The sequence below is a fragment of the Callorhinchus milii genome, unplaced genomic scaffold (assembly GCF_018977255.1).
Source record: "Callorhinchus milii isolate IMCB2004 unplaced genomic scaffold, IMCB_Cmil_1.0 Scaffold4, whole genome shotgun sequence".
Lineage (NCBI taxonomy): Eukaryota > Metazoa > Chordata > Chondrichthyes > Chimaeriformes > Callorhinchidae > Callorhinchus > Callorhinchus milii.
Window position 1 is genome coordinate 35,145,893 of NW_024704745.1, and position 288,358 is coordinate 35,434,250.

Sequence of the window (288,358 nt, forward strand, 5' to 3'; positions counted from 1 at the left end):
CAGAAAGGTTTCACAGGGTAACTCCTTTTATTGGGGGGGGGGGGGGGGGGAGGGGGGGGCAGGATTAGGCATTGGTAGGTATCTGTACTCTTGCAACATTTAATCTCAGAGTAAGAAATCTTAATTGTTAAAGACATTCCTGATAAAATATGACATATATACTGTATTATTGCACTTAATGAGAGAGATTGAACTTTATAAATCCTAGACTTTGTTCTTATTGATTCTAGTATGGGTTCAACATCACACCTAAGGCCAAATGTACTGATCTGCTCAACATTTCAAAGGCTTTGGCACCTTCAAGTATATTTTTTCTCTTTTCTGTTGGCTTCAACAAATCCAAAGAGATGATGGGAGACTCTCGATGTGATGAATTTACCCTCATTCGCTTTAGGTTGAATCTTATATCCCATTGGTTTGATGCAGGGTGAAAAATGTCACAAGAATTGTGTCTTCCTTTATTGTAGTAAACATTGATAAATCAAACAGAACATTTTATGAGCATTGGAGCATTTCCATTGAGAATTCTGCTGTGGTCTGATCTCTGGTGCCTCGACTCTCATACCTTCATCTCAGAATAGACTGCCTGGTCTCACCTTTCTTTAAACCAGCTTCTGCTTCCACCAGATATTTTGTCATCTACAACATAATTCTATTACCAGACACATCTTTACTTTCCATCGTCACTTATAAAAGATGGGCAATATGTTTGCAAATCTCTAACTTACTCCTCCACCACTGGCTGCTCCACCCCAGGTACTTTTTCCTGTAATCACAATACTTGCAACACATGCTTTTAATCTCACATCATTGAATGTTGCTGTAAAACATTCTGTTCGTGTTTACCTCCTCTGCAATCTTATATTATACACTATGTGTTCCCTATAGTATGGCCTTCTTTATAACAGAGACATCTGCAAATGATCACAGGTTCCACCAATGATGCTCTCTTCCATGTGACGCACCACTTCAGCACCCACTCCATTCTCTCCATGTCTAGATAATTAGGTAAACAGGATGTGTCCCTCCAGGGACAGAGTGTGTATTCCACTCTGAAGTATTTGTTACATATGTATTCCATTCCAATAAATATCTCTGGAATTTATAATAATCCTCGCATTTGATATAGCGCTTTTCACGTCGGGAGGACGTCCCAAAGCGCTTCACAGAACACACTGTAAAGTGAATTGACTGTATATTTGTGGGCGAACGCGGCAACCAATTGCGCACAGCAATGTCCCACAAACAGTCGTAGATTGAAAATGACCAATTTATTATTGTTTTTGGTTTTGGAGGGATTATTATTAGGCTCTGTGTGGAGTAAGGAAACCTGCCCGAGGTTTCACCCTCTGCCGGGAATCAAACCCCGGTCTCTCGCTCGCAAAAGCGAGTGCTCCAAACACAGTTTTCCATGTGTAGGTGGGATGCCTGGAATTCTGTTTGGTTTGGATACCCGTAAGCATAGCGATGGGTTTCTGCATTTGACTTTCCATCATGGCTGACCTTGGCCTCCCCTATCTTAGACATGTGCTCCCCAGACCATCACTTCTGGTTAAAGTCACATCTGAAACTTCTGTTCCAGATATCTGATCTGCTGTGGATTTCCAACGTTTCTGGTTTCATTTCGGATTGCCAACATTCAGTTATTATTTTCATTTCACATTGTTACTAACTATACACCTTAATACATAAATTTACTCTGTCCGTATCTATGATTAATATGTTGTCATAAACATTAAAATGTAAAAACACATCATGTTCTCCTATCTTGGTGTAAGTGCAGATTGGCCACAAATGGGTTTGTTGATTGATTGATATGGATTTATACACAAAAAGACAAGTATTTGTTATGTGTGTAATATTGTCAGCTCTCAGCTATATACAGAAGGAATATGTCTTAATACTGTATTACCCTGTGGGATGTTACCATTCCTATCAATCTGTTGAATTTGGAAACAATTTCTTGTGGATTTTTAAATATCTGTGGCAATGGAGAAATAAAATTGAATGAATGGATATCATGAAAATGTAAAAAAAAGAAGAAAATACAATTCAATCAGACAAACCCATTGCTTCCACATATCATTTGCTTATTTGCTCTCACACATGTTCAATCTCCACAGTAAAGGTTCCCCCACCCCTTTCTCCCTCCAAAGATAAATAAAGCAAAACTCCAGAATACTATCCAATAATCACAGATCCTGAACCCTTTTTGCCAGACAATTCTGTAGTCCCACACATACATCTTCACTGTACTCTCTCAATCTATACTTTCCTTCACATCCATTTAGCCCACTCCTAATCCAGCCATTATTAAAGATGCTAAACAACATAAAATTAACTGGTTTATCTGGGAGGTCATTCTACATAGCTATAACTCTGTTTGTGTGTGTATGTACCCTTCCTGCGGGTAGTATCTCAGTGCGCTCTACAGGATTGTGATTTGATGCCAAGTTAGAAAGAGAGGGAGGTGACTGAAGGTATAGTCAAAGAGCATTTAGATGTGATTTGTAGATGGGCAAAGAAGGGGTAAAATAGAAGGAATGAGGCATAGAGTTCCAGAGATTTGGGGCAAAGTGCCTGAAAGCACAGGAGAGTAAGAGAGAAAAAGAGAGGCATAGTGAATTCCTTATATTCGTGAGTCTCAGTTGAGGCCTGTTAATTTATTTCAAATGTGCACTAATCTTAATGATATCTTCTTTATCATGTGGGAAAAACGTCTCATGCTGTCTCACCTTCCTTCCCCAAATAAACATTCTTTACTTGTATGTAAATTCTATCATGTGGCTGTATCCATTTCTGATGAGGAAACACGAGTCCAAGGTATTCATATCACTAGTTAAGGTAAGGGTTATCTATTTTAACTGTGTTGTCCATCATAGATCATCCTCTTATTTTTAATCATGTCCCCTGTATTATACCACCATTTTGCACGTTAATGTGAACTGGCATATAATATAGCAAGTGATTATTGCACCAGTTCTTATACTGAACCTATTCATCTTCGAATGAACATGTTACAGCTATTTACATACCACTGAATGCTGTGTCCATTACCAATATCATATCATTAATGTTGCATGTTATAGAAATATCAATTCATAAATTTGTGGGTATACAATTTGTTTATACATTTTGCTCCAAGTACTTTAAGAAAACCATGATTTTGAATTCTTTCAAAGAAGTGTCTATTGGAAAAAATCTAAAGAATGTTTAGATGGTGAAATATAAGGAAAAATCATACTCCTGGAGATCTTAAATATTAGTGAGGGAGAATGCAATAAACTAAATTCACAAGTTTCAGAGAGTTTATTCAATGAAGAGCTGAGCTAGAGGCCAAAGAAGATCAGAATTACTGTGTTGAGTGAGTTGGTCTCAGCGAGGGCATTATATTTGTTTTAATGCTTTTAGTGAGGGAAGAAAAAATCAGCCAAGGCTCCTGCTTCCGATCTCTATCCAACAACCTCTGCTGGAAGCCTGTATCATTAGACCTTGGATCAATACAATCAGGCTCAACTCAACTCAATGCACCCCCAAGGTTGAATATCCTCAATGTCAGGTTTACGCTTGAATAATAATGACTCAAGCAAGGTGCCAGAAGGTAATTATAGCATCAAACCCCCATTAGAAAGAATGAAAGGAATTAAATGCATTCGAGAGGAAAAAATTGGAATGGGGAAAATATTTTTTGAGATGCATACCATCATACGCATCTGGACTACAAATGTGATTTACAGTACCTGTGATTTTAGCTTAATAAATCCTTTAACACTGCAGACGAGAGGTGCCATTGTGACCAAAGTTAACAATTCCAGAGCCAGAAAAATGTTCATTACAACCATGTAATTCCACAGAACAGATTGAGATGGTCTGAGTATTAACAGGAAAAAACATCAACTTTTGCACACAGAATATATATTGAGCAGAATACATCAGCTCAAACTGAATTAATAATACTATTTTGTTTTGTGTAACAAAAATGTCAAGATGTCAAGAATATTGCAATTGTAAAAAATGTTCTTTGGTTCAGCACATTTTTTGACAATTCTGTGTTTTAACTATTCATCTTTAGATATTCACCCAAAATCATTTTACTGTGTGTATAAAGATTGTGAAAGCTGTATTACTGCTCAAAAGACTGAAAAACATATGCTGTGATGTAGAACACCAAGAAACCCACCCTGACTGAGTTAGATAGTGTCACAGGCCATATAAGTTTTCTTACTTAAAAAAATGTATTGAACTGATCCTAGATATTACAGCATTTAAGAGCCAGAAATGACATTTAGCTTGACCTATTTCTTGTAATTATCACACAAAGCAGAATAAAGGTAAAACTCACACAAATGACAGACAATCTCCTCAATGAATTGTGTGCACGCCCTACACGCACTTCATCAAAAATACTACAGAGTCCCCAACCATGCTGAGCATTAGGCAGATAGAAACGTGCAGGTAACATGTGACATGTCAACCCTGAGCTAACACTTAGAATTAGTTAACAATTTTGATAGAAAAATAGATGATTACCACTAGAACTAAAGCAAAGTGGAAAAAAAAGATTTCAGTTTTCCTTTTTAGGTTTCTTTTAAAATAGTTGACAGCACTTTGAAAGACTTAAGGAAATTTGCAAAGAAGGAGACAGAAGAGTGTCCAGGAGTGTAGACACGCTCTGCAGGACTAATATTTATCAGGTAAAGTACAAGGCATCAAATTCACCCAGAAAATAAAACAGCAAAGTCAAAGATTATGTCCTTCCTAGATGTTTTCCTTCCTTTGTGATTAGCAATATCAATATTCTGATATGACACTGTGATTTTGTTCTGTACCTGCAATCTTAATGGATTTGATTCCCACTTCCTTGTTACTAATGTCTGTGTGGCAATTACTTCTGTAATCTATACAATACAGTGCTCATATTTTTTCCATTGAATTCAGAAGTTAATGTGTAATGAATTCATTATTTAAATGTTAAACTGCCTTAATTTGTCATTTTCCAATTGATACTCCAACACAATGATTTGTTGGGAAGCAGCAATCTTATCACTAAACCCATAGTATCCATGCATTCATTCATTCAGCCATTGCTACTATTGTATTGCCACTATTCATTAGTTATTTAACACTTCTTCAAAAAGGGATACAACAGATACATTTCTTAATATGCAGAACATATTGCAGCTATTTCTTTTCCTCTGTGGCAACTGCAAAAGTAGATGCCAAGGACCAGAATTAATGCACAAATTATAATGAGTCCAGGTCATGTCTTCATTAGATCCCATTCTTTTCAGCTGTGTAAAATAAGCAGACAGAGTGATGTCCTGTTGCTGGAAAAAAAAGACTGTGGGTGAATAATCTTCAGAGTTTTGATCCATCTGAGGTCTGGGTGAGTACAAAGTAATCTGGCACGAGTAGACTGTACCTGAATGGCACCTGGTGTTCTTTGGGTAAAGGGGAAGCGGGCTACAGTACCTCTTTCTGCTTTAAGACTGCTATTGTTCCAAGATTGAGTTGCGTTTTTGATGGGTTTATCCAAAAGGAAAAGATTGTTTGTCCTTTGTCTCTATTGCACTGATTATCTCCACCGTCTTTGCAGTAGCAGGAGAAGAAAGATGACAAACATGGTCAGCCAGTGCAGGCTAGGTCTGACAGCTGCAGAATAATCAGACTCACTCCGGTCAGAGCCTGGGGGAGGCTCAGAAAAGCCCAACTCTGGAGAACACATTTCATAGGTGCAGCCGCTGCCACTCCCTGAGCCACTGGCTTCGTCAACTGAAAGACAAATGGTAAAGATCAGACCTCTAGCAAGATACATTCCAGAGAGCTAGTCTGTGGAGAACACTCTTAAAGCTGTTCCTCATACCAATACACCTGACAGCACTTTCTGATTGCTAAGAGATGCCTCATAATGTGAGTTCATCAATGGTAATTTCATCATGAGATACGTGCATAGCAGACAGGAAGTTATGTTGGCAATGATTCCATGACAAAGAAATTAAACCAATGGCTATGTCCTGCACAGTGAAACCCATTATCTCACCTCCCTATAATGCAGGTTAGTTAAAATTAAGCAGCACTATTATACCATTGTATTCTTACCATAACTTTGACTCTACCCCAATGTCTTTCCAACTTGTCATATGAAAAGTTGATGTATGCAAACTGGAACCTGTTATTAACTCAACAACTTGTAAATACCAATTTTCAACTTCAATGTGAAAAAGGATCAATGGGTAAAAGTTTACTGTAAAATGCACTGAAATGCTCAGCACTGATTATAAGATAAAAGCTCAACTACTGAACTGTGACTGTGGAGCTTGTTTCAGAAAAGCCACCTTTTAGCAAAAGCCAAAAGGCTGAGGAGAATTCAATAATCTATACCCTGATTAGGAATACTGGACCTCAATCGGATTTAAACACGACAATCGCATTATCTTGTGTTGCAATTGGTTCCAGGTCTCTTATTCCCTATAGAATCTATTCAATTAGTTCTCATTTGAATAGTATAAGATGACTTGCTGAAATGTGACCTTAAGCTGTCAAATAAAGAGCGCTGAACTCAATGAGCTTCTACCAAAATAGCAAATTCAGGATTAAAAGGCAAGAGCTGTGTTACATAAATCAAGATGACCAACGGAACAGCTATGTTGAAAAATACATTGGCTATCATGGATTAAGCCAAATCTTTCAAAGTAGCTGTGGTTAGACACGTGATGTATTTTAGACTCAAAGTAGTTCCCAGCACTGCAAAAATACTAACTGGAAATATCGTATGATAGGACGTGTAAAATAGGAACAATCTGCCATTGTACTTGGGGAAGGCAAAGAGATTGGAGTGACTAATAAAGAATCATAGTTAGGTTGCAGCACAGAAGGAGGCCATTGAGTCCATTGGATCTTTATTGCTGTTGGTTCCCCTACTAGTCCTATTTGCTCTAATACCATTCTCTTGTTTTTCCTTTAATACAGGAGGTGGAAAAAGAGTCTTGACAAGGAATTAGACAAGTTTGGGGAAATGAAGAGGATTTAGGATTATTAGTTGATAAAATGCATCAAATACATATTTTGGGAAATAGATGGTTAGGTTGACTGATTTGATGGGTAAACAGTCTATTCCTATCAAACTCTTGTTTTTCTATACTCTGCACAAACATCCATGAGCTTTGAGATAACAATTTGCATTAAAATCCAACACTGATGCCTATTACATTTAGAAAAAAAAGTAAAAACTTTACATGCACCTTTTTTTCTCATTCTGGTCAGCTTTTCTGTCTGTTTACAATTCTGCGTATCAGTTTCAGCATAATTTGCAGTGGGTTTTACACAGAGGATCATTTGGCACTTACTGGAGATTTAATGAGAAGTTATTTATGCCTAACCAGAGGGACATTGCAGAATTGCAACATAATTAATTGGTGTAACTATTTAATGCTGCATCTTTATTGCCACTTGATTATTGTGACCAACTGTTGTTTGCTATCATTAATGGTGCAGCAGTAATGGATCAGACACTACAATGCCTGGCAGTGGCTTGTATACTTGCTTGGAGGTTATGGCGGTCAGGAAAGTGACTGCAGTGACTCTTACAAAATATAAGGTTGAGTGGAACTGAAGTGACAGATCATGGTAAATGTCCATCATATTCAATATGTTTGAGATCTCACTGACTTGTGTTTTCAGATGGTCATTAAAGATCCCAGGGAACTATTCAAAAAGAGGAGAGTTTCTGCCAGTGTCTTCAACAATTCCGCAGATAAAATTGGTTATTCACTTCATGGCTATTTGTGCGATATTGCTGTGCACAAATTGGTTATTGTGTTCTCCTATAAAATACGCTTTACAGCATATTGTATGAAGCGCTTTGAGACTTCCTCGTGTTGGGAAAGACACTATATCAAATATAAAGATTATTAGTATTATGTTCAGCCAGTTTGAGTCCACATTTACAAAAGCATGGTTATATAAGCTGCCTAATGTTTAAACCAGAATCAGGAGCTTTGCAGTGGTACCTACCCCAATTTCAGCAGATCATATAGCAGATGTACATAATAAATGCTCTTACTTGAATCTTGGAAGTTCACGTCATTTCCATTGTAGGCGTTCTTCAGCTTGTTGGTCATCACTCGGAGGGCCATGATTTGCTGACGGATCACAGTGTCAGGTCTTGTGATGTCCACATCCACTTCTGGGTTGTTGATCTGATTTGTCAAACCATCATTCATAATTTCTGGCAAATACCTGCAGATTTAGAGTGACAATGAGATTCAGCAATGAGTTAAAGAAAAACTAACCAGAATTGGGCCACATTACTCAACAACTGATTTCTTGCATTTCATTTTTTTTTTAAATGACAAGTTCAACTTATTTTACCAGCAACTAAATTAATCAATTATGTTTTTTCTGATTATAAGGAACAAATGAAATTGTAGGGCCAGTATTTTCGGACAAGGTGTCAAACCAAGGTCTCGTCTCCCCTGTTCAGGCAGATATTAAAGATCCTATGACACTATTTGAAAAGAGAAAGGAGTTTCTCCAGTCTTCTGGTCAACAATCCTACAGAATAAAATGGCCATTCACTTCATGGCAGTTTGTATGTCATGGCTGTACACAAAATTGGGGGGGGGGGGGGGACTCAGTTAAAGGGTTGGTCCCCTTCAAGACATTGCAGCCTTTGTAATTGTATCACCTTACCGTGCAGGCTCTGTGCCAACTTCAAAGTAGGACCACCCCCTCCACTTCCTGAAATAACACTGTCATCACTTGACTATTTTCAGAGTGGAACTAATTGCTTCATTGAGGATTTATTGTAATGACACTGCACACTTGATAACTCCCAGCCCTGTCCTTATGCTGGTGATATGTAACAGCTGCCACTGTCCGATCTGAGTATTGTGTGTAAACTAGTTTGAGCAGAGTGGCAATTTCTGGCTTATAGAGCTGCTGCACTTGTTAGTGTCTTTTCCTCCATGGCTCCTCACCTGCCCTTGTTGTGTCCGTTCCAGCATTCCTCTTCATTGGACATGCCTGCTGTCAACTTTTCATCATTGCAGATGGTGTAAGGCAATGTGGACCAGAACTTCTTTGCCAGCTTCAGCTTATCTTTAATATCAACCACCTAAAGTAGCCAAGGAGATAAAGAAATGGGACATCAGTCACCAATGTCACCAAAGCAAAGCAAGTTGAAGAAATGAGCACCTTTGGCTATAATGGAAATAGGCCTGAACAATGGAGAATGGGATTTTATATAGTATTGATATAAAACACATCCAACACACACAGGAATTTAATTAGGCTGATTAAGTTTCATCACAAAGTATTTTTGTATTTGTAAAAATAATCAAAATAATATTTTGCTAAGTATAGTATACTTTATGTATATCTCTCTCGCTGTCGAACAGCTCTACATTCCAGGTTTTCTTTTTGAGAAGCACCTCTTTAGAAACCTGAATAAAATGACATTCAACTCAAGTTACTGACAAGTGTTCACGTGACAGAAATAATCTGGAAAATGAACGTTTTTCCTCCTGGGTATCAAGCACATTTCTCTCTTGCTTGGATCAAAGTTCTAACTAAGCCTTTAATATATAGTTAAGTTTGTTATGGTTTTGTGGATCTGGAGTACCAATACTAGGAACATGTAACAAAATGGCACATCTGTAATAGGAATTTGTATCTGGTCTGGCTAGGACAGCAGATGTTTCTATCTATGACTAGCCCTTATTATCATGCTCCTAAATCTGAAGGCATGTGGAAACAACCCATTGCTAGCCAGTCCTAGAAGCTTGTTTTTCCTTCAGATGACTGGTAGTAGCTTTATTCAGAAATAAATAAATATTTTTCAAAGACATTTTGAGAAGAAACAAGTGGAACAATTGAAGCTAGTCAGAAGTTATTCTATATTTATTCCTACATTTCTTTCTTGTATGCTCACCTAAATGGATGAGAAAAAGCACTGCCAAAGCTGTCTTATCATCTCCTTATCCATATGTATACTTCCTCAGTGAGCAACAGGAAAGTATTAAAGATTCAAAGGGAGGAATACTGTACACAGGACACATTCCCTGGTAAGAGAAATGTGTGGCTGATACAAACAGTGTGGCTCATTGCACTCACTGAAATGCAGCTGAAACAAATGTCTGGCTGCAGTGGTAATGAGGTATGAATGGAAACATCTTGCTGGTTATTCGCTCATTCTCTGGTTTGATGGCAAATATCTTCATATTTTGTCAACTAGAGAAGAACGGGTGGGAGATAAGGACTGTGTTTTGGAGCATGCACATGATTGGAGTTGTTAAGAGAAGTGGAACAGACATGTAGAATCCAGTCTTGATAAGCATCCCCAGTGCCTAGAGTTCAGCAGGTTCCTAGTGGGAGAATAGCCCAGTGATGCATTCCGCTGGAATGCTCTGAACAAGCTTTGTGTTGTTATGGTTTTTAAACCAAAGAACCTTAAAAGGCGTTTTGCAATTGATTACAAAAGTGACTAATATGTTCATCTGGATTCTTTAGTGCTGCTTCTATATATAAAAAATGTTTTATACCTAGTATATCTGGCCCATGGAAATGAGTTATGAAAAAGAGCTTTAGTCGGGTCAAAGACATAGTATATGTAAAAGGATTTGAAAAGGACCCATAAAAATTGAACCTTGCTAGTTATTGAATGTGACCAGCAGGAACTCTGTTCCCCGCACCGCACCGAGAGAAAGATCTCATCAAAACAAGTTTCTACTGACTCCACACACTTATTTTCCCCCTTCGAATCATGTGACACTCTAGCACTACATGGACAATCACTCGGGATGTTTTCATTTGATCACCTTCAATTTCAACCAATAAATGCACAAAGCACTGTCACGGATAGCAACTATCAAACCAAGTCTAAAAGTCTCTTACAAACATTGCAGTAGCCTAGTCCAGAAGACCGCACAGCACATTTTCTGAAGTGCAAAAACTCTTACATATAATTTGGTACAGTCTCATCTCTCTCAGATAGATTTAGATTGACTTGCATGATGTAGCCTACGAGTTGGATGCAATTAACAAGGCCTCCACCTTCATCTCTCGCCTTCTGAAAAAATAAGTCTTGATTGATAATTTATCTCTGTCACAAGGCAGAATAACTTTTGTAATCTTTGTAGCAATGTGGAAGTCGGCAGAAGAATGATTATTTTAAACAGACCTTTATTTTACAGATAGATGTAGGTATATTTTACCACAAGTGCTCCTGATCCTGACTTCTCTAGTCAGCTCATAAATAAACAATCCCTTCCTTTTTGAGGCTGATGTACAATGCTACCAGTTCAGCTGTAACAAAATTGCATTGACCAGCATCTCACTCGCAGTCAGAGATGAGATTTCACTTATAGCAATCATCCAATCTCGAGCAACAGATTCACACCTATTCTACCAGGTGATTAAGCTATTGCCTGTATTTATGTATTAGAGTACATCTTAGAGGCAGATAATTTCATACAGAGTGAACACAGGCAAAACCGAATAGACCTGAATGATGACAGAATTAACACTCCAGATTATCAACTAACTTGATCAAAAGGAGACGAGAACAGTTTACAGCATTTAAAAAAGCAACAAACAGCTACAATCCTCCCACATGCCCTCCACAAAAATAAGATTATGAATGATTAGTCTCAATTAAATTATTTGGTTCAGTTGCAGCCTCAGTCATAGCTGGATAAACACTTTTCCGCCAATTCTTCCCACAAATGCTCCTGATCCTGACTTCTCTAGTCAGGTCATGAATAAACAATGAGTACAACAATTTACTGAGAAGACGCCTCAAGCATGGATCTGCATATTCTCTACTCATCTTTTTCTCAAGGCCCTGCATTGCCGCAATTGGAAGATATGAAAATGCAACATCTATCAAGCATTATGTTTCATTCGCATCTTTGTGAAGTTCAGATGTGTGCAACACTTTAAATTTTAATAGCTCAGTACAAAAACTACTCATTTAAACACCTCACATCTCAGATAACTCACGAAGAAGAGACTTGTCAACAATGATCAGAAATATTCCCCTAAGGTTTTTCTAAAATAACCTCCCTGTAATTTAGCAATTGTGATTTGATACATGTGACAATTTCTAACTAATATTTTCAAGAAGAAAGCCTGACATAAATCACATTGACGTGAGCGAACTCCATTCTGACACAATTTGGTGCAGAGTTCCATGGTTGCGATTTTTTCAGATTGGGCTTGAAAAAGTACTCAATGGTAAACAGTACGATACATAGCACCTTCACACCAGAAAAGTGCCTGTGGACCTAGTGTATATTTCCTCCAGGTATATCATTCACACGAACTTTGGTCCAAACTAAAATTGCCTCAGAGCTGAGTTTTGTGGGTCGTGCTAGGATTTGCTGGAGGAGGTACACTAAGTCCTAAACAGTTTTTCTATAGTTCGTGAAATTTATGTACATTTGATCATTTGTCTGTGCTGGCTCTTTTAAAGAGCAATCCTTTAAGTCTTATTTACCTACCTTTCCCCCATAAACCTATAATTTACTGCTTTCTAGATATCTATCTAGTACCCTTTGATAGCTAATATGAATTCTGCCTCAACCACCTAACTCAGTTAACTCTTTTCCAGTATAAGCATCTCCAGCTTCTGCAATCTTCTTTCTTGTGTCAGATGCTAATCCCATGCTAATTTATTTGTTCTTCATTGTATCTCTTCCAGTTCTAGGATGTCATTGCTGTAACGTGAACCTCAGGAATGTTCACAATATTCCAAATGAGACCATGTCAATGCTTTGTACACCACAGTTATTACATCCTGTGATTTATGTTCCAGCCTCCAGCTATAAATCCTAATTCTTCATTTGTCTTTTTTACTGCTGATGTAGTGCTACGTGAGATCAAAGATATGTTAAGTTGTTTTAACTTCTGTTACATTTAGCACATTTAATACTAAAAGACAGCGTAAAATGTGATACCAAACCCAGCTCCCCAAGCCATCTCAGGAAGCATTTCTGGAATTGAAACAACTTTTAACCTTAAAGTTTTTTTAAAAAATTCTTTCAATTAGAATACTCAAGTCCCCAAAAAGTTATTCATGTTTGTATAATTGATACATTTCAAAACAGCTAATAAATTCTAACAGGTAGTCCAGTGAAGTTTGCTGTGGACCATTCTTGACAAGCAAAAACATTACTCCTCCAAAACACTCTCACATGACCTCTCTAATTACTGTCAGAAAATGACCCCTTCAATTACTGTCGGTAAGCTAGGCAAGTAAAGACACAAGACAATGTTCTATATTTTGACAGCTTCCTGTTTTATCATAGTTTACTGCACAATAGAATTTCTCTGTAAAATAGCTAAGAGTTTAAAATTGGCTTGTGAAAATGTGTGCAATCGGATAATAAAACGCCGTGCCCCTTTTTTTAATATTGACATCTTTGGAATCCGAGGTTGTCTTGAAGGGGAAAGTCATTTACAAACCTTTTTTCCTAAAGATTGCAACTGGTGGTTTAATTTTTCTAAGTGCTTTTTGAGATGGGGGAAGCAATCAGGATTCATACTGCACAATTTCATCTCTAAATCAGAAGGGAGTAGCTGGATGTCTCAGCTTTATCCTTATAATTGTGGGCATACCAGCACTTTGTTCAGTAGGCTGCATGGAGCAGTAAAGCAATAATGAAACATGTCAGCGAATTTCATGTACATAATACAATCATTCTTCTCTCTGCTACTCTCCAGGATTGACTATGTCAAGACGACATGTCAAGGTCGCATGAACAGTGTATGGTTAGAAAGTGATAAATATCTTTTTAAAAATCCTGTTGAGTAGACAGAAAGACATTCATATTTTCTTTAGAAACAATACAATTTACATTTATATAGCACCTCATCCTCATATCAGGAGGATGTCGGTGAACTTAGCCACCCGAGTTGGGAGTCGGAGCCATAGGGGGTATAGAGGGATAATTTCATCCACAAACAATTTTGCCTTTAAGAAAACTGATCTGTTGTAATTTTCTCCCCACAGTTTAGGTGGAAATTGCTGTGCTCTTAAATCCTACAAACATTTTATCCATTAATTATTTTTGGGAATAGAACATTTAGCCTGATAAAATTTGACTTTTTAATTTTTTTTAGCAAGTGACAAGATTTACATTCCCGGCGACTTTTAAAATGATTTCTATACCAGTATCTGGCAAACAAACCGGAAATCTCCACACTCTGCCGGTTTGGAGAGGATTGGAAGAATGGGATAACGAGAACAGCAACATTACATTTATTGACAGATATTGACCGAAAAATAATTTTGACAGCAAATTTCAAAGTTATAAAGTTGTTCTTGTGGCTGGTAATGAAAATCTCTTTTTTCACTACATTAGAAAGCAGCAACATGAAAGTCAAATTCACTGTAAAATTCTGAGGGAGAAACCAATCACAATTTGTACTTGTATAGCAGCTTTCATGAAGGAATAATGTCTCAAAGCACTTTACAAAGGCCAAGTGGAGGCTTGAGCTGGGAAGGAAATGGGAGGGAAGCGGCCAAATTACAATGGTTTTGAAAGCCAAGAGGGAGAGAGCAAAGTGGTGGGATTTAAAAAACATTTTCCAGGTGTTATTCAGTATCAAACCTGTTTAGGACTATCAGGGATTTACCACATTAGTACAATTAATTGATCACCTCCAGCTATAATTAAAGGGGGCCACAATTTCCATCCCAAAAGGGAGATGTTGATGTTAAGTCAAATAATACTGGTAGAAATAGGAAGGATCTGTTGACATAGGGTGTGCTTCAATACTTGCCACCTTGAATGTGCCTCAGATGGATCCAGTACTGTTCTCAAAAATCCAAGAAGCTGAGATTTCCAGCTCATGACCTTCTACTGCCAGTTGATGGGATACTGGCTTTTCACCAAAACCAGAGTAACTAAGACAATGCAATCAAAGGCTGTCCAAATTCAATGGGCACCAAATTCACTGAATCACTAATTCGCCCTCATGGTCAAGCAATTCTGCAGAAATAGTGTTGGGTGAGACTCTTGTTTAAGATATTTCCTCTCCTTTTCCTAACCCTGTCTCCAGTCAAGAGGAACCTGTTCTGTGGCCCTTGGGCTGGCCTGCCAGAATAATTTTCTTATTCAATACATGTTGAACTGTATTGGCCTCTGTTCACCACGAATCAGCTGTATATTTTGTGAGCGAAAATCTATAGAAACAATATAATAAACCACAAAGCAGTTCCATACCAGGAATGCATTGTACACTTTTCAGAATAAAGTGCGCAATGAGTTTTATGGAAGTAAATAATCATTTTCTTTAAAACAAAGTAATCCGTTCAGGAATTGTATAGCTTTTACTAATAGATGGCATCCTTTCCTTCTTAAAACATTAATCTGTTTAAAAAAAGCAAAAAATCTGTTCACTTCTACCCATAATACACAAATCAGTAAACTATCTCCTTTGGGTACTGACATCTCCGACGTTGCAGATATTCCAGCTTGTCTGAGCAATAAATGAATGACACCTTCACATTTTTTCCTTTCAATACAATTGCTTTTCCAGTTTACTTCAAGAACCACAGTAATTCAATTCTCCAAAGAGACTATTCTAAAAATCATTATTAAACTCTGCTCCTTAATATAATATATATATGTCTGAGCAACAAAGGCTGTCATCAAAGGCACATCATTGCTTTGTACATTTCTGTCTGACATGCTTCTCTTTTTCTATATGCCGAATAATTTGACAGCATTGACTCTAGGGGGCACCCAAGCTCAACATTCACCAGTTGTTTATCTGTATTCAAATTGCATAAAAGCATAGAGTTACTATTACCACCTTAACTGTATTCTTCTCTACTGCTTTAATAAGGGTGGTATACATTCAGCGCATGTATAGAAGCAATTTAGCGGTGGAAATTATCCATTTATCTTTCTAAGTGAGAAAGGTTTCAAGCACTGATAACGACAAAGCTCTCTAATTTTACCAGAATGTTATCACAAAAGCTGCCCTGAAAACAATATTTCACATGAGTACTAGTTGGGAGACAATCATATGAATAAAAAGGTCAAAAGTAGCCTATGATAACCCCTTTGACACAGAGATGGGATCATTCTCATACCCTGCAATGCAGAGGCAGTCTTACTGTTCCATTGTGGAATCTATCCACAAAATTAGTGTGTTTGCAAGTTAATAAACTGATGAGCATAAAACAAAATTAACAAACAACAACAACTTGCATTTATATAACACCCCTCAAGCAGGGTAATGTCCCAGAGCGCTTGACAGTGGCTGAGCACGACCACAAGCCAGGGGAAGAAGGAAGTGACTGTAGGCACGGTTGAATAGGAAAGTCTTCAGGCACAACCTATAGATGGGGAGGGAAGGGGTAAGGCAGAGAGATCGAGGAAGAGTGTTCCAGAGTTTTCGGGAGCAGTGGTTGAAAGCACGGCCATCAATGGTGGAACAGAGAACACAAGGAACACCCAGAAGGCTGGAGCCAATCGAGCGGAGGCAGCGGATTGTGGGTTAAGATGTAAGCAGGTCGGATAGGTAGGGAGGTGTCAGTGCATGAAGTGATTTGAAAACGAGTGTGAGGATTTTGAAATTGATCCATTTGGCGACAGGGAGCTAGTAGAGCATGGCTAGAACTGGTGTGATGACCCGATAGGTTAAACAAACTATGAGTCTTTTTGACCTATACGGTCAGTGAATAACTCAAAAAGAGATTTTTGAAAGTTTTCCATCCAGAACTCTGCATTCTGTATCCAGTCCCACACCAGGCTCTGTGAGTCCATTCCCCCCATCTTTATTTGGCTCCCCATCTCCAAGTGGATCAAAGTCAAGATTTTTGTCTTTGTGTTCAAATTCCTCGATAACCTATGGAGGTACTCCCCATCCTAATTTGTAATCTCTTGCAAGCCGATCACCCTAGCTACTCCCTCTGTTCAGCGAACATCTGCCTGCATAATCTTCATGTCGGCTGCCTGACCCATTCCACTTTCGCTTGGCGAGCTTTCAGCCATCTGCCCAGCTCTGCAAAGCTGATGTGAAACCTCTGATATTACTCTGTATATATTAACCTGCTGAGAAAGTTTCAACAGCACAATGCAACCCAAATTTACTCCAGTTGTTATTCGGCTTGAGAATATTATAAATTAAATCACAATGCATAATATTCATAAAATAATACACAAGAAGGGATTGAATTGCAGGGCCAGGGCTATGTTGCAACACAATTTTGCATATTTAGTTGCTCAGATTATTTATTTGGATCGATACTTCTTTCTGTACAAATAATGTTAACATAAAATCCATTATATATATCTGCATAATTAAGAAAAGCAAATGTGGTTGGTATTATGAACTCAATGGGAAGGGTGGTGGAATGAAGAAGATAGATTCAGTCTTCCACTTCACCGGCACAGCACTGGTTTGAGGAGAAATGAAATACAGTATATGAATAAATAATCTGAGTAACTAAATACAGTGTGCAAAATTGCGTTGCCAGGCGACATAACTCTAGCCCTTGAAGAGGCACTTAGTGGAGGTTGGGAGTCCCACAGAGAGGGAGGAAAGAGAGGAAGGAATCATCCTAGGGGGTTCGTATGTTCTTTATAGCATCTGCTTCTGAGAAGCATTAAAAGAGATGAGTGGGTGGCCCCACCTCCTTTAGCCACAAGAAGGTTATATGATGAATGTGTCATGCAAAAAAATGAAGGGAGTGTCCTTCTCATTGCAGATGGATTTACACACATTTTTTTGGTCAGTTGCAAATGATAGCATGTGATACTGGTTAGATGAAAGTTATTTGCACATATTGAACATTTTGAGTGAGCACAAATGTTTCTTGGTGGCATTTTTATATCTCTCAGCTGATTTCAATTTAACGTAATGAATGCTTACACAGTGATAGAAAAAATGATTTAGTGCAGTTAAACAAATATTGTGAGGGGAGATGCATATTTGCTGACCATTTAATATTCTTCCCAACACTTAGATAGATTCATACTCTGTAGATCACTGAAGCTGCCAATGGTGCATGCTGAGCTTTCTTCAGGATTCCTGTTAGCAAGTTGCTGTTACCTTCACCTTAACTCTAAAGTGTTTTACCCTTGTAGTCTTTCCATTTATCAATAATATAATGACCACAAGTAATTTTCCTCTCATCTCTTGAGGTTCAAACTATCTTGTCCTACATGCTCTCAGTAATCTAATCCTCTATCCAATTCTTTCCTAGGACCTCAAGATTTTGGAATTCCTTACCAATCAGCCTTTCTTCATTTGAAATGTATTGAAGAGGAAGCTAAGTATGCGCAGGGGAGCAGGAAACAGAAGGGTATGAGAAGGAATAAGGAGAGTATAAACACTGGCTAGTTGAACCAAATAGCTTGTTTCTTGTTCTGTACAATCTATGCAAATCTAAATAAATATTTCCTCCAACAATTTACCATGCTTGAAAAACAGAGCTTAAAACATAATATGTTACTGCTTGAATTTTCTGAAGGGCATAGAATCATTCAATTTCTGGACCACGATATTGAGAACTTCACAAGTTGACCAATTGCTAGGTTGCTCACAGTCTGTTGTGATAGTTTCTCATTCACCATTGCTTCTCAGAGCTCTGACATAGCATTTAGTGATTTTTGTTCTTAGAGTTTAACTTTGATTGCTTCTTGTAAAAACAACTGGCAAAAGTTCTGTATTTTTTTCAGCATTACAGAACACAAGTTAAGACACAAATTTGCTAAATTTGAAGAAAATTGGAAAACCCCAATGAATGTCAACTTCAAAGCAATAAAATCCCATTATCAAGGGAATAATGCAAGTAGATTGTTGTGCACCACAACAGAAGTTGATTGGTTTCTATGTGCTTGTACAGTGCGCCCTAGTAACTTTGTCCCAGTGGTGTCACAAACCCAGAAGTTTCTTTAAGAAGCTTAATAATCGTTATATTTGATGTAGCCTAACATTGAAACATCTCACAATGCTTCACGGGGAATTCCTTTTAAGTGTAGTGACTGAATATTTTACAGTCAGTGTGCACACAGCAATGTCCCATAGACAGTCAAAGTGAATGAACAATTTATTTGAAAGACTGTTGGTCAGAACATAAGGAGAAACTTTCAAATCATGTTATGTTGTAACATTCAACTAAACAGATGTTCAATGAGACCTTGGTTAAATATCTGTTCCAAAGGACAACATCCCTGACAATGCAGCGCTTATCCTGCACTGGAGTGATAACAACAACAACAAATCACATTTGTATGTCCATAGCCTGGAGTGTGAGTTCAAAGTCTCAACTTGGGGCTTGAAGCCATGATCTTCGGACTCAGAGGCAAGAATGCTATTAGCTGTACCAAGCTGACACCCTATTTGGTTCAAACCCCACATCAATTACTCCCAGTGCATTGTATGAAAGAGAGACTTCTAAGATCATTCATCAATCCCTTTCTCTGCAGCCATCAACAATGTTCATGCACAGAATCATTATAATAATAATAATAATTCATGCACAGGAATAGAATGACATTTTCTTGCTGTTTTTATTATTATAAAAATGTCACTTAACTCAACAAATCCTAAATAATTCCTCAGAAAAAGGGAACACGAGTTCCACCTTTCGACAAAGTAAACAGCCCACTTCAGCTGGCTCAATGAAAAAGAACCTCAACACCCTACGAATTTCCTTTAATGGTTAACTTTGAATCATCTTATTTATTATTTCGATTTCAAGATCCTCACCCTTGTATTCAAGTCCCTGCACTCCTCTGTAATCCCCTACCTCTCAGACCTCCTCTCTCCTCAAAACAGTACCCGTTGCTTTACCCGGTCTGGCCTCCTCCTCGTCCCGAGTCCTCCGCTCCACCCTCGTCGGCCGTGCCTTCAGCCACTATGCCCCGAGGCTCTGGAACTGCCTTCCTCACTCCCTTCGTCTCACTCCCTCCCTTCCCATTTTCAGGTCTCTGCTGAAGACCTTTCTTTTCGACCGCGCCTTTGGTCACCTTCCTCCCCTCCCCCTGGCTCGGTCCCGGGATCCGTTACTGTAAAGCGCTCTGAGATGCTGTCCGGCATGGAGGGCGCTATATAAATCCAAGTTGTTGTTGTTATTAGTGAGAAACAATTTAGTCGCTACTCAGCCTATTTTCACAGGCCATATCATTCATATCAGGATCTTATTCAAGTTGCGTACACATGTGTAAGGAGGAAATTATAGGTGAGCTGAATTATATAATTAACCAATGAAAACGATTACGGCCATATTGTTTCTTCATTGGAGATTTATTGTCACCTGTGAATCCCTCTGCGGTATTTAATTCACACATGGTTTACCTAAGTTGAATAAGACTCATGCATTTATACAACTTTTATACAGCTCTGGGAACCTATCACCCCTGTTTTTGCCCGGCTTCACTCACTGACTCCTCATTTCTCAGAGAATCAAGTACAAAACCCTTGTTCTTACCTTCAAGGCCCTCCACGGGCTTGCTCCCTTCTACCTCTCCAAACTCAAAACCCCATATCAGCCTGTCCGCTCCCTCTGCTTGGCATACACCGACCTGCTTCAGGTCCCCCGCATTTCCTGCCCTGTCATTGGTGGTCGGGCATTCAGCATCTATACCCCCACATTCTGGAACTCTATCCCACATTCCCTCTGCCTCACCCTCTCTCTTGCCTCCTTCAAATTCTGTCTGAAGGCCTTCCGCTTTGAACGTGCCTTCGGCCACCCTCCCACCCCCACCCCCCCTGCCCTCCTCCCCTTCTGACCCCAACTCCCAGCTCGGGTTCAAAACTCCTGATTGTCCAGTGCCCTGAGATGTCTTTCTGACGTGAAGGGCGCTATACAAGTGTAATTTGTTATTCACCTCATGGCTGAAGAACCGCCAAACTTGTTTACAAAAAGCATCACTAATTTTATTCTATTTACTTTTGAAGTGTTTTGAGATGTTTTGGCATAATAGGTTGCGAGACAAATGCAAGTTTTCTTTCTTTCTCTGTCTGTCTCTCTCTCTCTTTCTCTCTCTGTCTCTTTCTCTCTGTCTCTTTCTTTCGAACTCTCCCATCATGTGCATGCTGTTATGTTCAATTATATCAAAGCTTCAAAATGTCCTTTTGGATCCTCTGACAATGGGATATTTATATTTATCACAGAAATCTTCAGCAGCTGTGACTGGTTGGTTGATATTCTGAAAGAAGGAAATCAGTTGCCATTTTCACTGAATATATGAATGAGCCCTCAAAATCTCAGATGAACAGTAAATGCAAACAGAGAAATTCAATGAACAATGAACTTAATGTTGTGAATACCTAATTATAACGACTCTTGTTGATAAAAATAGAATTATGAACAATTGATTTACAAGTGCCAATCAGTCTGACTAAAATTTAATTAACAATACCTTTGTCATCAAATACTAATTGTTACTGCCTAATTCATAATTAGAAAGCTTATCTTCCCTGCTGTAATGATACAAACCAAGGTATTTAGCACTGAATTCATAGTTTTACTGGAAGTGGTAGAGTAAATCCAATATTAATTTATTCATGGATTTCCTTTTCAAATCCAAAATGAATAGCTACAGTCACATGAAGTGTGTTTGAAATACCACACAGTTTCTACACAAAATCGGTGATTATTCTTCAGAAGGGAACCATTGTGGAAGACACACTGTTCTCTTCAGGTCATAGAAATAAATATAAGTCCATCTACTTCTGCACCTTGAGACTCCAAGGATAATGCCAAGAGTAAGACTGAAGGTAGCTTTGAGGTGTAATCCGTTGCCTCTGGTCTTATCAGCAGGCATGAGTAACTGCTAAACAAGACTCTTCTGTATTTTGCATTCAGGGCTACTCACTGCTTATTCTTCTGATACAGACAGTGTGTTTGTTGCAACAAAAATTGTTCGACTGAGAATAGTCACCTTCCGCTTGATACATTCAGAGGTCAATTAATACCCCTACCCTGAACGTATACATTGCAAAATGCTTTGAAAAAAGTTACACATGGGTTGCAGCTACCTCTCTTAAAACTAAACACTTCTTTTTTGTATGGAAAGAAAATCTATTCATAATATAAAATATATAAACTGAAATAACTTGAGCACCACTTTATAAAACCCAGCTAACTATGCTGCCCACGTGAAATCTCTCTTCTCTCTCTCTTCTTTCACTCTCTTTCTCTTGTATCTTGATGATATGTTGTAGATTTCCCTTTTGCCTCTGGATGAAGCCTAGCAGATTCATACAAGCAGCTGAATGTTCACAAGCCTGATCATTTACCCACTTATTTTTGTAAGGCACTGACTCCCAAACTTGCAACGATAAGTCTTGATGCAAATCTTCACACCATTCTTTTGGATGCCAATTTTAGGCTCTGGCAAGGTGTCAATTTCTCTCAGATTGAGAAAAAGCCTTTTGGAACTCAAGACACACAATGTTAAACAACTTTTCCATTGTCAATTCACTTCCAGAAAGAAAAGTCTAGGCTTTAGTTCATCTGTACTCCACTAAAAACATCTCAGAGCTCACACAGTGTGCTTTACATATTGTATTTTCCTCACTGGAGTCATTTAGAAAATTTACAATTCCTGTTCATCCTCATTTTCAACTTCCTGTGGATCCCTCAACTTCTTCCATGACTACGCTATTGCTATTGTTGTATCATAAAGGGATCTCTCCAGAGACGGAAATATTTGGTTTTATATATCTTTTATTTCAGATGGTGCAGCTCCAAAAGCAGCTTGAGGTCTCATTGCTGGAAATGATCTGCCTCAGTGACATTATACTTCTTTGCTTCCCTTGGATACAAATCTTTGCTTTCGAATCTAATTGGTCAAGAGTTGCCCTGTGTGTTTCTAAGCCTTTACTTTAGGTTAAAAATTAAGGGATAGGAATATTACTGTTCTTGCTGAGACGACAAACAGGAAATGGAACAACAACAACAACAATTTGCATTTAAATAGTAATGCAATGGGGCAGCGACTCAGAATTACCAAGTGATATTTCTTAGCAGGGCTTTGCCATCTGACAGGGGCTGTTTTTGTACCATTAGAAATATATCGCTCAAGTAGAAGAGACATAAATCTGCTTGCTTAGTATCCTTTCTTGAAAAGTCATTTGCCTCTCCCCAGTTTAAATTTCCTACTTTTTTATTTTACACAAATTTGGCTGAATGGGGTGGTGTTTGGGGGGGTGGGGGGTGGGGGGGGAGTTTCTATAGCCACAGGAAGGCTATAGAAGGCGTGGAGGGATTTAAACACTGGAGTGAGGATCTTGAAGTTGATCCACTCTGTGACAGGGAGCCAGTGGAGTTTGGCAAGGACTGGAGTGATCGGGGTGTAGAGTTTAATGCAGGTGAGAATGTGGGCAGCGTAGGTTTGGATGAGTTGAATTTTGTGAATAGTGGAGGAGGGGAGACCTGCGAGGAAGGCGTTTGAGTAGTCCAGCCGAGAGATGCAGAACCCGCAGGATAGAAGATGTCAACGGGAGCCAAAGTGTATGTCTGGTTGACGTTTAACTGCAAGAAATTTGCGCTCATCCAGGTCTTAACATCTGTCAGACACGCTGACAGAACATCAGGCGACTGGGGGTTGCAGCTGGAGGTGAAAAAGTAGAGTTGAGTATCATCCACATACATGTGGAAGTTAACCCCGTGTCTGCGGATTACATCACCGAGAGGGAGCATATAGATGAGGAAGAGAAGGGGGCCAAAGATGGATCCTTGGGGTAGATCGGGCGGGGGCGAGAAGAAAACACATTTGCAGAAATGTAGTGCTGGCGGTTTGTGAGGTAGGACTCAAACCAAGTGAGTGTGGTCCCACTGAGATGGATGATGGAGGACAGGCAGTGGAGGACGATGGTGTGATCAACTGTGTCAAATGTGGCGGTGAGGACAAGGAGGCAGAGGAAGCCCTAGTCACAGATAGAGAGGACATCATTTGTGACTTTCACAAGCGCCATCTCTATACTGTGGGCAGGGAGGAAACCGGATTGGAGGGAGTAGGCAGTGGAGGGAGAGATGTGCGCGAAGTTGGTTGGCAATATCAAAAAATTGTTGGTTTACATTAAAAAAATCAGCTGTGTTTTAAAGCATAATAATGTTAATCCTTGCATTTGATATCAATACTGATCATCCAATTGGATTCACTGGATATCTAACAGAAATATACTTCCTTTTCATGATACTATTTTTAAATAAAATTTCAACTTCATTTATAGCATTTAACGAATGGAAAGAGTTGCTTTAATTTAAGTTTATTTAACTACAACAACTTGCATTTATATAGAGCCCTCTCTTCAAGTCGTGGCCTGTTGCAATTTAACCCAAGGGTTAAATGTGGCTCTGAGAGACCAATTAAGTAATGCATATCCCAGTGACAGCGTATCTTAACTCAGTTAAAAAACTTGACACCATGGCATGCAGTGAAAGCTCATCCCTGCTGACTCCTTCCTACAGTCTAACACTGTGGTCAAGATAATTGATGGTTACACAGCTGGGGTCCCCAATCCCCTCAATGAAATAAACTGTTCAGGCCATCACCTGGGAGAGGCAGCTTATTTGAAAAACAGCATAAATGAGGCTGGAATGTTAGTGTGGGGTTCGATTTCTCATTCAATATTTTTTTTAAATCCAGATAGCTTCAGATGAAGAAGACCCTTCATATCATTTAAACTTATGCTTCCAGATTAGATATCCACAGTCCACATCATTGCATCAAACTGTTTCTTAAATGAGTTGAGCATCCTGTCTTCAATGCCCGAATTGGGTAACCCATTCTAGTTGTTAATAATAATAATAATAATCCTTGCATTTGTTATAGCGCCTTATCACGTCTCCTAGACGTCTCAAAGCACTTCACAAAATATGCTGTAAAGTGAATTGACCGTATATTTGTGGGCGAAACGCGGCAGCCAATTGCGCACAGTAGTGTCCCACAAACAGTCGTGGCTTGAAAATGACCAATTTTAATATTGTTTTGTTTTTTGGAGGGATTATTAATAGGTGTGTGGAGTAAGGAAACTTGCCCAAGGTTTCAGCCTGCCTGGAACTGAACCCAGGTGTCTCGCTTGCAAGGTGAGAGTTAATTAACCTTTGGGCAAATAAATACTTCCTGTCTTGAAATTGCCCAATGCAACCCTGAATTTCAACCTCTCTTGTTCTGCTGTTTTAGCATATCTGAAACTGTTATTTGGGGTTTATATTCACAATCCCATTCAACATTTAATGAACCTTTAGTAAGGTCACCTCACAGCCAAGTGCTTTTAAGGATTTCCTTGTTCTAATTTCCTCTACTTCAAGGCTTTGACTCCCGCTTACTGTTATAACATTGAAAGCATTTTTTTTGTATAATGCTTTGCTACTATGTCCCTTTCCGCTTCTCTCTTGGTTCCCCCAGTCTGTGTTATCTTTCTGTACAATGTTGTATTCAGCCCAATAGTCATCCCTCTCTTTTCTCCATAAAAGCTTCGTAAATGTTTCTTGTTTTTCTTAATCTCCCTTTTTACTTTCAGGTTGATCTACTTCCTGCCAGATTAAACAGTCTCCAAGTGAAACTCCATCTGTGCCTTTTCCTAAACCCTGTCTCTTCCAACTCAATGGCTGAAATCGAATGAGCTTAAAACTTGGATTTCAGACCTGAATCTCAGCTCACCTGATTTCAATTCCTCTAACAAAACATGCGGTTTTATGATGTATTTTCATCCATGTGGGATCCCAATGGATGTAAAAATGGCACAGACTTTTTTTTAAAAAGCATTTTGTTTGACAATACATTAATAGTATTGTTAGCTACAAATCCTATAAGAACAGCTTCATCTTCTGAAAACCTCAGCTATATTAAGAGCCCATGATATAGGAACAAGTCACAAAAATGCACTTTGGCAAAGGGATACTGCAACGTAGTTACAGATAAGCAGCAGTGTTTGTTTTTTAAACAAATTTCAAAGTAGCTAATGATCCAGAATAAGATTCAGATTTACACTCTTTTGCCTTTAGGGATATCATGTGCTGCGAACACAGACAAGCCCACTTAGATGAAGCTCACTAGAGGTTAAGTAGTCAATGCCCCAATATTAGAGTACGCACAGATATTGATCTACAGTCTCTTGAAGAAACAGGCATGAGTCATGAAAGATCAGCAGATGTCTAATCAGAATCTAATCTTTCTCCATTATAGGGAGGGGTAAAATCGTATATTTAACTAAGGTTTTAAATGAGTTTAGTATACAAGTCATGCAGTCTATTTGTAATCTGTGCAACACCCAAATCTTGTAGGACAAGTTTATTCAGTGAGATAACCACTGCTCAAATCTCACACTGGCAAGAGAAAAGAAATGGATCATTCCCGACAAATAACTTTTGTAAAAACACAAAGCTTGTAATGGAATACTGTGGAAACATTCACACTTCTATTTTTCAGTGAACTCCTGATAATAACTCTGCCTTGTATCATCACATGGTTTATTATATCATCATGCTGTCAATTCACAAGGATGATCCCAGAACTGAGAGGTTCACAAGGATGATCCCAGAATTGAGAGGTTATATCTATCAGGAAAGGCTGAAAATACTTGGAGTCTTTTCTCTTGAAAAGAGGAGGTTAAGGGGTGACCTTATAGAAGGCTTTAAAATGATGAAAGGTATTGATAGGATAGACATAAGGAAGATGTTTCCACTTGGGGGGAAACCAAAACCATGGACAATCAATATAAAATAGTCAACAAATAGATCAAATTGGGAAGTTAGAAGAAATTTCTTCACACAGAGAGTAGTGGGAATGTGGAACATGCTATCACAAGGAGTTGTTGAGGCAAATAGCATAGATGTATTTAAGGGAAAGCTAGATAGGTACATGAGGGAGAAAGGAATAGAATGTTATGCTTGAAGGTTTAGTTGAGGAAGGGCCGGAGGAGGCTCATGTGGAGCATAAACACTGGAATAGACCAGTTGGGCCGAATGGCCTGTTTCTGTGCTGTATATTCTAATGTATATCTTCATAGAATCATAGAATCATACAGCGCAGAAAGAGGCTATTCGGCCCATCGTGTCTGCGCCGGCTCCGAAAAGGGCAATCTAGCTCAATCCCATTCTCTCCATAGCCCTGCAATCTTGTCATCCCCAAATACCCATCTACATCTCTCTTAAAAGTTGTGATTGAATCGGCTTCCACTACCCTTTCAGGTAATGCATTCCAGATCCAAACAAGTTGCTGGGTGAAATTTTTTTTTCCAACCCCCCTCTGTTTCTTTTAACAACTGTCTTAAATCAGTGTCCTTGGGTGACTGACCCACATGCCAGTGGAAACAGTTTTTCCCGGTTCAACCTATCAAATCCTCTCATGATCTTGAAAACCTCTATTAAATCCCTCTTAATCTTCTCTGCTCTAGGGAGAATAATCCTAGTTTCGCTAACCTCTCCTCATAACTAAGGTCCTTCATTCCTGGTACCATCCTGGTACACCTCCTTTGGCCCCTCTCCAATGCCCTAACATCTTTCCTAAAGTTTGGTGCCCAGAACTGAATGCAGTACTCCAACTGAGGCCTAACCAGCATTTTATAAATATTCAACATAATCTTGGCCTCTTCCAATGCAAAATATGAATAAGGGACCCTCTTATTTAATCACTCACTTACAACAACAACAACCAACACCAAATTACATTTGTATAGTGCCTTTCACATCGAGAGGACATCCCAAGGCGCTAACATAAAAAGTCACATTCTGTACATCCTAATACATAAAATATCAGACACATCATCAGAATGAACTTATCTGCACCAATGGCACCACAAGCCAGGGCTGCTCAATGAACTCTTGTGCTGAGGGGCCTCGTACCATGAGAAAAGTTTGCCCTTAGCCAGCTACGTGGTAGCTGTTTTGACTGTTGTGGCAAGATCGCTGTCTTCCGACGTGAAAGGCGAGATACAAATGTAATTTCGTATTGTATCGTATTGTATTGTGAGCAGGAATTTTAGACCTCGCCTTCTGTGAGGTTCTGCCTGATTGTTAAAGTCTGAATGATCCAGGTTGTTAAAATGAGCAAAATGAACAAAAAGTGTTTCATACACACATATACATGAAGTTATATTTTGCTTAACCTAAATGAGTTTTAACAAATAAACTGTGTGGGTCGGGGCCGCTCTGTACACTGACAGCTACTCATCTGCGTAGTGGAGGTAGATAGACAGGCAGAATGAGAAGGAGGAAATGGATGAGGTGCTAAGAGCCTTGAGGAAGGAAAACACTCCATGGGCACATGGGCTGCCGAAGGAATTCTAGGACACCTTTTGGAAGGAGTTGAGGGATGAAATGGGAGAAGTACAGTAAACCCCCATGAGTCTAAACAGTATCAATCACATATTTGCCTTACATCTGCCCAAATCCCATTGAACTTCCTATTAAATCCACTTAAATGAATCTGCACTAGTCGTATCAACAATCGTGCAACTCGTAAATAATGCTGCTACCGCACTTGTGGCTGCTGGGTCAAAACTTTGTTTCCTGCACCTACCTCTCACTCCTACTACACCCTGACACTCTCCTGGGGAGTAACACCAACGTCATCACACATGGCAGCGGTGGAGGGGGTTCTGAGAGAAGAAAGAGCGTTACCTGATCACGCAGTGAGTGCGTGAGTAGGGAATGGTTCTGAAATTTTTCATTTTGTAACCTTGCCTGAATGTCACCAGCCAGTAGAATATTTGTGTATTTATTTTGTGTTAGTCATATAAAACTCAACTTGTACATAACTTTACATAACTCATATAGAATATGACTTATGCAGGTTTGACATAACTCCTGCATAAGTCAGATTAAATGTATGGTCCCAACTGATACAACTTATGTGAGATTTACTGTGAATCATACTGAGAACAAAGAAATTACTTTGAGAATCACAACGACTTCGACACCCAGCCCTCACTCACTCTGGAGCTTGGCATGAAAACTGGATGGTCAGAGGAAGATCATTGATCAGTTTCCTTAGAAGAAGGTTAATGATAGACAGTAAATTGCATTGGGACTGCATCTCCATATCTTGTATATAGCTGAGTGAAAATTGTGATGTTCAACAGATTCAATTAGTTAATTAGTATTTCAATTCTGCAATTAATAATCCTTGCATTTAATATAATGCAGATAAATAAAAACATCTCAAAAGCAGTGGAATATACAAATAAACAATGCTATGGAACATAGGAGTTAAATTTGTGATATTCCTTAAAATAGCACTGATGTTAATTATCACCACAATTAATTGTGTTCAGTGCGAGTTCAGCATTCCAGGATTCACATCAAAATAATTCTTAAAAAAACAAGAATTTGGTCACTCAATCCACGATTTTTTGTTTTGCCCACAAATATACAGTCAATTCACTTTACAGTATATTAAGTGAAGCGCTTTGAGACGTCTCGAAGACATGAAAAGCGTTATATCAAATGCAAGGATTATTATTATTATAAAATAGTTTTAATACCCTTACCGGCCACTAGGTGGTCTCTCTCCCCCTCCGTCTCTCCCTCCCTCTCTCCTTCCCCACAATTAAAAATTAAAAAAAAATAAAGATGAGAATTGCTTTCAGAAACTGGTATTTTTTTTAAACAACTGTTATTTCAGGTTATTATTTTTATATCGGTACATAGCCTTCGAAATAGAATCAAAGGTAAATGGTTATGAAAGGTTATGATGAACCTTTATAAAACACTGATTAGGCCTCAGCTCGAGTACTGTGTTCAGTTCTGGGCACCACATTTTAGAAAGGATGTCAAGGCATTGGAGAGGGTGCAAAGGAGATTTACCAGGATAGTACCAGGAATGAGGGACTTCAGTTATCAGGAGAGGCTAGAGAAGCTAGGATTATTCTCCTTGGAGCAGAGAAGGTTAAGAGGAGACTTAATAGAAGTTTTTAAAATTATGAGGGGATTCAATAGAGTGAACAAGGAGAAACTATTTCCACTGGCGGGTGGGTCGGTAACCCAAGGATAAAGATGTAAAATAGTTGTTAAAAGAAACAGAGGGGAGGTGAGGAGAAATTTTTTCACACAGTGAGTTGTTCAGATGTGGAATGCATTGCCTGAAAGGGTGGTGGAAGCCAATTCGATAATAATAATAATAATCCTCGCATTTGATATAGCGCTTTTCACATCTTCTAGACGTCTCAAAGCGCTTCACAGAATATGCTGTAAAGTGAATTGACCGTATATTTGTGGGTTAAACGCGGCAGCCAATTGTGCACACCAGTGTCCCACAAACAGTCGTGGATTGAAAATGACTAATTTATTATTGTTTTTTTGTTTTGGAGGGATTATTATTAGGCGTGTGGAGTAAGGAAACTTGCCCAAGGCTTCGCCCTGCCTGGAATTGAACGCAGGTGTCTCGCTTGCAAGGCGAGTCCTGTAACCACTGAGCTACAGGACTCCACAACAACTATTAAGAGTATATAATTATTTGGGGAGGACAAGTTTGCAGGGCTATGGGGAGAGAGCGAGTGAGTGGGATTGATTTGGATAGATCTTTTCAAAGAGCCAGCACAGATACGATGGGCTGAATGGCCTCCTTCTGTGCTGTATAATTCTGTGATTCTTCTATGATTTTATGAAATTAGTTAAATTTCCTTGATTTTTGACACTGGATAAATTGTTCGTCTATGAATGGGATTAACTGTGCCCCTACCTAACAAGGCTGCACCAATGACTTTTTGTATCCTGTAACACTAACTTGTATAAAGGACTGTCAGTTTTGATGTGGTACAGCATATGGATAGAGAGCAATTTCTGAACCCGACAATAAGAGATGGAAAGTAGCAGCAGGAGAGGGGTTACTAAGTGACTGACTTAGAACTGTGGGGCATGCACTACATTAACTCAAACTGTACAGAAACCCTTGAAAGCCTTTCTGTGAAACAGAAAGCGAACAAAAACAATCAGACTCCCCCTGAGTATTCTTGACAGATACTGTCAGCTCTTGACATCAACCATCTCAAGCAGTTATTAACCACAATAAAACTACGCCTTAAAGGAAGACTCCAGCAAAAAAGCCCAAACTCTGCATAATCAAGATACAAATGCACTCTTATAAACCATAACAATGGCTGCCTTACTGAAAATGCAATAAGGACAATGAAAGCTCAGCAATTTGCCATTAGTTTCAAAATTAATTCACAATCTTAGACTATCTTCTGGGTGGTTATGAACATATCTCTCCATTATTGGTAGGTGAAAACCTGGTGCTCTCTGAAAACAAGACTTTTCAGCTAGGTGCCCACATGGGGTTAACACTTTGGATGGAGTTTTGCATGAAATGGAGTGGCTCAGTAGTTGTCAGCGCCCATTCCTGATTTTCAACTTAGTTGAAAAAAAAATCGAGGCCAATTACAGCAAATCCTGAACATTATTTAGAGTGTTTCAAATATTTTTTTCTTTTACAAAATCATTCTGAAATCAGTGGATATCTACTCCTCGGCAGGACAGGACCGTAGCTATGAATTTTCTCTGTACTGGAGAGACATAATATAAGAAAATCTTCAACCAAACTCACCACACTGGCCTGAGTCCTATACTTATCACAATTTGTGGAAAGTGTAAACACGGTAATAATGTAGTTCATCCCTTTGGCCCCTGTATTTTGTTTCCAGCCAAGGAAGTATCTGACAAATGCAGATGAATTTCCAAAACAAGGGAATTCGGAATTTGGAGTCCTGTAGCTCAGTGGTTAGAGCACTCGCTTTGCAAGTGAGAGACCTGAGTTCAATTCCAGGCAGAGGGCGAAACCTTGGGCAAGTTTCCTTACTCCACACACAGCCCTAATAATAAACCCTCCCAAACCAAAAACAATAATAAATTGGTCATTTTCAATCTACGACTGTTTGTGGGACACTGCTGTGCGCAATTGGCTGCCGCGTTCGCCCACAAATATGCAGTCAATTCACTTTACAGTGTGTTCTGTGAAGCGCTTTGGGACGTCCTCCCGACGTGAAAAGCGCTATATCAAATGCAAGGATTATTATTATTATTAATTCAACCATTTAAATAAATTGCTCTGTTCAATCAGCACAAAACTAGTTTAATACTCACTCAGTGACACGCTGAACAAAATGCAATTCTGATTAAATTATCTGTTTAAAATATTCTCTAAACAATATATTTTCAAATATTTTTAATATAAAATTGAGCCACATGTAAAATTGATCCCTTGTGTAGAAAGACTGAATTCTCTATTTAGCCCATTGAGCCTGTTCCATTATTCTATTAATTATACTGGATATTTTTAATATTTCTCTATTGTTTCTTGGTGTCCCCAATACTGTAACATCCAAATTTCTGTCTATTTTCCTTTTAAACATACAACTTGATTCGCCATTCACACTCTTCTGTGACTGTTGACATTTTGACAAACTTTATGTAAAAATGCTTTCTTAACTCCCTTCTAAATAGTTTAACTCTAGTTTTAAGTCACCTTATTTAGGATCAATCAACTAAAGGGGAGAATCATGCCTTATGCAGCCTTTCAATTCCCTTCATTATTTTAAACATTGAGTCATCTTTTAACCTCTTCAGCTCTAGGGAAAACAATTCAAGTTTACCCAGCCAAGCATGGCTAAGCTCATCATAACTAAAAACCTTGCTTATAAATAATACAGGGTAACTCTATGAAACATTGTGTCTTTGATCCAAGCATTTCGATACCATGTTATAATGGGTCTGCAAATAAAATGGCCTCCTCTCCAGCTTCCAGGTTGTTGCTGATGTCAGGTCTGGCTTGTGCCATGGACTGCCTGGTTTCCTGCTCTTACGTGCAGTGGGCAGGAAGCTGAACAGTCAGCTGTATCTGTCCCAATGGAAGTTTCTAGCTGCAGCAGCAGTGTTTTATCACTTTCACATTCTTGTGCTTTGTTTCCCTGTGAATCAAACCCAGATAAATGAAAGAGCAAAGAAAATAAAAACTAATAATTTCTAACAGAGTGTCTTGAATCCACTTGGGTTGGTTTTGCAAGATGAGAGAAAAGAGGAAGGCTTTTTGATTAATTATTTTGCTCCTTTACTTATTTGGATTTGATTCATATAGAAAACAAGGAATGAGAAAATGCTATATTGGTCCATCAATTCCAAATTACTACTCAATTTAGAGAACAGCTCCTCATAGATACTCCCCTAAAGCACTCGAGAATAAACTTCAGAATCAATAACCATTTGCACATCTATGAAAGTTCAATAATGATCTATCCCCCACCACACATACTCTCCCTCCAGTCCTGAACAGCCCAGAGACTTCCCTGTTCCATGGTACTTCATTCATCTGCACTTCACACTCACCCTCCAGGTAAAATCTAAACAAATGCTTAGTATTTGTGGATAATAATCTTCTCCCAGAGCCTCTGCAAGATTCCTGACAGCTACCCCCTTCAAAAACACTTGCCCTGTCTAACTATTAATTTGTATTATTAGCTGCTGTTATGGTATATTTCAAAAACACAATACAGAGCAATCTGAGTAAATAAAAGTTATAGCGATTCCAATTACATGAAGCAGAATGACCTGAACTGAGATATTTTAGGTCTAATCTGAATTTTGGCTGAATTTATTCAATTTTAGCTTCAGACATGTCTGTCTTTTTTAAAGAAAAAAGTGGGTAAGCGTGTAAATGAGATAAATCTACCATTTGCCATGTTTCACTTTTTTCTGTCATTTTGTTTCCACAAACCTCAGAACGATACAAGAAACTTTACAGTTAAAATCTAGTTAATTTAACCTAGCAGTGTAGATAGGTATCTGAACTGACAGCCTACGAGTGAAGTACATATGCAATTTTCACTAGTCTATTTGTGGTGTTTGCATCACATTTTGGACAAGTGTTTACACTGCTGGAATTCCATACCTAATTCATAATGCATGGTGCATGACCAAGTAAGAGTTCACTGCTAATCCCTGAGCTCCACTAGTTAAGTCTGTATCAAGTCCCTTAGGCTCTGCTGATAGAAGTCTCCATCCAGTCCATGAGTGTGTGAGATAAAGGTTATACTGGAAGGCAGGCCAGTTCTTGTATTCTGTGATACTTGGATCCTTTTTTCCAGGGCTTACTCATCAGCATGTTCACTCACATACATTCCACGTTGCAATAAAATTAATGTTTAGGCATTAAGCAGCTAAACACTTCTGAAGATGCAATAAATTATATTAATATAAAAAATGCAACATCTAAATTTGCAAGTCGTCATTGAAACACATCTCAACCTCATCAAAATTGGTTTAAAAATTATTCTGCATTGTACTCAATCATACCTGCATTATGAATAAACCAGTGGGGAGATGAGACAGTAGCATAACATAATTACCGGACAGTTTTTGTATCAATTAACCATTCAACACATCAACCAAATAAAGATACAACAATGTAAAGGAATAAGGAAAAACGGTTAACGCCATTGGGGGAAAAAAATACACTGAGATGTGAAACCATAGTGGAAAGAATGACACCACCAATATTCAAAGACAATTGAGATGACTATGAAGAACTGGAATGTTGAAGCTTACACTATGTTGCATTGCCTTCCAGACAGCCCTCTGGGGTGCCAGAGGACAGGAGATGCATGAAACAGAAAGAGAAGAGAATTTTATTGGAACAGGTACTTATGGAACAGCAAATCTCTTTTTGTGCACTTTGTTCTGACACTATGTTCCTCAAGCGACAATTTGAAACCTATATATCGCTTTAAACATGCTGACTTGAGTTACTTACACACCATATATTTAAAAAAGATGATATGATAGCTCATTTTCAGTGCAGTAGATACAATACGAACTTCGTCTTTTCATTGTTTGAAATATTTGGTATTGAGATACAATGGAATGAAATGTGTACGCTGTGATGTGCTAATTAATACAAATTTAAAAATTGGGGCTCATTGATATGTAAACTTACCACAGGTGTAACAACCCCTTTCCTCTGCCCCATCCTGGCAGATAGAGTCACGATATTTGAGCTGGAAGCTGATTGTGGCACATACAGTGTTGGGCTGGCCCAGCGAGGGCTGACAGTCACTGGAATACTGCTTTAACTGTTATTTTTGTTCTGGTAGTATTTACTATCTGTGATCCACTAAACACCACCATTCCTGTTCCATCAGTGTTAAACTACTTTCAAGATCGTACTTTTCACGATTATTTGTAGAAAACACCTTTAGGGATTGTCTCAAAAGTTCTCACTCCATTGTTTTATGGTGTAATTGAACTGTGCTCATGCCATTTTTGACTTACCAGTGTGACTAAGCACAGGAAGAATTAGCTTGACCCCATACCATCATACTCCTTTAACGATAAGATTTAGCTCACCCAATTTAAATTCTGGACTTCCAATAATATCAGCATCATTTTTAACAAGTCTTTATTCTATTTTTAGATCAACAACCAGGCATGATATGTGCCTTTAAATTTACAGTGCTGTGTTAGGTCAGTGATAATTGTGGTGTGCTGAAACAAAAGCACGCTGGAATTAAGTGCAAATTAGTTATGAATATTTATTTAACACAACCCATCATGGGGTGCAGCTGAACATCATTTGTTTTTGCACCAGAGTGCATGGTTTTGCATTTAGAGTGAATACAAATTCCCCCACTCCTGAAATTGAAGGCACCTTGCACCCTTATTGATAACTGTACTAGATATCGGGTTTTACTTGAAAAGAGATTACTTTGCACAACCGCAGTTCCTGTTGTATTTCAGATTTTTGTTTTCTGGATGAACTTTCCTTTTCTTGGAATCAACAGAATATGATGAGAAAATATGGGTTACTTTAAAATATGGACAGGTAACATGCAAATTTCAAAATGAAAGGCAATCAAAATCACCCACTAATAGAACAGCTATGAGTGAAAACTTTGGAGACATTTAATAATATAATAATCCTTGCATTTGATATAGCAGCTTAAATGTCAGGAGGCCATCTCAAAGAACTTCACAGGATATACAGTGTAATCACAGCATATTTTGTAGGCAAACTGAGCTGATATCAATGGGATTCAATTTGCAGTATGAAACATCAGTTTCACAATGAGAAAAGTGCAATTATTGAATTTCTAAAGCATCAAATACACTGAACATTATTCATTTTTGTATTTCTTATCAAGAAATATAGCAAATTGAGTCTTGTTAACTTCAGCAGCTTGTGCTGACGCCCATTGCATGCAGTCCATTTGCCAAAGGCAATACCCACTCCTGCCTCCCTTCTTTTATTCACCTCTTGAGCTGAACCATTACAATATATAACAATCAGTTCATCAACCAACATGCAGGGTTTAATTTCCTCTGGGGGTTTACTTTATACAGTCAATTCACTTTACAGTATATTCTGTGAAGCGCTTCGAGACGTCTAGAAGACTTGATAAGGCGCTATATCAAATGCAAGGATTATTATTGTTACCTTCTAACAGAGCTTGTGGTGGGGATCTCAAGATGTCGACATTTGAATAAAAGAGCAACCTCAATTAACACATGGTTAGAATTTAGAATTTAATCTGGAATCTAGGATTCCTGCAGCTCAGTAATTAGAGCATTTGCCTCGCAAGCGAGCGGCCTGAGTTTGATTCCCGGCAGGGCAAAAGCTTGGGCAAGTTTCCTTACTCCACACGCACGCCTGATAATAATCCTTCAAGAAAAAATTATAAATAATAATTTGGTCACTCAATCCACAACTGTTTGTGGAACACTGCTGTGCATAATTGGCTGCCGGGTTTCACCCACAAATATACAGTCAATTCACTTTACAGTCTATTCTGTGAAGCACTTTGAGATGTCTAGAAGACTGAAAAGTGCTATATCAAATGCAAGGATTATTATTATGTTATTATAGAATTACATAGATTTGTATTTTAATTTGGGAAGATCAGAGGTTACTTTAATGTTTAGTGGTGCTCCTTACCTAGGGCATTTAAAGATAGTTGAGCTTCACACAATCCCATGAGTCACTGGTTGCTCACAATAACATCCCCTTTCAACAGGTGATGTAGACTATACATTTTCAGGCAAATACATGGGTGTATTATTTGCTGTACAGAGGAGTAAATACAAACATTTTATTGAAGATTTTTGTTCAACTGAATCTTAAATCTTAACTGGAAAAGCAAAATGTTCCCACTGCGAAAAGGCTGAATATTTAAGCACCTTAAGATGTGAAACCAATTAATACTCACAATATGGAAGAACAATGGGGAGCTTACATTTTACCGAAGAGACCACCTAAACCCTGGGACATTTTTTGAGCTGAGAAGGGATGCATTTGCATTAACCAGTAATACTTCAGCAAAAAAAATTGTTACTTTTTGTGATCCTATTGGAGTCGTCAGCAGACACAAAAATAATTTACATTAATATATAACAGCTTTCATGTCAACAGGACGTCTGAAAATGCTCCACACAACTGACTGAGCCTGAGGTGGTGGGAGGGGGAAGCTGAGGAAGGGAGTGTAAAGGTGGCTGAAAGCACAGTTTAAGAGTTAGGGCTTAATATATTTAGCTATATATTTTAGCAATGCAGAACATGTTTGCACCAGCACCTTAGTGCATGAATCATGCTACAGGTGGCAGATTCTAAATTCACGATGCAGAAGATTAATGGTCTTCAATATTCAAAAATGTTAACCTAGTTTGAAGTTGCTTTTCTCAGCAAAATGATTTTGACCTTGTCTGTGGATTTAAAAACATGGTCAGAGGTAATTTTGTTATATTTTTCCCTTTTGAATTTTCTTTCCATCTCAAGATGCTGGAGAAAGGGCATTGGCTGCAGACATCCATCTACTATCTCAACCCACTGCGGTCAAATGCATAAGGCTATTCATTTAATGTATGTATGCAAACTATTAGTCTGGGGGGATAATATAGCCAGGCATATTCCTGTCCTCAGTTGGTATTCACACAGTGGTCCATTCCAACAGTGGTTACTGGATAGAAATTAGAAGCAGGAATTCAAAGCTGCTTCTAACTCACCCACCCCGCTCTCATCTGAGGCCAATCCTAGTGCTTTATTGGCAATTGAACTATGATTAGCAACCCAAAAATGAACACTAAAACTTGCTGGGATTGACTTGAGCACCTTTTATTTGACCAGCTTCGTCACGGGGAAGGCCTTTAGCTTGAGATATAAAAGCAAGGTTCAATAAGAAAAAGTGGAATGAATATCAAGAGTCCTTGAGGAAGAACTATCATACATTATATATTATTCACTAGGGTCATTCTTAGCTGCTGAATAAACCTGATATTCCCCAATTCCCAATGGTGTACCTGGGGTCTTGCACAAAAAGCGAAACAAATACTATTTCAAGAATTATATACAAGGCTGCTGATGTCACAGTAAAAGCTATGAACATTTGAATTTAATGAATGTCATTAATCTTGGTCAACACACAACAGAAACCAGAATTTAATTATTTGTAACACTAGGCCACCTGCCGTGTCAATGATATCTCAAAAGATATTTATCTGTGTGACAATTCTGTTTCTTTTAGAATAATTGTTTTCATTGTTACTCTTTGAAAAAAACAAACTATGAATTGCAAAGTTAACTTCATTAATTTAAAAAAAGTTTTACATTCTGCTCAGCCTCAAAACACTAAGCACTTGATCATGGCAGCTGATAACAAAAATCAATAAAATACTTTGTGTTACCAGCTAACCGTGAATCAAATAAAGGTCATTTGATGATTCAATCTTATTCCTTTCAGAACCGTGTAAAATCTCTCTCATCATGCAGTTCATTCTCTCCACTCCCATTTCATCCTTTGGATGAAACGACTCTGTAAGCCAAAGCCCTAACGGGTACAGTGATCCATGCTGGTAAAAGCAGCAGGAATGCTTGCCAGACAGTACTATCAATGACAAGCTCTGCACTTTTAGCTGCTTAAACTCCAGCAGTACCCCAAGGCACACTCTGGGGTCCCCAAACCTACTTAAGTAGTCCTGTAGCTCAGTGGTTAGAGCACTCGCTTTGCAAGCGAGAGACCTGAGTTCAATTCCAGGCGGGCGAAACCTTGGGCAAGTTTCCTTACTCCACATGCCTAATAATAATCCCTCCAAAACAAAAAACAATAATAAATTGGTCATTTTCAATCTACGACTGTTTGTGGGACATTGCTGTGCGCAATTGGCTGCCGCGTTCTCCCACAAATATACAGTCAATTCACTTTACAGTATATTCTGTGAAGCACTTTGGGACGTCCTCCCGACGTGAAAAGCGCTATATCAAATGCAAGGATTATTATTATTATTATTATTAAGTAGGATGTGTCCCTCCAGTAAGAGAGTTCGTATTCCATTTCAACAATTTATCTCTGGAATTTCAATATGGATACTCTTAAGCATTGTGATGGGTTTCTGCATATCTCAGACATCCAACTGATCAAAAAATAGTAGATTCCAAATATTCACTTACCAACCACCACCATAGTAGTACTATAACTTTTAGAGGGACATGGAAAATTATGTAGGCAAAATGGATCAACATGTTGCCACTGATCACATACACTAGGAACATACATGAATCAGTATGTACACATGCACATAGGTGCACATGTGCACTATATCCTACATAAAAGGAAGATACTCATAAGAATTTTACGTAAAAGTGAAATATTTTTTTTCCACCAATATTTTGATTAGCGTTGGTAATAGAATGATATAAACCGTTCAGCACTGAAACAGGCCATTCTGGCCAACCAATCTGTTTGATATTGACTAATCCCCTCTCCCTTTCCCCATTCTATATGCCTCCATTAGTTTCTCTTTCATATATGGATCGAATTTCCAATGAAGTGGATTGATGCTTTCTGTTTTAACCACAGTTTCTGGCAGTGAGCTCCACATTCTTACTACCCACTGTGTTCTGTCTGTCAGACATCAAGTCCTGGATGAGAGCTAACTTTCTACGGTTGAACGTCAACAAGACTGAGGCTCTCCTGATTGGCTCCCGTCAGTGCCTCCTCACCTCAGGCGCTGACAGCATCACCATCCATGGATGCACACTCACCTCACTGAGCCAGTGCGGAACCTTGGGGTCTTGTTTGACCCTCAACTATCCTTTCTACACCCGTGCCATGATCCATTCTGCCTTCCCCTACCTCCGCAACATTTCCCAGCTCCGCCATTGTCTCACACCGCAGGCCACCGAGACCCTCTTAATGCATTCATAACATCCAGGCTTGACTATGCAATTTTCCTGCTTGTCGGCCTCCCCAATGACTCCCTCCAAAGACCGCAGATCATCCAGAACTCTGCAGCCTGTGTCCTCTCCCACACCAGACTCCGTCACCTTATTACCCCCATCCTCACCTGACTCCACTGGTTTCCATCACTCAGAGGATATAGTTGAAGATCTTGGTCTTCACCTTCAAAGCCCTCCGTAGCCTTGCTCCCCCCTACCTCTGCAACCTCCTAATCAGTGGGCTCCGGCCTGCTTCATGTGCCCCACCTCGCCCTCCCCACTGGCGGGCGGGCTTTCAACCACTCTGCCCCCACCTTCTAGAACTCCATCCCGCAGTCCCTCAACCTCACCCCCTCCTTTGCCTCCTTCAAGACCTGTCTCAAGACCTCCTCTTAGACCATGCCTTTGATCACCCTCCTTCCCCCCTGCCCTCCACCCTCCCCGATCCCCCAGCTCGGGTCCAAAACACTGTCTGTCCAGCCTTTGGACATCCTCCTGACTTGAAAGATGCTATACAAATGTCATTTTGTTGTTGTTATTATATAAAGGCACCCTCCTAAACCCTCTTTTAGATCAGCTAGTGGCTAGTTTGTCATTCACATAATTTGGCTAATTCTGTGGGTTGGAACAATGGCCCTTCACCTCCAGAACATGGAATTGAATCCACTACTGACTGATCAGTTGAAAGTCTTCTTTCTCCAGCAACTGTTAATTATTACATTTGGAGAATTTAAACCCTGCTCCCAATGGATGTGAATCCACAAAACAAACTTCCTGAAAAATTTGGCAGTAATAAGGGGATCTTTGGAGAGCTGTCAGGATATATAACACAGGAAAAGAAAACATTTATACTGTTGCAAAACGTTAAGAGTTTATTACTTTTCTCTGGCAAAAATCCAGTTTATATAAAAAAAACATTTGTTTTTGGATTTGTCCAACTGAGGAATGCTTTGCTATTCTGGATTGTTAGTTTCACCATTGAGTGCTCTCAGGTTAGGTACAGAGCAGAGTAAAAAGCTACCCCTATTCTGCCATAATAAGTTGCCTTAATCTCAACCTCAGGTCACTTCAACTGCACGAGACTGAATATTTCACTCATTCTTATAACCTTTAAGTTTGTCAAATTAACATGGTACAATTTTTACAGTATAGAGGAGACCATGCTGGTGCTAACTTTTCCTCACTTAACCATGTACTCAAATCCTACTCCACTGCTCTTTATCCATAGCTTTTAATAATAATAATCCTTGCACTTGATATAGCCCCTTTTCACATCTTCAAAGTTTCAAAGTGCTTCACAGAATATTCTGTAAAGTGAATTGATTGTATATTTTGTGGGCGAACTGCTGCAGCCAATTGTGCACAGCAGTATCCCACAAACAGTCGAGGACTAAAGTGATCAATTTATTATTATTATTTGAAGGAATTATTGCCCCCGGAAAAACGATCTGCCAATCAACTAACAACCGGGTTCCTACTTACTGCTAGGAGACAGAGGTGTGTGGAGTAAGTAAAACTTCCCAACATTTTGCCCAATATTAATATGATGTTTTCTCAAGAATGTATCCAATTTTTTGTAAACGCAGTTTTGGACTTGTTTGGAAAGCCATTTGTGCTACAAAATTTTACTTTTCTTCACTGTGGTGCAAAATTGTGGATAGGTTTATGTTTTAGAATTGTGCAAATTGGGAACTGGATTGAATACACTCTTAAGTCATTTCAAGTTCAGAAACCTAACAGGCAGTATATAGAGAACACATCCATCACCCTGAATTAACTTTGAAATCTGCATTGACAAATGAAAGGATAGTGTATTTCTCTCGCTTCCTTTAAGTCCCATCTGAAGACCTTCCTCTTCGATCATGCCTTCGGTCACCCTCACACCCACCTCCTCTGCCCTTCTCCCCTTCTGAACCCAACTCCCAGCTCGGGTCCAAACCCCTAATTGTCAGCACCCTGGGATGTCTTTCCGACATGAAGGGCGCTATACAAATGTAATTTGTTGTTGTTGTATTTCTCCCGACTAATATTTAAGTGTAAACAAGCTATACACCATTTGCCACTGACCTAGATTTCTGTTTATGCTGCAACTCTTAGCTTTATTTTGAGCAGCATATTTGAGCAACATTTTACAAACACATGATAGTTTGTCAATGAAAGGATCCCACTAACTGAGAATTTCAGTCAACTAATAAATAAACCATAGCAATTTCACAACATGCAAAACTAGAAACCATTCATTCCCTTGGCAGTGCACCACAAGCTGTGAGGTGGTTAAGGGCAGCTCATAGGAAGCTGTGAGCAGGTAGTGTTTAATTCAGCCACAAAGTACAAAATATTCTCTACCTCTCTATCAATGCTTTACTTTGTGAGCAATCAAACCTATCAGTCCAATTTCATATACAATGATTTTATTAAATAGAAAAATGTCTTATTTATACCTTTATAAAAAAGATGCATTTTTCTCTTTAATAAAATGATTTCACACAATTTCAATAAAATACTAAAAGTTATGAAAAATGTGAGGTAATTCACCCTTCCTCCTATCCTTCCCTATATATGTTTTTTATTGCCAGGGAATCAAATGCCTCCTGTGCCTATCTTCTTTCAGTGCAACAATGGCTGAGAAAAGAGATTATCCGTCGAGTTAAGTCAACTCTCACATGCTTTGTGTATCATGTTCTTCACAATTATGCAAAAAGATAACTTTATTTCCTCTTTGGGTTAAAGATGCTTAAAGTGTAGAATGATGTTGACTTCATGGGCAAACTCTGGCAAGTTAATGTGACCTCCGGAATCCCTAATAATTTGTAGCTCAAATGAGGTGCCTGATTTGCCTTTCATCATAAATGCTGGGTCAGAATAAGGTTATAGTTCATAACTAGAAAAATGATAGCATTAATTTCCATTATTCTGAAAGAGGACAAAAAACCAGACTGAATATCTATTTTTTTCTATGTGTTAATGATAGTGGCGACCTATAATTTCTTCAGAATTTTTAAAATAGCTCTTCCATTTCTGTTCACAGTGCAAAACACTGATAAAAGCAGCTAGTTAGGAGCTAATTGGAACCCAGACATCTTAATGACATACTAATGGTTACACTTTTAACTCTGATGAGCTTTCAAATAAATCTAATAATCCATTTTTGAAAATGCAAATGACAAAATAAAAAGTAGAACCTTTTGATAGCGTAAAATACATTATTAAAAATGTTTTCAACTCATCAGCAATAATTCTGCATGTTCAACCAATTTACAGTTTTTGAAATTATTAACATGATTTGGACTCAGACCAAACTCCTGCTCTACACATAGATCAAGAGCCACGGGGAGTTTTCTATTTCCATTTGAATGCAAAAGGTTTGAAGGTGGATTTTAATACAAAAAAAGTGTGTAGAATATGAATTAGGCAGTCTTAGTTGTACCGGCCTGCACAGGTTTGCAATATCAGGCATGGGATTTTGCCAGTTCCTATGTTTTTTGATGGAAAACAAAGATGGGGTAGGATTAGCAAGATACTTTTAACTTTGTTAATTTAGGGTCAAACTTCATAAATCTGCTTTGATTTGGTCAGAGATACTCTGCTCTTTAATAATAAAGCAACTGATCTACAATTCATGGCGATGGTGAAATCATCACAGGATCATAGAAAACATCAGAATTCAGTACATAGCACTTTTTTATGAATGTATTAACATAACCAATAACACAAACTGTATTTATCAAAAGTAACAATATTAATTGTTAGATATCCGAGCTAAACCTAAAAGTAATGGATCTGGTGACAACAAGTCTGCTCAAAAGGAGGCATATGCAGCATGCCAAAGTCATTGTATAAGTTAAACATTTGTTTCCAATATTAGATACACAATGGCAGATGCACACTAGCGCAGGTCCGAAGGGCCAGTTGGTCTGTTTCCACCCACACTACATTTGTAGACAGAGAGTGACACACACATTCACAGACACACTCTCCCAGACACAGGGAGACACACACACTCCCAGGCAGAGAAAGAGAGTGACAGACACACGTACAGAGAGGAGACCTAAAAACTGCTGTCATCACTCCCCTCCTCAAAAAACCCACTCTTGACCCCTCCAACCTCACAAAATTTCCAACCTGCCATTCCTTGCCAAAACTCTGGAACACTTTGTCGCTAACCAGCTTTGCCCCTCCAGTCTGGATTCCGCCCTGTCCATAGTACAAAGATGGTCAAGGTTACACATGACCTTTCTCTCTGATAAGGGCTCCCCCTGCCTCCACGTTCTTCTGGAACGCTCCGATGCGTTCGACACAGTCGACCATGCCATCCTCATCTAGTGCCTCTCCTCCTTCATCCACCTTAATGGGACTGCACTAGCCTAGTTCGAGTCCTACCTAACAAACTGCCTTCACTTTGCCTCTTCAAATGGTTTCTCCTCCCGCCCTACCATGTCACCTGTGGTGGTACCACAGGACTCCATTCTTGGCCCCCTCCTCTTCCTCATCTATATGTTCCCTCTTGGCGGTGTCATCCACAGACACGGGATAAATTTCCACATATATGTGGATGACACACAAATCTACTTCTTCTCCTCAAGCTGCGACTCCAGGTCCACCAATGTTCTGTCAAATTTTCTGGCGGACATTAGGGCCTGCATGAGCAAAAACTTCTTATAACTAAAGTAATTGTTGACAAGACGGAAGCCATACTCATTGGCTCCCATCAACATTTTCTATCCTGTGGCTCTGATCTCTTCAACCTCCCTGGCCTATCCCTCAGACTCATCGAACCGGTGCAAACCTGGACGTCAGGTTCAACCCATAGCTGCCCTTCCTTCCCTACATCAGGTCCCTGACCAGGATCGTCTTCCTCCACCTCCGCCATATTGCCCGCCTATAAACGTACGCTTGCAAACATTGCCGAAACACTCGTCCATGCATTCGTTACGAATGCATGAAGGAGTATGGGGTATGGAGATGAGGTGGGTCGGCAGGACTGAACTGACTTCCTCGCTCTGTGAACTGGGGTGGACTCAATGGGCCAAATTGCCTCTTTCTGCTCTGTAGATTTCTGTTTCTATGGTCCATTCACCATCATTTTATCATTAGGATTAGATTCCATGGCAAGCTTTTGCCATAATAGTCTGGTCTCTGCTAGCTGTAAGGTTTCAAAGTGGAAGGAGTTTGAGGATACTCTGCACTATGACAAAACCAACACTTTGATGTACAAAGTGTGCTTCACACAAAATAATGTCTCAAAGTGCTTCACACAGATGGTGTGAGACTTAACAAGGAGAAAGAGAAAGCAGAGATTAGTGCAGGTGACAATGCAGGCAGTGTAATTTTGTTTGAGCTTGTGAATAGATAAACTAGGAAGAACATCAAAGAGTACGTTAGAGCAGTCAAATTGGGAGCTCACAAAACCATTTCTTCAGCTTTTTGTACAAGTTTTTTTAACACTAAGGCTTTCCTTCAATATACAGCAAACAGCTAATTGGTTGGGAACCCACTGAAAAGAATGATCTCTAAAACGTGACATCTCTAATAGTTGAAAATAGCATCACAGCCATAACTGTCATTCTCTAGTGATATTTGCAACTCCTGTTATGAACATCATGTTTTAGATGACAATATATTTTGTGTCAGAAATGTCATTCATGAATTCTTCAATCAAGCCTGCCTGGGTGATAATACCTCTCAGAGTTTAACATATGTCCTTTATCAGTAACTAACTATACAACCACAGTACCTGGGCAGTTCGTGTCTATTCTGTCACTGTAGGGAATGGGTCACTGCACATCAGTGAGTTAGCTTGTTTTTAATATAGCAGCATTCAGATTCTTATTAATGCAGTAAGTTCACATTAGTTGTATCAGTCGGATACAACCAAATGATTTAATATGACTTACGGGAAGTCCGAGATGCAAGCAAACTGTATAAATCGTATTGAAACGATTTAGTCAATCATCTACAATGCGCAAGCATAATTCAATGCAGCATGTGATAGTTCGTCACTGCAGTGGTAATTGCGGTGCGGTGATGGGACAAGACTGCATTTCCCACGATTCAAAGTGTCTTGACCCTTCGCTGCTTGCGTACTTGCTGGCAAGCATTGGAATCGCATTGGATTCCGGAAAGTTAAGTGCTTCTGCACATTCGTCGACAGATCAAGACTACATTTCCCCCAACTCAATGCAGCCGGCTGGCAAGTGAGCATGTGCCGATGGGTCAGGAAGTCATTTCCTGTGATTCAATGCAGCCGATAAATGTGGGAGAAATGGAGGGTGGAGGAGTGGCATTACAAGTTAGGAGGTGATTAATATGTGTTGTGTGCGAAGATTTCTAAGTAATTTTCATAGGAAATTGAATAGGCCTCGGGTAAATGTGTGACTTAGGTGGTTAAACGATTGATAAAGATAGGACTTATACGAGTTTTACTATTTTACACGTTTTTGCACCTGTTTAAAAATTATCAATTCTATATTTATGGCCAATAATTAAAGTCTAAAGTTGTGGTTATCAGAGGGAACTCTGGTATGGTCCTTCATAAACACTAGACTCAGCACAAGAATGTGAAGTATAAATTATCTCTTCTAAAGGAATCAAGACTGAGAAATTCCTCATGAAGCAACATTAATAACACACATTAACAGGACAGTTAGACCCCAACAGTACTCATGTACAACGTACCAAATTAAATTCCTCCATTTCTACCCCTTTGTGTTGGAGCACACTGTACTGCTTATTGCTGGCAAGCGCTAAAGTTAATAATAAGAATAATAATCCTTGCATTTGATATAGAGCTTTTCACATTTTCTAGACATCTCAAAGCCCTTCACAGAATATACTGTGAAGTGAATTGACCGTATTTGGCAAAACGCGATAGCCAATTGCGCACAGGTGTGTCCCGCAAACAGTCGTGGATTGAGTGACCAAATTTTATTGTTGTTTTTCTTGAGGGATTATTTGGGATTAATGTTTGGTTTACACCTGCAGTTGCACAGCAAATGAGGGACATTTTGACAGAGAAGCACAAAAAATCTCCATCTCAGACATTAAGATAATAATAATGAATCATTATCTTGGCTGTGTCCTTATGCATTTAAAATAGGGGCTGGAAGAACAACATTAAATTAGCTCATCCTTGCCCATGCAATCCCGCACCCCCCAATCCAGGGCATAATATAATTCCTTTAAATCTGCTTCAAATTGTATTATCCTTTAAATTCAATGCTGCCTCTGATATGTGTCATGAAAATATACGCCATACTCCATGGCAATGCAACAAAAAATTACAATTTTGATCTCTGCGCAATGAGGCACAATTAAGTTATACCAACACCCAAAACAAAGAGAAAATAAGACTATTGCTTTGCTAAGACATTAGTATATTTGGAATCATTGATGGCTGGGAGTCATTACAAGGCTGTATTCTCATTGATGTGTTCAGATGAATGATAAAAGCAAAGCAGGAGATTTATAATAATCACCTGAAATCATTCACTCATCTCCTGAAAGATGCACAAATGTGGTGTTATCTCCACAAATTGACCAAAGATTACCTGTGGCTAATTACCAAAACGCAACTCAGTCTGAAAACTGCAGACCTTCTGAACAGATGCATTATCATAGCTACTTGTTTGAAAGCAAAGTGCGTATTGCAATGTGCAGGCACAATGATTACAGAGTTCGTTTTGCACAAAGTAGGACAGGTCGAGACCAGCAGAACCTCACTGGAATCTGCAGTGCCATATTACAAAGTGGTCCTCATGCAGCCATTAAGATACATGGCATATGGTGCAGTATAACTGTCACTTTATTATCTTAAGATTGCAGCTTTCATCTAAAAGGCAAGGCATGGTTAGAATGGGAGAAACAACATGCATTATTTCTAGGAACGGAACTTTCACCTTTCATAGAAACACTGTGTTTCAACCACCAATTTAATAAATCTGGTGAAATCCAGTCTCACAATCTTGTCCCATTATTTAGCAGTCAACCATAACAGTCATCTTCATTACAAAAGTAATGCATGCTTTTTTTTGCACACAGAAGAATCACTGTATTTTACTGTGCAAATTGTTTTTCCTGTGATAAAGGAATACACATCGAATACACATATTAATTGGTTTTGTTATTAAACCTCTTACCAAGAAAACAACTTGTCCTCTTGTGAAAATGATACCAATGATTGATGGCTTTTAGAGGGCATTCAGCAAATAAGAGAAACATAGTATTAATGGAATAGAGATATCTTTGACCAGAAAATTTATTGCGTTTTCAATGTACAAGAAAATTCAAAGAAGAACCAATACCAACCTTTAGATTTATCTAACAAGATAGTGTTGCTAGGAAGCTCTCTTTAGTGATGAAGAAAGATGCTCTGGAAGATGAAAGCCACAAGGCACCAAAGAGAAAATTTCCTGGATGTAATCATGCGCAAAAAAACTTGGTTCTTTTCTACTTTTCATTTGTAAAACTCGTTTATTTCACAGACCTATAACATTAGCTAGAAAAATGTTCAATCTACTTATTGAAGCCATAGAGCATGGGTGTTGTCAGTACTTACCAGCCTGTCCAAGCTGGTCCCAGCCGCCGTCGTAGGCGACTCCTCGGGGCTGTAGACCCTGAACCGTAAGTTAAGGCCATCTGAGATGGAACGTCCCAGCCGCCCAGATGGCACTGGCTTGGGTTGACCACATCCTTGAAAAACCTGCAGAAATTAAAACAAAGCTGATTTTTAAAAATTTGTTTTGTTCAGCCATGTGTCCAACACACATAGAAACCCATCATCATTCTTAAGAATATCCACACCAGACTGAGTTCCATAAATGCATACCACCTACACATGCAAATTGTCTATTTTGTGCAGTGGAATGTATACACTCTTCTCAAAAGGGAGAATAAGCCACTATGAGCTGTTATGGAAGCAGAAGACATTTGGGCCGAATAGTCTTTTCCTAATTCTGTGCCTTCTTATCTGCTAACATTTTGAAGCTACACCACTATTGGAGATGGCATGAACAATTCTAAAACAATACATAAAGCAATGTGGAAAGGAAGAATATATAGTTAGGAAAGAAGCTATCACCTTTTTTTTAAAAAAGTATTTTAGTTGGTGGCCTTACATGTCCTATATATACCGTAGCAGCAAGTGTGGATCAAATCAATACTTTATCCAGCTTGTATTTGTTGGTTCAACAATCAGAGATAGCAGCTAGAATAAAACCAATCTTTGTTGCCAGTTTTCAAAACAGAGTTATTTTTCTCTCTTGATGCCAATAAATTGACAGTAGCAAAAGCAAAGACAGCAGTGGCCAAAAAAAAAACCCCAGCCCCGAACTCCCCCACCTACCAAGCAGTATTTCCTGCCCATCTCCAGCCTTTTCCTTCTGAGCCACAATCTAGAGCGCGTGCTGCTGCATTAAGTAGCATCAAACTCACCCAAATACCAACAACATTACATTTTTGTATAGCGCCCCTTTCATGTCGGGAGGACATCCCAAGGCGCTGGACAGACAGAGTTTTGGACCTGAGCAAGGGGTCGGGATCGGAGAGGATGGAGTGCGGGGGGGGGGGGGGGGAATCAGGGAGATCGAAAGCATGATCGAAGAGATGGGTCATGAAGGAGGCAGTGGAGGGGGCAAGGTGAAGGGACTGAAGGATGGAGTTCCAGAGGGTGGGAGCAGAGTGGCAGAAGGCCTGCCTGCCAATAGTGGGGCGAGCAAGGTGGGGGATGTGAAGCAGGCCGGAGCCCACTGAGCGAAGGGAGCAACAGGATGGTAGGGGGTTAGGAGATCGCAGAGGTAGGGGGGAGCAAGACCGTGGAGGGCTTTGAAGGTGTGAACCAGGATCTTGAACCATATCCTCTGTGTGATGGGAAGCCAGTGGAGTCAGGTGACGATGGGAGTGATAGGGTCACGGAGCCTGGTGTGGGAGAGGACACGGGCTGCAGAGATCTGGATGATCTGCCACCTATGGAGGGCAGAGTTGGGGAGGCCAATGAGAAATGAGTTTACATAGTCAAGCCTTGATGTAATGAAAGCATGTATGAGGGTTTCAGCGGCCTGCAGTGTGAGACAGTGATGGAGCTGGGCGACGTTGTGGAGGTGGGGGAAGGCAGAGCGGGTCATGGCGCAGATGTGGGGTAGAAAGGATAGTTGACAAGACCCCAAGGTTCCGGACTGGCTTAGCAAGGTGGAGTGTGCAACCATGGATGGTGATGCTGTCAGTGCCTGAGGTGAGGAGACGCTGACGGGAGCCAATCTGGAGAGCCTCGGTCTTGTTGACATTCAACTGAAGAAAATTAGCTCTCATCCAGGACTTGATGTCTGACAGACATTCTGTCAGGACAGCAGTGGTCCTGGATTCAAAGGTGGAGGCAGGGAGGTAGAGTTGGGTGTCATCCGGATACATGTGCAAGTTGACCCCCATGTCTGCAGATGATGTCACCAAGAGGGAGTATGTAGATATTGAAGAGGAGGGGACCAAGGACAGAGCCCTGAGGAAAGCCACACGAGACGGTGCTTGGGCTAGATGAGAAACCATTTGTGGAGATGAAGTGCACGTGGTGTGACAGGTACGACCTGAACCAGTCAAGGATAGAGCCGTGACGTTTGAGGTAAGAGGAGAGGCGGTGGATGAGGATAGAGCAATCAACGGTGTCGAAGGCAGCAGAGAGGTCAAGGAGGATGAGGAGGCAGAGGGAGCCCAGGTCGCAGATGGACAGAATATCATTTGTCACTTTGACCAGGGCTGTTCCTGTGCTGTGGGCGGCACGGAATCCGAATTGGAGGGGTTCGTGAAGGAAGTGGCGGGAGAGAAAGGAGCGAAGCTGGGAAGCAGCAACTTGTTCCAGGACCTTGGAGAGGAAATGGAGGTTGGAGATGGCCATAAGTTTGGGAGTAGAGATAGGTCCAGGGAGAGTTTTTTAAGGATAGGAGTGATGAAGGCAGTTTTTAATGTGGTGGGAACGATGCTAGTGGACAGGGAGAGGTTTATGATGTCTGTGAGTAGGGGGGCAAGGAGGTGGAGTTGTGAGGTAAGGAGAGGGGTAGGGATGGGATTGAGGGAGCAGGTGGTCGGTTTCATGTGGTTTATAGTGGTGATGAGAGAGGAGGGGGAGACAAGTTCGAAGGTGTGGAGGGAGGGATGGGTAGGGGCCGGGGTGGGAGGGGGAGATGGGGAGGGGGTAGCATACGGAATGGCAGAGGCAGCTAAGTGGATTCCCTCGACTTTGGATTCAAGGAAGTCCGGCATTGCCTCGCAGTTGGCATTCGAGGTGAGGATGGGCGAGGTGTGAGAGAGTAGGCAGAGGAGTCGGTTTTTTGATGGAGAAGAGGAGCCTGAGGTTGTCCTTAGTCTCCAAGATTGTCTTGAAGTAAAACGACGATTTAGCGGAGGCGAGGGCGGAGTGGTAGGATTTCATAAGGGCCAGCCAGATCTGCTGATGCCAAATAAAAACGTTGATTACATTTTCCTTATTCCTAACAACATTCTAGTTGCAATTTGGTATGTGCATAGAATGTTATCACATGCCTACTATTATTGATAAACCAATTCCTCACTCAGTTCTGTACTATTTTACAGAAGGACCAAGATATCAGGAAGAGCTCCAAAAACGTGTAAGATATAGTACAGTAAGAACTTGAGGGGAAGGTGATGGATGTCTCTTTTTGCTCTGGCTTCCTGCTGAAATCGCTGCTCAAGATAGACAGAATGGTTTCAACAGCAGGGAGGGAAACAAGAATGCACAGCTTCAAAAATGCTTCTATTGTTCTGCGCATATAGTAACATGTTGAATGTTGTCAGCTGGGCACAGACATGGTAATTGCTAAAAGCAATCAATAAATTGTCCAGATCTATCATTCCAGATTTTTTCTTTGACAATTCCAGGTTTTCCTTTGCTCCCTGGTATCTTGGATTTCTTGCTGGTATTATTTCACTGACAAGCTCTTGTAAATACGATTAAAGTTGTCTTGTCTGAAAAGCCTGAAGGATTAGAAGCAGCATTTAATCAAGGGGATGATAAAGCCGAAACCAAAATACGCAAAACAGATGATAAGGGCAGCCTTCATTGTAGCTTGTTTTAAAACAATAGTGTAGAATATATTGGAGTTCTGCGCACACATTATTCGTGGTTTTACATTTTTATCAATTACAACTATTCTTCCCGTGTTATTTTCACTCCTCTTTTGAGCCCCAACGCATTGGAGTGAAAATTGCAACATGTGATTTGTTAAATCACGTATTGTTATAAATTATACTCAGTCGTGAACTAAAGACAACAATTTACATTTATATAGCGCCTTTCATGTTGGGAGGAACCTTCACACAGCTGACTGGAAGCAGGGAAGCTGAGGAATACTGGGGGTAGTGGTGGAGAAAAGGTGACCAAAAGTTCAGTCAAAGACATTGACTGGTCCACAGGTATAACACCACCAGCATTCCGCCAAAATATTTGGGCCTAAAAGTGGCACATAGCACAGATGGAATTTTTCAACTCTTGGACTGGAACCCTGAACTGCCAGATAGCAGGACACTGACTCAAATTGTAGTAAAATATATTGACCAGGACTCAGAATTGAACTGGAGAATGGTCAGTCCATGGATTAGCTGATGACACTGTAGGACAACTAGATGTGGAGCCACATTTGTACTGAATGTTAAACACAGTTCTTGTTTTCTTGCCAACTTTTTTGTTTGTGAATTTCTTGCTTCAAATTTCTCCTCTCTTCACTCAATACAACTTTGATTCATCAAATCTTTAGCCTGAGACAATCAATAGGTAAAATACACAACTGAACAACTCTGGAAAAAAGGTTAAATATTAAAAAAATTAAACAAACTTGTAAACAAACAACAACTTGCATTTATACAGCACCCTTCAAGGGGAATAATGGTTTGAGGGCTTTTAATGTCAGGACATACGCTGTGGGGGGAGGGGGGGAAGAGAGAGGGGAATGAGGTGATCAAAGGCATGGTTACAATAGTAAGCTTTGAGGCAGGAGTTGAAGCCAGAGGAGGCAAGGTAGAGGGATTGAGGGAGGAAGTTCCTGAGATTAGGGGCATAGAGTTGGAAAGCTTGGCAACAGCTTGGAGTCCTGTAGCTCAGTGGTTAGAGCACTCGCTTTGCAAGTGAGAGAACTGAGTTCAATTCCAGGCAGAGGGCGAAACCTTGGGCAAGTTTCCTTACTCCACACGCCTAATAATAATCCCTCCAAAACAAAAAACAATAATAAATTGGTCATTTTCAATCTACGACTGTTTGTGGGACATTGCTGTGCGCAATTGGCTGCCGCGTTCGCCAACAAATATACAGTCAATTCACTTTACAGTGTGTTCTGTGAAGCGCTTTGGGACATCCTCCTGACGTGAAAAGCGCTATATCAAATGCAAGGATTATTATTATTATTATTATTATTATTAACTAATGGTGGCACGGTGGTGGCAGAGCACAATGCCACTTACTGTCACTGTCACTAGCAAACGGTGAAAGAACACAGTGCTTGTAAAACCTTGAGATCAATATTTAGAACCATTGGTTTTCAATTCAGCTTCCACCTTTGAACATTTTTAATAAAACTGCATGGCAATTTTCCTTCATATTTAAGGCATCAATGTTGTGATTGAATGCTATTCATGTATTTAACATCTCATCATTTTGGATAGGACAACAGTCTGAAATATAGTTGTGTCGCACTGGTAGACAACTCACCACAACGTGTGAGCAAGTTGCTTTTCTCTTATCAGCTTGTGTACTGTAGACATCTGTTGTATTTTTCTGTGGCAGAAACTCAGAGGTGAACTCAGTAATCTACTTTAAATTGTTTTCCAGAAGCTTTTCTTCAATTCAGACACAATCATTTAAGAGCAGAGATTAGAGGAGAGTGGCTGAAAAAGATGCCGTAGCACCAGTCTGCTGACGCTTTTACTGAGACAGCTCCACAAAAGCGAAGATGATCCCCATAGAATATCAATGAGCCAAAAAAACAAGCCAGAGAGTTACCTTAGCAGACACCTGCATGCTGTTCTCCTGCATATTCATGATGGCTTCAGAAATCTTCACATCGATTGGGTCCATAACGGCCTCTATGTTGAAGGGTCCCTCTAACCGATCTGCTACTAGTAGCATAGCATCTATCAAACAAAGAGCAGTTGTCATGTCACGTCTTGGGTCTTGCCTGGCTAATGGGGAAAATATTAAATGCAGTTTGACGCTGACAACATGAGGAGGCGCTAGATCAAATGCACGGATTATTATCCCGGAAGTTTTCTGGAACTCCAGGACATCGACGAACAACATTTTAATTTATTGAACTCTGACCAGTTACATTTTTGAAGACATCAGCAATGTATGTATCTTCATCTTCTCTGCAGGACATGAACAGTTTAATTCTTACCATCTTCAATCATATTCTAAACCAAAAATGTTGGAACTCTTTGTGAGGCCAGAGGTCAGACATCGAGCAAAGTGGGGGGGTGGAAAGAAGGAAGTGGTGGCCATTGGCAACTTTGAATTTTTAATGAACATCAGCAACATACATGCCTCTCTCATCCTTTTAAAGAGCTGCATAATCTTTTCTCTCAAATCTTCTTTGAAAGCACGTTACATTCTGTTACTTATCTCTTAATAATTTAGGACAGAAATCACCCTGTTGCTCTTCACTGAACTCCCTCTATCCATCAATGCCCCTGTTCAAGGTATGTTCACAAAATTCCACACAAGAGTGAGTAGTAACAATTGATGTATTAATCACATTGTGGGTCATTTCACTTCATTTCACATAATAGTCAATAACTAGAGGCTGAATTCTTCCCTTGGTACAGTCCACCCCCACACTGCCTCTTTCAAATGATTTGACCCAAACTGCTGTTGTAGCCATTGGCTACTGAAACTACCAGTTCATAAATTTCAATGGCCAATTTGGGGAATCAAGATTAACAATTTAAAAAAATTGAGTTAAAAATTGGTATTTGACACACAAATACAAATGCATGCGTTTGTTTGACAGCCTTACTAATCAGACCAATGTCTCTAGTGACTAACTTTGTGCAACACCATTTGAATAAAATTGGATGAAGGGAAAAGGGTTGTCCCAAGCAATTATTGAGTGAGACATCTCCAGGAGCAAAACGTCCCACAATGTGATAATTAGCATGTCATCTACTGCACTTTTCACTTTGTGATCTCATTGATATCTAAGGTTTAAGCAATGTTTTGACTTCAAGCCAAAAGTTCTTGAATTGCATATGCTTGATCAGCCTTGTTGTTAATAGCATGACACTGGTCATTAAAACATTCTCACCCAACCTATCTTATCCGACACCTGTCCATTGTAAGTCATTTGATAAGATGCATCTCAATCCGGATCATTATATTAATATTTATCTATAAATCTTTATCCTGTTCACTTAAGTTTGTCCTGCTACAACTGATAATTATTAATCTCTCTCACACAAGGCATCTGGACCTATAGTTTGATGTCATAATTGAACTTTATATCACAGAAAGTTTTCTGCTCTCCACATAAAGACAATAGAAATAAGTATAAATATAAGAAATTTCCAAAAAGCCCACAACAACTTGGATTTGTATAGTGTCCTTCACATGGGGTAGAGTCTCGGAGTGCTTAACAGTGCGGAGCTTGACGCTAAATAGGGGACAGGGGGGAAGGTGATCATAGGCAGTCGAAGAGGATGGTCTTCGGGTGTGATCTGAAGTCAGAGGAGGAGACAAAGGCAGAGGCATTGAGGCACAGAGTTCCACAGTTTCAGTGCGTAGTGGCTGAAAGCACAGACACCTAAGGTGGAGTGGAGGACACGAGGGATGTGAGGGTGGTCTGAGCCAGCTGAGCGAAGGAGGTGGGCAGTGGAGTGGGGTGTAAGCAGGTCGGAGAGATAAGGAGCAATAGGGCATGAAGTGGTTTGGATGCAAGTGTGAGAATATCTTGAAATCAATCCATTCTGCAAAAGGGAACCAGTAGCCTGACAAAGACTGGGGTGAGAGTATAGGTGAGGATACAGATGGCAGAGCTTTGCATTAATTGGATTTTATGAATGGTGGAGCTGGGGAGACTGGTTAGGAGTACATTGAAGTAATTGAGGCAGGAGGGCACAAATGTATGAATAAGGCTTTCAACTGATCATAATTCATTATTATTTTCAACTTAGGTTGGCAATTTTCCCAATAAAGCCATGACCTTCAAAGTGAAAAATGGAAATAAAATAGAGAATTCTAGAAAATATGATCCTTACATATTTCGACCCTTACTTTATCTATTCTTTCCTGATGCCAGACCTATCAAAACAATCTGCAATTTCTACCACACTCTGCACAAAGCTAAGCTCTTCTCACGAGAATCAGAGACAAATGTATGATTTTATGTCCTCTAAAGTAACTTGCATTCCATTACAATTTATATTTCTTTAACCCAATCAAAGTGCCAACTGTAAAATAAGGGAAGCAATTCACAGCTTAAAATAGTTTGAATATAACTTTTACAAAGTTGATACATAGCAGAGAGATGAGAATGCATACTGTGAAAATAAATTGCAGCTGCAAGAGTAATACCAAGTCTAATTAGAATTAGAATTGAATAAACCATTACAAGAATCAAAACAATGGGGTAAAAAGCCCCACATACACTAGAGCAATACACATCTGTAATTCTAAAATCTGTGATTCACAACAGAATTATTTTTATAATGAAATGCCCTGTGGTTCATTCTTATTCAAATCACTAGATTACTAGGACACAGCAGAAACTTTATGAAATAAAGTGAAACAAGATGGTGTTTGGTGTTGGAAATTTCTCTCTTGGAAACCAGTAATTTCCTGAATCATAAAGGAAATATATAATTCTATTATTCAAGACAGTGGCATTCTGTAGCTCAGTGGTTAGAGCACTCGCCTTACAAGCAAGAGACTTGGATTCTATTCCCGGCAGGGCAAAATATTGGGCAAGATTTCTTACTCCACATGCCTCTGCTTACCCAGCAGTAAGTAGGAACCCAGATGTTAGTTGATTGGCGGATCGCTTTTTTGGGGATAATAATCCTTAAAAAAAAATTTGGACACTCAATCCGTGACTGTTTGTGGGACACTGCTGTGCGCAATTGGCTGCCGCGTTTCATCCACTAATATACAGTCAATTCAATTCAGTATATTCTGTGAAGCGCTTTGATAATTCTAGAAGACGTGAAAAGCGTTATATCAAATGCAAGGATTATTATTATTATTATATCCAGAATGCCCACAATTCAAATCTGAACTGCTCAACAAGCGTGATTTTTGTACAAAGTTTTTCACGTGAAGATTGCACTGGTTGAACACTTCAGGATGTTGGGAAGACCCTTACTTTCTGCTGACACAGGCAACCCAGGACTATTTTCAATCGCTCACCTCCACACTACCCAATTGCCATTTCGTATGACGCCTGTGCCACAGGCATTTCATTACTTTTTTTGAAGCGGAGTTAAGAAAACAAATTACGAGTACATAGGGTGGAATGTTTCCAGAGATCTGAGCCTAACATATTGAATTTACCATCCTACTTATCTGAGCAAGGATAAGTGTTGAAATTCTCCTATTATCTCTTCTGAATCTATCTTAGCTGCCACCATTACTGTCCCATCCCCATTTCTACTGCAAGGCCTTCTAGTCCCAGCCCTGGGAATGAACCTTTCTTCTCTCATCTGCATTTCCACCCTTTCAATCAATCCTCCTCTCTCCCCCCAAAAAAGTCCTGCAATCTCCTCTACATCCTGTCCCCTTTGCATCACCCTGCACAATGTCCACTCTCTCTCCAATAGAGGCTAATATAAATAACATTTGTTTCTGTTTTGTGTAATAAATAGTCCCCTGCAAGCACTGTGTTGCAAATCAACAGGATATCCTGTAAACATCAAATCTCCAGATTACAGTATATCATACTCATTATCCAGGATGACATTCCCTACAGCTTTTTACAGGCATTAACAAGGAGTGGCATATTGGTCTAACATTCTTTTATTTTACTTCTGGGATCACAATAAGAATCCTGCCCACGCTGATGGGATAAAAGTCTTCCCTAACTGTTGGCTAGAGGGCTCCTAAATAAGAATTGCTGTAGTTGGAGCAGTTTCAACCCAATTCCTGAACATGGATCTGGAGAACAAGGCTGTTTCTAATTTGACTATTTCACTCAGAGGTTTCATGGGATGAGAAATGGAAATGGCAAACTGGTGCCAGAGGGTGTGGTATTCTGAAGCTGGAAATAATGTACATTACATTGCTGGAACAGAATAGAGAAAACATTACTCTTCAGCTGGCTGGCCGTCGGTGCCTGACAATAATACTAAACGCCTATAATGAGAATATGGAGCATATTCTTAACACACACAATAAACTCCTGATAACTCAGCACTCCAAGGAAAGGGCTTCAGTGATGAGATAGGCATATGTATGAAACCAAGCATTTCGCAAAATCCCTGAAATTTTCAATAAAATTGTGAAATTATGAAATCACTGAAATTAGGAGTCAAGGATTTTGTGAAAAAGTGATCATTTCATTATATTGATAACTTTGCTGTTAGCATTGTGAAGCTGTCATTGCACAGCCTTGACGAATTGTAACTGGTCAGAAGAAATGTCAGACCAACTGTTGTAAATGCTTCAAAGCAAAGCTAAAATGTAACTCTTGGTGTCATGGAAGCCTCACTTATGTTAACAAATGAACATTTGACTCATCAGTGAATGAAATGTCACATGAAGTTTATGGTGAATAAAATATTAATTTTCAAAATGTATTATTTATTTGTTGATAATGCTAACAAGTACCATGGCAAGGCTATCAATATGATGAAATGATCACTTTTTCACAAAATCTCTGACTCTTAATTTCAATGATTTCATGGTTTCACAATTTTACTGAAAATTCGGTTTCAAATTTGAAATCTGTGGTTTTGTAACTTTACTGTAACGTATAGATATTTAAAACAAGTTTTTCAGGTAAGCTACTGTAGATTTCATACAAACCAATCTTGTGATCTTACGATTTATGGAAATAGACTGTGTTGGAACTTTTAAGTTTGGGAAAAGAAGGCTTCACATAGAGGTGCTTCTTATAGAAAAGGATCAGACTGGAATCAATGAACATTCATCCATCTCACCACAGCAGTTGACTCAGAGAACCATTGACAAAGAGCACAAAATAAGTTGACAACCACCTATTTCATCAAAGAATTATATCTGGTGTATAATAACATGGGAGCAACTGAACTTGGAAGGAGATAAGAAACTATGCTGAAAACAAAGCAATGTTCTCACTAATGCTGGGTAAACTTCCTTATTCTATTTTTAAGACACAAAGTACATGTGAGAATAGCAATAAAATAGAATTGGCCCTTAAATCCTATGCTTTGTAAGACACTCTGAAAATTAAGCTTTACTGAGCCATATTCGGGCACTTCAGCCTTGGAAGAAATCAATGAAAAGGGAATCATTTCCCTATTTATTATTTTGACATTGTATCAAGGCTGGATCGGAAATACAATCTTTTTCTGTTTGCACGGTTGGCTCCAAAAATTAATGAGATATGCTGAGACTATTCATCAAGAGCAAAGTGAGAATGGCTAAAAGTCCAAGACAAGATTTCATCTGCTTTTTTTCTTATAATTTATTTTCACATTTATGCCCTCTCCTGCAGAGTTTTAACATTTTATGGCAGTCATTTTATTTTTCTAGTGACGGATGGAAAAAGGTTAGGTAAAACAGTGAGAGGATTTTTTATGTACGGTGGAGAATTAGTATCACTTAAATCAACAGGTCAAGTTGGTAAGCTTTTAAACACCATCAGAATTCACAAGATACTGTACAAATGGCTGCACATGACAGTGTGCATGTGCTTCTTATTGATGCATACATGCTCCACACAGCACTTCACATCACTTTTTGAAGGTCTGCAATTAGACAGTACATACCACAGCTCTGAGCTGCAAAACCAGTAATAACCTAATCCAGCATTGCTGAAATATGCATTAAACTCTTTGAAATCTGTGACATGCCTGATTGGCTCCCTTCAGCGCTTCCACACCTCAGGCGCTGACAGCATCACCATCCAAGAATGCACACTCCACCGTACTAAGCTAGTCCGGAACCTTAGCGTCTTGTTTGACTCTCAAATATCCTTTCTACCCCACATCTGTGCCATGCCTGGCTCCACCACTGTCTCACACCGCAGGCTGGCGAGATCCTCATACACGTTTTCATAACATCCAGGCTTGACTACGCAAACTCCCTGCTTGTCAGCTTCCCCAACACCTCCCTCCATAGGCTGCGAATCATCCAGAACTCTGCAGCCCGTTTCCTCTCCCACACCAGGTTCTGCGACCCTATCATCCCTATCCTCGCCCAACTCCACTGGCTACCCATTACACAGAGGATACAGTTCAAGGTATTGGTCCTCACCTTCAAAGCCTCCATGGTCTTGCTCCCCTCTACAACCTTCTAACCCCCTACCAACCTGCCTGCTCCTTCCGCTCAGTGGGCTCCGGCCTGCTTCACGTCCCCCGCCTTGTACACCCCACCATTGGTGGGAAGACAAGCAGAACTTCTGTTACTGCCCCCATCCTCTGGAACTCTATCCTGCAGTATCCCTGCTTTGCCTCTTCCCTTACCACATTCACGGCCTGTCTCAAGAACCCTTCTTCAATCGTACCTTCGGTCACCCTTCTTCCCCTCCTGTTCTCACCCTACCCGATGCTGACCCCCAGCTCGGGTCCGAAACACTGATTATCCACTGCCTTGGGACGGCCTCCCGACGTGAAAGACGCTATGCAAATGTCATTTTGTTGTTGGTGGTGGTGACCCAGAGTAACTTTAACCAATCTTTTCTGTGCTTCCAGCATTTAATAAACTCAAATTATGAGCAATCCGTCCTCATTACGCTGTTATACCCTGTTATGGTACTGTTACAAATATGAAAAATTTATGAACACAAACGGTTAATGAAGGACTCGAGTTTCTGTAGTCAGGTAGTTTGGAGCTCTCTGAGGATCACACTCAACGTTTGACAGCTTCTGCCCCATTCCACCATACAAGTATTCTTTTAATTAAATAAAAGTGTCAGCTTCGCTAAGCTATTAGTACTCTCGGTTCTGGGGTGAAACTTTGTGGATTCAAACTTCACAAAGACATGCAGTATTGCAGTGCCGAGGTATGGTTCTTAAGTAAGACATTAAACCAAATTCTTATCTGCCTTTGTAGGTGGGTGTTAAAAGATCACATGAAGTTTAAAATAAAGCGTTGCTTCCAATGTTCTAGCCAAAGGTATTCCAGATAAATTGGTAAATCATTTTTTGTGACACCTTGCAGAGTGCAAACTGGCTTCCGCATTTGCCCACAAACACAGGCACTGTACTTCATAGAAATTACCTGTGAAGCATTTTGAGGCATTTCAAAGATATAAGTGCTACATCAAATGCAAGCATTAAATGGAAGAATACAAATGCAGATCAGCCCTTCACAAAATCCACATAATGTGAAAAGCCAGACGTGCTGTGATTATCGAAGTCAAATGAGTCCACTTGAAATGAGCCTCCAACAGAGCTCAATGAGTCTCGTCCTTCCTAGCTTTAAAACATTTGCACAAAAATAAACCTGGGGCACAGTAGGAAAAAGTACTTAAAATTCATAGAATTCTTTCCAAAGAGGAACAGCCCCTTTAAGATTAAATTCATAAATATTCTCTTTATTTTCAAATGTGCCTTTCTCATTCATACCAATAGAATGAATTGGAAATAAAATGAACACTATCTGTCGAGAAGCCGAATTTCAGACTGATCATAAAAGCAATGAACGCTGTAAGCTGCAGATTCAAAATCCATTTTCGGTCCTCAAATACATGTGGGAGAAGGAATAGAGGAGTGTGGTAGGGGGATAGGGAAAGAGGATTAAGAGACTCATATGTAATATAAATACTGGCAAGGGCTAGTTGGAACAAATGGACTGTATCGGGGCTGGAACCACACCCCACCCCAGGCGGAGCTAACCCTGCATGTGCAGGAACAATGCCATTGTCTGCAGTGGGAAACTAATCTTCCCACAAGAAGATAACCACAAAGAGCTGCTAAACAAATTCAATTAGTTTTGTTCGTTTCTCACATAAAGGTCATTGTTTTCATACAGAAATAATTCTGTACGAGTGTGGGAGGCAAGGAAAAAGGCTGAATTTCAGACATATCACAGAAGCAATGAATGCTGCAAAACTGTAAATTCAGAATCCATTTTCAATCCCCAAATATTGTGCTATTAATTTACCACTGTGAAGGGAAGAGGCTGAATGACTTCTTTCTGTGCTGTAAAGTTTCTATGGTTTGATGTGTTAGCTGTTATTCATTATTAACACTTTTCCGTTAAAAAAAAGCTTATTTTAAATGGATTTGATTTCCCAGTGACTCAGATTAAACATTGCTAAACCTGCATGTAGAGTAATTTGACTTTAATGCAGGTAAACCTCCCACCCTCTACTTGATTCTCTCTTGTTCTGCATTTCAGATTCTCTTTCTATTCCCGTTTGCACGGTCAGTAAGAATGACATTAAACCTTTGGAAGCAGGATTCTCTCATGGTGAGCTCAGGTCACTGAGACCCACTGCCAAGAATGGTGAACTTGATAAACAATTAGAGAATAAAGAATTTATATTTCATGATGCCGAATCATGTCAAAACATTTCAAAGCATATCACAGGTAACAACTGCTAGGCTTGAGACACGATTTTGTAGACTAACACACCAGTCATCATTAATTATACATTCTTCACAGCCCCTCAATTTATTTAGTGAAATGTTGACCAGGATACCAGAAGAAGCTCCCTTCTTTTTTGAGCAATGTCATGGGATCCTTAATGCCGTACAGGAAGGCCTTTTAAAATCCCATCTAAAAGTGAGCACCTACTGCAGAACTCCCCATGACAATGATCTCCAACATGAGGATTGAAGCCACCACCTTCTGACCCAGAGATGGAAGGCTTGAGCCAAGGTGACAAAGTATTGAAAGTGGACAAGTATTTAATTTCCCAAAAGTAATAGCCTTTACTATGACAAGTACAGAACAATGCACAAACATAATTAAGAGAAAATTGAAAAAGTTTATATCCAAGTAAAATGTAGCGAGGGGCGAGCAGCTGTATTTTCCTTTGGTTTATTGATTTATTGACACACCATCAGACAGCTGGTATTATTCTGTGCTGATTGGTAAATATACCAACTTCAGGTGCTTTGCATTTATTATGCACATGGGAATTCTGCACTGAAGTTAAGACTGCAGGGAGTGGAAATGATGCTGGACAAAATGCTAATTTTAATCCGGAGCAAAATCTGAAGGCTTTGAATCAGTTTTTTCAGGAAATAAAAATAAAAAATAGTTTCTCCCAAGTTCAAAATAAATGAATGGGGCAGAAGAAGAAAAGTAAGCAATAAGTAAAAAGGGTAAGCAGATAACTAAAAATAAAATTAGAAAGAAAAAAAGTGGAAGAGAAGCGATGACATGGGAGAATAAAATTTAAATTTTAATTCAATTTGTTTTATTTATTTTAGTAGAATCAGACTTATTACAGGTATGGTCTTGTTTAATAGTTTTACTAGTGTGTTTTCTCAGGATCATACTACACAAGCTGAAAAAGTAGAGAGCCAGTTGGCCCATGGAGGACAATTTCCATTAACCTGGACACCAGTTTCAGGGATAAAATGCAATGATTTTAACAATTTTCTGTTTCTTTCTTTTTTATTTGTGTTTAACTGTTCTTATTCCTTCGATCATGATTTCTCCTCCTCACTTACCTTTCTCTTCCTGCAGCTCAGGTACCAAACCAGTATTGTTAAATGCTTTGGGGCATCCTCCTAATTTTAAAAGGCGCTATATAAGTGTAATTTGTATTGTGTTGTATTCCATTGAGTGAGTTTTTTTAATTTGAAAAATGATTTCTTGTGCCATCATCAAGGGATCTGGCTGGGATGAGATTTAGGCTAATAGCATGAGAGAGATGAATTAATGTCAAAAGTCATCAAAAATATGCTTCAAATGTAACCAGTAATCAACTTCCTCACTCTGTTAGCCCGAATGGACTCCAATTTGCAGGTTGTGCAAAAATGCATGTGCAAACATATGTGCAAACATGGAATTTACAGTCTTTTAATAATGTCATCAGGACCTAAACAAAAAGGGTTACAGATGAAGGGCACTTATAATTGCCTCTGAGCACACGGTTAGCATCACCTCCACAACATCGCCCAGCTCCACTGTCTCACATTGCAGGCTACCAAGACACTCAAAAACGCATTCATAACATCCAGGCTAGACTGCGAAAACTCCCTGCTAGTCGGCCTCCTCAACTCTTCCCTCCACGGGCTGCAGATCATACAGAACTCTGCAGCCCGTGTCCTCTCTCGCACCAGGCTCTTCAACCCTATCACTCTCATCCTCGCCCAACCCCACTGGCTTCCCATCACACAGAGAATACAGTTCGAGATTCTGTTCCTTACCTTCAAAACCCTCCATGGCCTTGCTTCCCCCTAACTCTGCGACCTTCTAACCCTCTACCAACCTGCCTGCTCCTTCTGCTCAGCGGGCTCCAGCCTAGCCTGCCCACCATTGGTGGGCGGACCTTCTGCCACTCTGCCCCACCCCCTGGAACTCCATCCCGCAGTCCTCCCAACATGAAAGGCACTATACAAATGTAATTTTGTTGTTGTAATCAATGAGTGGAACACGTTGCCAGGAAGGGTGGTTGAGGCCTGGGAAACTGGACGTTTAAAAAGCAGCTGGATGCTGTGACAGAAGGGAAGAACAAAAGAAAAGATATTTTGGAAGAATGAGATTAGATTGGCCGAAGGACCTTCTTCGTCTAAACCAATCTTGTGAAGTTACCGAGAGCAAAACTTCATTTTACCATATAAATCTGCAAAGTGCTTACACAAAACCTACCAGCAAACAGTGAAAATGCAAATTCCTAAAGTGTAGAAACACTGCACTACCTCCTCGGTGAACACCAGATTGTTCCCATCGACTTCTGTTTTTATTTCAAATTTCCAGGCTCTGCAGTATTTTACAATTTATGAACACCATTGTACACTATTGTACACCAATGTATTTTGTAAAGTGCTCAATTGTTAAATTCTTAAATGGATGATCATCTTATAAAAATCTGTTTTCTTCTAATAAAGGAGCTTTATAAGCTCTGTGAAGGTCAATAATGCCTAAAAGAAAAGATTATTGTTAACCTATATATCATTTTGAGTGTTCTGAGTGTTGGATTGCATTGCTGACTTGTGGGAAATCTTGAAAAGTTTGTTTTGTATAATTATGGCCTGTGAGCTAAATGAAGCAAACTGTGCTGTGTTTATTTTGTGAGGAGAAAGTGAAATTAGCAGCCTCTACGACTTGTAAATCCAAACCGAATAATGTCCAAATGGTTTAACGTCTCACCTGAAGGACAGCAGCACCACCAATACCTTGTGGTTGAATAGTCTGCTGGCTCTCAGTATCACAATTCATACACAAATAATCAAGGAGAGTAACTGGTGGCTGCAGAAGGGGATTGCAGCATAAAGGAATCAAACACCTTCAGAAGTGAAAGGGGAAAGCAAATTGGCACAAGAACAAAAAGACACTGTTCTAGCAGCAATCACCTTTCCAGCCTTTAAATACCGATTTAAAATATTTACATATGGTCTTTACTGCCTCAGCCCTGTCCGTGGCTGGGTGGAAAAGCGGGTTTATTTTTGCTGGTGCTAAGAGCCTATGCTGTCACGTGGCTTGATCATGATATAAACAGCAACAAATAATTAACAGATGGCTACTTTTCTCAATCGTGTCCCAATTGCGTAATTTTAATTCTGAGAAAAAGCTGGAGCCAAGCAACCTTTTCACTACTTTTATCAGCATTTAGGTATGCAGTGTTATTCTGTGCTGTACAACATGAATGGTCTGCACTTATTATCCAATTGAGGCTGATAGAGACGTCTACTGAAGCACGTAGCAGACAGGAAATCAAGGGTTGAGAGTAAATCATACGTTTTCAAGCAGTCAAGTTTAGAATTCTAAACCAAACCCACAGTGCAGTAGAACAGTCTGCATTGAGCGCTGAAGAGAATGTGACAACACTTCATTAAAATGTCTCTGCAATAGAAAATGAAGCGAGTAAAATGGTTCTGCCAGCGGGTGTTCTTCCAGCAGAGCCTCTCTGCTAAATAGGGCACTGTGGACAGCTCCTGTGTGCTGGAAAAGCTGGAGATTGATACTCGCATATAAACTGGGTCAGCACACAGCTAACTTGACTGATAAACAGTTGGGCATTATTCAGTCAATACTGCACTGCATTTGAAATACATTGCAAGAATTGACTCATAACTACAGATATCTAGGAGTCGCCTGGCAGCAAAGGGATCAACACAGACAGGGGGTCCCATAACATCACTGGAGGCAGTGGTGCTACAAATGTAGTCAGAAGCGGTTTTCTGCATTCGATCTTCCAAGTTTTTTGTTTACAATAACATTGAATCACAATGGTGAAAAACACAACAAACAGAACCTTCATTATAACTGCTGAAAATTATCATATCGTCAGACTTTCCATTCCTGCCTCCACCTGATATTTTGAAAATGCTTGTGCCCACAAATGTTTGCAGTAGCTTTTGATCCTGCCTGTAGAACCAATGAACACACATCCAGCATATCAGAGTACTTCAGTGCCAGTTTACAGAAAACCAAACTTTAATTTGAGTTAAATCAATACTCTGTAAAAAATTGAAATGCTGAGATCCATGAGATTTTAAATTTAAAGACCCATTTGCCAAATGAGCACAACCATACTATAGAGCTAAAGACATTTATCAAGACTCTAAAGGGAGCAAGGAGGTATAAACTCGGGTTTGTGGCAACTTTAGCTTGAATGCGAAGGTTGGAAATCTTTCCCCCTCTTCTCTTCATTTGTAAACATCTGGACAAGCATGAAGATACAGAGTCAACAATTATGGAGGGAGGAAAATAAGTTTTAAAAAAAAGATTGTTATTTGTAAACATCCACAAACATTGAAATTTTAAAATCTGATGAGCACAAAATAGTAACTTCACCCTCAACGGTGTGAGGTATTTACGGTGGCAAAGGGAGTGCATAATACGTTAAATATGAAATGAATCAAAACCAAATCAATGATTAATAACTAGCATTATATTCAGGGGATAATATTATTGAAATTAACTCTGCCTTCTGGGATTTCCCTTTACATTAAAGAATTTGCTTCTTGGCCCATTCACAGTGTTGTGAGCTACTCAGAATATTTTGCCTCTTCTGTCATCTCCCCAAGATGCCTATTTGTGGTACCAAAAACATGAACAGATCAAGGTTAATAAATTGTTTGAAATTTCTTGTGAATTTTCAGTCTATTACTCCACTAAACTACAGAATAAAACTTTTCTGTGTACAGCAGGTGATTAATCATTCATTGCTGCAAAATTTCAGCACAAACTGTTCCAGTAAAACAAGCCTCAAGTGTCACAATACAGTGATTTAATGCTTCATTGTTCATCACCTCCACAAATTGAATCTATAAAAGGCAAAATTAGCACTGAAGGTTTGCATTCAGCAATTAGAGCAAAAAAGCTTCTTAGCTTCAGGTGTTTAGTCATTATATATATGAAATGATAAGGTAAAAATACAATTGTGTTTTTGATACTATTGTTTCATTCGGGTCATTGGACAAAACTTTCCTTTCAGATAAATGAGGCAGTACACCAATCACCAACACTTATATGCTACATTTTGAAATACAGTAGAAAGTCAAATATCTATACTAACGGGGAGTTAATGTAATTATCAGGTCATTTCCTGAAACAATGAAATTGCATTGTAATTTGTACATCTTGGTATGTGACCAATACAAAGTGTGCAATTAAACCTAACAGTGCGATTCTTCATTTTCCAATAACTATTAAACAGGCTGCTGCTTGTTTTTTTAAGCGTCGGAGCTAAATCAATTTGAAAAGTTCATAAAGATAGGTTCAATTTGTATTATTTCTTAATAGATTTCTTAATTATCAAATTTGTAAAATATTGCATTTGTTGAAGCATAAAATCTGCAGCACATTTGAGATTTTAGAAATTTGATAATATTCAATGTATATATAGTGAAGTTGTGGAATTAATAATTGTTCTGGAGTTTGGGATTGATTTTCAGTGTTCAAGTAGTATTTGCATGGTCCAAATCCCTGACTGTCCAGCGCCTTAGAACGTCATCTCGATGTGAAAGGCGCGATGCAAAAATGTAATTTGTTGTTGGTTTTATATTGGTTGTGGAAGGAGTGAGCTTGATGGCTCAAATGGTCATTTTCGTTTCATTTTTGTTCCTTTCTTCACCTAAAGCAACATAAAACTAAAGTAATGTGCTGGTTGGTGCTTAAGCTTCCGCTTTGGTAAAAGTTAAATTTCTACATTTTCCATAACACATAATGTTATTTCATTTGTATTTAACTTTTGGGAATTTAGCCCATTGTGCCTATTCTATCAGTGTACTAAATCATGATAGATCTTTCCCCACTTTTTCTCCATACCTCATAACACCCTTACTTCCAAATTATTTATCTATCTCCCTTTGAAACATCTCAATTATTTCTCAAATGGGTATGATCGACCATACTACACCATATAGCCAATCCTCTCAACACTAGATTTGCCTCATTATGTCCATGTAACTGAAGTTTGAGGATCTCTTCAAAGCAAATGTCCAAATTGACACACGGCAAGTTGGCATGTGGTATTAACATTTTACACTAATTGAAAGCACAATCTATAAATCTGCAGTCACATCAACCTAAGATTTCTTTAAAAATGAACATCACAAAATAACATGCATTACATATGAAGGAACCTTTTTAATTTAGTTCCTGGAAACTCACAGATGTTTTTGTATGCAGCAAACTACCAGATATCAGAAAACAACAACAACAAAATTACATTTGTAAAGTGCCTTTCACGTCGGGAGGACGTCCCAAGGGGGTGGACAGACAGAGTTACGTACCCAAGCTGGGTGTAGGGGTGGGGGAGGGTGGAGGGCAGGGGGAGAAGCAGGAAGATCGAAAGCACGGTTGAAGAGGAGGGTATTGAGGTGGGTCTTGAAGATGGTGAGGGAGGGGGCGAGGCAGAGGGACGGTGGGTTGGAGTTCCAGAGGGTGGGGGCAAAGTGACGGAAAATCCGCCCGCCAATAGTGGGGCGAGCAAGGCGGGGGGACGTGAAGCAAGCCAGAGCCCCCTGAGCAGAGGGAGCGAACAGGATAGTAAGGGGTTAGGAGGTCACAAAGGTAGGGGTGAGCAAGACCGTGAAGAGCTTTGAAGGTGAGGACCAGGATCTTGAACTGTATCCTCTGTGTGATGGGAAGCCAGTGGAGTTGGGCAAGGATGGGGGTGATAGGGACATGGAGCCTAGTGCAGGAGAGGACACGGGCTGCAGAGTTCTGGATGATCTGCAGACTGTGGAGGGAGGAGTTGGGGAGGCCGACAAAAAATGAATTTGCCTCGATGTAATGAAAGGATGTATGAGGGTTTTGGCGGCCTGCGGTGTGAGACAGTGGCTGAGCCGGGCGACGTTGCAGAGGCGGGGGAAGGCAGAGCGGGTCATGGCACAGATGTGAGGTAGAAAGGATAGTTGAGGGTCAAATAAGACCCCAAGGTTCCGCACTGGCTTAGCAGATTCATGGATAGTGATGCTATCAGCTCCTGAGTTGAGGAGGCGCTGACGGGAGCCAATCAGGAGAGCCTCGGTCTTGTTGACATTCAACTGAAGAAAGTTAGCTCTCATCCAAGACTTGATGTTTGTCAGACATTCTGTCAGGACAGCAGTGGTCTGGAGTCAAGGGTGGAGGCAGAGAGGTAGAGTGGGTGTCATCCGCATACATGTGGAAGTTGACCCCATGTCTGCAGATGAGGTCACCAAGACGGAGAATATAGATACTGAAGAGGAGGGGACCAAGGACAACCCTGAGGAAAGCCACTCGAGACGGTGCTTGGGCTAGATGAGAAACCATTTGTGGAGATGAAGTGCAGGCGGTGTGAGAGGTATGATCTGAACCAGTCAAGCACAGCGCCGTGGAGGTTGAAGTGTGAGGAGAGGCGGTGGATGAGGATAGAGTGGTCGACAGTGTCGAAAGCAGCAGAGAGGTCAAGTAGGATGAGGAGGCAGAGGGAGCCCTGATCGCAGATGGACAGAATGTAATTTGTCACTTTGACCAGGGCTGTTTCTGTGCTGTGGGCAGCACGGAAACCGGATTGGAAGCAATTGGAAGCTTCGAGGTGCAGGCAGAATCACGACAATATATATTTTTTAATGTAGTTTAATTTCCTGTACTAATTCTTGAATTGGATTATGGAATATAGCAAAGTTCAGTAATGGATACTACGGTGGTGCACTCTGTCTGACCACAGTTTTAAAAATACCAGTATGATACTCATCTCTTTTACATCCTTCAATTGCTTCTTCACTAAATGTCTATTGAGCGCCTTCTTGAATTTGCTGACAATGGGATATAAAACAATATTTGTAAACCCGATCAACTGGATTCATTGTATTTTTTATTTGGGAATATCAGATTGTGAAATCCTGACAAATCACAGATGAGCAAAATACAAAATAAAGACGTGCTGGTAATCCTCCAGCGATTTCCTGCTGGTGTTTTGCTTCCCATTTGTCTTCAGATTAAGCAGACAGCTTGGGATTTGCAATTCACTGGCTTGCAAAATTCACAAGATCTAGTATTGACAAACTAGAAATCAAATTAGTGCAACAAATGCAGTTTGCGAATATCCCGTTTTAGATCCTATTGTTTACCTCCAATGTTCCACGTATTCTTTATCTTCTGGGTAAACTAGTTAAAATCAAACTTTTGCTCTTGTGTTTTTTATTAATTATATCAAAAAACAAAGTCCATTTTAAAGCTTTTTTTTGTTTGCAGCTATGCAAGTTGAATTAGACTCTTGACAAAGAGTTCCACAGGATCATTAAAGACCAAAATCACCATCTATTGCCCTTTACAAAGTCAACCTGCCTGCTGAAAAAGTCTGTACTAACGTTGCAAAAATCTGCAGTTGCACAGATTAGGTCGGTCAGAGACACGGAGCATAGCAAGGTCACGTTTGTGCGGATTGGAAAGTCTGTTACAGTTGAGACATCTGCCAATAAAAGAGCTGCTGTCCATGAGGAATGCTAACCTTATTAGTGAACCTCTTGTAAAGCCACAGAAATTGCTTGAACACAGGTTTGGTACATGATGAAGCTCCATATGAAGCAGCAGGACACTTGAGGATTTCAGTACAAGTACTACACAGATAAGAAGGACACCTAATGAAAAATCTGATTTGTTAATAAAGTAATTAAATTCCCTTACCAGGCCAACCTTGACAGACCCCGTCTCAAGAGAAAGCTGAGAGAAGAATTTGATAATTAATGTTAATGCAGAGAGAGGAACTATTATGCGGCGATTTGTGGGGATAGCTTAGAAAATACTTAAATCTTCTTAGAGGACTGGTAGACCTCAAAATGAAGTAGGCAGTCTTAGCGATGCTACCTTCTATCTGTTAAAGCAATCGGGGGCCAAACAGTTTGGATTTGGATGAAAATTTAGGCTGAGTCATTTGGCAAAAAAAAAGTCTTCATGCCCGTGGAGGGAAAACTGCTTAAAAGCCATCTTCATTTTCATCACTGGGTATAAATGACATAATCACGTTGCTATGACACAATGGCTCTGTGACAGATGTATTAGCACCCTCCGATTGCTTGGCACTTTAAAATGAAACCGATTGCCAAAAACTAAACCCATCCCTTCACAGCTTTAAAATAAACACAGCAGAAGGGAATAGGAAGTACAGAAGAATGTTGTTTGGTTAATAAAATGATAGGCATGCAGTACAGACTATAGTACTAACAAAGAACAAATAACCATAAATGGCTTTGAAAATAGACAAGATCTTGGAAATTCATAGGCTTTAGCGCTTTGATGAGATGGTTTTGTCAAAGAAATATTTTGAGAAGTTGGATAGCTAGGCTAAATTAGTCACAACCTGCCGGAGTTTTGCTCGTGGGTGAAACATTTGCCATACATAGCCAATATTTAGTTATTGATTGGTTTGAATGGTTCACCGTTGCAGAAAATATTATTGATAGTTATCACAACTCTCGTTGCCCATGAAAAATGCAATATGTAATGTGATAAAAGCCTCTCTCCTCGCCGGCCTTCCCGCCACCTCCCTCCACAAGCTGCAGGTCATTCAGAACTCTGCAGCTCGTGTACTGTCCCGCACCAGGCTTCGGGACCACATCACTCCCACCCTCGCTCGCCTCCACTGGTTCCCCATCCCCCGGAGGATTGATTTCAAGATCCTCATCCTCACCTACAAGGCCATTCACGGCCTTGCTCCCTCCTACCTCTCCAACCTACTATCCCCCCACCTACCTGCCCGTACCCTCCGTTCCTCTAGCTCTGGTCTGCTCCACGTCCCCCACCCCAACCGTCCTACCATCGGTGGTCGGGCCTTCAGCCTCTCAGCCCCCAGGCTCTGGAACTCCATCCCCCAGTGTCTTCGCCTTGCTTCCTCCCTTTCCTCCTTCAAGGCCGGTCTCAAAACCTTTCTCTTTGACCGTGCCTTCAGCTCCCCTCTCGACTCTCTACCCCCTCCTCGCTCCCTCCCTTCCCTCCCCTCACCCTGATCATTTCCCCCTTCCTTGCTCCCTCCCTTCCCTCACCCTGACCATTTCCCCCCTGCTCGGGTCATGACCCAACTGTGCAGCGCCTTGGGACGTCCTCCTGACGTGAAAGGCGCTTTATAAATGGAATCTTGTTGTTGTTGTTGTTGTTGATAATTTCAGCGCCCTGGGAAGTCCTCCGGATGTGAAAGGCGTTATACAAATGTAATACAAAATGTAATTTGTATTGTATTGTAATTATCACCTAAAGAGCCACTCAATCTTAAACAGATCAATGTTGAGGCGTAATGCTCCCCTTCATCCTGGCAGTGCTGACTAGCATATTCTAAAGCAAGGTAATCCATATGGTTTCAACCAGTAACAGCAGTGATATACAAGAGACATTCTCCCATAACTGAGAGGTTTTGTGAAACTTGCTACATTCTAAGGACAAATTTATAGAGAAGCTCTTTTCATTTTTTTAAAAAAAATTACAGCATTCATCACATCAGGAGACTCGTGTTACATTAGATGCAAAGCTTGTTACAACAGAACTATTTCAATTTTCTTCTCTGGCATTAGGTGTATGTTTATCAGCCCAGATGCAATAGAAATCTCATTTTGGAATCAATCTGATGAATGGCCCATCTCTCTTTACTTGGTAAATGTTTTACAAGACACTTTGCTGGCTTACTGCTCCCTTTTTTTTAAAATAAAACTATTTTTAGACACATTTGGTCACTTAGATTTATTTCAATAACAAAAACATAGCTCTTCACAAGGGCTTTGTCCTAAAATCACAGTTGATTCCCAAATTTCCCACAGCTGAAGATTCTTAAAGCTCAACCTGTTGTGTGAATGGATTAGCCAAATAGTTCACTGTTCATTGCATCTCAAGTAAAGTATCCAACCAGTTGGATGAACAGGATCTTGCCGTAAGTATTCTTAACTTGTGCAGATCATATGTAATTGACATTGACCCCAGTGGAAATCTCCTTCCAATCTGTTGAAACAGACCACTTGTAGAAAGATCAGTTTAAAAGCATTGAAACAATCCTAAGTCTGATCAATTTACTGCTGCCCTTCAATGATTCACAATTATCCACAGGTAGCCAAGATGCATCAAACCGTACACAGCAAATAACATTAGCTCATTGTGATCAAACAAAACACAGTTTATTGCAATCGGGTGCTGTTCTGACATTTTGACCCACAGGCTGCACTATTGAGGATAAGTTAGATAAACACAAAGTCTGCTTCAAGGGTTTAGTGTCTTGCAATACTACCTTCCAAACTGAATCCAACAGGGGCCAAATAGTGATAGTTAATAAATTCTGCATTACGTTAAAGAGGGATATAGTTAAATCCGAGGCAAGTATTCTGAATTTAAATAGGGCTAATTTTGTAGGTATGAGGAAAGATTTAGGTAAAATAGACTGGAGAATAAGATTAAGAGGTAAAATGTAGACCAACAGTGGCAAACATTTAAGGATGTAGTGCAAAATTCTCAGCGGTCGCATATTCCCTTGCGGAATAAGAATACCACAGGGAAAGCAATTCATCCGAGGCTAATTACAGCAGTTAGGGAAAGCATCAAATTAAAAGAAAAGGCTTATAAAACTGCCAAGAAAAGCAGCAAATCTGAAGATTGGGAGAGTTTTAGAAACCAGCAAAAAAAACCTTAAAAACTCATTAAGAGTGAGAAAAAGGAGTTTGAGGGTAAGCTAGCTAGGAACATTAAGTCTGATTGTAAAAGTTTTTACAAATATATTAAGAGGAATAGGCCAGTGAGGGTAAATGTAGGTCCACTACAGTCAGAGACGGGAGAAGTTGTAAGCAGTGGATAAGGACATGGCAGAGTCCCTAAATGGGTATTTTGCATCTGTCTTCACCCTAGAAGACACAACAAGTCTGCCAACAATAGAGATGCACCAAAGGGATAAGGACAGGGAGCAACTTAAGGAAATTTCCATTAGTAGAGAATGGTGCTAAGGAAACTGTTAGCACTAAAAAGTGACAAATCCCCTGGTCCGGATGGCTTGCATCCCAGGGTTTTAAAAGAGGTAGCTTATGAGAAAGTGGAGGCCTTATGTCTGATCTTCCAAAATTCCTTGGATTCTGGAACAGTCCCCATGGATTGGAAGATTGCAAATGTCACACCACTATTTAAAAAAGGTGGAAAGGAAAAGATGGAGAACTATAGGCCAGTTAGTCTCACATCAGTGATAGGAAAAAATTTAGAATCATTGATTAAGGATGTGGTAGTGCGGTATTTAGGGGAACACAGTATAATTAGGCCAAATCAACATGGCTTTACAAAAGGGAAGTCATGTTTGACAAATCTCACAGAATTTCTTGAGGATATTTCGAGTAAACTAGATAAGGGTGAATCAGTGGATGTGGTCTATTTGGACTTCCACAAGGCATTCGATAAGGTGCCGCATAAAAGGTTAGTCCAAAAGATACCCATGGAATTGGGGAGAGCATGTTAACGTGGATTGGGGAATGGTTAACGGGTAGGAAACAAGGAGTAAGGATAAATGGGTCCTTTACAGATTGGCGGGATGTGACTAGTGGAGTGCCACGAGGATCAGTCCTTGGGCCTCAGCTATTTACCATCTACATCAACGATCTAGATGAAGACATCGAAGTTAATATATCTAAATTCGCGGATGACACAAAACTATGAGGAAGTGTGAACACAGAGGATGACATTAAAAGAATGCAGCGCGACATAATAATAATAATAATCCTTGCATTTGACATAGCGCTTTTTACGTCGGGAGGACGTCCCAAAGCGCTTTACAGAATATACTGTAAGGTGAATTGACTGTATATTTGCGGGCGAACGCGGCAGCCAATTGCGCACAGCAATGTCCCAATTTATTATTGTTTTTGGTTTTTGGAGGGATTATTATCAGGCGTGTGGAGTAAGGAAATTTGCCCAAGGTTTCGCCCTGCCTGGAATTGAACTCAGGTCTCTCGCTTGCAAAGCGAGTACTCTAACCACTGAGCTACAGGACTCCACACAGGACATAGATAGGTTAGGTGATTGGGCAGGTAGGTGTCAGATGAAGTATAATGTAGGGAAGTGCAAAGTCATCCACCTCGGTAGAAAAAACAGTAGAGCGGGTTATTTTTTAGAAGGGGAGAGATTGGAATGTGTTAGTGTCCAGAGGGACTCGGGTGTCCTTGTACACCAATCACAGAAAGTTAGTCTGCAGGTGCAGCAAACAATTAGGAAGGCGAACGGTATGTTAGCATTCATTATGAAAGGATTAGAGTATAAGAGTAGGGAAGTCTTGCTGCAACTGTATAGGGCCCTGGTGAGACCACACCTGGAATACTGTGTGCAGTTTTGGTCTCCTTATTTAAGGAAGGATGTACTTGCCTTGGAGGGGGTGCAGCGTAGATTTACTTGGTTAGTGCCAGGGATGAAGGGGATGAGTTATGAGGATAGGCTGACCAATTTGGGCCTATATTCTCCAGAATATAGAAGAATTAGAGGGGATTTTATAGAAACGTATAAGATCATCAAAGGGCATAACAGAGTAGATAGTGGGAGATTGTTTCCCCTGGTTGGAGAAACTAAACCCAGGGGTCACAACCTTAAAATCAGAGGCCAGCCCTTTCGCACTGAGTTGAGGAAGAACTTCTTCACTCAAAGGGTGGTGAATGTATGGAACTCGCTATCCCAAAGGGCTGTTGATGCTTAGTCCTTGAACATATTCAAGACTGAGATAGATAATTTCTTATTGCAAAAGGTATTAACCGATATGGGAATAAGGCAGGGTTAGGTTATTAGCTGGAGTTAGATTAGAAGATCAGCAACGATTGAATGGCGGGGCAGAATCAAAGGGCCGAATGGCCTATTCCTGCTACTACATGTTATGTTATGTTTTTTTTAATCAACCAGGTGTCAAACACACATAGCAACCCATCACCATGCTTGATTATCAAAAGCAGGTTTGGAATTCCACATATACATCCTGTGTATGAAGATTTCCCAGTGTCTGGTCCAAAGTGTAGACTCTCCCCTGGACGGATGCACTCTGCTTCCCTTATTCTGGAACAGTATAAGCACAGGTTGGCAAGAGCCAAGGTTTGGAATTTAACCGGCTAAAACTGCTGCGTGTCATTGTGAACATGATCTGATAAGGTTCGTGACATGCTTGTGTGCAAAAGAAGCAAGTATACGCAAGTGCTTCTTGGCTTCACCTAAATGGCCACTCTTTTAATAATATTACTTGCATTTGATATCACATCCTCGAGGCACCTTAAAGTACTTCACAGAATATACTATATAGTGACTGTATATTTTGTGGGTGATACTCGGCAGCCAATTGCGCACAGTAGTGTGCCACAAACAGTTGTGGATTGAGTGACCATATTATTATTTTTTTTTCTAGAGATTATTAGCTCCGGAAAGTGATCCGCCAATCGACTAACAACCAGGTTGCTACTTACTGCTGGGTAAACAGAGGCGTGTGGAATAAGGAAACTTGGCCAATGTTTTCCCCTGCCGAGAATATACCCAGGTCCTCTCGCTTGTGAGGTGAATGCTCTAACCACTAAGGTACAGGTCTCCACTATACCCAAGCTGCCCTGCACTGGGTACAGTGGATCCAGTTGCAGGGAGATCCTTTGGTATCCAGAACAAACCTTAATGAATAACTCAACTGGATAGGGTGATTAACGGAAAATGAATAAACTTCACTCAGCAAAGGTTCTGTGAAGATTGGTTATCACCAAGCCATCTTCTGTGCACTGGAGAAAGTAAAAACAAGTGAGTGCTGCAGCAGACAAAAGGGAACTATTGACAATCTGCCATCTTTGTAAAAATAATTATTAATCATAGTTATCAGGGAAACTAGACAAACATTATTGTTATACCCCAATTCAAAAATGCCTCCAATAAGTTTTAAGATATTTACAAATAGAGGTCTGTAGACAGCATTTTAGAAAGGCTGTGGTCAGTCACCGACTGCCTCGGTTAACTTCACCGACTATCTTTAATATATCTGTTTTTATGTTGATCAGCCAAGTCTCTGACACAGAGGGCTGGCTCAATTCCAATATTCCATTGCCAAGAACGTTTCCTTGAAGCCAACTCAGCCAAAAGAGGACCCAGCTCATCTCTCCCTCCCATGAGGATCTTCAAACCTGTAGCTTCTACCCACCTCAGAGCTTTGTTAGCATTTCCCATTTCTCATTAGCTTTTGTCTTCATTTTGTATTTAACCATGTTTTCTCTCTTGCTCCTTTTTCTCATTGACATAACCTTCCATTCCTCTTTATTAGCTCACACTGCAGCATAATTTGTACATTGTTGTGAATACAGTAGTCATTAAATTTGGGACATCCTCTCGATGTGAACAGTGCTATTCAAATGTAATTTGTTTTTGTTGTTTGTTTTATTTGTAGCTTTTGGTTTTTATTTAAATCTTGCTTGTAATTTTCCAATTTGCACTAAATGTCACCTTTTATAATTGTTATACATGCCTCAACAGCAGACATTAGGTACTTGGGCTGTAATAAAGAACAACCCATTGAATGAATGGGGCAAGCCAGTTTCAGGTCATGTCTGAGTGGGTGTTTGGGCCAAATTTAAATAGGGCTGGTTGCTAATCCCTGCAAGTAGTCTATGATAGGAATGTTCTGCGTTGATTTCCAGTCAATCTCTTCTGCACCCAAACCGACTGCTCCACCAACAGTGGGTGAACTTTCAACCCCACTCTCTGGTACTCCCCCTCCTTCCATGTAATCTTTTCAAATACGTTTTTGGCTATCTTCCCTCCCTCCCCCCCCAACCCCCTCATCCCCCAACTCTCAGCTCGGGTTCTCAGTCAGTTGTGTGAAGCGGTTTGAGGCGTCTTCCTGACTATATTGATGTAAATAATTGGTGCATCCAGCTCTGGCGCAGTTTCTAACAGCAGCAACATGTCTCAGCTGAGCACAGGCAAAAATCTAGTCAGCAAACTTTCACCTATCACTGGTTCAGTTTGCCTCCAGGGCTGCAAGCAGACTTCAAAAGTCAAAGCAGCCATCGTATTACACCAGAGCATTTCAGTGAAAGCCGAGCTTGACATTTTAATTGGTGCTGAGTTTCTAGGCCTGGTCTTGCCTAAGTGCTGCTTCTAACACCAGCTGCTCTAACCCTATTTAAGAAGGTGCAGAACACAACACTGAATTGGTGGTAACAATATCAGGAAGTATCCTATTGAAAATGTATAGCCTGAAACAGTGCAGAGAAAAAAAAGTAGCTGATGTGAAAATTATCTCAGCAATAAAAAGGACAGTCCAAGTATCATAAGGTTTTGGGAGTGATTATCCCCCCCCGCCCCCCCCCCCCACCCGCACCTCAACTTTAGCACAATGGTTTGCTTGGAACTGGCCAGATATCTGTTGGCTGCCATTGTTGTTGCCACTCTCAGAGCACAGCATGCAATGCCAAATATCTGCTCCACCATTGGTTTGAGGTCCATTTTCCATGAGGTCCATAGGGCACATAGGAGTTATAGGAGAGGGGAATAGGAGGGGTGGGGGCTCTTGTGGAGTGTAAGCATTGGCACACACTTGTGCTGAATAGTCTGCTTCCATTTTATGACGGAATAGATTTTCAGTGGTCTGTGAAGGAATGGGTTTGATTAGACAAATAACCTTTTTCTCAATCAAAGCTTACTTATGTTCTTGATGTTATAGTGAATGAAGGAGACACAATGACAGCCCTCCATGATACATGGAGCTGAAAAACAGTGATATGATACTTAACTTGTTATAATTTTTAACCCATTGTTACTAAGCATTTAATTGCAGGGCTGTGCAAGTGATCATAAATAATTTGAGTGGAAATCTCATACACTATTACATCGTATTAATCACATAGTCCAGCAATCTTCTCAATGGTCATTATTCTATATATATATGTTAGAGAAATGGTTCTAATTCATAAAGAATCAGGATTTTAAAACATAAATCCTATCAAGCATTGGTCCGAAATGGATCACTGTATATACAGTTACAGCAGGTTCAGATTACATAAAATAATCCTCAAAGTTTCACCTGCCTCAGTAGCATCTAAACAGACTGTTCACTTGGTCAAAAATGTTGGTCGATTATTATTGTCAATCACAAGAAACAAGTCGATTATCTTGTGCCCTATCTGAACAACTTAATTAAAGGACCACATTCAAGTTCAGGCAACTGCCTTCCTGGGTAACAAATAGAATTGGTTTTCAGTTAATGTCTACTATGGACTACAAGTCCATAATAGACTACCACTCCTGAACAGAGCTGGCCATTTTAGTCTCTGGCTTCCCCTTCCTTTCCCTAACACAAGTCTATGTATTAAAATTTGACTCAAAACACCTACAAAGTATGCTAATTATAGAATCATAAAAGTTACAACATAAGTGAGCACATTCAACCCATCAACCTAAGTTGGTGTCAGCTCACCCACTGTAGAAAACTATTCTAGTCTCAATTGTCTTCTCTTTCTCCATTCTCTTTTATATTATTGCTCTTCAAATGTTTATCTAATTCCCTTTCGAATGTTCCATTTCTGAATGACAAAGCACTTATTGAAAATGAAACTTAATCATAGTAAGATGATTATAATTAAACATGAGACATTAGCTCACTATCTAATCTCTCAAAGCTTTCAAAAGTCCTCTATTAAATCCCTTCTTAATCTTTGTGGAAACAGAGTCAGGTTTTCAAAAACATCCAACATCCCACTCTAACCCTCTTTCCCCTTGAGCATGGGAATCAACCCTACATCCTTTACATTCAGATGGCTTCTCTGTAATGAGATACCCAGAACTGCATGCAGTTTCCCAACAGTGTCCTAATCAATGTCTTGTACTAATGCTAAATAGGTGAAAGACAAATTGAGATTGGAAGGAAATGTATTTGTGTTGGACACATTTTACTGTATTTACACAATATTTATGAATATATTACTGTATAAGTAGCATAAAGTTTAATAATTGACACGTTGGCATCAATGCAAATATTGTAATGTAGCACATTGAGTTCAGATGGCTGAAATGGAAATAGTGGTCTCGAGTTGCACATGGAAATTGGTTTGAGAAACAATTGGTGCACATGACAACCTTAACTACAAATTGGGGTTGGGATTTCAAGCATGGTTTTAGATGTTACCCCTCAACAAACAGATTTGTGGAATGCTGGTTCTATATGTTCCAGTATGACTGGATGTCAATGTCTTTTGTACAAGAATCAAATTGAGTTACACTATGTGAGCAGGTAATAAGAAAATCAGTCCACATTCACTCACATCAATCTACTACTGCTATAATGCCATTGGCTTCCTGTAGTATAAAAAGGGCTTTGATATTCATATTTGTTCAATAATTCGGTAATTTGGACAACTATTTCTAAGAAAGTTTTATCACAATTCGCTGCAGGAAGCTGTCTATATGACTGATCTATACGTCTCCAGTGAGGTGCACAGGATGCTTTTTTGAAATGTAGACGTAGGCTTCATTGACGTGAAGGTGTCAAAGGCGACAAACCTGGCACTCCATGTTGCAGTAATCCCCTTTATTACTGTAACATTACTTCTCACCAAAGATCCTGTCTATGTGCATTATACATTATATTACAACTATTCAAGCAGTTCATTCATTGAATTAAATTGATTGAAATCCAACATGTCAAATAATCAGAAACAAATGCAACACAGGCTGACTACAAATGACCCAGATTTTATTATGAGCAGTTCAGCATTTCATTCAATACAGGCCTTTTCGTAAATGTCATACCACCTTTAGGTGTCCTTTGCCAATCATCAAATGGTTGAGTGAGACCAGTCACATCACAAGTGGGCCAATTCGCATCTTGTTACGATCATGCCATCAATTTATTGTATATCACATCAAAAATATGTGGAGATTAATATTGGGGAAGGAGAAATTACTTCCTCTCTGTCCACATTAATAGATCTGATAGTGTTAATAACTGCAAATCTAAAGTTTGTGAAATGGAGAAAATTCTGTGCAAGGATTTATGAAGTACATTGTGTGGCAGGGTGGTGGTGGGAAGGGGATTATGCAACTTTCAAAGACTAATTGATACCGGTTGCTACAAGTGGTTGTCAGATGCATTGCTTAAGTCCAATTGTCTGTTTGGCATAGAAATATTCCCCAGATGGCTTTAAGTACACATGAGTGTTTATAATTACTATTAGAATGGAAAGTATTTTGTAATTATTAATTTCTAAACTGGAAAATAGGTTGGGAAAAAATTTGCAGTGCGTCACAAAGCCATCTAGCAAGTCTGGTAAATATCATTTATTTCCCATCCAAATGTCGATTTTGACACTGAGGTTAAAACAATGCTCATATTTTACACAATAGCTTCAATTTGGTTCTTGTATTGGGACTGGGCCCACATAAACACAATTAATTTTCTTTTTATGCCTGTTCAACTGAACTGTTTGGGCCAAAGTCAGTAATTCTTGGGGATATCATAATCAAATTGTTCTCATCTGTTCTGGATAGTGTTGTGCAACACTATAAGGAATTCTCTAAATGGAATAACTCTCTGAGAAAAATGGGTCTTGCTGTTATTGTGTTCTTGAAAGATACTTCAACAATTATGAGTCACATTGAAAATAAATCAATTGCTTAGCATTTCAGTTAATGGCAAATGAAATCTATGGGGAAGTGGATGCATACATAGCTGAACAGGGCTTACGTATTGCGGCTTGTTGTACTAATAAAGTTCCTTTGGGAAACCAAGATGGTCTGGGCAAAAGACACTTTGGCTTCTGCAACATTCTGCTTTGGTAGGAGTTTTTATGGGGCTGAATTCTAATTATTTATTAAATCTCATCTCACCCAACAACAACAACTTGCACCCTCCAAGCAGGGTAGCGTCTCAGAGCGCTTAAACAGTGGCAGAGCCTGACTGTGAGCTGAGGGGAGGGGGGAGGTGGCCCTAAACATAGTCGAATAGGAAAGTGTTTGGGCGGGACTTGAAAGAGAAGAGAGAGGAGGCAAGCTGGAGGGATTGACAGAGAGAATTTCAGAGTTTTTTGGCGTAGTGGCTGAAAGTACAACCGCCGATGGGGGGGCAGAGGGTGTGAGGGACAAGCAGGAGGCTGGTGCCAGTCGAGCGGAGGCGCCGGGGTGGTGGATTGGGGAGTGAGGAGGTCGGAGAGATAGGGAGGTGCCAGGGAGGGAAGGGTTTTGAACATGATTTGAACACCCCTCCTCCTTCGGAAAAAATAAAATACATCGAGTAACCTAGCTGACAATGGGCAAGTGCTTCCATTAAGGCTAAACAAATTCACACAAAAGTTAAGGGCGGTGGCCTGATTCATGTTTTCTGATTTAGGAGTGCAATACAAGACTATTGTCCTGGCAGAGTGTACATCATATTTCTAATAAAGCTTTCCAGAGGTCAACAAATTTACTAATAGCAGAGAATAGACCCTTTTGAACTCAATTGAAAATGCACAGAATGCCACCGTTGAAGCTTAACACAGCCTACAATGATGTCTTACAATGCTGTCAACTAAAACTATTTGCCTAGTGTGAAGATGTTTAAACCAATGTTAAACAATGTTAGATGTTAACCATCACTCACTACATATTCTTTAGTTGGAATATGCATTAAGATATGGGAAATCTGTGATTGTATGTTTGTTCTCCACTATAACTTCCTCATCTTCAACAAGAATCGTGTTTTTGATGTAGTACCTTATCATGTTATAAAGGATCTCAATATGCTTCATAGAATTTTACTATAAAGTGTGGGAACTGTGTATTTGCAGGCGATTCCAACAACCAACTTGCACACAGCAATATCCCACAAACAGCCATGAAGTGAACAACTAATTGTATCTGGAGGCTTGATTTCAGCAACTAGCTGGGTCAAATTCACAAGACCATGGTTTATTACTGTTATGCCTGTTGTTGCTATGCAACTTTATATACATTAGTGAAACAAAAGCTACCTTTTCTCTCAAAGTGGCGGTAGACCCTTGGGGTAATATATAAAACAGTGTCTCTGAAGCTGTTCTATATCACCAACATCCCTGGTGGGTTTTTCTTATGATAGATGCAAGATTTACCAGAATTAAAGTGGGCTCTCTTTTAGATCGAGTCCTGAATCAAATGCAGTCTAGGCGTACCAGTTATTATTCTAACCATCTCATCAATTTTAAACCATCATTCAGGTTATTCTCACAGCAAAGATCAGTCAACTGTGTCAAACACACAACCTTCTTAATCCATTCACAATCAGAACTTATTGCCATTTCACACAGGTTTTAACACAATGCATCCATCATTGATTTTTAATTTAATTGTTTAAGGCCCAGGGAGCTCCTTCCTGAACAGTGTCTCCTGCTTTATACGGTAAATTACATTTTCTGAGCTACACCTCTTATAACCCTGTGAGTGTTGTGGGTCTAACTGCTTCATTCATAATAAGCATAGCCTGTTGGTTAGGTTTACTGCTTTTTAAAAAAAATCTTCTCATACTCCTTTTGACCATCTTAATATGTTGCTCCAAAGTGCTATATTAATCTGGTTCCTGATGCATTATTTTTATAACTGGTTATTTTTGCATATTTCTCTACTCTAATTTCTCTGGACTAAAAAAAAATGCATTTTTATAGTACCCCATCAACTTAAAAACTCTCAAAGTGCCTGTCTGTAACTATTTTTGAGTGTAGTAAGTTTTTTTTTGTAGGTAAATATGGCAGCTACTTTGCACACAAGGCTTCACAAACGACCAGATGGAAATAATCAAATTTTATCTGGAGGATATTTGACCAGGATACCAGGCGAAACTCCATTCAATATTTGAATCATGTGAGATAATCTTTAGTGCTCACTAAGGGCAGGTAGACAGGAACATGGTTTAACATTTCAACCGAAAGATAGTACTTTTGATAAAATAGCACTCCCTAGTTCTAGTCCGTAGACAGCCTAGTGTATGAGTTTAAGGTTTCAACTGTGATCTTCTATCTCAGAGGCCAGTGTGCTACACCTTGCCCAATTGAGAGGGCATGTTGGTGTTATGTTCTTGGACTTCAATATCATTCTACAAATCTTAGGAGATGTGGACCACTGACCTTGGGTGAATCCTTGACAATTTTTCCTCCCTACTTGTGAAAATGATTCTACTCAATAATGTTGCCTTGATCTCACTGAGATTTATTGTTGGGAGAATTAAAGTCACACACCATCATCTTGCTACCATCCACATGAGCAGGTCATTCTCACTTTGGGATTATCAATGCCTGTTCATCTTGCAGAAGAACACTTTTAGTCATGAATTTCCTAATACAAGGGCAAAATAAAAGTTTGGCGGATAGTGAGATGGAGGCTGCTGTTTGTCGCAGGAATCTTAATTCCTGCATGATAATATTCATGCATCCAATTCTTTCCAGCTAGCCATATAATCAATCAGCACATCAAATAGTCCAACAAGCTCCACTGTCTGAGAAATAGCATAGAAACATAAACCAATCAAAACCACGACATAGACAAGGATACCTTACCAGCCTTCAAATTAGAATTCAGAGAATGGCACTCATGCCAAACTTCTCTATGGCTCTTTGAGGGGAGGACGTGAATTAACTTGAAATTATTGCCACGTCATACTTGGCTACATCATTGAAAGATGTTTTGGGATGATGGGAAGCAGGATGATGAGAGCAGAAAATTTCAGAGATTCACTGCATATAAGTCATCCAGTCGCAGACTCATTGAGCATTCTACTGATAGCCTCCTTTTAATGAATCCCACTTGATCCAGCTTCACTGCATCTCAAAGGACTTTGTCCAATCTTCTTACGACAGTCTCAGCACAAATCATACAATTCGTGGTGATCTAGGTAATTGGCTGGCTTAGATTTTTTATAATCAGAATGCATTTATTCAGCCAGAAACTGTTTTTTTTAACTGAACCCCGAAATAAGCTGCTACAATGTGAATTACAATGCGTTCTTTAACCCAAAGAGCTGTGCTGACAGCGCACTGATGGCTGTCTCGGGGCAATGAGGCAAGATCAATTGCAGCAGCAGGTACTGAAAGCAGCACTAAAATTATTTTCTTTGCGAATATTAGAGAGAGATGGATCAGTTTCCAGCAATGTTTTTGAATTATTTGTTATAAAATTACATTTGTTTTCTTTCATTTTGATTCTTTTCGAAAGTGATGAAGGAAAACGGATGTAATTTTTATAATAGATTAAAACATAATTTTGTTCTTCATGTTTTGCAATAATTTCTGCCCAATTCTTATAAATCATTTCAGTATCATGTCAAAGCATTATACCATAATACCACTTGGATTGAATCAATGAAACGTGGGACATTTTGAGCTCTATTATTACATTATTACCATCCATATGTTCCCCCTTTCATATCCACAAACTATGTATGCATATTAGCTATAAAGTAAATAAAGAACCTTTGAACATTGAACATCTCCGAATTTCACAGTAATTATTATCATGCATTATGACAATTTTGTTGTTAGCAAACATGGCAGACATTTTGTATATAGCAGTCACATTTATTTAAGATTTTTAAGCCTATCAATAGAAGGCTTCCTGATTGCATTTTCTGTTATTAAGCTGGTTCTGAGGCTGGACACTAAGGTAATGCCTCTCTGATCAGCTTTGATGTCCAAGCACCACCCCATTATTCTGCTCCACTGAACTCAGTCACTCAGGGATACTCAGAGAGATAAAGCTGTTTCTTCCACTTTAAAAACATGCAATTTTATTTGTCTCCTACGGTTCTCTGAAGACTTGTGAATTCTTCAGGAAAAAGGTGAGAACAGGAACTGCTGTATTAATTGTGGTCTGTAACCAGCCACAAGGAGGTGTGGTGGCGCATCGATGACTCAATACTGGAATTTCCATTGTGCTTGTTACCTCCACTATTGACATGAACGAGAGACCAGGGGATCAGCAAAAGGAACAGGTATTCTAGAACTCTACCTATAGCTCAATGTTGAAGCCCAAACACACACTACCTCTCTATATTTTATATATTAGGGGTCAGTTTCACCCAGGATTGTGTGAATATTGAAGTTGAGGTGATTTTTCGAAATATAATTTTCTATGTATGTTGTTCTTAGGATATCATATTTGTTCCATCATTATATGACTTAAAGGGTATAAACATATAGAACAGATACAGATTTTCAGCTTCCAAGTTTCCCTATAATTATAATACTTGCATCAATAAGGTTACAGAGCCTCACAATTCGAGTACACAAACAAGTCAATACAGCTGTCACAAAACTCAAATCTCTTTTAAATTTTCCTGTATACATATCACCATGTTACAATATAGCTAGAAGCAATGTCAAGTTGCCTGCTGAGCTGATTTTAAATTTCACAAGGAAGCGACTCATTTTGCCTCAGTACATTTAGGGATTCGGCTGTTTTTTACTGTTCAAGACACAATCTAGCCTGTTAGTTCACATATGCTGCATTTGAAAGCAGAAAACTGTGTAGTGCTCTGAAATAAGATGCCCATAATAGTCCAGCCTGTTTAATAGAAGCAATAGTAAATACTTAACTCCAGTGTCTGGAAACATCAATACATATTTTACACCTCGCTGTAAACGTCCAAATTAATTTGGAAGGTTAAACTTTCATATTGGTTTGAAATTGAAGCATTGGATTAAGAGATGGCCAGATTTACTATATCTGTAACAAGCCAAAAATTGAAAACATTTCCAATCTGATTCAGTATTAAAGAGGTGGAATGATTATGTGGGAATTTTCACACAACACCAGAGCATTGATCTTAAGAACATTTAGTTCTTAAAATACCAAGTAATGGAGTCAGCTGACGCCAGTTTTAGACAGAGAAAGCAGCCAACTCAAGTTCAGACACAGCAACCAGGTGTAGTGTCACACTGAAGTGAAATATTGTACCGTGGAAAGAATTACTGTAATAATTTGATCTCATCCTTCCAGAATACCCACACTGCTGTCTTTCTATCAAAGCATCAAGCTATTTTTAAATGAGACCAGTGTCCTGCCCTCAAACATCTTTCCTGGCATCATGTTCCAGTTGTTTGTATCCTGTAGCATATTGGTAAGAGCACTCGTCTCACAAGTGAGAGGACTCGGGTACGATTCTCAGGAAGGGCGAAACCCTAGGCAAGTTTTCTTACTCTACACACCTCTGTTCATTTAGCAGTAAGTAGGAACTCGATTGTCAGTTGATTGGTGGATCGCTTTCTTGGGGGGCAATAAATCCTTAAAACAATAATAATAATTTGGTCACGCAATTCACAACTGCTGTGCAGTGGAGTCCTGTGGCTCAGTGGTTAGAGCACTCACTTTGCAAGTGAGAGACCTGAGTTCAGTTCCAGGCAGGGCGAAACCTTGGGCAAGTTTCCTTACTCCACACGCCTAATAATAATCCCTCCAAAACAAAAAAAAACAATAATAAATTGGTCATTTTCAATCTACGACTGTTTGTGGGACATTGCTGTGCGCAATTGGCTGCCGCGTTCGCCCACAAATATACAGTCAATTCACTTTACAGTGTGTTCTGTGAAGCGCTTTGGGACGTCCTCCTGACGTGAAAAGCGCTATATCAAATGCAAGGATTATTATTATTATTATAAAATTGGCTCCTGCATCTTGCCCCCAAAATACACAGTCAAATTCACTTTACAGTGTATCCTGTGAAGCACCTTGAGACATCTCCACAACTTGACGAGGCACTATTTCAAATGCAAGGATTATATATTATTATAATGGGTAAAGAAAACCTTCCTGGTATCTGTCCAGAAATTGCCCTTTACAACTCTAAACCTAAATCCTACTGCCCTACTCTCTTGGGCATCATAAAGTATTGTTCTGGGTTTAACTTCATTTAAATTGTTATATACTTCTATGAGGTCGTCTCTGAGAAATCTTCTTTAAAGACTGAATAGGCCTAGTTTGTCCAGTCATAGCTCATTCCTCTCACACTGGGAATCATCCTCGTTGCTCTCCTCCTGATTCCCTCCAGAACCTGAACTGCCCCCTGTGTTGCAGTAACCAGAACTGTATATAAATCGCTAGGTGTGGCCTGACCATATAGCTTGAGTATGACTTCTCCGGGTATAAACTCAATTGCTTTAGTAACATACCCAGAATTCTGTTTGCCTTGTTTATGCCTGTCTCACACAGTTTAGATGAAAGAGAAGGCAACAGCCATGGCACATCTCAACAAGGCTGCATTATTGTCTTATTGTCACATCATAGCTCGGTGCTATGGAGCATAAATAAGTGGATAGAAAGAATGAGTCAGCAGCACATGGTGATTAGCAGTGGATAGATCCAAGTTTTACAATGCAGGGAATGTTTGGCTCATTGCAAATATTTGTTGGGAAGGTCAGTAACTTTACCAGCCAAAGGAATTGTCATGCAGCTTAGTTTACAGACCCATAAAATGGGAGGTAAATCAGGGTAAACCCTATTGTGGACAGTGGATAGATTAAATGAAATAAATGTATTATTCCATGTCATAGTCACATACCATATTCATTCTGACTGCTGCTTCCCATTGACACTGTTAGAAGCACAAATCTCCAATCACAACTAGCATGTAAATAAAGCAGTATCTGAATAGTCCAGTCTCTTTTCAAAATTAAGGCACTGTTTTCTGTCAATTACCAGCTTATAATGTAGGCTATAATATTTTTTATATGAAAAAAAATTATGTCAGAGCACAATCAATTACAAGTAAATCTGATGAAAGCTGGTATATTACTTTTCGACACTACCATCCTCTGAATGGTATCATTTTTCACTGAGTAGAGAAAAATCAATTGTTAACTGGGCTTGGATCTAAGCCTTGTTTTCTAAGCTAAGCTACCACCCCCCCATTCACCTTCTCCCCTGTGCATTCTGTTCTGATCACCTGTTGAACATCTTGGCATTACATGAGGAAGCAGAGAAAGCTAACAAATTGACAACTAAACTAGGCACCTGAGTTATGAGGAAAGGCTACATAAGCTGTCAATGATTGTACTGGCAAAGGAAAAGATCACTGAAAATCTGAATGAAGTACCCAATAAGTTGGTTTTATGGCACACTGCTAGCCAGTTCACTCCCTGCATGTTGGATGGCTCCTGCATTAAAAGAAAAGAATGGACAATGTCTAAGTCATTGCCAATGTTACTTCCTATTTTCTGCAAATGCACAGAGCCTTAAGCGACGGTGCCGCCAAACTCTCCCCCCACCCCACACACATTTAATTAATGTTAAATAGCATGAGCCCCACTGCTCATGGCACAAATATAGTATCAAACTACACGTCACATTTTCCATTCTCCATCAGTTTGTCAATAACGCGGCCTGGCAGAGGGCCATGGCTGCTTTAGTGTACCACAAATGCGGTTTCATGAACTCACACATGACACACCAGCAACTGTCACTAGTATCTGCATCCTATTAAGCAGCACAGAATTTATGCTAGATCTCCATTTTGTTACAATATTTCTCACTGGCAAGAGCAAAATTCCATCAAATGGAACTAACTTTTTACATTATTGCTCAAGCTCCCTGTACTGGTGTTCCTGCCAATACAAGGCACATAAATATTTTTTCCCATTTTCTCTTGAACACACTCATTTGTTATGATATTACTTTATGGCTCCCAGAGGGAACTTTGTGCAGCCAGTCTAGTGTGTAAATTCACTCCACTTTGTTCATACACCACCCCCAAGACAATGGAGTAAGGACTTGGATATACTGTATTCGAAAGTTATTAAAATTTAATATACACAGCTATTATTCCATTACTTACCAAACAATGAAGATTAATGTGTACTTATTGGAAAGACATAACGTAATCCTATTGAATTAGTTATCACCCAGTTAATGACTGAAGCTGGCCGAAAGTAGCAGTATTTAAATGTCAAAGATGATATAATCACACTTCCAACAGGCTTGATGAAGATAAAAAGCATCAAGCGCACACACTGAATGTATGTACATAAAAAAAACTGGCATTACAGAGCTACCCTTTATCATTGAGAACAATCTTTGTATTCTAATCATAGCACTGATGAATAGAAAAGATTTCCTCTCTGCATTGCGACAATATATAAAAAAGCATGACTAGCCAGGTATATCTGTCTTTAAATAGGGAGTTTAAAATTTTCTACACAGCTCTGACAATATGCTTTTAAACCCAATATGCAGGCCTTTCCCTTTTTCACACCATATGGGATCAAATTTGTGATATTCACAGAAGGATATGAAACTAGCAAATCCCGCTAGTTTCATATCAACTTAGAGAGATTGACTGCCTGGAACCTTGTTCAGATGATGATTCACACTGATCTTTCAGGTAACAGATGCCTCCTTTGGCCACGATCTGGCTTTACAGAAGAAAAAAATTGAGATTGGCATCAAAGCAGAATTCCAAAGAATTAACCTCTAACACAATTGGGTTCAAACATAAAAAAAATATTTGATCTTTTTGAAAATTAGATCCCTATTTGTCCTAGTAATGTCTCCTTGTGTTAAATGAATGGCAGTATTGAGCTGGAGATTCTTGGCCTCTGGTATTGGAATACAGACTATGCTCCAACTCAGCCTCTATCAGGTTATTATATTAATAGATTCAATCATAAGCAAATCACATGCACAAGTGTTTTGCTATTGTCCTCACAGGAATGAATGCTTCTCAAAGAAAAGCTCCACGAGTTGAAATTTTTAAACAAAAACAAGACAGCATTCACTGAACTTAGGTTTTTGAAAACTGAATGTTGCAATTCTTTTTCATGATTGATTTAAAGCTGAAAAAAGGAAAAACTTAACAAGTTATTGAGTTATATTACAAAATTAAGGGGAGATACTCAATATAATAGAAAGCCAATTACCCACACGACAATCAGACAAGTCAGCCTTTAGTATGGAAACTCGGACGCATCGCCCGTCTCCACAAATACCTCTTTCCGAAGGTCGCTGAAACCCTAGTCCACGCCTTTGTCACCTCTCGGCTGGACTACTCTAACGCCCTCCTCACTGGTCTCCCATCCACCACCATCCATAAAATCTAAATCATCCAAAACTCTGCCGCCCGCATTCTCACCCGCATCAAACTCCGTTCACCGATCACCCCAGTCCTTGCCAGACTGCACTGGCTGCCTATTCCAGAGAGGATCCATTTCAAGATCTTCACCCTTGTACAAGTCCCTGCACTCCTCTGCACCCCCCTACCTCTCTGACCTCCTCTCTCCTCAAAACAGTACCCGTTGCCTTTGTTCCTCCGGGTCTGGCCTCTTCCTCGTCCCCCGAGTCCTCTGCTCCACCGTCGTCGGCCGTGCCTTCAGCCACTATGCCTCGAGGCTCTGGAATTCCCTTCCTCACTTCCTTCGCCTCACCCCCTCTCTTCCTACTTTCAGGTCCCTACTAAAGACCTTTCTTTTCAACCGTACCTTTGGTCACCTTTCTCCCCCTCCCCCTGGCTTGGCCCCGGGATTCGTTACTGTGAAGCGCTCTGAGACGCCGTCCAGGTGGAGGGTGCTATATAAATATATATAAATATAATGTTGTTGAAGTGGATACAAGGTTGCGATACCAGAAAAATAAAAGTCATGTTGCATCCATGTGTGAAGTTGTACATGAAGCAACTATGGATATGCACAACATCTCACATGCGCACAACAGGATTTTAATTTGCCTGTAGATTTCAAGTGCCCTGGGACGTTACCCTGCGTGAGGGGCACTATATAAATAAATACAAGTTGCAGTTAGATCAGAGGTTAGTCTAAATTTTCCTGCACTTTTAACAGTTTAGGATTAGAAACAGCATAGAGAAAAAGAGAATGTTAGAGCGAATCAGAGAGAGAGAGACAAAAGGGACTGACTGTCCAATTATTGCAATTGAGCCAGACCCAATTAATATGAATAGTTAGCTCTCTACTGTACAAGTTATGATGAATTCTGTACTTACTCCAAAATTAGTGCTTTAGTGTCATGGTGTTTACAAATTTATATAGCACCTTTCATGTCAGAGCAATGTCTCATTCCTTTACACAGCTGACTCGGAACTCAAGTTCAGTGGGAGCGAAAGAGCAGCTGAGGAGAGCAGAAGGGAGGTAGCCCAAACTATGGTGTGTAAATAAGTCTGTAGGTGGGTTTTGAATGTGGGGAGAGAGGGGCAAGGTGGACAGACTCCAGGGATGGAGTTGCAGAGAACAGGGCAGAATGGCTGAAAGCTCGACTGACAAATGGTGGAGTGGATTGGGCGAGTGACATGAAGTAGGCTGGAGTTTGCAGAGTGGAGAGAGCAGCAGATGCAGTAAAGTCACAGAAGGTCACAGAAGTAGTGGTGTGAAACCATGAGGCATTTTAAAGAATGAAAATGATGCAGTTTTTCCTATTCCATTTCCTCGATGTCCAATTATTGCAATGGAGCCAGACCCAATTAGTATGAATAGTTAGCTCTCTACTGTACAAATTATGATGAATACTGTACCAAAATTAATGCTCTCTCTTTTGTAAAATGCCATTTGACCTATTGTAGATTTTTAGCATTGCCTGGTTTTATTTCCGAAGCTCTCTTAATATTGGCTTTAATGGAATACAAATACTGGCATAAATTAGGATAAAGGGATTGTATTGTAACATTCCCGCTCTACGGTGTATCATTGTTTTCTGGATGTTTATGGTGTGTTTTACAGGCAGCTGTTTGATTATTTGGTTGTTTTTAATACTACCAGGCACCAACAAGTATTTGCAATTACTGTGTGGAGCTCTTACAGTAATTGTAAATGATGGGTCTCTTGTACAGTAATTTTGAAACATTGCCTCTTTAGTTGTTTACATGAGAACAGTTCCGCAGTGTAACATTGAACAAATTACATTTTCAGGTCAAAGGAAGTCGAAGGGGTGTCACCTTCATGGAAAGTGTCAGCCAAAAGCATTTAATTTGCTAACAAATGCAGCACCCAGTAATGGGAATGAATTTGAAATGTATTATTGCATCAGCTCCAATGGCATTGTGATTGCAATGAACTGCATCTCTTTTGGCTATCATCGCTGCTCAAACAAAAAATGTTTGCCAAACATTTCTTGTCTTTAGATGCTGCTTTTTAAACCTTCACACAGAATCATAATAAACAGTGTAAAAAATAGCTCCCACCACACTAATGAAATATTGAATCAGGGGCACATTCATTGTCTTGTGTATTGAAAGCCAGCAAGATCTATCACTTGATACTCCTGCACTGGTATTGGCTGCCTTCTAGTGCATCTGGTCATGATGTAAAACTGCACAAATGAACCTTAAAAAAATTAATAGATTGTGGCTGAGATCAGATAATGTAACACAAATTGGGATTCAAACCTGCAGTCTTCTGGTCTCCTTGGCGTAGTGCTGTAATGCGCAGTCCTTTATATCCTCTAGGCCATCAGCTTTTTAATAATATAGATGTTGCATGACTGCAGCTACAATGAAGTTCTCAGCAAGGTCAATGCTGGAACAGACTTTGATGGTGAGTATACTATCAAGCATATTTATACCATGATTCTGAATGGAATAGAAAAGCTAGTTTGCACAAGGTGAGAGCCAATTGGGCTTGAATGAGCCAAATTCCAATTCCATATTCGAATCTCCTAGAGGCTACGCCATAGCCATTAGGAGATAACATTTCTCTCATAGCTATTCTAAAATTGAAATTGGACTCTTAAAATAGAATGCAGAGATCTATTCCGACTATATACCTTCTGCCCAGACAATCACAATATGCAAAATGTTTAATTTTTCTTCCATCATAACTAAATCGTTTCCCTAATGTGTGCTTCCTTTAAAGGCAATTAACCATTTTCTGATATTGGGATTATGTAGAACACTGGTCCATTTGATAAGATTGGAAGATTTAAGATACAAATCAATACTGGACTTTAATTCTCATGTATGTGACAGGACTCAAAGATTTAGAAAGTGCAGCAGCCAGAAGCTTACTGTGCAAGAATCCTGGTAAGTGGGACAAGACTGGAGACCATAGGGATGCATTGTGATACCTAAAAACTGTCTACATCTAGAGTATCTAATATCCCATTAGATCATGGTCTCAGACTACAGGTCAGAGACCTGTAGCTCAATGGTTAGAGCACTCGCTTTGTAAGCGAGAGACCTGAGTTTAATTCCCGGCAGGGCGAAACCTTGGGCAAGTTTCCTTACTCCACATGCCTAATAATAATCCCTCCAAAACCAAAAACAATAATAAATTGGTCATTTTCAATTTACGACTGTTTGTGGGACATTGCTGTGCGCAATTGGCTGCCGCGTTCGCCCACAAATATACAGTCAATTCACTTTACAGTGTGTTCTGTGAAGCGCTTTGGGACGTCCTCCCGACGTGAAAAGCACTATATCAAATACAAGGATTATTATTATTATTATTAGACAGCTTTCCATATATATTCCATATATATTCACTGTAAAACTGAATTTTATTCCAATTCAGATCCAATTTCCAATATATAATGTAGAAATCATGAAAGCTTCAACTGTATTTGCCTGGTGAGGACAACAATTCAGCTCTGTTTCCCCTCTCCCCCTTCCCATCACACAATAATTATTTTTCACAGGTTTAGCATTTCTCTTCAGAAAATGCTGTTGAAGCGCTCATGCAGTTCAGCACATTGCTTCGATTATACATTTCAATACTCACTTCAGATATGCAGACAACACAGTATGACGGAAAGCATGAAATAATAATACTTGAATTTGATATTATGCTTTATCACACTGGTGAGGCACCTTAAAGAACTTCACTGTATTTTGCTATAAAGTGTTATAACTTTTGTGCACAAATAGGCTGCCACTTTCACCTATAAACACACAATGTTTCACAGTGGAAAGACGGAGGAGGAGAGGCTGTAACCCATCATATGAAGAAAATAAATAGGCAGATGTGGACAGAACTATGTGGGATTACAAGGCTAAAAAACGTAGGGTTGGACAATGTGACATTTAGTAACCAATTTCATGTGATCAAATGTGTTATGGAAAATTACATTTGGAAAATTACATACTATGAATTTATCAAAGCACAAGTTACCCTCAGTCTTAATAATAATAATTAATAACCTTACATTTAGTACAGCATTTTTCATGTTAGAGGACATCCCAAAGCGCTTCACAGGATATACTGTGGGCAAACTTAAAGTTAAACTTGATAAGGTGATTGCTTATCCCATTTCAGATCTATGAATTTTCATTCTTCATTTTTTTTTCAAAATTAACATGCTATAAAGCGGACCCTTTTATGTAAAATGACTTTTGTACTAGACTTAATTCAAGTTAGATTGGTATTCCCTTAGCAGCAAATTCTCGCCTTGCTTTCTACCATCTGCTTTGAGCAGACACCATGATAAAAAGATAATGGCAGCTTAATGAATATTCTCATTTTTTAAACAAAGAACACATTAATCAAGCAATATCAGGCGTTGGGTAAATCTTTTTTTAAATCAAACTGGCCCACTATGTTTACCACTTTAATGTGATGATTTTCAGTGCTTAATAACCATGTGCAAAAATATATCAACACTTACAAAGATAAGAATTTTGCTCATTATTTTGGCTCATATATTTGATGACTGTCCTCGGGCAATAAAATTTCCAGGAAATAGATTTATGCTTGGACTGAATTACTGCAACCACTTCCTTTAGTCTTTTTATGTGCGAATAGTCAGAACAATTATTATGCTGGTGTATTATTAAATTTCTTTTTGGGTTATATGATGAAACACAAACCAAAACTATTTCTGATGGGTTCCTTTGATCTCGTCATCCAACAGTAATTGTTTACATGTTGAAGTTCTAAATTCAGAAAATACTTCAACTTCAAAAGTTATCATGTAAACAAAATAAATCTGTTCTGTCCAGTCTGCTAACAGCACCATATTGGTGCACACTGTTCAGACAATCCTTCATATTAATTGATTGGTCATTCATTTCATGGTTGTTTGTAGAACTTTACTGACATCAGTACCATGACTCGCTCTGCCTTCCCCACCTCCGCAACATCGTGCGGCTCTGCCACTGTCTCACACTGCAGGCCACCGAAACCCTATACACGCAATCACAACATCCAGGCTTGACTATGCAAACTCCCTGCTTGTCGGCCTCCCCAACTCCTCCTTCCATAGGCTGCAGATCATCCAGAACTCTGCAGCCCGTGTCCTCTTCCTCAGGCTTGGTGACCCTATCACCCCCATTCTCCCTGACTCCACTGGCTTCCCATCACACAAGAGGATACAGTTCAAGATCCTGGTCCTCACCTTCAATGCCCTCTATGGCCTTGCTCCCCCGTACCTCTGGGACCTCCAAGCACCCTACCAACCTGCCTGCTCCCTCCGCTCGGCGGGTTCTGGGCCGCTTCATATCCCTCACCTCGCCTGCCCCACCATTGGCGGGTGGGCCTTCTGCCACTCTCCTCCCACCCTCTGGAACTCCATCCCACAGTCCCTCCTCCTCGCCCCCTCCTTGCCTCCTTCAAGACTAGTGTCAAGTCCACCTCTTCGACCGTGCCTTTGGTCACCACCCTTCCCCCCCTACCCTCCACCCTCCCCAATCCCGACCCCAGCTTGGATCCGAAACACTGACTGTCCAGCACCTTGGGACATCCTCCCGACTTGAAAGGCGCTATACAAATGTAATTTTGTGGTTGTTTTGGGCATAACGACCTGGTATGTTTGCCTATGAGAAGTCACTGAATTTGACTGCAATTATGGTGAAACTAATACATTTGAAGTGATAAAGTGCTGTAAAAATTTTCATTCCATTTTTTCCCCCCATTTTATGTCCCAGCACTGATAGGTCAGGTCCTGCCCTAGATGATGGTAAGGCAGTGCCTTATCCACCAGCACAACTCAGAAATGACACCACCGAATTTTCAGAGATCTGTTCTCCTCCAAAGATTACTTTTGCCAAAGAGCCTGTTGGTACAAAAGAGGCTGTCACCACATCATCAGCTTTCACAATGTCTTTCACATGTGTTCCTAACGTATGCTGCGGACAATATATTTGGAGATTGTTACTGCTGAATCAACTTGGCCTGTTTCAGAGGTTATTTCATCTGCAGAAACACCTGGTCTATAAGAACAACTAGCAAAAGTCCTTTAACAGCTTTCCTTACTTTGCTGTAGCCCACCTGCAGAAAACCTTTTGCAATATCAGCCAGTGTAATGCTGTTTCTTATAAAAGACTCCTTAGAGCAGATAAATTAATTACAGCAGATACAAAGATGACAAAGTAAAGCTGTGGGAAAGCTGTGTAACAGGCTATAGCAATTAATATAACTAATGGTCTTTCAGAGTAATTATATTTAATTTGCTGTTTTGTTCGACATGACTCGCATTTCAATATAATATTTCTTTGTTAAATGGCACAACACTGTTGCTTTGTGTCCTTGGAAACATAAAAACGAAGATGAAAATGAAGCATAATAAGACTTTAACAAATTAAATGTTACATTTCTGGAACCCAGGAGATTTCTCCCATTTAAAAGCTCTCAATTATTCTGACAGGAAACTTGGTAACAGTAACATTAGGACCTGATTAATTCCTGTAACTTGTCCTCAGTCTCCTCAAATCTGACAGCACTACATGTTCTCTACATCTATTTAGTCTGATTTTATGTATGATATGCAAATTATTTGCATCATTTTCCCTGCCTCATTACCAAATGGGTCCACAACCAATACCAACGTGAACAGGAAGTTCATGAGCTCCAGTGTGTTCTCAAAGTTGTATGTGCAGATCATTGAGTGAGGGGCTTGGGAGAGTGGAGCATGGGCTGTCAATCAAACAGTGTGAAAGTGCTGTTCTCCTGCATTTTGCCCCATTCTGGTCCCTTTCATGTCCTCCACAGACTTATCAATCTGCAACATACCAGATAAAAGACATGATTGCTTTGATGTTATTAGTAAAGCTACTTTTACACTACAATTCTACCTTTAAGATAAAGGCACTATGGGGTGAATGATAATAATAATCTTTGCATTTGATATAGCGCTCTGATATTTGATATTTGATATCAAGCGCTCTGGGCGCTGCCATGTGAAGGGCACTATATAAATGCAAATAGTTGTTGTTGAAGTTATGACATCATCAGGACGTCTCAAAACGCTTCACAGAATATACTGTAAAGTAAATTAACTATATATATTGTGGGCGAAACATGGCAGCCAATTGCGCTCAGCAGTGTCCCAGAAATAACTGTGGATTGAGTGACCAGATTATCTTTTTTTTTGAAGTTATGATTATCCCCAGAAAGTGATTTGCCAATCGACTAACAACCAGGTTCCTATTCACTGTAGATAAACAGAGGACAGAGGTGTGTGGAGTAAGGAAACTTGTCGAACATTTCGCCCTGTCTGGGAATTGAACCCACGTCCTCTTGCTTGCGAGGTGAGTGCTCTAACCACTAAGCTACAGGACTCCACAAATGCAACATACTATGTGCTGAATATCACCAGTGGCAATTATCAAATCAAATGACACCTTTTTTAGTCCTATATTTAAAACCTGTCATGGGATGGGGGGGGGTTTGTTGCAAGAAAAGATAGCATACCCTTTCAATGTTCCATCTCAGAACCTCGCTTGTAACAAGACATCATCATGTAGTCCTAACTCCATTTCACTGGCATCACTTGATACAGTTAGACTCCGATGTCCCTGAGCAACTATAGAGTTTGTGGGACCGTCCAACTGAGAGAATCGTATATTAACACAATTCAAAATTAATAATCTCAAAATAATGAAAAAACTCACAGGACAGAAGTGCAGCTGGAATTCGATTTAAATTCTCATTCTTTGCAGTGATTAAAGAATGCAAGCTTGCTGGCATGGTACAGAGGAGCTGTGGTGTTACATCTACCCAAATTCTGAATTCTGATCTACACAAACGAAAATTGAGGAGATTTTTGCCGAGGCTGGTTTGTACAACAACGACAACTTGCATGTATACAACAACAACTTGCATTTATGTAGCGCCCCTCACAAGGGGCAGAATCCTGGAAAGTTTAACAGTGGAGGAGCCTGACACCGAGCCAGGTGAGGGGGAAGGAAGAGGTGACCATAAGAATGGTCAAAGAGGGAGGTCTTCAGTCATGATCTAAAAGAGAGGAAGGAGTGGGCAAGATGGAAGGATTGAGCGAAAGAGTTCCAAAGCTTCACCCTTCTATGAGCACTTAAACATGTAGAGGCAGAGGAGTAAGGCGAGGTCCTCAGTTACCCTCATGGCTGCTGTGAATCCGCTGCATGTAGAGACCCAATTAGGAAAACTGGGAAGGAACGAAAGTCTGTAATTATTCCTGAAACAAAAGTTCAGAATTTAAACAAACTGGCTCGATCGAAGAACACAATATTACTTTTATTTAAAATGACATTTTAAAAAGAACACAAATAATAGCAGAACACACACTGTTGCAATCACATTTTTGAAGAAAGAATTGAAACAAGTTTTCAGACGGGTCACGTTTAACTGGCTTCACGATTTTAATCTATCATCTCTTACTGAACTTTATTAATAATATTTTCAGATCATATTCTAAAAATAACTTCCACCGTACAGCAAAACCCAATTGGCATCAGTCAAATGAAGGCTACCAATGTGGATGCACCACTGATCCACAACTGTTTGAAAAAAGCACTGGGATGAGAACCGACACCACAAAGCTTTCCCATTACGATAATTCACTGCATTCACATGGCAGCACTCAGGGCTGTTTAGTCTGCTTGTTGTTGGCTCCTATATGAAGAGTCAAGCTTGTTCAAGTAAAGAAGCCACAGATTATTCTAACCACAAACAGGTCACTGTGGGCAGCCAGAAAGATTGTGTAAGTGCAAAAGCGTACCCTGTCTGCACGGTAATCCATCACTTTTGGACCCTGCATATTTCAAACATTGTTTATTACTAGAGCCGCTTTTACTTATCTGTTCTCATCTACATATAAATGTAATCTCTTTGCAAAATACAATTTAATAAAAAAGTTTCTTGTGGTAACACCTCTTGATTTTCAGCCAATGCACAGAATATTTCAAACGACAGTCAAAACAACTGGCTGCATTAGTCAGTACAAACTCTACTCTTGATGTGGCTGAGGAGCAAACCTTCCAATTGCTCCACCGCACAGCTAAAAACCACATCCAGGATGCTGTTAATAGCACTTACATCACAGTGCCATTGAATCTTTGTCCTGGGCTTCAAAAGTTAAGGAATTATTTTGGGAAATAAGGCTGGGTCCATATTAATTCTTAACAACCATAAAAAATTATGCTGATTGGATAATAATTTCTGAAACACACTCCATATCTTATGAAGAAGGGAACAGAACTTTGAGGAGAATGTTACATTTTTCTACTACCAGAAATGGTACATAGAAACGGTAAAAAACCAAAATTACATTTGTATAGCGCCTTTCACGTCGGGAGGACGTCCCAAGGCGCTGGACAGTCAGTGTTTTGGACCTGAGCTAATAATAGAAAGTGACCTTTCAGCTCCTGTGTAATTACATTTAAGGTTCACTGCTCTTTGGACGAGGCCTATTTACTATCTATGAGGTAAATTTGAACAATGAGATAAAATTGAATAGATTTATTCAGCTAATTAATTTTATGCCTCATTCACTAAATTACATTTCAGTAATGACGGAAGATATCTTTTGCTGTTGTTCACAGCAGCATTGATCTCTTTCCTGCCTTTGTAAACACAAACTAAATAATCTCTCTTTCTCCCCTCACCCTGCCCCCCCAAAAAAAAATAATCGATATGAACCTACTCCAAAATCTGCTTTTCGTGCAAGGCCCAAAAATGAGCATGGTCGAATCAAGTCAGCAGAAATAAAGTGCAGTCTCGAAACCCTTTCCTCTCTAGCCCTCTGCAATATCAAAATGTGCTGCTGAGGTTGCTGTTATGTAAAGTAATTCAGTTTATCCATTATACTTTCTGAGGTACTGAGGGATTGCGAGAAGCACTTGAACAGAGGTCATGCATATGTTGAGATAACTGCTAGTTGGATACAATTAGTTTAATGGTTAAAAAACAGGAGGTTGTATAGTGCTTGCACTGCATACAACTTGTGCTTTGTCGCCTCAATTCCCTCAGTATAAACAATCACAAAACCTTTTGATTAAAATATCATGGCAGTGACTGACTTGGTTCATTTTAGCAGCTTGCTTATATGTTTCAGATTAGTTTAAAATAAAGCAACCCCTGGGTAGACAATCTACTAGCAACTGTGGTTTGCATAATCGAAGCTCAGGTAACCTCTCCTCTCATTTCCCTCTTGTTTCTTGATATGCTCAGTCTTCACTTAACATTTCTCCAACACGAACACTGTGCTGACAGTGAAAGGTTACCAGCCCAGCTCAGTTGATAGCAGTCTTGCCTGAGTCAGAGGTTGCGGGTTCAAGTTCAAAGTCGGGTCTTGGAACACATATAGTCTACGATGACACTCCAAACCAGTACTGGTGGTGTGCTGCATTGTTAGAGATGTTGTCCTTCAGACGGAAGGAAAACCAAGACCCTGTCTGTCTGAAACTATTTGAAAAGGAAAGGGAGTTTCTCCCGGTGTCTTGGCCATAATAGGACTGGTCATTAACTTCACAGCTTTTTTGTGGTTGGGTTGTCCCACCAAACTAGTTCATTGCATAGAATTTGCATACATTTTCATGGAATTTGCCTACTAATACTAATGCTAATGCTAAATTCCATCTTAGTTAACATTGAAAACAAAAGAACATCACAAGTACATTTAACAGAAATGAGAAGCAAAAAGACACTTACAACATATTTATATTAGCGCTGAATAATAATCCTTGCATTTCATATAACACCTATAATGTTGATAATGTCTCATGTCACAACCTTCTACTAGGGCTTAATGGCAACTTCTCTCACAGAACATTTTGGAATCTGTTTTTACAGAGTAGACGCACATCATCAGCAAACAATTCCATACATGTTGGGTCAAAGCATCAATGTGATATAAAACTAGTGTGGCTTTCTTCTTAACAATATCCACTGTGTTAAATGAGGCCTTGCAAGCTACCAAAATATCAATTTACCCCTTTAGCAGTAATATTTGAGAGAATTGGATTGGGTGCGTGCAGATGAGTTGACGGACTCAAGTGCTGTGGTTTGACACACAATTGACACTCATTCAGATAAATTCTGCTCTTAGTTGTGGCCGACAGGATGAAACGACAGATCAACCTTATATTATTGATCGTTGGGTCATTCTTTACATTCCTCCTTTTATAATACCGATTCATAACAGTTTTAGTGCTAGTCACAAACTGAGTAGTCTATTCCACTTCATATTTCCTTCAAATTTCCACAAAGGTGGAAAGATAATATCTCCACTGCCACCACACTGTTGAATTTGCTACTTTAATTTAATCTCCAGGACACTTTAACATCCTACTCAGATGCCCTGCATTCTGGGAGAGATAAGACTCTTTGCTTTGAATTTCCAATTTACATGGTCGAAATTAGGAGTGAAACCTGAGAAATTTACAATGAAACCAGCAGCTGGATGGGTGCTGTTTCATTCCAAATTGAATTCAGCTATGCTGTAGCAATTTATACTGACTTGATTAATTCGTCAGCATTATTTTGATATGTGTTCACACTTTAACTGAGAGTTGGATTGCTTTTTTGGGGCGGTGTTTTTTAATCTGTGCACAAAATATCTTGGTGACTTTAAATGTTTTTGGGGTCAACCAGGTGTCTTGACACATTCGAAAAACCATCACCATACTTAAGAGTATCAACAACAACAACTTGCACTTATATAGTTAGGTGGTCGGGGAGGTAAGGAGGTGCCAGAGAGTGAAGGGATTTGAACACAAGTGTGAGGATCTTGAAATTGATCCATTCAGTGATGGGGAGCCTGTGGAGCCTGGCCAGAACTAGTGAGATGTGGGTATGGAGTTTGGTACGGGTAAGTATGTGGAAGGCAGAGTTCTGAATGAGCTAGATCTTTTGAATGGTGGAGCTGGGGAGACCAGCGAAGAGTGCGTTGAAGGTGACAAATGCATGCACGAGGGTTTCGGCTGCACTTGAGGTAAGGTACTCCGGAGGCGGGCAATGTGGCGGAGGTGGAAGAAAGCGGTCCTGGTCAGGAACCAGATGTGGTGGAGGAAGGACAGCTGGGGACCGAACAGGACGCCTAGATTGCACACTGGTTCAGTGAGTCTGAGGGAGAGCTCAGGGAGGTTGAGGAGTTCAGATACGCAGAAGTGAACAACAACAACAGGATTTCATTTATAGAGCGCCTTTCACGTCGGGAGGATGTCGCAAGGCGCTGGAAAGTTGGGTCGGGACCCAAGCAGGGGGCAATGGTCAGGGTGAGGGAAGGGAAGGGAGGGAGCGAGGAAGGGGTAGAGAGTCGAGAGGGGAGCTGAAGGCACGGTTGAAGAGAAGGCACGGTTGAAGAGAAAACATTGATTTGAGCCAAGGAGTATGACTTCCGTCTTGTCCACATTCAGCTGCAGGAAGGTTGATCTCATCCAGGCCGTGATGTCTGCCAGACAAGCTGATAGAATATCAGCGGATCTGGAGTTGGTACTGGAGTAGGAAAAGTAGATTCGTGTATCATCCGCATGTAGAAGTTTACCCCATGTCTGCAGATGACATTGTCCAGAGGGACAATAGATAAGGAAAAGAAGTGAGTCAAGGATGGAGCCGAGGTACCCCGCAGGTGACCGGGCGGGGGCAGGAGAAGAAACCATTTGCCCAGATGAAATGGAGGCGGTTGGCTAAGCAGGACTCGAACCCTGCAAGTGCGTTCCCACTAAGATAGATGAGGGCAAAGAGGCGGTAGAGGAGGATGGCGTGGTCGACTGTGCAGCAGAGAGATCCAAGAGAACAAGGAGGCAGAAGGAGCCCCAGTCACAGATAGAGAGTATGTCTTTTGTAACTTTGACAAGCGCTGTCTCTGTGCTGTGGGCAGAGCCAAAACCAGACTGCAGGGCCTCAAGGAAGACGGAGGGAGAGGTGTGACCAAAGTTGACCTGCAACAATGCGATCCAGGAAGGGCAAGGAAGGGTAAGTTGGAGGTGGGAGCGTTGTGTGAGAGATTAGAGGGATCTCGGGTGGGTTTTTGAGGAGGGGTGTGATAACAGCGGTTTTCAGGGGGAGTGGAACAGAGCTTGAGGGGAGTGTCTGGTTGAACATATTGGCCAGCAGAGAGGAGAGGAGGCGGAGGAGTGAACAGCAGCTGGGTGGGGAGGGGTGCGAGGAAGCAGGTGGTGAACTTCATCCAAGTGATTGTGGTTGAGAGAGAGGAGGGAGAAATAGCGGTAAAGGAGTGTAAGGAGAGGGTGTGGCAGGAGCCGTGGCGGAGGGAGAAGCGGTGTGCATGTATCCAAAACAAACTGAGATTTCGACGCATCCCATCTATACATGGAAATTCCGGAGGTAGATTTTTGGAATGTGCTCTCTCTCACTGGAGGGACGCATGCTGCTTACCTAATTCCGGAAAGTATTAGGCACAGGTTGGCAAGAGCCAAGGCTTGGGAACCCCAAAGTGAGTGGTGGGATACTGCTGGAGTTCAACCAGCTAAAACCACATAGCTTGCCATTGATATCGTTGTCTGGCAAGCTTACTCATTGGTGTCCAGCTATGACTATCTGACCTGCTTGGGCTTTGACTTACAGGGTTAGCAGGAGCTGAATGGGATGGGATGACTCCCTAACCCAGTGACTGGTCTGCCCTTCCAGGTCCTGCGGATCAGCCCGGCTGGCTGTGCCGTCATCAGCATTGTCCTGTGCACACCCACCTGGCTCAGGAAACGGACTCCTGAGACCATGACAAAGGCCTGGCTGGATTCCGACATTTCGAGCCAATTCAGCTTCAATGAGATCCCGCTCATCTCCCCCACACCCCCTCGCCTCTCTGAAAGGAGGATAGTCACTTTCAATTGAAGCTTTAAACTTTTTAAAACATGCAGGAGGTAACAATTCTCTTGGTGTTAAGATATAGTACCTCTATATGTGTGAGAATGCACATTGTCCTGTCTATTCCAGACATTTTAGGTAGTCTAGTCTAAGTTAGATTGCTTCTGAGTCAGGAGGAAGCCGCATAGAACAAACAACCTTCACTTGCATCAGACTCTTAATGTCCTCCTACGGAAGGTAAATAGAACAGTGGGGTAGGATTCGAACTACAGTAAAACTCACATAAGTCGCCTCAGTCAGGACCACAACGTTTAATATGACTTATTTAAAATTTGAGTTGCAGGTAAACTTGCGCAAGTTGTAAGAAATTCAACGTAATCAATAATCTACACTGCGCATATATACTTCAATACAGGCGGTATAAAGGCACGTGCATCGATGAGTCAGGACTTCATTTGCCGCATTTCAATGCAGCCAGTAAGTACGGTAGCAGGGCTATGAGTTAGGAGATGATTTGCTTTATAAAATATATATAAAATACGTCTAGGGCAAATGAATCTAAGTATTTTGTTGGGAGGAAATTGAATGGGACATGGATGCATGTAAGGTGGATGCTTACGTGATTATTACATTTCTAAGAATAAGACTTATGCAAGTTCTACTGTTCTGAGAAAGAGGGAAGGAAAAACTAAACACACCCAACAGGGACATTTATAGAGAATAAATAAGAAATTATTCTCAGAACAGCCGACTTTCATACACTCTTCACATATTCTTTCACATCTTTCCCAAGATGCTTGGTGATTTTCTCTTAAATTTTGTTACCAAAAGGAGCACTTTCCACTGTGAGAGTGACACAACTGAATTAAGCTTGAGATTTTCATCCAAATTGCTAATAAATAGCAACTGCAGCATCTGGGAACCCATTTATGATGGAATGAGCCGTTATTCTTTAGCTGCAGTTGATAAGCGAGGTGCTGAGAATTCATGATGTTCCCAGTAAAGTAGTTACTGACAAGTAATCATTCTGTCTGTAACACAAGTTTGAACCCTCTGGCTGAATTTTTAAAACATTATTCAGCAAATCGGGATCTAGCTAAGGGACTCCCAGCAATAATCAGCCACAGTTTTATTTTGTATTTTCAGATGAATAAAAAATAAGCAATTTGTCATTTAGGAGCGAGCACATATAGCATTTGTTTGCCGAAAATGCTGCATTACTGGAATGAATTCAGTTACGTTGAACACATCTGGGAGCTGTATACATGAAATAAAGTTGCACTGCAATCAGTAAAAACAGCACAAAGTACTTTTGCACAGAAATCAGAGGGGAATATGTGATCTTCTATATATGATCAGCTGGATCTTTACACTTTAAAGCTATCTTACGCTTTAAAGATTTTTTTCATTCTTTATTTTGAAAGAAATATAAAAAATGAATGGAGCAAGCAGCTTTTAAACCTGTGCTCAAACTGTATTTGTATAATGTGAACTAATAAGAGTCTTCTCATGAACCGCCCCACACACCCCACCCACATCCGGTAAGCCCTGTATACTTATTATTCCAGTGTATTAATTTTCCATATTGTGAAAAAAGTCTAGCTATCTTCCCTATTATTTATACACACACACTTTCTACTGCATATTTGTAAAGGCATACTTTAAGATAATAATAATAGCAAGTGCTTGTTGTTTTACCATTTAAAAAGGTAGTCCACTGATGAAGTTTTACCAAACGGTATTAGAGGGCTGAATGAAATTACAGAAAACACCCTGTGATTTAATGTCTCTGCTTGTGAGGACAAAAAGTGTTTATTAACTGGTACTAACAAATTGTTTTTTGAACCAAAGTTTTATTTTGACATATTATGCCTCAGTTACTGAAGGTTATTATTCAGTGGCAATGTGTCACTGTGGTGATTACATTTTAAGAATTAAGGACAATTAAGAAAAATGCAATAAACAGAAAACAGGAAGTATAAAAAGCACTGGGAAAAGAGCAAGTGGTCTAGTTATGGGATTGGAGTGCTTTGAGTTGAGACCCAGTAATAATAATAATAATCCTTGCATTTGATATCGTGTTTTTCACGTCTTCTAGACGTCTCAAAGGGCTTCACAGAATATACTGTAAAGTGAATTGACTGTATATTTATGGACGAAACGCGGCAGCCAATTGCGCACAGCAGTGTCACACAAACATTCGTGGATTGAAGTGACCAATTTATTGTTATTTTTTCTTGAGGGATTATTATTAGGTGTGTGGTGTAAGGAAATTTGCCCAAGGTTTTACCTTGCTGGGAATCAAACCCAGTTCTCTCGCTCTGACCACTGAGCTGCAGGACTCCATAAATATTCTAAGGAATTCTAAAATAATTAAACTAATTAATTAAAATAATTAAAATAAGTAAACTGAACACACACATGTTTTGGGAGTACATTTAGTGACAGTCATTTTGTGTGTGTTCTCCCTCATCAATAACAGTGCTGTAAATTCATGAGTGCAATGATTTTCTACTAATGAGTCAATGCAAATTCATTAAATTCTATTTAAATTGTCTGGTACAGGGTTTTAAATATTTGAATTATAATATGAATTGATCCACATGCAGCATAGATAGTTTAAAGAAGGGTTCTCGCTAAAACTGCTCCTTTTGAAGATCAATTAATGTATAAAACTGCACCTGTTTATTCTTGTTGATGTATCACATACTCATGTTTGACCTATTTTGGGGGAAACTAGACTGGATGAGTCATTAAAGCCACTTCTCATTTGTGTCCCATCACAGAAGGCCCAGTAAAACAGTCTTTTATCCTTTTTGTGGGTGGGAGCTAGGTGTCTGACATACGTGGAAACCCATCACCATGCTTGAGTATTCAAAGCTAGTTGTGATTTCCATTCATCCGACCATGGAAATCCCAGAGATATTGTTGGAATGGAATCCTCATGCTTCCCCGCTGCTTGTCTAACTAGGTCCACTCTACCCGTTAAGGTTTTGTCGTGCAGGATTATCAGAATCTGTGCGGGATGATTTCCTGCCCCAAATGACTGGTCTGCCCTTCCAAATCCTGCCGATGAGCCAGACTGGCTGTGCTGTTATCAGCAGTGCCCTGGAATAGTGTGGACCCGCCTGGCCAAGACCACCAGAGTCCTGACTTGATTCTGACATTCCGTTACCAGACATGTCACCTTGGAGTCAGTTCAGCTCAGAGGTGACAGTGCAACTGAGCCAGGCTAACACTTGTCTGGTTCTATCAGAGAGCAGAGAATGAATAATGTGTTACTGAAGCCTTAATTTTTTGCCGTTTGTGGCTGGTACATATAGTGGCCAGTCGCACCGCTGCAGTGCCATCACAGAATTGAAGTTGGGATTCGCTTTCCTTGTCATATTTCCTCCCTTTTACCTTTCTAGGACATCTTAATACCATAGACATAACAAAGGGTAGGTACACAAACATAAGAAAAAAAAAGGCATGAGACACAAAAAATTCCTCTTGAATTCAACTTACTCTCAAGCCTCTGAATGTCACTTTGAATGTGACCCTTGAAATTCACAAGAGAAGCTCAAGAGAATTTCTTTATCTTTCATCGAGAAGCAGTGGACTAGCAACTTTATGGGGGAATCTTGCATCAGCTGTGATCAATGGTTTGTGTTGCCTGGAGATCAGGCTTAAGAATTAGGAATTGTTCAACTTGCCCGTCAGTTACAAGACACAGGCTTACAAAAAAAGACCCAAATTCTAATGGTCTTAACTGTAAGATCCTGGTCTTAAAATCTATGACTGTGCACAATTTTGTAAAATCCTCAGAATGAGTCTTAATCCTTTTTTTTCCCTGCAGTTCTTAAAACCATATACCGTAGAGAGAAAAAAAGCTGTTTCAAAATTAAGAATTTTCCAAAATTCTGCACAACCTTGTATTTTAAAACAATGGTCTTAAGGTATTTGGGGCTCCAGCTTGGGACCGCTTCTCATGACTGAGGTGTGAGAGGCAATTGCAGAGGTGAACCTGCAACCGTGAGCCCATGGTGCAGTGCACAGAAAACCTGCTGCAGCACAAACCTGCTGACAAAACACATCCGAGCAGCTGTTCTAAGGACTGAGCCCGTCTAGAATCTTCAGTGAGGTGAGATGAAGGTGGCACGGCCCTCTAGATTTAGCTTTGCCTCATGTTTCTAAACCTGGTCATCAGAAAGCTTACTGCACCAATACTGTATATCCACCACATCAGAGATCAAATGACAACCCACTGCACAACAAGCTGAACAAACAAACATCAACCAGCAATGACAAAAGCAAAATCAGCTTGGTCATAACTTCAAAGCACAACAGTTTGACTCCTTGTGAAATTATTCTGCTTGACTAAGCACTAAGCATACAATATAGTTGCACATAAGCCTAAAAAAACAGGGATGGGGGGAGTAATAGGACAAGGCAGCTAGGTCATGGCAACAAGTAACATTTTGTGAAATATCCAGAACAATAAATCTTCAAAACTCCAGCTCTTTGTTGGGCTGTTTAAGTTTGATTGCCTGAGATGTCAGCAATCTTTGCCCCGACTATTCTGCTCTTTGCTTTTTGGGGGAATAATTTCACTTTGCAGGAAACAGTGAACTGTTCAACTGAGGTACAGTAGTCTATATACTCAGTGGAGACAAGGGCAGCAAGAGTATCAACCCAACTCTGCAAATCCCCCACAGGCAATGCAACACATTAACACAACCCACGACTGATCAAACTGCTCCCACCTCTGCATTCAACACACATCATCACATAGAAAAAAAACCTTTTGGGAGTATTGCTGATTGAAAATCTAACCTTACGTTTTATTCATTTGATTTTTCCATCTTGTGATGCAACAGCTATTTGAACTTAAAAGTAATTGAAATACCTCTGAAGGTGTCTGATCAACAGCAGACGTTTTTAAATCTGTTTTGGTTTCCATCTTTTTCTGTATCTTTATTAGTGTAGTGGAATGAGAATCGTAACATCTGATAGTATACTATATGTAAAAATATATTATGTACTATGAAAGATACTTCTTTATAATATCCTATTGGATAGTAGACCTAGAGTTTTTGCCAAATATACAGACACATGGAGCAATTCATCTTCACTATCTTAGTTGTCATCTTTTTAACAAGCACAATTTTCTTTTTCTTCCTCACTGGGCCCTTTGTCAAGGAGAGCTTTTGATGAAAGGAACTGAAGAACAAACTACCAAGAGAAACTGGAACAGTGAAAATGAAAACAAGAGCCATGCACATGAACTGAAACAACTCTCGGCAATGATAAACCATCAAAAGACAGATTAAAACATCAAACTGTCAAGCCAAGACATAACTCACATCAATTGAGAATGTAAATGAGAATCTAACCTGGGATTTGGAGTTTTTACTGCAGCTAACAAAAGCCAAGGTAATAGTTCATGATTTCAGCAGTCAGTCTGGCTCAACTGATAGAACTCTTTCCTATGGTTTATAAGTTCAAGACCTTATTTGGGACTTGATAAGTAATGGGAGAAAGTTGCATTCTCAGAGGTGCTGTTGTTTGGATGAGCTGCTAATCCAAGGTCCCTTCTTGCTATTCAGGTAAATATTAAAGAGTCTACGATACTACAACAACAACAACAAATTACATTTGTATAGTCCCTTTCATGTTGGGAGGATGTCCCAAGGCTCTGGACAGTCAGGAATTTGGACCTGAGCAGGAAGTTTGGGATCGGGGAGGGTGGAGGGCAGGGAGGGTAGCAGAACAGTCTTGAGACATGCTTTTAAAGGAGGCAAGGGAGTAAACGAGGCAAAGAGAATGTAGGATGGAGTTCCAAAGGGAAGGGGCAGAGAGACTGAAGCCCTGACTGACGATAGTGGGGCGGTGGAAGGAGGGGGGGGGATGTGGAACAGGCTGGAGTCTGCTGAGCGGAGGGAGTGGACAGGTTGTTATGGGGTTAGCAGGTCATAGAGGTAGGAAGGAGCAAAGCCTTGAATCACATTGAAGGCGAGAAAGAGGATTTTGAACCCTATCGTCTGGTGAATGGGGTGCAAATGGAGCTGCGCGAGGATGGGGGTGATAGGTTCGAGGAGCTTGGCGCAGGAGAGGACACGAGCTGCAGAATTCTGGATGATCTGGGCTTTGTGTAGGGAAGAGTTGCAGGGAGTTGGGGTAGTCAAGACACTATTGGAAAAGGGAACAAATCATCTCTTGATGTGCTGCTCAGATAAATTGGACACTCATCATATGGGTGTTTGGAGATTTTATTGATAATTGACTGCTAATTTTGTCTCAAGTTTCAGAGCTTCGCTTTGCCCCCCAAACATATCTTTTATAAAAGGACCCATTGTGGCACAATGATGGCTGTCACACCATCATCAGTGTCATCAAATTATCTTCCAAACATGCTCCAGATTAATTGGTCACTCCCTGGTGATTGTTTGTGGGATTGTGTTAGTGCAAATGGCTGCTCTGTTTGCCTACACAAAACAATCACCCCACTGGCAATAAATACCTCTGAACCACTCGGAAATTTCTATAAAAACTCAGTTTCTTTCTCAAAGTAATCTCACTTCATCCAAAACTTTGAAAGAATCAAGAATGTTTCTTGGTCCCTCAATGACATTATACCATTGCTGTACGTAAATCTGCCGTATGTTTCAATTAAACTTCCCAGGCCATCTCTGCTTGCTAGTGGATTTGGCTCCATTCTTCTTGGGCCTTACATAAGTTACGTAAATCTCAAGTCACTAACTTGAAGCTCTGTGTTGACATTTGTTATGTTCAATGCAGGAAAGCAAGCATTCAAGGTGCAAGGCTGTGCAAGCAGTTAGCCATCCAGTCCTTTTTTATTCATGGACCAGACTGTCGACATCAATAAATTGCTCTTTCTGACAGTCTTAACTGGGGCCTCTTGCAGCTGTCTCAGCCTTCCCCCAAGCCTGGGGGACTCTCTGAGACACAGCAAATGCAACTCCTTAATAGCTCTGTCAATAAGCATGAATGGGTAAAGATATAATTGCATGAAACCTCACATTGCCAAAAATTCTCTTGAGTTACGAGGCTGCACTAATAGGAGGAAGAACATGAACTGCCCTTTACATTCCTGCTTAGTTAATATGTAATCCATTCATACCTTGATAGAAGAAGTTACAAGCACCTGTGCTAGTTTGCTTTTTCATGTTCTCTCTCCACCTAAGAGGTAAAAATTTAAGGTAGGGTAGTTTAAGTAAAAAATGACCAAACAAATTAGAAAAATGATCATCTTCATCCTAATCTCATTTAGGTCCTGATCTCCACTGTTCAGCGCCGTGGGATGTCCTTCCAAAGTGAAAGGTACTTTATGAATGCAATTTTTGTTTGTTGTTGTGATCTTCTAAAGAAAGGATTTTTTTAAAAAAAGCCATTATGTCCATTTGATGCATCTTTCCAGCATATCTACCCCACCATCTTTTCATTACAACATCAAGCTGTTTGTGAAATGAGTCCAACATCGAGGTCACAAAAAACATTCCTGCTAATCTGTCCAGTAATTTATAAACTATACAAGAAGAAATATTTTCTGTTGTATGCCCTTAAATTGCCTTTCACAATTATGAACCCTCTTGTTTTGCTGCCTTGATTTGCTGCATTCTTTTGTTGCGTATGGAGTCCTGTAGCTCAGTGGTTGGAGCACTTGCCTCGCAAGCGAGAGACCTGGGTTTGATTCACGGCACGGCGAAACGTTGGCCAAGTTTCCTTACTCCTCCCTCTTCTGTTTATCTAACAGTAAGTAGGAACCCGGTTGTTAGTCGATTGGCAGATTGCTTTTCCGGGGGTAATAATGCATTAAAAAAAATAATAGTAATAAATTGGTCACTCAATCCACGAACTGTTTGTGGGACACTGTTGTGCTCAATTGGCTGCTGCGTTTTGCCCACAAAATATACAGTCAATTCACTTTACAGTATATTATGTGAAGCACTTTGAGACGTCTCGAAGACGTGATAAGGCTCTATATCAAATACAAGGGTTATTATTATTATTGATGTGTGTGAAAGCAAATCCTACGAGTGCTTACTGCATTCCACTTAGCAGGAACCTGGTATTTGTGACCAGGATGTCGGACTCATATTACAAACAGGTTGATGTTGTGATAAAAATAAAGGGTATTGCAATTGCAGCAATTCATTTTTGTAGATGAACATGGAAAAAGTACAGCGTAGATAACGATGTTCTGAGGGATGAGTGGATACAGCTATGGAGAAAGATTGAACAGGTTGGAGTTTTTCTCTGGAGATGAGATGGTGGAGAGGTTCTCAATCCATGAAAAGCTTCTTAGGAACACGAACAATGCTTTTGCTGTACAAGGCCACTGTGCCTAACAGTGAGAGAATCCTACTTACAGCTTGGTGCAGAGCACATTACAGGGACAATCCAACTGACTAATTCTAGCGATTGTCACCAAACACATTTGGAGAATGCATGGACATTAAAAGGACCAGTGGCTACAAAGGAACACAACCAATCAACTTAAAATAAGAGTTTTTTCGGGGTAAGGAAACAATTATTCTCATTCTCTGGCTACACCATCAGATTGATGGTGAACAATAATTTACAAAGAAAGAAAATTGCATAAAAGTATAATGCACTGTCACTCCACTTTACAATACAACAACAACAAGATTCCATTTATAGAGCGCCTTTCACGTTGGGAGGACGTCCCAAGGCGCTGTACAGTTGGATCAGGACCCGAGCAAGGGGGACATGGTCAGGGTGAGGGGAGGGAAGGGAGGGAGCGAGGAGGGGGTAGAGAGTCGAGAGGGGAGCTGAAGGCACGGTCAAAGAGAAAGGTCTTGAGACTGGTCTTGAAGGAGGAAAGGGAGGAAGCAAGGCGAAGGCACTGAGGGATGGAGTTCTAGAGCTTAGGGGCTGAGAGGCTGAAGGCCCGGCCACGGATGGTAGGGCGGTTGGGGCGGGGGATGTGGAGCAGACCGGAGCCAGAGGAACGGAGGGTAGGGGCAGGTAAGTAGGGGGATAGTAGGTCAGAGAGGTAGGAGGGAGCAAGGCCGTGAATGGTCTTGTAGGTGAGGGTGAGGATCTTGATGGGGGATGGGAATCCAATGGAGGCGAGCGAGGGTGGGAGTGATGTGGTCGTGAAGCCTGGTGCGGGACAGTACACGAGCTGCAGAGTTCTGAATGACCTGTAGCTTGTGGAGGGAGGTGCCGGGAAGGCCGGCGAAGGGAGAGTTCCCATAGTCCAGACTTGAGGTGATAAAGGCGTGGACCAGAGTTTCCGCAGCGTGAGGGGTGAGGTAGTGCCGTAGTCTGGCGATGTTCCGGAGGTGATGGAAGGCGGTGCCAGTTGTGGCGCGGATATGAGGTAGAAAGGACAGCTCAGGGTCGAACAGTAAATATTCTGAAGCACTTTTGACATGTTCTTCCAACATGAAAAGCACTTTTACTCAATTCAGGGATTATTGAGAAAGGAAAAAATATACAAATCAGCTAAACAGTAATTTTACATCCCAAATATTGGTGGGGGGGGGGGGGGGAGTGGGAGAAGAGAAAGAGTGTGGTGATCATTTAATGTTTAATTTATATATTTATGTATTGAAATTCTGCGGCATATTTTATTTGTTGCTTTCCTTTCCAATATTTATTTTCCTGTGCTCGCTCTGAGGGTAATAGGACGCATAAATAAATATAATTACCAAAGGTAATTTCCCAGATAATACACTACTGAAACCCACAGTACAATAAAGTGAAAGAAGTACCCCAGATTTTTGACAAAATTATTTGATGTAAGTCAACCAGTAAATTAATAATTAATGCTGGGCTAACTTGATTGCAGTCTCTTCCTGAATGCTCTGGATTGAATATTTTTTATTCCTGTTCCACTCTTGGCTATTGCAAATCATTGGGCATTATTTGTTCAAAAGAACAGAACTAGTGCATCAATAGCTTTGCTTCAATCCTTTGTGAGGTGGCAGAGCAGAATACACACATTTAAAATGTTTCTTTTCCTTCGCAAGTCTTTTCCTTCTAAAGTCACAAATGTCATCCTCTCCATCTGTGACCAGGGCTCCCTCTGCCTATCCTCATCCTCACCTACAAGGCCATTCACGTCCTTGCTCCCTCCTACCTCTCTGACCTACTATCCCCCTACTTAGCTGCCAGTACCCTCCGTTCCTCTGGCTCCGGTCTGTTCCACATCCCCCGCCCCAACCGCCCTACCATCGGTGGCCGGGCCTTCAGCCTCTCAACCCCTAGGCTCTGGAACTCCATTCCCCAGTGCCTTCGCCGCTTCCTCCCATTCCTCCTTCAAGGCCGGTCTCAAGACCTTTCTCTTCGACCGTGCCTTCAGCTTCCCACTCGACTCTCTAACCCCTCCTCGCTCCCTCCCTTCCCTCCCCTCACCCTGACCATTTTCCCCCTGCTCGGGTCCCGACCCAACTATCCAGCGCCTTGGGACGTCCTCCCGACGTGAAAGGCGCTCTATAAATGAAATCTTGTTGTTGTTGTTGTCTCCTTGTGCTCCTGGACCTCTCTGCCGCATTCGACACAGTTGATCACGCCATCCTCCTCCACCGCCTTTCCTCCATCATCCAACTCAGTGGGACCGGACTCGCCTGGTTCAAGTCCTACCTCACAAACCGCCAGCAGTATATCTGCACAAACGGCTTCTCCTCCCGCTCTCACCTGGTCACCTGCGGGGTACCCCAAGGATCAATCCTTGGCCCCCTCCTCTTTCTGATCTATATGCTCCCTCTTGGGGATGTGATCCGCAGACATGGGGTACACTTCCACATGTATGCAGACGACACCCAACTCTATTTTCCCACCTCTCTTTGCGACCCCCAGTCCCCCGATGTTCTGTCAGCCTGCCTGTCAGACCTCAGGGGCTGGATGAGTGCAAATTACCTTCAGCTGAACGTTGACAAGACGGAAGCCATACTCTTTGGCTCTCATTAATGTCTAAAATCTCACGGCTCTCACCTTCTTCACCTACCCGACCTCCTAAAACTCTCCGAACCTGTACGAAACCTAGGCGTCAGGTCTGACCCCCATTTATCCTTCCTCCCCCACATCCGGTCCCTCACCAGCACCGCTTTCTTCCACCTCTGACACATCGCCCGTCTCCGCCAATACCTCTCCCCAAAAGCCGCTGAAACCCTGGTCCATGCCTTTGTCATCTCTCGGATGGACTACTCTAACGCCCTCCTCGCCGGTCTCCCATTCACTACCATCCATAAAATCCAAATTATTCAAAACTCTGCCACTAGCATCCTTACCCCCATGAAACTCCACTCCCCGATCACCCCAGTCCTTGCCAGACTGCACTGGCTGCCTATCCCAGAGAGGATCAACTTCAAGATCCCCACCCTCAAGTCCCTGCACTCCTCTGCACCCCACTACCTCTCTGACCGCCTCTCTTCAAAACAGTATCCGTTGCCTTCGTTCCTCCGGGTCTGGCCTCCCCCGAGTCCTCCGCTCTACCCTCGGCGGCCATGCCTTCAGCCACTATGCCCCGAGGCTCTGGAACTGCCTTCCTCACTGCTTTCGTTTCGCTCCCTCCCTTCCTATTTTCAGGTCTTTGCTGAAGTCCTTTCTTTTCGACCGCGCTTTTGGTCACCTTCCTCCCCCTCCCCCGGCTCGGTCCCGGGATCCGTTACTGTGAAGCACTCTGAGATGCTATCCGGTGTGGAGGGCGCTATATAAATCAAAGTTGTTGTTGTTTATTGTTCGCATTTGGAGAATTAATTACATCATCTCTGGTGGGGTTTGACTGGGTGGGAGGAGGTCATTCTTAAAAGAATAAACAAACGGCCAGGAAATTCTGCATGCTGTCATCCTTCCTTTGAATTTTCCACCATCTTTAGCAAAGAAGACAAATTTAAGACCAAAAAATGCAGAATTTGCTCTCTTTTAATTCTGTAAAACAATACATTTGATATGTTTTTAGAGGAACTCGAGTTAAGGTTCTTAAGTTAAAGAGCAGAAATTAGATTTTTCTCCAAAGAGGAAATTGGATTACTCTGAATCCTCCTACATTTCAAGCTTTTTTTTGACAGTATGATGGGAGTACCTATTCCTTCATGAAGTGTCCAGCAAAAATTGCATAAGAAATTGTGAAACTGCTAAGTGTAGATTATGTTAGGGGTTTAATGCATATTTTAGGGGATGCGGAAGCAGGATGAGTGTGGTTCAGTCGCAGAGGCTGACAATAACACCACTATTAACCTCATCAAATTTGGGTACTTATTGGCTTTCTGCTCAATGCCTACAGATTGGAGTCATGGAAACTCTGCTTTGTCCTATGCATGCTTATTTGATTGTGGAACCTCCAACACAACCATAATAATTTGCAGTACCTATTTAATTAATTTACATTTTACAGCACCAGTCACATTGGAAAATATTTATACAATACTGTTCACATTGGGAAGATGTTTCCACACAGCAGAATGGGAACTCAAGGTGAATAGGAGCCTAAGCTGGATGGATGGTAGGGGAAAAAATGAGGGGCTGAGGAGGTGGGGGAGAAGAGCAAAATGTTCAAAAGCATAGCTGAAAATACTGGTCTCAAGGCATGGATTGATGTGCAAAGGAGGGTGCACGGTGGAGGGAGTTCCAAAGAGTGGGGCACCAATGGTGGGCTGGTTCAGACAAGGGATCTGAAGCAGGCGAATGATTGCTGAGCAAAATAATGCTAATAGAAGCCCAGAGCGACACATTAATGTTAGCTGCTTTCACTCTCTAACCATTTTGCTGTCTCCACTAACTTCATTTCATGACTGATCCATTTCCTTGTGGGCACCAGCCTTGTACTAGTCACTCCAATAGCTTTCCAGTATTATAGGATATTTATATGTACAGTAGTGCTTTGAAACACTGGCACTTTTGTAACACATGCAAGCCTGAAAATGCACAGTCAGAGTTTTGGAGGAATCAGTCCAGTTGGCAGTTTAAACATACTCTCCTGGAGATTTGGGTGTCACCGACATACATGTGGAAGTTGACCCCATGTCTGTGGATGATATCACCAAGAAGGAGCATGTAAATAAGGAAATGAAAAGGGCCAAGAATGGAGCCTTGGGGTACCCTGCAGATTACCAGGTGAGGGTGGGAGGAAAAATCATTTTTAGAGACAAAGTGATGGCAGTTATTAAGTAGGACTTGAATCATGTAAGTATGGTTACACTGAGGTGAGTGACATAATCAACATTGTTAAACACAGTGGAGAGGTCCGGAGGACAAAGGAGCCCTGATCACAAAGAGAGAAGACAGACATCATTTGTGACTTTGATGAGCTCCGTCTCTGAGTGTAGGCAGTGCGAAATCTGGAATGGAGGGGCTTGAGTAGGGAAGAACAAAGTTGATTTGCAACAATGCATTCCAGAACTTTGAAGTCCCAACAATTTATTTTTCACGATTCTTCTAAATACTAAATTGTTCTTTCTTACCAATAAAAAGATTCCACTCTGTGTCCAGATCAGCCTGATTGGCCAGGCAGCCCTTCATTACATTGAGACAGTAGTTGTTGCAGGGCTTCACAGTGGGCAGGCCGCGGCAGTAGGGACAATACATCATCTTCATCAGTGCACGAATGCACCCCAGTGTTGGAGGGACCTATTGAATTAAATAGAAGAAAGTTAATTCCCCTGCTATCGACTGATTTCGTGTTAGGAGAAAGGCTGCGTGAAGTGATGCTGAAAAGTCAGCTGACAGCAAAGAGACACTCTCCTGCTGATCTCCAGCAAGGCTGATCAATTCACACCAATTAACTACATTTTATGAAGGACATTTTGCTTGCAGGTCCATGCATTAAATTGGTTTCGATTATGGACAGTATTTCACTACAGACCAGCAGTAAAATAATAATGGCTTTGAATTTCACAGAAGACAGTATGCCACTTTCCTTTTTCAACCCACACAATAAGCTTGAGATTTAAAAGAGAAAAGTGAGCATTACTCATATACATTCAACGCACTCCCTCCTTCCTTGTGACTGGTCCATTGAAAGAAAAGCAAAAGGGGAATACAATGGAAATCTTTCAAAATATTCAAATAAAATGAGAAAAGCACACAGGGTAATGCAAATGACATTGGAAATAGAACACACAATTTGTTGCAGGTTTCTTGAAATCTTTATTTTCCACTATCACTATTTATTCCTCTTCCTCTTACTTGCATTTGACATGATTCAGATCTCTGCTGGAGTTAGCAATAAGTTCACTGTCTTGGCAACAAGTATCATAACAGGAATACAGCAATGAAAGAAAAGTGAAGTGAATGATGGTTGCTGAGGGTCGATTAAATTTCCTTTGCCTAGAGATGATATTTCAGCATTCACAGACACACATGTACAGCCTCAATCTATTCTTTTTCAAACAGGAACCTAAACAACAGGTTAGAAATGGATATTGAAGGCAGGAAAGTAATTTACAAGATCTGCAAACATACATTGATAGAATCACAGGAGATCCTCGAGACAATCTGATTGCACTTTAAGAAAGTTTAGTCTTTAAAGTAAAGTCTCTCACTCATGTGAAAGTCAACCAATTGAACATTGTAATAAGAGTACTACGGTAAAACATTTCACAGTAAACTTTCAAATCAACTATAAAGCTTTCAGTCCGCTTAGGAGAGAGTTTTAAAGCTTTGTTTCTTATTCAAGCTGGCTGCAAAACAGTTCGACTTGGGAATAATACCACCTGACAGAGAAAGTCACACAACACCAATGTAGAACAACAACGATAACAACAACAAAATTACATTTGTCTAGCGCCTTTCACATTTGGGAGGATGTCCCAAAATGCTGGACAGTCAGTGTTTCGGACCCGAGCTCGGGTTCCTGATCGGGGAGGGTGGAGGGAAGGGGGGGAAGGAGGATGGACAAAGGCACAGTCAAAAAGGAAGGTCTTGAGATGGTTCTTGAAGGAGACGAGGTGGAGGGACCATGGGATGGAGATCCAGAGGATGGGGACAGAGTGGCTTAAGGCCGGCCTGCCAATGGTGGGGCGGGCGAGGAGGAGGATGTGAAGCAGGCCGGAGCCCGTTAAGTGGAGGGAGCGGGCAGGTTGATAGGGGGTTAGGAGGTCACAGTGCTAGGCGGGAGCAAAGCCATAGAGGGCTTTGAAGGTGAGGACCAGGATCTTGAACTGCAGTCTCTATATAATAAGAAACCAGTGGAGTCGGGTGAGGATGTGGTTGATAGGGTCACGGAACCTGATGCGGGAGAGGACAGGGACTGCAAAGTTCTGGATGATCTGCAGCCTATGGAGGGAAGAGTTGGGGAGGCCGATAAGCAGTGAGTTTGCATAGTCAAGCCTGGATGTTATGAATGCGTGAATGAAGGTTTCGGCAGCCTGCAGTGTGAGACCATGGCAGAGCCGGGCGATGTTGCTGAGGTGGGGGAAGGCAGATCGGGATATGGCATGGATGAGGGGTGGAAAGGATAGTTGAGGGTCAAACGAGACGTCAAGGTTCCGGACTGGCTCAGTAAGGTGGAGTGTATATCCTTGGATGGTGATGCTGTCAGCGCCTGAGATGTGGAGGCACTGATGGGAGCCAATCAGGAGGTCCTCAGTCTTGTTGACGATCAATTGAAGCAACATAGCTCTCATCAAGGACTTCATTTCTGACAGACATTCTGTCAGCACATCATTGGTCCTGGAGCCGAGGGTGGAGGCAGAGAGGTAGAGTTGGGTGTCATCCACATACATGTGGAAGTTGACCCTGTGGCTAATGTCACCAAGAGATATAGATATTGAAAAGGAGGGGACCAAGGGCAGAGCCCCGAGGAACACCACACAAGACTGTGTGAGGGCTAGAGGAGAAACCGTTTGTGGAAATGAAGTGGAGACAGTGTGAGAGGTACGCTCTGAACCATGCAACAAGGCCAGAACCATGAAGCTTGAGGTGAGAGGAGAGGCGGTGGAGGAGGATAGAGTGGTCAACAGTATTGAAGCCAGCAGAGAGGTCAAGGAGGATGAGAAGGCGGAGGGAGCCCTGGTCACCGATGAACAGATTGTCATTTGTCACTTTGACCAAAGCTATTTCTGTGCTGTTGGCAGCATGGAAACCCGATTTGTGAAGGGAGTGGTGGCAGAGGAAGGAGGGAAGCTGGGAAGCAACAACTCGTTCCAGGACTTTGGGAAAGAAAGGGTGGTTGGAGATTGGGTGGTAGTTTGAGAGCAGGGATAAGTCCAGGGAGGGATTTTTTAAGGATAGGAGTGATGATGGACGGAATCTGAGCATGATTCATACATCTTTTACACATCATCTAATTACCAGATGCTACAGGTAACCTTACCCATGGATACCCAACTGTGGTTCCACTTTAATACAAATCAAATGTTTCAGGTTCCAGGGGCGGGTCAATAGTATTTAATAGACCTAATTCTGAATAAATTGGCAGAAAGTGGATGGGTCCCATTCATCCATTCAGGGAGAGAAGGCAATCCAACCCAAAGGCAATACTTGAAAAAAACCTGAAACCTGTGGAACTATAATAGGAATGCTATCAAAATAATGGTACAGTCACTGCACTTTGGATGTCCTCCCCTCCCACATGAAAGGCATTATACCAAATGTAAGGATTATTATTATTATTTATTACATGGTGTTTCCCTCCCCAATATTTGTATTATTTTATCCTTTTAATGGAATCTATATCACACCTCACAATTTTTGTCGAGGACAGACTGCCCTCTGCCAACCCTATTCCTGGAGAATGACAGCTTCTTTATAGATATGGCTGCATTCCAACAGGTCGTTTCCAAAGTAGGAACAGTCTTCACTATCCATGGGCAAGGTCATCTGTAGCATCTGTTAATTAGACGATGTGTAAAAGATGTATGAATCATGCTCAAATTCACAACATTCAGTCAAAAAAGATTTAGTCATTGAAAAGGGATTTGATTTCAGCCAAACCCTTTGAGGCCTTTCACTTTTACATCAAAAGTAAAGACAAGTAGTATAGCAGATTATAAACGTTTTATAAAATAAATGCAAGGTTGTGAAGACCTGCTGTACAATACTCAGTTATCAATGTCCTAATACTAGAGGTTATGCAGATCTATCAAAGTAAATATAGCCTAGAATTTGAAAGAAGAAACCTCAGTTCAGAAAGAGTTAAAGAACCATCTGACCTAACCCAGAGCTCCACTGGGTGCTGGCATGTTTCATGGCACCCAAATACTGGGAGTGATAACAACATCTGCCAACAAGTGCCCCCCAACACCTCTCTCTTTCACCTTCGTGAAATCAGGAGGCTTCAAGCTAACAATGTGACCAGTTGAAGGAACTCAGCTGGGTCTGAGCTGTTCCATCTGCCCTTATGCTCTGAAATTGTCCTAATATGACTATTGGAAATAGAAGCTGTAGAGTACAAGAACCTAGCGGTAGCCTTACAGTCACATGTTTTCGATTTCTCACTTGATACCTGGTTGAGGAAGAAACGTTGCAATTTGATCAGGGCACACCAGAGAGAGTCTAACACACATATGATTCTAATTTGTTATATTTCTTAACAGGATTCTTTAATAGGAATTAAAGTCACCCAAATGAAGATTTCTTTTCTTAACTGAAAGCATGTCTCATCAACCCATGGGAATTCCATTCCTATTTCCAGTTGGCTATAATTCTAACAGGAGAATTAATGAATTCTGTTAAGAAAAACTGTATTACAAATTAGATCCCATTGACACATGTAACATGTTGGAAAGGCACTGAAAGTACCTAGACTTCACTGTCTTCACTCAGCAGCGCCTAATTAGAAGCATCATTGAAATCAGAGATTTGAGTGGTCTGGGAAGGCTTGTAGCCTTTTGAAGATGATGCAGAGACATAGAGGAGGCAAGCGGAGCCTCAGAGTAGATCATCAAGTACATGTGTGCAAGAGTAGAATATAGTGAGAATTAGAAGCAAAGAGATAGCAGAAAAGAGCATTAGGAGTGTCAAAACCTTGTCTACTTTCTCCCTTAGTGATTCAGATGCTACCTTATCATAAAACCTTGGGTTCAGGCATTTCAGCCCTGAAGTAGAGATCCATTTGTACTCAATTATAGTAAGAAAAAGTGTCCACTCTTTATTAAATTGACTGCTATACATAGATTAGTTAAAATGTCAAGCTAGTATTCAGATAAGTTAAAGCTGAGCCCAGCTGCACGTTATAATTTCTGCCACAATCTAAGAGTTTTATACTAAAGGCATCCCTGGAATGCTTACTTTCAGTATTTGCAGCTGGATCTATTTTTTTTTCCCCCAATGGATTTATATATCAGATTATTTAAAAAATAAATAAAAGATAGCGTGGCGCTATATTAAATATATGTTGTGATACACTAATGGTATGCAAACCAGCATAATTATTATTATCAAAATGCAGAATACTGCAGATGCTGGAAATCTGAAACAAAAACAGAAGTTGCTGGGAACACTCAGCAGGTCAAGCAGCATCTATGGAGAAAGGAAAGTGAGTCAACGTTTGGGTCCACGACCCTTCATCAGAACTGGGGCATTAATATTATTATAATTTAGGAGTCAATGTAATGTGAGAAAGAAATAAGTTAGGAAACTGAAAATGTTTTGCCCATCTTCCTCTCTGGGATATTATTCCATTTGTACTGATAACTTGGATAAATGGTCATTCTTGTTTGTTAGACAAAAGCTGCCAATGCTAGTTAGCAAGCTACTGTATATTTGACCTTGGGGAGGGAAAGGAAGCATCACAGGCATCCCTGGTTTTAGGTAATAATCGTCCTTACATTAATAGTAATCCTTGCATTGCTAATAGTGCATTCTCACATTGAGTTGTCTCAAAGCACTTCATAGGATATATTATAAAGTGGAGTGACTATGTTTTTGTGGGTATACGTAGCAGCGAATTTGCACACAGCAATGTCCCACAAACAGCCATGAAGTGAATGATCAATTATATTTGGGGGAATGTTGGCCAGGACACTGGGAGAAACACCCTTCTCCGAGCCACACATTTTGTCCTTGGCCGCCTATGGATCGTGTGACTTCACACTGAATTGAAGTTATGCTGCTAATCCAAAATAAAACAAGTGTTCAGCTTTTTGAATAATATTCCAAAAACAATCTACTAGAATTGCCTCCCAAAAATGGAGGTAACTGTTCCTTTAAGAGTGAGGTCTATGATTGGTGCGTTGATCTCTAAGTGGAACTGAACCATACAGTGGATTAATACACTGCTCTTTCACCTCTGTGGCCTAAGTTTGAATCCACTGCAGACTGATGGATGAACGTCTCCTCTGTTTGTTGGTAACAAGGCTCCTGTGTGAATTCAATTTTGACGGTATCGCACAGAGGCAAAGCAAAGATGGCTGATGTCTGAAATGGAAAATGTCAAGCTGGCCAAGAAAGAGATGCTCTTTTGATAATGGACAGAACGTGCTGCATCTGACCTGGGAATGTTTAATGCTGGCATTGGATTCCCCCCAAAAAATTGTCTTCCATTTCTCAGTATGAACATCCCCAATCCTGATTGCACCCAAAGTCAGCAAAATAAAAAAAAGGGAACTTCACATACTTCCACTAAGTACCTTCTTTGGGTGCAGTGACAAAACACTTATACCATCTCAGCTTCCCACATCCATCTCTGGAGCTGCCTACACTGTCCTGTATTTCCCATCAAAATAACCCATCTCAACTCAAATGAGAGACTGCGTTTCATATGTTGCCACTATGAAAGTAGTTTTCAAGGCATCACTGATAATAAAGTAGGCAGCAGCTTTGCTGTACGAATAAATAGAAGGTTACCAGTTTGAGTCAGTGAGGTCAGCAAGGCTGCTGTATTAAAGTAAAGCATTTTTTATCTGAAAGGGTGCTGTCTGATAGTTAAGTAAGAGCACTTTGCGCTAATTATCGTTGATTAACTAAGCACTTGGCACTAAAAATTATATTCCTGATTTTTTTCTAAATGTGTCAGATAAATAGGGTGTTTTCCTCATTGGGAGGTTGAAATTCAACCTTTTCTTCTTTGGCTGACAGCAGACTTGAACTAATGTCTGCACACAACATTTATTTATTACCATTCAGCATCTCCGGAAGAAAGTTTACATCATTTCCTTCTGTTTGCTGATAAATGAAAGACTGAGAATGACATACACCATTTAATACACTGAAATTCGGGTTCACTTATACAGGTTAATATATCACTGGAGATAGCATTTTGTTGTCTGAATCACAGACTTGCATTGCAAACAAATTCCATGGGATTATTCAGCAGGTGCTATTTGGCGGCTAGGCTGAAGAGCATCAGTGCTGGGACTAAGACATACCCTTGCCCAAGCTATAGCTACAGTTTTTGGTTGGGATCAATGAGAAAACACGAGGTGGCAGTTTTCAGTGGAAGGGAATAAGCAGAGAAACATCAGCTACTTTCTCTCATAGCCCTAAAAACTGATGTCGGACGCATGCTGTCAATCTCTTCATGTCCTTTCTTCGACGCTTGTGGCTTGTGTAGAACGATAGAGGCCCGGGTCTTAAAATTGTCCATTCACAAAAATGTCCAAGCTTTGTGATAAAGAACTATATTTCTTTACCACCTCAGGCCATACTGCGGTGCGCAATTGGCTGCCGCATTTCACCCACAAATATACAGTCAATTCACTTTACAGTATATTCTGTGAAGCACTTTGAGACGTCTAGAAGACATGAAAAGCGCTATATCGAATGCAAGAATTATTATTATTATATACAGATACCAGGGGAAGCTTCCAGACCAGCAGTAAATCTATCATATTAGACCTGTGTGCACCCATACACTACCGGATCTTTTGTATTTGCAAACTGATTGATAGATTAAAAATAACTTTCATAATTTTAGTGATAGAAGACTAACTGTGAGAAAAATGTACAAGAAATCCTTAATTTAAGCACTAAACTGAGAACAATAAACACTTCTTGAGGAGTTAAGTTACCCTCTGGGGGTTTAAGACTTTGCGTTGAGCAGTTCCAATTCAAGAAAAACGCTTGACGGCTCTTCTTTGCTTTTTCAATTACAGATTTTACGTTTTCAAAGAAAGTCCAACTAATCTCTTTAACAAAGAATATTGAGTTCTCCCACACAATGACTTGTTGGCCAAGGTGCATTTACGAACAGACATCAGACATATTCCATCAATTATTTCTCTGCTCTCTCAGAATTTACTACATTGAATTTAGAAGGTTTTCCTCCTTGTCGCAGGAGATATTTTAAGTCTTGTCCCCAAGCAGTCAGAAGTAAAATTGTGCAATGGCAGCCACAACATAGTGTTAGTGCCCTTAACCCGCGAGTCTGCTGTGCCCAGGAAAAACAATGCCCTGCCTATCAGTTGTGATCGTTTGATCCAGAAACAGAAGGTTTTCTCATATGTAACCTCACACCTCTGCTATTTGGATCAAAGATTATAATGGCCTAAAGATATAATGGTCTACAGCAATTCCCGAGGTTTATACACTAAATGAGATTCCAGGACCCCTTTAATCCAATTCCCATTTTACTCAGCTGGAACTCAAAGGAATTTGCATGTGTACAGACCACGTATCTGGCCTGCTCCACGTCCCCCAACCCACCCACCCCACCATTGGCGGGAGAACCTTCAGCCACTCTGCCCGCAACCTCTGGAATTCCATCCCCCAATCACTCCGCCTCGTCCCCTCCTTAGCCTCCTTCAAGTCCTGCCTCAAGACCCTCCTCTTCGACCATGCCATCGGCCACCCCGCTTCCCCCGCCTCCCTTCTCCCGCCCTGACCCCAGCTCGGGTCTGAAATGCTGTACATTGTCCAGCACCTTGGGAAGTCCTCCTGACGTGAAAGGCGCTATACAAATGTAATCTTGTTGTTGTATCTAGAGATGGAAATGACAGAAGTCACCTTTTCTTGAGATGACTTTTAACCCTTTAGAATCTGTGACTCGTCATCCAAGACCTTGAATTTTCTCCTTGTGTCCTAAAGTTACAGAATTAAACTGAGGTACAAGTTACCCTCAATAGCTATTTTTTATACCTTCACCTAGCCATGGCCATTCCAATTCTGTAATTGGAGGTAAAAAGCGTGAACAGGTTGTTCAACCAAGGGAAAGGGGAGGAGGAAAGAAATCCAACCTACCCTAATATTTTTACATGTGTATTTTCCAACAGAGGTCATTGAATGGCAATGAAGAATAAGATCTTCATCCACTCACTACCTCAGTGGCGCTGAGCTCAATTGATGCTCCACATGAAAATGAGCTAACATAGCATGGGCTAATAGATTAAACTGATTGAAAAAAGTGCTTGAACGTGGAAAATGCTGACTAAACATCACAAACCCTGGAAAGAACACATTGGGGCGAGCTGAGCTGAGCTGTTCTGATGTAGGAACCCCGTGTAAGTCACACTAACGCATGAGATTGCCTTGTGGCAAAGTTGTGCCAGATTCTATGGGCACGCACAGCCCTCAGCTCCCGCCCAGAGACAGCGTCCCCATGGATGCATTTTCACCATATATTCAGTTTGTGCTTCTTAAAGCCAAAATTATATCTTTTGGTCGAACTATAGCAGGTCAACATTATTCGTTGGCGAGTTCATTTTATATGAACAAACGAATAGTTTATCGCTTAGAAAAATGGAGGAAAATAAAATGTCCTTTAATATTTGACACAAATAGCAGCAACAACACCCATGTGCTCTTCCGCGCTTCCCCTGTTGGGGAAGTACAGTTCAGTTCTTTCAAAAGAAACACTAGCACTGAGTTTGAACCGATTAATTAAGTTAAACACATTTTTAAAGAAGTAAATTCTGAAACAGAAAGGGAACCTGCAACAGCACAAAGGAAGCTCTATAGGAAATGGTTCAACTGTAGTCAAAGATAACGACTGAGTTTTTTTTAAAAAAGTTCCTTAGACCTGACTTTGTCCAGAAATACAATAGGCTATGGATTTGTGACCAACAATGAAATAATACTTCCTTTCAAGAGATGAAGCATGTGGTACTGGATAAAGTGTATCATTTCTTGGAACAATTTCAATTCAGATACAACTTTACGACTCATGACTGTCCTATCGGCATGTGAGATAAACAAGGCAGATCTGGCCTTGTGAGATCCTCTAACCTCATCAGCTAAAATAATTCCAAGTAAAATCCCCAAAGTAAATAATTTCAACAGCACAGAAAACAATTGGTTCAAAATGGGGGCAAGATAAACTCATGCAAAGATTAAAATTCCAGTTAGCCATTGGTTTGCTGTTCAGATGGTTGACTTTCCAATTGTGCTTCATGAACCTGAATAACAATGTATTCTTACCAAATGAAGTGCCTCCTGAGTTGCTCGACAAAGTCTAGTTGTAAAATAGGTGCACCTTCGTACCGTGAATATTGTATTGTAATAACATGACTGCCATCATTTGGATTTGTAGCAGAAGCTAATTTATGGGTTGAGCCAAACATTATGCAATTAAAAAACAATAATGCTGCACAGGTATCTGTAATCCTTCATATTTATACAGTATTACATAATTTAGTGCAATTGTATGAGCTTGCAAACAGATAACCCCATCTGCAAATGACAGCGGTAATCATTTTGCCTCAAGGTAACTTGGTTTTTGTATCATTCAAACTGTATGATGTCGAAGATACAATTTATATTTATATAGTCCATTTCAGGTCAGAAGGACATTTCAAAATGCTTCGCACTGCTGACTAAAAACCTGGGTCCAGGAGAGGGGACAAAGTGTGGCTGAAAGTGTGGTCAATGATAAAGGTCTTCAGACAGATTTTGAATATGAAGAGTGAGGGAGATGGCAAAGTGGAGGATTCGAGAACGGGATCCAAAGGACAGGGTAGGGATAGACAGTAGGGATAAATCATATGGGAGACATGATGTAAATAGTAGGGTTACAGAAGGTTGCAGAGGTAGGGTGGGCGGGGCCATGGAGGCATTTGAAAGTTAGAAAGAGAATCCTGAATTCTGTTCCAGACTATAATCAGAATTAGAGAGATCCCGTTAATCTCAGACTCTCTTAAATCAAGGCTTATGTAATGTTTCATCAGGGATGTTTGATAAGATAGCATTTTTAATTAGACTGGGCATGACATGTTTCAGCAAATCTACCACTACAGAGCTCTTTTGAAAACAAGTGCAAGGAAAGGTCTTTTACAACAACAAGAAGATTCCATTTATATAGCGCCTTTCACGTCGGAAGGACGTCCCAAGGCGCTGGTTTTAGTCCAATATATCCATCCATTTGGAGGCCTCTCAATCCCAGCTATTTGCCTTCTCACAATATGCAAACCGTTCTCGGTAACAAATGTAGTTGCTTAGAACTTTCGTCAATGATCTTGTCAAGCAACTCATTCCAAAAGTAAATCCCCCTTTTTTTATAAAAGAGATCTGCCTAATTTTGTATTCCTAGTTTGCTAATGCATTACTTGGCTCGATCCTGTAAAGCTCCATGACTGTCTAATCGGCAAAATGCAACCCAGAACTTTAAATGGAACATATTTAATGTGTTTATGGAACAAGTCAACAAAAAGGTTAAAATTAGCGGATATATGCATTTCTGGATGATTGAATTTGTAGCTGGCAGTATGAGTCCAGCTTTGTGGGAGTTTGATTGCATTTATTTTCTATTATACCTAACATAAAAACAGGGTTGAATTAATGCACAGGCCTATAGCCAAATATGAGACCCGCGCATGGATGAATAAAATGGGCTGGAGGAGGGGTTGGGGAGCAGGGGCGCAGCGATCGGCACAGGCATGGTGGGGTGCCAATGATAGCGTGGTATACTAATCCTTGCATTTGATATAGCGCTTTATCATGTCTTCGAGACGTCTCAAAACGCTTCACAGAATATACTGTAAAGTGAATTGACTGTATATTTTGTGGGCAAAACGTGGCAGCCAATTGCACACAGCAGTGTCCCACAAACAGTTCTAGATTGAGTGACTACATTTTTTTTGAGTGAATTATTACCCCCGGAAATGCCATCCGCCAATCGACTAATTGGGTTCCTACTTACTGCTAGGTAAACAGAGGAGCATGGAGTAAAGAAACTTGCCCAATGTTTCGCCCTGCTGGGATTCGAACCCAGGTCATCTCGCTTGTGAGCTAAGTGCTCTAACCTCTAAGCTACAGATCTCCACTATACCCAGGCTGCCCCACTTGGGTGAAATTGAGTTATTCTCGGTCGGAGGTGGCAGCGCTCGACAGTTCCTGATGGGAAGGGAGCAGGAGGTGTCTCTCTGGGAAGGCGGAAGTAAACATGAGGCACAGGGCCCGCGCCGGTCCTGTCTCCAAGGCTGCCCCCCCCCAAACATACACACACCCCATGTGGAATGGCTCCAAATGTTGTTGTTGCCCAGTGCCCCAAGAATTTTTAATCTGGGTCTACATTAAAAATATTCCAGCACTGCTATTCACACTGTTCTTCTTTAACAACCACCGAACACCTCGCCCCCAGCAAATCCAGAATACCCTTCTATGCTGATCTTACAGCACACTATGCATGTACAGGATACATAAACTGTACAGTGCGTCAATGGGAATGAACTGTAAACTTTATCCACTGTGTATTCATATCACAGTTAATCTGCTCACTCTCAGTGATATTTGGCAAAGACCATGGAACATTTTTAGAAATGCTTTGACCACAATGCAGAAAAGCGAAGAGCAAATCTAACGACAGCAACATTTTAGTATCTACTGATAGTACATGTACTAAAGCTTTGCATAAAAGCAACACATGTGAAGTGGTGCATTACTAGTGATTAATGCTCTTAAAGACTTGATTTTTGCATTCAGCTTGCCTTGTTCCTAAAGCAACATCACTTTGTATTACCTCATCATTGCTAATGGACTGATTCCATGAATCATTACCACATTTTTTCGAGATCAAAACATAAATAATTTATTAGTCTCCCTGTTATGCATCGACTGTCATGCAAATTTTAAAAATGTTTTTGGATGCTGAGATAAATAATATTAAAAGCAGCCTCATTCATTACTGAAGGACACAGCGTACTGCCAAAACAATGCAACTTGGTCACTGTCCCTTGCTCACGCTCTCTCCCTTTGTAGTCCTTCAATCGACCGCTAACCTTAATTGCCTGGCATGCAACAAGCAGACCCCATTGTTATCTTCCAGTGCATATGCAAGCCAGGAAGATTAACGTACAGACTGGCAAAGTGAAATTGACTGACACGATTACTGACCTTAAAGGGGAAGGTGACCCTGCGGAGGATTACTTTTACACCCAAACTCATTAAAAGAAATCGCTAACTTTAAGAGTTGATACCTACGTTGATATCTGTGAAGGCAGCTGTTCTGGTGGGTAACGAGTCTTTGACACATGTTTCAGTGACAGGATTTGGTTTCTAGGAATGGGAAGTATATTAATCCCAGTTTTTATTAATAGCAACAAGCTGGCAAAGTATCCACCTGATATTTAATTTCAGCAAGTCTATTCTGATCAAAAGACCTGACATGCCAGGCAGCATTGTGTGGAAATATCAAAGACTTTACAGAGAGATATATTTAACAAATGATTTCCAACTTGCTTTATGAGTTCAGTACCCTTTCCCTGGAGTGATGTTCACCTTTAATTAATCTCAGTTACAAACCACCACCTTCTTTAATGTGATATAAAAATAATCCTTGCATTTGGTAATGCTTGAAAAGTGAATGTGTCAAAAATCATTAAAAGTAGCTGTTGGTTTGAATTTACCCAATCTTCTATTCAACGTATAACTGTCAGTCCACATTCCTGCTTCAAAATCCTTGTCCCTCTTTTACCCTCACCTTTCACCCTCACATTTAGTTTCTGTCTGAAATAAAATAAAAAGCTTCACCATCAACTGACACCTGACACATACATTCAGACCAGATGCAAATCCATGGATCTACCAATGGAATAGCTTGATGAGGCATGTTAAGATGATAAGTGAATAGGGTCACAGAGTGTTCATACTGGTCACCTGGGGGACGAAAGTCAAGGAACAGATGGAGGTGGTCATAAAATGAATTAAGTTTTGTTTAGTTTAAACCTTACATTCACAGCACTTTAATTTCAATGTAAGCACTAACCATTGAAACACTTTCGATCTCCTTTGATTCAAACATGGATGTTCCAATTTGGTTTCAGCACACAGTGGTAGTCTACCTTTTTAGTCTGTAACATCTCATTTACAGGTTGAAATTCCAACCTGGTCTTGATTTAGTCTATTTAGATAGCATTGTAAAGTGTCCAGAATTTAACAAATTCAACTTTGATCCTGGTTCCCTGTTGTTCTTAAAGGACTTACAAACAGCCAGCTTCAAAATTAAGGCTGTTTTTGAGGTTCTGTTTGCTTGTCCAAATGGATATGAAAGATCCAAATTTTTGCATTTCTTGACCAACCATCTCCTAAATAAAAATTGGTCATTCACTCCATGGCTTTTTGAGGTTGATGTGTTTGTCCACAAAATACATTCACATCACTTAACAGTTAATTCTGCAAATTGCTTTGAGACATCTTGACGATCAGAAAAGCGCAGTATGAAAAGCAAGGATTATTAATAACAAATTGGCTAAATCCAGGTTTCTCTAAAATGATACATAGAGTAAATCTAGACACAGGTAGGCTAGAAAGTATAGTTTGTAATGATCTAATTCTATTAATGCTGGTGAAAAGAAGTACCAGGTAACAGCGACCACTCTTCTGGTAAGTGGACAAGATCACGGTCACGTTCAACACCATGAAGCAAGAGTGAGAATAATTGTAAATTGCCCTTAGAATAGTTCCTAATAGGAAACAACCTCTTACTCATTGATAAGTAAAATTAAAGGCCTGAAAAAAATGGGATAACCATTGAATTTGATAATAGTGCTATATCAAGTTGTCTCAAAGAATTCCTGTAAAGTGTAGTGACTGTATTTTTTGTAGATGAACAACTGGAATGAAACAGAAATAGTTTATATTCATCAGTTCCTTAGAAAATGGTCAACAGACCGGAAAGCACATGTTTTGCCGATTGCAAAGTGCTGGGAAGTTTCAAATCATTGGAGTTTCATATTTATCCTGTGAGATATTTACTGCAGCTTTGTCACGAGTTACAATTTAACTCTGACGTAGAACACTACAACAATCTCTATTGAGCAAGCCTTTGGAGAGAGAACCACCTGTGATGTTAAATTAAAATCAAATGATTTCAATAGAATTGGGTTGGAATGTTAGCATCTACAACTTCATGTACAAATGGCCTTCACAGTACGACAGTGTCATCTCTGAAAGGATAACAGTATGTGATCACAGTGATGCTTGTCTGAAGTTTTCGATCAAGCATTATTCAGTGAGGTGCAATTCACTGTTAATGGGAATACGCATGCATGGCTCCCAGCATGTCCGCTTACAAAAGGACCCCATGATCTGATAAACATGTGACAAAACATTTAGAAGTTCTTACAATGGTAATTCTGTAAAGTAGACAAATGCACGAATACACAAAGAGGCATATGCAGCATCCAAAGAAAATTCCCAGTATTTAATGACTGCCAGTCACTTTTGAAGTTGGAACAGAATTAAAGCACATGTTTTATAGAGTACATACTCACCATCAGCACTACTGTTATAAAGGCAGGTTGTTGCTGTTCTATTGATAAAACTCTGTGCAACAGTTGCACAGAATTATGGGTCACTCCCTTCGTGTTATGTCTATCTGTTATGTCAATTGTGTTACGTCAATTGGTTCAATATTTCTTTTCTGATGACATCTGGGGGCATTTAGCCTGGAAGGTTTTCTGAAGCTATGGAGCTGAATTATCAAGCCATTCTGTCAAAAATGCAGCCAACATGATGTTAAATTTAAAACAACCACGTTAATTAAATTCCTTTACACTTTCAGGCTCAGAAATGACTTTAAGCTAACCTTCCGGATAACTTCATGAAACCCCACTGCATGAGCAAATACTTCTATATATCAATAATAATTGTTGCATTTGATGTGTAGTGCCTTATCACGTCTCAATAGGTAACCAAAAATTGGATCACATGTATGGACTTCAATTTCAAACAATCTTATTAGAAACACCCCAGATAAAAAAAAAGAACTGTAGTCTAGTTCAGGAGCTCTCACCTCAGCTTTCTTTATCTCTGGTTTCATGCAGTGCATTTTACAACAAAAAAAGTGTTCAAATGCTTCATTTTTCCCCTCCAATTTAATCTAATATGTCGGAGGAGATTACAGTCTCCAAGTGCATTGCAAAGAGGAGTCCATGGCAGCAATTGCTTCTGTTCATTCAAGAGAGGATATTTCTTCCGATTGCCTCATCAAGTCCGTTCATCAGGGAGTAACTGTTGCAGATGCTTCTTCAAAGTAAAATATCTACTCAAATTGCGAGATGAATAATTCAACAAACCAATTCAAAGGTCTGCTTTAGTGAACTTGGGATGCTTGTAGATTATCTTGCTGTCTGTGCACACTACTATAAATAATGTGCTGCTGGAGCTCAGTCAGAACTATAGCCTAAGTTGACACACTGAACCTGTCATTAAATACGCCAAGTGATCTATTCTTACTGATTAAAAGTTACGATTTAATACATTCTATATAATATTAAGTCTCCAAAATACTCTGACCCAACAGTTAACTTATGTTGTATATAAATACCTTATGTTGCACAAAAATGGTATATAAAGTTGGCAAATCCAGCAACTGGAGATGAGTAAAATGGATTCTGCTGTGTTACCTTTAATAATGTTGGGACATCTTCCTGACTTGAAAGGTATTACATAAATATAAATTTGTTTTGTATTGCTTACATTTAATATAGTGTTTCATTACAACACAATGTTTCAAAGCACTTCAGAGTTTTTGGTAAGGTTTAGTGACTGCATATTTGTAGGCAGTAGCCAATTTGAATACAGGAATGCCCTACACATAGCCATGACGAGAATGTCAATTTCTTTACCTGGCCAATTTTTAGGCAGGAAAGTAAAATAAATTTGTTATCTTTTCAAATAGTTCAAATATTTCAGCAACTATGCCCCGAACAAAATGAGCTTCCTTCCTTTACTCTTCCATCTTACTCCTTTACAATATGTTTTTAAATCTTACCTAAAATTCTACCTCTTCTATTAAACCCATGGTCAATTTAAGACTTGAAGCTCATGATAATCCAATGCATTTCCCCACAAAATTCAGTCACACCACTTTACAATATATCCTGTGAAACGTTTTGAGACATCTCAACACTGTGATAAAACACCATATCAAATGCAAGGATTATTATTTCAATTATATATGCGTATCAATAGATATGTTAATAATTAACATCACAGCAGTACAGCTAATGTTACATTGGAGAACCAATATTGCTTTAATAATGGATTTTTCAGTTGTCAGTGTGACCTGATTTTTCAAAAATAAACCGATTTGGCCCAGGAGAACAGAATTCCTTGATGTTGCCAAAAGCTTTAGGTTAAATAATGGATGTTGTTTTATATACTCACATCCTTTTGGTAACAAATATTCCATCATTATCAGACTTTTCAATCTACAGTAATATTTGGTTTATACTGTACAGCTGGTGAAGACCTGATAATTGAAGTGTTGAAGCATTCTTGTGGGGTTTTCCACATTCCTCAACTAGAACTCCACTGAGACATCAGCTGCATGACAAGCTTCTGTTGTGAAAATCCACTAAATCAGCTTCATTGTGAAACTTGAATCTTCATCAAGGAGTACATTAGATTTAATGAATATTAGCTAAAGCATCCAGTTTCTAAATGTGAAATGAAAAGCTGCTCAATTCTATACAACCCAAAGGATCTTGTGGCACTGCTGTAAAATGTGCATGAATAAGACATTTATGATAATAATCAGGTAAGAAAAGAAATGAGGCACAAAAATGACAAATGCAATAAATCTGTAATCAGTGGTTAACAGGGGTTTATCACAACAACAACAAAAAAACAACACATTAAACTCTCACAGGGACATTTTGACACCAAATGTTAGTTATGGCTCTATACTCGATAGAGAAATAATGCACAACATTGTCTCACTTGTTGTCGTGACTGTTCAATACTCTGTTACAAACCAGTTTGGTTCAAAGTGATAGATTGCTCGCCAACATGACAATAATCCTTTAATTCTTGAATTGTTGTTCCAACTTTTAATACAGCTACACCATATTCAGTTTTGATTTCACTGGAACTTGATAGCTGGCAAAGTATCAGTCGGGCCAAATCCAAATAGCTTGGCGTACATGAGTTCTCTGACCTTTTGCCAAGCCTGGATTCTTCAGCAGCGTTAACACAACTCTCTTTTTGTCAACACACACTTGCAAATGGGATATCAGAAACATTTTGAAAAACTACTGTATTATTCAGCTAAAATAAGACTGTTGATTCATACAGATACAGAAAGTTCTATTTAATATTTTTCATGTAGGATCAAAGCAAGTCTAGCAAGTTTCCAAAAGCATTACCAGCTGCGATTTTCAAATGTTAGCAAAATTATTTTGGAATGTTTGAGGTCCCTCTTTTGGTTATGGATTCCATGAATTATTTCATTTTTAGTTTCTTTATGAAAAATATTATCCTCAGTTTAATAACAAACATTTTAAAAGGAGGTACAGTCAAGATGTTCTGCTGAAAGGTTAACATATCTTAATTTTCAAGAATATTTGGATTTTTTTTCTTACTTATATTCCTTATAGTATGTAATGAAGCAATGGAGAATGGAACACTTTTCCAGGTTTTAGATTTAGGATGTCTGAAATGCACTCGAGTACTGTTATGCCTCATGGCAAAATCACCCACAATGTAGGGAACCTCCTCTATGACAGACAGACCTGAAACCTTGGCTTGAACCCAAGATCTCAGATATAGGAAAACAGAAACAGGCCATCAGCCCATCGGGCCTGTTTTATCAGGTTATACCTTGGCAGATCTTTTAATATCAATTCTCTCCCTTTTGCCAAACCCCTTAAAATCTCTATTACTCAAATATTTGTCCATCTCTTTTTTGAAAATATCCCCATTGATTTTGACTACTTCTTTCTAGGGCAGACCATTCCACATCTTCACAATCCATTGTGTGAAAAATGCTTTTGACTTCGGTTCTAACTGTCTTGGTTCCGATTTTAAGAAATGTGCTCCCTTCAAGCATTTTTCATGTCAGGAGGAAATCTCAAAGCACTTCAATGGATATAATAATAATAAATAATAATCCCTGCACTTGATCCAGTGCTTTATTACATCTTCGAGATGTCTCAAAGTGCTTCACAGAATATACTATAAAGTGAATTAACTGTATATTTTGTGGGCGAATCACGGCAGCCAATTGCAGACATCAGTGTCCCACAAACAGTCGTGGATTGAGTGACCAATTTATTATTTATTTTTAAGGAATTATTACCCCCAGAAAACCGATCCACAAATCGATTAACAATCGGGTTCCAACTTACTTCAGGGTAAACAGAGGTGTGTGGAGTAAGGAAACTTGCCCAACATTTTGCCCCACAGGAATCAAACCTGGGTTTCTAGCTTGCTAGGTGAGTGTTCTAACCACTGAGCTACAGGACTCCACTTCATATACTGTGGTGGATTGACTGTATTTTTTGGGTGAAACACAGCAGCCAGTTGTGCACAGCAATTTTCCAGAAACAGCCATGGGGTGAATGATCAATTTTATTTGGGGGATTGTTGGTCAGAACACCAGGAGTACCTACCTTCTTTTTTTGAATAGTGCTATGGGATCTTTAATATCCACCTGAAAAAACACATGGGACCTCGGTTTAGCTTCTCATGTGAGGGATGGCACCTCTGACAATGCAACACACTGCCAGGACTGCATTGAAGTGTTAGCTTAGACTATGTAATTCCAAGTCTCAACATTGGGCTTGAACCCACAACCTTCTGACTCCAAGGCGAGAGGTGCCAGGCTGATGCTTCAAAATGTTGGATAGAAACTAATATTTATTTGTGCAAGTCTGAATCACAATAAAGCATCTCAAGAGAGTTGCACACAAAGCTCCATATAGAACATTACAGTGATGTAACAAAGTTAGATCAGGCATTGTACCATATCTAAATGGCCAAGGGTATTTTCCATTTTTTTTCTGTAATATCCCAAAATATTTACAACTAGTCCCTATAGCAGAGTTCGAAATTAATTTTACGTGTAGGTTGTCTATTGAGCTACCAACATGTCTTTCACAAAATAAAAACCTGATACATTTTGTGGTAACTTGGAGCTATCAGATTATAGTGATTTTCAATCTCAGATGACAGAAAATGAAAATTCCTAAATCAAGGAGGAAAACATTCATGAAATGATCAAAAATTTTGAAAGACTGGTATTTGAATCCTTTCTCCAACATAATCAGAATGCTTCGAACAAAATACAGTCTGAATGCCAACAGCTTTTTTTTAAAAAAAATACAGGCTCAAGGTCATAGACCGGAAGAAGACCGGACAAGATATGGATGTACTCCACCCTGGGGGCTGTTCTAGCAACCTAATTCAGCAATTGATGGTTAGCTCTGCATTCAAATTTCTCCACACAAGCAACATAGGGTAAGGCAACAGCACTCTTTGGGAGAGTATATGCATATGCAGAGAATCAGTGGTGAGGTTCTACTACTGACACTCTGTGTGGGCTTTACAGACTGATGAGGAATATTAAGGTGCAGCTGCAGTGACTTTTCTGTCCTGGGCATAAACACTGAGGTCTGACCTCACCTCGAACAACTTCTGTGCTGCAGTTCCAACCATAACCTTAAAGAAGACTGAGAGTCTGACCACATCTCTCTGATGTTGTCAGATCTAATTCTGGCACAAGCAGGTCATGCTGATCCAGGCCAATAGTTTACTTGGTTTGGGATTTTATTGAATTCAAGATCAAGAGATGAATTTGCTCAGCAGCCGAGCAAAGGGAGCCATTCTATTTCTATTTTTTGGAATATTAAAATTAATTGCTGTGACAAGTAGGACTGAGTTTTCATGCACTGGTTTCAATGCCATGAATGTAATATCGCCACAATATATGCATAATAATAATATTCCTTGCTTTTAATATAATTCTCTTCATGCCATTAGGAGGTACTAAAGCGCTTCACAGGATATATTGTGAAGTGGAGTGACTGTGAAGTGGGTGAACGCAATTTCAACACAGGAGCAAAATAAAAAAATTGGAAAATTTATTTGTTTTAATCTAAGTATAATGTAGACATATTTCAACAAAAGCATAATACTCTTATTTAAAACACTGTAACACACATTTGTAATTTAATAGCTTGATTTGGTTACATTTCTCCACCTTGTCTTCGAGACAGAAAGAGTGGCAGACAAATTAGTAATAGAATTGCAATCATCAGTGCATCCTACTGTTGGAAACATAGGACCAGAATTGAAGCTCAGCCCCATCAATGTACAAAACATCAGCCTCCAGGTAGGTACAGCAGGTAACAAGTCTTTTCCTTCCATCTTAAATCATTCTCAGCAAGAGTTTAAGTTTGAAAATACTCACTTTCATTTTGCATATTGGCAGCAGATTGTAATATTGCTAATCTACCAATAACAAACATTACAATTAAGGCAATCTATACTTTTAAACAGACCCATCTGAATCTTCCCTTTGCTGGGAATACAGTCTGTTCCTGTTGTCTTTAGAATCTCCCAGGAGAATGGCAAAATACACAGACAATGCTTCAGATTTTAATGCATGCCTCAGTGCCTTTCATCGCCTGCGCTGACAGATTGCATTGCAGAATTGAAGGATGAAAACAGGTTTATGTGGGAACCATTTGTAGTGAAGATGAAGGTCTAATTAAATAAGACTTCATCTCTGCAGGATCCCATGGGACTAGTCAATAGCCAGGGTACTGATCCTGCATTAATTCATCCCTTACTCATCACTCAGAATTGTCAGAGCCACACTTTGGTGGTCCTCTGTATTAACCTCGATCCCATTCTTATCTTTCACAAGAAAAATATTTTTTTCCAATCATTTAAATCATATCATTTTAATCTCACACAGACTATTCAGCAAGAAAAGGCCATCTCAAAAAATACAACTTAGCAATAGCAAAATAAAAACTATGAAAGCCATGTAAATTATTTTAGTAATAATTTGTTCTGAATTGTTTTCATCCACCCTTCTCTTCAGATCTCTGATTGAGGGTCACCCATTGAGGATTACATAGGAATAAATAAACTGAAAACGATTATTACAGACTTTTTATTTGGCTGGTCTCATTCTCTAAATGCTGTTTTATATTCCCTAATCTCATTGGCATCATATGTTTTTCCAATTCCCTCTTGAAATTGTCAACACTCCTCCTCGGCCAATTGCCTATAGTCACTGCCCTCTGCAAAAAGATGTTAACTTGAAGCCATCTAATTACCATCATCCTACTCACTTTGAAGACCAGGTGTGGAGTTCACTACACATATCATTGGATTCCAGTTTATCTAAATATTGCAGTAAAGTTTTGAAACCAGGGATTTCACGAAATTTCTGACATTTTCAGTAAAAATTGTGAATCTAGGGACTTTACTGTATTATACACACCCTTCAGAATGCAGAACACTTCACTAAGATTTCCTTTAGGCCCTTTCTGCAGCATAAACATTTCTAGTTTCTACAGACTTCCTCATAGCTCTACAAGTCTCTCCTTATAGTCTAATGCAATGCACCTACTTTGTTGTCTGTTGTTGTCTGCAATACCAGTTTGTCCCAACTGTAGGACTGTAGGACTGCACCTGATATACCAAGGAGTGGGGGTGGGGGGGGCAGACCAGTGGTTTGTACAAACTCATGTTCACGCTTGGCTGGTTACACACTCCCAAGTGTCTGCCCCTTTTAAGTCAGGAATAAATGAGGACGTAAATGAGAAGTGTGCTCAGGCTAACTCCCAAAATCCAACTGTTGTGGGGAACCGCAAATGTAATTTGAAAAGCACGAGTGCATGGTACAGCACATTGTAACAGCAAATATTCACTGAATTCTAACACAGCCAGGACCCAATGCCTTTGAGCAGAAAGCTTTTGCCCACAATTTACATTCCAATGAAGCAAGTGGATGTGTGCAGATGGAGCAATGTAAATAGGTTATTTATAAAGCTAAAAAGTAAAAAAAAAGTTCTGAACATGTTCTTATCAATGACAGTGTCTCTCAGAATAACTAGTTGGTGCAATAATCCTTGCATTTGATATAGCGCCTTTGAGACATCTCAAAGAACTTCACAGAATATACTGTAAAGTGAATTGACTATATTTTGTGGGCGAATCGCAGGAGGCAATTGCGCACAGCAGTGTTCCATAAACAGTCGTTGATTGAGTGACCAATTTATTATTTTTTTTGAAGGAATTATTACCCCCAGAAAAGCGATCTGCCAATCGACTAACAACCGGGTTCCTACTTACTGCTAGGTAAACAGAGGTGTGTGAAGTGAGGAAACTTGTCCAACTTTTCGCCCTGCCTGGGAATTGAACCAAGGTCTCTCATTTGAGAGGCGAGTGCTCTAACCATTGAGCTACAGGACTCCCAGATGCTGCCCAGCTATTTTAATAGAAGCAGTTCTACATCATCCCATTCTACTGGTTCAGAAATATCATTTAACTGAAGTTTTAACTGATCTAGAATTCTACAATCCATGTCCTCTCCTGCACAAGGATCCACACACCCATTTATCCTTAATCCTCACCAAGCTTTATTAGCTCCCAGTATCTCAGGGGATTGAGTTTAAAATCCTTGTATTGGCCTGAAAATCCTTCCATGGTTTACGCACATACAATCCTTTCCATTCCGGCTCGTACCACCTTCTCTTCTCTATTGCTTCCTCGAGCCTTTAGGTTTAGCTCCTGTCTTCTGGAACTTATTTCCCAAATCACTTTGCTTTGCTGCCTCTTTTGCTGCCTTCAGTTTTCTGACCAACACTATTATTTCCCTGGTAGTTGTCAATCACTACATTTTTCAAGAACTTTGTGATGATGTCGTTATTAAAACAAATATTCTTATCGCATGGTACAGAAGTGTAAAATGGATTTATGTCTCAGAGCTTTGGAGCTGTGAAGGGAGTGGCAGTACAGACCAATGATTTGAAAATTGCTCTGTTAGACTGTGCAGGTGGTCTGAAAGCTTGACATCTTGCCCCTCACCCCTCTCTCTCGCACCCCCCCCCACCCATAGAAAGTAGCATTTTGAACAATTATAGCATCAGAAAGAGATCTTTAAATGGTTAGAGAGGCATGGGAAAGAGTATCTGGTAATTTGGGCACATTTTACGTCAGTTTGCTATTAACCTGTGTGAAAGCATGTCTCTGACACCGACACGGTTGAAAGTCCAGCTCGAGGCATTATGCAGCTGCTGCCATTGCTCATTTGATTGGAGCCGAGTGACTAGCTGATAACTGAACAATCCTCCTGTGTAAAACCGAATTGAAAGGCACTTTCTGTCGGGATAATACAGCCTCACAAATCAGCCCCTATATAGGTTATTTCAGATTTAGTGTTTATCAATAGTTATCATTTAGGCACTGATAGGCAGACTACTGACAAAGCTATATTAGATCCTTTTATTCCAACCATTCTGATTGAAGTTAATTACATTTATTTCATGACTGTGGTAGCCAAGTGGAATCAACCAATCATTCCTACTCCACCTCTTTGCTTGATATCACTCGTCCGAATTCTTGATGTTAAGTGGATGATTTTGGCTGCAAATCCTTTTGAATTTGTATCTTTCAGGGCGTCCATTTGCAATTAGTACTATACTTTAATATATTCTTCCATGTGTTCCAGGTATCTGTGGTGAATTATATTTCATTAATTTCATTTTGGTGAAAAATATAGCTTCTGTATGTACATAACTGCATATTTTTTCAAGAGAAAACCACAGATAAAAAGAGGGATTTATAGTAATCCTTACATTTGATACACACCTTCTCACATCATTGAGATGTCTCCAAGCCTTTCACAGAATATACTCAATCTTCAAGGCTCTGTCCTTGACTGGTTCAGATCCTATCTCTCATACCGTCTCCACTTTGTCACCACAAACAACTTCTCCTCCAGTCCCTGCACTGTCTCGTGCAGTGTTCCTCAGGGCACTGTGCTCGGTCCTCTCCTCTTCAACCTGTACATGCTCCCTCTTGGTGACATCATCCGCAGACATAGGGTTGATTTCCACATGTATGCAGATGACACCCAGCTCCAATTTTCTGCCTCCTCCCTTGACTCCAGGACCACTGCTGTCCTGACAGACTGCCTGTCAGACATCAAGTCCTGGATGAGAGCTAACTTTCTACAGTTGAACGTCAGCTAGACCGAGGCTCTCCGGCTCGCCTGATTGGTTCACGCCAACGCCTCCGCACCTCAGGCACTGACAGCATTAGCATCCATGGATGCACACTCCACCTCACCAAGCCAGTCAGGAACCTTGGCGTCTTGTTCGACCCTCAACTGTCTTTTCACCCCACATCCGCGCCATGACCCACTGTGCCTTCCCCCACCTCCGCAACACTGCCTTACTCCCCCACTGCCTCACCCCTCAGGCCACCAAAACCCTCATACATGCCAACATTATATCCAGGTTCGACTATGCCAAGCCCTGCTTGTCGTCCTTCCCAACTCTTCCCTCCATAAGCTGCAGATCATCCAGAACTCTGCAGCTTGTGTCCTCTCTCGCACAAGATTACGTGAACCCATTACAACCACCCTTGCCCAGCTCCACTGGCTCCCCATCCCTCAGAGGTTCGAGCTTAAAATTCTTGTCTTCACCTTCAAGGCCTTGCCCCCTCCTACTCTCCAACCTGCTAACCCCTTATCAACCTGTCCGCTCCCTCTGCTCAGCAGGCTCCGGCTTGCTCCATGCCCCCATCCGGCCCACCCCACCATCGGCAGTCGGGCCTTCAACCTCTCTGTCCCTACCCTCTGGAATGCCATCCAACATCCCTTCACCTTGCTCTCTCCATTACCTTCTGCAGCCAACCTCCTGCCCTCCAGCTTCCCTGATCCCACCCCACCACTCCCCCTCGGGTCCTAAACCCTGACTGTTCGGTGCCTTGGGACGTAATCCCGATGTGAAAGGCGCTTTACAAATGTCATTTTATAGTATATTTTGACTGTATATTTTGTGGGTGAAACGCGGCAGCCAATTGCTCACAGCAGTGTCCCACAAACAGTTGTGGATTGAGTGACCAAATTATTTATTTATCTTCAAGGGATTATTACCCCCGGAAAGTGATCTGCCAATCGTCTAACAACCAGGTTCCTATTTACTGCTTGATAAACAGAGGCATGTGGAATAAGGAAACTTGCCGAAGGTTTCGCCCTGCTCAGGAATCGAACTGGGTCATCTCACTTGCGAGGCGAGTGCTGTAAACACTATACTGCAAGACTCCACATTGATTTGCCCTCAATGCTAAAAATAATTTTGTGTTGCTACAATCATCAAATTAGAACTACATCATTGAGGTAATGGTTTCTTACAAGACTCACTGGAAGCAAATTTGTTTTGGCTAGTAATGAAGTAATTAACTAGCCTTGCATTTCATGTGTAGACCTGCTGTTTACAGATGTTAGGCTTCTGACTTTCTGACCTTAACTTGGGTTTTGCTAATTATTGGTTATCTTTCACTCTGGCTCAGCAGTTGTTAAATGTACACCTTTATTTAACAATGTCTCTTATGACCTTTAAGTTTGTCAATAATAGTATAGTTTGCTTTGGTCAGCTGGATGTCTGACACATGCAGAAACCCATCATTAGGTTTAAGAATATCCAAATAGATAGAGTTCCATATGTGCATGCTACCTACAGATAAAAATTGTACTTGTCTGGAACAGAATGCCCTGTCTCTGGAGAGATCCATCCTCCTTACCTATTTCCAGATTGTATTAGACACAGGTTGGCAATACTGCTGGAGCTTAACTAGCTGAAACCTTGCCATTGTGAATACTGGCAAGGCTCCCAATACTTGTTCAGTTCTGACCAGCTCACCAGTTAGGACTTTGGCTTGCAGGGTTAACAATAGCTGAGTGGTTAACAAAATCCCTGCTCCTAGTGCCCAATGTGTCCCTATACATTCTGACAATGAGTTAGGCTGACTATCAATAGTATCTTACAGTACCAAGAACTGCTTGGTAGAGGAATCATATTGCCTAAATGTCCACAGATAACATCATTCCGTTGTTTTATTCATTAAACAAGACATTGAAGCCAGTTCAGTACCAAGAAGACTACACTTACCTCCTCCCCGTCTTGAGGAAGGTCATGAGTCACAGTACAGAGAATACCTAACAATATCCCAAAGCGTGACTGTTTGCAAATCAAAACATTTCATTTTGAAAGGTTCCTCTTGGTTTCTAACAGGAGCCAGCTGTTCCGTGGACATTGCCATTTTGAAAGTAGAAAATGGGCTGGTTTGCAGGTTGACTGGTGAATCCTACACAATATATGTATATCATATCCAAAATAATATATTTTTAACCAACAATGAAGGTGCCTTTCAAATTTGCTCTAAACAGCCAGAGAAAAAACTTCCTACCCTCTTGGACAAAATCCCACAGGAATTAAGGATTAAGAATATAACAGTGTAGTCATTATCATTGATCTGATCAGTTCATTGATGTGCTCCCCATGTAACAAATTAGAAACGAGCCCTTCTCCTAAACATCATTCACTAAATCCAGAGCAATTGTCAACAATTGGTGGGTCAGTTGAAGGACTCGGAATCTAATTTGAGAAAGTCATTGTTTCGGGTCCAAAACCCTTCATCAGAACTGGGGCGTGTTGGGAGGGAGAGGCTTTTAAGGGCTAATAGAGAGGGGGAGACCGGGCAAGGAAGACAAAGGAGAAAATGGGGTAGAGGACAGGGCATGATGGGTTTAAAAGGTGTTGATGATGCACAAAGAAACCTCTCCCACTCATGTGGAAGGTCATGAATCACAGTACAGAGAAGTTTTCTCTCTCTGCTCCGCCTATTGTGTTGCAATTACCTCCCCCACTTCGTTTTGCATCAATAGCTCCTCTTTAACCCATCATCTTCTGTCCGCTATCCCATTTTCTCCTTTATCTTCCTTGCCCTGCCACCCCCTCTTTAAGCCCTAAAAAGCTTCTCCCTCCCAACATTCCCCAGTTCTGATGAAAGGTTGTGGACCCCAAACGTTGATTAATTTTCCTTTCTCCATTGATGCTGTCTAACCTGCTGAGTGTTCCCAGCGACTTCTGTCTTTGTTTCAGATTTCCACCATCTGCAGTATTTTGAGTTTTGAGAAAGTCATGTCTGTTTAAGTGACAATTCAGTGCTCCAAGTAGTGCAGTTTTTTTTATGCTGACAAATTAGAAATATTGTGGGCCATCAATCTAGCAGATGAATTTGTGTTCTTTGCTGTTTAAGATTAAACAAAGTTTGAAATATGATTTAAATTTAATTGTAAAATACCATAGAATATACACAAATGATTCTAAATTGGTTATAATGATTAGTATACTTGCAATTGCAAATGGCGTTCATGCAATTAGGGGTGCTATTTCAATCTTGTGTCCAAATCAAACTATTAAGAATGTTTTAATCTACAGCTAACCACCTGACCCAGAAATATTTGAAGATGAACATGGGTGTCACAAATGGGAAATTGGTATTTTCTTAACACAAAACTGTTACTCTGGTGAGCACAAAATGACACCAAAAAAAGCATAATTCACCTCTCTCAAAAGCGTTAAACTCGGGGTCGTCTGTAGCCACTCAACTTTTACATAGTCATTTAGAAGGAATAGGATATAACAAATGGTTCAGTTTGTCTCAGTAGATAGTATCCTCACCCTCAAACCAGAAGTCAGGGATTGAATTTACAATCTTGGTCGATGCTCCACTATCCTTAATCAACAATAACAACAAAATTACATTTGTATAGATTTTAATATATATACATTTTAATCACCCCTCAGATTAATTGGCCTTGGCCGCGGTCACATTTGTGTTGCCACCCCTGCTCACTAAAACTGACTCAACATTTACTATAATTACTTGTGAAGCATTTCAAAATAATTTGATATAATATGCTTTTAAAAAAATGCAAGATATTGGCAAAGAAAAATGTACAATAAATTAACTCTTATACGTCTATTATACCTATACATCATTATGTTTCTGGGAAGAATGTAATGTTCTTGACACAACACATCCACCTTTCAATAAAGGCTTTACAATGTTTCAAGAATAAAACTCAACAACGACAACTTGCGTTTGTATAGCGCCCTTCACGTGGAGAAGCATCCAGAAACACTTGTAGCTGAAAATAATAATAATAATAATAATCCTTGCATTTGATATAGCGCTTTTCACATCGGGAGGACGTCCCAAAGCGCTTCACAGAACACACTGTAAAGTGAATTGACTGTATATTTGTGGGCGAACGCGGCAGCCAATTGCGCACAGCAATGTCCCACAAACAGTCGTAGATTGAAAATGACCAATTTATTATTGTTTTTGGTTTTGGAGGGATTATTATTAGGTTGTGTGTGGAGTAAGGAAACTTGCCCAAGGTTTCGCCTGCCTGGAATTGAACTCAGGTCTCTCGCTTGCAAAGCGAGTGCTCTAACCACTGAGCTACAGGACTCCTGTAGTCTTGTTATCTAAGTTTCATTAACTGATAAATGGGACCTTTGTTGTGATTATAACTGGTGTTCTTCTCAACCAACTCCATTGCAATGGTTGGGCCCAAAGGTGGCTTTGAACTTTCAGCCTGCAGAGCCTACTGGAATGCTGGTTACTGCAATACCACCTTAACTCTTTTTCCTAGCTGAGTTCAGCTAGTATCTAGTTCACCAAATTGCTCCACATCCAGGCAATTAATTCATTTTGTTGCTGCACTCCAAGTTTTTTCTAGCATTGTAAGAACTTATAACACCAATCACATCAAAAGTGCAACTGTTGTTTGCCAAGGGAGTCAAGGTCATGTGCTGAAAAAAGATCTCCTTCCTCTGGAATTGTGGCCTGACAGAGCACTGGGGTAGAAGACTTGAGACTTACAGACAGAGTAAAGGTGAAAGATTGGCTCATTGAATTTGTTGTGTTTTAACATACATACAGGATTCTTTTTCCAGCATGGGTTCAATACATTTAAAGAGCTATTAATTGTAGAATCACTAAAATATTGATCTCAACTTTTGCCCAGCAAACAAGTTCAATACTATTTCTGACCAGCGTCTCCAAGAATCAGTTGATTGGATAGGTAATGCACACAGCAGAAAAGAAAGGACAAAGCAAGAAAGGAATTCATAACCAACCATCTGAAGTAGCCAAATTATCTGAATTACGTACATAGATACCAGACACACAGACATCAAAATTACCAGGAGGATTAGATGTTTTGAATAATAACCTTTTACTGAGATGTTCACATCTAGGCAAATTGCTTGAGTGAGTCCAGACATGGAAAAAAAATGAAATTCTCATTCACTGGTATTGAATTTATGTTTTTTGTGATGGCTGTAAGTCTGCAGTGATTTAACAGCAATGGTTAACTGTTGGTTTGGAAGCATTGACTGTGTGTCTGTTTGGAAAAGATAGCACCAGATCTATAGTACAGCTTTCCCCTGACCCAATCAATAATCATCCTGAACCAATTAGTGTGAAGATATTTTACAACATTTTACTGTGTGCAAAACCTCCAAATGTGGATTAAAATTGTCAGCAATAATTTACACTTCATCTGCTGAAATGACCTAAGTGCCAATGCAATTGTGCTGCAATCCTGGATTCAATGACATTTTCCAATGATAAGAGCACATTGTTTTATTTAAGACTGAATCGCTTGCTTGTGGAAACAATGTCATCTATTCCAGAATAGCCTGCAAAACTTTCTCTTTTTAAGATAGCACACAAGATAAAAATTCCTCATCCAGCTACCTGTTGGAGGATATCATCAACCTCTCTTTGTCCACTGGCTGGCACCGTTCCCATCCCTTTAAAAACAGCCATCATCAACCCTATCCTCAAAAAACCTTACCTGGACTCATCCCTGCTATCAAATTACTGTTCCATCTCCAACCTCCAACCTCCCTTTCTAAGGTCCTGGAATGAGTCGTTGTTTCCCAGCTGTGTTCCTTCCTTTGCCGGCACTCCCTCTACGATTGGGTTTCCGTGCCACCCACAGAAACAGCCCTGGTCAAAGTGACAAATGACATTCTGTCCATCTGTGACCAGGGCTCCCTCTGTCTTGTCCTTCTTGACCTCTCTGCTGCCTTTGACACAATTGACCACTCTATTCTCCTCTACTGCCTCTCCTCTCACCTCAGTCTTTATAGCTCTGTCCTTGACTGGTCCTCTCAGATCATCTCCACGTCGTTGCCACAAACAGCTTCTCCTCCAGCCCTTGCACCATCTTGTGCAGCATTCCTCAGGGCTCTGTCCTTGGTCCATTTCTCTTCAACGTGTACATGGTCCTTAGTGACATCATCCGCAGACATGCGGTCAACTTCCACATGTATAAGGATGACACCCAACTATCTCTCTGCCTCCATCCTCAGCTCCAGGATCACTGCTGCCCTGACAGAATGTTTGTCAGACATCGAGTCCTGGATTAGAGCTAACTTTCTATAGTTGAACGTCAACAAGACCGAGGCTTTCCTGATTGGGTCCTGTCAGTGCCTCTACACATCAGGCACTGACGGCATCACCATTCAGGAATGCTCACTCCACCTCATTGAGCCAGTCCGGAACCTTGGCATCTTGTTTGACTCTCAACTGTCCTTTCCGTCTCACATCCATGCGATGACCTGCTCTGCCTTCCTCACCTCCGCAACATCACCTGGCTCTGACACTGCCTCTCCCCTCAGGCCGCTGATACCCTCATCCATTATTTTAAAAACTCATTATATCTCATATTTTCTCATACAGAACACCTTATTGAATCACCTATATTGTTTTGCATATCTGCAATGGCTTTGAATTAATCTTTTCATCTTCATCAATGTTGCATTCATGCTTATTTAATTTTCTCCCAGTTTTCTCCGTGGTCCAGTTGCCAGGTCTTGGACAATAAACTCGGGGTTCTCCAATATTTTGTTCTCCTACTCATCCTTGTTCTTACTTCACAAACGTGGCTTTCTGCACTCCAACCCAAGAGAATCTCAGGTAGTTCAGCTGGCTTGTTTACTGCAGTCACTACATCTCACCCCTTCCCTCCTCACCTTTAAAGCCCATCTTAAGACCTTTTTTTTCAACCACGCTTTTGGTCACCTTCCCCCTTTTTCCCCAGCTACCTGCACCGCCAGCTCAGGGTTCCATCCAGTTCTGTGAAGTTCTTCTCCCAATATAAATGATGCAATATAAATGTAAAATTGTTGCCGTTTACTTGGGAGTAAACGCTGCTGGGTTCGAACTGCAGTGATCCCACTCGGTTCTTTGCTGTTTTATAGGGATACAGGGGTGTTTGCTAAGAGTCTGCCTGGGGCAAAGTCATCTATGAGAATATACTTTTGGCTGCCGCAGGCATGGTTTTCCACGAAGTGAGAGGACAGTAACACTGAACTGTCCACATGAAATACCACCGCTTTCACCCTGATTTGTGGTCGAATGCTTTAAAATGCTGTGGCTAGTGATGTACATCGTACAATTTACTGGCTATATAAAACACCTGGTAGTCGCTCAGTGAACAATATCCAGCAAAAAATGAAAATTAATCCTTTGCTTTCTGTGTTATGGAATCCTCCACAGAAAATAGAATATCTAAAACTTGAGAGCCTATTCAATTTCTACCCCAGAACGCCTCCACACATCACTGCCCAAATAGAATTACTTCATCACAACTCAGGGTATTTGTATTGCATATCTTCCAAGTTGAAGATGGTTCAATTGAAGTACAATTTCATCACTGAATATGTTACTATTCTGCTTTTGACTCAGACTATGGGCATTGTGGCCTCTCATAGACAATAGTGTCAATTGGCAAAGCTTGATTGTGCTGGGCCAATAGAAAAGTGCCGCAGCAATTTTTCCGCGGAATTTGCTATAAACAGCAGCAAGTGCTAAAAACACGCTAAAAATGAATTTTTTGGCCCCGGGCCTTTGCCGTCTGTTTATCCCACGTCACTGTGGGTGGATGGGCAGGAAATGGGAAGTGGGAAATGAGCTTCGCTCCACTCAGAGGCCCTGCTCTTGAGATTGTCTGTCTGCCTTTCTCTCCTGTGTGTGTGTGTGTCTCCCTCTCTCTCTCTGTTTGTAGTGTCTATATCAGTGTGTCTGTTTATAAGTGTCTCTGTGTGAATGTGTGTGTCTCTCTCCCTTCTCTGTGTGTGCGTCTGGGACTGTGCGCTAACGGGTCCTGAGAGACAGGGGATGGTTAGCTCCTGTAGCCCTGCAGTCAGGAGACTGGTTCTGAGTGATTTTTGGCAGATCTCCATGTCCTTTGGGCCTTCACTGGTATCCCCCACCCCATGTCCCATCCTTCCAAACGGGCCACTCAGTTTTTGTTAAAACAGAAATTAATTAAAGAATTTGCAACAATCTAATATGTGTTATTTCCTCATAGTTTAGTTTTTTATCAATAAAGTGAAAAAAATGTAGGTTGGCAGTAAAATGTACCTCAATAGCACCAATCAACTCCACGCAATTTTCCGCAAAATTTTCAAATCCCCCCACAATATTTGGCAAGCTCCAACTTCTCCAAAACTGGATACCATCAGTTGCCAAGCCTTCAGATGCTACATCCCTAAACTTTGTCATGCATCATTTGTACTATTTATCTGATGGGTTTATCTTCAAATTCAAGATCCTCATCCTCACCTACAAGGCCATTCACGGCCTTGCTCCCTCCTACCTCTCTGACCTACTATCTCCCTACTAACCTGCCCGTACCGTCCGTTCCTCTGGCTCCGGTCTACTCCATATCCCACGCCCCAACCGCCCTACCATCGGTGGCCGGGCCTTCAGCCTCTCAGCCCCTAGGCTCTGGAACTCCATCCCCCAGTGCCTTCGCCGCCTCCTCCCTTTCCTCCTTCAAGGCCGGTCTCAAGATCTTTCTCTTTGACCGTGCCTTCAGCTCCCCTCTCGACTCTCTACCCCCTCCTCGCTCCCTCCCTTCCCTCCCCTCACCCTGACCATTTCCCCCCTGCTCGGGTCCTGACCCAACTGTCCAGCACCTTGGGACATCCTCCCGACGTAAAATACGCTCTATAAATGGAATCTTGTTGTTGTTGTTGGGCACTTTTTTCAACTGCATTGTTAAAGATAGAGCTCAGGGTAAAGTTACTTTGTGAAGGATGAGATGATTTAGTGAGAGGATTGTGAAAGCTGAGAATAGCTTCAACTGTTACCATAGCAATAGTATTTGCACAAGTTCAGCTATAGAGTCAACATGGTTAATACACCGGATACAGAAAAATACACGCCATTGTCACCTGCAACTCCATGATATCAAAATTCAACCTTTTCCCTTAAAGAAATACAATATAATCTTAAAGTAGAACATATGCAAAGTAATGATAACTGAGTATCTCCTAGAAAAATATCACCTTTTAATGCTCTTGTACTACTGAGGTTGAGGTAAATCAGTTGCTTTAATCAAGATTCCAAGACAGCTCTAAATACGATCAAATTGACGATCTTCCTTGACAAGTGTGCTTTGAATTATAAAGTACAATACAATGGTGAGGAAGGAATTGATTCACAGAAGATTTAAAGCACAGGAGTCCACAATCTGTGTTGTGTCTGTGCCAGTGCTATCTTGTCTAATCTTACTCTCATACTTCTTCTAGATGGAAGTGAACTGAATATCTCTTTCAGAAGTAGACCAAAAAATGATTGTGCCATTGAACTCTTAAATTAGGGTGACTATATTTTGGAAAGCAAATTTAGAGACACACACACATATATAAAAAAAACTCACCACAATTCCTGGTGCTCACACAATGGCTCAAAATGGCTCACACAATTACAAAAGTGAAAAAATAATATCTAGGGATTATTGACTAGGCCACCAGGAGAAATTCCCTTCACTTTTCGAATAGTGCCTTGATCTTTACCTGAACAGGCAAATAGGATCTTGAATTAATGTGTGAAGGGATGGTATTTGCATCTAATTGGCTCACACAAAGGTACATACATCTGCTTGCAAGTGAATGCCCACTTTCCTGACTTTGTCAAAATGTTTGGGTTCAAAGTCAATCTGCAGCTGCCATAAAATTTGTTTCCCACAGTATTTCAGTCCCAGTTCCCGGGATACTGTTCAGCTCAACTTTTAACTTTTACCACCAGTGATAATTGTTGCAGGGACATATGACATTTTCCCACTTTATTGCTTAATTTTTGTTTAAAATAGCTGTTCATAGCCCAAAGTGACAGATGCTAGGAGTAATCAATTCAAACAAATAATATGAGTTTCCATTCAGTTTGTAACTTTGTGAGAGCCAATTAGTAATAAAACTGTAATGAGGGTCAAAATCGCAGAGATCATCATTGAGCTCCAAACACAGCATTTCTGAATAAGGTCATTCTCGAAACTGATGGCTGCTAAACAAAAATGTAAGATGGTAACGTCCAGAGTGTTTCAGTTGGTTTCATGTTATCATTACTTAAAGTTCGGGGTGAGGCTTAAAAACCCATTTTAATCTGATTTCTTAAACAAGGAACAGAATTACAATATCCATGGAATTGTAATTCACACAGTAGACCAGAAAATTGCTCTCTCACCGCTGGGGTCCGTTCAATTATACCTAGTTAGATGGACCAGAAGTTTCCACAACTTAATGGCTGTTATCTGTCCTAAGTGAAATAGAATAGCTGGTGTAGCCTCGTCCATTTCAATCCATGACATTAAACTGTCATCAAAAATAATAGAAATGGTATCCATTTCAGGACCTTCCTCAGACCAGTTTTTTAAAAAAAGCGAGGAGTGGAAAGTCAACGCTGTTATGAAAAGAGTGCAGTCGAAGTTCAAGCAGTTTGCCAAAGCAATGACATGGGATCTCTGCAATGTGCATGTCATGCTCTGCAGCTGACTAAGGAGTGCAGCAAGCGGTCACTGGTTGTGAATTGGAAACATTCTCAAGAATGGCCCAGAGTTTCATGTACACAAAGCAAAAATGATAAACAATTGGGGAGATTGAAACATCAGCCAAAATGATTTCTCAAATATTTTTGATGATGCAGAAAAGCACATGTAGTCTTCAAAATAAATCACAGCAATTGCAAAATGCTGTAGAACAATGACAATTGTGAATCCTTATGCAAAACCTGCTGCAGAATTCCTTAGAGATATACGTTTAATTTTTCTTTCGGTAAGCTTCTCAACTTCATTATCTGGCTTTTGCTACAGCAAATGACAGCTTCTTAATCATCCGTGTATTTACGTTGGAGCTGCTGATGGTAATGTAAATCTTGAATACTGAGATGACTGATGAACGACAGCGTGGAGTAAGACAACAATCTAGCTCCTAGCTGCTTGGCATGTTCAACTTCCTGTGTGATCTCGAGCAGATCTCCAGTCCAAACAAATTAATCACACTGTTGAGTGACTTTCATTTAAATAAATGATCAGGTTGGCTCTTTTTCACATGTATTTAACAGTATAAGAAAATGAAAAATGTTCCAGATCACAGAGAACATCATATTTATGCAGCTAAAAACAGGCTGCTGCCTTAACTCAATTGCAATCCTGTGAAGCAACACTCAAATACTGCATCTGAAATCAATAACAAGTGTTTTCAGTTTTCAATCACTGTGCAGGTATTCAAGATGCCAATTTTAAAAATGGCTTTTGGACCAAATCATTGTACCAAAATCGGTGAAGGGAGAAAGAGGTTCATTCCCATAGTGGTCTTTAGGGATGGTATAGAAAAGCACAATGTTTCACAACAGATTCAATATCGTGTTTGATAAATCATTAAACCACTGTATTTCTCACTGAGTAGGTAAGTCACAAGCTGTACCTCTCCTATTTGTTTTGCTGTTGTCCAGTAATCTTTATCTCCACTTGCCACCTTTCCTGTATAAATGAACCTACAACTTTACACAAATTCTGACTTTGATTTCATTTGCACACTACAAACAAACATTGTTTTTAGTATTGTAGATCAGATCTAATTATCTAACCTGCCTGTTACAGCACAGTCCTGAAACCCTACACAACCACAGAACTGCTTTATGCACACCAATGAAACACCATATAACTGCCTGACAACCAACAAGATCTAATGAATAGTAATAAAAAAAGCGAAGAAGTAAAAGCGAATGTTAGAACATTGGGCAAAGTGTTTGAATGGAGAGAGATGGTAGAGAGTTTATTTCCAAGAACTCTGAAGGCACTGAACAGATTGTGTCTGATCTCTGCAGTTTCTCTGTTTTTTGCTTCATGTTTAATGTAAAGGGAAACTATTTTATTGATAAGGACCTTCTGCAGCCTCCAGCAGTCCCACATTGCTTGCAGTTTTCTGTTACTCTTGAGATTTCTCTGATTGCCTGAAGCTAACGATGCTTCCATTTTTTGCCAATATATCTCCATTTTATTATTTCAAGACTGCTCGTTAAAGCAATGGTCTTTCCAGGGAAAGAAATCCATATTTAACAATCTGTTTCATTTGAAGATCTAAAAAGTTAATGTGATCATTTTTTATGTTGTCCACTGATAAATCATCTTCACTGATGCCATATTTAGGAAAACCAAACTTTATTCACTAAGAGTCGAGAAACCATGGAGCTTTCACAGGGATATCAACAGGTCAACAATACTCCATTAAAGAGGTTATTTTATGCTAACAATCTTGATAAAGAGGCGCTAGAGTCCAATTAAGTAATAGTCACAAACCATGTTTCTCATGTTAATTGGTTCTTCCAGTTTAGATACAGGAATGCAAAATTTATGCAATATTGAAGAGCAGCCAATCGGGACTCCCAATCTGGCAAAGCCCAAAACAAACTACTCAAGGCAAACAGACAGTGTTTTGTTCCCACTTCAACACCTCAATTGGTCAGAATCTAAAAGGTTACAGAACATTAAAAATAATTGTAAACAGAGTATTGTGCTACTGACAGTTTAGATTTTTCAACTTTCAATTATTTACAGTAGGAAACACATTTTCAATACATTATGGAAGATAATCTGACTTTGGCTATCAAGTTAACAGCTTGAAATCGGGCAACTTTTAAGCACCCGTTTGTGGCTTCTAAGGGAATTCCAGTCAGCCAATCCCATCACTGTGAAATGCTCCACGACACTATCCTACATCAGTGAAGGTTAACCTGTAGCCGGCAGGCCGTAATTGGCCTACGAAACAGCACCCTGAACATTCGCATGAGTCTAGATAAGACTGTTCAATCTGTCGTGTATTTTCAGTTTCTTTTCCCAATTGAATATTTCTTGATTTATGGCAGAAATCAAGAAATACTCAATCAAGAAAATTGATTTTGTTGGCTCATCATAATGGTTGGCAATCACTGTCCTTCGTGAAGGGCACTAGATGAATGTAAGTTCTGGTTGCTCAATATCTCTCTTAAATGGAGCAGCATATGTAACATTTGCTAACATATAATATTGCTAACAAGTAATATTGCTTTTTTTCACACTGCCGCAACAATGGAAAAAGTTTCAAATGAATGTTTAAGGCAGACAATTACTCAGACATTCAGTCCACTGAACTACTTTTCTATGGATCAGTGGTGTTGAACTTTATATCTCAAGCAATTCCTACTTTTCTCCTTGCTTTGTGTTATCTAATCACATTAGCTAAACATATCAACGACTCCTGTGAAAATACCCCAAAACACAATCCAGAAATCAAGAAGATTCTCCATTTACCACACAGATGCCAAAGCTTATATTAACTCAAATAAATAATATTCCTCTCATAATACAGGCTTGAATGGCTGATTGGCCTTCTCCTGTTCCTGGTTTTCTGCTCCATAAAACATAGATCAGCTCACTTGATGAATTGGCAGAATGTACCAAGGATATTTGTTAAGTGTTATCAGCTTTCAGCTATGTTCTAAAATAAAAGTGTTTTATTGTTTTAAAGTCTTTCAGCTGCAAGATCATACTGAATTTTTCTAGTACATTGTAGATGCAAAGATTTTAAAAAAGGTGGTTGCAAGACTTTAATTAAAAATGGCCTGCAGCACTCCATGCTCTGAATATGTTTAAGGGTGTAGTCTTTCTGATCAAAGCATCGGTACTAGCTGAGTTCATACCGCAAACATTGTTTGATTGTGCAGTGGGTTAGAACATTGTCCTTTCACCCCATGACCTGGGTTGGAATCAACTCCAGATGACTGAGATGAAAGCCCATTCTCTGAAGGCTGTTGAGAGTTCTTAGTGAAATGAGTCTCCACCCAGCACCCAGAGGATATGAACCTATGGCACAAAACTGCTGCGACTTCAAAAATCTAAACCGAAGATGTTGTCAAAAGAATCATTTTACAGTCTGGTAACTCACTCTTTTTCCAATACTTTTTCAATCAGGATTGGACAGGATAATTATGGAAGTGATCAAACCATCAGGTGTTCGTCATAGAGAATTATTCATCCCTTTATTACCTTCAGGCAAATCGTCAATTCTTTTATAAAAATGTTAAAGCTGTTTAGTGCCAGCTACATTCACACCCTTCCAACTTCATCCCACATATCCATGCTACTTTCTTGATCTGGGCATCATGGTTAATCCATCAGATAGGTTCACTTGAGCAGAATGGCCCTTAAGAGCAGGCAGCCCAATTGATAGTGCCTGTTCCCTATCAGAATGAGCTCCCAAGACAAAAAAAATCTTAATTTCAGAGTTCTGGGCAGGTAATCATATTTTTTACACCAGTCCCAAAATCAAGGCTCAATTGGCCCTCATTTATACTGCCCTGCACGTCCAGTCGCGATTCATACAGTACACACAAAGGATAAGGGGCATTGTTGTATCAGCCTGAGCTCCTGGAATACACCATGTAGATAGGGACTGAATAACCGTTTCTATACCACAGTAACTCTCAAAATGAACCTAAATGACTCCCAAAAGTGCATAATGTAAAATCTCCTATAATAATAACATTTGCATTTGATACAGTGCCTTATCATGTCATTGAGACGTCTCCAAGTGCTTCACAGGATATACTGTAAAGTGGATTGACTGTGTATTTTGTGGGTGAAACGAGGCAGCCAATTGCGCACAGCAGTGTCCCACAAACAGTCGTGGATTGAGTGACTACATATTTATCATTTATTTATTAGCCAGTATGCAAACGGCAATGTCCCACAACAGCCATGAAACGAGTGACCAATTTTATTTGGGGGATTGTTTGCCAGGACACCAGGAGAAACTCCCTTCACTTTTAGAATATTGCTGCAGAATCTTTCACGTCCACCTGAACAGGCAGACAGGACCTCAGTTTAACTTCTCATCCAGAGGACTGCATCTCCAACAATACACTGTAACCCACAGTGCAGGAATTGCAACCCTTCTGAATCAGACAGCAAGATTCAAAACCTCATAAATTAGCAAAACAACCAACTCAGATATAAGAGCTTTTAACATATCCACTGAGTTAACGTCAAAGCTCACAATACCAGCAGGGATTTATAACGTACGGAATTTATGAAGAGCATTTTAATAATGAAAAGTGCTCACTGTGGGAATAGCATGATTGAATGCAATTTTCTGTCATGCTCTCTGCTGACTGGGAAGTAGTACCACTCCCTTGTTTTGCTCTCTGCTCTTGTTGAACAGCTGCCCTCCTGTATTACTGCCTGCAAATTGTTTGCTTGTATTGATCAGCACATTTTGGATATACTGTACATTGGCTTGGTTGAACTTTGAAATATAAACCACTTTTTTTAACCTGAAAAGGTTAAACATTCATTTCTTTCACCTAAATTGTTTGTCAGTTATCTTCAATCTGCTGTCATATACCTTACATACATAAACTGACACTCCATTTCACAGTCATTACTTATGATGCACTTTGAGACATCCTGACAAGATAAGACCTATGTAAATGCACATTCAATCTTTCTACGACTCTCTACTCATTTGTTGGTAGCTAGTATTTCTGGCTCCTCACTGTACAGTTGTCCCCTTGGAGAGTAAACTCATTCATCTCTTTCCCTTGTGTTTCTTTTTGTTTCTCTTCCAATAGCCCATTCAACATAAATCATCTTGAAAACCATTGCCAGAATGGAGATCACAAGAGGCTTCGGCTGACTGGTGGGAAGCTTCACAATCCAGTGTCTCACTGGCAATGGAAATACAATTGAGTGTCATTGAAAGTATGAGAATAATAAAAGATCTTTCTCACTATACTTCAGACGTATGCCATCTTAAAAAGATTCAATGTTTCTTAAGGGATGGAAAATCTCCATATTCAATGTTATAATTATCATCTGTGATAATTGTCATGTTGATAAAACAGACAATCCACACCCATCCTGAATTATTGACCGTTTTGGGAGTGAACCCTCATTCACGCATTTATTATATCTCAGCTTGATTACTCAAACTCCTTGCTTGTCAGGCTTCCCAACTCTTCCCTCCACAAGCTGCAGATCATCCAGAACTCTGCAGCTCGTGTCCTCTCTCCCACATCAGATTCCGTCACCCTATCACCCCCACTCTCGCCCAGCTCCACTGGCTCCCCATCCCCCAGAGGATAGAGTTCAAAATACTCATCCTCACCTTCAAGGCCCTCCATGGCCTTGCTCCTTCCTACTTCTGAGACCTGATAGCCCCATATCAACCTGTCTCAAAGCACATCTCAAGCCCTTCCTCTTTGATGGCGCATCTTGCCACCCTTCTAACCCTAACTTTCCTGGCCTCCACTCCCTAGGTCCCAACTCCCCGCTTGGGTCCAAATCCCTGACTGTCCAGCCCCTTGGGTTGTTCTCTCGACGTGAAAGGCACTCTACAAATATAATTTGTGGTTGTTGAACATGTCCCTTCTCCAACATCAACAACAGTAATCCTTGCTTTTGATATTGCAATAAAATGTCTCAAAGGACTTCCAGATAATTAGTGTTATAGGTAATGATTACTTTTTGTAGGTAAACACAGCAGCCAGTTTGTACATGACAAGCTTCCACAAATTGTCATGAAGTGAAATCAATTTATCTGGAGGAATGTTGGCTGGGTAGTTGGGGAAAAACTCCTTTCTTTTTTGAATAGTGCTGCGAGCTCTTTAACATCCACCTGAAATAATTACGGGCGGCAGGATTACAAAGTCTGAATGAAAGACAAGATTAGGATACAAACTCTGGTGCTCTGGGTAGAAGTCTAGCATTTTTGCACTGTTTTATTATCTTTAAAGCCAGTTCTGCCTTTCCCAACACATTTCAAGTAATATTGCTGATGGTGGGGCGGGCTGGGAGGGGGATGTAGAGCAGGCTGGAGCCTGCTGAGCGAGGGAGTGGACAGGTTGATATGATGATTTTCTATGAAGACCTCAAATAAGTCACTACTTAAATTTTTCAACTCCAATAAGAAAAAAATCCTATCTTTTCTTATCTTCATAGCTGAACCCTCTTGAGCTTGGTGATAACCAAGTGAATCTAATGCTGCATATTTGTGATAACTTTCAGAACTTTCCTCTTAATGTAGTGGCTAAGGTGTGTATAATAGTTCAAATTTGCCTTAGCTAAAGTCTTGTGCAAGCTTAAATTACATTCTTTTCACCATTTGCACACCTAAGTGCCTCTGTATCTCCTTGACATTTAAAAACTTACCAATGAAAGTACATTTCCCTATTTTTGCTGTAATAAATTTTTTACATTGAACTGTCAATATTCTTTACAACAGGTTACACAATTCTAAATGTGGTGCATCATACAATATGGCATTCAAAGTTCAGTTTGTTCCACAAATAAACTATACTCACTTTTCGCTGCTGGACATTTGGCAGCTTTCTGCAGAAACCAACTGGAGAAATCTTTCCCAGGCAGCTGAAACACTGTCATTCACAAGTGCTGCCCACAGTCAAGTAATCAAAGAAAGGGCATGTTAACAATGAGAAATGCAATTGAGGGAATATCTTCACTTGTGCAGCAGCCAAATTCATAACAAAAGAATAAACACTGGCTTCAGGAGTAAACATTTCTAAAAGAAATCTTTCAAAGCAATAAGTGCATTCTGCCTCTCATCAGGAAGTTGAAACTATACATTAACAGTTACGATGTGTCGCCAGAGCGATGAATTCAATGATTGTCATGAGCAGTGCTCCGACACATCTTCAAGCATTTTGCATCTGTACTTTCAATAATGAAAATTGCTGCTTAATTTGTTATTTACTCCCGTGATAGATTCAGCATTTGCTCGGAGGTCATTTAAACAGATCAGTTCAAAATGAGCTTGAAAAAGCAGAATCTTCTTTTTGTTTTCCTAAGAGATATCTTCAAAGTGATGAATTATCGGGTTGCATGTATCCTTCTCTGATATGGGAGAACTCAGTTATAGTATGTTTCAATATACCACTGCTGTGGACAAGTGTGGTATACTCTGCTTCCATCACTGGCCAGCCCTAAACAATTGTCAACTTGATGTAATTTCCTATGTGCCGTATGAGTGTTATGTACAATGATTTTCTGATGTAGCCATCACGTGCATGACATACAGTAAGTGATGTCAGTGGTGACGTAATAAACCAGGAGTCAGCCATTTTTGTTTATACCTTCCTTATAACAGTCTGAATACTGAAATCAACCATATAACGAGGTTTATCCTGTATTTATTGAACGTCCACTGTTAGAAATGTTCCATCCCTGGGAAATTAATTATTTCCAAATATTTATTGCATGAGGACCAAAAACCTCTATTTGAACACATTTCTTCGTACTGATTCTCCTCCCCTGCAATCTTGTCCCCTCCTCTGCTGAGTGCCGATCATTCTGGGATACAGTTCCACAGTAACGCTCCATTTCTTCACCCAAGGGTCATGTGTGAGTTTCGACAGGCCATTCACCATGGGAGCAAGAGACCCAGGCTCTTCTCACCCAAACATCCAACAATATTTTCCCAATGACAATCACAACCAGAGTGATCACAAAACACAAGTGACTATTTTCACTCAAGCCAAAAGGATGCTAAGGGTAATTTTAACAGTTCAACTCAGAAAAACTACTTTAGCGCAAAACAGGGCTCAACAAAGATTTCACAAAACATTTTATTTTTTAAACACTGGTATTCTGGAAGGAAAGTTACATAGCAACTGGAAGGTATTACAATATCTATGGCACCATTCTCCTCTGTCTGGTTAAAGACCCTTTTATGCACGACTCAAGCTAGAGCTGATTATAGGTTGAGGTTGGTATTCTGATCCCCATATCAGCAAATATAACAGACTCCAAAAACAGCATAAAATAAGATGACATTTAAATTATTTGATTTCTGGTCTGCTCTGCAAACACCCCATGCTACTAAGCAGTCTGTAACCTACACAATCAAATGGAAAAATCAAAAACTATAGTAAAAATCATAACATACAGGGCTGCCAGTTATGATGCTCTTGTTTAACAGTTGAGTCACAACACACACACCTTTTAGATTGGTTGTACAGCCAGAGGTAATATCCAAATTGGAATTTTGTCACTCACTCATGATGGGTTATCCTCACATATGCCATGAATATCACACAAATATCTCTTCTCCACAAAGTTTTCCCTGATAATAATTAAACTCTGGCAGCTGAGTAGCGATATGGTGACAGGAAGTTATTAAGCAGACTTTCCCTTATTTTCCTTTCAGTTAATGTATCTGCCAGTCTGATTGTGAGCCTTCATTTTCAGGTTTGTAATCAGAATGCACATGACAAGATGCCTGGTAGACTACACGAGATTGGCAGTGAGGTGACAAAGATTGATTCTTTAAAAAAATAACTTAAACTGGTGTATGTTTTCAGATATAATGTTAGACAAATTATTTTTGATTATAAATTTGTAAAATAAGCTTTTTAATGTAAGTCACACAAATTGAACCATTGTCAGCTATTCAAAGTGCACAGAACAGAATACACGGAGAGGTACTAAGGCTGTGAATAATCTCCCTGTAACAGGGACAGAACAATAACAGCCAGCAAGAAACAATTGGGTTTCATTTTCCTAAAAAGGCTCACCTAACTTCAGTTACAATCCAATGCTGTTTATTACAAATAACAAGTTCTTCAGAATTTGCCTTTAGTTTCACGAACACTTTGGGGTCTCTAAAGTCAAATCTTCGTGGTATAAGTTAAATGTACAACTGGTTAACTGAATATTTGATCATGAAGAAATCCTCCACTATCAGGTAAAGCTGTAACACATTTTATTTTCATCGCAAACTTGTAACTACTTTAGTTTAAGAAAAATGAGATTTAGAGCGTTAAAGGTGCCTCATTGTGGCTCATGTGGGTATCATTGTGTGCCAACATTTTACTAACAAGGCCAGATGGGCTGATGTCACTTTCTTTGTCCTTACTCCAACATTTTTACAAAACACAATTCCCTAATGAAAGCTGCCTCTGAGCTACCATCTGGAGACTCACAGTGCATGGATCCCTGGATGTCCACATGAGTAGGTACAAAGACACTGGAAGACCTAATTGGTTGCAGGAGAATTGGACCTTAGGAAATGTTGTCATTATTATTACATTCCAAACAATTATTTAATCCCTCCAGCACTGTAATTTCAGGCAAGCTATTTTTAGTCTGATTTAGTTTCAAGAGGGGAGAAAGATTTTGAATTACAACCACTTACACAACATCACTTGAGCATTTCATTTGTGGTCATAACTAAAGTGTAATATCATGGAGGTGTTATTTTGAAGAGAGGGGCTAAACTTTTTAAACTGGCAGTTAAGTTGCATATTGCAGCTTTCAGTTTGCAAATACGGATCGTTGATTTGCACAACTGTGAATCGCGATTCCAAAGGTGATGAAGTTAAAAACAAAAATACCAGTGAGCCTGAACATCAATTGTTTCCTGTTGGATATATGTTCACTTGCCTTTTTTGGACTTTGCAGATTGGTGATTTTCCGTTTTGTAAAGCTTGAAATCCTTATTTGCAAACCTGCAAATAGTAAACTGACTTCAGATTTAGAAATGCTGTATTTTCAATCCTTTTGTAACTGTCCCTTAAGGATTGCTGAATTGTAGTACATGTACTGGAGAATCAGAAAATTCCTAATAACCAGAACTGATAATAACCAGATTATACATGAAGAATTTCCTCTTCAACTGTGCTTATGGTCAACTGCCCTCTTTTCCGCCCGTTCGGTGTCAAGCTCAGTCACTGGTGAGTGCTATCAGACACTACCCTGCATGAAAGGAGCAATATAAATGCAAGTTTTGTATTGTTATTTCAGTTCTGAACTGCTTAATACAAAGGTTTCTCCTCCTTTGCATTCGGAGTATTTCTCTGATACAAGCTGGAGTATTTTTTTCATTTCAATATATTGTTGATATGTATAATTGTAAAGTCCTGTAGCAAGTGAGAAGACCCAGGTTTGAATCCCGGGCAGGATGAATCGTTGGGAAAGTATCCTTACTCCACATGCCTCTGTTTATCTAGCAGTAAGTAGGAATCTGGTTGTTAGTTGACTTTTCTGGGGTAATAATCCCTTAAAAAAAAGTAACAATAGTTTGGTCACTCAATCCACGAATGTTTGTGGGACACTGCTGTGCGCAATTGGCTGTTGTGTTTTGCCCACAAAATATAGTCAATTCACTTTACAGTATACTCTGTGAAGTGCTTTGAGATGTCTCAAAGATGTGATAAGGCACTATATGAAATGCAAGGATTATTATTATTAATATTCCTGTGCTATTTTCATCTCTCTGATAAGGTTGTTGCAGCAATGCCTCATTTCATTTCTCAATTGCTTATAATTTCAACCAAGGAATGTTCTCAGAATGAGCCTTACAAGAAACATGAGCCTTTGACAGAATAAGCAATCTTCAACACATACAAAACACAGATTGAACCTTAAGAACAGTTCTTTAACAAGTTGTACAAATACAAGTTGTTGCTCAGGTGCAGACTGAGAGTATGTTTTCTCCTGTCTTAAGAGCTAATACTTCGAGAAAACTCGCAAACTTCCTTTTTTATTTTCAGAACAATTCCATCGCTTTGAATAATTTGTAGAACTTTCTTGCACAGTAAAACCTTTTTTTTCCTAACTAAACCAACTACATGGACGACTTGGTCTTTTCAAATCATTCACCTTTGGTCACCTCTACAAGCCAGTCATCTGTCTATTGCGGTCACAAATCACAGACTTGTAGAATGGCTAATAGATGTCAATGGAAATTCTCTATTATCCACATTGCCTGTGTACAGTCTTGTTATTCCTCATTAGAAACATTTGAACTGCATTTGCACTGAATCTCTGATTCAGGATTGTGAGCAATTGTGATCGATTGGGTGAGTTACAGCTGCCAGATCAGGAGTCACAGGTGCCCATTGAGATCCTTAATAACCTAGACACCTATGTATTTATGAGCCAGTTCAATCAGTCCCTTAAGAACCACAAATATACAGATTCCCATATATTTGTCCATCAAGAATCATTACTCACATGTGCTCTTCAAATTACTTCTATCCATTTTCAAAGTATGCCTGCTAGATTGTCTACATGTTGTCTTTTGAAGAGGGTTTTGATCACAGCAAAATTCCATTACAAATTGCTGCAGGTACCAACACCAGTTGAATTTATCAATATTAACTGCAAAACAACATCATTTACTATGAACGGTGAGGTTGGTTTGATGGAACACTCTGTTTTCAAAGTGTGCTGTTGATTTTGCACTCCACTGCAGCACGACCACAGCACAACCAGGCTTTTTAATTGAACAAGAATACTGGTTTCCAAAAACGTTTATTAATCTTGCACATGTACAATGTATGAAGAATAGGAAATAAATTAAAGCTTTAATGTAGCATTATGGCTTCTTCATACTATGTGCTCACCTTCAAAGCATGGTGGATTGATAATGTCTAATGTAATGAAGTGGAATTAAGAAAGAATTTGCTAAGAAATTGCATTGGTGGGACTAATTGAACTGTGCCTAAGACACTTTTGTGGCTTTGTGGTGTTCATCTCTCTGCCCTCCCCCACTCTCCACCCTCCAAATTCCTCCACTAACAACTTACACTGAGTGGGGCAGCGCTTATAAGGAACAGACCAGGAGCTCGCTGTTCTAATCTCAGTCATGTTGAGATTCTGGTCTCACCTTGGCTATATGGGAAGGCTAAATCAGCCACAGTCTTTTTAAGATTAGGGAGAGGAAAACCAGCCAGGCTTTGTCTCCCACTTCCTCTACTAGTTGTCCACCTGGGACAGCTGTTATGTCTTCTACTGTCAAGTGTTCTACCAACATTCAATGATAAGGCTCATATATGAATAATGGTTACAGGGAGGGGTGAGTGTACTGGGCGGAAAATAGTGCCATGGAATCACACCGCAGTAAAAAGGTGTCTGCATCAGAGGCAGAGAGAAGTACGCCACCAAGGAAAAATTAGTCACTCGTTTTTATAACAGCATGAATTTGGTCTTTTCATTCTCTATTATAATGATTTATAACAAAATGCCATTGGTCATCTAAGATTTGGATTTGTTTGTCTGAAACCAGTTTCTAGTGAATCAAAATTTTATTCACACTCATTTCATACCGGTAGAACTTAATTTATATACTGCAGTTTAAACAGGGCAGCTCAAACATTCTCTTCTCTGACAGATATCTGGATAAAATTACATCAGAACTGCTCCAAGATGTAATACAAATACAGTACAACCTACGTTGCAATAAATAAAATATGTATGTGCATGCTTGGAATTTCAGATGTAGAGTTTAGATCATTTCTGGAGAGGATCTTTCAGCAGCTCTCTCGTGCTCCTGGCCAGAACACATGAAATTGTTCCAACCCCCAGTTAAAATTAGAACAGTTAGACTCTAGATGTTCCAATCACATCTGGAGTCTAACCTTTTTAGCTGTCACGATCGTTTTCAGCCTTCTTTATCAAAACTACAGTATTATGTTCATCGCTCAGCTATGACTCAATCTCTTATTTCTTCAACGCGGGAACAAAATAACTACAATTCAAATAGGCTACATGTAAAGATATAAATGAATATGTTAACTTAGTATTTGATTTCTATTTCCTCCCAAGCGCCTATTACATCATCCAATATAGTCTTCCTCATACTGGAGGCAATAATTCGTAGTGAGGAACCAGATATAATTAGGATTACTGAAACATGGCTACAAAACGAACAGGACTGGCAACTAAACATTGCAGGGTACAACGTATTTAGAAAGGACAAAGATGGGAAAAAGGGCGGTGGAGTAGCTGGACTCGTTAGGGATAGCATCATGGCAGTAGAAAAAAGGAACACAGCCAACAGTAAGATAGAAACAGAATCTGTGTGGATAGAGATAAAAGATAAGGGATCAATCACACAAATAGGGGTACTCTACATACCACCTAACAGTGGAAGGGAGGTAGAGGAAGAAGTATGCAAGCAACAACAACAACATTACGTTTGTTTACCGCCTTTCATGTTGGGAGGACGTCCCAAGGCGCAGGACAGTGTACAGCATTTCAGACCCGAGCTGGGGTCGGGGGGGGGAGAAGGGAGAAGGGAGGGGGCTGATGGCATGGTCGAAGAGGAGGGATTTGAGGCGGGGCTTGAAGGAGGCTAAGGAGGGGCGAGACGGAGTGATTGGGGGATTGAATTCCAGAGGTTGGGGGCAGAGTGGCTGAAGGTTCTCCCGCCAATGGTGGGGCGGGTGGGTCAGGGGTCGTGGAGTAGGCTGGAGCCAGCTGAGCGGAGGGAGCGGGCGGGTTGGTAGGGGGTTAGGAGGTCACAGAGGTAGGGTGAGCCGAGGCCATGGAGGGCTTTGTATGTGAGGACCAGGATCTTGAACTGGAATCCTCTGAAGGATATGCAAATTAGGGAAATGAGTAAAAGACAGAGCAATAATCATGGGGGATTTCAACTACTCCCAGATAAATTGGCTAGAAGAGGTATGTAAAGGGGATAAGGGAATGGAGTTCCTTCATTGTGTACATGACTCCTTTCTTACCCAGTATGTAAGTGGCCCAACAAGGGAGGGATCCCTGCTGGATTTAGTAATGGGAAATGAACCAAAGCAGATAAGGGAAGTACAAGTAGGGGAACATCTAGGCAATAGCAATCATAACTCAATAAGGTTTAATATAAAGATTGAGAAGGACATGAGTATGACAAAACCAGGGTAATAGATTGGAAAAAAGCTGATTTTGAGGAGATGAGAATGGAACTTGTGAAAATAAACTGGAAAACAATATTGGCAAACAAAGAGATAGAGCAGCAGTGGGAAACATTTAAAACAGTGATCAATAGAGTCCAGGAGAAATATATTTCACTAAAAAGACAAAGCTAAATAACAATGTGACACCATGGAAGAATAAAGACATAAGGGCAAAGTTGAGATTCAGGAAAGAGGCGTTCACTAAGTACACAAATAACAAGGGAGAGCGTGACAAAAAAAATACGAAGAGTTTAGAAAATAGTCAAATAAACAATTAGAAAGGCAAAGAGGAATTATGAAATTAAATTATCAAGGAATATAAAAAGAAATAGTAAAATATTCTACAGACATATAAATAACAAAAGAAAAATCAAAATAGGAATAGGGCCACTAAGGGTTAGACAAAATAAGCTCACAGGCCGCGACAGCGAAATGGTAGAAATATTAAATAATTACTTTGCCTCAGTATTCACCAGGGAGACGGATCAGGTGGACATGACAGTAGAAGAGATCGAAAATAATATAAATACATTTAAGATACAAAGGGGAGATATAATCAAAAAACTAACAAAACTCAGACAGGATAAAACCTCTGGTCCAGATGGATTGCATCTGCGTATATTAAAAGAATCTTGGGAAAAGATAGCAGAGGCACTGTTACACATATAACTCATTAGAAAAGGGAATAGTGCCAGAGGACTGGAGGATACCTAATGTTATACCTATATTTAAAAAAGGAGATAGATGAAGCCCAGGGAACTATAGACCTGTCAGCTTAACATTGGTGGTAGAAAAGATAATGGGATCCTTACTGAAGGAGGTAATAGAAAAACATCTGGAAACGGAAAACATAATAAAGAATAGTCAACATGGATTTCAAAAAGGAAGGTCATGCTTGACCAGCCTCATTGAATTCTTTGAAGGGGTAACAGAAAGAGTAGACAAGGATAATGCAGTAGATGTGATATATTTAGATTTCCAAAAGGCATTCGATAAGGTACCACATAATAGACTAATGAATAAGATCAGAGCAGGTGGAGTCAGGGGAAAAATAGCAGAACGGATAGCAAGCTGTCTACAAAACAGAAAACAGAGAGTAAGGGGTAAAGAGTAACTACTCAGACTAGCAGGGGGTGGGCAGTGGTGTTCCACAAGGATTGGTATTGGGACCACTGTTGTTCATAATATACATTAATTATTTGGATTCGGGAATCAGCAGTACAATTTCAAAATTTGCGGACAACACCAAATTGTGGGGAATAGTTAATACAGAGGAGGACTGCAACAAATTACAGCAATACGTTAATAAACTTGCTGAATGGACATTTAAATGGCAAATGCATTTCAATGTAGAAAAGTCAGAGGTGGTACATTTTGGTAGAAGGAATAAGGAAGTCACATATGTCCTGGAAAATAAAAACCTAAATGGGGTAGAGGAGCAAAGGGATTTAGGGGTACACATACACAATTCATTAAAAGTAGCAATGCAGGTTAATAAGGCCACAAAAAAGCAAACTAGACATTGGGGTTCATTTCTAGAGGGATAGAACATTCCCATTATAGATCCTTGGTTAGACCACACTTAGTATACTGTGTGCAGTTCTGGTCCCCACATTATAGAAGGGATGTCGAGGTACTGGAGACGGTGCAAAGGAGATTCACAAGTATGATCCCAGAACTGTGAGGTTATACCTAACAAGGACTCTTTTCTTGAAAAGAGGAGGGTAAGGGTGACCTCATAGAGGTCTTTACAATGATGAAAGATTTTGATAGGATAGACATAGGGAAGATGTTTCCACTTGTGGGGGAGACCAAAACCAGGGGCCATCAATATAAAATAGTCAACAAATAGATCAAATAAGAAAGTTAGAAGAAATTTCTTCACACAGAGAGTAATGGGAATGTGGAACATGCTATCACAAGGTGTTGTTGAGGCAAGGTGTTGTTGTGGAGTCCTGTAGCTCAGTGGTTGAGCACTCGCTTTGCAAGCGAGAGACCTGAGTTCAATTCCAGGCAGGGCGAAACCTTGGGCAAGTTTCCTTACTCCACACGCCTAATAATAATCCCTCCAAAACCAAAAACAATAATAAATTGGTCATTTTCAATCCATGACTGTTTGTGGGACATTGCTGTGCGCAATTGGCTGCCGCGTTCGCCCACAAATATACAGTCAATTCACTTTACAGTGTGTTCTGTGAAGCGCTTTGGGACGTCCTCCTGACGTGAAAAGCGCTATATCAAATGCAAGGATTATTATTATTATTATTATAAATTACATAGATGTATTTAAGGAGAAGCCAGATAGGTAAATGAGGGAGAAAGGAATAGAAGGTTATGCTTGAAGGCTTAGTTGAGGAAGGGCTGGAGGAAGCTCATGTGGAGCATAAACACTGTATGCATTGACCAGTTGGGCCGAATGGCCTGTTTCTGTGCTGTATATTCTAATGTATTCTAATGTGTTCATTCACACTGCATTTTAACAGTGATACATTGAGACTTAGCACACCATCTCTTTATTTACCTCATTATTTACCAAAGCCTGAAGACAGTGGAACTCAAAGTTAGTCTTTCCTTTTTCACGCAGTCAGTAAGCTTAGGCCAATATTTAGTATTGCTATTGAAGATTTATGTAATGTTTCCTGATAGTCTTTTAAATCTTTTAAACCTTTCAATTATGTTTCTTAATGTTAAAAGGCAGTGAATGATCTGAATAGTCTTTCGTTGATCTCTGAATATCTGAGATTGAACCAGGCCCAAAGTATTAGTTTTGAACTATATATTTTTTTTGGCCTTGTACAAAATTGATGTAACAATTTATAATCATTCATGATTGACCAGGTGTAACAAGGCATGGCTTTCCATGAAGGAATGTAGATTACGTAACTTTGACAAATTACTTCAAATTACAAAATACTTTCAAATGGGACCCTAACCTAGTTCATAAATGTGCAATTTTCAACTCTCCTTCTCCTTGGAAAGGAATCTGTAAAGCTCTGGCTGAACATGTGAAAATGAATTTGCAGGAATGACGCAGTACTCCTGAATTTCCTTTTTTTAGACATAAAAATGAATCAAAAGCAACTGTTTACAGACTCAGCCATATATCTCGTTATTTCTACATCATCAACATTTGTTCAGAGCACCATCAAAATATCACTTTGATGGTGTTATGTTTAGCCTGATGACAAGTAACTGTTTTTCTGGCATCATTACACTTAATTCTAAGCCATTGTACTTCATTGCAATGTAACATTAATGGGACAATGAAGGACAATTTATGCTTTCTACTGCAAGATCGGCTCAGATGGCAAAGGCTCTTCAGCCCATTTGATCTTATCCTTCTAGAATGCCCAGCCTACCATCTTCTCATCAAAGCATCAAGCAGTTTATTTAAATGATGCCAGTGGTACTGAACTGGCTCCTAGGTGATATGTTTGGCAAAATACAACCAGCCCTCTGTGACAATCTCTGCAGTCCGGTTCCTAAGCCAGATGGGTCTGCAGGATTCCAGGGCACTGTTGATGACAGTACCGTCAGCCTGGCTCATCGGCAGGATCTGGAAGGGCATATCAGTCACTGGGGGCAGGGAATCATCCCACTCAGTTCTCGTTAACCCTGCGAGCCAAAGACCTAATGGGTAGGGTGATCCTAGCTAGACAAGCAACATGAAAGCTTATCAGGCAATGATATCAATGGCAAGCTATACAGTTTTAGCCGGTTAGACTCGAGTAGTACTCCAACGTGCACTCTGGGGTCCCCAAGCCTTGGTTCCTGCCAACCTGGCCTATTACTTTCTGGAAATATGATAAGCAGGATATGGCCCTCCAGGGAGAGAGTGCGCATTCCATTCCAGCAATCTATCTCTGGAATTTCCTTGTGTAGGTGGGATGCTTGGAAATCTCAGCTCGGTTTGGATACTCACAAGAGTGATGATGGGTTTCCGCATGTGTCAGACACCCGGCTCACCTCCCAAAAAATGGACGTTTTAGCATGACATTTGAGAAAAGTTTAAATAAGGGGAAGAATGGTATAACCACCAAACAAATGAAAAGTGCCTGCAGAGACAAGGATGATTGGGCATCAGGTAGATTTCAATTAATATCTGTGCACATATATTTGGAGCTGTACATGCTCAGAGTGCAAAGGAAGTTAACGTCTGCAGAAATTCACAACTCTCAGGTTCTGTCAAAATGTTTTATATTCAAGTTTAAATGTTTTCTTGTGTGCTGTCAAATGTTAAATGGAATTAAAAAAAGTATGGCAGCTTTGAAACTGTGGTGGCTGTCTCATAAAAAACAGCACTGTTTTCATAAGCAGTTATTATTCACTGTTAATTTATACTGACAAACCACCACCCTTTGGAATGTGCAGAGACTGCCTCTCTCTAGCTGTCAGCCTCAAGTCTTGCCAAGAGCCTCGACTGGGGTGCCTGAAGAGGGAGGCGATTGTTGCTAACCTGGAGTATAACGAATTTCTAAGCAATATTTGTCTGTATGCACAGGAATGTCTGCGGTAGCTGAGAGCGCCGCAATTTTTGTCGGAACAGGAACCATGGGTGGAGGGGGGGAATGTATCCCTCAATATTATTACTTTGAAACAAAACTGGATGAATTCAGACAGCTAACATGCTTCAATTGTTCAAAATATTCTGAACATTGTTTTTGTTTAGAAAAAGAACTGGTGGGAAACAGATCACAATGGCCTAACCAAGAGCCAGATGGAAACATTCAAATGGTTGTATGCAACTTAAATATTAAAGTGTAATTTTACAACAACAGAAAACGAATAGCATTAGGCTGACATTTAGCATAACTTTACAGTTCTCTCTACTGATGTAACCTGGGGAGTATGCCTTGTGCCTGGTGGCTGAACATGTGGAGCACCTCTATGACTAGCACTCTGTTTATTTTACATGAAGCCCATGGAAACTCATGAACTGTTGGCGTCTTGTCGGCTTTCTTTTTATTTTTCTTCGCTGCTCGAACTGTTTGCTAGTTTCTGGGAAAACAGAGCAGTTTACTTCAAGTTTCAGCAAAGGCTAACTCACAGCATGGCTCCTGTGAGGTCCCACTTGGCCTGCTGGTTATAGAGCGGATCTCTGTGGGTCTCCGGGCCAAACACTGAGACCAGATAACAGAAGCAGAGCCTAGCGCCTTAGCTTTCCTGCTGGCAACATCAGGGAGATCAGAATTAATGGTGCTATTTGATTATCCTGGCTAAATTACAAGAACATCTGCTACTTAAATAAACACATCAGTGTATCATGAACACTTCATTGAAATAATTACCTTAGTATATATAATTTAAACACAAATTATGCTTCAACTAAAAGTACAGAGTTGTTAAAAAAAAGTTTGAAAACCACTTGAACAGCCAGATCATTTTTACAAGTCTATAATTGAACTTAAAGTAGCACTCAAGAGTAAAACATAGATCCATTTGACAACATACCTGACCTTCTTAAGGTTTAATTCAAAATAAATTAAATTGGATTGGCAACAGATCGCAGTGGATAGACTGCAACACCAATTAAAAAAAGTGATAGATGGGGTCTCCCATGGCTCATTTTGTAAAAATAATCAGCAGGGAACTGACCCATACAATCCCCGGCTCTATGCTGAGTTAGCTGATCTCCAGCTGAGGTACTACGAAGGCTACAATTAGCCTCAGAACCTCTTGAAAAGGGAGAGGAATCAGTCAGGGCCTCTGCTACTGTTTGCTGTTCCAGTAAGGATGTGTGAAGATTGAGCAAAAATGGTTTGAGTTTGGCTGTGATATCCCTCACAGTCTGAAAAATTCACAATCCATCCTCGCAGATGAAAAATCATATGTGGGGAAAAGAGACACTAAAGGTTGACTGATAATATGAAACTGAACCAGAGTCAGCCAGCATTTTAAAGATCCCATGGCAGTATTTGAAAAGAGAAGGGCATTTCTCCGTATGTCATGGCTAGCAGATACACAATTAAAATTGTTTCATTCACTGAGGCATTATCTTGATGAAGGGGGCTATGTAAATGCAAGTTGTGATTGTTCATGGTTCTGGAAAATTGCTATGTGCAAATTGGCTGCTTGAAAAACATATTTTATGGTTACATTTTACTGTAAATGCTTTGAAGCACTTTGATACTTTGTCCCAACATGGAAGATGCTGGTGAGTGTCCTCATAATGTCCACACATTTTTTTACTGGCAACTTGGATCTTGAAATCCACGAATATGAAATGCTTATGTGTGTACCAAAAAAAATCTAAACATCAAACTGATATTGAACATGTCTGACAAGCATAATAGAGGCAATCGTGTATTGCACATAATGTAAAATATAGCAAAAAAATCATACCTTAATACAGCCTGCAGACGTGGAGGTATGAATTATGCACCAAATGATTGATGTTTATCCAGCTAGCCAACTGGTATAAAAATTGCTGGCTAAATTTTACATAGTTCTGAGTAATACACCAGGATTGTTTTGATTTTTCCTCATTAAGTTTTTGCTGAAGGTTGTGGATAGACCCTGAAACTATACTACTGTGCGTTTTGGTTTGTTACCTATTCACAGGGATTGAGTATGGACCTCAATGGATATCATTTGCAAGTTCAAGCCACGAAAATGGTTTAAGAAGTTATTTGAGGGGATTTTATCATTGACATTTGTAGCCCAATTCCCACGTTTGCTCAGTATTTTGAATCTAATCTACATCATACTTAAATGGGCAAAAATAATCATAGAATCATAGAATTATACAGCACAGAAGGAGACCATTTGGCCCATCTTGTCTGCGCCCTTTCTTGGAGGCCATGACCTACAAGGCCATTCACGGCCTTGCTCCCTCCTACCTCTCCAACCTACTATCCCCCTACCTACCTGCCCGTACCCTCCGTTCCTCTGGCTCCGGTCTGCTCCACGTCCCCCGCCCCAACCGCCCTACCATCGGTGGTCAGGCCTTCAGCCTCTCAGCCCCCAGGCTCTGGAACTCCATCCCCCAGTGCCTTCGCCTTGCTTCCTCCCTTTCCTCCTTCAAGGCCGGTCTCAAAACCTTTCTCTTTGACCGTGCCTTCAGCTCCCCTCTCGACTCTCTTCCTCCTCCTCGCTCCCTCCCTTCCCTCCCCTCCCCTCACCCTGACCATTTCCCCCCTCCTCTCTCCCTCCCTTCCCTCCCCTCACCCTGACCATTTCCCCCCTGCTCGGGTCATGACCCAACTGTGCAGCGCCTTGGGACGTCCTCCTGACGTGAAAGGCGCTCTATAAATGGAATCTTGTTGTTGTTGTTGTTGTTGTTGTTGGAAAAGAGCTATCCAATTCAATCCCACTCCACCGTGCTCTCCCCATAGCCCTGCAAACTTGTCCTCCCCAAATAATTATCTACTTTTCTCTTAAAAGTTATTATCGAATCAGCTTCCACCACCCTTGGTGAAAAGGCAATGCATTCCAGATCCGAACAATTCGCTGTGTGAAAAAAATTCTCTTCACCTCCCCTCTGTTTCTTTTAACAATTACTTTAAATCGGTGTCCTTGGCTTACCCACCCACCCGCCAGTGGAAAGAGTTTCTCCTTGTTCACCCTATTGAATTCCTTCATAATTTTGAAAACTTCTATTAAGTCTCCCCTTAACCTTCTCTGCTCCAAGAAGAATAATCCTGGCTTCTCTAGCTCTCCTGATAACTGAAGTCCCTCATTCCTGGTACCATCCTGGTAACTCTCCTTTACACCCTCTCCAATGCATTGACATCCTTCCTAAAGTGTGGGGCCCAGAACTGAACACAGTACTCGAGCTGAGGCCTAACCAGTGTTTTATAAAGGTTCATCATAACTTCCTGACTTTGGTATTCTATGCCCCTATTTATAAAGCTTAGTATCCCATGTGCTTTTTTTAACAGCTTTATCTACCTGTCCTGCTACCTTCAAAGATTTACTTATATGAACCCCAGGTCTCTCTGTTCCTTCATGCCCTTTAAGATTGTACCATCAGCTTATATTGCCTCTCCTCATTCTTCCCCCCAAAATGCATCACTTCGCATTTATCCACATTAAACTTCATCTGCCACATGTCTGTCCATTTCACCAGTCTATCTATGTCCTCTTGCAGTCTGTTACTATCCTCCTCACTGTTTACTACTTTTCCCAGCTTAGTATCATCTGCAAACTTGGAAATTGTACTCCTTGTACCAAATCCAGGTCATTTATATAGATCAAAAACAGAAATGGTCCCAATGCTGACCCCTGGGGGACACCACTGCACACTTCCCTCCAGTCAGAAAAACAACCACTCACCACCACTCTCTGCTTTCTGCCTCCCATCCAGTTCTGTATCCATGCTGCCACTATCCTTTTAATACTGTGGATTTCTATTTTGCTTACAAGCCTCTTATGTGGCACTTTATCAAATGCCTTTGGAAAATCCATGTAAACTAAATTAACTGTACCTTCATCCACCTTCTCCGTTACTTCATCAAAAAACTCTATCAGGTTTGTTAGACATGATTTGCCTTTAACAAATCCATGTTGGCTGTCCTTTATTAACCCATATTTTTCTAAGTGAAAATTTATTTTGTCCCAGATTATAGTCTCCAGAAGTGTCCCCACTACTTATGTTAGACTGACTGGCCTGTAGCTCCCCCCGTTTATCCTTCTGCCCCTTTTTGTACAGGGAGTAAAATTTGCAACCCTCCAGTCCTCTGGCACCACCCCAGTGTCCAAGAAGGATTGAAAAATTGTTGCCACAGCCTCCGTTATTTCCACCCTTACTTCCCTCAGTAATCTAGGATGCATCCCGTCCAAACCGGATGACTTATCTACCTTGAGCACCGACAACCTTCTTAGTACCTCCTCTCGGTTTATTCTTATCTTATCCAATTTGTCTACCCTCTCTGATACTGTGGCATTGGTGCATGCTCTTCTTTTGTGAAGACAGATGCAACGTGGGATAAAAATCTCTAATTCCTTTTCGCTTATACTTCTGACTATCCCCCATATAAAGAGCAAAGGACAAACATCCGAAATTAATTTTTTTCTAAAATGCATACCTATCATGATGGAACAACAATGCACATTAGGACACAAATCCAATAACAGGACTCACCATTTTATTGAACTCCAGCAGAAAGTTCCACACATAAGGTAGTTGTAAATTTCCACACAATGAAAGGAAGCAGTAGAAACCCAAACTATCATACAGACTGTTCGGAGTTAAGTGTAATTCTTTGAAAATTTATGCTGTTATGTGACCGTAGATCAGGGAAGAACATTACAAGCAAAAAGACATCAAGGGGTTTAGATGTCATCATGAACGATGATTGTGAAGCACATGCTGTTTATCTCTTTTCTGGATCGTGTAACAGCATTGAAACATTGCTGAATCAATTTGTTATTCTTTCAGTTATATAAATTATAAACACCAGGATAGACTGGTTGGGCTGAGTGTCCTGTTTCCATGCTGCGCATTCTTTGTAAAATTTAGAGGCAAGGAGTAAGTTTTTGATTTATAATAATCTTTGCATTTCATAGAGCACCTTATGACATAGTTGAGATGTCTTAAAGCGCTTCACAGTGAAGTGTAGTGACTATTTTGGGGCAAAAGCAAAAGCCGTGTTCCACAAATAGACATAAAGTGAATGACTAATTTTATTTGGGGGATTACTGGCCAAGATACAGGCAGAAACTCCCTCCTCTTTTTGAATAGTGACCTTTAACGCCCACCTCAACAGGTAGACGAGTACTTGGTTGGTCTCATCCAAAGAACAACACCTCTAAACGTGCAGGACACCCCCAGCAATGCATTGGAATGTCAGCCTGGACTTTGTGTTTGAGGTCCAGAGAGTTTGACTGCAGGCTTGAAATCACAACCTTATTATTCATAGGTGAGAATGCTGAGCCAGGCTGACATCTGGTTTGGTGGTTTAAGAAAAGAGAAATTGGCAACTGGAAGTAACTGAATTAAGATTTAATCTCTAATTTCATGATTGATTTTGATTGAGCTAAATGGGAGCTTACATTACTTGAAATAGGTATTTAGGGAAGCACATTTCCGTCATGCCAAAATGAGCACTCCCTGCTGACGTGCACTTGGCTGTAAGTACATCAACTTTGAGCCAATTTGATGCAGAGCAAATGAACATTTACCCCCAACAAATGCTCTCCAACACTTGGCATGTGCCCTGATAACATCTGGCATGTGTTGGTCAGGGAGATAATGTTTTGTTGTCTCACTTTCACCCGACGTTGCTGAATTGTCCAATCTGAGATTCAGAAGGTGATACATGCAATCTACAAGTATGCCTTATTTTGAGATAATTGTTGCCTGTATGATTGTTGATAATTGAATTGAGCAGCAAGTTCTAATTTTTTGTTTGTGTTTACTGAGCTAAGCAGTACATTTCCAATTTAATAGAAAACAAAGAAGACCTGATTGTCAGTTGCAACAATTTGATTATTACAGCACATTACTCAGAATAATGCAATCTAATACCATATGATTCAGACTGCAGTGAAATTAAGTTCTGATTGACTATTCTACTCCATGATGCTGTATATGCATCACAAACAAAACTCAGTAAATGACCAATTGTGAAGTAAAGCTTATATTAGAGGTCTTATACACAGGCTACATGGCAAAATACAAGAAAATGCTTTTTAGCTTCATTTAAGTCTTAGTTTTCCAAATTATTCCAATGATAAAGTTAGACTATAATCAGCATGTAGAAATTGAGCAACTCTTTCTGCTTCCATGGCCCTATCAATCCATCAGTTTATAATATCTAGATTGGCACTTTGCCTTATGCTTAGCATCCATCAAGCTTTTTATGTACCATTGCTTACATCTACACTATGCACTGGAAGTTTAGATATGTCTAGATTTCCCCCCCCGTGTAATTGCACTGATTTATTTCTCCAGAATATGTTAGTGCTTGCGAGCTTGTTCCTAATTCTTTGGTGTTATCGATGACTGTGAATTGCAGCTGTGCTCATTTTGATGTTGTCATAAAATAAACATGAAGCAGCAAGATGCAAACTCAGCACTTTTTTATGGTGGCAAATGCATTCAGGCTCATTCTCCTCATTGGTTAATTTAAATATATCATGTTATTGTAATTTTACAGCATTTGGATACATAGGAAAGGAAATAGATTTTCACAAGACTTAAAAACTGGGCAATTTCCTGCTCAAGTCTGGGGTTGGCTAGAGCCTAAAGACCATTGAGTCAATAAGTAAAATTAATTTCTCCTTTCAACAGTTTTTGCTGCAAATGACAGAATTGAACAGATATACCTCACAAGAAAGTAGTCTCTGAGTCTAATTTTGCAGAGGGTGGGCTAATAAACAATATGCGCAAAAAAAAGGACAGCTTCCAGGTTGTCAGGTCACTGCTGTTATCACATCCTGTGTATTGTATGCACGCATAGAACACAGAGGAAGTGTCAATTCACTTTACAGTGTGTTCTGTGAAGCGCTTTGGGACGTCCTCCCGACATGAAAAGCGCTATATCAAATGGAAGGATTATTATTATAATTTCCTGCACACTGAGCATACAAACAATGCTCAAGCAAAACCAACGTGACATTCTTTGCAAAGCAATATCAGTGGCACTTCTGGCAGATCATAGAATCATAGAATTATATAGCACAGAAGGAGGCCATTCGGCCCATCGTGTCTGGGCCTGCTCTTTATAGGGAAACAAAGTAGCCAGAACTGGGAGTCAAAAGGGTTAGTCAATAACTAAAGAGATTATTTGGAGGTAGGGCAACAGAAAATCAGACTGCACATACCTGTAGCTGCCGGTGGTATCCGAAAATCTTTAAACTACGTGAAGCAGTATATATTAAAGAATAAACACTGAAAGGGGAAACCACAGCAACAGTGATGCTCTTGCCAGAAAGGGCGGTTCAGGATTCAAACTGTGCCTTGACCAGGCAACTTTATGCTTCCCACCGACTCACGGGGAATCTGCTCTGATTCTTGCTTCACAGCTGAGACCGCCTGAGCCAGTGTGATGCACATGAGGGTTTTCTGCAAGAAATGCACACTATGTACTGAGGTGCTTTTTCCAAAATAATTCTTGCTCGACCATTTTTAAATCTCAAGCACAGCTAGATTTCAATTTAGAAGTTTAGAAACTTGTATTATAGAAAGATCAAGAGATAGCATATGGGTTAAAGCAGAATTGTTTTGCATCAAGAATATTTAACAGTGATTAAATACAAGAGAACTAAAGATATCAAATGAAATTCTAATATTAAAAATAACAAGTGAGGGATGTGCCTGGAAATAATAATAATAATAATAATAATCCTTGCATTTGATATAGCGCTTTTCACGTCGGGAGGACGTCCCAAAGCGCTTCACAGAACACACTGTAAAGTGAATTGACTGTATATTTGTGGGCGAACGCGGCAGCCAATTGCGCACAGCAATGTCCCACAAACAGTCGTAGATTGAAAATGACCAATTTAATTATTGTTTTTTGGAGGGATTATTATTAGGCGTGTGGAGTAAGGAAACTTGCCCAAGGTTTCGCCCTGCCTGGAATTGAACTCAGGTCTCTCACTTGCAAAGCGAGTGCTCTAACCACTGAGCTACAGGACTCCACAACCAATAAGTAAATAAGTAAATAACCAATCAGTAAGAACATAATTGTACGTGAGAAAACTCTCGAGTTTTTTTTGGGTGATACAATAATTATCTGCAAAGCACAAAGAGCCTAAAGAGTAGAACGCAGAGATTCTGAAGCAACTTACTGTTGCAACAATCCGCTGTATGGGGTTCATCATATTGTGACTACTAACAATCATGATTTTACTATTGTTATAGAAATACAAGTTTTTTTTTGTCTATACTAATAAAACAACAATGTCTGTCTGTCTGTCTGTCTGTCTGTCTGTCTGTCTGTCTGTCTGTCTGTCTGTCTGTCTGTCTGTCTGTCTGTCTGTCTGTCTGTCTGTCTGTCTGTCTGTCTGTCTGTCTGTCTGTCTGTCTGTCTGTCTGTCTGTGCTTCAAGAAGGATCTCAATAACCGATTGACATGATTTATGCCTCTTCGGAAAGATCTTGCAACTGGGAGTGACATGAGTATATTTGTTTTCAGGTTTCTCCGATCGTTAATGAGTTATAACCTAAAATGTGTATCAGTTTTGCGTTTTTTGCTGCAGTTACACCTGGGTGGTCACCGAGTCAAAGTGGCCCTGTGGCATCATGCAGTTACACCTGGTGGCTGCGCCAGCTGACCATGGCGCTGTGGCATCCTGCGTAACAGAGCATGCATGTAGCCAAGTGGCGGTGGGAACAAAACAAAGAACACAGACTCAGCTAAGCTGCGGCAACAATAGCAAAATTACATTTTTAAAGCATCTTTCACATTGGGAGCACGTCCCAGTGATTATAAATCATACATTTATGTTTATCATTATGAAGATGCCTAAGCGAAAATCAAACCTTTCAAGGAGAAGTAAGTGTGTTTGTCTGTGTGTCAATCTACATTCCTTATTGGTTCCTTTGGTTGCAAGCGTAGCTGCAACAGGTACAGCTAGTGCTATATATTTTAGTGGGATGACAACTATCCAAAGGACATAATCAGATGAAACACTGCCAATGATAACTGCCTTATTTGTCCCCAAATAGTTTTGGATGAAGGGAAACCATAAAAGAGGAAGCGAAAATATCTTACATTATGAAAGACAAAATTAAAAATTACAGCTTGCCTGTATGTGTAATCAGAGAGTAAATTAATTGAGATTTAATCTGGCCTGCAGCCCAGCATTCAACAGCAGAACTGCCTGAAAGAACAGATCAACGTTCATCCTGTAGCTCAGTGGTTAGAGTACTTGCCTCACAAGCGAGAGGACCTGGGTTCAATTCCTGGGAATGGCGAAACGTTGGGCAAGTTTCCTTACTCCACACGCCTCTGTTTTTCTGGCAGTAAGTAGGAACCCAGTTGTTAATTAATTGGTGGATCACTTTTCCGACAGTAATAATCCCTTCAAAAAAAATTAATAATATTAATTTGGTCATTTAATCCACGACTGTTTGTGGGACACTGCTGCACGCAATTGTCTGCCGCGTTTCGCCCACAAAATATAGTCAATTCACTTTACAGTATATTCTGTGAACCGCTTTGAGACGTCTCAAAGATGTGATAAGGCGCTATATCAAATGCAAGATTTACTATTATTTTTATTATTAATAATAATTGTATGGCATGAAGTTAATACAACAGAAAAGCTATGAGCTCCCTACAGGAAGGCATCCTGTGATAATCTGCATGCTTCACAATGTGCCATCCTCAAAGACATTTCTGCAGAAGTCCAAGCCCGATGTTCCTCAGGAATCAAACACAGAATCTCATTTGTAAATCAAATTTTGCACTCTCCCCCAAAAAGTGCAGGCTTGTTAATAATTTACAGCTGTCAAAAATGGAGCAGATGTTGGAATTACATATTGGAGATCAATCTGTCAAAATGCCGGGGAACTCATCTGTGACCTTAAAGTGACCCTGATTACTCTGGTTGGGTAGGATCATTGACCAAGATGTGTTTTTGCTGTCTTATGTAACATTTTCTATTGTCTTATTCCATCCCTGCAGTGAATTGTATAACTGTGGAGCAGCAATTGTTTACATGTTCTCACTTTATAAATCATATATACTTATAATAATAATAATAATACTTCTCCATGTAAAGTACTTCAGTTATCCAGATTTATCAGCTCCAAAGAGATTCCACATAAGTAACCAGGATCTCTTTGGAGTTGAACTGGCTACAGGGTGACAGCCTGCCAATGGAATATCAGAATTGAGTCAATCAATAGTGCAGTTCCTTGAGTTAGGCAGGTTTGCAGGACTCTAAGGTACTACAAATGACAGAGCAGCCAGCCTGGCTCATTAGCAGAACGCAGAGATGCAGGGTTGCGATTTTTCCCATCTAGCTTTTGATTAATACAATACAAAACTAGGGTTTGCATCTGAGCTGGGGGTGGGAGGGGGGGGGGGGGTCAACCACACATACTTGGAACAACAACAGTTTGGTTCAGTTAACATGCTGAGAGATTTCTGCATGTGAGATGCCTGTCTAACTAAAACATATCCAGATTCGTCAAGTGAAAACAATGATACTACAACAGCAACAACTTGCACTTATATAGCACGCTCTACGCAGCGTAGCATCTCAGAGCATTTAACAGTGGCGGAGCCTGATTCCGAGGTGGTGGAGGGGAGGAGGGAGGTGGCCATAAGCTTGGTCGAAGATTAGGGTTTTCAGGCAGGACTTAAAAAAGGGGAGAGAGGGAGCAAGGCAGAGGGATTGAGGGAGAGCATTCCAGAATTTCGAAGCGTAGTGGCTGAAAGCTTGATCTCCGATGGTGGGGCAGAGGGTGCGAGGGACGAGCAGGAGGCTGGTGCCAGTCGAGCGGAGGCGCTGGGTGGTGGATTGGGGAGTGAGGAGGTCAGAGAGTTGGGAGGCGCCAGAGAGTGAAAGGATTTGAACACGAGTGTGAGGATCTTGAAGTCAATCTGTTCGGTGATGGGAAGTCAGTGGAGCCTGGCCAGAACTGGTGAGAGGATATGTTCAAATGCAATGCAAAAGTAAATTCTCAAAAGTTGACCCAAGCTTGGCACTTTATAATCTTTGCAATACTGAAGTTTCAGCACCAAACTGGGAAGCACTGAAAACAAGGTTAAGATCCATGATATAGAAGGGAATCCGGTGCTCAACAGGCTTAATTTATATTCCTCAACCAATCCTAAAATGTACAAGTTAATGATTTCCAACCTGGGACAGATGAATTAATAGCAGTAAATAGCAAATATTACAAAAGGAAGGAACTATGATATAGATCAATATATGTTACTCAACCCCACTGTAAATGAAACAGGAAAGAAATTAAAGGAAATTGTTGTGGGAATTATTTTGTATTTTATATAATTGAAATGTCAAATACTGCTGCAAGCTTTAGGCTGGCATTTTTGCTGGTACTGGAACTTAAATGATACCTTGAGGAATCTGTCAGAGTGAAGGGATAAATTATAAGCCTTTTATAGCCTAAAGTCATGCCAGCTCCTATGTGACAGTGAACTCTTTAAACTCAGTCCTTTGAAATAATTGTATTCCAAAGTCTTCATTGGTTCTCTCAAAAATTCATTAATAAATGATAATGTGCTACAATCGAGGAGTCCTGTAGCGCAGCGGTTAGAGCACTCGCTTTGCAAAAAACCTTGGTTCGATTCCCAGCAGGGCAAAACCTTGGATAAGTTCCCTTACTCCACATGCCTGATAATAATCCCTCAAGAAAAAAAACAATAATAAAATTGGCCACTTCAATCCACGACTGTTTGTGGGACATTGCTGTGCGCACTTGGCTGCCACATTTAAAGTCATTTCACTTTACAGTATATTCTGTGAAGACGTGAAAGCGCTATATGAAATGCGAGGATTGTTATTATTATTTATTATAATCTGACTTGGTATCTTAAGTCTGTGATCTCTCCATTTGACCTCAACCTTCACATATTACACATCTGTTCATGATGCACAAAGTTTTTAGCCTTTTTAATATTACTCTGAAGTCACTTGAACATACTACTTTATCCAATGTTTTCTAGGTTTAATTAGAATAGAACATTAAGGGAAACATCTACTGCTATAATGGAGCAAAGCAATTGTAAAGATAATTTGAAGTGCACTTCGAATAAGGCCCCTGTTGCTTACTTTCATCAATAAAGTAGGTCTTGGCTTTACACTGTGCTAATGACTGGATAAAACAGTGCACATATATGTAGTATCAATGGAATGGGAAAAGGATAATGCTGGTTGATTCACTTTTTGCTGATTTAATCATTTTCTTCAACATCTTAAAAATATCATCAGCATCTCTGCTTCCACATTTAACAGATGTGTTAACGTCTGAAAACGTCCTGAAAAATCTAACTGAAATCCCAACTCAAAAATGTCTAAATATCTTGTATGCTATTGTATTAATATGTATCAGACTTTTTTGAATAGACAATTTTAGTGAGGTTTATGGTCATCAGTGTGATAAACAGGGTCTCCTTGGAACAGAACTGGCTCCTTGAATGGAACTGGCTCCAAGATGACATGCCTGGCAATGGAGCCAGCCAGCCTGGCTCATCGGTAGGACCTGGAAGGGCAGACCAGTCATCGCATTCAGCTCTCGTTAACCCTGTAAGCCAAAGCCCTAACAGATATGGTGGTCCTAACTGGACAAGCAGCGGGACAGCTTGCCGGACAGCAATATCAATGGCAACCTAGCTAGTTAGACTCCTGCGGTACCCCAACGCACACTTTGGAGTCCCCAAGCCTTGTCTCTTGCCAACTCATGCAGAATTAGGTAATCAGGATGTATTCCCCCAGGGAGAGTGCGCATTCCATTCCAACAATCTATCTGTGGGATTTCCATGCGTAGATGGGATGTATGGAAATCTCAGCTTGGTTTGGATATTCTTAAGCATAGTGATGGGTTTCCGCATGTGTCAGACACCCGGCTGACCAAAAAAAAAGGTGTTACCATATTAACATTGAAAAATTATCCCGATCTTAATTGAGGATTTCTTGTTGACTTCAAGCATTTTCAGGTCATTCACAGGTTTGTTTAGTTCAGGGATGGTCAACTTGTGGCGAGCAGGCACATTACACATACGTAAATATCATGTTGGCTGTCCCTCGTTTAGATACACGGCAAAGTACCGATTCTGAGAGAGGATCTTTATTCCTCTCTCTAGGAAAGTACTCCACAAGATACATTGAATTGTTCCATTTCTTACAAAGCCGTTTTAGTGCTTCTGAGTGAGAATGCCAACTTAATACCAGACACTTGGCAATTCTGTGCTATTGACCTGACCCACCAGACACTTGCTCAAGACTGCCTAAAATCATTTCACGTGGGAGCCTGATACCCAAACAGTTTAATCTCAAATCTGGACTCAATTCTACCTCAGATTCCCAAAGATGAAAAAGCAGTGTCCAAATACACTACACAACCAGTATTCCAGACTGAGAACTATTTTCAATAAATACTATTATTTGTTTCAAGCACTATATAAATTCAGTGACAACGGTGAAGAGCATATTCATACTGATGCAGAATCACAGAAATCAAGAATTTTGTAAAAGAACAGGAGATCATTCAGCCCATTGTGCTTGTACCAGAATTCTGTAAGAACACGCTTTAGTCCCACTTCCCTGAATTAGATGTCAGACAGGCTCAGTTGGTAGTACTCTTGACTCAGAGGTTGTGGGGACTTTTAACTCAGTCCTAGGCTGACATTCCAATATAGTACGAGAGTGTACTGCAATGTCAGAGGTATCGCCCTTCAGATAAGACGTTAAACCAAGGTCCTGTCTGCCTATTCATTGGATGTTAAAGATTCCATATATGATTCAAAAAGAAAAGGGAGTTCTCCCTATATCCTGGCAAAAATCCTGTAGATGAAGTTGCTCACGGTTGCTTGGGGGACATTGCTGTACACAAATTGGCGTCTGTGTTCACCTACAAATAATTATAATGCTTACAATGCATCTTCTCAAAGGACTTCTCAAAGCACTTCACAGGATATACTGTAGTGTGTTTTGTGGACAACTATAAAAATACAGTCAATGTACTTTACAGTAAATTCTGTGAAGCAACTTGAGAGGACCTTCCAACATGAAAGGTTTTGTATCAGATGGAAGATTTATACTTTCCCCACAACTTTTCATTTCAAATATTTGGCTAATTCCCATTTTAAAATCTTTTAAGGATTCTGCTTCAACCACAATTTCCATTTCATGTTTCTCCTAACCTCTCCCTTTGTTTTCGATAACAATCTTAAACTTTTGACCTCTAGTCATTGAATGTGTTCACATCTACTGATTTATGCAATGATATTTTAAAAAAAGTTGAAAAGGGTTGTGCACATATCTGGAAAATAGTAATTGTATGAAGAACTTGAGGCTTTTCAGACTGCTAGAGCACTTAATGTAGTTGTCTTCTTTTAACTGCCTGTCACTGCTCAACTCTTACATATTAAAGAATCAACTACAAAACCTCTCTGAATTTCTTTTACTGCATGAGATTGTATGTGAGAGCAGCATTTACAATCCAGCAGAGTCTAACTTGCAGTTCAAATTTAGAAATATCTTAATTATTAAATATGAATTACCCAGGCATATCAGGAGTAATCATCTCCCTTGCCTCCAACCATCACACATCATTCTTAAAAACAGCATTGCTGAAGCCAGGTTGCACATTTAATTTCTGGCTGGATGGAGGTCAGCAGGATGGTGGAAAGCTCATACCGTGATCCAGCACAAGAATTCAAAACTCCACAATCCTTCATGCAACATTTAGTCACCAGGAAATTGAATATGCAATGTGGCTTCAGAGACATTGCACTTTTAACAATGTGTATGTGTAGACAGATATATGTGTGTGTGTGTGTATATGCTGTAGATTCCTGTAGCTCAGTGGTTAGAGCACTCGTCTCGCAAGTGAGAGAATTGGGTTTGATTCCCGGCAGGGCGAAACATTGGACAAGTTTCCTTACTCCACACGCCTCTGTTTACCTAACAGTAAGTAGGAACCCGATTATTAGTCGATGGGCGTATTGCTTTTTTGGGATAATAATCCTTCAAAAAAAACAATAATAATTTGGTCACTCAATCCACAACTGTTTGTGGGACACTGCTGTGCGCAATTGGTTGCTGCGTTTCACCCACAAATATACAGTCAATTCACTTTACAATATATTCTGTGAAGCGCTTTGAGGCGTATCGAAGACATGATAAGGCACTATATCAAATGCAGGGATTATTATTATTGTATACAGATATGTGTGTGTATATTTGTGTGTGTGTGTCTATGTGTAATATATCTGAGTAATTTGCATTTTCTACTTGAAGCCTTCCTAAATTTAAACTGCAAGTTTAGCCTGATATTGGAATCTGCTGCATCTTGACATCATCAAACTGAAATCTTTTGTCACTTCAAACAGCATCTCTGATCTCCTGGAACTTAACTGGCCAACTCAGATAATATGTTGCAAATATAAACTGTTCCCCATTGATCTCAAAAGAAGATAGGGCAAACCTTTGAACATAGAATACTTTTTCTAGGACATGTAAATAATGCACAAGCCATACAACAAAACCACACATGAAATTAATGGCCGTAAACAGAAATATTTAAGGAGATTGGGACCAAACAATTTCTTACCTAGGTGGCTTGTCAGTATTAGGCCCAGTGAGGTAAAACTGGGTTTAAAGCCGAGGACACAAAGTGAACCTCAAATGCTGCACTTCACATTGTGTAATGGGAATGATTTTTAAACAACAACTTGTATTTATCTAGTGCCCTTCAAGCGGGGAGGCGGTTTGAGCGCTTGAACGAAATACAACATTTTTCTATTCCACTTATTTGAAAATGTGCATCTAAAATCATCATAATATGGTCAACATATTTGATAGCATCATATTAGGAATCAAGATCCACAGTATCAAACATGAATAATTCCATTTCCCGTCTGTGATAAACTTGATGTGGTGGGAGATGACTTAACCCCAGTTAGCCATTAATTCAAAGCCACCCAGCTACATTCGGTTATCACGTTGTTGTGCACTGAATGTTAACATTGGTAGATCAAACACGAGAAGTGTTAGCCGTTATGGAAATGCCACCAGCAATTTCTATATTACCCTCAATTCAAGGTAGCACCATCAACAGAGACACTGACAAGAATAAAGTAATAGAAACAGACAAACAGGAGAACGAGGCCACTGACAATCTGAGTCTGCAGAATGTGTAGAAATCCCCTTTACAGGGTAAATAAGGTGGGTAATTGAAGCGAGGTCATACTGGAGGAAAGAAATCTTTCTTGAAATCAAAAAGTCATTTAAAATAAAACTTGTTGTGTAACCCAGCTCAGAAACAAAAATTCTGGACAATTCAGCCTATATTGAACAAAAGGCTTCAGTCTCTCTTTTTCGGTCTTCCACTGTGCTTTCCCTGAAGATATTTTTCACTCTCTGTTAATTGCATTGGTGACCCATCATTATCGTCTATGTATCTGAAAAGACGCAGCAGTTCCTTTCAATGTTATGAAAATAGAAACTAGCAAAATCAATACTTCCAAGAATAAATGAAGGTCAAAACTACAATATATAAATCCATCAAATCTGAATCAGATTATCCTGATGCACCTCTTATCTGAAATCATTCTAGTCATCTTTTAAGTATTAAAGTGCAATGCTGATCTGCATACATACAGTGGTACATAAAAGATTTGTAAAATAATGACCCAATTGCTTCTTTATTCTTCGTCAAACATTGTATCTTCATTTGCCGCTTGTGCTCTTAGCACCACAGAACAAACAATCAATAAATCAAACCTTTCAATGCCATTTAGTTTGCTCTATTGACATTGTTACTGTTCTGTCTATCAGCACTTCAGAGCAGAAATAGGTATTTTCCCAATGATGTGTGCAGTATGACAACACCATGACCATCAGTGAGCATGACATTAAAGCAATGCATCATTGCACAATCCAATGGAGAAATGCAGGGGAAAATAAACAGTTACCTCTGCTAAGTTCACCTAAAATTTACAGGGCCTGCACTTGACAGCAATTATCTGGGAAACACTTTGACGCTTAACTTTACAGCACTATATGAAATTCACAGATCAATATCATTACAAAATCCAAGAATATCTACAACAGGGACTCGGTTCTGGATGGGTTACTCAACAACAACAACAAATTCCATTTATGTTGCACCCTTCACGTGGGATAGCATCTTGGAGCGTCTGGTCCAGAGTGGCAGAGCCTCACACCGAGTCGTGGTGTGGAAGGAGATGACCGTAAGCACGGTCTAAGAGGAAGGCCTTCAGGTGTGATTTGTAAATGGGGAAAGGAGTGGGGGGGGGGGGGGGGAAGCAAGGCAGAGAGAATTCCAGAAGGGAAAAGGGACATTCAGAAGACTGAAGCCAGCTGAGATGAAGCAGCGGGTATTGGATTAAGCAGGTCGGTGAGGTAGGGAGATGCCAGGCCATGAAGGGATTTATAGTCGTGTGTGTGGATACTGAAGTCGATCCCATCTGTGATAGGGAGTGTGATAGTGGTGATATTATGAAGCAGGGGGAATGTTTTGCCCAGCGCTCTGACTTGGAGATGAAATCCCAGAGAAGTAGGTGGGCCAAGGGGTCTCTCCAATGCATGGCAGCCTGCACACCTGGGTCAAGCCACCACCCCAACAGGCAGTAAGAATATTGGAAATCTTGTTTGTATAGTGCCTCACTGGCTCAGCTATTTCCACCCCACAGGCGATAAGAATGTCGATAGCATGATAGGAGCTAGTGGGCTAGATGAGGTCTGGTGTGATGGGGGTACAGAATTTAGAGTGGGTGAGTATACGGGTGGACGATCTGTAAATTAATAGGATTTTGTGAATAGTGGAGCTGGAGAGAACGGCTAGGAAAAGTGCTTTTAGACGCCACCCGGCATGGAGGGCGCTATCTAAGTGCAAGTTGTTGTTGTTGAAAACATTAGAATAGCTGAGGTGGAAAGTAATGAAACGTGAATGAGGATTGGGATGAGTTGGGTGTGGGGTACGGTTGGAAGTCGGCAATGTGACAGAGATGAAAGAAAGCAGCCCTGGTCAGGGACCGAATTTGGGGTAGGAAGGACAGCTGGAGATCAAACCTGACATCCAGTTTAACGTATCACTATTCTGCGTCTATCACTTTAAAGCCAAACTATGGCAAAACTGCAGCTAAAACTGAAACAGAGCATTGTATTACCTAAGAAAACAGTAAATGATACATTGGAAAGATACAGTCCAAGCTTTCAAACATTGCACAAAAGTTTCAAAAAACAATCGACTGACATCTGTTATTGATACAATTCAACAATAAAATCTTTCATCAAGAATATTCAAATACATTGCTTCCAACAGAGTTTGTACTGTTATTGATACTTTCCAATTTACAGAAACTCGGGAGAAAGGTGAACAAGTCTAGAATCAGGATCCAAGAGTAACAGACTCTGCAATTTCATCTTTGAAGTAAGATATCCAGCACGTTATTATAATAAACCAGATACCTCCCTTTTGGTCTATATCAAGTTTTAAAGAAAGTCTTTATGAAAATACATTTGTAAAGTATCTTTTCATTATTTTGTAAACATTACAATGCAAATCTCATGAAACTCATTGTTAAACTATGTACATAAAACCTCTTTTCAGTTGTGGGGGAGGGGAACTTGTTTTACCTAGCATTTTTCTTTTCATGAAAATTGTGTCCCTTTAATGTACTTAGACCTAAATAAAATTTGACTTTCAATCCAACACCAAGGCCACAGAGGGTGTCTGAGAGCCATATGGCATTTGAATAAAGGCTTTTTTTAAAAAGCAAAAAGCAAAAAATAAATTTCTTTATCAGTTAATTGCAGTTAATGAAAAACAAATTTGTCATATGCATTAACAATGCATTTCTTTTGAAGGAGAAGAAAGATGGAGGGGTAAGTACTTTAAATATGAATCTCTCCACCTCCAGAACAATTCTAAATGTTGAAGCGAATATTTTTTGAGGAGATATTGTTGTTTCTGGTATTCATGTTTCAACCCATGGAGACTATACATTTCAGACCTCCTCCTGGGCCAGATTACACTATGGAGCTGCTCTGATAATGTTCCAGGAAAAGTTGATGCTGACTTTATACTTCTGTGTTCCCAGCTGTTATTTACTTTTCTTGGCTCAAGCACCCCTAGATTAGCATTCAGAGGCTGCTCTCAAGCCCCAATTTCACAGTTATTCTAAAACGCAAATCCTAGACATATCCCAAACCTATGTCGTTATCTAGGTCCTGGGTGGGAGAAGCTGATTTCAGAAAGATAGAAAATGAACATCTCCTACAAGGTAGTCAGTTCATTCATAAGTAACTGATAATGATTGTATTGAGAATAATAATAATAATAATAATCCTTGCATTTGATATAGCGCTTTTCACGTAGGGAGGATGTCCCAAAGCGCTTCACAGAACACACTGCAAAGTGAATTGACTGTATATTTGTGGGCGAACGCGGCAGACAATTGCGCACAGCAATGTCCCACAAATAGTTGTAGATTGAAAATGACCAATTTATTATTGTTTTTGGTTTTGGAGGGATTATTATTAGGCGTGTGGAGTAAGGAAACTTGCCCAAGGTTTCGCCCTGCCTGGAATTGAACTCACTTGCAAAGCGAGTGCTCTAACCACTGAGCTACAGGACTCCACAATACTCCTGTTTGTATATTCACTTTTTCCATCCTGTCCGATGTTAACTGATAGCTGTACTCATTTTAGGTCAACTCCAATTTGTTTTTAAATGTTCAGGAGCTAGCTTGCAGCACTTCACATGACTGCACTGGGGAAAAGTGTTGCACAAGGATGTGGGAAAAGTGTTGGTAGGGAACGTTTTTTAAAAAAATCCCCATTGCAAGCCTGTGTAGTGTATCATACTTAAAACTCAGATTCAAACATTTCAATGAGCAACACTACAATGTACCAAACCTGTGTTTATTTTGATTTTTTAATCAGAGAAATATTTTTGTTCAGAGGTCCACCAGCAATATTCCAGCAAGGATCAGTCTTATTTTTTAGCTATTTTTATAATTTGACTATTATTTACTTTAGGAAGCATCAAGACAGTAGAGCATGTTTAGAGTTGCAAAGAGCAAATTCAAGACAGATACCAGGAATTTTTTAAAGGATTAATGACTGGAAGGGGTTGTCAGGAAGGTGATCAAGGCTGGGACTAGTTTAAAAAACATCTAGGTGCTATGATGGGAAGACAATAAGGTGGGTATTCTGGAAGGATGAGATAAAATAGGCTGAAGGGAACTTCTTAATTGAAACCAATCTTGTGAACACAAATTATCCCTAAAGTCACCCATTCTGACAGGAGATAGTATTAAATCACCTTCTCCAATCTCCCACAGCATTGTTCCTATCTGTGCCTCTTCCAGTAATCACAGAAAGGATTCATCCCTTGGAAACTAAGAATTTCTTAACCTATGAATTAAGCTTCAGTATTACAAGAAGTTCTCCTTATAGTGTTCTTAATAATCATTCACATGTTATAATCATATAATCATATCTGCACTTATTCTTAAATTCTCAATACATGTTGTCCTATTGATTATTGCACTAATTATTTTAACTCAACCTGCACCATCACATTATTCTCCCTCTTACATAGCCAGAAATCAAAGTAAAACATTGCAGCAAAAAGATTAATGATTCAATTTTTAACCTCAATATTTCTGTAGTTTATATTTGTTTATTCTAATAATAATCCTTGAATCCAGCGCCTTGGGACGTCCTCCCGACGTGAAAGGCGCTCTATAAATGGAATCTTGTTGTTGTTGTTGTTGTTGTTGTTGAATTTAATGTAGTGCTTTTCACGTCTTCTAGACGTCTCAAAGCACTTCGGAGAATATACTGTAAACTGAATTGATTGCATTTTTGTAGGCAAAACACGGCAGCCAATTGCACACAGCAGTGTCCCACAAACAGTCATGGATTGAAGTGACCAAATTATTATTGTTTATTTCTTGAGGGATTATTATTCGGCGTGTGGAGTAAGGAAACTTGCCCAAGGTGTCGCCCTGCCGGGAATCGAACCCAGGTGTCTCGCTTGTGAGGCGAGTGGAGCTATAGGACTCCACTCTCTCTCAAGAGTGAATGTTGTGCATTTGACAACAGATTCAATATGATACTTATCACATCAAATCAGTTATGATTGATCTGTCTAGTTTCATTACCTTTGTGTTTGGTATCTAACTAGTCACACACCTTCCTTTAATCTGATTCTTGAGCTTGAACTTTCCTGAAGTGAATTCCAGCCTGTCTCACTTTCCTTACTTGTTTCCACTTGGTTTTTGCTGGTCTAGTGATTATATACCCTACTCCTCCGATTCCAGTTTATTTTGGGCTGATACAAGCCACAAAATAACCGCCAAAAATTACCAAGTTAATTTTTCAAATCCTTTCTTCTTTGATTTTTCAAATTCATATTTCTTAAATCCTTTTTGGAGTCCTGTAGCTCAGTGGTCAGAGCACTCGCCTCGCAAGCGAGAGACCTGGGTTCTGTTCCCGGCAGGGTGAAATGTTGGGCAAGTTTCCTTACTCCACACGCCTCTGTTTACCTAGCAGTAAGTAGGAACCCGGTTGTTAGTCGATTGGCGGATCGCTTTTCAGGGGCTAATAATTCATTCAAAAAATAATAATGATAAATTGGTTACTTCAATCCACGACTGTTTGTGGGACACTGCTGTGCGCAATTGGCTGCCGCGTTTCGCCCACAAAATATACAGTCAATTCACTTTACAGTATATTCTGTTAAGCGTTTTGAGACATCTCAAAAACATGATTAAACGCAAGGATTATTATTAGGGAGGTGACCATAAGCCCCGTCAAATAGGAAGGTTTTCAGGTGGGACTTAAGAAAGGAAAGAGAGGGGGCAAGGCAGAGGGATTGAGGAAGATTGTTCCAGAGTTTCAGGGCATAGTGGCTGAATGTGTGACCTCCAATGGTGGAGCGTATTCAATTAATCTATTCAATTAAAGTTTCCAATAAACAGAATTAATGAAACTGTTCCACTAAAAAGTTGTTGGCATGATTGTAATAACAGCAAACACTTCACTTGGCAACTAAAATGTTTTAGTGGATAACTGTAAAGTTAATGAGTGAGGAGTTCATTCAGCTTGACGTTAACGTGCAGCTGGTCGAGAGACTGAACTCAAACCTACCCAGGAATCATAATATTTTTGTTCTATATTCTTTATTCAAAGAATCACAGAAGGTTTACAGCACAGGAAGAGGCCATTTGGCTCATCCTGTCAGTGCTGGTGCTGGTCCCACCACTGGAGCTCTCTTCTTTAATCTCATTCCCCTACTCTCACCCATTACATTATTATTTGCCCTCAAGTATTTACCCAATTCCATTTTTTAAATTTAAAATGAAATCAACTCATTGTCAAACAGAGCACTTTTAGTTTAAATAGGTATGTACGCTGAAATGCTCCTTAATCATTTAGATAATAATAATAATCCTTGCATTTTTATATAGCGCCTTATCACGTCTTCAAGGTGTCTCAGAGTGCTTCACAGCATTTTCTGTAAAATGAATTGATTGTATATTTTGTGGGCGAAACCTGGCAGCCAAGGAACACAGCAATGAATGCTGTGATATTGATGTCGAAGACGTGATAAGGCACAATATCAAATGCAAGGATTATTATTATTATTCTGCAAAATTAGTGCCATTTTTTGAAGCATTATGCAGGAGGACATCAAGTTCCAAGCAGGAGCACAGTGGGGAAGTAATTTCTTTGAATTATAGGATCAACAACCAGTAAATCAAATTATCCAGTAAACACTTCTTCTGAATGATCGTCTGCTAAAGGAGACATCTCTTAAAGGATGTATTTTGATACATTTTTTTTCTCTCTCTCTCTCTCTCTCTCTCTACCCCCCCATTTCCTCTTGGTTGATTGTACACACCCTGATTTCAGCAGGTGGTTGAGGCGGAAGGACCTCGAGTAGGAAAGAGAAGCGAGTGCATCGGTAGGAAGATTAATGAGAAAAAGGAGAAACAGAGAAGTTAAGTGATGAATTACTGGAGTTTTGAACAGAGATGTTAGCCCTTACATATGGAGCGCCTTTTATTAATGCATGTGCAACACTGTCACTCTTTATTTACTTCAAAATGTTCACAATGATCTGTATGAATAAAATGTTAAGTAAACACCAAGGAATATATATATTGATTGGTTGTAATAAATTGACAAAATTCTCATCTAATTTTAAATGAAGCCTTGAAAATTGCGTCATTATTTCTTTCCTGTATCAATATGATAACTATTGAAATGACTATTAGGGCGCTAATTATGCAGATCAATAATTTTACAAAGTACAGACTTAAGTACAACAAACTATATATATATATCCGCACATTATCTCTTTTATTTTCTCACAAGGTTTATACTTAATCACAATCAACAGATATGTTTCAAAAACGTGAAATGCATACGTTTATTTCAACTATGATTGCACACGGCCTGCGGTTGAAGGGAGATAAATTAAAAACAAATTCTAAATAATATCTCAGGGTATGGTATATAGTTTGGAATATGACATGTGAATGTGACTGCCAGGATGGTGGAAGGCTAACTGGATGAAACCTGGTCTTCTTTCGTCTAGCAATCCTTATGGTCTTATGGTGTCAATCACTGTGTTTCGGTTTTGTGTATAGCATGCACAGTTTCTAAACTTGCTGGAGGCAACAAGTGAAGCATTAATCTTATCTTACCTTGGACACTCTGTTGGCGACTTCCCTGCCGACAGTCAGACCTTGCACAAAGGTTCGAGCCGCAATAAAAGCCCTGGTCACCTGCATCTTCAGCTTCCTAGGCACATCACCAAATGGCTTGAGCTGGTCAGTGTACTTGCTGATGCATTCGAGATAGTCCTCTGTGAAATGGTACTGTGGATTGACCAACTGGAACATCCGCTCCAGCAGACGGGCCCAGAAATCATTCAGCATCTCCTCGAGGTTCACATTGCCGCCTGTGTAATATCGCTTCAGCTCTGTGAAGAGGTCCTGGAACACCTCAGAATTCTGCATATACAATCGGCCATATGTCCGCACAAACATATCGTTCAATGATATCTCTGAATTTTTTAAGAGTTCCCTGAAGAATTCTGTAACAAAATAAAAAGCACATTTTAGGGAAGTACGTGAAAGACAAGAATATTTTCAATTCAAGTTACAATAGTAAAGCTTTTAGTAATTTACATATAGTAATAGACTGCACAAGACTTTGAACAATTCCAATATCTGTTCTTCCTATGTGGGAGACTATTTAAGAAAACATTGTAAAGAAAAATAAAGCTATTATAACAAACACAAGGTAGTCCAATCAGTACTTCAAACAAATTATAGCTAATATTTTGAGTGTAATTTTTCATCACGAATACAACACTTGAGCTTTAGAAGCTCCTGTCTAGTAAGTAATGAGAGCAAGTTGGACCAAACCAAAATATTAGAAAGTCAACATTTCAAATCTATCAACTTGTGGATATATACAAATATGCAGCTATTGAGTCTTCAATGCACTAATGTTTCAATGTTTTGCAGAAGGGTCACTTTAGCTGCACATTGCCATCAGGATCACACAGAAGAATGGAAGTTACTGGTAAGAACCCAGACACTGACACTGCTGACTTCTGCCAGTAGAGCTCCATCTTCTTGAAATGTCTTGCAACCTCACTTCATCTTCCTAACTCTTTCCCTACTTTTAAACCTCCGAAACTTCTCTTCGGTCATAGCTTTGGTCACCTCTAAATTGGCTGAAGTGCTTCAATAACTGTACATGCTAATTGGAAGGACCTGCATGGAATAGTTTGTCTGGTATTCAGCAGGATGTACCCATAGACAAAGCAAAGTCAGAAATAAGAATAAAACTTGTGTGGTTGTGAGAACACAAAGTTTTGGAATCTGCACTGGACTAACAGTAGGGAAACCACAGATTTTCTAAACACCAATTCATGTTCCTGAAACAAGAACCAAGTGAAGATTGAAGCTATATTTTCTCCTACTGGAGTCCTGTAGCTCAATGGTTAGAGCGCTCACTTCGCAAGCAAGAGACCTAGGTTCGATTCGCGTCAGGGTGAAATGTTGGGCAAGTTTCCTTACTCCACACGCATCTGTTTACCTAGCAGTAAGTAGGAACCCGGTTGTTAGTCGATTGGTGGATCGCTTTTCTGGGGATAATAATCCCTCAATAAAATAATAATTTGGTCACTCAATCCATGACTGTTTGTGGGACATTGTTGTGCGCAATTGGCTGCCGCGTTTCGCCCACAAATATACAGTCAATTCACTTTACAGCATATTCTGTAAAGTGCTTTGAGACATCTGGCAGACACGAAAAGCGCTATATCAAATGCAAGGATTATTATTAGTAGTAGTATTATTACTGCATGCAAAGGGCAGCCATCCAGGAAACAAAACAGGAGAGGTTCTCTTTGGAAGTGATCAACCATAATGGTAAATCTCAGTGCGTTGGACTGGAGCTTCTCAACACTGGCAATAAACCACATTAGAGGAATTACTGATTCCTCAGCAGCAAAGAATACATTGATAATACCCACCACCTATTGATGAAAACAAGACAAAATCATGTTTTCCGTAAGCACATGAAGAAGAGGATTTCTCACCATGCACTGCTTGCAATTTCATAATTCATCTAATCTGCACAGAAGATCAGCGTTTCAATGAAGTCAGCATACCACACTTGACTGAAAACTCTAGAAATAGTGAATGTTGCTCTAATCATGCATGGCATTGTCAGAATCACTTCAAGAAATAGATCCTGTGCATAGTTGGGAAATAAGGGTGTTAAGGGGAATGGCAAATTCAGCAGGGAAGAGGGATTAAAAATCTGCTATGATTTAATAAATTAATACAGCATGCTCAATGGGTTGAAACATCCTCTTCAAAGAGGAGGTAAATATTTTTTCCTCTGTAACATCTAGCTCTGGTTCATTGGGTGACCATTGATTCAGTAAAACACTGCACCATTAGATGGTGCATTTCAGTCTGAGTCAAAAAAAATTGTGGATGTTTTAATAGGTAGTTGTAATCCCCACCTAGATTTGTCATACAATCTTCATCATATAATCATATCTACTTGGAATTAAAATATTTGGAAATAAGACAATTATGCCATAAGCTATGCTGTGATTCCGCTGAAAGATGCTGGGGATAGAGACAGCTCATTTTCTACCTTGTCCAGCAATGATTTTTTGTATGCCAAACTGTCAAAGCTACCACAGTAGTGAAAGATGACAGGTTGATTTGAAGGCCTCAAATGCTTTCAAAATGTAACCTCAATTTACAATTCACATTCATGCATTGCCAGTTTAGAGATAAGATGGAGTTCTCTCACTATATGTTGACAGTGTAGATTTGAAGCTCCCTCACCTATAGCTGAATAGCTTTCTCATGAATAAGGGAGTCATATTTATATTGTGTTAACTAATTAAGAGCAGTTCCCACTGAAAAATTAACAGATTTGGCAAAGATTATTAATATTAAACTATTAGAATATGTCATAAGAGCACTGAGAGAACGAGCTGTACTACGGTTGTACGTCTGTCAAAATAAAACAGTCACTACATGACACCAATCGACTTAAGTCAAACATAATAAGGTGTGCTAAGGTGCAATAAAAATGTTAATTCTTCCTTACAATCTTTTATAGACCAATTATAATATTACTGAGAAGAGCATTATTTTCTCTGTTCTTTCAACATGCTTTGAATTGTAAGGTAGTGTGAACATACCATGGCTTTTAAAGATGTAGAGAAGTCTTTAAACAGGTGCATGGAAATAATGTAGTTTAACCCTTCTAATAAGCTCCAAACTTGAATATAATAATAATCCTTTTTATTTGATATAGCGCCTTATAATGTCTTCGAGACGTCTCAAAGCGCTTCACAGAACATACTGTAAAGTGAATTGACTGTATATTTTCTGGGTGAAACGCGGCAGCCAATTGCGCACAGCAGTGTCCCACAAACAGTCATGGATTGAAGTGACCAATTCATTTTTTTTGAGGGAATTATTACCCCCGGAAAAGTGATAATAATGTTAATCGATTAACAATCAGGTTCCAGCTTACTGCTAGGTAAACAGAAGCTGTGGAGTAAGGAAACTTGCCGAACATTTTGCCCTGCAGGGAATTGAACCCAGGTCTCTCACTTGCGAGGTGAGTGAGTGCTCTAACCACTGAGCTACAGGACTCCACAGAACCATGAGCCAATTAAATCACGAGGTGTTGAATGACCACTTTAGACAGCTGCATTCTCTAAATCCAAGGCAAAACATTTCAGACACTACAGAACAACCACAGTAAAACTTTCCAGCGAATTAATTTGCTCTTGACCAAAATTATTTCCATCAGGGATTCTGGCTTTCCACTGCAACTGTAATACACCATCGATTCATTGATTTACTGAGCTCAAACAATTTGTACTGTAGGTCTTGCTCCTAATATGTAATGCTGATTAATCTAACCTCACAATTCCTCAATTTCTATTCTGCTGCAATTCACTCCCTTTTTAATTAGTATTTTACTTTGGCTGCTGAATAAAACCATTTCCAACTATTGCTGCTATTTATTCCACTGGCTTGCTGATGATATAGATCCCAAGGAAATTACCTAAGTAATGGTAGCGGAGTCAAGTAAAAATAATGGATCAAAGTCATCAGATAGTCAGTCACATGTATAGGCTGCTATCATAATTTTTGTATTGGACAATTAAGAGAAAGAAAATGCATGCAAGGGTCCCATATATCATTTAAGAAAAAAAAGGCAAACACCACGATTTCAAAATGTAAATCCAGGATCATTCAATATTCAGTCAGATTTTTATTATAATAGTAACATGACTGAACTTTACACTGAAAGAAGGTTCAGACAAATGCATCTGACATGGGAGCAGTGAGTGGAATGATCTTTGAGATAACCTTGGTAGGTTGTTGCGTGCATTGCACTGGTGATATTTCTAACCTGGGGAATTTCACAGTTAACCTGGAGACTTTCTGTTCTATAGTCTGTGGAATGAATCTTAAGTGAAATTTATTTCACGGCAAATATGTTTTGTGCTGTATTCCGGAAACTACACACAACCGTGGCTTTTCTCTCTCACTCGCACTTGCAATGTGTGCCACTGATGAAGCAGAATATAGTATAATGCAGTATTGTGGCTGATCTGGTGATATATGTGTTACAATACACTATGCAGTGCTTTGTTATTAATTAATTAAAATCTCCCCTCTTTTGTCCTCTTTCGGGGATTTGACTTCACCATTCATCAAGTGAAAACATTCCCTCTCCAATAGTAGGGCTTATGAAATTCCAGTGAGAAAGTTTAATGACACTGTTGACATTAATGTAAGTTAGTTGAATTTATAATTGTTTGGCAACTCAATGTACTATTCCACAGTGACTCAAAGCAGTATAAAACACTGCATCTCAAACTGGATAGAACATTAACTTCCAACATTAGACTGAAGAATGAAATTCAACCCCTGGTCTCCTATGAGTTCTGCTACGTATCATTGCATTAAGTTGTAATGCCCAATTTGGTGCTCTACCGTTAAACTGCTACCTGCAAACATGAAGTATTGACTTGAAACAAAGTAAAATTGTGCCAGATTGCTGACAGACATTTAACTGAAAAGCACAGTGCAACACTGTGTGGTGTTGTAGACATTTCATCTTTTGTTAACCACCCTAAAACTACTGCTGTTTGACTTATTGGTTGGTAAGAGATGATCAATGATGCAGAATTCAAGGACATTCCAGATCACTGCTGCTAAAATATACACCTCCATTATCAGCTCTTAGGTAGCAACTCAACCATTTGAGATGGATCAAGTGGGTGCTTTGGAATAGCTGATAACATTTCCTCCACCCTGCCAGCATAGCAGTGCTTGCCGGAACAACATGCCTGAGATTGAAGAGTTAGCATATGATAAGGGAGATTGAAGGCCCACCATTCTGTGGTCTTGCATCTTGTCTGATTTTTTAACTCAAAGCTGACAATATTGCAACTGCTCACTTGGTAAAAACAGCCCGGGATGCACCAGGTCCATAAATAAAATAGTTGACCTCAGGCAGAGGCAATGTTACAGAGGTCAGGTGAAGTCAGATAAGGCTTGGCTTTGATGTCCCCCACAGCTGCATAGTTTGTGGAGTTTAACTTGCTGGGTTGCTACATGATGAAAGATATTTCCTTGGGATGAGTGTAGGAGAGGGTCCAACACCTGCGTGGAGTGGAATGAAACCCCAGTCTGCACAACATTAAGGAGAGAAACTGGAGAGTGGAAAAAGAGAATAAACTTAGTCATGAAATATTATTAAGTAGGAGAATTGCTCCAATGGGTCAAGGGTAGAATATATAATTTCAGTCAACAGACGCACATTTTTCTTGGTCTGGAAATTTACCGAAATCTTTCCCGCTGAGGAAAGTGTCTCATTAGATGGTTACAATAGATAGGTTGTTGTAACAGATGGTCTTTTCGGCAGATTTCACTGTGCTTTTTGTTAGAAAAATCTCCTTGATTGGTATTCCACGCTTCTGTGGAGCAAGAGCAGAAAAAAGCAACCTTCCTAATTAAAGAATTGAATGAGTTTAGAGATACTGCAATTATGACTGAACTGATTGTGAGGGTGGAAAGGTTAGTGGGCTTTTCACACAGGCAATTACGTGCTAGACTTTTCGATACAAAGCCAATATGTCAGCTCCAACTCCATGATATATCAACTGAGTCATTAGCCCATAAAATTCCTCATCCTTCTGTTTGCCTTACTCACTGGATACTTTTCTGCCAAATTCTTTGGATAAAGGAATAAGGATCAAGTGCTACTAGATTATATAATACATAGTACTTCAAGTTAGAAATCAAGGAACACACTAATCTGAACTAGCCCAGAAACTAGAAGCAAATATTGGACAAGTCTTAGGCAGGTCCAGATTTTCTTGTAGGTCCAGAAGAACAAGGTATGTACCCAAATAACTTCTAAAGGAAATTCATAACATTCAAAAAAAACCTGGACAATTTAACAAAAATGGCCTACATAATGGCAGGTGAGTTTGAGTCATTTATTTAAAAAAAAACCTAGAACATTACATAGATATAAGTGCAGCTGACAACTTGTTCAATTGTTTTTAAACAGGTATCAGTCTGGCTGGGTTGATAGCACACCCCCTACAAGTCAGAAGTTCAATCTCCACATTGAGACTTTCAATTCATAGTCTCATGCGACTCTTCAAAGCAGTGCTGGCAGGTTAATTGTCATTTGAGATATTAAACCATGGTCTCATCTGCTTGTTCAGCTGGACGTTAAAATTCCCATGTCACTATTCGAAAAGACAAGCGAGTTTCTCCCAGTGTCCTGACCAACAATCCCCCAGATAAAGTTGGTTATTCACTTTATGATGGTTTGTGGGACATTGCTGTCTGTAAGGCTCACAAAGGTGTAAAAAATATACACCACAGGTATTTACCAGTTCTTTTTGGATGAACAAGGCACTTCGAACAGAATATCACCCGATTGTTTTTCCCACAGCATCAAGTTTTTTTTAAAAACAAATCTAATGTCCTGGTCTCAACTACCTTTCCTGGCAGCTGTTCCAGTAGCTTCCAGTAGCCATTTCTTGGTGTCTGACCTGAAATTACACTCTGACATCATAAACCCGCAACCTAAAGTATTGTTCTGGGTTCACTTTTTTTTTAAATCCATTGAAAATGTTATCTATATTAGATCCTCTCCGACACAGCTCCTTTCAAGACCGAGTGACTTCATAGTGGTTATCTATCTGAAGGAATATCTCAATTCTACAACCAGTCTGGATTATTCAGGACCAAGGCTTGGAATTATACTTCAGCCTCACTGTAACTGTCAACAATGTGATAATTATCACCAATGATAATTAATACATTACAGGTCACACATTTCACCCTTGTTTATCAGACACTCTGGGAATAAAACATGCCCCTGTATATGGAACAACTTTGACATCCAGCCAGCGGTACCTATGCTGCTTTGAGAATTGCAAGCCAGCAGAAAAGAAAATGAACCTTACAATTTGATTTGATTAAATGTTAATTAAATAGCAGGTTGGTGATGCCAAAACTGCCACGGAGTAACAGGAGGTGAGTTTCAGCCTGTCATTCCTAACACGGCGACTTCTTTATTTCCGAACACCATCTGGGGTAGGGATAGAGGGCAAATCATGGGTCAACTCAGGCTGCTTTTGTGCAAATCCTAATGGCTGGTGACAGCTATTCTGGCAGAGACCCAGAAGCAGTTCACCTACATTCGCACAAGGGAGGCGAGAAACATACAAATCAAGGTACACATCTGAAGTCATATTGTTCCTCCATTCAGATAATCCATTACTCTAAGGGATGGTAGTTATTTTTTTGATATCCAAACAATTAGAACATTTCCTTTCATATTTAAATAAAACAATGGAGAATAACTGTGGAATTCAAACGTGGTGGTGAACAGCTCAAATTTATACAAAAAGTGTAAAGCAAAATTTTCTAGGCCAGAAGGAAATGTTTTGCATACATCCTACATCTTTTCTATCACAAGAACAACAAACAATGCATTGCATTTATATAGGGCCTTTCACATGTTGTGAGGTTCACATGATGTTGCGAAATTAAAAAACTAAAAAAAACTCAACAAAAATGGCTTTACAGCAATCTATTTCTGCTTATCTCCAGGCTGTGCATTTCTGCCTAAGGAAACAAATTAGCCAAGCCTGTTGTTAGGCCTAAATCAATGTTTTTGAAATACTCCCTGACTCATTTGATGAATATGAATTGCTCAGACATGACTCTCGCCACTTATTCCCTGTAGAATAAAAGGGAGATTTTTTAGAAACTTTGGAAATAAAGATATTGCAAGAATATACAGAAAGGTAGGTAAATGGAATTAAAACATATGTTATGATCTTAAATGTCAAAACAGGTCAATGAGCCAAATGGTCTACTCTGTTCTTTCTTAACAAAGCTGAATCATGAATGGTTATTTGTGAACATGTACGTTTTCAATTTAAATCTTCACCAATGCAGACTAATTCACAGTTAACTTACTGCCCATCCTTACACCCAACAGACTTTATTTCACTCAGTTTTCAAATGCCAGGCATTCATTCAGCACATAACTTTTGCAATGTGTGAATATATACTGCCCAGCTCAATTCATCAATGACTAAAACATCTCCTTATTGGAGTGCAGCTTGCATTTATAGAGTGCCCTTCACATAGGATAATGTCTCAGAGCCCGTACGAAAATTTCCAGAGGTAGCTGTGTCTCAAACAATTTGCACGCAGCGATTCCAAAAAGACCCCACAAGTTGAACTGAGTCATTTGGCAGGCTGTTACGGTCAATGTCGAAAGCGAGGAGAGTTCAAGCTCATCTAGGACTTGATACACATGTATAAAGTTCTGTGAATGCTCAGATCTGAAAAAAATCGACTTCAAAGAATTCCCAACTACACACATTTTGGCACAAGTATGATACAAAAAAAAGGGGAAAAAAATCCAAAAACATTTGAAATGCGTTGACCTATAATTCCCCATGTCTCATTCCTGGGCAAGAACAGCTCAATGTTACCATACATCCTTTTATATTGTATTTTTTCAGGTATACTCAATAGTAGATAATGATTGGGTCAGTTATTGTGTGATTTACAAAGGAAAGATAAACTGTCAGGAGTGTTATCTGTCTTCACAGATCTCCTAGCTCATCAAGTGGCTAGAGGTTCAGGGGAGACAAATCAGCCAGGGATCTGCTTCTGATCATTGTTCAGTACCTCCAGTGTACATGTTCAGATGAAAAGTGAGAATAGGATCAGGATTGGCGATGTTAACCCTCCCCCCACCCAACCCTTCCCCATGCACCAGTCATATGGTCTACAAATCTTACTATCCAGTTTCGGCTTGAAAGAAGCCTTCGAGCACTGTTTTATGTTGCAGTATATTTGGTTAACTTGTACCAGTGGAACATCCTTGAATATAAGGCAGCACCTTCAAGAAGGCAAAAAGAGAGAGAAAATTAGCCAATGGGTAGACTCAGATGTGAACAACAACAACTTGGATTTATACAGCGTCCTCCACGCCAGACAGCATCTCAGAGCATGTTACAGTTTCGGATCCGGGGACCGAGCCAGGGGGAGGGGGGGTAGGTGACCAAAGGCGCGGTCAAAAAGAAAGGTTTTTAGCAGAAACCTGAAAATGGGAAGGGAGGGAGTGAGACGAAGGGAGTGAGGAAGGCAGTTCCAGAGCCTCGGGGCATAGTGGCTGAAAGCACGGCCGCCGAGGGTGGAGCGGAGGACTCGGGGGACGAGGAGGAGGCCAGACCCAGAGGAACGAAGGCAACAGGTGCTGTTTTGAGGAGAGAGGTCAGAGAGGTAGAGGGGTGCAGAGGAGTGCAAGGACTTGAATACGAGGGTGAGGATCTTGAAGTCGATCCTCTCTGGGATAGGGAGCCAGTGCAGTTTGGCAAGGACTGGAGTGATCGGGGAACCTCAGTGTAACATTATATTTGTGTGAATCTGGCATGACCCAGAAGTCTGCCATTTTTACCAAACACAGGATGCAAAAATAGCTGACTTTTGGGTCATTGGATCACCACCGACATTTGCACACACACAGCAATGCAGGAAGTGACCTCAATCTAATGATCCCAAAGTCTGTGACACTGAAGAGAAAATTCAGCAAGCCAACTGCACACATGTACAATAAACAGAGTCCACAGAGCGGTAGTATTCTAAGCAAATTCAATCTACAATGAAGAGCATCCTAACAGAGCTGTACTGCAACAATCAATGTAGAGTATGGAGTCGGGATGATTTTGTCAGATCCCAATATAATGTGATCAAAACCATCATCTTATCTCATCTTTCATCAGGGGGTCAAGTACCAGGATCACTGTTCAGTACCTCCCGTGAAGCAGAATCGTCATTACAACAGCAGAGTAGAAAAACACGACAAATTGTTAAAGTGAATGCTATTCAACACAATGTTATTGGAAAAAGCCTCTCCAGGTGCACACGTGGAATATAAAAGCTCTTTGAGCTTCGCTGTTATTGCAGAATGAGCATTGTTGGTCCAGTTGCTACCTGAAGCAATTTAAAACACAAAGCTGCAGGTACCAGTATGAAAGAGCATAAGAAGCTCAATGCTGCCAATGGTAACATGTCACAATAGTGAAACAGCTCTTCTTCTGGGAAGAATTATATCTGGATAGTTTACATAAATTGAAAGTACAGGTGCTCAATACAATAAAAAGGGGCAGCTGCTGTTCATTTCTTATTAATTTGACTCATACAGGAAGGACACAGCAAGCATGGAAAACCCTTGAGAGGGTTTAAGAGGCAACATCTTGCTGTACCAAAGCAACTAACTGAAAGATTGGCTTAAGATCATAAAAATACTTGCCATTCATACAGTGATCTTTGTGACTTTTTTTCTACAAGTACAGTTACTTTCTCTGCCTCGTTTCTCTAATTCTCTTGGTGACATCTAACACGTCAGGAAGAGAGGACAGAGTGATGTGGCTCATAGATACCCTCCCTTTATGAAAATGCTTGATCGTCACATTGCACATTGTAAACAAACATATCTGGGATCAGAGGCTCAGAAGTACAGTATATGTGTGGGGGGGGTGGAAAGGATTTCCAGTTGCAATGGGGCATCTCATGACTCTGCTACAAGCTACCTTTGCCCATCCTATATGTGGGAGTTTTTTTTAATATATCTAAAAATCTAAATATATCTGTGGAACAAATGTCATCTTCTATAGAGGTTCATCACGTTGAGATGTCTGAAACACTTGACCCAATGGCACCTGTGAGGTGCTGCAGTTCTATAATATATTTTGTGAGCGAAATGCAGCAGCCAATTGTGCACAGCAGTATCCCACAGCAATGTAACGGTCATGAATTTAAGTGACCAATTTATTATTATTATTTTTTTGAAGGAATTATTTCTCCCGGAAAAGCGATCCGCCTATCGACTAACAACCTGGTTCCCACTTACTGCAAGAGGTGTGTGGAGTAAGGAAACTTGGCCAATGTTTTGGCCTGCTGGGAATTGAACCCAGGTCTCTCACCTGCGAGGTGAGTGCTCTAACAATTAAGCTACAGGACTCCGTTTCATCAAATAATTTTTTTTTAAAAAGTGTTTTTTTTAAAAAAGTAGTATTTTTAAGTGAATTTAGATATGGGATGAATTTTTACTGCAAGTCACATTTCATGTAAATACCCTCTTGGAATAATAGTTTTATCTTCCAAATGTTGACAGTTACAGAAACACTAATGTAGTCCTTAAAGGGTTAAACAGGTATGTATCAAAGAAGATTTCACAGTTTAGTTGACTAGCTGCCAGCTTGTGGATTTAATGGTTGCTGCCCACTGCTAAGAGACTGAAAGAAAATCTGCTGAGTAAGTTATTTTATCTAGGTTTTAATGGTTACATTCAGGGAGAAAACACTTTGGATAGGAACATTATGTAACAACAATGGAAATATAGGTTTTCATGAAGCTTTGCACCTGCTAAGTATTACATTAATCTTTTGGGATTATATTTAAATCTTCAGAATTATATAACATTTGTGGGGTTTCTCAATTATGATGGCATCAAAGATTAGGGAGGAAAGTAGCTGCTTTACTTTCAGTTCCCAGCACTCACCATTTTTTAAAATCCAATGCAGATGATTTTTGCTTTGTAAATTTTAATCCCTACATTGGACTCCAAGTTGGTTTACTAAAATAAATTTTCCAATTTGGCTGAAAAATAAACTCAGACAAAAATTTACATTCATTGTCTGGTCTGGAGATCTTAGGTCAAGCTTGCTTGATGGATTAAAAAGCAAGTTGGACTTGCATGCATTTTCTTGTAGGAGATGCACTTCACCTCTAAATATGTTTTTTCAAGAATATAACATTTAGTCTGTGTTTCGTTGACTAAAGAATGTAGACATATAATAAATAGGACATTTTGGAATAAGGAAATAAGAGCTTGACTAAGGTCTTTCTACAACTTCATGCTGGATTCAATAAGCTAGTGGGAAGTCGTTCGAAGCACCAAATCGAGGTCTTAAGGTCACAAGATTGATGTAGCAGCGGTCATACTTCCTTATCCCTGTGGCTTATGTTGGCTGCAGGCTAATGTCAAAGTGACATTTCTGTTTCAATAACATAAAAGCCTGGAACATAAAGAATACGATAAAGATATTCCCATCATCATTCCCGTTTATAAAAATAAATAAAATACAGTTCGAAGTAAAAAAAGGCTGATGAGCAAAACAGCTGATACGATTTTGCTCGCCAACTTTTTTTCAGACTTTATGATTTCATGCAACCTGGTGTCCAAATATCACAAATTAAACCCCAATAAAAGCAACAACCGTTAGAACCCAAGAATTGCTCGACGAAAGAAAACCAAGGTCCATCCAGTTCACCTTCCACCATTCTGGCTGTCGCTTCCACATGGCATGTCCCAAACTATATACTGTATACCAAGATATTATTTCTTAAAATGAATCTATCTAATATGCTTTTGAAAGAATCAACACTTTCTGCTTCTATGTCTCCCGAGGGAGACTATTCCATATATTTACTACTCGCTCACTGAAATAGATCTGTAGATTTGTTTTGAATTTACCCACATTCAATCGCAGGCTGTGTTTGATTGTTTTGAACAAGATAAAACAACTCATCATAGTCTACATTATTCAGTCCAATTGAGTAATTGATTTAAGTCCAAAAGATGAGCAGTAAGTAGGAGCTGAATTCATGTGGATTCCAGGTTAGCATTTATCTGCCATTATTAATCCAACTCTCCTGTACGATCACACTTGATAACCCTATTGACAATTTGTATAGTATTGGTCACCAGATCTGCTCAGACTCAAATAAAACCCAGCTGTTGCTTTCTCTATTTACAAGAGATCAGGCATAACAATAAAAAATGGGAAATGTGAGCAAACCTGGCAGATTTCTACCTCTGCATGGGCTTCACGTCTCCCAGCCTCCTCTATCTTTATTTGAGTAACAGATACATGTCATTTGCTGCAGGTGTCCGGTGACTGGAGAGAGGTACAGAATCTGAACAAATGCAATCTTTGGAACCCCACAACTACAAACCATGATATAAAAGCTGAATAAGACCAGGCCAGTATTCATGCACTGAACAAAAAATAACTTTCAACAAAAACAAAAATAATCCAAAGATGTTAAAAAATTTATAAAATAGATCTTAAATCACGTTATTTCTGTGCAAATATTTCTGCAGTTATTGGACTCACATTCAGTGTTCCAGTAAGAGAAGGTTTACATATCCAATTGAGCTTCAATTTCCAGTCTGTTGCAGAAAGTATTTGATGTCATATCTCAACACAAATGGTTTGTCTGAAGAAAGGTAACTTTGGCTGGTAGCATACTGTGCGAACGACAATTTAGTTAAGGCTAGTACAGACTTTGTCTATCCTGAATTTCTTTCAAGCAATAACCTAGTACACAGATTGGATTCAGGATACAATAAGCTGAACAGATCATTAAATTCACTTTTAACTGTAGTGTATGAAAATGATTTCACTGACCAAAACATAAATTTAGTCAACAGCATCAAGAAGCGTTTACTTCATCATTGTCCAAAATGCTTTTTATATGAATAAAATATTCCTCTTTAGAAATGGGTAGAAAATATCTAGCTTTCGATCATAACTCAAATTGAAATGGCTAATTTCTGAAGCTGACATTTTAATGCATTGACATGAATCATTCTGACACCTCTTTAACCTCTAATATTTTCTTTGCAATGCACATTGGCTGGACATTAGAAAGTAATGTAAATCACCAAGCAGGAAACGTAGCAGTAATATGAACAACCAGCTTTCAGTCTCTAATTACTAAAAAAATGCTGGTTAGATTTGCAAAGATAAATCAAGTTTCCACATTAGAGACCATGAAGCCCGAAGTTACAATTTTACAGCTTCATTTGCATTTAGAGACACATTACGATGCAATGGTTTTGCCGACTGATGAGCTCTTACAGTTTATTAAAGTTTAATGTGCTTGTTTATTGCACTAATGTTTTTCATATTTGTTGGCCTTTAACAGAACAGCAATCTTTTCCATGTAATATTGCGGATTTGATTTCTATTTCTGAATGCACTAAATAAATTCACTGCAATGGTAATTTTGTTCCTAATTTACCAAGGAACATTAGGTGCAACTTTACTTTCAATTTCCCAGGTTTCTCTTAAAATGTAATGCAATTTAAAAAAAAACACTTTTGTCATCTATGATCAAACAGTCATTAAAATAATCAGTACTTTCTGCTGTTTTCCCTGAGTTTTGCTGCCTTTTTATGATGCAAATGAAATGAACTAGTAGATTTTCTGTCATATCTTGTACATTTGATGCAATGACAGTTTATAATTGAAACCCAATATTTTATAGTTTTAGATTTGTATTTACTGAGTACAGTTATATCACAGTCTGTGAAATTGAATTGGCTACGAGAAATAGCTACTGTATATCGAATATAGAATGATAATTCAGTGAATACTCAATACAAAGGTGTATAATGGAACATTTTTGCAGTGTATTACCACTCTACATGCACATGGGGGATTATTTTTTGTTATTTCTTAATTGGAAATAATGGAACATTTATAAGAAATGCATAATAACTGTATTACAGATCAAATGTGCTGAAGAATGTATTCAATAACATTTTAGAAATTCAATATTGCTTTCTTGATGACATTCAATGTTTTATTAATTAATAATTACAGTGGAAAGCTGGATAGCCAGTCTCATTGGGATTAGCCCACTGTGGATATGAAAACAGCATAGCTGTCAGGTCAGGGTGTGTGTGTGGCCACATTTGTTTCTTGTTATCTTTGAACCATCTGAGTATGTATGTATTTAAGTGTCTCTAGCTATCCCCATACTTAGCTGTATCCTGTCCCTCCACACCTCTTCTCCAGGACCTCCATCCCCCCGATCCCAATCCCTAGCTCAGGTCCAAATCCTTGACTGTCCAGAGCCTTGGGACGTCCTCCCGACTTGAAAGGCGCTCTACAAATGCAATTTGTTGTTTATTATTGTAGGATCAGAGATCTCCACATTACACTGCTGTAGAATAATCACAAACTGTGTTACAATGCATGGAACTATCATTTTTCATTGACATCACAATAATCAAACTCTACCAACAACTACCCATCATGGAATTCATTCTATTGATCTAACTCCAAGACATTCTGTTGATTTAATTTTTCATCAACTGCAAGCATAATCAAGAAAATCTCCAGAATACAGGGAACTATACTGTATCACCCATTTCAGCAGTGCTGCTTATGGACCTGCGCTATGCGGCAGAACAGTACTCCAGTACTCCAGGCTTCTGGTGCTGATCAGCCTCCCACACCTAAAAAGGCCCACATTTCAGAGTTAACAGATCAAGTGTAAAGTGCTCCAAGATGTTTCTCTACATGAAGGGCACTCTATAAATGCAAGTTGTTGCTGTGGTAGTAAACACATGATAAAGATTACTTTTTAGTGATCAACACCTGACGGACCTCTATGTTTCAGGAAGATGAAAAGTCTTTTAATTTGCCACCAAACAAATCTACTGTGGTTCCTTTTGAGCAGTGGGAGCATGGTTTCCTGAGATGAAGTGGAAACACTATAAAGAATGATTTTGTTGCACCAATTTATTTTGTCCTGTCAACACCAATTTATTTTGAAGTCTCCCAAGTCTGTATTGCATGAACTCGGGACAGTTGATGTTGATGAAATCACCATGGAGATTCCTCAGCAAGGGGACCAAATTTTCGTTTATATTTTGCAGAAATTGTATCAAAAGTCAGAAAAGGTAAATATCCAGTGAGGTGGCTTTGGCATATTCTTATCTTTAGAGTTTTCAATTCTCCCCATTACTAGGACTCAGACAAAGTGATCAAAAAGGGAAATAGGCCCATCTATTTTAATCATATTGGTACTGTATACTGTGTGCTATATTTTTGTACTGTACTGTAGAACACTATATGCTCAATATTATTGTATATTCTGGCATTGTACAACACAACTTCAATTCAAGGAGAAAAGCAGATTCAATTGTACTAGGTGAAAAAGAAAACATACATATAAATCAATAAAACCAAAGTAATCTTATTATCAGAACTTTGCAGAGATTCATTCATGTTTATTGATGCATACTAATGAAATATATGCAAACCTAGCCATTAAGCTTCATGTATCCATTTAATAACATTTGGTAGCTTTTCTGGTTTTGAGACATACTCATTCATACAAAGGCCCAGATGCAAGTACTTTTAAAATAGTTGTTTTTATGAGCTGCATCTAATCAATCTTTATTTTACACTCAGCAGGTTAAAAACAAGATCATATAGCTATCAAAAAGATATTTGCTGCTCCTCCATTATCTTTAGCCTGACTCAGTTGGTAGCACTCTTATCCTTGAGTCAGATGGTTGTGGGTTCAAGAATTAGAACTCATTTAGGGAAATAAAACTTATATAGTGTAGGGTAACATACCAATACTGTGCTGGGGAAGCATTGCATTATTGTAGGTGCTGTCCTTTGGATGAAAGGTTGAACTGAAGTCCCATTTGTCTGTTCAGTTGGACGTTAACGATCCCATGCCACTATTCAAAAAAAGAGAATTTCTCCCCGTATTCCAGCCAACAATCTTCCACCTAAAATTGATCATTCACTTCATGTCTGTTTATGGGGCACTCCTGGTGTAAACTGCCTGTTGCATTTGCTTACAAAATGCAGATACTACGCTTTACAGTAAATCTAGTGAACCACTTTGAGACAGTTATATACAAAATGTAAGCATTATTATTTTTTATTATTACTATCTCCATCTAGTGCAGCATAACCATGTATTTAAAGTATTGAACAATTTCATGGTGGGAACACGTTGGAGGGCTAGTATCACTTAATGCAAAGGGAGTTACTTGAAGTGGGTTTAACGTTGCTGTGCTTTTTACAACTACCACAACAATTTAGGTTATTGCACTATGTGAACTAGGGAATGACATTTACTTTTTACTTCAAAAAATTTGCAAAACAAACGGCCCAAATTAAGGCGGAAGATTAATGCTAATTGATGGGCCGCAACTCACTGCAACGAAACAGTGGAGTTCATCTGAAACAGACAGTAGGTAAAGCATTCCCCTAGCCTGTTTGCTCAATGTGAGATTTATCATTACCAATGATTCCTGTTAATGCAATCTCTATTTTTATTGCATGTGAAATTCAATTAAACTGAAGTGTTCAAAAGAGAAAGGTGAAATCTACCGATACTTGCAATTATTTCTCTGTGTGCATAGGCTAATTGAGGGCAACTATATAGCATTAGGTGATATCACCCATCAAATATAAGAGAATGAATTCATTTAAAATTGAAATGTAATTGTTAAATTTAGCAATTCAGTATCTGCCTGTCTGTCATACAAGAAAAGGTACTTTTCCCTTGGAGATACAATGGGTTATTTTACCAGCAACAGAATGCTGCTCTTTACCATACAATAGTGATCCTTGCATTTGGTATAGCAGCTTTGACGTCAGGATGATATATCAAAGTGCTTCACAGGATTCTCTGAAGTTGAGTGACCTTGTATTTGTAGGCAAACTTGATAATTGTGCAAGGTAATGTCTCAAAAAGAGCCATGAAGTGAATGACCAATTTTATTTTGGGGGATTGTTGGCGAGGCCACTTTTCTTTGAGTGGTAGCATGGGATCTTTAACATCCTGCTGAACAGTCAGACGGGACATTGGTTTAATGGCTCATCTGAAAGAGGGCACCTCTGACACTTCAATTCATCCCCAGAACCTTACTGGAGCATCAACCTAGATTATACTAGTTCAAAATCTGACATACGGCTTGAAAGCACCGATGAAGAGCTGAGAGTGCAAACGACTGATCCAAGCTGACACTTATGTGCTGAAGCTATCGAGATGTTATTGTAACACTGGGAGGCCAATTTTCTAATCAGACCAAAATAATCTTTGAGAATATTTCAGACAAAGTTCAGTGTCACGTCACAAACGTTTGGTGCATTAAGGCGGTATCCTCGTTTAATTCCTACTTCTGCAATTTCAATATCAGAAGCGAGCCTTCTAAATTTGTTGTTAAAAATTAAAAGGTATTTATTAGTTTCTCTAATGGTCATCTCTCCATTTGCACAAACCCAGCCAAGAGAATAGCCAGGTAATCTCCTTGCAGGTTCAGTGGCAGTTAATTCTTACCAATCTTATTCTTACCAATCAACACCCAACCCCATTTCCTTTGGTCCTGTTATTTGGAGCAGACTGTCAGATCTACCACTCAAGTAAGCTAGAAACACAGTGAATGGAAGCAGAACCAAGTTGGTAAGATGTACCACATCAATCATTATGGAGGCATTATCCTTCACGTTCAACCATTTGAAACGTAAGAATATCAGTCCTTAAGTTACATTAACTTTCCAAATCATTGTTTCAACATTTTTCTGAAAATATCACCAGATATTGATGAGTACGGCTAAAGCTGTATCTAGGCAAGACAAAGACAGCAATGAACTATTATCTAGCATCTACTAATAGTAAAAAATGGGTGCAAATCCAAAACAAACCTGGACTTGGGTTAGGTAAAACTTCACACAAGAGCAAGCTATTTGCAGGTGACACAATGTTGGGGTGGGTGGGAAGGTGTGAAACCAGAGGAGGCAATATAGATCCTGCAAAGAGAGTTTGATAGGGTATATACATGGGCTGACAACTGGAAAATTAAGTTTAATACAGATAAATACAAGGTACTACATATAGCAAGTAAGAATAGGAAACATATTTACTCCATAAATGAGATAGAACTTGCCAAGGGAAGCTCAAAGATATCTGGAGGTGTTACTTGACTCATAAGATAATATGTCAAAACGATAAACAGAGCAAGCAGGATACTGGGCTGAATGCTAAATCAGTTGTGTTTAGATCCCCGGACATACTCAAATTGCATAATGCTCTGGTCAGGCTGCACCTGCATTCACTGGTCACTGGAACAAAAGGGGGCTGCCCAGGCTTCCTGTGGAGGAGAGAACGGTGATGATCCCGACTGTTAGAGGAATGAGCAATGATTAGACAAGCTAGGGCTGTTTGAGGGGCCCTTACAGAGGTGTATAACATTTTAAATGGAAAAGTAAATGCAGAAGAGTACTTTGTGAAAGACAGTAAATGGTTTGACAATATTGTTCTTGTATGATCTTTGCTACAATAGATCAGGCAGTATGAGACGGACTTATTTCTATTAACACATTTCTATTTATATATTTTTTAATTCTTACATTACATTGTTAGATTTCTGCATTACATTTTCATTTTGTTCCATTGTGTTTATGTACTGTACGATTACCTTCTATTGTAACTAACATTATTTTATACCTTTGTGTCAATAATGCCATTGAAAACAAAATCACGTTGCTCTTTTTTTCTTCCTTCTCGTGAAATAATCGAGGTCAACAACCTGACAATATTGAGTGGAAAATATTTTTATTCTTTACATCCAAAATGGTTATAGCTCCTGAAATGGCTCATCCATTCACATTTTGGCAACATTCTTTCCAGGACATAATGGGGAAGGCATGTCCTAATCAACTTAGCTGCATAAGAAAAATCAAAGTGACAGCAGTCTGTTAAAATGTTAAGTGAAATAGATGACTATACATTTTCTGTTTTCAACCATGCTGTAAAACTGTCTCAATAATTGAAAACCTGTGCAACAATAAAAGAACCCACGATCGATTTGCATTAATTCTGTCAAACAAAACAACTGCCATCTTTACTGTTTTCTGCTGATGAGACAGACAGATTTCGATCTCAAAGGAGTATGTTACATTCAATACAGAATTAATATAGATTATTTTTTGGAAAACGTTCAATGATTTATTGAAAAATTCCAAGATGCCATATTGTTTACAACACACAAACACCTTCTGAGAACACAAATACCATTAGGGGATTGAGAAGGGAAACTGCACACAAGGATTTTATTTGCTTTTTTTAAAAAATGGCAAAAATGGACTAACTCTTTCATCCAATGCAATAGAAAAATAACAAAAGATAACCATTGATCTGTAGCTGAATATCTTTCAACAATACAATTTAGCATTGTACCTTTGTAACTCCTGCATGACAATCTGTTATATCACAAGTGGATGAACAACTATGATTTTGTATTGAAAAGAAATGCATTGTGCATTGGATTGTCTGCTGATTGCCGTATGAGAGTCACCAGTCAAATATCTACCTCACCATTATTAAAACTGCTTTGGGCATCTTACCCTCCAAACAAACAAAGGGGCATAGTCTTAAAATTAGACCCAGGCCATTTAAGAGTGAAATCAGGAAACACTTTTTCATTCAAAGGTGGTAGAAATCTGGAATTCTCTTCCCTGAAAGGCCGTGGATGCTGCTAGGTCAGGGTATTAAGGGATAGGGGGAGAACGTGGCCTGTTGGAATTGAAAGGATTAGTTGAGGTACAGATCAGCCATAATCTAATTAAATGCAGAACAGACTAGAAGGGCTGAATGGCCTACTCCTGTTCTATGTTCCTATGTATACCCACTTTGCAAAAACATATTCAATATCCCTCAAACGACTGTTGAAAACCAAAAATGTCAATTTACATGTTTATGAAAACAAAAACAGCCTGAATTTGTCAGAATGGCTCAGTTATTAGTTCTAAACTAGAATACTAGCAGATACTAGAACACTAAACGCCTCTAGGTCAGAAGGTTGTAGATTCAAGTCCATAGTTCTAAATTGACAATTCAGTGCAGTATCTGTGACAGTGCTGCACTGTTGAAAGTGTTCTCCTTCAGATGAAATGTTAAACTGAGTCCTGCTTCTGAGAAAGACATTAAGGATTGCATGACATGAGTTGAAACGGGAAGTATCATGGCTAACAATCCTCCAGAATAATTGGTCATTCACCACATTGTTGTTTAATTAATTGGTCATTCACCAGATGGAACCTGCTTACAAAAAATACTGTTTTTGACAGTTCTTTAAAACGGATTCAAGTCTATAGTTAAGTTCTTTGAGATATTTTGACATTAAGCACCATAAAATTGTGAAGATATTTATTTCTTTAATAAGGAAATGTAATATTGTATCTTCAAACATCAACATCTAGTAATGGCATACAGAAAGTTTATTTTGCAATGTGGGAAAGTCAAGGTAATGCAACTCCTATAGAAATAAGAGGTCTTATTTCATCACAAAATACAAAGAAAAAATAATTATTTGATATCACCCATTTTATGTTGGGAGGACGTCTCATAGCTCTACAGATGATTTACTGTATTTTATAGGTGAACGCAACTGTGACTGTAATTTGTAGGTAAAAGCACACACAGCCATGAACTGAGTGACTAATTTTATCAGGGGGATTGTTGCCAGTACACCAGGAGAAATTGTCTTCTCTTTTCAAATAGTGGCATGGGACCATTCACAATGATCTGAACAGACATTTAGGACTTCAGTTTTAAGTCTCATTCAAATCACGGCACCTCCAACAACGCAATACATCCCCAGTGCTGCATTTAAGTGTCAGTCTATAGTGTAGACTAAATAAATGACCCCGAAACTCTCCCTCAATTCCTCTGCCTCGTTCCCTTCCTCCCCAATTTCAAAGAGCTTCGTTTTTGATGGTGCTTACGGTCACCTCCCCCTGGCTCGGCTTCAGACTCCGCCACTGTCAAGTGCTCTGGGACGCTACCCCATGTGAAGGTTGCTATATAAATGTAAGTTGTTGTTCTTATATATGAATTCAAAGTCACTAGATTAGCTTGAATCCACAGCCTTCTGACTCAGAGGTGAGAGTATTGTTAACCAAGCTGGAATGACACTCAAATCATACTTAATAAAAACATGATGTAATTCCATTTGTAATGACATGTAGACAAGTCTTTTATTGACTCAAAGCATTGATAAGTGTTCAATATCTAAATGTTTGCTGCGTACATGAAGCTAGGAACCCTCCTGACTCTTCCAACACTTTTGCATAAGTAGTTATTGGCTTGCAAAGGTTCTAAATTCTCAGATCTTAAGAACGAGCAAATTGCTTGATTAATTGAAAGCAATGTTTTGCTAATCTGCAAATACAAATCCACATGTTCATGTACTTAATTTGAACAACATAAATATGGTGTCTTTTAATGTTGTTAATTGGACACAGCAGGCTTCATATTTTGACACATAAAAGATCTGATTCAGAATTGCTGTGCTAAATTATAGGTTTAAAATTCTGAAAATGGCAATGTCAATGTCAATTTTGCTGTCAAATTGACGTTTCTCCTCCAGCATCCAATGAGAGGTTACAGGTTGAAATTCAGCTTTGCTCTTTTGATCATCCATTCAAATCTCATCATCCAGTGGAATCATTCAAAAATAAATGAGGCGGACATAATTTGGTGCTACACTATAAAGTTTAGATTCATGGCCTTGTTATTAGCTTGAATTTTATTTTTGTCAGTCGTTGTTTGACACAATTAGACACCCATCACCATGCTTAAAAGTTTGCATACCAAACAGAGTTCCATTGTATCCCACCAACACATGGAAATTCCAGAGGTATTTATTGGAATGGAATGTGCACTCTCTCTCCCTGGAGGGATGCATCCTGTTTACCTAATTCCAGAAAGTATTAGGTGCAGGTTGGCAAAATCCAAGATTTGGGGACCCCAGTGTGTGCGTTGGGGTACTGGTGTAGTAAAAGTACATAGTTTGCCATTGAGAGACTGCCTGGCAAGCTTTCCGGTTGTTTGTCCACATAGGGCCATCCTACCCATTAAATCTCCGACTTGCAGAGTTAAGAGCAACTGGGCACGAAACCCCAGTGACTGGTCTGTCCTTCCTACTCGTGCTGATGAGTTAGACTGGCTAGGCTGCCAACAGCAGTGTCCTGGAGTAATGCGGACTCGACTGGCTAAGGAATCGAATGACTGAGACCACCACAGAGGGTGCACTCAATTAAAATATTCTAAAATATGTCACTTTGGAGCGAGTTAGTGGAGTTCTGTAGCTCAGTGGTTAGAGCACTCGCCTTGCAAGCGAGACACCTGGCAGGGCGAAACCTTGGGCAAGTTTCCTTACTCCACACGCCTAATAATAATCCCTCCAAAACCAAAAACAATAATGAATTGGTCATTTTCAATCTACAACTGTTTGTGGGACATTGCTGTGCGCAATTGGCTGCTGCCCACAAATATACTGTTGATTCATTTTACAGCATATTCTGTGAAGCGCTTTGAGACATCTAGAAGACTTGAAAAGCGCTATAACAAATGTAAGGGTTATTATTCAGCTCCTTGGGACGTCATCCCGATGTGAAAGGCGCTATACAAATGTAATCTTGTTGTTGTTCTTGTTGTTGTTCCAAAGAGAGCCCAAAACTGGTTACATTTCCTAGGCTGGCAACTTATTTGAAGTTAAATGATGCATACCATATACATGAAATGAAATAGAAAACAAATAATGACAAAGTAGTTCAATGTTGGACATGTATTATGGCCATATCTTTATTTAAGGGATTTATGGCATTTTTATATACAAGCCATAAATCTTCTATGAAAAACAGCTACAGTAGAAAGAGGAATAACATAATCAAGGCTTTAGATATATACACAAAATACGAGTGGTTCATAAAGATTATCTGAACTGCAGTATTGAAATCCCAATCTCTTTCACTAAATTTCCATTATAAATGATAATGCATAGTTTGATTTATTCGTCTTTAATCATATTTCAGGCTTTCTGCAATGGCTTTGACTGCCTGTGTGTTCTTTTGTGATGCAGGATAACATTCACCATAGATATTAATGCTGAATGACATTAATTTGGGAAGTTTATTAAGCAGTAATCTGCAGTTGATTACGGGGAAATTTGATGTCCAGAACATGATATATTCTATGCCACAATTGTGAGAGGTAACCGATGAAAAGAGTTTCCAGATTCTGTGGGTACAATATCATTATCTGCAGGCACTGAATTGTACTTTCTTTCGAGTCTTGGTCACAGAAACCATTTGATCTTCCCTATCACATAATCTTCATGGAGCTACTTTAATATTAGCTAATCGACTGGTTACTACACCATTATACATTGTAGAGCTTTGGTTCGGAATAAATGAAATTAATTATAGTTGTTTGATTTACTTCTCCAGGACATGGTAAGTACAGTGATAACACATAACTTGATCCTTTGCCAGCATTTTAGCGTGGGAGTAAATACACAGTGGTGAATAATTAATCATACACCAATACTAAATGTCTCACAAGAATGTAGATTCCTTTTGAACACAAGTGCCCTATGGAACTGAAATTGGGGTACACTTTTAGCCTCCAGTACCGATTGGATGAATTCCCACACTAAAATATAGCTGATTCATCGAGTCTCCAACTACTTGCGCAGGAATTGTCGTCAATGGCAACAAATGAAAACCCAAATGGTGGCTTTCTTGACATTTTAATGCCGCCTCAGATATTGTACCCAGTCAACCATGATTATAATAGAATTGCCTTGCTGGAGGAATGAGTACCTAAGATAAATAGCTGGCCCCTATATCCTTTCCTTAGTGCTTAAGTATTTTCAAAATTTAATGAGGACTTGCTCCTTAAACTGCTTTAGTGCAATGCTTTTTCAAATATCTGTTTATTGATTCTAGCAGCACCAAAGATCAGAATGGATTATTGTCTGCTGTCCATGTCTGCAATGCAAGTGCATGGAATTCTGGAGTTTTATTAGATTTGCTTTGGGATGGGGACTGGTAAAAACTATGCAGAAATATTTTGGGAAGCGAAAACACAGAGCCATTATGCCTAATCAGTGGAAGGAATGCCTTGACAGACTAAATGGGTTTCTTTTGTTCTATCCTTTCTTGTGTTGTTACAACAACAACAACAAGATTCCATTTATAAAGCGCCTTTCACGTCAGGAGGACGTCCCAAGGCGCTGCACAGTTGGGTCAGGACCCGAGCAGGGGGGAAATGGTCAGGGTGAGGGGAGGGAAGGGAGGGAGCGAGGAGGGGGAAGAGAGTCGAGAGGGGAGCTGAAGGCACGGTCAAAGAGAAAGGTTTTGAGACCGGCCTTGAAGGAGGAGAGGGAGGAAGCAAGGCGAAGGCACTGGGGGATGGAGTTCCAGAGCCTGGGGGCTGAGAGGCCCAAGGCCCGACCACCGATGGTAGGGCGATTGGGGCGGGGGACGTGGAGCAGACCGGAGCCGGAGGAACGGAGGGTACGGGCGGGTAGGTAGGGGGATAGTAGGTCAGAGAGGTAGGAGGGAGCAAGGCCGTGGATGGCCTTATAGGTGAGGATGAGGATCTTGAAATCAATCCTCTGGGGGATGGGGAGACAGTGGAGGCGAGCGAGGGTGGGAGTGATGTGGTCGCGAAGCCTGGTGCGGGACAGTACACGAGCTGCAGAGTTCTGAATGACCTGCAGCTTGTGGAGGGAGGTGCCGGGAAGGCCGGCGAGGAGAGAGTTCCCATAGTCCAGCCTTGAGGTGACAAAGGCGTGGACCAGGGTTTCAGCAGCGTGAGGGGTGAGGTAGTGCCGTAGTCTGGCGATGTTCCGGAGGTGATGGAAGGCGGTGCCAGTTGTGGTGCGGATGTGAGGGAGAAAGGACAGCTCAGGGTCGAACAAAACGCCGAGGTTCCTGACTGGCTTTGAGAGGTGGAGAGTGCAGCCTTGGATGCTGATGGTGTCAGCGCCTGAGGTGCGGAGGCGCTGACGTGAGCCAATCAGGAGGGCCTCGGTTTTTCGCACGTTGAGCTGAAGAAAGTTGTCTCTCGTCCAGGACTCGATGTCGGACAGGCAGCTGTCAGGACATCGGTGGTCGTGGAGTTGAGAGTAGAGGAGGAAAGGTAGAGTTGGGTGTCATCCGCATACATGTGGAAGTTAACCCATGTCTGCGGATGATGTCACCAAGGGGGAGCATATAGAGGGTGAAGAGGAGGGGACCGAGGACAGAGCCCTGAGGGACACCACATGAGACAGTGCGGGGGGTGGAGGAGAAGCCATTCGTGAGACAAAGTGAAGACGGTGAGAAAGGTACGACCTAAACCACTCAAGGACAGTGCCTTGAAGGTTGAGGTGGGAGGACAAGCGGTGGAGTAGGATAGCGTGGTCGACCGTATCGAATGCTGCCGATAGGTCGAGGAGGACGAGGAGGCAGAGGGAGCCCTGGTCACAGATGGTCAGGATATCATTGGTGACCTTGACCAGGGCAGTTTCTGTGCTATGGGCAGCACGGAAACCTGACTGAAGGGGTTCGAAAAGTGAATGGGTGGAAAGGAAAGAGCGCAGTTGGGAGGCGACAACTCTTTCCAAGACCTTGGAGAGAAAGGGGAGGTTGGAGATGGGCCGGTAGCTTGATAGCTGCGACGCATCAAGGGAGGGTTTTTTCAGGGTGGGCGTGATGGTGGCAGTTTTTAAGGGAATGGGGACAGAGCCAGAGGAGAGGGACAGGTTGATGATGTCGGTGATATGTGGGGCAAGAAAGTGGAGCTGGGAGATAAGGAGTGGAGTGGGGATGGGGTCAAGGGAGCAGGTGGTTGGTTTTAGGGATAGGATGAGTTTAGTGACAGAGGGTGGGGAAACGGGTACGAAAGTGTGTAGGGGAGGATGGGTAGCAGTCGGAGTGAGGGGGTGGGGGTTTGGTGGATGTTGGAGGGGAAGTGACCGCGGAGCGGATTCCCTTGATCTTGGATTCAAGGAAATCCAGCATCTCCTCGCAGTGAAGGTTGGAGGAGATGACCTGCGCGGGGTGGCGGGGGGGACGGAGGAGTCGGGTTGTGGTGGAAAACAGTAGCCTGGGGTTGTTCTTCGCCTCCAGGATTATCCTGGAGTAGAAGGACGACTTGGCCGAGGCTAGAGTGGAGCGGTAAATTTTGAGGAGGTCCAGCCAGATTTGTCGGTGGACCGTTAGGCCAGATTTGACACAGGTGCGTTCAGCAGCCCGCACCTGGCTTTTCAGTGAGCGGAGGTGGGTGGTGTACCAGGGGGAGGAGCGGGAGTAGGAGACAGTGCGGGAAGTGATGGGGGCAAGAGTATCGAGTGTGGAGGAGAGGGTATTGTGGAGGAGAGAGAGAGGAGAAGAGGGGTCGGTGAGGGTTGAAGGCCAGAGGGAGAGGAGTTCAGAGGACTCCAAGGCATCGGTTAGGGATTGTGGGGGTAACTTCTTCCAAGGGCGGTAGAAGATGGTGGTGGGTCTGGTGGAGGTGGGGAGGGGGGTGGAGGTGGTGAAGGAGATGAAGTGGTGGTCAGAGATGGCCTTGTCGGTAATAGTGACATCCGAGACACTGAGGCCCCGGGTGATCACCAAATCGAGTGGGTGGCCGTGACTGTGAGTGGGGGAGTTTATGTGTAAGGAGAGGTTGAGTGAGGAGAGCAGGGAAGAGAAGTCTGTGGAGATGGAGCAGGAGGGGGTGAAGTGTAGGTTAAAGTCGCCCAGGATGATGAGGCGATCAGAGCAGAGGCAAAGAGATGTGAGGAGTGTTGAAATGTCAGAGATGAAGGTGGGAGAGGTTTTAGGGGGCCGGTAGAGGAGGAGGATTTTAAGGGAGAGGAATGAGGGGTGGGAGAGGGTGAGGTGCTCAAAGGAGGGGAAAGAGCCAGTGGAGTAAGGGGATAGGGCAAGTGGTGTCCTTGAGATAAGGGCTACACCACCGCCACGGCGGGGGATGTGGTGGGAGGTGTAGCCGGGTGGTGTGGCCTCCGTGAGGGGGAAGGTGTCGCCTGGGGTGAGCCAGGTTTCTGTTAAGGCCATGATATCAACGTTCTCATCAAGGATGAGATCGTTGATGACCAGGGCCTTGTTGCAGAGGGAGCGGACATTTTGCAGTCCGATGTGGAGGGAGCGGTTGACAGAAGGGTGTGTGGGAGGGGAGGGGGGTCCAGGTTGTGAGGCAGGGGTGGGGGGATGGGGATAAGGGAGGAGAGGTTGGCTCCCCGGGTCTGTGTCCGGGGTGGCTGGCGAGAGTGGTGGGGAATGGGGCAGTCGGTGTGGCTGCTGCTGGACAGCCAACGCCGAGTGCCACGGTGAGCCCGGCGGAGGATTCCCAGGCTGGAGCAGAGGGAGGTTGTGGGAGGGTCAAGTGGGGATAGAAGACGAGAGGGACGGAGAGAGAGGAGGACAGAGCGGGAGAGATGCAGAGGGGGGAGGGTTTGGGGGGAGGGTTTGGGGGGAGAGAGGAAGGGGGCGGGAGGGAGGGGCTGAGGGGGCTCGCGTCAAAGCGGCAGCCATAGTGCGCACGCGGGGACCGGGAGCAAGCGGTCAGGTGGATGGCATTATCCCGTAGATTGGGGCAGCCAACCCAACAGGACCATAGTGGGCTCTGATGTGAGCCCTGGGGGGGGGAGGGGGGCGCAGAGGTTTTTTTTTAGTTAGTTAGTTAGTTGCATGAAATGCAATGTTTTGGGGCTAATATCTTGACCTAATGATGTGATATCAATTCCAGTGTTTCAATGGCGTTAGCTTTTAGTTTCATTGCAGACATGAACAGCAGATGATATTGCCCACCCTGAACCTTGTTGCAGATAAAATGCATAAACAAATATTAGAAAAACTGCTACTAAAGTTACCCAGTGAGCAACTTTGCCATTCTTTGAAGTTGGGAGGAAAATGTGATCGACATATGGAAGGAGTACTTCCTATAATAAATGTGCATATTCTACTAAAGAACATTACAATAATATCCATTGCATTTGATATAGCACCTTATCATGTTGCCAAAAGTGCTTTATGGTAGAGTGTAGTCACTTTGTAAGTGACCAATTTTATCTTGGCTTCTGCAGTTATTTTAGCAAAGCGTCTCATCTTCGTGAGTGAAGAAAATTAGTGCAGACAAGTTGGGCCAAGGGATAAATTAAAAGTAAATAATTGGTTTGTCCACAAACCAGTCACCAGCTAGTTAGTCACCAGCATTGACTAACACTCTTCAGAGAGAACAAGATGAGGAAATACACTAAGCAGGCATCAGTCCAGAGATAGAATTCAAATGACTGAAAATATGCAATAGACTTCAGCTGGACACAGTTTAATTTCTCCTTGTTGCAGTCATGTGGGTTGTGTTATTTAAGTGCTTACAGGAATTTTAGAAAATCTAACTGAGAGTAACTACAACTTGCTACATTTGACTTTACACCCTTCATTCTGTCTGTGTTGCTAGGAGTAAGTGAGGCGTGTTGATGTTGGCTGAGTCCTTTGGTCAAATTGTCTGTTAGATATCGGTGTCCAGCCTCACACTTGAGGAGCTGCTACCCTTATGCAAATACTCTAATTGGAACCATGAATCAACATCAACAGGAGGGACAACTGGACCATTGACAGGATTGGGGGTGGGGGAAGAACAAAAGTTTATGTCTATAATCAGAGTGTGATATTCTACACTGTTTCATATACCACATATTTGGTATACTGTCAGTTAAACACGTAATGAAATAGAGTTAAAAGAAAAGGGAAATAAAGACAAGCTCTTTAATCAATGAGAAGATGCTAAGGAACACTAGGTTGTTCTGATGAAGGAGGAATTGGGGATGGAACAGAATTGCAGATTTAGCGATCATGAAGAGAATGTTTAGGATATGTGTCGGCCTTTTTACTGCTGAATCAGATGGGAGCAAGAGAAAAGGGTAAGTTTCAAGCTAAAAGCCAAGTCCACATGTTTCTTTCTAACAAGGGGGAATAGATTACTACCTAACATAGGGAGCAGAAACTAAATACAAACCTTCAAAAAACAAAGGCAAATTCCTGATTTAACATGGAGTAAAGATTTATAGTTTAGCACAAAAGCAGGACACACCAAAGTGGTTGAAGTGAACATGGAGCTCATACAACTGGCAAGCTAGATACTCTGAACACTTTTTTATACACTCCTACCTTCTAGTTTTAGTTGCCTATTTAACTTTTGACCAAACATTGGCAGGAAGAAAGCAGAACTGATACTGTGGCTGCACAGATACTGTACAATGTTTAAAGTTAGAAATTTGCAATGTGAAGTTCTGAATTCGTCAACAGTCAACATCTGTGAAAGAAGCAATACTGAAGATGATAGAGAGATTGAATTGGTCGCAAAGACAGAAGTGTAAATGCCAGAAGATATTGTATCTGTTTTACATTATCTTACTTCTTGAAACATTGCAAACTATCATCAATACAGAACATAACATCTGACTCAGCACCTCCATTGTTTGCTATATTTTTCAATGGTTCCTTTGTCAGCAGAACTATCATCTTGGAATGATGGCATTTCTGCAAATAGAATCCAGTAATATTTGCTGACCGAAGTTTTGAGAAAGGATAAAGTACCCTCCTGAGAGATTACAACATATTCGTTGTAAAATCTTTTTTGTTATCGTCAAAAGTCAATTTTAAGCTGCTGACAATTTATTACAAAAGAAAGAACAGATAAAAGAACTTTTAAGGCTCAAATCCAACCTGGTGGTTCAGATGGAATTATAAACCCTGGAAGCGAATCCCAAGTGATTTTATAAGGATTAGCCAAACTAGATTAAATCTTCAACTAAATGCAAAATGTTCACAAAACGTAGAGCACAGTAGTTTGGGCATTCTGACACATTTTGGAAGATTCATGTTCGTGTGAAGGGTGTCAAATAATCTTATTTAGCTCAATGAACCTGCATGACTTTAGAGCATTTCTTTAAATGGAACAATGCAGAAAGACACAATCATCTTTCCGAGTACTGTAAGTTTATATTTTAATTGTTATTTTTACAAGGTTAAATGTTAATACAAACAGCATCCGAGAGCAAGTCATGCAAGTGATGATTACATACTCAGAAGGCAACCATTAAAAATAAGATTGAAAAAAAACATTGCACATGAAAGCATTTGAAGGGGTATGCGGATTGTAGTTTATTTCTTTAAGAAATAAAGAACAATTAAAGAGCCAATGAGATAACGACGGAAATACAAAGCTCACTGGGAGTAGAACAAATTGTTCTGTGAGCATGCTCAATGGGCCAAATGGTCTCCTTCTGCACTGTAAATTTATAATAATAATAATCCTTGCATTTGCTACAGTGCTTTTCACGTTTTCTAGACATCTCAAAGCACTTCACAGAATATAATGTATAGTGAATTGACTGTATATTTGTGGATGAAACACGGCAGCCGATTGCACACAGCAGTGTCCCACAAACAGTCGTGGATTGAGTGTCCAAATTTTTATATATTTTTTTAAAGGGATTATTATCCCCAGAAAAACGATCCACCAATTGACGAACAACTGGGTTCCTACTTACTGCTAAGTAAACATAGGCATGTGGAGTAAGGAAACTTGCCCAACATTTCACCCTGCTGGAAATAGAACCCAAATCTCATTCTGGTGAGGTGAGTGCTCAAACCACTAAGCTACAGGACTCCACATTTCTATGTTTCTATGACATTACATGTGCTTCTAAAACTTGGGGAGAGAAAAAAAACACAGGCAACTGGAAGCAGCCTCATCTGATAGTTGACTGAACTATTTGTGAGGTTCAGTCCATCAGATCATTAAGCGAGTCTCTGCTTGTTGATAAATTTACTGACCTTGGATGTATGAATTTACTTTAGGAAAATCCCATCACAAGTTGATAATTGCTAAATTCATTAAATTAACCAAGTAACACAATATTAGATGCACTTGGCTGCCAAAATCTGTGAACTTACTAAAATACAGTATTAGAAAATTAGCCATTTAAATCTCTGCTGGTTAGTAAACATATTAATCTTGGCATTGTATGATAAGTTTTTCCATTCTAAGCTCACACTACCAACATGAGTAGGTTTACCAACCATTGGGGAATGACACATTCACCTACCAAGGTCAAACATTTACAGATAGAACACTCTCTTAATGTCCATTGTTCAAAGCAGTAGAGCTCACAAGTTAAAATGGTATTGTGATGCATTTTTATGTGCCTTCTACTCCAGTGTACGACAACCATGACAGTATCACTGGGGTGATGCCAAATGCAAGGAATATTATTATTATTAATTGCCATCTACATTTATTAATTATTTTTTATATCACAGCAAAAATTCATAAAAATGCATGGTAAACATTTGATTCCTAACAATATCTTTACAGTTCACTCCAAGAGCTGGTGATTTGAAATATCCAGGATTTCAGCTCTGATCAAACTGGCTTTTTTCTCTTTTGAAAATAAAAGATTGAACTATCTGAGCCTAACTGTGAAATGAGAGCAAAAGATGAGAATTTTGATGCAGAGATTGATTAGAACCTGTAGTACTTTGTCACAAGCAGCTATTAAAGCTGAGACTATACAATTTAAAAAAGGAATTTGTAAACATTTAGAGGAAGAGTATAAAAGTGCATGGGAAAGAGCAAGAAATTGAGTTCAGAGAGTACTTAACTCCAATAGTGAAATAACACCTGTTTTGCTAAAATAGACTGAATAACTTATTCTAACTCTGTTATTTTTAAGATTTTAAACTGACCAAGCTGGCAGCTTTCCACATTAAAAAGGATAGGCAAGGCTGCCGTCAATAGAATTTTTCCATAGTGAGGAGTTCAGATATGATGGAACACAAATAAAAGATTAGAAAATAGAAGGGACGCCGGGTGGAATGGTTGACACAAATAAGATCACATTTAACAGTTTGCTAAATTCAACTCAGACCACTGTTTGCACGAAGAATAAGTTATGTAAAGCAGATTTTCATGAAGATTATGCCCTATTTGTAAACATTAATATATATAAGTACCAGTAAAGTTGTTTATACACACAATAAAATCTCGGATATTTTTCACGGCTTTTTGTGTGTTATTTTTGTATGCCTCAAAAAGCAGTAGAAAATAAAAGGAAAAAAATGAGACTCCAAATAACTGGTAAATTAGGTTTAAAAAAAAGCCACTGTTATTTTCCTCCCCACAAGATATCTGGATTGTAACCTGTTTTCCTCATACCCTCAACCCAAATAGGAACCCAATTTTGTTGAAAGGCAAATTAGTTTTCTGATAACATAGACTGACGTATATCACTTTGAAGCCAATGTTCCTTGTTGCTAAGTCATTAGCATTACTGGATCTCAATGTCCCTTCATAGCAACACATTAAAGCAGCTATTTCAGCTATTCAGATCATACTAGCCTGGAACATTTCATCTTATTGTAAGTGATAATAAATTAACTTTTCTGAGCATTATTAACGTAGCATACCAATCTGACACCATGAAGATCACTTTTTATCTTCCACACTATCTGCAAACACCTCTTAAAGTACACATTAAAAGATAGGTTCTCTCTCCAATCTAGTTGTGTATGATGTATGACTTAAAGATATCAGCAAATGCCATGATCCTCTGTTATTTCACAGCCTCCACATTTTCTACGGCTACACCTTCTGCCTTAACTATAGATTTCTGCCCACTTGATCCTTCTTAGAGATGTATATAGTGCAATGCACTCGTTTCAATCAATGAAGCAGCTACATTTCCCACATCACCCGGGTGGCCTATTGCTATTACAGTGTAATACCTTTTCAGCACCAGTCTTCCTAAGTGGCTGCCATTCTACTTTTAGTAAATCCCCATCAGTTCTTGTGCACAGCTATTGTGTGGCAAAGGTTAGGTCTGTTTCATGACAAAAAGAACACACATAATAGATGAAAATAAATTGCTCTGTGATATATAAAAAGCAGTGAACTGGAGAATAGTAGCTTTGAAACAGTAATCCACTCTGCGCTACAATAATGCATTGGTTCCAAGGCTTTTAAGCAGACAAAATGCTTTTGATTCTTTACATTTTTACCTTCTCTGTCCCCTTGATTCATTCATATTCATCCATTCGCCTACAAATATTTAGTCAAATACACGTCACACAAAAGCATTTTGAGATGTTAGCTGTTATAAATGCAAGATCAAATCGACAAAGGCTATTTTATACAATTCCCATGCATTATCTCCCTCACAGTGAGAGGATGAGAAAAAAATGCCACAAAGCAGAGTTAAACCAATAACTGGAAATGTTGTGATTCACGGAGCAGCAGGTCCAAATAATTTTTATAATATCGCGGTTGGGGTGGGGGAAGGGGTGCGGACGAAAGGTTATTGACCTGAAACGTTAACTAATTTTCCTCTCTCCATAGATGCTGCCTGACCTGTTGTGTGTTCCCAGCGACTCCTGTTTGTATTTTGCCTTCTGTTTAGTGTGATAATTATATCAGTTGACGGGTAAGTGAATGCCCGAAAAGCCAGCCAAGATTATTTTTCACCCATTCCTTGCAAATATTTTCACTATTTTCTATCGCTCCAGTGAAGCAAAGGAATTGAACATGCAAATTCCTTTGGCAGATAGAGTTCAGTGCAGGGAAGAACTAGTTCCCAGTTGCAAAAAATAACCAAAACGGCAAATGGAATGTTGCTTCAGCCGTACAGAGTATTAGTCAGACCCCATCTGGAATACTGCATTCAATTTTGGGCACCACACCTCAGGAAGGATATATTGGCCCTGGAGGGGGTGCAGTGTAGGTTCACCAGAATGTTATCAGGCCCAAAAGGGTTAAGTTACGAGGAAAAGGTGTGTACATTTGGATTGTATTCCCTTGAGTTTAGAAGGTTAAGGGGTGATTTGATTGAGCTACTTAGGATGATAAAGGAATTTGATGGGTAGATACAGAGAATCTATTTCCTCTGGTGGGGAAATCCAAAACAAGAGGGCATAGTCTTAAAATTAGAACCAGGCCATTTAAGAGTGAAATCAGGAAGCATTTTTTCACTCAAATGGTGGTAGAAATCTGGAATTCTCTCCCCCAAAAGGCCTTGGATGCTGGATCCATCTACACCTTCAAGAGTGAGGTTGATAGAATTTTGGTAGGTCAGGATTTAAGGGATATTGGGAAAAAGCGGGAAATTGGAATTGAAAGGATTAGTTGAGGTACAGATCAGCCATGATCTAATTAAATGGCAGAACAGGCTCGAAGGGCTGAATGGCTTATTCCTGTTCTTACATTCCTATGTTCAAAACAGATGCCACCAAAGCAATAATTGTCCTGGACCCCCATCAAGTTTAATCCAGCCCTGGTTATGTCAAAGGAGCCGACAACTTTTTCACTTTATCACATCACTGAACTGATGGTTGCTGGTACCATTCAATTTGGTGTGTTTTTTTAAAAAAAACAGGAACCACACAGGAAAACTTTCTTAGGGTACTGCAACCCCAAAAAGCTGCATTGAACAATTTCTAATAGCATTTTGGTAGGCCGTAACCACCTTTGCCTTAGCAAGGTTAAGCTGTATTTATCTAAGGCTTGCATCAAAATGAATTTCACTAGTTTCTCAGCTGAAGTCTGAGTTAAATCCATACCGCTTACCTACACTCATTTCCGAGCATTTCAGAGAGAGTGCTCTCCCAATGTAACATGCAGGTATCTCTGCCAAATACTCCAAGCTATCCCTGGAGACCTTTATCCTCTGGATTTCAATTTGAAATCTCAGTAAGAAGAGATTGACTGTAAGGTGTCCTGGAGCCTCTAATGTTTATACCTCCTCTGCTGCCTGTCTAATCTTGCCCGTTTTTTGAGTGAGATGTTAAACTGGGGTCCTGTCTACCTGTACAGGTACACAATAAAGATCCTATGGCATTATTCGAAAAGAGAAGGGACCTTCTTCCGGGATCCTACAAACAATCCTGCATTAAAAGTGGTCATTTACTGGTTGTTTGTGAGACACTGCTTTCACTTTGCGTATAGGGTCCACTACATTTTGAGGCATCTTCCTCATGTGAAAGCAATGCATTAAATATTATTATAATTATTAATAACTGGCTCAGATTCAAATATTAAAATATTTTCTTCCTCCTATGGCTGAAGATTTGCACAGTTACATGTGTAAAAGAACAAGTTTCTATTAGGGACATTGTAAATAAAGATTGTCAAGTTCATCCTCTAATTTTTATAAATTAGATTTTTTTAAATTGATGTTATCAGCAAAGATATCTTTGCTTGACAATATTAAAAAACCATAAAGCAATAATCAAGCCTCAAAGGTTATTCTAAATTGGGAGTTGGGAAGGGTGAAAAGGCAATGCTGCAAGCTGCAGTATGGAATGCTGTCACGTACTGCCACCATTGGAACTTGGAAATTCAACACATTACTGAAGCCAAATATCACAGTAAACTTGACATAAACAAGATAAGCCCAATGTATTTTGCACTGCCAAGGTTTTACTGTTAAACACCAGATGTAGTATTCAGCTCACGTTCAATGCATTAAACTGGATTCTGTAACATTTACAGCAAAGCTCTCATTCCCTGTACCCTTTTGATTAATGGCACAAAATAAAGGACCAGCTTTTTTTTGTTTATAGAGGAGCGTGAAAGGCTCAGAACCCTAAAATGTTGTGCAACATTTTTTAAAATCTTTGAATTGAACATTCTATGTGATTTTTTTAATAAAATGTCACATTGTGTTTCAAATTAAGAGATCGCATTTATTGTTGCACCCCATTTCCTAACAAGGACAACACTTGAATAATCTGGAGAGACCATAATCAGCTTCCCTAAATTCAAATGTCAAAAATTAATACAGTCATAATGGTAACTGGGAGACCACTTACCCAGACACTGACTAGCAATGACTTGGGCATAGTTGTTGTGGCATGAGCCACTTCCATTTTAGAACAGTGACACCCTTTGATTAGTTTCCAGATCAGATAATAAAATAATAATCCTTGCCTTTGGTATAGCACCTTATCATGTCATCAATACATTTCAAAGCACCGGATTCACTGTAAACATTCAGTATTTTCTGTATATATGTAGGCTAATACATTAACAAACTGGCACACAGCAATGTTCCATAAACAGCCATGAAGCGAATACCATTTATTTAAACTGAAACATTGTTGGCCAGGATAGAAAGCATAGAAACAGAAAACTACAGCGCTGATGGGAGGCCATCAAGCTTGCACCCATTCATAAAGTAGGGATATTGCTTTGATACCACTTTCCTGCTTTATCCCCTTACAATGTCAAGCCCCTCTACTTCATATAACCACTGGGATACTGGAAGAACTCCCTTTTTGAATAATTGCAAAACAGATCTTGATTTAATGAATCATCTGAAGAACGGCACCTCTGACAATGCAGTGCTTTCCCAGTTTAAGTGAAAAAGATAGGCAAAGCATAAGAAGGTTACAGTGATGGCAAATGACATGGGTACATTTGGAAGAGCATCTCGAGCAAAAAGAGCATCATCAGGACTAAAGATCTATTTGAATCCACGAAGCTGGATCCAACATAAATGGTAAAAATAGAACTACTTGTTAAATAGAGAACAACGTCTAGTGCTTGAAAGCAATTATTTCGCAGCGTCATTAAGATTTCACCTACTGTAGAAAAGTGAGCCAAATACACCAGCTCATACATTAACAAACTGGCACACAGCAATGTTCCATAAACCTTTTTTTTTAGATTTCCCAACGAGCTCTTAGCTCGTTGGGAAATCTAAAAAAAAGGTTTTTGTGGGTTATTGTTATTGTATGGTGAATCAAGCAATGTAGTATTGACAATATCCAGCTGTCAGTGGGGAGCTGATTCTTATTAACCCTTCAAATCATTGTGTTGGGTTTCTCTCATGCTCCTCCTCAGACTGTCAATTGCTGAGATATCTGTACTAGTTAGAAAAGCTGATGAGTCAATTAGCTCTGTACAATCATTACAATGCAAATTGACTAAGCAGATTGTTTAAAAAATAAAAGCTTAACTTTTCTGGCAGAGGTTCACACCAGCTGCTTTCATGCGGTAACAGATGCACACTGTTTCCAGGTGGTCCTGTTGGCAGTGCACTGATGCTCAATTGTTCATTTTATTTGTTGCTTTTGGTAGTGGGTAGGACTCAGGAGGATGCTTCAACACGAAAGTGCATTATAGAAGCTACACGACAACTCATCATATTGGTTAGAAACATGTTCACATATTGGTGACAAACCTCACCTGCTCTCAGCTTCACTGAGTACTTTGCTGTTTATCTTGGAGAAGACGATCACAATTGAAAGGAAACTTAAATCTGTGGATCCGTATCCCTTGAACACGAGTCACCAGGGACATGGGTGCAGAATTGACGATTGGGGAGAAAAACATCATTTGTTGACAAAATTAACATTGCGATTTTATAAACTGTTGAGAAATAAATAACCTTACAAAGATTGTTTTTCTATATTTTATGACTTAACAAAATGACTTAAACATCCACCATATGTGGATACACTAATGAGATACACTATTTTTAAATAGTTGGGAAAATGTTCTTTTAAGCTGTTAATCTAAATTGGTAGAAACATTACTTATGATGCATGTACATCTACATAAATATATAATTTTACTTCCCCACCCGTTCTCTCCTGAAGGCATTACTTCTTCCTGGGACACAATTCCTCAGATACAGAATGGCCACTCTCTTCCTCAAGTGTCTATTCGTTATATGTGAACTTGGACCATATCCATTACTAGACTTCTACTCCAAAGCATCACAACTAAGCCTGATCTCATCCACAGCTAATATAATAATATTAATAATAATAATCCTTGCATTTGATATAGCGCTTTTCACGTCTTCTAGACGTCCCAAAGCGCTTCACAGAATATACTGCAAAGTGAATTGACTGTATATTTGTGGGCAAACGTGGCAGCCAATTGCGCACAGCAATGTCCCACAAACGGTCATGGATTGAAAATGACCAATTTATTATTGTTTTGTTTTTTGGAGGGATTATTATTAGGCGTATGGAGTAAGGAAACTTGCCCAAGGTTTCGCCCTGCCTGGAATTGAACTCAGGATGCACTTTACAATAAGATTTAATTGGACTGTGAGAAAGAGTAAGAAACCTTGTGGTCTTTTAGCATCTCTAAGCCCAGAGAGCACTGAAGACAACTGAAGTGCTTCAATTGCTGCCTAAGATGAGATCAAATTAAAGCATATTGAGGATTGAATAGAGCTCTTTGAGAACCATATGGCTTAGTCCGACAGAGGCTGTGTAACACTGGGGTAGTGTCTATGCATAATAACCGTTACATTTGAGATGGCACCTACAATGTTGAAAAGACTAAAAGCAATGAACAAGGAATTGCTGTCAAGTAAATTAAAGGAGGTAAATAGTTTAAAAAATATATGTTCACACAACATTTCTATGTCACAAGTTCAATTCTAGTCAAGCAGATTCTGTGAAATGGAGCCACCCACACCCTAGAGGCAATGCATAGGAGAGTAACAAGCCTGTCACCATTTTATAGGGATGTACTATGAATTAAATAAACAAGGACATACAGCTTTGAAAATACTTCCCAGCAGGAACATTATAGAGAAATTTAAAATGGTTAACAAGGAAATCAACAATAAATAATTTCAGATTTACTAAGACAGCCAAACAAAAGGCCACAGGCTCAAAATCTGTGAAGTGCAATTTTGGGTTAAATAACTGTAAATGTTTGAGTGGGAGACGGCAATCAACAGCCAGAAGGATGAATGAGACCAGGACATCAGATTCATTTTAAGAAACACCACAATCTGGTAATGGTAATCAAGTGGTCTTAGTATTCTAGAAGAATGGTACCAATGGACCAAAGGCCATCGTACACCAGAATTGGAATCTCTCTTATGAGACTGATTTGCCTGATGCTCATATTATCATTCATTCCACATTCTCTGCAGCACTTATAGTTTAGTAGAAATCAGGACTTAAAGACAGACAAAACTAGAAAACAGCTTTTCAGCTAAAAATTAGACAATGAGCATAGGACGCTTCATTGCACAGACTAGATGACTGATGGTTTGTCGATCAAAAAGGGGAAAAGAAAGAATATATCTAAATGACTTCATCTCTTTCCATTTTGCTTTTGTTCTATCAATTGTCCTGTAGCTCAGTGGTTAGAGCTCTCGCTTTGCAAGCGAGAGACCTGAGTTCAATTCCAGGCAGGGCGAAACCTTGGGCAAGTTTCCTTACTCCACACGCCTAATAATAATCCCTCCAAAACAAAAAACAATAATAAATTGGTCATTTTCAATCTACGACTGTTTGTGGGACATTGCTGTGCACAATTGGCTGCCGAGTTCGCCCACAAATATACAGTTAATTCATTTTACCGTGTGTTCTGTGAAGCACTTTGGGACATCCTCCCAACGTGAAAAGCGCTCTATCAAATGCAAGGATTAATTGTATTATGTAAGAATACAACAAGAAAGCATTTGTTTTCTTCCCTGCCTAGTGTGCTTTATTTTTGTACACATAGAAAAGTCAATAAGCAATAGATTTGTTAGAGGAGGGTGGTGAAGAAAAAAGGATAAAAAAAAAGATATGGCTAATTACAATCAAGGAACATACTTCCGTGAGAAGTTATTTTTGGGAATGAGCTGAACAATGGAACTGTTTAAGCGGTCATACCAATAGTCCTGCAATGCATTTCACGGAGCTCCCCAAATGAGTTCAATGCACTTATGGTTGCTCAACTGTAGCAAATGTCCTGGTTTCTGCAGTGCAAACTAGTCATAAGAGATTTGAAGACCGACATTGACATAACTTGGCCAAGAGCAACTAAAGCAATTACCGACACGATGCTGGTACAGCTGGAACACCTCGATAAGGTGACAGTGAAAAATGACATTTGAGGAAATAAATCATTTCATCACTTCAAGACTGAATCAAAGGTGATTTTTAAGCTTTATTTCTCCCTAACTTCACTTATGATAAAATAAATCAATGACTTGCATAAATTTCTGCCTGTTTTCTGCTCAGAAGTTCATCTGGCAAAGCATTGTGTTTGCTACATCTTCACAAGACCACTGGAATTTTTACCTTGATACCCTCTGCACCACTAAAACCTCTTGATTTTTCAAAGTTTTCTCTTTTGCAGAATATCTTGAAATTCCCTTAAGTATTAAGAGGTCCTTTTCTCTGGTTTGGCTGCTTTTGAACTGTTCAAAAAACCCAACTTTGCCTTTATCCTTCCCAGCCATGAATCAACAATTGAAGTCCAACACTGCAGATAAACATAATCAAAGACTACTTACTTGGCCACACTTTAAAAATAAATGGTTTGCGTTTCTCTGTGGACACTTTTCAATAAAAAAAAATTGTACATAGTTTACCAGTAATAAAAAGTTTCTCAAATGGGAAGAATACTTTCTGGAAACTCAACATTACTGCATTTTTCCCCCCTGAAATTTGCTTCCTATTTGAAACTGGAACTATTGCTGAAATTTCTAAATGAACAAAAACTCTAAATTCTCCCTTAGGATGAAATTCACCCTTAACAGCCTTAAAATGCCTCATGTGGAATTGATATTCCGATGAGGCATTCACAAGTTATCAAATAATGCCTTCTCAGCTGTATTTGTAAATCAAGCAAATAGTATCTATCGCATGCCTTCATGAGACACTGACCACATCCTCTCTACCAAAAATATTGACATTGCACATCTCTACCATTTCAGTGTGTCGGTGTAATGGAAATCGTTGTCTGTATTTGTAGCTGCTTGAAATCCCTGGAAGTGGAGGACTCCGTTCTGCTCACTCTTCTTTGCCAAGATTCAAACAAATCAATAAGGTGCTTAGAGGGAGTGCTTAACTGATCTGTATGGAGCCTCACGAGGAACCACATTTAAAAATATTTTGCATTTAAAATACGTACACTTCACTTCATTTTAATGTTAAGGTAAGACTGACAAGGAATACTGCTATTGCCATAGCATTGTATTTTCCATCAAACTTGATTTCTGAAACAGCCTGTCCAAAATACTACTCCCTCACACTGCAACACAATGACCACTGCAATAGATGAGACATTAAACTAAGTTCAGTCAGATTTAACAGTTCAGATGGACTTTAAAGATCACTACCACATTAGTGTTAGAGTTGGGAGTTTGCCCGGCTGATTGAATTGTGATTAAATAATTGATTGAATAATGTAAATAATAATCCTTACATTTTTTTTTAAAAAAATTGGTCAGCTGGGTGTCTGCCACATGCAGAAACCCATTACCATGCTTAAGAGTATCCAAAACAAACTGAGATTTCCATGTATCCCACCTACAATTCCAGAGATAGTTTCTTGGAATGGAATGTGCTACACTCTCCCTGGAGGGTCCCATCCTGCTTACCTAATTCTGGAAAGTATTAGGTCCAGGTTGCAGGAGCCAAGGCTTGGGGACCCCTGAGAGTGTGTTGGGGGTACTACTGGAGTCTGACCAGCTAAAACCATGCAGCTTGCCATTGATAGCACTGTCTTGCAAGCTTTCCCGCTGCTTGTCCAGGTACAACCACTCTACCCAATGGGCTTTGGCTTGCAGGGTTAACAGGAGCTGTGGGAGGATTCACTGCTCCCAGTGACTGATCTGCCCTTCCAAATTCTGCATTTATTGCCTTTCATGTTGAGAGATAGTCTGAAAATACTTCACAGAATATATTGTTAAGTGTTATAAGTATCTTGTAGTCGAACATGGCAGCCAATTTGAGCACAGCAAAAATAACCAAAAACAAATCAGAGTATTGCCACAAAATACACAGTCAATGCACTTTACAATATGTAAATTCACTTTACAATACATTCTGTGAACCGATTTGAGATGCCCCAACAACATGATAAGGTGCTGTATCAAATCCAAAGATTATTATTATTATAAGGTTAGTCATCTCATATGCTGTTTGTGAGACATTGCTAGTGTGGATTAAAGCTTCTACCTGTTGGAAAATCCAGGTTTCTGCACAAAAAGATGAGACATGAACTAAAACCTACAATACTCCTCAATGATCAGCTGCCATCAGGCAACATACATTGGAAACATCCCAAGAGGAAAGCTAGCTCTCTTGTGACTCTTGGAGCTAGTCTGAGGAACATTGGTAGAGTTCTGAAAGAAAATGTGTGTTTGTTTAAATAGAGGGGAGTGGAAGAGAATTAGCTCACAAAAACACCCTATTGTGAACAGTCATTTCTACAATGCAACATCAGGATTTAGTTTACCACACCCATTGAGATCTTATAGTGTTTTGGTCCGAAACACTGATTATCCAGGGCCTTGGGACGTCCTTCCAACATGAAAGGTGCTATACAAATGTAATTTTGTTGTTGTTACACTGTGGAGTCCTGTAGCTCAGTGGTTAGAGCACTCGCCTCACAAGCAAGAGACCTGGATTTGATTCCTGGAAAGATGAAATGTTGGGCAAGTTTCCTTACTCTATGTACCTCTGTTTACCCAGCAGTAAGTAGGAACCCGGTTGTTAGTCGAGTCGATTAGCGGATCGCTCTTCTGGGGGCAAAATTCCTTAAAATTAATAATAATAATAAATTGGTTACTTTAATCCAAGACTGTTTGTGGGACACTGCAGTGCGCAATTGGCTGCCACATTTTATCCACAAAATATACAGTCAATTCACTTCACAGTATATTCCATGAAGCGCTTTAAGATGCTCAAAGACATGATAAGGTGCTATATCAAATGCAAGGATTATTATTATACACTTCAATAAGATTTCTTCAGTGTAAATATTTTATGGAAAATCCTGGTAACTATTCAACTATTGGAGGTGGAAGAGGATTACAATAAAGTCTGACCCTGTCCTCCCCGATGTCCACAATGGAACAACTCCCAAAGAGTTGGTTCAGGAGCACCTCCATTTTTTCAGTGGCTGAAAAAGTCAACTATGTAAAATAATGCTTTCCATTGTCAAATGCATTTATCAACATTGGGTAAGTTGCTTAGCACATCCTATAAAACTATACTGTTAGAAATGTGTGCTGTGAAGCATATCGCATCTGTAGGAAATTATTCAGATGGTCACAGCACAATGGTCACAATTGGGTCTGTTTGCCATGGACTTGGATTGAAATGAATTCCAGATTTTATAAGTATAGGATTGCATTGATTTCACTCACTGTGGTGAGCAATTTCCTTATTTGACAGGGATGAGCAATCCCCTAACCCCAATCATACTCCATCAAAAACCTATGCTAATCTTCCTCCATGAAGGATACAGTTTCACCTTTGTTATTTTCAGAGCAAATGAAATGAAAGAGAGAAGTAAAGCAGGTTTACATTTCTATGCAACCAGCACAGCGGCACTGAGGAGAACAAGGACCCATTCTCTGGGGATAGCTTTTAGCCACGACATGTCTACGGATCACATTTTCTGCTGTTAATTTACCATTTACAGACCACTTTCTTTTTTTAAATTAATAAGGAATGGCAGGAGTTTCATCAAGTGGCAGGTGGGTGGATGGAAAAAAAAGATAGGTGATGGCTTAAATCAGGCACATTTGAAAAAAATGTTTTAAAAAATTACATTTTCCTCTTGAAAACTACCAATATATTTAATTATGCCAGAAATACAATTTGTTTTTCCAGGTAGTTTTGTTTTTGAAAGTAAGTTTATAAAAAGGTTTGTGGTGATTGGCCTGGTGTGATTACTTTTCGGGGCATTGAAATTCCCATCTGGGATAGGAGTAAAGTCAAGTCACACTTCATTTATAAGATAGCAATTTTTGTTTTGCTGAAGTGGTAGGCAAAATGTCAACAATAAAATGTTTCAAAGATTCTAGAAAGATAAGGCTTAAGGTGTGGCTCTTTTTTTTAAAAAAACAGCTTCAATTAAAACATTTCTTACTGAAGTCATTCTGAAATGACCTACATGAGGAATCTGAACTGTTGGAACATTCACCCAGCCTGGGGAATTACAATCTTACAGCATTCGCTGTACAATAGTCATAATTCATACCAATATTGAGAAGTTTACTTACAAAATATGGAATCTGCACGTTTTCTCACCACTGTTCAGAAAGTTATTGCAGTGATATTGATCTTTGCTGGCATTGTCTGTAAAGTTTATTTAATCCAGCCTATTATCTCGGTCGATTTCACTTACTCCACTCTCCTTACTTCCCTTAATCCTTCTCCATTTTTTCACTCTTTCCTCTAGCTGCATTATTGGTTTCACTTCTTTTCCAATTCCTTGCGTTTCCGCCCTTTCTCTTTTCCTGACTTGTCATACTCGGGCCAATGCAATGATCAGGAATTAGGTAGTACCAAAGCAAGTCAATAAATCCTTTGCTATTAAGGAGCTATATTTTACTGGAAACAAATTTTGTATTTTTAAAAAGATATATTGTTTTATATAATCACCTGACAGAAAACAATAACAACAAAATACATTAATATAGCGACTTTCGCGTCGGGATGATGTCCCAAGGCACTGGGCAGTCAGGGATTTCAACCCGAGCTGGGATTTGGGACCAGGAGGGGTGGAGGGCAGGGGTAGGAAAGTGATCGAAGGCGTTTGGGGTCAAAGAGGAGGATCTTGAGTCAGGCCTCAAATGTTATGATCCAAAACTGAGGGCAAACTCAACCTTTTTATAGCTTCTGATTTTTTAAAATAATGAATTGTTCCTTTTTGAAATTTTGGATATATACCTGCTGCTAGAATTCCTCAAGCACTTCTCTATTCCCAGCCAGCAAAAAGCGAGTGAGAGAGAGAGAGAGAGAGCACAACTGGTTCACAGATTTTGCTTTTCTCCCTGTGAAGACGTGCCTGAATACAAATCTTGCACTTGGTATCCTGGCCAGTTAAACACTTATGTTTAATTCATTTCAACTTCCTCTCTTCCTTTGGTTTGAACGACAGTTACAATTATCCCCAGAATTACTGCTACATATAGCTTGGAATAATATCTCTGCATTAGCACGTCTTGTGACGCTAAAAATACTTAAAGAATCTGTGGCAACTCTTCTCAGTTTCACAAAAGAGTAATGCTATAAAGGGTTAATAAGAGTAGCAGTTCTGCAGTTTGTCTGACTGCATTATGGAGTCCTGTACTTCAGTGGTTAGAGCATTCGCCTTGCAAGCGAAAGACCTGGGTACGATTCCCGGCAGGGCAAAACCTTGGGCAAGTTTCTTTACTCCACACGCCTGATAATAATGGGATGCTGCTGTGTGCAATTGGCGTTTCACCCACAAATATACAGTAAATTCACTTTCTATGAAGTAGAAATATTCTATGAAGCGCTTTGAGACGTCTAGAAGACATGGAAAGTGCTATATCAAATGCAGGGATTTTTATTATTACTATTATTATTATTATATGCACACTCATTCCACAGGTCACAACATGCTCACATCTATGTGTGAGCAAGTGATCAGGAGTTAGGTGTAATACTCGAACCACAGGACATTATCACACTAACACTAAATCTTGTTTAAACCAAACAGTCATCAGTAATTGGTCAAAGATTCCGTTCCTGATAGAGGCGATTAAAATGTAAAATTATGAACAGGTTCAAGAAGATGAGCATTAATAGGCTGTTTCCACTTGTTGGTGAGCTCATAAAAACAGGACAAAATATAAAATTGCCACTAACGGATTTAAAAGAGTTTAGTAGAAACTTCTTTCCACAGAGGGTGTTTACAATGTGGAACCCACTAGCGAAAGCCATGGTTGAAGCAGAACTTGGTGTATTTAAAAGGAAATTCAATGTCTCCATGAGGGTGAAAGGAAGAGTGCTTTGGGATTGGCTCATGTGGAGTATAAACACTGACATGCCTGTTTCTTTGGTAATAGATACCCTGTACCTGAACATAATTTGGCCTAGGGTAGTGTCATCCATCTAGAAATAACAAATGATCACATTCCCGGGCATAATTCTTCCCCCTTTTCCTGTAAGTGCAAAATGATTTCACTAATATGGTACAGGTCTATTTCTATCATTCCCCCTTAATAGCAGCTCAAATAAATTATATAATATGGGGATTTTGCCAATTATGTCAAATGCATTCCTAGAATCATTAGAATTTATTTCTGCTACTGATGACTTTACATAATGCATTAACATTCTCTGAGCTGTGTGATTAATTATTGCATAGTATTAACAATGGGAACAAGTGCTTAAAAAAATCATCTATTTTATATAACACATAGATGTCTGACAAGATCAACGATCAGTTTGGGGTTGAATACTGCATTATCAAATGCAAGGATTATTATTATTAGATAGAATCCTGCCCTTCAAGCCCAGCCTGATGTGGAGAGTGCAAGACTTGACGTGCATCAGCACCTCAATTTCAAGATTTTTGGAGCCACAGGGAAACTTCACATAATCTACTTTCAGGTAAAGGTTTACTAAGCAAAGATCATACAAGGTGACTTATTCCTACAGAATCCATGCATACTCTATATTCAAAATGATGTTACTTTACAACATACAAAATTTCAGAAAATTTTAAGTCGCAAATGACTTTTAAGGAATTAAGACAATAGTCCTGAGCTGCAGAACATGAATTTCTACCATAGTCGTGCAACAGCAAGGTAGGTTAACAGAATCACTGAAGAATCAGAAGGTGGCAACTAAATTAGCAAATGGACTTCCGCAGCTATGCGACACATAATGCAATACATTTTTCTCTGCGCCATAAATGAAAGCAATATCAGTCAGCTATTTGATGTCAAAGTTATTTAATGAACTGCATCCATCAAAAGTTGTCGCTTATTTGAACTTTGAAACTTGGCATTGCAAACATGTAAAATTACCCAGAACAGTGGGAGATACTGCAGCTTGTATATTTCCAGATATGCATTTGACCAAAATGCCCATTGGACATTTGCATTTTTTAAGCAATTAAGAGAAGTATTCACTTATATTCCAAATCCTTTCTCTTGGTTTCTAAAGATGTTATACTGCAAGATATTAATGGAACCTTAGCAGTTCATTTTTTAACTCACTACGGAGCTGCTAAAGGTTGTTTTTTGGTAACTGGGTGTCTAAGCCATCACCATGCTTGACAGGATCCAAACCAAGCTGAAAATTCCATGCATCCCACCTAAACATGTAAATCCCAGATATAGATTGTTGGAATGGAAGGACTCATCCTGCTTACCTAATTCCGGAAAGTATTAAACGCAGGTTGGCAAGAGCCAAAACTTGGGACCCCGGTGCGTGCGTTGGGGAACTGCTGCAGTCTAACCAGCTAAATAGGTGCTAATGCTGCTGCTATAGAGTTCAGACACAAGGCAAAGAGTGACACAACTCACCTCAGATCATCATTAGATGTCTAAACAACAACAACAACTTGCATTTATATAGCGCCCTCCACGCCGGGCGGCGTCTCACAGTGCTAAACATGAAGGTTCTAGGTTATCTTAAGAATAGCATGCTTTCCTCTGCAATTCAACACTTCATTTCAAAGTCTGTGTCTCAACCTTTTCGTGAGTCACTTAGCACTAGGATTAAAGGAAAGGGCAAATCTCAATAGATAGTCGTTAGATTTCAACTTTCTCCATTTACTGTGGCTTCTTTATCGCAAGGTTATTTCATTTGTTGCCCAATGCAGTGGTTTAATATTGTATAAACAACTTGACAGTCCACAGAGAATGATTGAAATTTGTAAATTCCTATAGCAATAAATTACATTTGTATAGCTCTATTCAAGTCAGGGTTCAATAACAATATGACAATAGAAACAAGCTGGACTCCAGCAAAAATCTGTGTGTCTATTTAATCACTGACAGAAACTATCATTTGCAGTACAGAAAGAAGCATTACATGTGAAACACAAGTTGTCAACTCCAACAAGCGTGGTGACACAATCCCTCCAAAAGTGAAGACAAGTGCAAACTACAGCAAAACTTTATAAAGTCTTAGCTTTATAAATTGTATAATCATCTAAGGCATGCACCCAAGTCCCATTCAGCTTCCTATCAAAACCACTTGCTTAGTCGTATTTTACAAACTATATTGTAAAGTGGATTGACCGTGTACTTTGTGGGTAACCAATCGCACACAGCAGTGACCAAATTATTTTTTTTAAAGGATTAATACCCCCAGAAAAGCAATCCACCAATCGACTAATAACCCGGTTCCTACTTACTGCTAAGTAGACAGAGGTGTGTGGAATAAGGAAACTTGCCTAAGGTTTCCCCTGCCTGGGAATTGAACTCGGGTCCTCTCACCATTTTCACATTCCCCTTTACAGAATCACTGCACTTTACAGTAAATCTTGTGAAGCGCACATCCTCCCAACGTGAAGTATGCTGTACCAAATGTAAGAGTATTAATCACTTAATTATTGATCATTTAATCCTTTACATTTATTCCATAGAAAATCTGATTGTCTGTCTGCTTCCATTTCTATTTCCAAAACATTAGCTAATCAGATGGGAAAAAAAAGACAGCAGCATATTGATACACATATTTTACCATGGTTTGTAGGGCAGCATCCACATGTATTGCACATCTCAAAAATGAAGCTCCAGGGTACCAATATTTGCCTGAAACCAGTATTCTCAATTCTTTCAATTTCTAGCAAAAGCCTTATACAAATGTATGTTGAATACACAAAACAAGTGTCTTAATATCTCACAGCTATAATGTGTTCTTTTTTAAAATCACTTACCCCTGCAAACTAAAATAAGTGATAACCAATTATGCTTCAACAGAAATTCTTTTTTTGGGGGGAGGTTTTTTTTCTACATTGCAGTACGTTAGCAACCAAGCACAAGAGCAACCAAGCACATTTTAATCTCTGATGGCAATGTGAGCTTAGAATGGGATGCAGAGAACCAAGCCCCTCTCACTGACTAAATTCAGTACATTTACCAACATTCAGAGAATCACCCCCTAAACACTTTCAGGACTGTGATACATCAAAACACATTCATCACAGATCACTCTAACATTAAGCTTTCACTGTCATTTGAGTCCCTTCATAAGCGTTTGTAAAATTATTAAGTATTGTGACTTTAACTAGCACAGCACTTGCACAAATCCTAGTTTCTTTGCTAATAAGCACAAAAATCTCAAATCAGATAAGAAATATTAGAAACATCAGGGCCCTTTGCAGTTTATGTAAATGAACCACAGACCATTATTATTTATTTTGCCATCGATACCTCTCCAAATAGTGGAACATATGCAGGTCAGCCAAGTTTAGTGGAGCCGTTTCTCATAAATAATCAGATACACGGTCTTAGCTCTGGGAAACAAGGTTTTGGCGCATATTATAGTGATAAGCTACTGTGATAAGCACTGGGGATGTTATAGAAAAGGTCCTTTACAATGAATTACTGTTTGGATATTTATGCAAAGCCTTCAGACTTGATATGTTAAATAAGGTGATAATATCTATTGTATTAATTGCATGCCAAAGAACACAGAACCAGGTGTTTAGTCAAGATACATAAGATGTTGATTATTAACAATAGTTTGGACAAATACTACAGTAATTTTGTGCAGCTACACTCGGAAGCCCATCTGTTGTGATTGTCTGTGTGTCTATGTGAGTCTGTCTGTGTCTCTTCTATACATGTGTGTTTATGAGTGTTTCTGTGAGTGCGTGTGCCTCTCTTTCGCTCTGTGTCTGTGAGTGTATGTGTGTCTCCCTCTGTGTCTGAGAGTGCGTGTGTCTCTCTCTGTGTCTGCAAGTGTGTCTCTCTGTGTCTGTGTGTGTCTCTCTGTGTCTGAGTGTGTGTGTGTGTCTCTCTCTGTGTCTGTGAATGTGTGTCTCTCTCTCCGTGTCTGTGTGTGTGTGTCTCTCTCTGTGTCTGTGAGTGTGTGTCTCTCTCTCCGTGTCTGTGTGTGTGTCTCTCTGTGTGTGTGTATCTCTCTCTCCGTGTCTGTAAGTGTGTGTCTCACTGTGTCTGTGAGCGTGCATCTCTTTGTGTCTGAGTGTGTCTCTCTGTGTCTGTGAGGGTGTGTCTCTCTGTGTCTGAGTGTGCATGTGTCTCTGTGTTTGTATGTGTCTCTCTCTGGGTCTGTGAGTGTCTTCTCTCTGGGTCTTTGTGTTTGTGTGCGGTGCCAGCCCTGAGAGGCAGCAGGTGGTGATCTCCCGAAGCTTCGCCGGTGTGTGTACCCCCTCGCTCCCCCATCCCAAAACAAATGGACACCCATTTTTGTTAAAGATGTAGCAGCAAAATGTACCTCAATAGCACCAATCAACCCCCGCAATTTCCCCACAAAGCGCTCCGCTTTTTGGCAGGTCATAACCTAGTCTGTATTTTACAGAAGCATATTATAACTGGTATGCCAACAGTGCAATTCATTTAATAGAAAAGTCAACTATTCGTTGAAATCATAAGCAAGAAAGACATTTTCGAAGAAATATTACACATTGCTGAAAAAAAGTGACCAAATTTTATAAATAATTTCCTCAAAATCCAACATATAAATGTTTAACAGTGCTGGTTTCTTCTTCTGGACTCTTGAGTTTAAAGGCACTTCAGACAAGTTAGAGGTTTGATGTAAAGCAAAAAAGCAGATCATTCAATGTTGTGGTTATCCTGCTGCTTTGCTCCTGGCACTACAGAATGCAGAGCAGGGAATCAGGTTACACTGCCATTACCACGTAAATTGAAGTCAGAACCTGATTTTGCTATCTCTGAAATGCATCAATTGGCTATTTTGCAACATTAAAAAAAACTGCATGTAAAGTGCTCAAAAATTTTTCTACTGAGTGGGCGCAAATTGCCCTGTTGCTGTAACCACCTACTCCATGAATTGCCATGAGCACTGTTCCAACAATTTTCACTACCTGAGCCCCCATTTATACTGCACACCAAGTGGTAAAAAGCTGCCAGAAATGCTGCGATTTCCAATCCAAATACACAATGTAAAAAGCAGTGCAAATTTTCCTTCCAGTGGCAACATTTGTAGTGGTAAATGTAATTTATACCTGCAAGTCTCCATGAATAATCTAACCTTCCTTTTTCCTTCAAACAAGTCGTGAAACTGCCTTTTCAGGTGGATGTTAAAGATCCCATAACACTATAGTCGAAAAGAAAACCTAGTTGCTCCCAGTGTCCTCTCCAAAAAATCCCCCAAATAAAATTGGTCACTCACTCCATGGCTGTTTGTGGGAAATTGCTGTGCTCAAACTGGCTGCTGTGTTTTGCCCACAAAATACATAGTCAATAATCCACTTTACAAAATATACTGTGAATATTGTGACGTCTCAACAAGGTGATAAGACGCTATATCAAATCCAAGGATTATTATAATTAATTATAGAATTTCATTATTTGCAAGTTCACGAAAAACAGGCTTTATAAGAAACCCAAGGGTGAATTTTGCTGCATTCATAACAGCAACTCCTTCCTTGTGATAGTGACACATTATGAAATTCCACAGTATTCACCTCACGATATGCTATACGTGTCCCAATCTTTTTCTCTGCCGGGATCTTGAATGGTGGATTCAAAATACTGCAATATTCAACATTTTGGAAAAATGCAGTGGCATTTCTGGAATTGAGGTGTCTGATGATAAAAGGTTTATTCCCACAAACAGGCATATTATTGCATTTTCTTTTAAATTATTCAAACTGACAAATTAAGTGGAATGTTCGTCTAATCTCAGGCATTTTAGAAAGCCTGTTAATAATTAAATCTTCACTTAAATCTCTATTAATTTCATATTCCTTTCAGCCTCCCTGGAGTTCACTCACAATACTTCCTCCCTCGTACTGCCCACAGGCTAAATCTCCGCACTTGTCAGAGGACTGAATTTTCTCATTAAATACAGAAATGTCTGAGTTGTTCATAAATAGTCTGCTGGTATTTCAAGTTGCAATTTTTAAAAAAAAGAAATTGTTCACAGATTTCTCCATTATATGATTGCTGATCTTGCCTATTCCAACTAAAGACCCTGTAACATTGAAATGGCATCATCCCCTCATATTACATCATCTCTTTAATTTTGCTAAAAGGCAGCAACATACAACATGGATAGAAAAAGTAACTTGTCCCTTCAACCCCATTCAATTGATAAATCATGAAATATCAGGGGCCACACCTGAACTATTCTTTTGAGGGGGGAAACATTTCACATAGCTACTGTTTGATCCAAAGGTAATCAAAATATAGAACTCTCCAATATTTGTCAATCCATCTCAATGCCGATTTGCTTATCTCCCAGACTCTAGCAGACTCTTGTCTGCTTGATGGCCAGAGCTTGCCCTGCAGAAAATGCAGTGTTTGTCCAGAGGTGCAAAACACTATTGACATCATCACTTTCCTGAGAAACAACTTTTCAATCCCATTATGTTCCATGTAGTAGATATTTGTTAGTCTCACTCTGCAGCTTAATGCCTCTCAGCATTTTAAAAATTTGGATTATGTTTTCACTCAATCTTTTCTCCAGAATAAAAAACAAAGCTCAAAATCCCTTTCCTCATAATTTAGTCCTAAATCCCACACTCATAGTTGTTGCTTTACTCTGAACTCTTTTCAATGCATCAATGTCCTTTGAAGGCAGGTATACAAAATTACACACAATATTCCAAACGTGGCCTCGCTAGCGATCTATATCAAGTTAGAATAACATATTTTGAATTATAGTCAAATGCCCTCAAGGTGCAACCAAGATTTTGATCAGCTTGGCTGATAAGTTTCATTTTGATGGGAAACATTAAGTGAACGATCAATAAATCACACCCAAAGATTTTCCTTCTCAATCTCTGCTAAGGGACGGTCCTTCATCAGGCACGTTTTTCCTGTTCCAACTGTGTATTCACTTACATTTTCTACATTAAAATCTATAAAACCTTTCAGCAGAACATTTACTCTGCTGAACTGTACTAGAGATTATAGCATTCCAATGTGTTATAGTGAATGGGAACTGTCTTTATAGCTTTCAGCTGGTAATATAATCAAATATTTACAGTAGAACTATAACAGGCACTATAAATACAGAATCAATTAATTTTACAGGCTTCTTTTATTCCAGCATTATTATTGGAATCATATTTAATATTATCCTAAATAAGGAATCCAAGGCAAACAATTCTGCTAATTAGAAGCAGTTCATGCAAACCATAGGAACTCTGCTTTGATGCCATATACTTCCAGAGTGGAGTTTCCACAATTAATGGAAATTTTAGAAGAATTCCTTAATAAGGAGAAATACAAATTGGACTCCACTATTGAGCATTTCTGTAGAAACCTCAGGTACATTTTGAGAAATATAATAATAATCCTTGCATTTGATATAGTGCTTTTCATGTCTTCTCGACATCTCAAAGCGCTTCACAGAATAGACTATAAAGTGAATTGACTGTATATTTGTGGGCGAAATGCAGCAGCCAATTGCACACAGCAGTATCCCACAAACACTCTGGAATGAAGCGACCAACTTATTATTGCTCTTTTTCTTGAGGGATTATTATCAGGCGTGTGGAGCAAGGAAACTTGCCCAAGGTTTCACCCTGCCGGGAATCGAACCTGGGTCTCTCGCTTGCAAAGGGAGTGCTCTAACCACTGAGCTACAGGACTCCACTGCAGTATCCAAATATACTTGCAATTATCATGAAGTTATATTTTCATGTTATTGGCTATTAATAAAGAGGTTGTAATGTTGGAGCATCTTTGAGAAGAGAGTTTTTCCCAGGATGCAAACCAACAAACTGCAAGATAAAATTACTCATTCAATTCATAGCTGTTCATGGAAGCTTATTCCCATGAACAAATTGGCTGCCACTTTTGCCTACATGAAAATAAATAACAACACTTTAAAGTGAATCCTATGAAGCTCTTTGAGACATCCTCCCAACATGAAAGCAAAGATATTATTTAGCTTTTAATGTTTCATTCTTATTTTCAATATGGTTTTATTGAATCCCAAACTGAAAATGATGAAAGCATTCTAAAGCAATAATTCTTAATAGTTACATTCCAAATATAAAGGCCTCCAACTATCTGCACAACTTGCCAGAGTCCTTATTCCAACAATAGATTTATTGTGGAGACCTGTAGCTCAGTGGTTAGAGCACTCGCCTCGCAAACGAGAGACCTGGGTTCAATTCCCGGCAGGGCGAAATGTTGGGCAAGTTTCCTTACTTCACACGCCTCTGTTTACCTACTTAGCAGTAAGTAGGAACCCAGTTGTTAGTCGATTGGTATACTGCTTTTCTGGGGGTAATGACTGTTTTAAAAACTTCACTTCTATCCATGACTGTTTGTGGGACACTGCTGTGTGCAATTGGTTACCCCGTTATGCCCACAAAATATACAGTCAATTCACTTTATAGTATAAGCGGTGAAGCACTTTGAGACATCTCAAAGATGTGATAAGGCACTATATCAAAATGCAAGGATTAATTATGATTAATATTTACAAGATTCACCCAAACCAAAATGGGCCTGCAACCAACATGAGACTTTGAAAAAGTATTTATGAAAGCTTTCTTGTTTACATCAATATACTTTCTCAACACATCAGTTTCCTGTTTTTTCACATGCACATCATAATTCTTGCATTTGACATAGTGTCTTATCACATCAAACCATCTCAAAGAAATTCATGGAGTTTTTCTGTAATGCTTTCATATTTGTAGGCAAACATGGCAGGCAATTGTCACGCATAAAGTGAATTTTTTTTTAAAATCTGGGGATTATTCCCTGAAACGCTTTTGAATTTTATAGGATCTTAAACAAAAACAACTTACATTTACATAGCACCTTTCACACAAAGTGCTTGGACTGCATAAGAACGTTTTGAACAGCCGAATAGGACCTTGGTTTAAATATCTCGTCTGAAGGATGAGAACTCCAGCAATTCAGCATTCCCCAAGGGCTGCAATGGAGCATCAGCCTATACAATGAGTTCAAATTCCTGCCATGAGGCTTGAAATCACAACCTTACGAGTCGAGAGAGCTAAGAACTATGCCAGGCTGACAACAAAAATATTTTGATCTCAACTTGACCATATAAACCTTTGATCTGGAGTCAGAAGTGCTTCAAAGTCAATAATACCCTTATACCACCTCTTTCCAAAACTGCTCAGCCAACGGAGGCCAACATAATCTGCCAATTAAATGATATAGAGCACTTCTTCCCAGTGAAATGCTACATTTTGTATGCATTTGTACACTTGCCATTCAAAAATAAAGAAATTTATATTTTTCTCCTCTTAAACATACATCAATTCATTACTTTATTTGCCAAACAAAACAGAGAAATGAACGATATTTCAACACATTTGCCAAATTTTTTTTTGCTTCTCTATGATAGGAGACGAGGATGGGATAATTTTTATGTCAATAAAAAATTCATACCAGGAATACTGCACCTTTTGTGAGTAATCAATCGGAATTTCTGCTTCGATCATTCTTCTCAGTATACAATGAATAATTCTCCCAAACTAGTACAATTTACAACAAAAGAAGAGCTACTCATGTGTGAACTACAGGAGGCCAAGGCAACGGCATCAAACTGAACAACACGAGGTATTAACACGTCCCAAAGTGACATTAAATGTTTGTTTCTTCCAATAACGTTTCTGTCAAAGAAACTGATTTTTCTTTATGAATGTGGGTAAATGCATCTTATTGATCTAGGGCATATTGTTAAACTCCTAAAAAAAAGATCAATCGAAAATGGCAACTGGAAGTTTCACCGTTTAACTATTCTTCAGAATATTTTGAAATATTCTTTAAATTCCGCATTGGAAAGTGTTTCAGGCTGAATGCTTTTTCATACAATTCCCATTTTTTGCAACAACAAAATTGAGATTGCATGTGTGCTAAACAGGAAGCTTCTTAAAATTATCTACCTTACTTTTTTTTGGAGGGGTTGTTATGGGAAAGGAGAATACTCTACTGAATCTTAGGTAAGGATCCTAAAAGGGCTGTTGAGACATCCACACTTTGATCTGTGAGTATTCTCCAAACTTTGTCAAGTTCGCCCACAGAACACACATAGTTGCACGTATATCCTCCTTACAGTATATCTATCCTCTGATGTGTTTTGAGACATTTTGATAAGTTACTACATCAAACATAAATATTATTATTAAGTGAAGACTAGCAATATTTGCTATCTGATTTGATTTGTAACTCCCATATTCAGCTCTGAAATAGACAGACATCCTAAAAACTGCCCCAAACACCACCCTGTCTCTGGAAAATATCTTAATAATAAGGGAGGACGTCCCAAAGCACTTCACAGAACACACTGTGAAGTGAATTGACTGTATTCACAGTGTTGTCATCTTTCTTTTCATACCTTTAGTACAAATAATCTGCAATCATGGAATGCAGCGAGCAGTTTCAGGAATGAAGATAACTATTATTAGGAGCCGGAAATGATAATAACAAATGCTAGTTTATTTAGTCCCAATCTTCTCCAGCTGCAGTTATTTAAAATTATAAGGCTGACCAATCTATAAACAGCAAAATATTTTTTCTTCAAATATTTACGTAATTGTATAACTAGACTCATACTGTAATTTGTTTTGAACATTTCATGCACATTTAAAATTTCTCAAAGAACTATGAATGAATAATAGAATTGCAAAGAAAAACATTTCTTTTAGTAATCCTGCCATTCATATAAATAATTACTTCCCAATCATTCAGTATACTATTTCAAAGAAAGGCCATCAGAGCTGTTTTGCTAATCCTCTGAGGGAGAGGACTACCATTTTTTAAAGTTTCCTTGAAAATGGTGCATATCCCAAGAGTCAAAAAAGAATACACTCAGAAGGAATAGAATTACAAATCAAGGGAATTTCATTACAAGCAACATCCACAGTAGTTACTCGATAGCCTTGTATCCTCATATGGGGATCGTAAATGATCTTGACATGGCAGTGTTTATATTATTTTGTCAACTGGCTGGCTGCTGTAAATAGGAATAAATTTTGCTGTAAATTCAGTAAAAGGGCGATTGGAAATGTTAATTCAGTAAAAGGATGTTTGCTTGGATTGGGGAGTTAAGTTGGACATAAGTGTTGTGAGCAATCCACACATTAGAAATATTACTTTAAGATGCACCAAGGTAACAGAACAAATAAAAACGAATGTGCAGAGTTGCGAAAGGTAATTTCAGGATAGACAGCAGGAACTATTTCTTTTAAACCTAGAGCATAATTAATAACTGGGACAGGTTATCAGGAAGATGGTAGATACCAAGCTGGACTCATTTCAAAATCAGCTCAATGCCTGAAGGGAGGATGGTGTTCTGAGGGTGGTCTGGAGTGAAGAGATTGATTGGGTCGAGGAATCTTCTTCACAAGAGAAGATTGGATAAAGAGTTGTTAGAGCACCCTGGGGAAGGAGTTTTGCACTGATTTCACACCAACTGCAGTATAGTTGCAACTTGTGCAAAGCCATTTAAAATGATAATTTCTAATTTCAATTTTGAAGTTTAAAGGGCTGTTTGCTGAGATATCTTGTAAACATTTTTGATGTTTAGTATATACCTCAGAGGATTAACAAGCACAAGCATTAACAGTTGACTTCATTTAGGTGCCAGTTTGCTTGAGTATAGAGACAGGTATGTAAACTGCTCCCTCTGGCGCTGCACTGCTCTAATGTAGGTAAAACTGTAACAGCGAAGATCGGCAAAACAAGAATTAATATTTCTACACATGGCAAAAGTGGTTCAAATGAGCAAGAGAGGGAAACTTATTTTCTGCTGATTCCAGTTCCCCTTCCTCATGTCTATTACCTGGAGGCTGTGCAAGAATAAAATGAGTAACTGCGAGGTTGGATTAATCACTCATGAAATCTCCCCACCTCTGGAAATGTTAACTACCCCTCCACCCCCAACATTTCACAATCCCCCTCCAGCTTAGATGATATAATGTCAACTCCTCCTTTGAAATACATTGTGATGATCCATAGAGGCACTGAACTTCATTAAATTACCGTTTGGCACCATTCCTGCTGCACAACAAAATTATCAATCCACAAAAATAATTTGCATTTATATAGCATCCTTCACAATGGATTCTGTCTGAGTGCTTCACAAGGACGGTTTGATGGAAACGTGGGAGATAACCGTATGTGCAATCGTGGCAAGTGAGAGACCTGAGTTCAATTCCAGGCAGGGCGAAACCTTGGGCAAGTTTCCTTACTCCACACGCCTAATAATAATCCCTCCAAAACTAAAAACAATAATAAAAATTGGTCATTTTCAATCGACAACTGTTTGTGGGACATTGTTGTGCGCAATTGGCTGCCGCGTTCGCCCACAAATATACAGTCAATTCACTTTACAGTGAAAAAAAAGCTGTGAAGCGCTTTGGGACGTCCTCCCGACGTGAAAAGCGCTATATCAAATGCAAGGATTATTATTATTATTATTATTATTATTAAAAAAAGAGGTTTCAGATGGAATTTAAAGACAGAGGAGACAAGAGGGAAGGAGTTCCAGAGGGTAGAGGCTAAATAGCTGAAGCGTCGCCGCAGGGGAGCAGGGGACCAAGCAGATTTTGCCAATGGGGAGGGGAAGATTTACAGGAATGTTAAATCCACACTCCAAAAAAGACAGGCAGAGTGGAAAAGTGGGGTGGTCACAAACATCATAAGGTTGTCGCGTATGAAAGGATATATAAACGAGGAAGAGCACCTTAATATCAATTGTTTGGAAGACAAGGAGCCTAACAAGAATTGGCATGAAGTGCGTGTGGAGATTGGTGCAGATGAGGATGCTGTAGTGGAGTTTGGGATCAGCTGTGTTTAATGCATGATTGAATTAGAGAAACTAACAAAGAATGCAACAAGATTTTTTTAAATCTCAAATTGTAGCCACTAGTAGACTTTTTTTGGTTTACTATTTATGTTCTAGCTATGATCTGGTAAACTACTAACCCATTTCTAACTTGCCTTTCCATGCCAAAGTTGTGGAACACTTTGTTGCAAATCAATTTCGCTCTCACACCTCGTCCTCCAATCTTGCCATCGCTTTGTCTCTGCAAATGTTTTTTCCTCCTGGTCACCTGTGGCGTACCCTAAGGCTCCATCTTTGGCCCCCTTATTTTCCTTATTTACATGCTCCCTCTCAGCAATCTCATCCACAGACAAGGATAACGGATAAACTTCCACATGTATGCACATGACACTCCAGCTGTGACTTCAGATTGATTGATGTTCTGGCAGCTCATTTGTCAGACATCAAAGCCTGGATGAGCCAATGTTAAATAGTGTGGAGTAGTTTTGAAAGAAACGGGGCATAAACTTTAAGTGAATGAAAAAAATTACATTATTGATCTTATAATGTCACAGCCCCAAATTAAATAGTTCAACACATTTACATTAGTAACTTTAGAGTAGTATCATACTTTCCTATCAAAATATCTTTAGAAGTTCTTGAGTGCAGTGAATCGTGCCATCTAATGCAATGAAAAAAAATACAAATCATTAAGGTACCAGTCTTGGGGAAACAAAAGTGTGCTGGTTTAAAAAAAAACTGTCCAACTGGCCAGGCAACTATTCTAATTGTGATGGCAAAGGGAAAAAAAATAGAACCCGATTTCTTGATCGTCACTGCCTTTGAATGTAATTTTCCCCTTAAAGAACAATTTGAAAAATAAAGTTTCATCCAGTGATTTGTTAGAATTGATTTCTGAGTTACACTTTTCCAACACAGTTATTGTGCAGATATACCTATTTATGAGCTCTCAACTTTCATGAGCAGGTAAATGTACTACAGCATACTGCTTCCTCAGAGGATATTATGCCGGGGAGTCTAATTACGGTCTTAAACACCATTAGCAAGTTAACCTCCACTCGCCCTACAACTTAATTGGTTTTCAGAGGAGTCTGTACAAATGTTACACTTGATAACCTCCTCAGATAGACCATTTCAATTTATTTTCCACTGAAACTCCACAAGGAGGTCACGTGATAACCCCCACGGACAATTTTGTTCAACTGGATGTCAGAAGGTTTACGTACCAACTTTGTCAGGTCCGATCTCCAGCATTTCCAACTGAAAGGTTCTATTTTAAGTGAAAACTGCTTAATTGTGGTCCCATTCATGCAGTATCTCGGTTGATGATGTCAATAGTTAATCTCTTAAAAATGTCTGCAAGGCAACTTTTGTTTTAGTTCTCTACAGATTATGCTTATGGGAATATTATTCTTGGTTACATCAGAATAAGAACAGAAGCCTCAATTCTTGGGACATTATAAATTAAGTAGTAGCAATGGCAACACTTCTTCAGCCTTGGTAAAATTATTTTTCAAAAGAATTAGAAAAGCCAATTTCAAACAATTTCTTAACAGGAATAAAAATGGACCATTGACAGTCCATTGATGCCCAAAGCAAAAACATGTTGAAAAATATGTGAACCTTCTTCACTAACTGTTTAAGGGTGCTTAACAACGTAAATGTTGGTTAGTGTTTGAGGTAAAGTTTGTGGTGATTCAAAATATCTGCTGGCATTTATGCTATTGTTCACTAACATCCATTAAGTGACAGCGCACTCCTCCCTGTATCTAGTTTATCCCTTTTCATATCCAGCAACTTTTTTTTATGTTTTTAAAAAATATTTATGTTCTATGCCAAGAATAAATTTTTACTGATTCACCTGGAGACACGGCAGAAAACATTGTCCAGTGATTTTATATTGAGAAAGTGAAAAAATTGTGACGAGGTTTAGCCGTGTTTATTTACAATGCACGTCTAGTACACAAGTGTTCAGAAATTATATTATAAATTAAGTACAAGATATAAAAATTAAAACAGGTTAGCTCAAGAACTGAAATTTCTTCGTAGAATCAACTTGTAGCCATAAAATCTTGCTTTGCTCAGAACTCCTCAAGTAGGTCATCCTTATCTGCTAATTTGAAACAAACCAGTAATTCTCATGGAGTGATAGCAAAATTATACCTTGTTACTTTATAACAAAAGATTACTTGGTAGCCATGACTGTCCTCAAGAATCAATTCCTTCTGTGAGATATTGTCCAGTTTCTGTCTTTGATGTTTTTTCATAAAAATGGTAGTAAAATACTTAACCTGTTTTGTATCAATATTGTGAAATGTATTAAGGTCTGTGTTCCCGTGTTCTGAATTTGCCATAAAGAATTGAATCTATGTAGACTGGAATAATTTTGCTGCTTTTCACCAACCAAAATAATTAATCCACAAAAGAGGTAATGGGCCTTTTTCCATTAAAATTAAAAGTTTTACAAATTGTAAGAAGAAAAATAAAAAATACCAAACCCCAAAATAAGTGTCAAAACTATAGAGCAAGATAGTGCAAAGCTCTAAACTCTTCCAGTAGTACATCCCTCAACAAGTAGCTACATGGAGTGGGGAAGGGAGCGTTCTGCACTGACGAAACAAACTGATCCCTTCGGAACATTACATTTTAAGGTCCTGCTGGTCAAAGAGTTAAACAAGAACTACAGCTGTGTTTAATTCAAAGTACAATCGAACACTACAAATTGCTGATATATTAGCATTCGACATTTAACTCAATGTGGAGGCAAAGTGAGCGATGCTTACACAAACTCCCACAAAGAAACCATCAATAAAAGAGCTTTAGACATTATTTGGATAACGGCTCCAGTGTAATGAGAACTAGGCACACAATTGCAAGGGGTCAGTGTCCTTTTTTGTGTGAGGAGAATTTGCACAAACATTGCTCACTTGTCTATTTGTTATGATGAATGTCATAACTTACATGGAATTCTTCAACAAATTGTTAAGCAGTTTTTTTCATAAATATAATTCAACTGTTGATTATAATAGCACTTTAATTTATGATTGAAGGAGTCTCTGTCTTAGCAACATAGAATCATGTTTCTATTAATATTTCTGATGGGAAGAAAGCCTAGAATTTGGAATCACTGAATGTGGTTTACCAAATAGCCTGCCGGTGAGGAACATGGAACTATATAGGAAAGAAAAACTCAGAGGATTAATTGACCAGAGTCATTTTCAGGGATGAAATAACAGGTCATAGAACAGCACACAAACCTAAAAAACCCGTAAAAAGATTGATGTGTTCAGATGATATGGCTATCCTTTGCTCTACGCTTAAAGCAGAGCGAAACGTTGGGTAAGTTTCCTTACTCCACACACACGCCTCTGTTTACTTAGCAGTAAGTAGGAATCTGCTTGTTAGTCGACTGGCAGATTGCTTTTCCAGGAGTAGTAATTCCTTAAAAAATAATAATTTGGTCACTCAATCCATGAGTTTGTGGGACAATGTTGTGCGCAATTGGCTGCCGGGTTTAGTCCACAAAAATACACAATCACTACACTTTACAGTATATTTTGTGAAGCGCTTTGAGACATCTTGAAGATGTGATAAGGTACTATATCAAATGCAAGAATTGTTATTATGCTTGCAAGAGATTGGCAACTGCATAGCTACAGAGGACATGAACAAGCTGCTTTCTAATGTAACGAAAGGACTCATTAGTAATTAGATGATCATCTTATTAGTTATTAGTTTAATGTTTTTTTCTCCTGAAGGCACAGCCATCTTTTTTTTGGTCATGCTGATGACTGTCACATGCGGAAACCCATCACCATGATTAAGAGTATCCTGCCAAAGGGATACATCTTGCGTACCTATTTCCAGAGAGTATTAGATACGAGTGGCAAGAGTCAAGCCTTCGAGACCCAAGTGTGTGCATTGGGGTAGGAGGTAAACTAAAGCAGTAGTGGTCAACCCATGGCCCACAGGGCAGAGGTGGTCCACGAGGCCTTCAAGAAGCGGCCCCTGAACATTCGCACTGGTCCAGGTAAGCCTGTGTTCGATTGGTCATGTGTATCCAGGTTGTTCTTCAATGAATATTTCTTGATTCATTGAAACAAGAAATATTCAATCAAGGAAAAATGTAATTTGTTGGCTGACAAAAAGGCTGGCCACTGGAGAACTAGAACCGTTTTCTTGTATTACAGCATGGTAGTCGACAGCCTGCTAGCTTAGAGGGTTGATCTGCTTTGACACACAGCCGGAGGTTACGCTTTGGATTTCAATTCTTGGGCAGGGTGAAACATTAGGCAAGTTTCCTTACTCCACACACATACACACCTCTGTTTACTTAGCAGTAAGTAGGAACCCTGTTGTTAGTCGATTGGTTGATCACTTTACCGGAAGTTATAATCCCTTCAAAAAAATATACAATTTAGTCACTCAATCCACAACTGTTTGTGGGACACTGCTGTGCACAATTGGCTTCGCGTTTCACCCACAAAATATACAGTTAATTCACTTTACAGTATAACCTGTGAAGAGCTTTGAGACGCTCAAAGACTTGATAAGGTGCTATATCAAATGCAAGGACTATTGTTATTAAAGATTAACCAGCTAAAACCTGAGAGCTTGCCATTGAAAGCACCATCTGGCAGATACCCACTGCTTGTCCAGCTAGGACCGTCCTATGCGTTAGGGCTTTGGCTTGCAGGATTAAAAGGAGCTGAATCGGAAAAATTCTTGCTCTGAGTGACTGGTCTCCCTTTCCAAGTCCTGCTCATGAGCCAAATATACTGTCATCAACAGTGCTGAGTAGTGCAGACATGCCAGGCTCAGGAATCAGAAAAACAAGACCGCCACAGAGGACTGACTGTTCCGACGTTACACTGACAACCATTTAATTCCAAGGAGACCCTCCTTACCTTTACTCCCCCNACCCCAGACAATATATAAAAAAGGAGCAACAATACCAACAGATACTAAGTGAATGGTATGAGAACGATAAGACCAACAAGCTGAAAATAATAATCCTTGCATTACATATAGTGTCTTTCATGTCAGGAAAAGATTTCAAAGCCACTTCAAATGATTCACTTAAATTATTGTAGGCAAATGTTAAATCAAGAACAAGAGTCAGGCAGCAAATGTTGCCAAGATAAAGGAGACAGACAGGAAAGTGAGTGACTACAGGAATAAAAGATAGAAATGGAATGAATCAGAGGGGGAAATATAAAATCTAGGTAAATTTTATATACTTTCCATGGCATAAACTTCCCATCTGCTAATTCAGATATTCTTCCATTTATTTCCTCCTTTTATTTGTGCAGACAAAAATACTAAGTGGTTTGGAGGAAAACATCTGATCATGATTTGGGAACAACAAAATACATACCATCTTAGACAGCAGATTTAACAGAGGAGTTTAAAAGGCCTTTTACATAAATCATTGCCAGCTCATATTTTTCTGTGTCAAATTCCATGATCTTTCACATCATGCATCATGCTCAAGCATGAGCACACTTGCCATATCCATACAACCTTAGCTCTATAACTAGCATGTGAATAGATATTTACGGAGCTTGCCAAAAATGCATGCATTTTAATATTCTATCGACATCCACAGCTACTCAATGATCCGAAACAACAAATGGATACTTTATTTGTTATTGCTTTGTCATAACTGGAATGTGACAGTATAAAGAGTTATTTCACAAATGATAATCCTTCTGACAATAACTATAGCATGCTTAGGTTAAAGACTGCTGTGTTTTGGGACACAGAACAGTAAGCAAAATTTTGGTTTCCGTTGCAGTAGGATTGTGGGAATCATCATTTATATAACAAGGGAGTGAATTGGTGCTGTGGCGCTATGCCACAATATAAGTTTCTTAAACAGTTGATTCCCATTTTTAATTGAACATTTTACATGTCTTTATTAATTAAAGCCCTCCGAGACATGACCCAGCCTGAAAGGCGCTATATTAAATGCTGTTGTTATTGCCATAAAGATTAACTGAAGCAATTTGAGATCAAAGTGAATATATGAGTCTTTCATAAATAAGAGTTTTTGATATGAACAAGTACAACCCTGAAACAGGGCATTCAACCCAAATAGTATATGCCAGTTTTATACTCCACATATAAAACGCCACACCTCCCAATTCCCTCTCCCTATTACCTCTCATGCTCTGATATTCACATTTCCCTCTCATTTTTTTATGATACAACACATATTACAAACAATATTCCAAATGTGACCTCGCTGTTGATCAATATCAAGTTAGAATAACATATTTTGAATTATTGCCAAATGCCCTCAGGGTGCAACCAAGAATTTGATCAGCTTGGTTGATAAGTTTCACATTGACGGGAAATATTCAACGAACGATCAATAAATCACACCAAACATTTTCCTTCTCCATCTCTGCTAAAGGACAACCATTCATCAGGCACAGATTTCCTGTTCCAATCGTGTATTCACTTACATTTTCTACATTAAAATCTATAAAACATGTTTCACCAGAATATTTACACTGCTGAACTGTACTAGAGATTATAGCATTTCAATGTGTTGTAGTGAATGGGAACTGTCTTTTTCAACTAGTAATATAATCAAATATTTACAGTAGAGATATAATAGTGGAGTCCTGTAGCTCAGTGGTTAGCGCACTCGCCTTGCAAGCGCGAGAGACCTGGGTTCGATTCCCGGTAGGGCAAAATGTTGCGCAAGTTTCCTTACTCCACACGCCTGTTTACCTAGCAGTTAGTAGGAACCAAGTTGTTAGTCAATTGGGGATCAATTTTCCAAGGGTAATAATTCGTTAAAAAAAATTGGTCACGTAATCCATGACTGTTTGTGGGACACTGCTGTGTGCAATTGGCTGCAGAATTTCGCCCACAAAATACAGTCAATTCACTTTACAGTATATTCTGTGAAGCGCTTTGAGACGTCTTAAAGACGTGATAAGGCACTATAACAAATGCAAGGATTATTATTATTATATAATGATGAGCCGTATGGTATTGGCGAAACCTTTTTTTAATAACTAAGCTAAATTTGCGATCTGTGATGTGTTAATTAGCACAGTCGAAAATTCCACCTTATTTATAACGGAAGCCATCAACTATTCACAGGTCAATTACCTCACATGAGAAGAGATCAGAACATTTCTGAGCTGCAAGACCTATTTATAATAATAATAATAATAATAATCCTTGCATTTGATATAGCGCTTTTCACGTCAGGAGGACGTCCCAAAGCGCTTCACAGAACACACTGTAAAGTGAATTGACTGTATATTTGTGGGCGAACGCGGCAGCCAATTGCGCACAGCAATGTCCCACAAACAGTCGTAGATTGAAAATGACCAATTTATTATTGTTTTTGGTTTTTGGAGGGATTATTATTAGGCGTGTGGAGTAAGGAAACTTGCCCAAGGTTTCGCCCTGCCTGGAATTGAACTCAGGTCTCTCACTTGCAAAGCGAGTGCTCTAACCACTGAGCTACAGGACTCCAAGGAAATATTTAAATAATATCTCAAATTATAGTATCCTAAAACTCAAAGGATGGTCAGTGAAGCATGCAAAGAATGAAGAAACCTTAAGTGTAAGTGTTAAATACATATACATACACCGGTGCACGATTTAGACATCATACTTCCAAGCTTCTTCAACACAACAAGAAAGATGACAAGCCAGCTTCTGGTAAAAGTCAATCAGTTTTATAAATATAGAACCATTTCTTAAAACTAGCTGATATCAAATGTCATCCCCATTTCCAGAAAGGAATAAAGTAATGAATCTGGAAATTATGGACCAGTTATTTGTTGTGAGAAAAAATGTTCAAGAGCATTAATCCAATGTTCATCTAAAGACCACAGAGGTTGTAAGGAATAGCCAGCATGGATTTAGAAGCAATTTATTCCTCACTAGAGTTTTTAAGGAGAGACCTAAATGGTTGATAATGGCAATTCAATGGATATAATTTACTTGGATTTTATGGATATTTGATAAAGTTCCATGGTTTGAAAAGAAGATTACATTTCACATAATTAATGGCAAATTTACCAGCTGCATTGAAAACTGGCAGAACAGCAAGAAGCAAAAGGTGATCATAAATAGAAGAAATTTTGTCTGGAGCTGGGGGAAAAGCTGTAAAGTTCTGCAGGGTTCTATTCTGGATCCATGCTATTTACAACATTCAGAAATGATGGAGGAGAACGCTGCCAGCATAATTATGAAATGTGTTGCTGACACCATGCAATGTAATGAATGTAAGAGAGTCTGCTAACATTCAAAGTGGTCTGGACAAATGAGCTACAGAATGACAGATAGGTTTAATGCAGATGAATGTAAGGTTATGCATGTGAAATATTAAACAAGTGTACATGAAGACATTTCCATTACCAAAGATGGAAGAAGGAAATAGATTTGAGGGTGTGTATGATTACAGACCATTCATTGAATGCAAAGTTATCAACAATCACACACTAGAATGTATAGTAACAGGGTCTCTTCATTACCTACAGCCCAACTGGTCCAATATGTCATTTACAATGACAGATAATTTAATCACTGTTGACTGCATCTTAAGGGCATTTGACAAATTAATTATAGCAATGTGCAGGTAATTGCTGAAGCCACTTTTGGAAATATTTTAGTCACTTTTGGGCACAGTACAAATGAAAATATAATGATATATTAGGGTGGACTCAGATGCGTGGATAATTCTGATACTATGGCATGTATGTAATGAAGAGACTTGCAAAATTCAATGTGCTTTCATTGGAGGCAAGGCATTTGGGAACATGTTTTTAAAATGACATAAAAAAACTGATTTAACTTAGGAGTACAAAATTAGAGGTTACGAATACAAAAATGAACAAAGTTCACAAGCAACTAGCAATTAGGAACATTTTCCTCCCAATAAAATAGATGTGTTGAATAGAAAACCAGCTACAACTATCAAAGTTAACACATTTGAAAAGGGATAGAATGAACCCCTGTTTATAAATAGTATTGAGCACAAGCAGCGTCAAGGCTAAGTATGGTAAGATAGAAAGAATACAATTACTTTCTGGAACATTATGCTTTCTGCACCACTGGGACCATGAATGTGTCATGCCAGGGAAAGTAACCCATCAATTATGAATAGGAACCATGCTTATAAAGTTACTCCTACTCTTTTCTTGGTTTATCTTTTGAGTGTAGAGGGAGAGAATTCCAGAACAGTCCTCAGGAGATTAGATGGGGTAGAATCTATAGGAGATTAAATGGGATAGATTTTATGAAAAGAACAAGCTAAATGGAATAACTGTTTGTTATTCAACAACAATTTATTCTTAAAGTGCCTTTCACTAGGGAGAAGGTCTCAAAGTACTTTGCAAAGACTGAGCGGGAACCAGAAATGTGAGGGAAACAGGAGGGGAAGTGTGGATGATGATCGAAAGCACAATTTTTTTAAATATATAGAACGTTTACATGCTTTCCTGTGCACTTGTACAGTCTGAGAATTTGTTTATGTTGCTTTTGTTGTCAGTTTACCTGTTAACATGTCTGTATTCAGTATTACCACTGGAGACCCTGGTACACAAGGCAAATATCTACTGATGTTAAAATAGACATAAATTTAAAAGGCATGAATTGATTTTTTGTTTCTATTCTACTAATGTGGAAAGAGGAGGTTGCAGAGCACCACTGTACAATCACTATAGCTCCAACCATAATCAGTTAGCAGTGGAACATTTTCTTACAACTAAAAATGAAGATTTCTTTGTCCAGATTCAGTTGGATTGCCACTTACATCAAGACTTCCTCATGGTGCTATCATAGACAATACTTAATCCAACATTGTGGGGAATTCAAGACTTTCAAAGATTTTACTCCCAGCTGAATCATTTATATTCATCTCATGTGTGAAGTTGCTTACACTTGACACTAATACTTTAATTGGCAGAAAAAGCCAAGCTGGACGGTTTCTCACATGGTATATTTCATTCCCTTCAAAAAAAAATTGTGATTCTATATCCCAAACTAGGTGACAAGCTGAACTTTCAGTAGGTTCTAATCTACGTTATTTCTTAATGGAATTTTGCAAAAAATGACTCAGTTTCGAATTCCCCTTCAACTTTCTGCCTGTTTTGAGACATTGCTGTACGCAAATTGTCTGTCAGACTCCATATAAATGCACAGTCACTACGCTGTACAGTAATTCCTGTAAAACACTTTGAGATGTTAGAAAAGTTGATGAGTCACCAAACCAAATATTGCCATTATAATCACTATTATTATTAATAAGTGGATTGTGTCAGAGCAGAAGTCCTGCAACTCATCATGATAAATAATAAAAATAATATTTAATGTAGTGCCTTATTACATCATTGAGTCTTCTCAAAGCGCTTCACAGAATGTAAAGTGTAGGCAAAATGTGCCAGCCAATTGCGTACAGTAGTGTCCCCCAAGCAGTCGTGGATTGATATCTTCGGTTTCCCAAGGAATCACTATTTGAGGGATTCCTTATTAAGAAATTGTCAAGAAATACTACAGATTAGCCCTCACGGTTCAGATATTATTTATATCTATTTTCGATGAAGCTGTGCTCCCAACTAAATATTTCATGGACTTCAAATTTCATGGAATGCAGTAAAACAAATAGCAAAACAATTACTGTTCAGCAGTATTAAAAGGAAACCTAAACTGCTTGGACAACAAAAAAAAATTCAGATTCCTTACCTTCTATTGAAATTCCAAGAAACAAAACTTGTAGCATTCTTGCAGTTTACAGCATTGTATTTAAACAAACTGTTCATCATCTCCCATCTGTTCATCATATCACCGACATCATCAACCTGTCCCTCTCCTCTGGCTCTGTCCCCATTCCCTTAAAAACTGCCACCATCACGCCCACCCTGAAAAAACCCTCCCTTGATGCGTCGCAGCTATCAAGATACCGGCCCATCTCCAACCTCCCCTTTCTCTCCAAGGTCCTGGAAAGAGTTGTCGCCTCCCAACTGCGCTCTTTCCTTTCCACCCATTCTCTTTTCGAACCCCTTCAGTCAGGTTTCCGTGCTGCCCATAGCACAGAAACTGCCCTGGTCAAGGTCACCAATGATATCCTGACCATCTGTGACCAGGGCTCCCTCTGTCTCCTCGTCCTCCTCGACCTATCGGCAGCATTCGATACGGTCGACCACGCTATCCTACTCCACCGCTTGTCCTCCCACCTCAACCTTCAAGGCACTGTCCTTGAATGGTTTAGGTCGTACCTTTCTCACCGTCTTCACTTTGTCTCGACGAATGGCTTCTCCTCCACCCCCCGTACTGTCTCATGTGGAGTCCCTCAGGGCTCTGTCCTCGGTCCCCTCCTCTTCACCCTCTACATGCTCCCTCTCGGTGACATCATCCGCAGACATGGAGTTAACTTCCACATGTATGCGGATGACACCCAACTCTACCTTTCCTCCTCTACTCTCAACTCCACGACCACCGATGTCCTGACAGCTGCCTGTCCGACATCGAGTCCTGGACGAGAGACAACTTTCTTCAGCTCAACGTGCGAAAAACCGAGGCCCTCCTGATTGGCTCACGTCAGCGCCTCCGCACCTCAGGCGCTGACACCATCAGCATCCAAGGCTGCACTCTCCACCTCTCAAAGCCAGTCAGGAACCTCGGCGTTTTGTTCGACCCTGAGCTGTCCTTTCTCCCTCACATCCGCACCACAACTGGCACCGCCTTCCATCACCTCCGGAACATCGCCAGACTACGGCATTACCTCACCCCTCACGCTGCTGAAACCCTGGTCCACGCCTTTGTCACCTCAAGGCTGGACTATGGGAACTCTCTCCTCGCCGGCCTTCCCGCCACCTCCCTCCACAAGCTGCAGGTCATTCAGAACTCTGCAGCTCGTGTACTGTCCCGCACCAGGCTTCGGGACCACATCACTCCCACCCTCGCTCGCCTCCACTGGCTCCCCATCCCCCAGAGGATTGATTTCAAGATCCTCATCCTCACCTACAAGGCCATTCACGGCCTTGCTCCCTCCTACCTCTCCAACCTACTATCCCCCTACCTACCTGCCCGTACCCTCCGTTCCTCTGGCTCCGGTCTGCTCCACGTCCCCCGCCCCAATCGCCCTACCATCGGTGGTCGGGCCTTCAGCCTCTCAGCCCCGAGGCTCTGGAACTCTATCCCCCAGTGCCTTCGCCTTGCTTCCTCCCTTTCCTCCTTCAAGGCCGGTCTCAAAACCTTTCTCTTTGACCGAGCCTTCAGCTCCCCTCTCGACTCTCTTCCCTCTTCTCGCTCCATCCCATCCCTCCCCTCACCCTGACCATTTCCCCCCTCCTCGCTCCCTCCCCTCACCCTGACCATTTCCCCCCTGCTCGGGTCATGACCCAACTGTGCAGCGCCTTGGGACGTCCTCCTGACGTGCAAGGCGCTCGAATCTTGTTGTTGTTGTTGTTCCCAAGCTTTCTTAGTTTTAACAGAAATGGCGAACTTAGTACATTTGTTATTGGTGTCCATGTTCAGCCACTGTGCACTTAGATTTGCTGATTTGTGTATATTTATACATAAAACATGATTGATTGGTTTGCTTAAAATGCATGCATTTCCAACATATCATTTGTATTACCATAATTCAATAAAAATGCTGAATAGTTACAGCATTAGACTACTTTGCAATAGTTCAATGTTACAACATTTTACATTGATGTTTCTTGTTATTTGCTATATCCAGTCAGTCACTCCATTTAATGGGTCAACGCAGTGAATCAGAATAGAGGCAATGTGTAAGAACATTATCCCATCTTAGACATGACAACTTGATTGATTTTAAAAAGATCAATCTTTGCAAGCAGGGGAAAAATAAAGGCTTGCTTCATTCCCTATCGTGTGTTTTGTGGGTCGTTGACAGTTTAAGCCTCTATTTACATGCACTTTCGGTCCACGCTATTATTTTATCCTCACCCACATGATAATTAAGGCCAGATCAAGCCAGCACAGATTTCACTGGCTCCAGTTCAGCTCATTTGAAAAAAAATAATGGGAAATATTTAGTCACATGGGAAACATTTCAACACTAACTTATGCACATCACTCCCCAAAACTGTTTCTTCTTCTTAACCTTACAGTAGCACTTGCTAGCAAGGGCTCCAGCAACCAACCATGCTCCAAAGCAACATACAGACAATGGCACCCATGGGATGGGGAAAGGGATAACATCTGCAGTAATCCCATTCATCACCTTCTGACAGATGAAGTCGTTATCTGTTCATGTAAACCATGTTGAGCCGAGTGCAAGTTTAACAGCTACAGTGACATGTGTCAAAATATTCCACAAGAACATTACATTCCCAGATTTAATGATTCTGATTCAGTTGTACTAGTTCTTGCTCCACATTTAGAAACAAGACAGAATGGTAACACAAACCCTGTTGGAAGTTTAAATGATCTTACAAAGACAGTTGTAACACAAGAAATAGTCCAGAATTCAAGATTTAAAAACATATCTAGGAAGAATTTCATTTTATAGTGCCTGATGTCAAAACATCTCAAAGTGCTCCACAGTAATTACTGTCAAGCATTACTGCCAATACTCTGTGTCTGTGAGCGTGCGTGTCAAACATGGTAGCTATTTTGTATACAGAAAGTCAAACCAACAGTCATACAATGAATGACAAACTTATTTGGAGAAATGTTGACTAAGATATTCCTTTGAGTGTCATAAGATCTTTGAAGTCCACCTGAAGACAATATTTCAGTTTGACATCTCATTATACGAATTGCACCACCAATACAGCAATGCAGTGTCAGCCTGTACCATGAGCTCAAGTACAACATAGGTCTTTAATCCACAACTTAATATCCTTTTAATATCCTGGCAAGAATTCTACCAAATAAGCCCCTGTTGACCCATTCAGTATCTAGACACATTGATGCAAGTCCTGGCAAGTTAATAAACAATTCATACCCTGCTTATTTTCCTCTCCTCTTTGTCTGAAAGATGATGGCCTGGGCCAATAGAAAAATGTGGCTGCACTTTTTCCCACGGAATCTGCCACAAAACAATACCCACTGTGTGTCTATGTCTCTTCTATATGTTTGTGTGTTTATGAGTGTTCCTATGTGAATCTGTGTCTGTCTGTGTGTGTATATATGTCTCTTTGTGTGTGTGTGTGTCTCTGTCTCTCGCTGAGAATGTGTCTCTCTGTGTGTCTGCGAGTCTATGTATCTCTCTCTGTGTCTGTGTGCTCGCATCTCTCTCTGTGTCTGTGTGTGTGTGTGCGCGTCTCTCTCTATGTCTGTGAGTGTGTGCGCGTCTCTCTGTGTCTGTGAGTGTGTGCGTGCGCGTCTCTCTCTGTGTCTGAGTGTGTGCGTGCGCGTCTCTCTCTGTGTCTGAGTGTGTGTGCGCGTCTCTGTCTGTGTGCGCCTCTCTCTGTATCTGTGAGTGTGTGTGCGCACGCCTCTCTCTGTGTGAGTGTGTGTGTGCATGTCTCTCTGTGTCTGTGTATGTGTGCGCGTCTCGATCTGTGTCTGTGAGTGTATGCGTGCGTCTCTGTGTGTGTGTGTGTGTGCGCGTCTCTCTGTGTCTGTGAGTGTGTGCGTCTCTCTCTGTGTCTGTGAGTGTGTCTCTGTGTCTGCCTGTGAATGTGTCTCTGTGTCTGTCTGTCTCTGTCTGTGAGTGCGTGTGTGTGTGTCTGTCTGTGAGTGTGTGTCTCTCTGGGTCTGCGAGAGCGTGTGAGTGTCTCTCTGTTTCTGTGTGTCAATGTCTTCACTTCTGTGGATCTGAACTCCTCAACCTCCCTGGGCTCTCCCTCAGACTCACCGAACCAGTGCACACTCTAGGCGTCTGGTTCAACCCCCAGCTGTCCTGCCTTCCACACATCCGGTCCATGACCAGGACCGCCTTCCTCCATCTCCACCATATTGCCCGCCTCCGATCGCATCTTACCCCAAATGCAGCCGAAACCCTTGTGCATACATTTGTCACCTCCAACACACTCCTCGTTGGTCTCCCCAGCTCCACCATTCAAAAAATCCAGCTCATTCAGAACTCTGCCGCCTACATACTGACCCAGTCCAAACTCCGTACCACATCTCACCAGTTCTGGCCAGGCTCCACTAGCTCCCCATCACCGAATGGATCGACTTCAAGATCCTCACACTCATGTTCAAATCCCTTCACTCCCTGGCACCTCCCTACCTCTCCGACCTCCTGCTCCAACCTGCACCGGCCTCCTGTTTGTCCCTCGCATCCTCTGCTCCACCATTGAAGGTCGCGCATTCAGCCACTATGCCCCAAAACTCTGGAACACTCTCCCTCAATCCCTGCACCTTGCCCCCTCTCTCCCCTTTTTCAAGATCCGCCTGAAAACCTTCCTTTTCGACCGTGCTTACGGGCACCTCCCCCAGCTCAGAGTCAGGCTCCGCCACTGTTAAGCACTCTGAGATGCTGCCCCGCATGGAGGGGACTAGATAAGTGCAAGTTGTTGTTGTTGTGAGTGTGTGTGTGTCTGTGAGTGTGTCTCTCTCTGGGTCTCTGATTGTGTGCGGTGCCGGCCACAAGGCAGGAGGTGAGCTCCTGTAGCCCCGCTGGTGTCCCAACCGCCTCTCCAAAAAAGGCCACCCAGTTTTTGTAAAGAAGCAATTAATATATTTTTGCAGCAATCTAATATGCGTTATTTCCTTATGTTTAGTTTTTATCAATAAAGTGAAAAAATTTAACAGTAAAATATACCTGAACAGCACTAAACATTTCCCTGCAATTTTTCAATCTCCCCGCAATTGCTGGCAGATTTCCGCACTTTTCTATTGGCCCAAGTGATGGCCCAAGTAAGGTACAGTTCCCAACATAAGCCACAAAATACAGTCGATCCAATTTACAGTATATTCTGTAAAGCGCTTTGAGACGTCTCGACGAAGGGATAAGGTGCTGTACCAAATGTAAGGACTATTATTATACATGTGGCAATTCATGCTGCAGAGTGACAGCAGTTGATGCAACTCATTTCAACCTGACCCTGAACCCTATATTCACAAATGTAAATGTGACAGAGCAAGTCATGAACAGTTTCTGAAATGGTAAACTTGGCTGTTATTTTCCCTCCCTTGAACAGGAACGTTAAAGAAACTATGGTACCCTTAAACACATCAAATTAATTCAACTCTATCAGCACAAACTTAGGTTAGAACCTGGATTGTATAGGTCCGAAATGCCAAGATGAACTCTACTGGGTCAGAAATACAGAACAGGTTAGAAGCTATCTATGTTTTTTTTCAAACTATTCCAGGAATGGACATGAATTCCAAGTTTAAGAAAACATCCCACTGTACTGACAATCACATTTTCCCCACTCACCTCCTGATTGAGATTTCCCTGTTAGTTCCAACTGCTACTGTAGTAATCAGCAGTTCTGTAATGTGAATTACTACCCAATGGATTTAGGTTGGTAATGGCCACTCATTTCACTGAGAACTCTTAACAATCATCAACCAAATCACTTGCATTGACTGGATTGAACTCAAATCACAGATACAAGGATAATCCAAAAACTCTTGACTGCCCGTCTTTCAAACCCTATCCTTTCTCACAACATGTGAAAATTAGAGTTAAAGTGAAAGTACTTTTATCGTATAGTAATTTTGCCAAAAAGAGTTCAGACCTAGCCATTACTTCAAAAAGGAGATCCGAGTGAGCAAAAGTCTATTAATGCAAAAGTGATGGCAAAAATTGTTCCAGCAGCCTCAAAGGAATACAAAAGAGGTGATTTGTTGGAACTGAATTTTTTTTTTTGCAAAACATCAACCTGCTGTGTCTTTCAAGTGAAAGTGGGTATGTTGCACATCAAGGCTCAATAACCTTTAAAATATGTTAATCGATCAAATATGAGAACAATATTCCAACCCTTCAACATGACTCACTGGCTAGCAAAAGGACTTAAAAGAAGAGGCAACATAATTTGTTAAGGGAGTAAATTGATAAATGTAGTCGATGGAATCTTTCTGGTGATGTACGACACAGAATAGTGCACTCGTTGGAATGAATGGATGGAATGAGAGAGAATGATAAATCTTCAGTTTTGGCACCAAACACTCAAAAAGTGGTGATCCTAGTTCTTGGACAGATCTAGGTTAAACATGACACAGCATCTCTCTTGGGGTATCTTTAGAAAAGAAAAACACCAACTTTTGTTTTGATCAGCCAAGTGTCCGACACATGTGGAAACCCATCACTATGCTTAAGAGTATCCAAACCAAACCGAGTTCCAAGCATCCTGCCTTCACATAGAAATTTCAGAGATATTTGTTCGAATGGAGGGATGCATCGTGTTTGCCTAATTCTGGAAATATTTAGGCGCAGGTTGGCAAGAACCAAGACTTGAGATCCCCAGAGTATGCGTTGTGGGATTGCTGGAGTCTATCCAGCATAGTTTGCCATTGAGAGCACTGCCTGGTAAGCTTTCCCGCTGCTTGTCCAATGAGAAACACCCTAGCTTTGGCTTGCAGGGTTACTGGGAGTAGAGTGTCCCTGTCCCAAGTGACTTGTGTGTCCTTTCAAGTCCTGCCGATGAGCCAGCCTGGCTGCGCTGTCATCAGCAGCGCCCTGGAGTACTGCGGAAGCACCTAGCTCAGGAACTGGACTAAAACTGCATTTCCCAAATGCCCTTTTTAGGTTAATTGCAAACTAATTTGGAAACTGACCAGAGACTTGATGAGGTTATGTTTTTTTCCACATTGCAAGAATATTGTGTATGAATATTGTGCAAGGTATGACCTGATCAAGGTTGTGTTGTGAAGTGCTATGAAAATATAAATTGTAAATTTCAGATTATTTCCACTGCTTGAATCAGTAACAAAATGGCACAAATTTAATATCATATAATAATTAAACGAGTGAGAAAAAATCCTGGGAAGAATATTACAGGGTATAAATGGGGGGAGAAAATAATAAGCTGGAAAGTGTGATTCAACTAGTTGGTTCATGTGAAACAAAATGCCAGAAGAAACCAAATGGCCTGTTTCTGTGTTATAACATTATGCATGGTTTTGTTTGAAAATCATTACCATTAATGCTTATCATGTCAGAATTTTGACTTTTGCCGATGTATCAGGTGATCACTAGTAAGGTTGAATTCCATCCCAACCCCAACTCTGTGAAAACAATTGGGTACAAAGCCACTTACATGTGCCATATGGCTGGCTGCCAAGGCTACACAGTTCCTATCACCCCATGAAGTCCAGAATAACAGCGTCAATTCCCACACAATCATTTTAACTCAACATTGAACCTGTTAAATTCAGTTTAAGTTAAGCTTGTATCCTGTGACGAGCCAACAAGAATAGTGTCCCTAAAATCTGTGGTCTGGCTTCAAACCAAATTATTATACCAAGTGTTTGGGGGGAGGGGTCAGATCCAGCAGCCACCTTTTAGTTCCCAAGTGAAAATTGCAGAGTTCAGTTACAAGGTGTCCATAATTGTCATTTTTACCCCTGATTCTAATTTGAAAATACAGCTATGAACATACCAGGGAACAGTAAAATCAAATAGTGCATACAGCATTTACACAAAAAAAAGTCCAACAATTATTTCCCAAACAATGAAAAAAGATATGCAGTATATAAGAATGATCATAATAACCTAACTCAATAACTAGCAAATGAACACAAAAATAAATGCCTTTTAAACAAAAGCAAGTAACCGGAAAGTAATTTGTCAAACAAATGTACAAGCCTCTCTGACAAGAAGCTGACCCCTTTACAAGAAATATTTTGCTATCATTTAAGTGCAACTTTCTTTGTTCTGCTTGCTTGCTCTCTTGTTCGTACAGAGGTTCAAACCTTGACCAGAAGTGATCACTCTGGATGAGTTGGACACACTTTATTATAGTTTGAAATAAAAAAAAGTTTCATTTTCCTGGTTAATGCTAAATTGCCAAGTAGTTTAAGAATTTCTTAAATTTAGTGACCATTACTCTGAAGACAAATTGAGGGCAATTCTCTGACAGATGAAGTTACGCTTGGTTGGTTAGTTTATTTCCCAGGCTTCAGAGTCTGATCTTACAATGAGATCTCTTACTGCACAAGTTTACCAACAAATGGAGAATTATTCTCTTCCCCATAGAGTTCCATTTTATATTTACTGTAGAATAAGATTGATTCTTAGAATGACGAGAAATAAACAGCAGCTGAAGCCCTTTCTCTCTCCCCATGATCTGTCCCTTTGCTGACAGGTGCTTTTCAGTCAGTCAGTGAGAGGTGGAGAAGAGCAACTTGCATCGCGTTCCCGCCTAATGGAGAAGGGCCTGGATGATGGCCTTTCCACTTGGTCCTTTCAGAGAGATGGAATTTGCAGTGATTGGGAACAAGCAGACATAGGAGCACTTTGACTTGGTTGACACAGGCTGCAGGGTGCTGTGTCACCTACAGTTCCGATTGTAACACCTTACTGCTCAGAAATCCACATACAGCATTTCATTTATAGACAAACCCCATTGGCCAACATAAAACCTTCATCGTGAATGCACTGTGACAAGAACTGTAACAACCTATGCAGGTGAATTGATGAGCCATTCACTTCTTTAAAAATAATAGAAATACCAGTCGTATGGCCCATGTCATGAAGCTTTTGGAAGGATGGTCATTTTATTAAGAACAAATAGAAATAAAGTCGTTGCAGGGAGAAGGAAGGGAAGTAGGCTGTGCACCATGTTTGTAGCTGGTGACAGAGAATAATTTTAGTGACAACTTAAAACATATTTACAATATAACTTTGGCACTGAATGGGTTCCACTGACCCTTTCAACACAAGGTTGCAGTTGGATCAGCTTTATAAGATACGCTTTTGTATTGATTCATAACATCATAAAATCTTATTCATAGTAGGAAATAACACGAACATCGGTGTGTGACAATGCCTTTTAAACAAAAGCAAGCAACCGAAAAGTAATTTGTGAAACAAACGTTTAAGCTCTTAGAATGAAGTTGCATTCAATGTATAAAGCAAATTATGATTTGAACAATAAATGTGCCCTTCACGACATCATAAATTCATCTGACCACTATTATTTAAAAGACCTTCACAATAATAACTGCATTCTTAAATTACTTGCTTTAAATAGAATATAGAATATGGAACAGATATTGGTGTGATTAAGTAAACACATAATTACATAGCTAACAGATGGACTCCTAAAATCTTATGGGATTATCCAGTTGAAGCAAAATACATTATTTTCACCTTCTACGGCTGGGCTATCAGCACATTAGGAAGTTGTACCTCGACTCTAGGTGATTAATGGCTGAGCAATGCAAACCAAAGGCATAAAGGGTAGAAGGTCACTTTAGATTATGGATATGTTGCAGCAGGAAAGAAATGTTATTTATAAAGAAAACATAATGGTCTTTTTCAGAGATTAGTACCTTGGTAATGCATGGTAGAGAAAACAAAATCTTGTCATGGGGCAAAGCTGCAGTGAAGTAAAGCAGCAAAGTTATTTGCAGAATTTAATTTTACAACCTCCATGCCCAACAGTCAGACGCAATAAATAATAATCATTACATTTTATATAGTACCTCTAACATCAGGAGGATACCTGAATACACGTCAAAGTACTGTAAGTTGCAACAACTGTATTTATGTCGGTGAAAGTGGTAGCCAATGTCCCACAAACAGATTTGAAGGAAACAACTACTTTTTATTAAAATGATTGGTCGCCAGGTCATTGGGAGAACTTTTTTAAAATATTCCCAAAGAATCTTTAACGTCCACCTTAACAGGCAAACAAGACCTTGGTTTAAAGTCTCATCTGAAGAATGGCACCTCCAATAATGTAGCAAAACCACAGCAATGCATTTGTGCATTAGCCAAGACTATACGATTTCAAAGTCCCAAAATGGGGTTAGGATCCACAACATTATGACTCGGAGCAGAGAGCGCTACCAACAAGCTAGACTAAAATCTGGTGGGATGGAATTCTAAAGGTAGGGGCAGAGAGGCTGAAGGCCCGACCACCAATGGTGGGGTGGGGTGGGCGAGGTAGGTTACAGAGGTAGGACGGGGCAAGGTTGTGGAGGGCCTTGAAGGTGAGGATGAGGACTTTGAATTCTATCCTCTGATGGATGGGGAGCCAGTGGAGCCGGGCGAGGGTGGGGGTGATGGGGTCACGGAGCCTGGTGTGGGAGAGGACCTGCGACGCAGAGTTCTGGATGATCTGCAGCTTCTGAGGGAAGAGTTGGGGAGGCCGATAAGCAGGGAGTTGGCATAGTCGAGCCTAGATGTAATGAATGCATGAATCAGGGTTTCGGCAGCCTGAGGGGTGAAGGGGTGGCGAGCGGTGATGACACGCAAATTCGTGAAGCGTTCCATATTTTTTGTGGAGTCCTGTAGCTCAGTGGTTAGAGCACTTGCTTTGCAAGCGAGAGACCTGAGTTCAATTCCAGGCAGGGCGAAACCTTGGGCAAGTTTCCTTACTCCACACGCCTAATAATAATCCCTCTGAAACCAAAAACAATAATAAATTGGTCATTTTCAATCTACGACTGTTTGTGGGACATTGCTGTGCGCAGTTGGCTGCCGCGTTCGCCCACAAATATACATTCAATTCACTTTACAGTGTGTTCTGTGAAGCGCTTTGGGACATCCTCCCAACGTGAAAAGCACTATATCAAATGCAAGGATTATTATTATTGTTATAATGTTGCGGAGGTGGGAAAAGGCAGAACAGGTTATGGCATGGATGTGGGGGAGAAAGGACAGTTGTGGGTCAAACAAGGCCCTTAGGTTCTGGACTGGCTCCGTGATGTGTAACCCAAAATTAGCACTTCTCATCCTTTTACAGATAGGATCCCATTGTGTGGGTCTGGAATGAACTAAGGCAGCAGCAACTTTGCTGTGTTTTAATGAATGCATAAGTAAACTGACTTGGTGTGGCAGATTTAAAATGCAATCCAACTGAACGGTTTGTGTATTATATATACACACACAACATTCAGTTAAATGAATTAAAGCCAGAAGAACTAAATATTTATGGGCTTAGTCCTTAGTCTAGTATGTAAAACCTAGCATTACATTGAGAATTTGTTGTGTCATCTGCATATTTTAATAAACCAATTAAAGAATTAAAGAACACAAGAATTAAAGAACACAATTGGATTGGACTTTTCCTCTGCCCCTCTAGGTACTGATAGGCAAAATGATTGGTTAACTTAAGTTCAAAAGACATTGTGTAAAGTATGAAGTCTTCAGAGATATTGGGAGAAACTCATTTTTCTTTTTGAATAGTGTCAGGGAATCTTTAACATCCACCTGAATAGCCAGATGGGTCCGTGGTTTAACATCTCATCCGAAGAATGCATTTGGTACTCAAATATTTGGATCAATTAATATAATTTGCATTTAGATTTACAAAACCATGGTGACCATTAATTGATTTTATGGCAAAGCATTTATGATTAATCCATATTAAATGTTCAAAAAAACAATATGGTCAACTTGAAATAATGTTAACAACGACACGGTTACATTTGTATAGCGTCTTTCATGTCGGGAGGATGACCCAAGGCGCTGGACAGAGTACAGCATTTCAGACCCGAGCTGGGGTTGGGGTTGAGGGAAGGAAGGGGAGGGGAAGGGGGGTGGCCGATGGCATGCTCAAAGAGGAGGGTCTTGAGGCGGCACTTGAAGGAGGCTAAGGAGGGGGCAAGGCGGAGTGATTGGGGAATGGAATTCCAGAGGTTGGGGGCAGAGTGGCTGAAGGCCCACCCGCCAATGATAGGGCGGGTGGTTCTGGGGACGTGGAGCAGGCCAGAGCCGGCTGAGCGGAGGGAACGGGCGGGTTGGTAGGGGGTTTGGAGGTCGCAGAGGTAGGGTGGGGCGAGACCATGGAGGACTTTGTATGTGAGGATCAAAATCTTGAACTGGATCCTCTGATGGATAGGGAGGTAGTGGAGTCGGGCGAGAGTGGAGGAGATGGGGTCATGGAGTTTGGTGCAGGAGAGGACACGGGCTGCGGGGTTCTGGATTATCTGCAGCCTGTGAAGGGAGAAGTTGGGGAGGCCGACAAGCAGGGCGTTTGCATAGTCGAGCCTGGAGGTGATGAAGGCATGCACAAGAGTTTCAGAGGCCTGAGGGGTGAGGTAGTGACGGAGTCGGGTGATGTTACAGAGGTGAGGGAGGGCAGAGCGGGTCATGGCTTGAATGTGGGGTTCAATGTGTCCTTCATAAACACGTTTCAAAAACAGAACCCGACACAGTCACTTTCACCCCGATCAACACATTTGGTTGAAAGTTGTTTCATGTTAATTCGTGATGGTCACAAACTAAAGTTGTCCCTTTTGTCACAAGACTGAAATGAACCATGAAATCAAAATTATGTATGCTTTGTTTCTACCAAACCAGAAGTTGCAAATAGAATAATAAACCTGGCTTGGAATCTCACAAATTCGACCTCATTAAATATATTTGCAAAAAAATGGAGTTTGAGTAGACAAGATTCAAATATCTTGGAAGTGTAAAGTAGAGATTGCTCTCCCAATGAGTCAACCTATACGACACTGAATTGCCAATCATTAAGCCATCAACATGGATCTTAGGGACACCCAGGTAGGGAAAGAAATATATTATACAAGAAATTACAACCTTTCTGAAGAAACGGTCCCTTTACTCAGTAAAGATGAGTGAAAATGAACCATAGGGATTCATGAAGGTTCAATACCCTGGAATGTGACGAATTAGCCAAGCTCAATCAGGGTGGTAATATGCTGGACGACATTGCGTCTGTGGCAGGGCAGGAAACATTGTTCTGACTTCCAAAAATTTCAACTCCTGACTCCTGCCCGAAAGAACCATTATCCAATTCTAACTTCAGTAACACAACTGACATCAGAAATACAGTCGGGCAAGCAAGTAGAAACTGAGTCCTACCACTCCAATGGCACAGTACAAAGGTAATATTTTATGTAGAAATTTTTTTCTGAAATTGATTCATAGGAAGAGAAATGGAAACATTTCTTTAAAGACTGGTAATCAATAACAAAGAAAAAGGATAATTGCAGATATGATTTCAATTGGTCTGCATAAATGTTGTTTGATAAAGCGCTCATACATTAAGAAGCCAGAAGTGGGATTCAACTGAGATTTTACATGGGTACGACAGAGTGGTTGTATTATGTAAGCTTTTGGCAAAAACACTGAAATTACACTTCAATGGAGATGACGTGAATTAAGATGCCTCAGTAGGGGGATGTTACTGCCGACGTCTTGGGATGAATCAATAAAAAGTCCCATCCGCTAAATACCCATCGGAAACAGTAATTCTTTCTTGGGTGCAACTACAATTAAATCAAAGTGAGAACAATCCTGCACATAAAGTAGTTCAGTTATGTTGTGATAGTGTTCAAATTATAATAATACTTAATAATCCTTGCATTTGATATAGTGATTTATCATGTCTTCGAGATATCTCAAAGCGCGTCACAGATTATACTGTAAAGTGAATTGACTGTATAATGTGGGTGAAATGCGGCAACGAATTGCACACAGCAGTGTCCCAGAAACAGTCGTGGATTGAAGTGACCAATTTTTTTTATCCCTGGAAAAAGCCAATCGACTAACAACTGGGTTTTTACTCACTGCTAGGTAAACAGAGGCGTGTGGAGTAAGGAAACTTGCCCCAAATGTTTCCCTGCCGGGAATTGAACCAGGTATCTCCCTCGTGAGATGACTGCTCTAACCACTGAGCTGCAGAGATTCAAAAATTGCATGGGTAGGGATACTGGTCACTCAGATCGAATTTGGTCAGATCACTTACCAGATTGAACCAGCTTGTTTTGGGAGTTGTTCTGGTATGGTGGAAATACTTTGATGCACCAAAAGACACACCTTGAACTCACTGAGGATGAGAACATTGGAAATGAGAAGTGTTTGGGGGGAAACATCTGTAGTTGAGGACACCTTTTCAGTTTTACTTTGGTCACTCAATCCAAAATGTTTGTGGGGCATTGCTGTGTGCAATTGACTGCTGCGTTTTGCCCACAAAATATACAGTCACTATACAGTGAAGTGCTTTGAAAGGTCTCGAAGACATGATTGGGCACTATATCAAATGCAAGGATTATTATTGTTACAAACATATGAATGGTTAGGTGGAGAGTTAGTAGAATTATTATTCAGTCAAATCATTTACCTACTTCAAAATAAGTGAATATTCTCCTTCATCTGAATTCAGCAATTAAAAAAACAAATCAGTCATTCATTTCATTAGTCACTGAACAGCTGCCTCATATGTGTACATTAACAGTTCAAAATCTTATGTGAAAGTTTGACATGAGACAGGGTATTAAACTATAATAATCTGAAAGTTAGCTCTACTCACTTTACTTGGATTTGGTTAGCGTGGCCCTTGTGCGTGCTAAAATAGTGGTCCATTTTACAAAATGTTGTTTATAAACTAATAAATAAATATAATTGCTTTAAATCAGTGTACAGAGTAAGCTATTAGGCAAGCAAAATTGTGTTATAGTGTGGATAGCTGAATCCGATGCACATAAGAAGCAACATCAGCCGCGCATCCTGCTTATCATAGAATCATAAAGCACAGAAGGAGGCCAGCCCGTCCTTCGTGCCTGTACTGGTATACATACCAACCTGTGAACAGCAATCAGCAAGTGCTGTCAATACTATTTCCATACATAGGAACTGTGTAAAATGCAGTCAGGAAGTGATCTCGGCAGCAATCTGACGACCCAAAATGGGCCATATTTTTCTTTTCACATGGGAAGTCAGCAAGCCAAAAGTCATGTGTACAAGTTTACACCAGACTCATGCAATAGGAGAGACAGCACTCATTGAAGGACACTGCAACAACAACTTGCATTTCTATAGTGCCTTTCATACAGGATTACACCAGAGCACTCAGGTCCTCAGTATATAGTACACATCCAAGGTTTTCAAATATAAAACAAAAACACTCCACTCAAGTACAGCATTGGAATTCAGACTGTTTGCTTAGATTTTATTTTGTGGATAGATTGTGAATAAATGGAGCCCAAGCTGTTGCTATGGTGACATGTTGGTTTGGCATTATTCAGTATGATAGCAAGCAGTCTGTTGTGATCTTTACGATAACAATCATTTTAAATTGGTTTCAACAGTGCAATCTTCTCACTGCAGCTCCTTCATGAAGAATGCATCTTTGAACTTCTTCAAAAACATCATATTGCATGAACAATATTGAAACCTTTATCACAGTCTTGTTGTATATTGGAATGACGGCTTGGCTCAGTTTCATCTTAATCCAATTGATACTGCTAACTGTATCCATTCTAGGTAATAATCATAGGTTGAAAACTAAATGGACGGTAGGCAGTACTAGGTATTCGTATGAATGCATAGATATAAAGTGTCATAGCCTTTAACTGAGTTGGGGATATATGGAACATGTTACCAACAAAAGTAGTTAATGCTGCATCAATTAACTAACTCAAAAGGAGAATTAACAAAAAGAACTGTCTGAGAACAGTATTGGAGTACATGCATGGAAAGATGAAGTACTCCATGGAAAAAAATTAAGTCTGGTCTGTGTGGGAGGAAGGTGTGCCATTAATATATGTATGGAGACAAAGTCAATAGTCTGAACTGTGGAGACGCTTGGTAAGAATTGGGATCAGAGGAGATGATGATCAAACATGAAATAGCCTTAAAAGATCTACCAAGTCTATTAAAGAGGCTGAATTGACTGTATGGAGATGAATTGCCCTTTATTGTTCTCATGTATGAAGCAAAAGACTCAAATTCCCATTGTCAATCAAGGAATATCTTGGAGCAACTTTCCATTCGGTCATACTTTCTATGATCTGTGGAGTGATGGTCCAGATTGTGGAGTGGCCTTTCATACTTTCCTATGTGCCATCAGAGATTGCAAACCAGCAATGATGATTTATCATGATTCATTCAGTCTAAGTTGCAGCCAGAAGTCTTCATATCACATTAACAAAGGCATGAAAATCAACCAAATTTATATTTTCCACAAATATTAAGTTGTACCTTTGACAAATTAGCATGAGCAGTATGGTTCATAAAATGCTCAGAGGTAATTAAGTGTGGATTAAACATTCAGTGTTACAAATTTATATGGAATACAATATTTAAATGAAGCACATCAAGATATCTTCATATACTGAATACTGTAATAGCATTCACTTGCAAATGAAAACCAAACCCCAATTTAAGATAATTGCTCTATTATTTGTTTACAGTTAAATAGAATTCGCAAAGTTCCATTATAATCCAGTTAAATACAAGATAAGGAATATTTAGTTTTTGTACTGCAAACTTCATCTGGAGGGATTACTTTGTAAAACTGTAATGAACTTTGCACTAAAATTCTTTGCCATTGGTTGTGTTCTTTATCTTTTTAAGAAGACTATGTGTTTGCCTTCAAGTTTTCCTGTAATCTACAATATTTTTGATCCTAATGTTCAATGCTGGAAGAGTTTCTCTAAACTGACCTTGCCTGGTTAAGTGTGGATCTTGAGTCACATTACAAAAATAATATATTTAAGGCTTCAGAGATCTTTTAGGACAAACAATAATGTTGCTCATTGAAATCCCAGCCATCTGCTACTGTGTTTCAGTTCCAATGTCCCAAACTGTCCCATTTCCCAAACGTTACATGAAATACTCTACAGAGAAATACCCTGCCACCACAAATGGATTTTAGAACAGGAGAGCAAAGAGGATTTCATATATATAGCACCCAATCTTTTCCTCATTTGTAATATTATCTAAAGGCTTTTCTTAAGCTTTAAGGTATTGGATCACTTAAATTGTTATGAAACCAAAGTAATCAATAACATGGCAGATGTCAAAGCTGGACTTCTCTCACTTCCAGATTAAGTTGCAACATTTACATTTTCAGAGCATTATCACCACGGGCATTTCTCAAATATTGGATTGTTTCAGCCCAAAGATGTGATCATCCAATTGTTTGTAAATTGTATAAAAACACAATATAAAATTTGCACATTTTCCATCATCACTTTTTTTCCAACAATTGCCATTAGAGGTGGGGAGAAGGTATGTCTTCTGGGCTTTCTGGGTTCAGACGTTCGTGTAAAATCCTGAGCCAGCATTTAAGCACTGCTTCACTGCCCTGATCTCTGATTGAATTATATCACTGTGGTGTTTTTACTTGTGTTCAAATGCTTACCTCCATGAATTATCTTGTGCTGATATTGGTGCTCTGCCACAAAGTGGATGGTTGGAGATTTTAGACTGGACTTTTTCTCTTTGACCGTGCCTTCAGCTCCCCTCTCGACTCTCTTCCCCCTCCTCGCTCCCTCCCTTCCCTCCCCTCACCCTGACCATTTCCCCCCTCCTCGCTCCCTCCCTTCCCTCCCCTCACCCTGACCATTTCCCCCCTGCTCGGGTCATGACCCAACTGTGCAGTGCCTTGGGACGTCCTCCTGACGTGAAAGGCGCTTTATAAATGGAATCTTGTTGTTGTTGTTGTTGTTGAAGATAGTAAAACCCAGTCTAAAATGTAGCTAATTTTGTCAATGGAATCTCTCCATCACACAATCACAGTGTTTGTAGAATGACTTTCTGGAAAAATAAATCAATTTTAAAATACAAGTCAACAAGATAGAATCATAAAACTTTTACAGAGCAGGAGACCAGCATTCAGCTCGTCAAATCTGCATCAGCTCTCAGAACAATACTACGAATGTGAATCACTGATTGAAAATAAATACAAGAACCATCACAGCAAGAAGCACAAGGCACATTACCCAGTTTATGCCACTCGTTCCAGTGGAACTAGTATAGAAAAGGAATATTTGGTGAGTGTAGTTCCAGAAGTTAGACACAGAAGAAATGAACTGAAACAAATCCATTGTTTGGAGTATTACAACTGAAGTGTGGTGCCTTCTCAGCAATGGCATATGCCGCTCATGTGCTCTGAGACTATTAAATGCAGCAATTCAACTCAACTCCCATCTGTTTGATACAAACCATGCCTAAGAGCAGAACAAAGATCCATTTTCTGTTTCCTTCAATTCAGAATGGTTAGCTCCAATTGCTTCAGATAGAGAAACGGCACTGTTGCATTCTTTGTGAAGTAATTCCCTTACATTCTTACTTTGTCACTAGACAAATCACTGCTACCCCAAAGTGTCAGAATCAATGGTAGCGCCATCTCCCTCCATTCATTACCATCTGTTCCCACAAGCCTAAGGAATCCTCTCAATTTCATGCTTGCTTGCACTGCTTTATTTACACTAAAAACATTACTTGCAGCCTCTAAAGCACAGGCTCAACAGGATGCACTTAATAAACAACAGCTTTAGCGAAATCATTTGTGCAGCACAGAGGCTCACCATCTTTTGGCCGTAATGTTTAGATTAACCAATGTAAGAATGAACTCTAATGTTTACCGAATGCCTTGTTAATACGTTTTAAAGTAACCACTGGGCAGGACATAAATAATAATGTTGGCAATAAGCTGGCCATAGTATCGGCTGTTTAGCATTCACAACCCACATGTAATTACCAGTTTGGGTTTAATTGTAACGCGTCAGCTTACTCTCTGGGTGTGACAGATTACAGACTGAAAACTGATCTGTTCACTGGAATGCCATTAGACCAAAGAAAAAAATATTTTCAGTTCTCCAAGATGTTGTAGCAGGGCTTTAGTCAACAGCAACCTAGGATGTACCTTAAGCCTTTAGCAGCAAGTTTTTAATGTTATTACTAACAAGAATCCAGGACATTTGAATTGTTGTGCATTTTTCATATGTTCTGAAGAGTCTCACACCAAACACTGGCAATCTTTCAAGAAGATGTAAATAAAATGCTACATGAATTTTACCTCTAATTTGTAAATTCCAATTTGAACATGAAAAGAATTAAACACATTAGTTAATGAATATCTAATGTAATTCAATTGAAGTGAGCTTCACTGCTATATACGAGCACCAACACATTTTGGTGAGGCTAATGTTTTCTTGAAAATCAAAGGTTTCTTATTGAAACCTGGTATATATTATATTTCTTCTGTATATTAATACCAGAAAAGGTACTCTAGTACTAATGTAACCATTCAAGGTCTTGGAATTACCATTGTCCAGCTAAGATTAACAGCCATTAAATTAATATTTCTACAATATTTCTGCATTACTGATACAATAGGGGCATTCATTTTGTTACTCCAATTTGGATGCAGAGGATGACCTGGCAATGATGAAGCAGGCTTCTCTGCTGCTGTATTTATCTGTGTGTGTGTGTGTGTGTGTGTGTGTCAGCTAGTATGGCTCTGCTTATCAATTCAGTCACTAATAAATGAAAACAATTTCTGTCTGCCCACTGAATGTACACATTTTCGCAGGCTTCCTTTCTATATAAACTGACAACAGAGCAGAAATGTTACATTTTTATTTAAAAAGTCTATAATCAAAGTCAGTGCTTCTACTGTGCAAATGTCTGTATTTCACCATGTCTGTCTGAACCTGAAATACCTCTATAGGATAAAGAAAGATTTAAAACAAATGGAAATTCCAGTCCAGCATCTATTGTCCCTCACAGTATGTCTCCAATAGACTTCCATGATCCACTAACAATCTAATCCAATTCTCCCTCTTCTGCTCCTACTTCACAATTATCTGATGATGCTTGATCTCACAGCAGGAGTTAAAGAATACTGCTGGGAAGGTAGACCTCTCTAGCTTCCCATCTCATGCTAAACTGGTCTACTTGCAGTGTGTGAGGAATGGACTGGTTTCATTTTATGGGAGGGACTAGGGTAACTTCAACCGTGCTTACGACCACTGTTCCCCACCCCAACCCCGGCTTGGAGTCGGGCTCTGCCACTGTTAATCGCTCTGAGACACTAACGCGTGCGGAGGGCGCTATTTAAGTGCAAGTTGTTGTTGCAACTGCCTCTCAACAGCATTCTCTGCTTGTCCCTAAGAGATGGAGTCGGAAGACACTTCAGAAGGAGATTAAATGAGATGAGAACAAGGAACAGATCAAGAGTACAGATATTGAGAACAATCACCAGAAGATAGTGATTTTTGGACTGTGGTTAGAATAGTAAATGCTGTACCACAATTGGCTTTTGAATTAGAGTCCATAATACAGGGTGTCCAAAAATTCATGATACCAATACAATGTCTAATGAGTCTTAAAGAAATTATGATTTTTTAGATAATAGGGTAGATATCACAAACTTTTGGTCACCCTGTACTACCTAAGAATTATACAAGTAATACAATTTACATTTTTA

At 39.8% G+C, this 288,358-nt stretch overlaps 1 protein-coding gene across 1 annotated transcript; it reads right to left on the bottom strand.

Moving 5' to 3' along the window:
• Nucleotides 1-5,282: 5,282 nt before the first annotated feature.
• LOC103176935 (glypican-6-like) lies at nt 5,283-204,247 on the bottom strand. Its single transcript, XM_042334103.1, has 8 exons — nt 204,175-204,247; nt 197,296-197,687; nt 119,219-119,384; nt 54,160-54,290; nt 48,721-48,864; nt 8,979-9,115; nt 8,063-8,238; nt 5,283-5,772 (listed from the first exon to the last, which is right to left on the bottom strand). Exons 1-8 carry the CDS (start codon nt 204,245-204,247, stop codon nt 5,576-5,578), a joined length of 1,416 nt encoding a protein of 471 aa, XP_042190037.1. The 3' UTR covers nt 5,283-5,575.
• Between the last annotated feature and the right edge of the window lie 84,111 nt (nt 204,248-288,358).

Bases quoted from the DNA above. Each gene is read 5' to 3' on its own strand.
- LOC103176935 (XM_042334103.1), bottom strand. From the start codon at position 204,247: ATGTCAGAGTGTAATTTCAGGTCAGACACCAAGAAATGGCTACTGGAA. The intron at 54,291-119,218 runs GTAAGAAAGAAC...TTTGTTTGATAG, and splicing joins AGAGTGGAATCTTTTTATTG to ATGCTATGCTACTAGTAGCA. The intron at 5,773-8,062 runs GTAAGAGCATTT...TTTGTCTTTCAG, and splicing joins CGTGAACTTCCAAGATTCAA to TTGACGAAGCCAGTGGCTCA.